General features: G+C 44.0%; 2 protein-coding genes and 1 long non-coding RNA gene across 4 annotated transcripts; 1 reads left to right on the forward strand and 2 right to left on the reverse strand.

The window, feature by feature from the left end:
- Window positions 1–2487: 2487 nt before the first annotated feature.
- ONECUT2 (one cut homeobox 2) lies at window positions 2488–54687 on the reverse strand. Its single transcript, XM_077891913.1, has 2 exons — window positions 53430–54687; window positions 2488–8244 (listed from the first exon to the last, which is right to left on the reverse strand). The coding sequence occupies exons 1-2, from the start codon at window positions 54685–54687 to the stop codon at window positions 7958–7960; spliced, it is 1545 nt and encodes a 514-aa protein (XP_077748039.1). The 3' UTR covers window positions 2488–7957.
- Window positions 54688–57265: 2578 nt separating this feature from the next.
- Window positions 57266–127709, forward strand: LOC144310671 (uncharacterized). Of its 2 annotated transcripts, none has more exons than XR_013376329.1 (3): window positions 57266–57544; window positions 125505–125683; window positions 126208–127709. It is a non-coding gene; the product is annotated as an uncharacterized LOC144310671 (long non-coding RNA). The 2 variants fall into 2 exon arrangements; XR_013376328.1 differs by lacking the exon at window positions 57266–57544 and adding an exon at window positions 124870–125023.
- Window positions 108955–125736, reverse strand: ST8SIA3 (ST8 alpha-N-acetyl-neuraminide alpha-2,8-sialyltransferase 3). Its single transcript, XM_077891923.1, has 4 exons — window positions 125422–125736; window positions 123862–123984; window positions 120837–121394; window positions 108955–118299 (listed from the first exon to the last, which is right to left on the reverse strand). The coding sequence occupies exons 1-4, from the start codon at window positions 125598–125600 to the stop codon at window positions 118017–118019; spliced, it is 1143 nt and encodes a 380-aa protein (XP_077748049.1). The 5' UTR covers window positions 125601–125736; the 3' UTR covers window positions 108955–118016.
- Window positions 127710–288358: the final 160649 nt, after the last annotated feature.

Below are 288358 nucleotides of genomic sequence, written 5' to 3' on the forward strand. Positions count from 1 at the left end.
GAGTCCAATTACAGCAGCATCTGAACTTGCATCCTGAACATGTGCAGGGGACAGTGAACAAATGAGAGAAACACAGAAAATATCCCTTTCCAAATTAGCAGCCACCGTCACATAGATAATTATTTCTTTGGGGTATCTGAGCTGTGGCTGTACATACCATATGTCAGAGAGAATAGTTAAAATTATAAAAGAGCACAAGCAAAATGCAGACCGCACAGAGAAAGAAATCTTTGGTATCTTTGGTGTCATCAACACGATTAAAATTACAAATGGAAAAAGTCAGTGAGGTAGCCTTCTTTGGTTCTCACTAGAAATAGAAAGTTTTTCCTTTTTTTTTTCTTTTTTCTGCTTTTTTTTTCCCTTTTTGTTTTGTTGTTTTACACACATACAGAGTTCATTCTTGGAAGCAGCTAGTGTAAGGGTTTCTCTCTTTTTGCTGTTATGATCTTTGAAAATTTATTTATTTTTTTCCAGTTTCTGTAAAGAAGCCCCGAAATCCAGGCTGGTGAAGCAGGGTCTCGACATGTGTTTTCTGAACGCACAGGTTCGGGTTGAATAGTCATTGCTCGTCCACAAACTTTGCTCTGTTGTTCTGACAGCAAACAAACTGCAGTGCTCTCTATTGTTTTAAATAAAAAATATAAACTATACAGTGCACCTTTTGTAGATGCTGAATAAGTTAAATAAATAAGTTACGATAGGAAGGCTCTGAGGGCCCCAATAATTAAAAGGTGACATTTGCCTGGTACCAGGTGGGGCTGCAAACTTAAATTAAATAATTTAATAATCATTAAACTATTTTCAAAGTTAATTCGAGAAGGAAAAATACCTTGATTTTTTTTTTTTGGTAACCTGTACTTTTTCCCTGTCTGTAACAGATTTTCACTGCTTTATAAAGCAAACCATCTTTCAAGAGAATCCTAAAAGAAATCTTGCATCTCTGATGCACCATTGGTCTATATTTCGATAAATAAGCACGAGGAGTAAAATTAACCTAAGATGATGAACTAACTACCAAAATCCTATACATTTGTGTGCTAGAAACTAATTTAAATAAATTAATTACATTAATGGTACATAGCCTGTTGGGTCATAACCCAAAGAGACAAAGGGGGGAAAAATGTTTCTTTTTGACGGTCTTCATTTTTTTTTTTTTTTTGATGGACAAAATGTATAGCCTCTTTCGATAGCTAAGTGAAAATAAAGCAGGAAATCATAACCTCTAAAACTTCCTCATGTTCATAAAGACCATTTCGATGTGACAAGCACAAAGAAAAAAATCCCCACCTCCCCCTCTAGCTGGTGCAGCCCCCACGACACCACATCCCATTGTCTCAACCCTGGAAACCAGAGCCCACTTTTCTCCTATGACTTTGCACTTTGCTATTTTTTTTTTTGTTTTTGTTTTTTTCCTTTTTTTTTCTTTTTTCTTTCTTGTCCTTTTCCAGGTCTTTGGATTTAGCTGTAGTTATGAGAGATCCAGAATAAAGCTATTCAACCGAAGTCATCAAGCATATGTGTCATTCTTACACAGATGATTAAACAATATCCAAGGTTTCTTGAAAGTTGAGTTTATCTTGGATGTGCCCAAATGAAAGTAATTCCAAGTGTACACCATGAAGATGCTGGGATACTTTTCTTTCCTGCACTTTAGTTTTTGATGTTATAATAAATAAAGCAATGCACATTGTAGAAGTCTCACATAGATGTTAAGTGATCATTTGAACTCATTTGTTGTAACAGATGACAGCATACATGTATGGAGATGTCTGTGCACAGTCTGGACACCCATAGGTAATGTGTGTTGCTATAAGGACAGCTATGAGAATACATGTCGAGAGATGTCTCTAAATCCATATACATCCACGCTGACAGACTGTATAAGCTTTAGGCAAACTTATCTACCAAGGTTTATGCTCTGTGAAATGTCTGCTGCTGAAGATGGAGCAATGTGGAAGGCTTCCATGGAATGAACAGACCTGTAGCAATGTGGTTTTTTTTTTTTCCCTTATACACATTTTCTCCACTAAAAAGGTCTCAGCAAGTTGATTCCAGTCAACCAAACTCAAAAACCTATAAGGACAGCTTGGGCTCTCACTTTAACCTGTCTCAGACTGTCAGAGTCCTTTTGGTATCTGAGAACAATGAGCATTTCAAGTCCCTATGGGATTCATCTAATAGCCCAATCGGCCTCAATTATAGGCTTTGTGTCTACCTATACATAAGGCCTTACATTAATCATTATTTTGGTATTTTATAACACATTCTGAGACTTTCTAAAACAAACCCCCACCCCTCTCCCTCAGAAAGAAATAAATCATGGGCAGAAAATGGGCATCGGGACAGCCATATTTAAAGCCAATATCATTAATTTATGAGACTTATACAACAAACAGCCCCCTCTTCCTTTAGTAAGGATTTGGGGGCCTTATTTGAAAACTATAATCTCCTGTTGTTTTATTTTTTTTTTTATTTTTTTTTTCTCCTGTTGTTTTAGAGGTGACTTGGTCTTAGCTAAATGTACAAAATTATTTAGCTATCCAGTCTTGCATGTGAATATTTGAAAGTTACAGGCACACCAGCTCTATCCCTTCTCTATCTACCATTTCTTACCCACTCTTCCTGGTTAGGCTAACAAGTCCAACTACACAGTGTCAGCAGCAACAACAACAACAAAAATCATCTCTGATCTGTTAAGAATCATGGCAGTTACTTTCATAGGACTTGTGTTTGGGCTTTAGGGTCAACCTTCAACACATGTATCATCCCTTTTCCTCTGCTTTTTAATAGAGTCCATTATTCTTCAACAACATTGGGACTCAGGCTGTTCTTTTTATATTTTTAAAAATTCCTACTATACTACCTGCTGAAAATCAGAGTTCACTGCAGAGGTATATTGTCATGACACTTGGGTAATGGTAGTCAGACACTTCAATAATTCTACCAGCATTGTTTCAAAAGTGGGAAAGTTTCCCAGCCTATACCAGGTAGTAGTGATTTAAAAAAAAAAAAAAAAGTTCAACTTTAATTTATTGGCATTAAAAGGTGGGTGACCAGCACAGGTCAGATGAAATGACAGATCATCTAAAAGGTATTTATATTTGGCTTTCAAATATACCGTTTGAATTACAAAAATGCATGTGTGTGTGTGTGTGTGTGTGTGTGTGTGTGTGTCGGATCTACCTTCCGAATTCTGGGTTCATTTTAGGCTGAAATGAAAATTAGCTTACATTTTCTAAGCCCACAGTAGCCAAGAGCCCATGGCAAAAGATGCAAAGCTGATGCTCTGACCTCTCCAGAGGAAGTGGCCTCCTGAGCACCTCATTCCTTTTCCTCCCCTTTAAGTGGTACAACCTACCATTTTACATTTTGGAAAAGCCTTTATGTATCAGGGTTGAGTTTTTATTGTTGTTGTTTTCCTTTAAAAAAGAACTAGACTGGCTCTTTAAAAAATTTTCCCAGGATGAAAGAATTATATCCCCAGTACCAAAATCACATTGCAAACAAAAGTGAAGCAAGCTTATTTCTCTACAGGAATAAAGAAAAGTTATTTTTTCCACTCAATAGCCTCTAGATTTCTGTTGCCTCAAGAATGTGAATTTTGGCTTAGACTGTCCCTTTACACTGTCCACTTTGTTGCTGATGGCTGAGGCATGCCTGGAATTGTTTTGGATTGAAGAAACAGATCCTCAAGTCTAACCAAGTCCAAATGGTTATTTTCTCTGAAATGATTAACTTAAGTTTTAAAAATGCTTGAGGAAACCCACTGGGTCAAATTTCATTACCTTTCAATTGGCAGGATCTTTTTTTTGCTTTCAGATTTTTCACAAATTGAAATTCTGTAGGGCTTATAATTCTGATCCATAAATATATGAATACACATGTGTACTCATAGATGTATGTAAATAATTTTCCAGAAGCAAGCACCTCTCTCTGGGATGACATTATCCAGTAAGAAACATTTGACAAATGTCCTTGGAGGGAAGTTCTTGCCCCTTTTGCATCATCACGTCCTCCTCGGGTCACCAGCAACACGGAGGGCGTGTACGTGGCTACAACAGGTTTTAGCACTACGGAAATCTCAGGCCACAAAGGCAGCCTCTTTGGGTTTTGACATCTTCAGAGGGTGCCGGAACCCAAATGGTGAGATTAGCGTGCCAAAGGATCGCTAACCAAACCAAGCAGGCTTGTTCCCTCAATCCAATCTCCAAAACACTGGCCCCAAGTCACAAGGATTTCATTTAGAAAGGGCTGAGCTGAAACTCCTTTTTTATCAACCCATATGGAGCATTCCCCGGCTGAAACATGCTCTTTTTCTCAGTCGTCTGACAAAGAAGACATGGGGTATGAGCAAGAGACAAAAGGATACCAGGAAAAGTCCTGGAAAATGTTGCGATCGGATGGAGTACAAAAGCCATGGAGAGTCATATTCCTTCAAAGCTCTGTGACTGCTGCCCCTGCCAAGGGAGAGCCCCGTGGTGGGCGCAAGGAGGTGGCACTTCGGACAATGGGGCACTCGGGGGCAGGACGCTGGGATTCGCCCCAAACCCTGCTTTGTGTTTTCCCTCCAGGCTTGAGACAAGCCCCCGAGGAGTAAGTATCACTGCCTTACTCCAGTGCCTGCTGTGGTTGCACACAGGCCTGTCAATACAGGTTGGTAACTGCCACCCTGGGGAAACCTGGTCAGCCCATCGCAACACAAGTTGGGCTTCCCCTGTGAGAAGTCCCTTCGGTGGATCTGCTCACCGAGGGGATCTGGACACCCTGATAGGACGGGGTAGCTCCTGGAGAACACCTTCTGGACTGGCCTCATCTTCACAGTTAGTGGGAATGGACCACCGAGCCTCCCCAGCAGTTACAGAAGACAAGCACCCCACTGGCCCCAGCCCAGCTGTGGGCCCGGCCTCATGGACAGACCCCACTCGCTACCTTGACGGTGGCTGAGGCGTAGACTAGAGATGACTCCAGATACAAATAAAAACTCCTTTGCACCATGGATCCATTTATCAACAGGCTAAATGTTGAAATGCTGGAGTTGGACTTTCAACCTTTTCAGGAACTTTCACAGAAATCTGAGTACTCCAAATCATCCACAGTGGAGAACGGACTCTGGGCTCTGGGATGGCATGAGAAATGAGCAGAATTCGGAACTGAATGCTTAATAAATGAAGCACTTGACCAAAACAAGACATGGATTCGGACAGCAAGAATTTGGGGTTATCACCAATGTCAAGTTGAATCTATATATGTATTCATATATTATATATATATCTCTTTCTTTAGAAATGCAACTTTACAGCCGATTTTTAAAAAGCTAATAGAAAAGTAGAAACTGGCAATTATTTTTACATGTTTCCCCCCTCCCCCAAATGAAGCCGTTAGGATGTAGCAATCACATGAAAATGAGGCTGTTGATTCCTCTATAAACTCTTTGGTTCTGTGGTTCAGGAGAGGATGTGTCACCAAGACCTCTGACCCTGACCCTCACTCCCCTTCCCTCCCCTGATGCTGAGACTCTGAAAATAGAAGGAACCAAGTCTAAGGGGTTAGCAAAGAACATTCAAGTGACATTATTCCCCAAACTCCGAGGAGTAGAGAGAACAGTTCAGTATCCCAACATCTTAAACTTGGAGTCCATGGAACCTTTTGAGAGATTCCATGTTGGGGTAGAAAGCCATAAAACAAAATTAAAGGGAAACAATAAAATCAAATCAATGACCCTTTCCTTTTGTTGCTCAGAAACAAAATTGATTACCTTCCCACAGATCAATGACGCTATTAGTATTTTAGCCAGACAAGAGGAGATAACGAATTGAAACAAAAGATGTGAGAAATCCTCATCTTTGGTATTGTAGCTGTTGAGGTTTCTGTTGCTCTGTTCCGTGTTCTTTTGAAAAACTGCATAGGCACAAATTAAAGACAATCTTCAACTTTAAGATTACCGCGTGAGTTGTCAAATGAAGCAGTAGCCGCCGAGGCTTTTCCTCATATCTATTCCTGTCTCAACCCTTTCTTTAAAATCTGCTTCCAAAAAATGTCCCAAGAGGTCTGTTTAAACACAGTGTGTCTCGCTGTTTTTTGTGTTTTTTGTTGTTGTTGTTTTGTTTTGTTTTTGGTTTTGATTTTGTGGGGTTTTTTTGTTTTTGTTTTCTGGCGTGCTTCCTTCTTGGTGGTGGTGATTTTCACGGATTTACGTATTTATTTATTCATTTTAATGGAACAGTTTTGTTTGTTGCAGAATTAGGTGCAGAAAAAGTTTCTTTGGTTTCGATTAAGTAATTCATAAAAAAGTCAGTCTCAAGTGTCTGTAAAGAATCATTGCAGCGTTTGGCTTGCTTCGAACCCCTCCCCCGTGGTGCCCACCTGGGGCCATTCACTGGTAAATATGCACATCGTGACCTTCGCAACCTCCCAGAGTCGTGTGGGCGCTCTTCCGCGTGCTGTGGGAAGGTGACAGCCAGGAGCCAGGGCTGGCGGCAAAGCCACTCCCCGGGGTGGCTTGGCTAGCCCGTCTGCTCAGCCTGATGGTGAGCCAAATGCAAGAGCTGAATGCCATTCGGAGTTGCAGAGGTTTTCTGATTTCTAAAAGTAATCACAGTATTTTTAGGCTAGAAAATGGCAAGTAATAAATGTCTTTGGTTTGCAGTATTCTGCTTCTTTGGTGTGCTGTGTTTTCTCCAGATTTACTCAGCTGTTTTGCAAGGATGAATCGACAATGGAAGAGATTTGGGACCAGATGACCCTCATGAGTTACACGTATGGTGGTTTGAATTACTTCCTTTTTTTTTCTTGCTAGAAAACACTGAAAAACGTCCCTACCGATGGGATGGATGAGGAAACAACAGAAATCTGAAATAGTGAGAATGGATCATGTGGTAGTTACAATGCACAATAGGAGGAACCAGGTGACTAATAACCGAGGAGGATACATCAATGATCTAAAAAAATCTAGATCTTTTAAAATGCTGCATTTTCTCCATGTACCGTAACAGTTAAATTGGCCTCCTGAGTGTGCGTCTGCATTATGTACAAACAGAATTTGTAGCAAACTGCAAAATGTGCTTGAAGCCATATTCCCAACGATTCCCTAATGACTTCACAATCAGCGTCTTGAAAATCCAGATGTGGTGAATCCAGAACCTTCCTTACTTCTCTGTTTATCTACGTTGTGCTTGATACGTTGAGCTCAAGAGAACTGATTTTTTTTTTTTTTTGATGGATCCAAGACCACGTGAGATTTCCAGGAGGTAAGGAAAAGAAAATTGTAAACTGGATCAACTTAAAGCTTTCCAAACCATTCAATGGAATGATGCCTGAGTTGGAAAAACAGGTCCTTGGATTTTTTTTTTTTAAATTTCCGTATTTAAAAGTTGTGCTCAGTAATTATTCTGATTTTTTTTTTTTAAATGTTATGGCTGTGAACTTTGGTGTACTGTGGTATGATGAGGCTAAGCACTTGGAAAGCAAATGAGGTCATTCTTGTTGCTAGAAGAATCTCTTATGGTAGCATCTTAGGAGCCCAAACTCAGAATCTTTACACAGGCCAAATTCCCACTGTGACAGGTGGGAACTCTGACTGCAACAGGGCCCAGAGTGGGACTGTTGACATCTGGCGAGATCCCGAGCTTGGCTGACACCACACTGGAATCACTTCGCTCCAGGAAGGCCTCATTTGGGTTTCTGGGATGCTCAGCATGCTGAGAGGACAATGTCCGGTTCAAAAAGATTAATTTTCAGCTTGCACTTGGACTCCATAGCCATTAAAAACAAAACAAAACAGAACACCTGGCCTATGATTACAGCTAGAATAGAAGTTTCTTTTTAAGAGAATTGTGCTTTCAAATCACCAGTGAAGGGCCCCAGCTAAGAATCCGGTGTCTTTTTTCCTTTGTGTTTTCTTTTGTGTCGGTTGTCCCCATCTGGAGGTGACCTGTGCCCAACCGCGAGAGTCCTCCCATCACGCTTTGGTACAAGTGCTGGAGGTGGATGAGGAGCCTCCTGTGCCCAGATCGTCCTGCCACTTCTCCAGGCTGCGGCGCCGGGCATTCATGAAGAAGTTGCTGACGGTCGTAAGCTCCAGGCCCAGCTGCTGGGAAATGGTGATCTGCATCTCTTTGGACGGGCGCTTGTTCTCCTTGAAGATGGCAAAGAGTGTTCGGCGTTGGAGGTCGGTGAACACCAGGCGGGATTTCTTCTGGGAATTGTTCCTGTCTTTGTTTGGTTCTTGCTCTTTGCGTTTGCACGCTTGAAGGGAAAGAGAAGAAGGAGCGAGTCAGTACAAGTGTGAGAACCAGCACCCGAGAAGGTGAGCCATTGAAAACATCGACAAAATCGTACAAGAGGATGTAAACCGTTAAACTTTATTGTGCCAATTGCCCAGCTGTCAATAACCAGCCTTCCCAGTTCATCTCCGGGTGATGGAAGGGACCGGTTAGTGGAGAAGAGAGGACGGTGAGAACAGCAAGGCTGCTCTGCGCAGTCTGGTCTTGGCCAGCCGCAGCCCCCTGCCTCCAGCACACCCTGAAAATTCTTCATCTCTGAAATCAGGCACCGTGAAGGGAGTGATGGCTCCAGGTCCCCCGGGGGAGCCTGGGCGGGCAGCTCCTCTTTCATTTTCAGCTTTCTAGAAGTGTTTACAGCTTAGCTGAAATGACTTTCTGGAGCCCCCCAAATTTTTAAGGTGCATGATCTTTTTCAAAATCAAAGCTTCTTTCAAAAAAAATTGTTAACAGAATGAAAGGAGAAGTGAGAGAATGATGGTATCATCCCAAATCCCCTTCTTCCAGACTTCTGAAAAATTAAGGAAAAACAAAACAAGGAGGGAAAGACTGGAAAAAAAAAAAAGTTGGTTTAGCCGATTCCAATTTGGATAGTTTGAAGCGAAGCCGGTACAAGAGGGCACGGGCTGGGGGTGGGGGAAGCAGCCCAAACCACGGAGGACACTAGTTTGGTGTCACTCTCTCTGCCTCACCCTCAAGTCCCCGGAAGGCAGGGTAGGTCTGTGTAACCCAATGGAATACTTGGGATGCCGACTGGTTCTTGTCTCAGAAGAGCCTCGTAAGGGTTAAGTAACAGGGTGCATACAAATCAGGAACTTAAACATGAGAACACATGTTGGAGTCACTGGAAAGCAAGCCCAGCTCACCCAGGGGTGTCGTGAGGCACCAGCAGAGCTAATCCGGGAAAGGCAAGGAGGGAGCAGAGATGCTCTTGCCTGAGTCAAATCCTACTGGACGTCCCGGGCACAGGCTGGGAATCCCTTTGAACTGGACCAACACCCCCCAAATCGAGCAGTCTGGGTGCTGCCCGGATGTGTGCCCGCACTTCTCAAAGCCCTGGTTTGCCAGTTTTGCTTTGGCCCCGGGGCCGGGCATGACCTTCTGCAGAGAGCATCTCGGGCAGGGGAGCTGCTACAGCTGGAGTATCGGGGATGCTCTTCAAACTGATGGGCCTCACAAGTTAACCTGAGGACCAGCATGCAGAGAGAGGATCTTGTGGACGCTGGCCGTCCCCTCACCTAACCGGCTGTCCTCCCCGGTGGGAGCTTTCTGCCATAAAGGGATCACTCCTGAAATACATGGGAAGGGATGACACGTCGCTTTGGCAAACACTTTCTTCCTGATTTTTCCTTCTCTCTTTTTAAACATAAAAGTAATCATATTATCTTTGAAAATTAAATATACACTCACACCCACACACTCTGATGAAAGCAATTTGTTTCCACCTTAAAACCATAAAACCCATTCACTTGGATGGTGGGACTTTCTCAGGGGAGGCGAGCTTCCCTGGCAACGGAAGCTCAGACGGGAAGGCTGAGATACTCCACGCCTTTCACTCCTCATGGGCTCGGCCTAATAAAGGCCGCGTCCTTGCTCATCCCTGCGAGGATCTTCCATTTGTGTTGGATTCTGTATATTTACTATATGCCCTTATCTTCAGATTTACTCTCTTGTGCAATCTCCATTCTTCCTTGACAGTGCTTCTCACCCTAGAGAAGGCAAAAGGGGGACCCCTGAGTGGCTCAGGGCATAATCCCGGGGTCCCGGGATCGAGTCCTGCACTGGGCTTCCTGGGGAGCCTGCTTCTCCCTCTGCCTGTGTCTCTGCCTCTCTATCTCTCTGTAACTCTCATGAATAAATAAAATATTAGAGAGAGAGAGAGAGAGAGAGAGAGAGAGAGAGAGAGATAAGGCAAAAGGATCCCTGGAGAACTCGTTCAAATGCAGACTCAGGGGCGGGGAGCCTGGGAGGGGCCTAAGAACCTACATCTCTAATGAGCTTCCAGGCCATGCCAATGCTGTTGGTCCACATGCCTCAGCTGACTCCCAAGCATATACCTGATAGCTAAAATATCAGAGAAGCACCTTGATGGAAAGGAGAGCTCTGGAACCAGGCATGCCTGGATTCGCAACAGGGCTCCTTCATCTTCAGGTCTTGGGACCTTGGCAAATTGCTTCACCTCTCAGAGCCTGTGTTCCTCATCTAATGGAAGTAACGATGCTGCTGCCCTCAGCAGAGCTCGAAGAGGGCATGGACAAGTGCTTCCTCCCCACCTTCCCTCTAATTGCATTTCCCCAAGAATCCTGAGGTGGGTAAGTCAGCAGAATTATTTTCATTTTAAAATGAAATAAATTGAGACCTAGACTGGGTAAGGCATTGACCTGAGGTCCCATTCCAAGTCTGCTGCAGACCCAGGGTAAGAATCCGCCCTTCCAACCCTCCCTCTTTCTCCTCTACAGAAAGGGCACCCACGCCATTGGTACATCAGAGGGGATCTATCTGCAGGGCAGCCCTGGGGCTCTACTCCCAGGGATTCTGATTTTCATTGTGCAGGGCAGGGCTCAGGAACCTGTGCTTTTACAAACCTCCTTGGACCCTTCTGAGACATGGGAACCAGCCACTTCTGGTTCCAGAGTACTGTCCCCACCCCAGCCTCCTGGGACACCAGATACCAAGTCTTCATTGGAAGGATTCTGCGTAAACAGTGGTGCACGGTAATCTCTTGATAACAAAATCTGGGCAAATATCCTCTACAAACATCGGCGGAGGTCCTCTGTCAATTCATGCGCCTTTGGGTTAACCATACATCCCTCAAATTTCCTATCAATATTGATTATTCTTCAGAGAATGCTTTATTTGTACTTTTAATTGGGTATTTAGGCAATAGTGCTGGTTCATGTTGGCCGGTCAGATTATATTTGCTCACACACACACACACACACACACACACACACACACTTTAAGAGAAAAACGTTAGAGTCTCAATGTTCAGCAAACTGTAGAGAAAGAACAAATCAAGAGATCTGTGCTCGCTTTTCCAGCAGCTTTCCAATCCACCAGATTCCACACCAACCAATGCGAAGATGTAGCCTGTGGTCTACAAACTTACAGCAAGTCCAAGAGCCCAAAATAATGAGACAGTAGGTACGTACCCTGTCCAGAGTCCTTATACCAGCCAGTTGGCAGGCACCCCACACTTGTCTTTGGTGCTATAAGGCATTTATTTCTTCACATGTTTCAAAGAGACAGGTTTGCTCTCCACCTCTGACAGTTACAGAAATCACAAACACACCACTAACAGCATTCACCCCATGACTCTTACACGAGCAGTTGATCTGGAGCTGAAGGAAAATAAGAGCAAGAGGTTGGACACCTGCTTTGAAAGCCTATGCCCGAATGATGTCTGGAAGCTGGTATGAGGCGTGAAGTGAGCCAACCCCACAGGCACAGCTAGAGTGTAAATGGTTTTGGTGTGAACATATTACACTACAGTCAAATAGCCATTTCTAAACAGCTAGGAAGAAGCCAGATAGCTCCCTCTGACCCAGGAACGTGTCAGAAACCCAACAGACAGCAGGTGTTCATCAGCGGTGAGGGTGGATCCAGTCTCTCCAGGGTTCCAGCCACACAAGGTACATCCTGCCTCTGGAAGGTAGGTTAGTCCAGGCTCCTGCAGACCACTTGGATCTGCTGCTTCTCCCTCTCTAGGAGAAAAGCGGGGGGGGGGGGGGGGCACACCAGAGGTTAATGTGTGCATTCTGTGGTGGTGAGGTGGGGATGTGGGCACAGAAAGCCCTCCTCCATCCTTGACTTCTCCTCTCACGGAGTACGTGGTCCTTGTGTTGGCCATGGGGTTTGAGCATTTATTTCTATTTTAGAGACTAAGAGGCATCATTTGTTTATCTACAGTGAGGCTACCTACCCAGATTATGGGGGCCTTTCCCCATCTCGTTTTTTTTTGGGCAGGAATAGTATCAGCTTACACTGGTAATGCTGGCTGCCTCCTGCTGGTCCGGGGCCTGTGACTGGCAGGTATACACAAAGAGAGGCATCTGGGATTAGTCACAAAGGGACTGTTCCTGCCTAAGAAATGCAGGGTCCTGGCTGGACAAATTTTTCAAATCACCGGTTTCCCAGGGTGAAATAGTAAGAGGGAAGCTCTGGTCCAAGGCACAGGCCCTCCCTGAGATCTTAAGATGCCAACTCACTTTTCCCCCAGAGGCCACCGTGCGTTTTTTTTTGTTTTTTTTGTTTTTTCCCCTCAGAGGATTGGAAACAGGACAAAGCAAGCATCTGTCCAGGGATGTGCTGCTCCCTGTGGCTCATCTTTCTGAACCAGAAAAGCGAACTCTCCACAAGGGACCATTCCCTCTGCCTCCAACTGCAGCTCCCTGTGTGGTCAGGCTGCTCCTGGGGATCCTCAGGAACCCAGCTGCCCTCAGCTGCCCAGAGGAACTGGCCACGGCTCTGTCTGGCACCCACATATGGGCACCGCGACAGTATGTGGTCAGGGCAGGCGGCAGGTGCCTCACATCAGGAGGGGATTCAGAGGGAGGTGAGACAGGCGGAGGGCTGATACCAGGGACCAGAGAAAAACATTAAGGAGGCCAAGGAGAAGCCCTGCACTGACTGTCCTGTGCCTTCCCTTTCCGCTCCTGGTGGGGGAGGAGCCCTGGTGCCACAAAGGTAGGTGACCACGCAGTTTCTCCAACAAAAAAAGATTCATTTTCACCCACCACTAACTTTCCGTACTGTGACAAAGGTCTTTTGGTACTCACACGCTAAGGGATAAAGGGTCTTTGGAAGCCAGGGCCGCTGTGGAGAGGGGAAGACCGGACGCCAGGGAGAAGCAAAGTAGGGGCAGAGACAGGGCCACCATCTGCCTTATCTTCTTTTTTGGTCTTTCCTGAGAGGACCCGGTGCCCCAGGTGAGTGACCTCAGCTGTGAGTGTGTGTGTGTGTATGTGTGTGTGTATTGGGGGGTGGGTGATGGGCATAGAGCGTTAAGGGGGACAGGAGCTAGTTGGTTCTGTGAGGCAGATACAGGCAGCAGTCATCCTGGACCCACACTTAACCTTGATGCCTGGTGCCACAGGTGCAGTGGCTTCAGCCCTTCAAGGCACCTGCACATCTCGTACCACAACTGGATCCTCCTCACTGGGTCCTGGAGCGTGAGGGCGCTTGTCTGGCCCAGGGCTGTCAGTGTTCACATGGGGAGCTGGAGGCCCAGTGAGGGGAGTGAGAGCCAAAGCCGGAGGCTGAAGCCCATCAGAACTTTCTTCCTACCACACCTTTGGGAGGAAGGTGGGGTGGAGATGTAGATTCTCATTTTACAGGTGGTGAAGGTTCAGGGACCTGCTCAGGGTGACACAACTGGCACTGGAGCTAGGACGTAGGCCCAGAGGCCCCTTCCCAGCCTCCCTAGGCCGGGGGGAAACCGTGAAGCAAGAGGAGCCCAACACCAGGTCAGATTCCTCAGCACTTGCTGCTCTGGAGCGGGAGCTTCTCATACTGGGGGTTTTGTCCCGTGAATTCAGCCAAACAGCACAGAATTCAGCCTCGCAGTTTGCTAGAATCAGTGCGGGAAGGTCCTCTGCGCTCCCGCACACGGGCCTTAACTGTCAGGAAAGGAAAAGATCTCATGGAAATGAGTTGTATTCCTAAGATTTGAAAGGAAAGACTTCGTAGTCTTATTTTTTCTTGAGCAACTGACAAAGGGAGAAGGTGGAAATGGATGAGGGCCTGGCAGTTCCCGCTGACCTAAGTGCGAAGCCGGGCCTGCTTTCCCTAGCTGTGGGGTCACCGGGCTGCCCGGGCCTTCCTTCACCGGGGCTCACTGGGCCCGACACGGGTGCCCCGGGCCTTCCCCCGTGGCGGCGACTCGCCTGCGTGGGCCTCTCCCTCTGTATTCTACCACTTCACGTGCTGTCCCAAACCAAAGGCAAGATGCTGTCTTAGTGACACCTGTTCATCCCTTCTCTGGCAGATAGAATTAGGGACATCTTGGCCGTTCCTCGCAAGCTTAATATACACAATTGTGTTAATATGCACACCCCGCAATGCCTGAAAAGCCCCATGTTGGGCAAGTGCCTCTTTTGGGGAGACTCATCCCACCTCCCTAGGTGGAGAGTGGACCCAAGAGCTTCTCTTCCCTCCCAGGCAAGACCCTCCAGGGTTTGACCTCTGAGACCGCCTCGCAGACCCTAGGAGGCGCTCAGGAGCTACTCGCTGGCGGAAGGCAGCAAGGGCAGGCCTTGAGTTAGGTAGCAGGGCAAGCGGGGCCTGCTGGGGAGGGGGGGGCTCCGGGGTGTGCGAACATCGGCCTCCCCTCGCTAGTCCTCTTATCTCTGATATTTCGGGCTGGATTTGTAAACCCATGTCTCTTCTCAGCACAGTTTCTTTTTCATCAGCTTTCCGGCCTGTCCCTGTCCTCCAGAAATGCAGCAGCTCTTCCTACCTCCGCCCCAGCACCCACTTTCCCTCCACCCCCACCCCCAGCACATCCCCACCCTGCTCAGCGGGTTCCACCTCTGCTGAGGGCTCCGCCCCGCCCACATGGCCCCGCCCCACTCAGCTGGTCCCACCCCCTCACCTGGCCCCGCCCCTGCTCAGCTGGCCACGCCCCACCCTGCTAACCCCACCCCCGCTCAGCACGGCCCTGTCCCGCTCAGCTGGTTCCACCCCTGCTCAGCTGGCTCCGCCCCCGCCCAGCTGGCCCCGCCCCCACTCAGCAGGTCCCCGCCCCCACGCTGCGTATCCCTGCCCTGCTCACCTCATCCCCACCCCCACTCTGTACATCCCCTCCTCGTTTAGCAGTCCCCGCCCCCACTCTGCACGTCCCCGCCCCGCTCAGCTGTCCCCGCCCCGACTCTGCACGTCCCCGCCCCGACTCTGCACGTCCCCGCCCTCACTCAGCAGGTCCCCGCCCCCACTCTGCATATCCCCCTCCCCCCTGCACGTCCCCGCCCCGCTCAGCTGTCCCCGCCCCGACTCTGCACGTCCCCGCCCCGACTCTGCACGTCCCCGCCCCGACTCTGCACGTCCCCACCCCCACTCTGCACATCCCCGCCCTCACTCAGCAGGTCCCCGCCCCCACTCTGCATATCCCCCTCCCCCCTGCACGTCCCCGCCCCGCTCAGCTGTCCCCGCCCCGACTCTGCACGTCCCCACCCCCACTCTGCACATCCCCGCCCTCACTCAGCTGTCCCCGCCCCCACTCTGCGCATCCCCGCCCCGCTCAAGCGCGCCCCGCCCCTCTGACTTCCCGAGTGGGCCGCGGTGGCCCTGGAGTCCCGCGGGAATGGACTTGTCCTTCACCCCTGCTCCCTGGAAACCGCAGGTCCTGCACCCGGGAGGTCCCTGCAGAGGCCGGCGAGAACGTGGGCTGCGGGGCTCCTGGAGAGGAGGGGAATCCTGGTTCCACCAGCAAAACGCGACGCCGGGGGAGCCAGTTCCGAAGCGGGATCTGCGGGAAGCGCCAGCCTCAGGTGTAGCGGAGGAGGAGCGGTCCGCGGGCTGCGGGCCCCCCCCGGGCTCCCGCCCCCGGGCTCCCCTCCGCACCGGCTCCTGCTCGGGCGCCTGCTCTGCTTAATCAGATCCGTGGAAGACTTAACCCCTGCCAGACTGGCCGCCCTCTTTCCGCTTGGGAGGAGAATCATTTTAAATGGAAAGAGTTTAAGTTCTCCGCAGCAGCCATCCTGCCCCTTATTATGGAGGAGGAGAGGCTCCCAGCGCAGGCTTGGGGGGGGGGGGAGCAGAGGCTTGCAGGCAGCAGGTGCCCCCAAGGGGACAGCGCAGCCCCACCGCGGGAACCGAGGCAGCCTGGTTGCAAAGTTGGCCCCAACTCTTCCCTTCCCAACACCTGTACCCCCTGCAACGGGACTCCATAGCGGCTCCCAGCGCTACGAGGTGGCGTCCGCTCGCCCTTGCTGGCGACCTGGGCTGCTCGGATGACTTGCTTGAGCCAAATGAATGAGGGAGAAGTCACTGTGGCAGTTCTGAGCCCAGGCCTCGCGAAGCCATGTGCTTGTTCACGCTCTTGGACCGCTGCCTGGCGGCCACGGGACAAACCCCGGCCAGCCTGGGTCAGCGGCCCTGGTGGCCCCGGCAGCTGACTGCAGGTGCCTGAGTGAGTCCAGCTGAGACCACCCAAGCGTGGCCCCGGAGCAGCAGAACCGCCCAGCTGACCCACAGGTTCTGGAGCAAAGAGAAATGTGTATGGCTTTACGCTGTTGGTTTTGTGGTTCTGTGTTACGTACGTTGCATTACTGTGGTGATAGATATAGCAGCCAAGGAAAACCTGTGCCTTCCTGCCCAGGGAAAGTCAGATGCAGGATAAAAGGCCTCCGCTTGACAACTGAGCCCTGGTTATCAGCTGGGTGACCTTGGGTCTCCTTTCCCTCATCTATAAAATGGGGATACTATGCTCCCCACTCCAGACATCAAGGCCAGCTGTAGCCCTTGGCACACAGGAGGTGCTTAGTACATGTAAGTATTCTTTCTCCCTTCAAAGAGAAAGAAGGAAAAAGGTGTATAAGAAGGTAAGGTTAGGGGCACCTGGGTGGCTCAGTCAGTTAAGTGTCCAACTTTTTTTTTTTTAAAGACTCCATTTATCTATTCATTCATGAACAACACAGAGAAAGAGGCAGAGACACAGGCAGAGGGAGAAGTAAGCTCCCCGCAGGGAGCCCGACCTGGGACTCGATCCCGGGACCCTGGGACCACAACCCGAGCCAAAGGCAGACGCCCAACCACTGAGCCACCCAGGCGCCCAAGCGTCCTACTCTTGATTTCTGCTCAGGTCATGATCTAAGGGTCATGAGATCGAGCCCAGGGTCAGGCTCTGCACTCAGCTTGAAGTCTGCTTAAGACTCTCTCTCCCACTGCCCCTCTCCACCCCACATGCTCTCTCTCTCTCCTTTTCTCTCAAAAATGAATAAATAAGTCTTTAAAAAATAAGGTCAGATTAGGAATTCATAATCTGAAATGGTTTTCCAAGATTTACTCAGTGGTAGATGAACTGCCTAGAGGGCTAATAGCAAATAAAAGGTTAAGGAGATTTGTTTTCAGTGTGAAGTTGTCTCATAGCCAATTCCCAGCCTTGTAGAAAAGGTAAGACCATGATGTGTTTTCATATATGTGTCAGAGATCCTAATAGGCTTGGGACCCCTGGTGTTTCCTAACATCACTAATTTATGTCCAAATACATTCTACATGTGATGGGTATTGTAGCCCCTCATAAATAATGCAGAAGGACCATATTCTCCTTGCATCCAGTAAATACTTCCCCTGAATAGTTCAATGGGATATTGCCAGGGCATAGGGTGGAGATGGGGGGGAGGCATGGGGGTGTGCACTCGTCAGCAGTCACTTGACCTCCAAGTATACGGGTTTGGAAAATATGCTAAGGAGAATCACTGCCATCTTGCAGTTGGAGAGCTTGAAGCTGTCCTCTTACAAGGGCTTGTTTCTGGGATGCCTGGATGGCTCAGTGGTTGAGCTCTGCTTTCATCTCAGGGCGTGATCCTGGAGTTCAGGGATCGAGTCCCACATCAGGCTTCCTGAGGGGAGACTGCTTCTCTCTCTGCCTCTGCCTCTCTATCTCTGTCTCTAATGTATTAATAAATAAAATCTTAAAACGACAACAACAACAACAACAACAAGGGCTTCTGCAAAGTGGGAGACTCTCCAGCAAAGAGGGCACACGTACCAGGGCTGGAGCTGTGCTGGAAAGACAAGCTGAGTTGTACTGGAAAAACTAATTACAAGTAAGTTCATATTTGTAGCTCCAACCTTGTTCCAAGAAACCTATGGGGTTTTTGTTTTGTTTTGTTTTTTTGTTTTTTATGTTTTTATTTGAATTCCTAGAGTTAGTTAACATACAGTGTACTATTAATTTCAGGTATACAGTATAATGAGTGATTCAACACTTCCATACATTACTCGGTGCTCCTCACAACTAGTGCCCTCCTTCATCCCCATCACCTGTTCCTTCCATCCACTGCTCCTCTGGTGACCATCAGTTTATTCCCCAGTGTTAAGAGCCTGTTTCTTGGTTTTCCTCTTTCTCTTTTTTTGTCCCCTTGCTCCTTTGTTTTGTTTCTTAAATTCCACATATGAGTGAAATCAGACACATGAAAAAGACACTCAACATCACTGACCATCAGGGAAATGCAAATCAAAACTACAATGAGATATCACCTCACAAGGGTCAGAATGGCTAAAATCAACAACACAGGAAACAACAGGTGCTGGCGAGGATGTGGAGAAAGGGGAATCCTCGTGTACCGTTGGTGGGAATGCAAGCTGGTACAGCCACTTTGGAAAACAGTATGGAGGCTCCTCCAAAATAAAACTACCCTAAAGCTACCAGTTGCACTACTAGGTATTTACCTAAAGGACACAAAAACACTCAATTCCAAAGGTACATGTGTCTCTGTGTTTATACCAGCATTATCTACCATAGCCAAATTATAAAAACAGCCCAAGTGTCCACTGACTGGTGAATGGATAAAGATGATGTGTGAGGTGTGTGTGTGTATGTATACGTATATATATATTCCATTATATATATAAAATGGAATATTACTCAGCCATAAAAATAATGAAATCTTGCATTTGCAATGACATGGATGGTGCTAGAGAGTACATGCTAAGTGAAATAAATCCATCACAGAAACCTATGGGGTGCAGGTAAGAAGGGAAATAAACTCCCTTTCCTTCCCTGCTCCAAAGAAGTGGTCCTTTGGTACTGACAAAAGAACAATGCCCAGGAGGGCACCCTGTCTCTGGAACTAATCTGCATATCCAAGAGCCTTTAAAACAGCAACAGGATCCCCTGCATTCAAATAGGGAAGCAAGACTAGAAGAGTTACATACTCTGACAGTACACAATGTCCCGAAAGCCATCAATGCTGGTAAGTCTTAGCAATGCAGGCTTCTCAGGCAGCAAAAGAGTATGTGCTGGCGTATTGCTATGGGGACAGGGAGAGGAGGGGTCTGACACACAGACTTAGGGCTCCCGCTCTAAGCATTGGCCCCTGAGGGTCAGGGGTGGCTGGGCACTGATCATCCACCTGGAAGGTGGTAGGGCTTGATGAAGGGGGAGTGGCTGCAAGGGCCAGGATCTTATCAAATCCTTTCATTATCTTGTGCTAGAATTTGGAAACTATAAATAGTTTGCAGTTAAATGCTTGCAGTTTTCCCTGACCTTGGTCCAGATTACTGTGGAGCCACTATGGTGAACTTGGCCCCCGAGAGCTAAACTCTAACTTCACTCTGGTTTCTGCAAATGTCCCTGGCCTGAATCAGATGGGAAACTTAATGGCTTTGTCTCCAGGTTGGGAGCTGGCTTTCCTCACGGATCAGATGCCAATCCACTTAGGCAGTGGAGCCAGTGACATCCAGACCCACATCCATTTGAGAGGCCAAGAGCAGAGACAGGGAGGATGCACCACGCAAATGGACTTGGAGTCATTCTGGGTTGTTGGGTTTTATCTTTCCACCATTCCCTTCGAACTGCGAGTGCAGACAAAACTCTGGCGTGAAAATCCTCTAAACCATTTGGCAAATTATCCTGAAGAGCCAAGGCACTCCGGGTTGAATGGCTTCGTGGAAGCAAGAGAACCACTGCCTGGCTTCTTAGATCAAAGATGAGCTGGGGGTGGGGAAGTAGGTGGGAAAGGGAGAGAGAGAGAGAAAGGAGAGAGGAGGGAGAAGAATCGAGAGAGCATGGGGGCCAGGCACACATGAGCACATGCACACGCCCCTCATTCTGGAGACTCTGGAAGAGGTCATGTCTAAAGTGCAGAGATGTCAGCAGCCCCAGGAGGCTGGTGGTCGCCCCTGAGTGCTCTAGCCACACCTCGGGCTTCGCTCCTGACGTGGGGCAATTCCTGCCCATCTGGGTATCCCTGCAGTCCCCTCTTCTCATCTGGAAATGTGGATAATAAGTGATAAACTCTGCTCCTCCTCTATATCCTGCCCCTGCCTTTGCTCGGGCGTTGGGAGGATTGTGAGCAGGTTGGTCAGGACAAATGTTAGAGCTACTCCCCGATGTCCATTTATTGTTAAATGAAAGGCAGCCAGCAAGCCACCATTCTCAGTTCCCTGCACCTCAAAGACATTCTCTGAAGAAAACAAGTTTTATTTCCTGTCTTTATTTTTACCTTTAATACAAAGGCACTGGAGGGAACTCAGGAAATGGGAGCCCTTGGATGTCTGACAACTTTTATAGGCAGAGGTAGAGCCAGAAAAAGGCCCAGGTGGCCATAGAAGGTGAATCTTCCAAAGGAGGGCACTGGCCCTCGGCACCTTATGCCGCCCCACACCCCCTCAGCAGGCTCTGCCCCTGGCCGGAGCTTGCACACCCAGTGTGGATGTGCTTCCACCCTTTACTTTACTTTCAGCAAAAACTCTGAGTGCAAAAGGGACAAGTTTCTAATAGCAGGTGTTCAGGACAGCTGGTAAAGCCACTGAGTCCCAGAATGGGTGGACTTGAGAGACCATTTGGTCCAATCCTTTATTCTGGATACAGTACTCTGAGGCTCTTAGGGGTGCCATGAGTAACCCCAGGCTGACCACAGCTAGTCCATGACTGAGCTCTGAGAACCCAGATACTCTTACTTCTACTCCAGTAGGGCTTTTATTTCCTATCTGGTGATTAGAGTAAGTCTTTTGGGGTATTCAGCCTCTGAAATGGCAATTTCTTGTTATTAATTCTGCCTATGATGAAGTCTGGCAAAGAAAGATCTTTAATTCTGTGGCATAGGTGCATTCCTTGCAAGCTATCCAGGAAGTTGTGAGTTGCTAAAACAAATACTTAATTCTGGATAGAAACGTCTGCCTTAAAATGGTGAAGGGAGCCAATGTAGCCTCTCCTAACATCCCACTAAAATCATCTCAAAAACCTAGAATAGGAGATAAAACTCACTATACTGAAAGCCAGGACTGCGGTCAACATGTATAGAGGGAACTCCTGGGGAATTTTCACCTAAACACAAGGCCAATGGAACTAGGTTGAAAAGTAAGATCTGAATTGAAAAAAATAAATAATACTTGACTCCTCCAAATTCAAATTAAGGGGCCAGCACTTGTCTTGGCAGATATCTTCTGAAACAGCCAGAGTGCCTTCCACTCCCTTCAACCTACTAATTGAGAACTGCATCTCTCAGAAAACAATTAGGAAACAGAAATTGGGGATGGGAAGTGGAAGAGAGACACCAGCACGGGTAGATCACAGCGTGGAAGACTGCATTACTGAAGAGTGCTCTCCGCGGACACAGGACAAGAGGAGGCTGTGGTGTGCAGGATATGGGGACGGATGCACATACCCCACTTGACTGGCTTGTCAGCAACCTGGGAGCAGATGCAGAAGCTGACTCCCTGTCAGTCCAGCAGGGCCAAATTAAAAGAAAGCTCGTTAGAGGTTAGGAGCTGGGTTAGGTGTATCGGCTGGCAATTTAGTGCAGGTCTCAGAAGGTGAGTGCATAGACATCCAGAAAGGAAGTTGTAAGGAAAACACACACTGTTTCTGTTGACCACATCAGGCCTCATTGGGTTTCTCTCATTTGAGAATCAATCATAGGAAATTCTTCTGAAAATATGTTATAGAAACTTGAAGAATATTTTAGAGAATCATGTGGTATCTCAATACGATGCCAAAGGAGATGGTTTCTATGAAACAGGAACAGAAAATGATTAAGAAAACAGAACTTTAGGGTCGCCTGGGTGGCTCATCATTGAGCATCTGCCTTCAGCTCAGGTCATGATCCTGGGGTCCTGGGATAGAATCTCACATCAGGCTCCCCACAGTGAGCCTGCTTTTCCCTCTGCCTATGTCTCTGCCTCTCTCTCCCTGCTGCTCATGAATGAATAAGTAAAATCTTAAAAAAAAAAAAAAAAAAAGAAAAGAAAACAGAACTCTGTAAGTAACAGTAGGTACGAAAAAACAGTAAGGCAAGATGAGAAAGATAAAAACTTGAAGGAGAATGACAAATACACAGCATTGGAGGAAACCTAGAGCAACACTGACGGTGCAAGTTGTTAGAATTTCTGTCATTCAAGTGGGTCTTTCCTATAGGGAATTATTCTCAGTTACACAATGACTTAGAAAAGTATGGGTATAGACTCTTGATGAAGAGAAAAATAACTGAAGACATACTCTCACTTGGGATATAATGAGAATTAAAAGTTCAAGAAGGTTATATTGTTCTACAAAAAGAACCAGCCAAAAAAAAAAAAAAAAAAAAAAACCAGCCAGCAGCCCCATGTGGCTATGAATCCCCCTAAACTCATCCCAAACATCCAAAGGAGTATCACTACATTACAAACATTAACAAACATAGCCTCCTTGGAAAGGCTACTGCAACAAATCTATGTAGAATGGTAAGTAGGTGGGTATATAAATGGTTGATGCCTCCTTTTGCAACAGGATCTCAGTAATGTTTACAAACAAATAATTTCATTATTCATGTTTTTCACCATTATGTGAAGTACATAGTTTGATAAAAAAAAAAATCCCTCTGGAGAAGCATCTCCCTCTCTCAGAGTGAAACACCAGATTCATAAGTCTAGCTAGAGATGATTTTGTATATGTGAAACAGATGAAAAAGAAAACAACTAGCCCTACAAGAACAAGAAAAAAACGAGGAGTGTTCAGCGAGGCCTGAAAGCACCACTACTGTTCAATATTATGCTGAGAAAGTGGTCAATGCAATAAAAATAAGAAAAAAAATAAGTGAAAATTTAGAAAGGAATGAAACTAATTGGTAAGATGACAAAAGTCCACATAACTTGAGCGCTCATTATTTGATAGGCATTATCTGATAGGTATAACTCATTTAATTTTTACAATCAACCTCTGAGGTAGTTTGCAATTAATGATACTGAGTCATAGAAAATTAAGCAAATTACTTAAGGTTACAGAGTGAGTAATGGAGCTGGGATGCAAAGTCAGGTGGTCTGATTCCAGACTCCTTGTACCTAACAGCTACCCTATACTGCTTTTCCAGGCAGAAATAGAACTCTCCTAATTTTAAGTTAATATGAATTTTTTAACCTAGAAAACCCAGGAGCCTTATTACTCAAATTACTAGAACCAATAAGATAATTCAGGAAGGTGGTCAGTTACAAAATGAACATACAAAAACCAATGTTGATTGTGTATGCATAAAAAATCCAAATTAACAAACAGATAAACTATTGGAATTAATATGAGAACTTAGCAAGGTTCCTGGACTCAGTATCAGTAGACAAAAATCCTCTATAACACAACAAACAGAAAATGAAAAAGACAGGATCAAAACATCAGGTATATAGAAATAAATCTAACAATAGGTATGTACTATTTTGACAGAGAAAACTAAACTTTCTTGGAGAAATTAAAGAATATCTAAATAAAGGGTTTGGAAGACTCAATATTATAAAGAGTTTAATTCTCTCCATGTTGATCTATAGATCTGATCAAATCTTTAATGAAAGTCTCAGCAGATTTCTCTTCATTGCTCTTTTTCTTCTTTCTTGCTGTTCAGATTTTGGGATTTGACAAGCTGATTCTAAAATCTTTATGAGAATGCAAAAAATCAAAGAATAGTCTAACTATTCTTGAAAAAAAAAAAAGGAAGACTTGCTATATCAACCATCAAGACCTTTAATAATATTGTCATGGTGTAGTACTGGGATAAGGACAAATAACTAGACCAGTGGAACAGAAGACAAAGTCCACACACAGATCCACACACATATGGATACCGGATCTAACAATAAGATTTAATGACACTTGATTTAATGACAAGTGCCGTTTAATGACAACGGCCCCATAGAACATGAAGAAAGTGTGTTCTTTCCAATAATACAGTTGGGGTAACTAGATAGGTATTGGGGCAGGGCTTAATTCTTAACCCTTACCTTCATGTTGTACACAAAAAATAAGTTCTGGTGGGTCACAGACCTTCATGTTAATGGCTAAGCAACAAAGCTTACAGAAGATAATATAGGGTTCTATCCTTATAATCATGGGGAAGATTTCTCAAGACTCAAAATGTACTAATCCATAGGAAATTCACAGATTAGTGCATATTAAAATGAAGAATTCTGCATATCAATAGACACGAATAAAGGAGTAAAAAGAAAAAGAGAGAGGGAGAATAAAAGGAGAGCCATGGGTATTTTTGCAACACATAAGATAGACATGGGCCTGAATCCATAAAATCTCTTGGAAAACAATAAGAAAAAGTCAGGCATCTCAATATAAAAGTAGGCAAAGACCTGAACAGGCACTCACAGAAGAAGAAATCCACATTTCCAGTAACTATACGAAAAGACACAATTATTAGTAATCCAGAAATTACAAATTAAAAACATTACACATCCACCAAAGTGGCTTAAATGGAAAAGTCTCAATACTAAGTGCTTGCAAGGATATAGGAACTCTCCTATGCTGCTGGTGGGAGTGTAAGTTGGTACAATGGTTTAGGAAACTATTGCGCAGTATCTGATAAAGTTGAATATATGCACGCCCTCTGACCCAGAAATTCTGCTCCTACGTAGACTGTCTTATTGTAGATGCTATCATTACCGGCACACCCCCTTGGCTGTCACCATTGTAGTGCATGCCAACCCAACTCCCAATTGCCAGCACCTTTATCTCTTTGCCTAGTGGCTTTCTCTAGTTACTAAACCCCCTCTGTCCACATGCAGGTCATGTCAGAAGGGTTGAGGAATCAATGCCCCCCTCCCAGGAGCTTCTCCCAATCAGTGAATGATGAGTGCTGCCAGATAAATATCCTAACATAACCAAGGTGCAAGAACTCTGAGGTATGTTTTCTATGAACAGAGAGAGTTATTCAGTAGGATTAAGCTCCAGTTGCCCACTCTGGGAATGTACTTGATAAAACAATGCTTACTATGTTTCTGTCTGTCTTGGTCTTACTTCTCTTATCCTCTACCAGTGCTTTTGGGATCATCTTTCAAATAAATGAACTGTACTAGAATCCTTGTCTCAGAGTCTGCTTCCAGGGAAACCCAAATGAAGGAAACCCTACAGAAATATATGCCATGTACATTAGGATACATGTCCGTGAACGTTCAGAGCAGCTATCTGTAATAAAACTAGAAACAATCCAAGTGCCCATCAACAGAAGAATGGACAAATTATGGCATGCTAATTTAACATAATACTATACTGCTATGAAAAAGAAAGAACTACTACCATATGCAACAACATGTAACAACATAAAAAGAGTGTTGAAAAAAGAAGCCAGGCACAAAAAAAAGAAAAAAAAAGAAATGCACTCCAAGTGAATTTATTTCTATCAAGTTTAAAAACCTGGCAAAACTAATAGTTAGGGATACATACTTGAGTGCTAAGAACTATAAAACAAAGCCAAGAGACGATTATCATAAAAGTCAGGTTACTACTTAAATTTTAGACTGAGGGATGGGTTTTTGATAAGGAAAGGGAATATGGAAGACTTCTGGAGATCTGGCAATATTCTATTTGCTTTACAATAATTCACTAAGTAATTCATTTATGTTTCATGCACTCCCTGAATACAAGTTTTGTTTCATAATAATACATTCTTTTCCATACAGCGGAAATAACCTATTAGAAAATGCAACAGAAAAAAATATTCATAATAACACAAGCACCTAGGAATAACTATTAGCAAAAAAAAAAAAAAAAAAAAAAAAAGGAAAGACCAAAGCTAAAACTTTTTTTTTTCTCAATGAAAATATAAACAAAAATTTTGGATAAGTGAACTCCATGCCCTATATATAATTGAAAAGGTCAAAATAATATATAAATTGATGCTGATTCTATAATTCCCATGGAAGAATGGAAGTGCAAGAAAGGCTAAGAAAATGCAGAAACAAAAGATGAAGAGGTAAAACATGCTTTACGAGACCTCAGGACATTATAAAGCAAAAATAATTTAAACAGTGTGATGTTGACATGGGAATTAATAGATCAATAGAACAAAATGGAGTTCAGAAACAGACCCAAGTATAAAAGTGAACTTAATACACAGTAAAGAGAATACTGTATTTCAAATGCTAAGAACAGGATGAATTGTTCAGAAGCTAGTGATGGATTAACTGGTTATCCATGTGAGGAAAAAATAGATTCCAACCTCACATCATTTACAAAAAGAAACTCCTGACAAATGAAAGGGTAGACTAAAGTGAACAGCATACTTAGTGTAAGGAACTCGAAGCTTTCACACTAAGATCAGATATGAAGGAGGAGACAAGGCAAGTGGGCCCCTCCCACCACTCCTTTTCAACTCTGTACCGGAAGTCCTCGCTAACTAATGTAATAAGGCAAGAAAGGAAGTAAAAAGTATACAGATTGAGAAGGAAGACATAAAACTTTGTTTACAGATAACATGTTCATCTACATAGAAAATCCATAAGAATTAAAACAAAAATCCAAAACAAACAAAAAAACCCAAAAAGCAAAAGCTCCTGGAGCTAATAGCAATTAGAACAAGGTTGCAGGATACATATTAACATACAAAAATCAATTGCTTTCCCATATACCAATAATGAGTAAGTGAAATTTGTTTTTTTTTTTTAAGATTTTATTTATTTATTCATGAGAGACACACACACACACAGAGAGGCAGAGACACAGGCAGAGGGAGAAGCAGGCTCCATGCAGGGAGCCCGATGTGGGACTTGAGCCCAGGACTCCAGGGTCACGCCCTGGGCCAATGGCAGGCGCTAAACTGCTGAGCCACCCAGGGATCTCTGAGTAAGTGAAATTTGAAATTAAGAATACCATTTATATTAGCATCCAAAAAAGTTGAAACACTTAGGTATCTATCTATCTAATCTATGAGAAAAAGCACAAACTCTGATGAATAAAATCAAAGAACTAAATAAATGGATAGGTATTTCATGCTCATGAATAGGAGGACTCAATATTGAAAAGAGGTCAGTTCTTAACAACTTGATTTATAGATTCAGTGCAATCCCGATCAATCGAAGCAACTTATTTTGTGGATATTGTCAAACTTTTTCTAAAGTTTATACAGAGAGGTAAAAGACCCAGAATAGTCAACAGCATTTTGAAGAAGAACAAAGTTGGAGGGCTGACACTATAAGACCAAGACTTACTATAAAGCTACAGTAGTCCAGGCAGTGTGGTGTTGGTGAAAGAATGACAAATAGATCAGCAGAACAGAATACGGAGCCCAGAAATAGACCCCTATAATTATAGTCAACTGATAAAATGGAGCAAAGATAGTCTGTTCAACAAATAGGCTGGAACATCTGGACATCCATATGCAAAAAAAAAAAAGAATCCAGACATAGACCTAACACACTCCACAAAGACAGACTCAAAACAGATCAGAGACCTATATGTAGACCACAAAGCTATAAAACTAGAAGATAACAAAGGAGAAAACCTAGATGACTTTGGATGTGTGATGCCTTTTTAGAGAAGACAGCAAAGATATGATCCATGAAAGAAATTTTGCTAGCTGGACTTCATAAAAATTAAAAATTTCTGCTCTGCAAAAGAGAATAATCAAGAGAATTAGAAGACAAGACACAAATTTGGAGAAAATATTTGCAAAAGACACATCTCATAAAGAACTGTTATCCAAACTATACAAAGAACTCTTAAAACTCCACAAAAAGACAAAAAAATAAAACCCTTCAACAATAAGAAAACAAACATCCCAATTAAAAAATGGGCCAATGACCTTAGCAGATACCTCACCAAAGAAGATATACAGATGGCAAGTAGCAAATATGCATATAAATAGATGCCCCATATGTCATCAGGGAAATATGCAAAATAAAACAATAATCTGATACCACTACACACCCATTAGAATAAGCAAAATTTTATTTTATTTTAATTTTTTAAAGATGTATTTATTTATCCATGAGAGACACAGACAGAGAGGCAGAGACACAGGCAGAGGGAGAAGCAGGCTCCAAGCAGGGAGCCCGATGTGGGACTTGATCCCGGGACTCCAGGATCACACCCTGTGCCGAGGGCAGGTACCAAACTGCTGAGCCACCCAGGGATCCCCAATAACCAAAATTTTAATGTCAGTCCAGAATACTGACATCAAATGCTGGCAAGGTTGTGGAGTAACAGCAACTCTCATACATTACTGGTAGGAATGCAAAATAGTAATTACTTTGGAAGACACTTTGGCAGTTTCTCACAAAACTAAACATACTCTTACCATATGATCCAGAAATTGTGCTCCTTGGTATTTACCCAAAAGAGCTGACAATGACATCCACACAAACACTTGCACACAGATGTTTAGGGTGGTTTTATTCATAACTGCCAAAACTGGGAAGCAACCAAGATGTCCTTCAGCAGGTGAATGGATAAATAAATCGTGGTCCATCCAGACAACTGCATAGTTATTAGTCAGCACTAAAAAGAAATAAACTATCAATCCATGAAAAGACATGGAAAAATCTTAAATGCTTATGACTAAGTGAAAAAAGCCAATCTGAAAGGGCTACATACTGTATGATTCCAACTATATGACATTCTAGAAAAGGCAAAACTATGGAGACAACACAAAAATCAGCGATTGCCTGGTAGGGGAGAAAGGGGGAAAGACACATAGACATTGCACAGATTTTTAGGGCAGTGAAACTACTCTGTATGATAATGGATACGTGTCATTATACATTTGTCCAAACCTATAGAATGTACAACACCAAGAGTGAACACTAAAATTATGAACTTGGGTGACTGATATGTCAGTATATATTCTTTCTTAGTAAAAAAAAAAAAGTACCATTCTGGTGGGGGTATGTTAATAGTGGGGGAGGCTGTGCATGTGTGGGGCAGGAGGTATCTGGGACATCCCTCTAGCTTCCTTTTCATTATGTTGTAAATTTAAACTATTGTAGAAAAAAATAAAGTCTTAAAAAAATAAAGAGGCAAGTGTTTAAAAATTACCCAGGAAGCGAAACACATAAAGTAAAACAACACTAAAAGATTAATTTGATTGCTGAAAGTTAAAAGAAACCCTTTTAAACTTCAAAACAAAAAAAGCATGGGAGAAAATGTTTGCAGCGTATAAAACAAAGGATTATTAGCATCCAGGATCAAAGAAGTGCAAAAAAAAAAAAAAAGAAAGAAAGAAAGAAAGAAAGAACGAAAGAACGAAAGAACGAAAGAACGAAAGAAAGAAAGAAAGAAAGAAAGAAAGAAAGAAATCAGAAAAAAAAAAGGGCCAAGGATATGAACAGAATATTTTCAGAAAAAGAAATACATATAACCAGCAGGTCTGTGAATATATTCAGGCTCACTAGGAATCATGAAAATGTAAGTTAAAACAACACAAAATGCCATTTTTTTATCCATTAACTATGCAAAAAAAAAAAAAAAAGATGGACAATACATTAACTGTTGGCTAGTGTTGGGGAAATAGGTGCTTTCCCCACATTGCTCAGTTTGTTAATATCTATCAAAATTCAAATGTGTGCTTCTCCACAACCCAGCAGTCCACTTCTCAGTATCTTCTCCAGGGAGTACTCACTCCGTGTGTACAAGGCTGTTCATTCTACATTGCCCAGCAAATACAGCAAATAGCAAAATGCAACGAGTAGTCCAACTGCCCATCTGCACAGGAATGGCCAAGGAAATGAAAACAGTCATGCCACGGGATACAATGCAGCAGATCTGGGTTGGGTGAATCTCAGCTATATATAGAAACTAGGTAGACTGACCACTGAAAGCACCAAGCTGCAGAATGATGTGTTTAATGCAATGGGACTTGTGTTAAAGCAGGATGGGCAAGCCTCTGAGATAAACACTTCTGTGAGTACACACGCTGGTAAATAAATGCATTGCAAGCACTTGGGTTGGCAGACAGCACTGCAGCTGTAAGAGTGTCACTACTGGGAAGTGAGAAAGAGACAGGGAAGGGCCCCTGGGTGGATCAGTCCTTGAGGTCTGACTCTTGGTTTCAATCTCAGTGTTATGAGCTCTGAGTCGGGCTCCACGTTGGGCACGGAGTCTGCTTGAGGTTCTCTCTCTCCTTCTCCCTCTGCCACTCCCCTACTTGTGCTCTCTCTCACTCTCTCAAATAAATTAATTAATTTAGGGGTGCCTGGATGTCTCAGATGGTTAAGCATCTGCCTTTGGCTCAGGTCATGATCCCAGGGTCCTGGGATCGAGCCCCATGTTGCCTCCCAGCTCACTGGGGAGTCTGCTTCTCTCTCCCCCTTCCTGTGCTCTGTCTCTCTCTCAAATGAATAGATAAAATTTAAAAAATTAATTTAAAAAAGGCATGGAGTCTGCTTGAGGTTCTCTCTCTCCCTTTGACCCTCCCCCTACACAAGGGTGCACACATTCTCTCTAAAATAAATAAATAAATTTAAAAAAAAAGAGACTTGGATTACAGGAGGTGGGCAAAGGAGACTTCATTCTGATCATTAAGGTTTTGAGTTTCTACATGGAAAATGTTTTAATGCATTATCTAAGTAGTTAAAAAATAAATTCAACTAAAACAAAATATTAAGATGGCTACCTTTGAGCGGTGGAACATTTTTGTTTTTCTATTTTTTCTATTTTCTAATTTTTAAGATTAAGCAAGTATTACAATATAAATGACCTTCTATTTTTAAAAATTGGGCTAGAATACACATAACAATATTTACCACCCAACCACTGTTAAGTATACCATTTGTTAGTGTCCAATATATTCACACTATTGTGCAAGCAATTGCCAGAACTTTTTCAGATGGGAAACTCTGTATCTATTAAAAAACAAACTCCCATCCTTCTTTTCCCCAGCTGGTGGCAACTGCCATTTCTCTTACTGTTTTCATGAATTGGAGGACTCTGGATACTTCATATAAATGAAATCACACCATCTCCGTCTTTTCGTGACTGGCTTATTTCAGTTACCATAATGTCCTAAGGTTCATCCATGTTGTAGCATGTGTCAGAATTTCCCTCCTTTTTAAGGCTGAATAACATCCCATTTTATGCATATACCATGTCTCGTTTATCTATTCATCCTTTGATGGACCTTGGGTTGTATCCACTTTTGGCTATTGTGAATAATGCCGTTATGAATATGGGTGTGCAAATATCTTTTAGAGACCCTGCTTTCAACTCCTTCAGGTATGTAGCAAGAAGTGGTATTGCTGGATCGTATGGTGATTTTATTTTTAATTTTTAAAGGAACTGCCATATTGTTTTCATAGAGGCCACATCATTTTACATTCCCACCAACAGTGTACAAGGTTTCCAATTTCTCCACATCTAATGCTTGCTATTTTCTGGGTTTTTGATAGCTGCCATCCTAATGGGTATGTGGTCAAATAAACTTTTAATGAAAAGAACTTGCATCAGAACTCTGAGTGGGAAGCAGGCTTCCAGAGTGTAGTCAGTGATGGCCACACATTTGCAAGAACCAAAGAGAATTTGCTTGCCTTATTCTCTTCCAAGTACAGCTTCTCAAGGCAGATTTCTCTGGGCACTATCCTGTCCTTACCTCAGGTTCCAGAAGAGGTTCAAGTGATGGCTCACCTCCCACCCAGAAGCTCTGCCCCCACTTCATCCTCCTTAAACCCGTCCCTCCCCTCTAGAAGAGCAGTCCTCACTGCAGGCTACCCTCCCTCCCTGCATCCAAGGGCAGGTACAGGGTGCATCTGTAACTAGACCCCATCAGAGCCATGCAAGATGTGCCTGTGGATCAGAACTAATGGCATTAGGCAATCACTCAGGGAATAGAGCTGCAATTACCCCTTGGATGCGTTCTCCAAGATGACCACATGCAGAACACCAAGAGGGAGAGAAAATGAATCACCAAGTGAATTAACTGGAAGCTGCTCTAATTAGTGTTATAATTTTTCATGAAAACACTAATGAATATGAAATAATGTGGCCATGAAACCACTAGGACAATTAATGCTTGGGAGTAATCTGGGGTCAGGAAAGGATTCTAGAGACTGTTTAAATAGACTTGCGTGTTGAGAATTCAGAGGCCCATGGCTTCAAAGTCCTATTAGCAAAAAAGTTGCTACTTCAGAAAAAGCAGCAGCGGGGTGTCTGTGAGGTTTCTTTCTTTTCTTTAAGGCTCCTGGCTTTGGGAATAAAGATGATGATGGTGTGAACCGAAACAGGAGCTCTTCAGGGAGTTAGATGAGAACTCAAGTGAATGCACAAAGAATGATTTGGGAAACTTGATAAAGAGGCAGGATCCGGACGTACTGAAAGCAGAAAAGATGTTAAGGAGAAACCCTTCTCAGCACTCTTACCCTCATAACCACGTGGTGTCTGAGAAAATGTGATATGACCCCCAACCTGTGATCATGATGAGGATATAAGACAGCTGAGCCTCGTTGGCTGGGCTGCAATTTTCACATGTAAGACTGTAAAATTCTATTGAATGTAGAGCTTGTACCCAACACATATCATGCCAAAATGGATTTTATCCCAACCTAAGTTAGTAAGGATTCAGTGAGGACCTACTACATGCATAGTAGACTTCTGTGTTCTAAGCACGAGCTCAGCAAAAATGTCCATAATTGTTGAGTCTTACAAGGACACAGGGGTGAGGGGGTGGGGTGGGGGAGGGAGTAAATAGTACTGCTGTATGTCTGATCAGTTTGAAAGGATTGTATCCTGAGACCAATGTGCTGTCTGGCAATCCCTCTCATCACAGATGCCACCAGTGAAAATGATGTGTATGTTATGCTGAAGGATAGATGTGTCTGTGTGAAATAAAGTGTCATCTGTGGTATGGAGCACATAAGAATTAAGTGTGTGAAGTGCATCGCTAAGCATTTGTGGTATCTCATTTAGCCTACACACCAACTAGGTGATGTCTGACAGCAATCTTACCCCCGTGATGCAGAGAAAGTAACTGAATCTCCCTAAAGTTAATTACTTACCTGAGGTCACATAGCTAACTAGTAAGTGGTATAGCTGGGACACAAATTAGACCTGTCTAGCCCCAAAGTTCATGCTCTTGATGACAAAACCAAGCAACAATTATGGGAGAGTACAAAAATTATGGGAGGGTTTTTGACTCAAGCCAAGCCTCCTACTGATACACAGAGAATTCACAGAAGGTAATAGTAACCAACAGTCATACTAATAGCTATATTAGCAAGCATTCATGATGTACCAGTTGTTCTAAGCATCTATATGCATTAACTCATTGAAGGCTCACAGTACCTTGATGATGTACTTATAATCTGAGGCACAGAGATTGCTGCAGACTGAAAATTTGGCCCCCAAATTCATATGTTGAAATCCTAATCCCCCACAGGTGATGGTATGAGTAAGTAGGGTCTTTGGGAGGTGCTTAAATCATGAAGATGGAGCCCTCCCCAAGGGGGTTAGTGCTTTTATGAAAGAGGCTCCAGAGAGATCCCCAGTCCCTTCCCTCACGTGAGGACACATGAGATGTCTGTGACCCAGGAAAGGGTCCTCACCCAACCAGGCTGGCATTCTGATCTCAGATTTCCAGTCTCTGGACCTGTGAGCAGTACATTTCTGTTGTTTGTCAACTACCCAGTTGGTGGTATTTTGTTATAGCAGGCTGAATGGACTAAGATGAGATAAGGATAAACCTGAAGACCTTGAAAGATTCTAATGAATTCTGAAATGTTTAAAGGCTAATTAACAGTGCAATGAAAAGTAGTTCTTTGGGACTATTTTTAAAAATATTAAAGCAGTGCCTATGGAGTGCCAGCTCTCCAATTACAGCTTTATCTCCACAGGTTCCCTTGCCATAGAATTGAATGGAAGGGCTGTCTCAAGGAGAGCTAGGATAAAAGATGAGGAGGGGCAGTTTTTCTGTCTTCAACAGCAGAGTGGGTGGAGCTGAGAGATAAGGCCTTTCTCCTGTTTCTTGCTTCCAAAGATACAAAACATTGAGAATCACACCTCTTCCACTGGGGATGAACCCTCAGACAACTCACCCTATTTGCTTTCAAACCCACTCTGGAATTCTCCACTTTCAGCTATGCAAATAAGACCGCGTGCCCCCAAGGAAGCCAGCTGCCTTGAGCCTGGACTGTGAGTTTATACATGGGAATCCCTGGACTCCAGCTAATCTATGAAAGAAGCTATGAATTTTGTTCACAACACTCAGGATCTGAATAAATCAGCCTGCCAAACTGCAGGCACAAAAATGTGAGGGCTTTTTGGAATTCTAAGGTAAACGAGTTCAGTAGCCAGGGACAGCTTGTTATAATAACAGGAGAGACTACATCTGCTTAATAAGGGTGGCATTTTTTCACATCTATGGGAAGTCTACATACTGGGTATTGATTCATAGGATGCCATTTCATATGTACGCAGAACAAATCTAGCCAAACAAAGTTATCTGCCCAATGGAACTCAAAAATATTTCTCAATTTAATTTTAAACAGACCTTGATGTGAAGGAAATTTAATTAGGTAAGTAATATAGAACACAATGAAATGTCCGTCAAAATTGCTTCCAAAGGTTTAAAATGTTTTCCTTTTCAGACAATGTAGTTAGAGCAGCTGAGATATCTCTGTAAGTACAATGTCTTGAAAGTGGGGCTCAGAAATCAATGGGATCACCTCTCTGAATTAAGTATGCACAAATGAGAGCAACTGAGATCCATATAAATCAGCTCAAGTAGCCCTCTGTGTACCAGACCATTAGGGGACAAGCAGAGAAGAGGGAAGATGCAAAGAAACACATTATCTGGGGCATACTCACTAATGGAAGGCATCTCTTAACACCCGCATTAAGAATCAAGACAAAACTGTCCAGTATTTTTAACATTACTTAGGTCTTAATAATAGCCCAGATTAGAACCTAAGGTTAAGAAAAAACAAATAAACAAAAACAAACCTTAGACATTGTCAGAGTCACAAATGAGTAAATCTTTTGATCTTTGGGATATCATCTCTAAATTGGTTCTGTATTCATTGGCAAACCCTAAGCAAACTGTAGTGTTTGGATTTTGTTGGCACAGAATAACAGAAATCTGAATGGAATGGCTTAACTCCTGTAGGCATCAGATATTCAGTGATTATTTCAGTGGAAAACAAAAAGAAAAGTGAAAATTGAAGCCTTATTTAAAAAAAAATACACACAGAGGGGCACCTGGGTGGCTCAGTGGTTGAGCATCTGCCTTCATTAAGGGCGTGATCCTGGAGTCCTGGGATCGAATCCTACATCAAGCTCCCCACAGGGAGCCTGCTTCTCCCTCTGCCTATGTTTCTGCCTCTCTCTCTGTGTCTCTCATGAATGAATGAATGAATGAATGAATAAAATCTTTAAAAAAATACATGGAAAAAAAAATACATGGAGAGCCACATGAGGTCAGCTGGAGGGGACCTCACACTAGAGCTGTGTGACCCTGGGGATCACGTAGCATTCTCTATTTACTGAGTGCCAACTATACAGTTAGGCCCCACACTAGTGCTAAAGGGAAGATGAAGGAAAGCAAAGTTTAGGAGGCCTGCCTGCTATGATCTAGAAGAGCAGATCACGCATGTCCACAAATAGACATAGTACAAAGAAATGTGGCTCCCATCAAGTTAGCCATAGGTTTATTACTTCTTTATTTTTTTAAAAAATATTTTATTTATTCATGAGAGACGCACACACACAGAGAGAGAGTGAGAGAGGCAGAGACACAGGCAGAGGGAGAAGCAGGCTCCATGCAGGGAGCCTGACGTGGGACTCGATCCCGGAACTCCAGGATCAGGCCCTGGGCTGAAGGCAGGCACTAAACCACTAAGGCACCCGGGCTACACTTATTACTTCTTTAAAATACAAAATAAAGTATATTGAAATATTTCCACATGTATTTTCTATTTATTGCCAAATTTCTTATCCTATCCTATTCCTACAATAGGAATGGCTTCCTGCAAAATTAAATGTGAGCTAAACTATATGGTGTTAAGTACAGAATAAAAACTTCCAATTTACCCTTCCCTGTACCCATGCTCCTTGCCTTGTAACCCTCCCACTCTGTCTCTGTGCTCAACCATGTGACTTGCTTTCACCAACGCTATGTTGCAGAGTATCTCACTGCTTGCACTTTCCCCTTTGCCATTGCACGCAAGAGACATGCTGAGGCCACTAGAGTGGGCCCAGAAGAGGACAGGAAACATGTGGCGCAGGATGACCCACGGACACAAGATCAAGCCAGTTGAACCAAAGATGCATGAGCAAGCCTAGCAAGGACCAGTCTAGATCAACAGAATCCTGCAAATTTGTGAGGGAAAAAAAAAGTTTACTGTTGAATGCTGAGTTTGGGGAATGGCTTGTTACTTGGCATTGTTATGGAAATAGATAACTGATACATAGTATATAATAGATTCAGTAAAATCTGTACTTTATTTCCTTTCTCTCCCCCTCTCAACATCCAAAGTCATCTCTCCCTCGGATCACCACTCAAAGTAAGTGATTCTGTGGGGAAGTTCTGAAGACAGCCCATCAGGCTGTTACCTGACAACTACTTTATAAGGATCATCTCTAATACTTACATCTATTCTTCAATGTGGACATATTATTCCCATTTTATAAAGGAGGAAACAGACTCAGAGCAGTTAGGTTAGAGATAGTAAATGTCAGAGTTAGAATTAATACTCAAGGCTGTCTGGCTCCAAAGCAAAGATCACTCATTCTACTGTACTAACCTGTTGCTACCCCTATAAGATCAGCTGGGTGAAGGGGTGATGAGAAAGGAATTTTTAGTGCCTCCAACCCCTTCCCAACAGCCCAGGAGGGAAGGATCTTGGTCTGTGTAGATACTGTTCCCAGGACCTGCCACAGACTTCCACTCTTCTTTGCTTGGGGCTCCTCCACAACCTCAGAGTTAGGTCTATTCCATGGAATTTCAGAGGTCTAAGGAGGCAGGACAGTTGGCTCCTGAGTTGGTCTCGCTTATAGCAGAAAAGCCCACCTTTTTCTCTTGTTGATTTTCCTCCCTTTCCCCCCTAATTCAATCACCTACCTACTCTACTCCCCACTCTGCCATTATTAACTGAATTTCCAGAATCTGCCTATGGAAGCCTGAGTCCAAAGCTCTAAGGTGGGGAAAACTGGTCGGGGAGGGGTAAACCCAGCAGTTCTGATTCTGCTGGGTCCAGCTTGATTGATTCCTTTAGGCGGATGGCAGAAAAGGAGGTAGAGGTTCCAGGCATAAGAGAAAAAAAGAGAATGTGTGGTTTTTGGTGCCAGCCGATGGTGTTCCAGCCAGAGAAGAGAGTGGCCCCAACTGGGGGGTCTGAGGCTCTTCAGACAGGCCCTGGAGCTGCCTCCTACTCTGCTCATCAATCTGCCTATCTCTGCCTCCATGTCAATAGAAACTTGGTTGGGCACTGAGGAGAGCACTTGATGGGATGAGCCCTGGGTGCTATACTATATGTTGGCAAATAGAACTTCAATAAAAACAAATGAAAAAAATCACAAAATACAAAAAAAAAAAAAAAAAAAAAAAGGAAAAGAAACTTGGTTGGGTTATGCAAGGTACACAAATGGCAGTCACTTAAGTCAATTAATTGCTTACTGAGAATATCTGATTATCATGCAGCACAAAAACACATGCAATTAAAGGCATGGGGAAAGAAAAAGTCTGGAATGTTTTAATTTAACCCTAAATTCTGTTTATATATGCTTGGTCTTCTTAGTTCATTACTTATGTAATATGAACACCAAAACATAACTATAAAAAAGATAAAACATCTCAGGGAAATAAATAAATTCCACCTAAAATATATAGCAAATTCTCTTAGTTTTAGTCTCTCACTAAGGTTGAAATAATAGTAAAATATCTTTTCATTCAATTCTATATGAATATTGTGAAGGTAAGTGAGGATTTATCCACTTAAATCTTAAAAATCCAGTAAAATGAGAGATAAAAAACTAGTTTATTTTTTTCATTCTTAACTACTTAGTTCAGTACTGTGTAGGCAAAGCTGGTATATCTGAAAATTTTTGAACTACTGGATTGCAAAGATCTCAGGTAATTTTGTTTATGTACACATTTGCCAGAGGATAAGGAAATGAGAATGGAAAAGAATAAACTTATGAATATAAAAATGTTGACCTCTGGCTTTTTTCTTTATAGGTAAATTTAAGTCAATAACCTAAGTATTTGCAGAATATGGAGTAATGGCTATTTAAATGCAAATTTAATTTACTGGTAGCTAGAATGACTTAAAAGAGGACACGAGTCCCTCTCATTTGCTGATGTGTTTACAGGCATCAATGTTCTAAAATGTTCAGCTTTGTGTGGAAGTAGAACGATCTTTGAGCACTGTTTTCTCCATATTAAACTATCATCTCAGGGTGACATAGGAATCTATTTTTGGTTATGTAAACAAGAATTTCTGTCAACGATCGAAACATTTATAGAAAAGAATATTTATTCCTTTTTGAAGAGCAGAGGCTAGCAAAGAATGCCAGATATAAGTCAATATATGCAACCTATTCCCTGGAAGAGTGATGGAAATTAGGGGAATCCATAAAGACAAGCAGGAGTCTATCAAATGTCTCACTTGAAAAAAAAATCCTACTATGGGGTCAGCTGCGGACCAGTAGCTGTGGGATATAATACATAATATTATAATATCTCCTCTTGAGAATCATAGGGGAGACATAGGAGAGAGGTCTAGAGAGTGGCATAAGACCATTGCTAAGAATCTGTTATGTAGTTTGGAAAGGATGATGACAGCCAGAGCTCAGGAAAGAAAGAGAAAAGAATGGGCTAGAGTAGAATGGGAACACCCAAATAAGGAATAACTGAGGTGGCCAGCAAGGGACCTGAAGAGAGACAGGAAATAAGACATTTCAGGTAGGGGAAAGGACTGTACAAAAAGACATGGTCATGGCAAAGAAGACAATGTATGAGCAGAATAGCAAGAAAAACTACCTGATTAGAGCAGGTTGCCTTGGGGACTAGTGTTAACTGGTAAAATGGGTCCCTATTCTGATTGTCATTTTACATCCCTCACCTCAATGATGATAATCTGAAACTTGGATAAGATTTAACCCCACCTTAAGATTCTCTTTAAAACTAATACCCATAGTATCCTCACTTAGGGGGGAAATGACATTGATGAGAAATTGATATTGTGAAATATGAAATACTGTTCCAAAATGATGGATCAGTAGTGTTCAACACTGGTGACTCTTTTTTCAAATGCCATCTACTAACTTGGGGGGTATAAGGGAGGGAAGAAGCAGTGTCATACAAAAGAAAAATATTTTATTAATTTATTCACAGATACTTATTGGCTGCCTATTGTAGGATATCTCCAAACTTTGCTCTAGTGGAACTTAGAATCTTTGGCAGGAAGACAATGACAAATCAGTAGGTGATACTTGTTTGTGTTCTATGTGCAATGGAAGGGATTGTCCAAGGGCATCCCAATTTAGGAGACTAGAGAAGACTTTGTAGAGGCCGGGACATCGAAGCCAAGATTTGAAATTGAGTTCAAGTTATTTGAGTGTGTGAAAAAGTGTTTTAGGCCAAGAATGGCCTGATGTGTTTGAGGAGCTGGCAATAGTACAGCACGGGAAGCGATGTGAGATGAGGTTGGACACGAGCAGGGGTCAACCTATCTACGGACTGGTACACACTGCTTAGGGTTCTGGACCTTCATCCAATGGTCACAGGGAGCTAACAATGAGTTTTAAATAACGGTGTAATGTGATCATATTTGGGTTCCAGAAAAGTCACTCTGGCTTAAGCTTGGGAAATGGATGGGAGAAGTCAAGACTGGAGATAGGGAGACCAGTCAGGAGGCTATTGAAGTTGGGATGGCTCCAACAGGGCAGTAGCACAAGGAAGGGAGAGATACAGACAGATATTTAGGAGATAAAAATCCATATGGCTATTCTGGTTGACTCAAGGGGAAAGAGGAAAAGGAGAGAGTCCAAATTGATTTCCTAGCTTATGGTGTGTACAAGGTGATATGACTGAAAGAGAGAGAGAGAATAAATGAAGAGTCTCATTTATAGTGGTAGTGGTAAAGGGGTCAGAGTGAGGCAAGAACATGAGTTCACTTTGAGGTAAACCGAATTTGAGGGCATTCAGGCAAAGATGTTCAGATGCAGAAGGAAATAAGGACCTGGAGCTAGGAGAGACATCAGGGCTGGAGAGACTGAGAAGTCCTCAGCACAGACAGATGGTAACTAAATGGATGAGATCTTCCAGGGTGGGGATGTTGAGCGTAAAAATTAAATAGCCTAGGCCAGAATGCTGAGCTAGGTGGACAGAGCAAGAGGAGCCCAGGCAGGAGACTGACAAGGAGTGGCCAGATCTTAACAAGTTGAGAGTATATTTTTATGTCAGAAGTCAAGAGAAAGGCACAGGTGGTCAGCAGTGTGTCAAATGCTGAGGACAGGCCACATTAAAGTAAGAACTGAGAAGCATCCATTGGGTTTGGCTTCAAAAACCTCAACAGTGACACCCGTAGGAGCTGGTGTAGTAAACAAGAGTGGCTAGAACCAGCCTGCAGAAGGCTGGGCCTGAAGGGGGATGTAGGAAATAGACACAGAGTTAAAGCAACTCCAGAAGTGAAGAGAGGGAAGCGATGAAGCTAGAACAGGTGTTGGGGGTAGGCGGGGGAAGGGCGGTACTCTTTTTTTTTAAAAAAGAGAAACTTGAGAACAAAAATGCAGACAGGAAAAAGGTAATGGAGAGGAAGGGGTTGAAAGCACAGGGAGGGCTGGGGTGCTGAGAAGGCAAGTAAAGGCAAGAGCCCAGAACCAGGTTGAGGAACTGGCCTTCATCAGAAAAGTGGTCTCTTCCTTTTCAGAAGAATGAAAGAGAAAGAAAGAGAGACTGCACGTTGAGATGAATAAAGAATCCACCCTTGTGCCTTGAACATGAACTGAACTCTGGTATACATTAGGAGACACATGAACCCAAGATTTGAAAAAATACCTTTTAGATTTGGGAGTCTGTCATATTGTTTCAGAAAAGCAGAAAGTTCCTTACTCCACCCAATTTCTTTTTAGTATTTGGAATCAAAGAAGTCTAGGAAAGGTCCTGTTCATATTGCAGTCTTGTTGAAATATCTTTTGAAAAGCACACTGAGTTTACCAGAAAGGAAATGCATTTGGTACAAGTCCTTGCAGAGTGCACTGCTTTATTTTAATAAGATGCAGTGATACATATAAAATAGACTTAAAAAAAAAAAAAGGCTTTGCTTACTGTCAAATCCATGTTTTACCGGAAAAGGTTTTGACGGTGTAACCCAACTACTAAGAAATGCATGCCTGCAAATTCAAAGATTATACAGCTTGAAGAAACTGCTTTAATCAGTGTTTATCAAATAGATTTAAAACCAGTTCTTAGTTCTGATTAAAATATGTTCCTGCTCCTTTTTAGGGCAAAATTTTAGTTATTTAGACAAAGAAAAGTATTTTCTTTTTAATATTGGGAGTGAATGCTCTCTCACATTTGTTTTATTTTGGGCTGTATTTTCCTTCTTTTTATCTAAGAGCCACTTGGAATTTAAAGATGAATTGTCACAGGGAAGACAATCCATCTATCATATTCTTGACTTTCTTTTAAAGTGGACACACTTGTCTGTTCCTGTGCCCTACCTCCCTGAGAACCACTTCAGCAATAAATCAGGCTTGAACTAAAATTCCTTCAAATAAAGCAGAAGTTTTACATTCTAATTAGCTTTGGGAGTGGTTCTTGGGTGGCTCAGATGACTGACTGTCTGGCTCTTGATTTTGGCTCAAATCATGATCTCAGGATTGTGGGATTGAGCCCTGCATCAGGCTCCAAGCTCAGCCTGGAGTCTACTTGAGATTCTCTGTCTCTCTCCTCCCCTGCCCCCTTCCCCCTTTCCAAAACAAACAAACAAACAAACAAATAAATAAACAAACAAACAAATAAATAAAATCTCTAATCAGCTTTGGGAAGTCAAGGGCCATTTTACTAGAAACCCAAAGAGATGTGAGTTGTGTCTTACTGAAGACCAAAAGGACCCATCTGTCTCTTTTCTCCGGAATAAAAACACAAATAAAGCAGACCAACTGACCAAATATGGCCAGAGTCAGGGGTCTGTGCCTAATGTTAGCTCTTACCCTATCTAGGCCCACCTGACTCCATTGTGTGGCCTGGAGGAAGTGACTCAACCCTTAGCCCACAGAAGTGGTGCAGAGGTTCTTAAAGAGAGCCCATCAAAGACGACTCAAGATATTAAACCCAGCTTCAAGATTTAGTGGAGGTAATGTCTCTTAGTTGGCTCTCCCTGCAATATCACTGCTGAAACAATGTAAGGATATTGTTTAATTTAATGAAAACCATGTTTTCAAAAATCAGCATGGAGATGGGGAGAAGAAAGCATCCATTTGTATACACCTGTGTGCGGGGCAACCACACTGTAAACCTTGAAAGGCAATCCGAATCTAACATACTGTGTTGAGAGTGGCAATCAGCGTCTGCAAGAGGCAGTAACATGGAGTAAAACAGTTCAATCCCTCAGCCCCCCAACAGAGGTAATGCTCTTCCTTTTCCGAAGGAAAAGGGTCGTTTAGCATCTTTTGTCCTCTCACTGGGCATCCCCTCCTCTCCCTCTATTACTGGTGACCTCACACAGAGAACTGAAGCCATGGGGCGCCGGAGGAAAATCCGAGGCCCTGTTATGTCTGGGGCGCTGAGATCTAGAGAGCTGGAGCTACTGATCAGGGTCCTGCCCAGACTTAACCCGAGTAGTAGAGGGTCCATCTTCCTTTTTCTGGGTTGAGATGGAAACTGGCTCCGCGCCCTGCAAGCGCGCAGGCTCTGGGGCGCCCCGTGGCGCTGTTCGTGGTGCTGAAGCCCGTGCGGGGCGCGGAGGCCGCCACCCCCACCCACAGGCGCTAAGCAGCCAGGGGCTCTGGGCCGAGATCGATGGGAGGCCAGCCTGGAAACAGCTGCCGCCCACAGAGCTACAGCCAGCTCCACAGTTTGGCTCCAAATCTAGCTCATTGGCTCACTTCTTTGCAATTGCAAAATGGCTGGTCGGTTCACTTTCCCTCATCCCAGGGGATTTCACAGGGCCCACCTCTGGCTGGCTGACTTGCCGTATCTCTTTCCTGACGTCCTCCCTGCCAATACTAATTCTCTCCTACCCCCTCTTCTCGTACAATATATCACCTTTGTAGAGCACCTTACAGCTGGCACAGCTCTCACTGGCACCTTCAACTGAACCGTTTCACCTACACACACCACCATTCCTCTTCTCCCCCATAGATACTTTTTTGCTTTCTCCACCCCTCCTCTCTCAAGCAGGAGGAGACTATTACTTCAGTGTGCATGCAGGATGGGCAAAATCACCTCACCCATCACAGCAGAGCCACTGATTTCTCTTTGACAATGAATTAGGAGAAGCAGGGGCTAGAGTCCCAATGGACAAGGAAAAAGTCCCTCTAGAATATATGAGTGGGGGATGGGGACGCATACTAGGAGCAAAGTAAGGGAAGGGGCTTGGGCCTCCTGGGAGGTGCAGGGCTTATTGCAGTTAGAAGACTCCCGGCAGATGGCACTCTAGCTCAAGGTGCTCTCGACAGAAGCCCTGACTAGGTTGGGGCTCCACCTCAAACCTTCTTTCTGCCAAATTAACTCCCCAGCCGTGCCCCAGCCATGTTTGCAGGTCTGTCTTCCTCTGGATCCAAGCACTTATCCAGACTACACTCCTGCTAATAAATTAGCACCGTTTGCACAATTCTACTTACTGTAATGCACAATGAACAAAACATAAATAGAAAAGAGAGGGTTAGTAGGAGGATTTTTTTTTTTTCTGGTGTGATTGATGGCGCTCAGATCAGAACTGTTTAATCATCAATAACATGATTCAGCAATTGGGAAATGTAAACAAATTGTGCAACTGCTTGCTGCGGTCAAAGCCCTGAAGGGGCCTACAGGACTGGCCCAGCTTAGGGAGGGCAATGCCAGCAGAATGTCCCCTCCCTCCCACCAGGGTAGAGCTGGCTATGCCTACAGCCTGACTGGTGTGACCTTTGGCTTTTGCAGCACACACACGATTGGACTGGGGTTAATGGCACTTTGCAGGGAGCTCCAATTGAGTAAACAAAAAATGCCTTGCCCTGTTCTAATGGAGCACATTATTATGAGGCCTAAGCCTTCATGCAGGCCCCTGCAGCTGCTCTGCAGGTCAGTGCTACCAATAAAGCAATTAGCCAATGAGAAAACTCTTCTTCCCCGAGGGGGACTGTGAGGGTTTTGTTGCAGTTGCTGTGCTTTGCTTTGGGTTTTTAAACAGGCAATCCAAGTTGATCTGAGCCTCTTACATCAGACTCCAGGATGAGGACAGTGAAATTGTGTGTTTGCTGAGTGTGATATTTTAAGGGACTGGTCCCTTGCTCAACATAGCCTGGAGAGCTCACTGCTTCCTGTTCAATTAACCTGAACCATAGCTGAACTCTGGCCTTTGAACTCACTCAGCAGATAAATACATTAGCTCACCTAAGGAATCATTAATATTTTTCAATCACAGAAAACAAACATGAATGTCTGAACACAACCCAAGAGATAGCCAATTAGGAATAATGCATGTACTATGTTGAAAAAAAAATCACAAATGGATGTTATTTACAGAACAAAAAAGGGTCAAGGAAGAAATGAAATGGATCATGCCAACAGTTCTGGAAACAAAGGGGACTTTCATTTTCATATTTGCAAACATGAGGGATACTGAGGAACATTTAGCAATTCCTATTCTATCTCTACTGCTCTAAAAAAAAAAAAAAAAAAAAAAAAAAAAGGTTGCCCCTTCTGTTGGCCTGGTTTCTACCTACTTTCATCAGAACACAAAACTCCAAGCCCTCTGTCTTTTGAAGTGACTTTGGTGTCCATGCTCAAATACGTGGTCCAAAATATGGCATTTCTGGGACAGTTCTATTCTACTCCTGATTTGCTACAAATGAACCAAAATAATTTTTATGGAAGTATTAACTGCTTTGAAGTACCAGCTTGAATCAACCAAGCTAGTGGCTGGATTGAAATACATTTATAGTAGAAAATGATGCTCCTGAGACATTGCTACTCTAGCATATAAACAGATTTTCTTTTGTGGAAAAAAGGAGAGAGAGAGAGAGAGAGACGCTAAATGCATCTATTTTGTTCTTAACCCTGCATGTCATCTCAGAAGAACAAGAAAAACATCTCCAACAGAGTCATTACACATTTCAGTTTGATTCAATTTCACTTCCCACAACTCTGCCTCCTGACCCCTCCCCTCCTACCCCCCTCCTTTTCATTTTTGTTTGGTTTGGAGTGTGGGCTTAATGCCCAGCTATCCTAGATGAGAACACTTAAAGGAATATCACAAGCACGAAGGGTAAATCTATTGAACGAGGGTCTTTAACTATGTGGTTTCCTTAAAGGGAAAGGTTGGATCAATAGGATCAATATGAAAGGTTTCCCTGGCCCTGCATAAAAGGGTAAGGGCTTCTCTTTTCACTGGTTTAACTTTACTCTCTGACAAATGCAAATCAATGGATCTGTGTTTACAACAGATTCCCTAACAGACTCAACTTGGGTAAAGCCCAAAGCCTCGCCCTGGGGGTGGGGAGTCCGGGCTTGCTCGGGGAGGATGCTCTAGGGCAGAGCTTCACGCTTAAGGCCCCGAGGGTAGAGTAGGGAGTGAGCTGCCAATAGCTACCAATCACCATTAAAGAAGGGCTCATGGCCCACTGAGATTTTGCTGCTGCTGCCTGTGGAACACCAAAAGGTTCCTCCAAGGATGTCTCAACCCAAATATAAAGCCCAAATTCCTAGGATCTGGTGGGCCAGTCAACGTCGTTTCCTACCTGTATAGATTTGTGGGGTTAACTGTACAAAAGCAGCTGGAATGAAATATCTAAAATTGAAGAAGCCCTTTCTTAGGTGGTAACTGGCTCTCTTAGCGATGGTAAGGCACACCACCAAACCTGTGGGTTCTTTCCCCCTTAATTTTGCCTTTCCCTTTAAAAATGTGATGCTTTCCAGAGATTACATGATTTCAAGTCAATACCAGTTACAGAGAAATTATTTTTCTTCCTGCAGGAGAAAGTATATGTATATTTGATTACACGAGCCAAAGTCCGATGCTGATTAAATTACGTTGGAGGTGTGCTTCCAACCCAAACAAAGTCTGCTTTCTACAGGAGAGTAATGGATCTTCGAATGGCGACAGAGGCACCAAAGTGGAATGCAGAGCCTCCCTTCCCTCTGGGGCAATTTGCGTGGGGATGGTTTTTCATAAAAAAATGTCCACAACTTCTAGGAATCCTGCTCCCTAAATAAGACTAACTCCATATGCATGTCCACAGCCTGCCCTTGTGCTTTGCCCATCCCACACCTTGTCAGGTATCAGATGGGCTGATTATCCAGTTTCCCATCCTTCCCTCTCCCTGTGCTTACAAGAACCTATGCACATTTTCCAGAGTTGTTGCCTTGAGTGAGACTTTGATAACAAAAAGCCTTTCCCAAAGGCAATGAAGTGGGGTGGAGGGACAGAGTGGGTGAAGAGGGGTGCTGGTGGGCCTCCAGCCCGTCTTGAGCAGGCTCTGTACAGGATACCATAAATGATCCCATTAGGCTTCTTCATAATGTTCTCTCTCCACCAAGAAAAGTATCACCTGGAGAAAGTGACTTTCCCCAGATCAAGAGAAAAAAAAAAAAAAGTGTCTCTAAGATGGTCAGGGGTGAGGATAATCCAGAGAGTCTGTAGATAAAGTTTAAGGCCCAGGGCCTTACTCCATACACACCCTTCTCCCCAGGGCCCTTTATCCAGGGAATTATTTCTATTTATTCCCCTTTCATTTCCCTTCCTTTGGCAAGAACCCAGAAATTAAATCTCTCTCCTTCTCCTTTGAGGTTTTCATTCCTCCAGGGATCCCCCTACATGATACCACTCTTCCCGAAGACAGTTTCTGCCAACATCAGCCACCAGCTGTGGTGTGGTGAGGCTCAGTATTGTCTTCCCTCAACCTCTTTCCTCTGATATTCCTTTAGAAACAGATACTAATGGACAGAAAACCAAGAGTGACCTGACAATAAAGTCTTGTGTCAAAGACAGAAGGAGAGGCAAGCTCTCCTTCCCTAAGGTTCAGGTTTGGAGCTTGAGAAGGTAAACCTGCCCAGAGCCCCGTTACCTCCAGACAGACCTGACTCTGGAGGGAGTAAAGCATTTCTCCTCTTGGAGACAAAATCCGGGGAATCAGTTTCCCCTCTGCCCTCCCCTCACCATTCACCAGAACCCCTGCTCTATTTTGGGGTTCTAAGATGTATATGAAGGACAGTCTAAATGCACTCATCCCTCCTAGAACCTAGGAGCTTTTCAAGTGGGGTCAATGGGGAGGGGGACAGTTGTCTTCCAGTTCTGAAGGACACCACCCATCCTCTGTATCTGATCACCTGATCCAGGTAACTGTAGTTTTCAGGAAGGGGGTAGGGCAAAGAAATCAAGATGTCTCAAAGCTCCCGTCATTAAGAAGTCCACTGGTGGGGAAGCTGAGCCCCGTCTCTGGGAATGACAGAAAGAAATACCAGTTCACCCTTTGGCACATCTCAAGGCAGAACCATGAAAGATTTTTCTCCTTCTCTCCTCTCTCTTCCTCCTTTTTCTCATTTTATTCTAGAAGAAGGAAGGAAAACACTCCTTTCCTTCCAGATTGAGACCACCTCTTGAAGGAAAAGCTTAGTTCTCACCAACTGGAGGATTTAGGATTTTGAAAAGCCAGAACAATTTAATTCCCATCCCATCCCCACGACCACCCCAGTTCTTTCATTCTTTTCAGTAAAATTCACCTTAGTGTTCCTGTCTGGAAGAATAAGCCACCATTTGGCAAGGGGAGCCACTGGGGCACGGGGTGCCCATCTCCCTCAGGGGAAGGAAGGAAGAGCTCAAAAGTCAGTCAATGCAGGTGCCTCAGGGGGGAAAAAAACACACCTCCCACTCGGGTCTCAGAGCCTAAGTTCTCTCCAGCTAGCGGGAAGGGGTGGGGTGGCGTTCCCCAGTCTGATTTTCTTAACTTCCTGCCGCAGCCGGTACAGGAAACAAGATTCTTCCCGGGTTGACCCAATTAACCTAGAGCAGACCCTTCTGAGGGATGAAGCCCAAGCCTTTGTCACTGGGGCGGCATTTAATTTCCCACCTAATGCGAACACTTTAGGGTGAATGATTCCTTTTAATGAAGACACAGGAAAGCCGCGAGGGGATCTGAGGATCCAGAAGCTGCGCGGCTACTGGGCAGCATGAGAGACATTTCCAAGTTGGGTTTGGTCGTTCCCGCAAGTCGAGAGGTAGGTCAAACGTCCTGGGTGGCTTAGGAGGAGGGAAGAAGTTGCCCCGGGCCCAGTTTGACGGGAGTCATGCGGACCCGGGAGTGACGGGTACCCCAGGACAGAGAGAGAGAGAGAGAGAGACGCGAGCCGGGAGGACTCCGGCACCGTCCCCTGCAGCCTCTTCGTGGACTCCACCAGCCGCAGAGCCCTAGGCCGGGAGCGCAGGCCGCGGGGCGCGCTCGGGCTACAGAGATGGCTAGCAGCTCTGCGACCCAGAAAGCCTCGGGAAGGGGCCGCGCCGGGGAGAAGCCGTGGCCGACACCGGGGCCCAACGGGAGCAGGGGCGCTGGGGAGCGGGGGCGCTGGCGAGCGCTCTGCTGGGAAGAGCCCGCCGTCGGGCTTACTGGAAACGCGCCGGATCAGGTTCCAGATCAATGAGATCTGGGTCCACACGTTTACGTTATTGTTGCCAGCATTAATGCTCTTTTAATCTTCTAAACATTATCAGCATCGATCTCCCTCCATATACACATTTGTTTGAGAAAGTGACATAACCACACGGTGGAAAGCCTGGAATAAAAATAAATGCACAGCCACCCGCGTCCGGGGCGCCTGGCGGCCTAGGCTGCTTCTCGCGCTCGCGCTCGGCTTCACCACCCTCTCCAGCGCCCTGCCCTCTCCGCCCGCGCCGCTCACTCTAATGTGTGTTAGGAAGGTGTTCTCCAGGCACCCGGGGCTTGACCAAGCAAGGACAGTAACGAGCTTTCCCATCATTAATCCAACCGGCCAGCTGGCAAAAGTATTTTGTGTTGGACACGGACATGGATGCGTTGGGTCTCTCACTGCTGGGAGACTTGGGCCGAGCTGGGCCGGAGGCGGACCAGCGGAAGGGGTGCGGTGGGGTGTGAGGTTCCGACAATAAGGTCCCTGCCTCTCCGCTTAGAAGGTGCCTTTTCCTTGGCACCGAAGGGGACACGCAGGCCTGTGGCGCCTCTGGCCGGAGCCGCTGCGCCCTGGGCCGGCCAAGCTCCGCCGCTGCGGGCGTCCTGTGACCCAGGCCACACCTTGGTAGGTGGGTGAAAGCCCCTCGGGTGCCTCCAGCCTGGCCGCCCGGAGTTGCTGTCTGAACTGGGCCGTGTGTCTATCTACTGCCGGATGTGTGGCAAGTTCCAAGCAGGCCGCCCCGGAGCCTGGGTCTCGGGAGGCGCAAACCTTGGCAGGTTATTGTCAGAGGCTTTGCTCTGTCTTCTGTGCGTTGGAGGAAACCACTCCTGCCACGGAAGCCTTGATTTTCCTCCGTGACGCTCCTGTCCAGGGTTTACCCGCTTTTTTTTTTTTCCAGTCCCTCCTTTTTTCGTGTTTGCGCTTGGTTCAGAGACGGGCTCGATGTCTGGGAGTGTTTGTGTTCAGACCTGCGGGAGTTTGTCCTTGCTGCCTCTCGCCGGGGTATACAAACTGCCCTGCAGGAGCATGCCTCCAGAACCAGGACTGGGCCCAACTGGGTACCTACAACCACCTGCTGCCCTGGCCACCTTTTCCTAACGAAATAGTGCTCTTGGAGTCCACCTCTCTGAAAACTAGTGCTGGGGCGATTTGAGCTTACTGTGTCTTGTCCCTTGCCCTTAGAAATGCCACCCTGAGCTGTGGATACACCAAGCAGTTGGCGCGGGGGAGAGAGACCTGCGGGAGGCAGGTGGGAGCGCAGAGGAAAAACCTGCTCCTATAGTGCTGGGGTCTGCTTCACCTGAGGGTGAGGTCTATAGGAAGTGATCCAAATCAGACCTGGATTCTGAGGTCCCTCAACCCCTGTCTGGTTGGGCCTCTGGCAAGACCCAGAGAGATCCAAAATGAGAAAGGGAAAGTAAAAGGAGACTAGGGGAGAAAAAAGAGGCCTGATAGGGGTAAGCTAGAGGTGCCCAGAGGGCTCTCCGAGGCTTGGGACTGGCAGTCAGGTCCAGCGACCCCGTGGAGCCAACAGGGCTGGCTTCTCCCCAGGAGCCCTACCGTGTGGGCGGTCAGCAGCGTCCCCGTGGGGATTCCGATCGATACTCCTGGCGGGGAAGGCCTCTGCTTTTCTTCTCCATTTGCTCCTGTCCCCTAGCGCTCCTGAGCACATAATACCTACTTACCAGTTCTGGCTTCTGCGTCAGTGTCTGAAGAGACTGATCTACTGACCCCAAACTGAAAAGCCTCCTATGTAATAATAACCACTCAGCACACTTGTAGTTGCAGATAAAATGGCCAGATAAAAAGGCTAAAGCTCTTGTCCCCTTTCATCGAGGGGTAATAAAACAGACACACATTTGAATGCTTGAGCAAAGCGGGGTCCTCAGCAGGAATTTCCCACTCGCTGAAGGAGGCTTCCAGTCTCCTGTGGAGGTGGCTTCATCAAACTCCTCCCTGGAAAAGCCTGCATGCTTCCCCAAGCCAGCCCCTAAAGAGTGCCCCCCCTACCCCGACTTTCCTGGGGTGCGTGGTGGGACTGGGGACCCCCATGTATGCCACATGTGCCCTTGTCCCAGCAATGCTTGGGGCTGAGGTCGGCTAACTGATAAAGCATACTTGGCATATCACTTTCAGACACATATAGGCACAAGGTCTTTCTTTCTTTCTTTTCTTTCTTTCTTTCTTTCTTTCTTTCTTTCTTTCTTTCTTTCTTTCTTTCTTTCCTTCCTTCCTTCCTTCTCTCTCTCTCTCTCTCTCTCTTTCTTTCTTTCTCTTTTCTTTCTTTCCTTCTTTCTCTTTCTTTCTTTGCTTTGTCCTTTGCAGGACAGGCGTGAGGGGGCGGCAGCGCTCTGACATGCTCTGGAATAGAATAGCTGTCATCCTGCCTTTACTGTACCCTCCACTGCAGCTGCCAAGTTCTTTCTGGTCCCTAGTGCCCAGAAAGCCAGCGGGTGTGCAAGCTCACCTGAGAGGGACTCGAGGTGTTCCCCCCCGCCCCCCCGCCTAATACAAAGGGGGTACGCCACTGTTCAGAAGTGTCAGTAGCCTCCAGTTTATTTCTCACCACTGCCCTCTATTCACTGCTTAATATTTCCTAGGAGCAAATCAGAGGAAATTGTAGGAGACAATTAAACTAGAGCTAAAGGAGAAAGATAGATGACTACACCTACGCAAAAGTATTAAGAGTCCACAGATTTGGGGAAGCTTTTTTTGGGGGGGGGCAGTTTTCTGTATCTTTTCAGATCAACACTGAGGGATGATTACTGCCTGGAGACCGGAATCCTCCCAACAGCCGGTATAGGCAGAGGCGGGCAGAGTGGAAACGCCCCCTCCCCAAGGCCGGGCGAACACGCCCCCAGCCCTGCCGGGCGTCGGGAGAGCGCACCCCACCAGCCAGGCTCAGCGGTGCGAGGAAAGCCCCAGGGAGCCGGGGAGGAAGCCCGAGCTCGCCGCTCCGGAAGCGCGTTGTGCACAGCGGGCTCCCAACCGTGCCGGCCGCACACAAGGCGCATCCCACTTTCCGCACCAACGTCGATCCCTGCCACCACGAACGGTGCCCTCGGTGGCCCCGCGGCTCCGGACAGACGGCCCCGGTCCGAGGGCAACTGCCCACCCGGACTTGCAGCAGGGTGCTGTGTGGGGCGCCCGGCCACCCTGCCCCTCGGGGCCGGCGGCTAGGGCCCGGGGGCAGCTCGGCCGCCCCGCGCACCAAGCCGGGGCTGCGCGCACAAAAGCGCACGACTGTGTGCCGGTCGCAGCCACCGCTGCGTCTTTCTCTCCGGCTCCCGCCGCCCACACAGGAGGTATCTGTGCTCCTAGAACAATAGAGGGCTGTACCTCGCGGCTCGGCCGCTAGAGGAGGCACAAAGAGCCAAGCCCGCTCCAGAACAATGTAACCAGCGCGTCGACCCGTCCCCTCCCGCCGGCCGCCGGCCCTCCCCGCCGCCGCGCTGCGCGCACAATCGGCGTCCGCTTCATGCAAAGGCGGAGCCTGCAGCCCGCGGCCAAGATGCATTAACTAACCTGCATCTTAATTCTTTCAGCACCTCTCCTAAAGAGCGCCTAGCCTGCCTCCGAGCTCAGCCAAGCCTCGGCAAATGCCAGCAAGAGCTGGGAGCCGGGCCAGGGTGGCCGGCGAGTGTTGGGGAGCTCTCCCGTTCTTAGTTTTTCCTCCTCCATTCTCCTGGAGGCGAATGTGAGAGTTCCAGCCTCCGTCCTTGCACGCTCCCCTCTGCGGGCAGTGACGCGGGGGCTGGCCCGAGCCCGGCTCTCTCGGTGCCACACTCCCCCACGCCAACGCCGAGGCCGGAGGTGAGCCCGGGAAGCGCTGCTGTGTCCTGGCCACCCGCTCCCCGCGCGGTCGAGATTGTGACTCCTGCTAATAACTAAAGAAGTTTGCCTGATACGGTGGTGGGAGAAGAACGGAGAATTTTTTTTTTTCCCTTTCTGAGGAGCAAAGCCCCTCAACTGCCTCCATAGAGGGGGACCAGGCAGCCCGGAAAACCGAAATGTATTGTCTAAGCAAGAGTTCAAGTGCACAGGGCTTTGAAAAAGGCCAATCCCCGGCCTCTGTGAGTCCTGTAAAGAGAAGGCTCCTAGTGCACACTGCGCACCCGGGGTCCCTTGTCCCACAAGTAGGGAAGGTCAGAAAGAGGGGGTAACATGGGCACACGGGGGAGGGGGGGCTGGTGAATGAAATGTGGTGGTGGAGGGGGGTGGTCGGTCAATGAGAGCTTGGAGTCCAAGAGGGAGGAAGAGAAATATGAAAATGCAGGAGAAAAAGAGAAAGCAGACAAGGAAGAAGGGAGGAGGAGGAGGAAATGACAGAAGAAGAAATAAAGTGGAGAGAAAATAGGAAGAGCGGAGCGGGAGGAGGCAGGAGCGGAGGCGAGGCGCGCGGGCCTGGGGCCACAGCGGCCCGGAGCCCTCCCCGCAGCAGCCGGGCTCCGGGGGGCCCTCCTGGGCTTACCTGCCAGGCGTAAGGCGGACATGCGCTGGAACTCGGGCTCCTGAAGCCACTTCCACATCCTGCGAAAGGTCTCCCTGCCAGATTTGAGTTTACTCCACGGTTTTGGGTTCCGCAGCAGGTCGGAGAGCGTCCCCTGAGACCGGCACAGCACCCTCTGCGCGAAGATCGCCTGCGGGATGCTGTAGCGCTTCAGCTCGGCCGTGATGCGCTGGGCCACCTCTTTGGTGTTGATCTCCTCCAGCTGGCCCGATGTGGCCACCTGCGAGCCAGACGAGGACGAGGGGGGCCGCTCGCGGCTGGGCGCCAGCACCGGCCCGTGGGACTGCGCGTGGCCCGGGTGGTGCAGGCCGTTGAGGTGCGACATCATGGCCGCGGGCGGGGTGCCCAGGCCGCGGGACAGGTGCTGCTCCCCGCGGGTCAGCATGGCAGTGTGGTGCGCGTCGAAGTTGGGGCTGAGCATTTTGTCGTGGCCCGGCGGCCCGTAGCTGGGCAGGCTCTGCTGCGCGTTGTGGAGGCCGCCCAGCCCGTTGCCCAGCGGCGCGGCGGCCAGCGGGGACAGGCTCTGGCTCATGCCGGGCATCTCCTTGTAGGGGCCGTACAGGTTGTTCATGGCCGGGAGCCCGCGCTCGTCGCGCATGAGGGTGAAGCTGCCGCTGACGTTGCCCGACAGGCGCTGGTGGTGGTGGTGGTGGTGGTGGTGCGGGTGGTGGTGCGGGTGCGGGTGGTGGAACTTGTCGGACACGGTGGAGATGGGCGGCAGCGGCTGGAGCGGCGTCAGCGTGGTGTAGGTGTTGCTCATGCCCATGCCTGGCGGGGACGAGTCGCAGGACATGCTCATGGCGTGGTGCAGCGGGATGGAGAGCTCGGGTCGGTAGTCGCCGCCGTCCAGGATCGAGGCCATGCTGGTGACCATGGCCGAGCGCGACGCCGCCGCCGCCGCCGCCGCCGCCGTGCCCAGCTCCTGGTGTGCGGCCGGCGGGGGCGGGGGCGGCGGCGGCGGCGGCGGCGGCGGCGGCGGGCCCCGCAGCGAGCCGGCGGCGCCGCGGCCCGCGTGGTGGGGGCTGGGGCTGGCCAGCAGCTCCTGCTCAGGGCCCGGGCCCCCGCCGCCGCCCCCGCCGCCCCCGCCCCCGCCCCCGCCGCTGCCGCCGCCGGCCGGCCCGTGCAAAGTGCCCAGACTTTCCATTGTCAGCTCCGGGTTCATGGCGCAGCCCTCTAGGTCTTTGGTGAGGCATCGATAGGCGGTGTAGGCAGCCTTCATTCAGTCCATCGGGGCCCGGGGGCGGCGGGGGCGGCGGGGGCGGCCGGCGGGCGGGCGAGGCGCGCGTGGCGGGGCCGGGGCGCGGGAGCGGGGAGGGCGCGCGAGTGCGGGAGTGTGCGCGCGGGCGTGCGCCCCGGGCTGCGGGCTGCGGGCGCGGGTGCGGGTGCGGGTGCGGGCGCGGGTGCGGGCGCGCCCGGGCGGGGCGGGGTGGGGGCGGGGAGGGGCGGCCGGGGCGTGCGTGCGGGGGGGGCGGGGAGGGGGGATCACCGGGCCCCGCCGCTCGGGCCGGCGCGCTGCCTCGCCATGTCCGAGCCCGCTCCGGCGCCGACGTCTTCTGTTTGGGTGAGCGGGAGCTGTCCAGAAGGGCTCTGCCGCTCGCCGGGGCAGCCAACCTAGCCTCCCGGGCGCGGGGCGGGGCTGCGCCCGATGGGCGTCGCGCGCGGCCACTCCGAGCGCGCCGCTGCCCCGGGGGGCGGGCCTCCCGGGCGCGCCTGCCAATGGCCGCGGAGGGGGCGGGGCCGGCCGTTTCAGGTTTGGCTGACGGCTCTGTGCCTTTTTTTTTTTTTTTTCTCCTCTGCCACTAGAATCAAACGTCAAGGAGAGGGAGGGAGGGAGGGAGGAGAAGAAGAAGAGAGGGTCGCGGGGAGAGAGAGGCGAGAGTGCGAGCACGGGGGAGAAATCATGTTAAAGATGCCGCCCTGGGTCCCTCTCGAGCAGCTGCGATCTGTAGAAAAGGGCATTGCTTTAGTTCCCTTTGCTTCACCCTACAGCTTTTTTTTTTTTTTTTTTTTCTTTTTCTGGAGGCTAGCAAGCCAGTCTGTACTGCTGGAAAAAAAGAAACAAAAAACAAAAAACAAACCCAAGTCTCCTAGCGAGCCACTTCCCAAGCGTCTCTATCTCAGAGCCTGTAGTTGACCCTTTTAAAAATGCAGGCGCTTCTGTATTTCTAATGCATGCAGGGCACATTCCCCAGACCGGGGCGTGCGCGGTCTGCCCGGGCGGAAGGAACCCCAAGCCCCGCGCCGCCTCCGAGCTGCGCCCGGCGACGCCAGCCCCTCGGCGGTGCGGGCCACCGTAATCCAAAGCAAAGTTAACACAATAACATCATTTAATTACCCGGCGAGCCCATAAATCTCCCAGTTATGAGGCTCCAGAAGGGCCCTGTGAGGTTGCAAAACAAAACTAGAACTCTAGGAGCTGCGGCTTCAAGGTGACCAAATGCCTCCCCTGTTGGGGACTTGGAAAGAAGTGGAGGGTGGGTGGGAGGGGAGAGGGTGCCCGCAAGATTGTTACCGATTGTTGCCCATCGGGTGCAAACTTCTCCTCCTGGGAGCAGGGAGTACGGAGACCGTCCGGGACGACCCCCGCGGGTTTTCCCTGTACCGCGCACACACACGCGCACACACACACACACGCGCACACACGCGCGCGCGCACCCCGAGAAAGGAACGCCCCAGGTTGCCTCCGGGGGCAGGGGACACGGCCCCTTGGCCGACATCTGTAATATCCAAAACTTGTCTCTGGAAAGACCAAAACCCTGGCGAGTTTTAGGACGCAGCATTAAAAAAAAAAAAAAAAAGGTGCACCTTCGTCTCCCCAGAACGTCCGCTGTTCCGTAACCCTGGGTCGGGGGCCGCTAGGGGAGCGGGCGGAGGGAGGAGGTGGAGATTTCTGAGGCCTGGGTGGGGGGTGGAGGGGTGGAGGGGTGGTGGCTGAAGACCTGCAACTGCCCGGCATTGAAACCCTTAAAAGTAACAGATTCTTCCAAAGCAGGTTGCGCTCTGTTTGCCTCCGAAGATTCAAGCTGGCTGAGGTTGCGCAGATGTTGCCTTTGTTTAAAGAGACAGTAATTAAGGACAGGGTGGACATAAGTTTGAGAAGCGTGACCTATTTTCTTTTGATCAGCTGTCAAAAGAAGAGCAGGGGGTCTCCTTAAGACAGCCCCCTCCAACCACTTCCAGCTGTTAGAGAAAACTTGATAAGAAAACAAGGACACAGCCTGGAATACTGTATGTGCCTTCCTGGTGCTAGAGAAAGGTTTGATTCATTTGGAAAATAGTTCTTAGTCTTGATGACCTTTTGCGGCTGCCCTGCTTTCCCTTCTAGCTACAGAACAAACACACAAACAAACAAACAAACAAAAATCCACCCCCTCCCACACCATCCTGTTACATGAATGTACAGTGACGTTATTCATAGATCAACTTTATTGAGCTCTGGCGAATACCTTGCCAATTACTCTTTCAAGGAGCTGCCCCCCCCCTTTTTTTTTTTTTGGAATCAAAGCCTGGGTAAGAAAGTGGACGGTCCTCTGCTTTGCTAGACACGCTTTCCTAGCTGTCACATTTTTTAATGTCACCAAATCAGACAGGTAAAATAACTGAGTTTTTTGTTTCTCTGTCTTTCCTCGCCCTCTCCACCCTCTCCTGCTGTCTCTCTTTCCACTCCCCACCTTATATATGGCAGCTGGATACTTGGGATAATTTGAAACAGTTAATGTTTGAAAAACTTAGGGAGTTGGACAAAAGTTCACAAAAGCGCAACCTCCTGTTGGTCTAGGAGTGCTCCCAGACTGAAATAGGGCAGGAGAGCAGCAAGGCTGGGCAAAGAGTCTGATATGCCCCAATGTCTGAACACAGCCTTCCCTGCCCTGGCTTCAGGCTCCAGGAGCGGCCAGTGACCCCAGGCTGGGACACTGAGTAGGCACTGCCTCCATACAGAAACCCGAGTATATAGATGGCCATTAAAAGAATTTTTCAAAATGATAAACTCGTTTACCAGGCTACCAAGATAAATCTGCTCCTGGGAATTGCATTTTGGTGTGCCTGGGAGCAGTCACGTGCTGGAGAGTTGAAAGGTGAGTTGCATATTCTTGCTGCCTTGCTCCCTCCCTCTCTCCCTCCTCCCTCTCTTCCACCCTCCCTCCCCCTTCCCTCGATCAATATTGGCGATCTCAGGGAAATCATGAAATCGTATTGGCTTCTTTGTGTATAATTTCATTGGGCTAGATTAAAGCAGATTTTTCACGTTGTTTTTCTTAATGATGGTTTGAGGTTTTGTATGTCAACCTAAAACCCATTTAAAAGGGAAATTAATGTGCGTTTTTAGTCAGCATCTTGATTTTTGCTAAATTAGTCTTGCATGCCCTTTCCTTTTCTTTCTAAAAAGAAAAACATATTTTCTACTTGAGGATAATTTTAAGAATATCAATAAGATTTTCAAATATGTTTCAAAATATCTTTGATGTTTCTTTCTCTGAGAAAATAAAAGGAAGAATTGCTTTCTAACTGCCCCTTGTTTACACATGTACTCTAACCTTCAGAAGTTGTGTAACTCAGAATTAAAAAAAAAAAATTGAAGCTACACTCCGGTCCCCCTTCTCCTCAGCATTTGATTCACAATTAGACTGTACAGAAATGTGGTAGCAGGAGTGCTAGTTCACGACTATTAGAATCTGGACAGTTGCACCAGCCATTACACCGGGATCAGGATATCCATTTCTTAGCATACCACTTCCGCAGGTCTGATTTTCTTCAAAATCAGATACTTGAATGAGTCAAAAGAAGTCTGTAAATAAAATGTAGCTTTGACAACAAATGTAAGCTATTGCATTATAAAAGAAAAAAAAAACTTGAGTTAGTAATTGTAGAGATAGACTGGAAATTTTTACCAGAGCTTTTCATATGCGTTTTCACATTCAATAAATATATATATATATATTTATTTATTTATTTTAGGCTCTGAGAGGGAGAGAAAGGTGAGCATTCAATTAAAAACAGAGACCCTATAAATTATTCACACACACACAAAAATACATAGACCTCAAGTAAACCCAGACTGGATAAGGGGCCCATCAGCTTTGTTTCTACCAAACAACAGTAACCACAGCCCAAATCCCAGGAAGGGGGGGGGGGGGCTGCTTATTTCTACCCAAATGTTAAAATCCTGAGGAAGGTTTTGTGTTGGGAGAACACATTTGTGCTACAACTAGGTTTATCAGAGCAATACAAAAAGACATAATGGTGGGTTGATTTGGACTATTTTATTTTTGTCCTTCCCCAAACCATCTGGCGTGTGAGTGTGGGGGTATTGATCAGGATCTGTGAGCTGCAGACCCCATGCCAATCCATAGCGTTTCTGGCAATCAGTGTCGCCCATGAATTGCAGCTGTCTGTGTAGCTGCCGAAAAGAAATCTTCAGAAAAGTCCCCCCCTTATCAAACACTTCATCCGTTCAGGGGTAAGTCAATATCATTTCTTTGTCATTCGGTGGGCGAGGATTATGAGGAGAAAGTTTTTGTTGTCGGTTGTAGCTGCTGCTGTGCTTTTTTTTTTTTTTTTTTAAAGGAAGGAGAGCAATTTTCTAGCCATTGAATGGTAATGGTTTTCCAGAAAGGCCTCAAGCGTTTGTATGAATCGGACAACAAATGCTGTTTCAATATTGTGGGGGAATTTTAAGAGGCGGGGGGAATTCTTATGTTGCTATACACAAATAATAATAGTGATAATACAGGGTTCCTTTTAACGACGGAGAAATTTCTCCCCTCTTTTCGGAGCCTCCAGTGATGAAGACACCGCAAGTCTCTGTGATTACACTTGCAGATGGACGGTGGGTGCTCGTGGCGGAAAAGGAGCCTTCGGAATTGTGGCTCTGTTTGATATCTCCATTAGCTTCAATTTTATTCTGTTTGCAAGCTCAGGCTGGTTGAGCACAGGGGCAAGAAAACTAAAACCCAAGCCCAGCACCACTAACCCGCTTCTGCCTCTCAGCTCAGAAATTCGCTGACGCTTTGCAGATTCCAGTCGAATCTAGGAAAGTTTGCTTGTTTGTTTTTAAAAAGTGTGTTAGGTGGTGGAGCCCAACGGGTCCTCTTTTCCGTGAACGCTCTTCTGCTCCGCGTGAGTCTGGTTAAAATCCGAAAGGCCAGTTTAGTTATTGCGAGCTGTTAGGGACAGCCCTTAACTTTTCGGTTGACACTGTGCGCCGCGGTGGAGGAACACTTGGAGCGTGTTAGTGTTTTCCCACCCTCAGCTGGCCTCTTAGGAAAAGAAAAATGAAGCTGCAGGCAGAACCCTGCGGGCTGGGGGAGGGTGCTCTCGCAGCCCCAAGCCCCGCGCCTGGCTGGCTTCGCAGGTGGGGAGCAGGGCTGCGGGGCCAATCCCGCGGGGACGCTGCGCCGGGGCAAAACCCGGTGGCAGCCTCAGTAGTCCGGGCGCGGGCAGTGGGCGGGCTGGGGGGCGGGGAGAAGGAGGAGGAGACCCCCAGCGGGACGCGCCTCTGCACCTGCTCCTGGGGCGACACGTCTGGAGTGGCAGCCGCGGAACCCCCAGCTCCGCAGAGCTAAGTTGCAAGCGCGTCCACCTGCCTAGTTTTAAAGAAAGCCAGGGACTAGGTGAGCGAACCTCGATCGTTCTCCCTCCATTCCCATAGAGAGGAAATTGTTGGAGTCTTGATGCTCTCAGGGCTGCACACACACACACATACACACACACACACACACTTCTGTCCTCCTTTCCAGTCCTGGCTAGGTTCCCCGACCCCCTCGCGGGAGGAGTTTGGGCAGAAGTAAGAGCCTGGGCCTCTGATACGGACTGGAGGGGACGGTCGCCGAGGCTGAGTGCTGGGACTGCAGACCTTGCCCAGGACATTTCCCTATCCCCGAATTCGGGACCCACCACAGAACCTTCCCTGGGGCCACCCTCCGCCTGTGTTTTCGCGGCTGCTACCGCTGTGGAAGCTGGTGGGAGAAATATAATTTGACTGTTGGGGCAAATGAAATTTTAAAAAAAGTGAAGGGGAATGTGAGGATTTGAAACTGCAGAGATCAGAGGGCTTCTTTTTGGGGACCAGGGGGACCCTGGGGAGTGGGGGGAGGCCTGGAGCTCGGCTCTCCCAGGAATACAGCTTTTTCTCTAAAAGAACGTTTCACTTTTAGAGAGCAACTTGTTATCCTGAGCCTAAAGATGAGTTTTATCCGGGCTGCCCCTAAGTACCTGTCCTACGATTTCTCTCCACCAAAGCCCTGTGAGGTTGATCTGGAGCCACAAATCCTGCAGTCGCTTTTTCTTTTAACCGTGGGTTTCCAAAAGTACAATTCATGTGTGCTTAAAATAAAGTTTTCCTCTCTGCCAGTTGTCACCCCACAAAAGAAAAACTGGCGTGAGGTCCTTTTGTTCAGGTCAAGTTGTGCGTGAAATCTTTTTGTTGTCCTTTCAAAGGGAAGGCAAAAGTTGCAGTTGATTGCAAAAAGGACAAATTTAACTCTCTGAAAGTGGAGCTGTTTTCAAGTTGCCCTGAGACACTAAGCACGGGCATTGCTTTTTTTTTTTTTAATTATTATTTATTACCTTCTTAAAACGATCACTTATTTGCTGTGGACGTAACCACTTCTGATTGAGGATTCAGTATTGTTTAGGCATTAATACAAACACCCAGCACTTCTTCTCTCTATGAAAATGGGAGAGTTTAAAAATCCTTTTCTGTAATTTCAACGGTCTCGCTGCCGTGTAATTAGAACATAAGAGCACAACAGAGTCCCGAAAAATAGTGTGCCAGCTTTGAAACTAAGAAACACCATTTCCGATTCCTAAAGGTAATACTTGTATTCGAAAACCAACAGGAGCAATCGAGGGTTTTAAAATATTTTTGCGCGCCGGACCATTTCTTTATGTAAAAAAAAAAAAAAAATCACATGGTACATATTTTTTAGATTCCGTGTATTTTATTTAGCTCCTAAAGTAATTCAGTAACTACGAAGGGAGTCTGAGCCAATGTTTGAAGATAACACGACCGACAGCAAAATAGCACATTCAGATGATTTTAGGAGCTTTTTATGTCGCAGAATCGCTTCGATGCCACTTTATTTATTTATTTTTATTTTTTTGGATTTTGGATTGTTTCGCTTCCCAGCGTGCGCGGCCAGGCAGCTCCGGCCGCGCGCTGGGATCCCGGGCGGCCGCGTGGAGCGGCGCGGGCCGCGGTCGCTCGGGGCGCAGGACGCGGAGCCGCGGGCCACGGGGACGGGCGCTCGGGCCGGCCGGACACAGGTGGCTGGGCCGCTTCTGCGGAGCCCGGGCTGCGAGGCGCGGCGGCGGCGGCGCTCGGGGCTCGGGGCTCGGGAGCGACTCCCGAGACCTGTTGGCGGCGGCGGGGCGCTGCTCGCGGCGGCCGGGCCCGGGGCGCAGGGGCGCAGGGGCGCAGGGGCGCGCGTCGAGGCCGGGCGCTCCGGAACCTCCACCCTCGCCGGCCCCGCGGAGCCGGGCGCCCCGGCCAGGCAGCCGCTTCCCGGGGAGGGGGCTGCGGGCCCCGCGGCGCGGGGGCGGAGGGAGCCGGCCGGGATTGATGTCTAAATCAATGCGGTTTCCAGGCGCTTCTCCCCGCGCCTCTCCATCTTCCTCCGAGCCAGGCCGCCTCCCGAGGGGGTTGCCTCTCCCTCCGCGAAGTCAGCGCCGGGAGCGCGGAAAGCGCAGCCCCACGCGAGGCAGCGCGGGCCGGAGCCCCCGGGGCGACCCCCGAGCCCCCCAGCCCCCGCGCCCCGCGCCCCCCGCCTCCCCGCGGCGCGCCCTGTCGCCCCCCGGCACCCGCGCGGGTTCCCCACGCCCCGGGCCGCCGCCCCGGCCGCCTGCCCTCCCGGCTCCCGGCGGGGCCCCCGATCGGACGGGACCTGGCCGGGGAGACCCCAGGGCTCCGCCGCCGCCCCGGCCCTGCTCGGGCGGGCCCGGCTGCTTCGGATTTAATTATTCACCGATGAATTAGACAGCTGCAATTGTCGTGAAAAATCAGCGGCCACTATCGATCCCCGGAGCGGGTGGGGGCGGGGAGGCCGCGGGGCGCGGGGGAGGGAGGGGAGCTGGGCCCGGGCCTGGGGCTCCCCTCCTCGAGCCGGGCCCGGGATGGGGGGACGGGGTGGGGGCCGGGCGTGCACGCCTCCTCGGGCCTGCCCTCGGGGGTGCAGAGAGGGCCCCCGGGCGGCGGAAGGGCGTGCCCCGCGGTGCCCCGCGGTGCCCCGCTGACCCCCGCTGACCCCCGCGCCCGGGCACCTGCGGGCCCCTCGCGGGCAGGCGGGCTCGTGCCGTCCCTCGCCGGGAGTTCGCGCCGCCGAGCAACAAGTCTCGGCGTCCTCGAGGCTCGGCCCCGGAGCCCCGGAGCGCGGGCGGCCTGCTCCCGGTTGCTCGGGACCTGGGTCAGGAGTGTGGCCCAGAGGAGCAGTACGTGTGTTCTCGGGGCTGGGAGCCCACCGAGGGCGCGGAGAGTCCGTGCAAAAGAGGCCAGTGCGGTTCTCCGGGCCCAGATCTGCTGGCTTCAGATGGGGTAGGAAAAGCTCCCCTCCCCTATCCGTATCACAAAAGCACAGGCAGCCAGGGGTGGGGGTGGGGGGAGTCTTTTCGCGTAGGCGCGCTCTGTTCTCCTCTCGGGTCGTCCTGAAGCCCCGTGTGGCTGCACATCACAATTTGAAATGGCTTTTTATAGGAACCACAAATTACACAGGAAATTTATAGGCTACGTGAAGCAAAAAAGATAATAAAAGGTTTAACACTCCTCATCCCCCAGGTTTCCTTTTTCCCCTTTCTCTCTTCTTAAAACTACTTTCGAGTGTTTGCTATCTACTTTTGTTGGGGGAAATGTGTTCTTCAGACTTTATCCGGGAAAGAGTTGAGCTCTGGCTCCCTGGAGATCAGATATAGAGTCAAAAAGGCACTACATTGCCTGCTTCGTAATCCATGGGGCTGAGTATAGGTCACTGAACACAAAATGGCCTTTCCTCTCTTGCTTACTGAGATGGTTTAATGGATTTTGTAATGGTTCCCAACTATCAGACAGGGGAAATCTGGTTTGGGGGCTTTTTGTTCACATAACCCAAATACAAAGCACATGTTAATACGCACTTTGCCTTATCAATGGAAATTGGTAGCACGGCAGTGGAATTTCTTAGGGCAATTCTGAAACATCATGTTTCAGTACACCATGTTTCAAGCATGGCCTCTTGCTTAATAAATGCGAAAAGTCTTCAGAATTTTCCGTTTAGGTTGAAAGATTTCTGAGAATCCTTTGACTAATATCTCATATCTATCTGCTACAAAACTACGATATTGAATTTGAATGCAGTTTTCAGTATTAGTCCACCCCCCCCCCCCACACTCTTTTAAATCAGGGGGTTGGGGAGGGTATGAATAATGGTTGATTTTAGCTTTCAGTGGAGTAGAGGTGGGGTAAATGGATGCCTTTTTAAGAATTTGCAAACCAAATGAGGTTAAATAGAGTCATCTGATTAAGGCAAAGATTTTTGTGTTGTGAGAGGGCACAGTTTTTGCGTTTGCAGATGCTGTTCCTTTCAAGTCCCTGAACCGTTTCCACACATGGCAATGTCAGCTCATATCTGAAGTTTCAGTTGCATTTTTAAAGACTTCTTTTTTCATGCTATTTGCAAATGTAATTTCTTTTCAATAAAATTATTTCACTTTTTTCATTTTTCATGCTCATTCTTGGTTTTTCTCCCTAGCTCTTATTTTAAACTTCTCTTTTGAGAGCTTTTACTTCATCAGATTACTTACTACTTCAGTGCTATTACGTATAATGGTAACTGGCACCAGGAGATATCACGGCAGGTTTTGAGAAAGGAAGTCTACCCCTAATTTAGTTCAAAAAAAATTTTGTACTTGACTTTCTTGTATTAAGAACTTGCCTTTGTTAAATACCATAACTTAAATACTGGAGCATAAATGGGGTAGCAACCAGATGCAGCATATTGGAGAATGCTGGAAAACTCTAAGTGTTTTACAGAAAATTATGATGGTGGTTAATTGATTCATTAATTTATTTGTTCATTTAAGAGATATTTACTGAATGCCTACTATGTGCCTATTAGAGTTTTTAGTTATAAACAAAAGACGCTGCCTTAAACCAACTTAAGGAGAAAAGAATTTTCATGGAAGAAACCAGATAGCTCACAGAAGCGATAGAAATGCAGGAGATTCAAGCTTGGAAAATAGGCAATGGCCAGGGGAGAAGAGGAGCTGGAGCAGAGTCAGGGTTACTCCATGCAACAGCCTGGCTAGGAAGCCTCTGTGGGCACTGCTGTCTCTGTCACTGCGGCCAAGAGTAACTTCTCTGCTATCCTTGTGTTTTTATGTTGCCTCCACAAGAGCCAGTTTGGGGCTCTCCTAACTACCAGAAGGTGAGAAGAGGGTCACTCCATCCTACCTGCACTGCATACCGTAGGGAGTTACTTTAAAATAAGAAGGATGCTTGGATCCTGAGTAGCAAAAACCAGAAAACAAACAAAAAGCACCCAGAAATATGTTACCACATAGATACTGGGGATAGAATAATGAACATGTTAGATGTGACTCGGCTCTCATGAATCCTGTATTTTAGTGGAATATTTTATTTTATAGTTTAAAATATTTATATTTAAAAATTTAATATTAAATAATATAATATTTAAAATATTTATACTTTAAGATGTTTTACATTTGCATAAATCTTTATACTTTTTGGATAAAGGAGGGAAGAAAAACCCAGTTATTTAGATCCCATCTCAAAATAATGGATTAGATTTCCTTCTTTTTTTTTCTTTTTTTTTTCTTGTTGTCTTTTGGATATGGTTGGATGTTGGTCAGGGCAAGTCAGAAAATACTGATGTAGGAAATGCTGTGTCTACTGCACTACCCTCAGTCTCAAGGTCAAGGATGTGGTGGAAACAAACTCTGGATCTCGAGAAAGAGCCCTGGATTTCAGTCCCAATCCTATTATTGTCTCCTGTGTGACTTTGAACTCCCTTCTGTAGATGCTCCAAGGTCCTTATGTGCTTCAAGTCTGATTTGATATGGATCTCCTTTTATCAAAATGGAGTCTTTATAATGATTGAGTTAATTTTCTGAAGGCTTTCTTTTAGATATTCTAAATTTGAATCCAAGTAGTTATGGTGTTTATAGCCTTAAAAAGCTATTTTTAAAAAAAGATTTTATTTATTTATCTGAGAGAGAGAAGAGAGAGCAAGCACGAGCAAGGATGGGCAGAGGGAGAGGGAGAAGCAGACTCCTGCTGAGCTCAGAGTCCAACCTGGGGCTCAATCCTAGGACTCTCAGAAATCCTGACCTGAGCCAAAGGCTGAAGTTTTACAGACTGAGCCACTCAGGTACACCTTAAAAAGCTATTTCTGTTGGGATAAATTTGTAATAATTAACTTTATATTTCAGAAAGCTTTCAGGATCTTCATTTTCAAAAATGAATTTTCTTTTATTTCCAATTCCAAGTGATCTAGTTCAGTGTTGCTTTCAGTTTCATATTACATTCTGGGCTGTTTGTTCGTGTCTGTAACTAATTTTCAGACCAAGAAAGACAAAAAGAATAGAAGACAGAGATGAGAGAACAGATACTGTCATGATTTAAAGTCATTGGGGAGTCTAGAATTGCTTCAGAGTTGTGTTATTTTTTTTTTATATTTACTACAAATTTTTGACAGGTATTGCTTTTGAAGAGAATTTTTGAATTTTATGTGAAAAAAACTACTTGATGGGATAAAATCCTTACTTAAACCTTATTTCTTCAAGATGGAACCATTGTGATATTTACTATATCATCAAAGTGTCCTGACTGGAAAGATGTGGGAACAGTTTTAAGGTCATGTTTGACATTAGGTTTGTTACACAATATAAGCAAACAGTGGCAACTCTGGATATTTTGTATTCTTGGAATTCTGAAAAAAACTAGGTGTCAATCAAATGAACCCATATAAAACCAGGGTCACTTGCCTTTTACATGAGACCTATGTCTGACCCATTTTATTTTATTTTATATTTTAATTTTTAGTTAAAAGATTTTAAAGATTTATTTATTTTAGAAAGAGAGAGTGAGTGAGAGCAAGCACTTGGGTGGGGAGAAGTGCAGAGGGAGAGAATCTTCAAGCAGACTCCCCGCTGAGCACAGAGCCCCACTTAGACTCAATCTCAGGACCCTGAGGTTGTGACCTGAGCCCAAATCAAGAGTTGATTGCTTAGCAGACTGGGCCACCCAGGTACCCCTTTAATTTTTTTTTTTTAAAGTAAACTCTACACTCACCATGGGGCTGGATCTACAACCTCAAGATGAGAGTTGCCTGTATGCTCTACCAACTGAGGCAGGCAGGTGCACCTGTATGATCCATTTTCAAAGTGAATAATTCCTTGGGAAACCAATAATTTAAAGACACATATACTTAAAATATTGATTTCTGCATGTTGGGGTTGGGTGGGTGGAGTCAAGTTGACAATGAGAGGAGTTACATTTATAGGAGTTTATTGATCCATAATGGAGTAAGAATTTTTCGTTTGCAAATCCCCTTCTTCTTTATGACATTTCAAATCCTACTACTCATCCTTTAATACTCTGTAAACTTTCTGGGTGAGAGCCATAGTAGGAAATGGATTTTATGTTGCAACATATATATGCACATTTCAGGAATGAAACACATCTTTTTTTTTTTTTAAAAAAAGATTTTATTTATTTGAGAGACAGAGAACATGTGTACATGAGAGGAGGAGAGGCAGAGGGGGAAGGAGAGGCAGATTCTCCACTGAGCACAGAGCTTAACTTAGGGCTTGATCCCGGGACCCTGAGATCATGATCTGAGCCAAAAGCAGTCACTTAACCAACTGAGCCACCCAGCCATTCCTGAGATACATCTTTTTAAATGCCCTATTGTAGCCAAACCTGTATTTGAAATTAGTTACTAAAATATAGAGCCTGGTCTGATCATTCTGAGATGTGTTATTTTCTTCTCTGTATAGCATTTGTTTTTCCTACTGTTCATTCAGTATCTGTCAACTAAAACTTGGTATTATTATTTGTGTATGAAGTCCATTGGCTATTTTAGATGGTAAGCACTTGAGGATGCCATCCAGGAAGGAAGTCTTCAGTGGCATGCCTTAGGGCTCTGATCCTATCTTGTTCAATATTTTTATTAAAGCCTTTACTGAAGGTTAAGGACTGCTTGTCAATGGGATACCTGGGTGGCTCAGTGGTTAAGTGTTTGCCTTTGGCTCAGGTCCTGATCCCGGGGTCCTGGGATCGAGTCCTACATCAGGCTCCACAGGGAGCGTGCTTTTCCCTCTGCCTATGTCTCTGCCTCTCTCAATGTGTCTCTCATGAATAAATAAATAAAATCTTTCCTTTTTTTAAAAGGACTGCTTGTCAAATTTGTAGGTGACGTAGGGCTAGCAGCCATAGCTAATATATTGGAAGGTGAAGTCAAGATTCAAAGTGAAATATGAATGTTGGAATGAAAACTAACATGATGTAATTTAACAAAGACCAGTAGAAAAGAAAGCCCTTTACTGAGACTGAAAAATATTAATCAAGGGAGATTCCTGGATTGTGACAACAATGCAGATGCAGAGATTAATATACTATAAATGCAGAAACGATCCAAAACTATTATGCTGCACACAAAAACTAATGTAATTTTAGGCTGCGTTAATAGGACCATGATATATAGCTTACAAGGAAGGTAACAGGTTCCATGCATTCTGGGCTGGAGATTTATCTAGGTCTGGCTACCTCATTTTATTATACATATTGATAAGTTAGAGATTGGTATGGGCTCTCAGGTTGTAAGGGAAGAAGAAACTATACTTTATGTGGAAGAGTTAGAGCAAATGTTTAGCCTAGAGAAGAGGCAAGTGATGTGGTATGTGATTCCCATTTCAAATATTTGCCTAGCTGTCACATGGCGGGGCGGGGGGGAGGTAGAGTAGTTCTTCCTGGACCCCAGGGCAGAGTTAGGACTACAGGGTAAAAGTGACAGCAGATCTGACTTTGATCCTCATACTTATGGTTTTCCAAGAGTGCAGCGGGTTGCCACATGAAGGAGTGAATTATTCACCCATAGGAATATTTTGCAAAGGCTGAGTGACTGTCTGGATAGGATGCTATTAGTAGGGATCAACTGAATTAGGTGGCTACCTGAAATAGATGATCTCTCTGGTTGAATTCCAGAATTTGCTGAGTTGAATATTAAGAAATATTTGGAAAGTGATTTTATACAGAGAATTTAAAAAGATAGAGTAATATTAATATTTAAATTTGTAAGAACTTCATATGTACAGCATTTTCTATCTCAAGGCACTATAAACCCATTCCCCTTTTTATGAAAAATCTATTTTTATTTACATTTTTAAAATCCAGAAAGAGCTCTGAAAACCAGAAGTTTGGAATAAGCTTAAACCCAACTGATGTGAGACTATTTCAGTGTTCATTCCACTTAGAATGCACATTCATACATTCATTGCACTTAGAATGAATTATTTCCTCTGCAGAAATAATTATTGTGTTTGATTATAGGGTGTCGTCCCAGACCCTGCTGGGGGTTATGTAATATACGGTTTTTGCCACTAACACCTTTTCAAAGATCTGAAAAAATTTCAATTCTAAATCTATCTCCAAAGGATTTGGTTAAGGGATTGTTATTAGCTATCCTATAGTCATACAGTTCTTATTTTTTCAGAGTAACTTGAATCCATTGGCCAGAAATCGACATAAGCTACATTACTTCCCCAAGCTAGAATGATTCTCATGAACTATTATCTGGTCCCTAAAACTTGTCACAGAAGGAATTTGCTCTATGAGCCAAATTCATACTATATAATGAAACAATTAACTTACTTTGCCATTTCCATATTTATTTTATGAAGAGGTCAGTGGCAGAAATTTTCAGTGTCAAGGGTTTCCTCTCAAAGCATATTTGATATTACTTTAGGCTGGCTCTGGGTGACAATATCACACTTTTCTGGTCTAGGTGGAGAATATAGTCGGATCAGTTAATTAATGGCTTTCATTTTGCAAATCTTTTCTCTAACTATTACTCATTCTGTAGACATTTATGGGACACCCACTCCAGTCTCACCCTAAGCTAGTCAACAGTGTTACAAAGATGAATGAGATGAAGATAATAGCCTGAATATGCTCACATGCTCATTTGATCCTCAAAACCAATCTGTAGGACAAGCAGGGCAGATATTATTCTTCTCATCTTAAAGATGGGAAAATGGGAAAGTCTCAGGGAAGTTGAGGGACTTGCTTAGGATCACAAATTCAGCAAGTGGTAGAACAGGACTCAAATCAAAGGCTTTAATTTAGTCTACTTATATATATATATAATTATACTATATTATATATATAGTCTACTTAGTATATATTATATATTATATATAGTCTACTTAGAGTATATTATATATATTATACTACTTAGTGTATATATAGAGAGAGAGAGAAAGAGAGAGAGAGAGAGAAAACTGTTGTCTGTGATGCAAAATGTATATTTTCACTCAACCGCTTATCATAGACATTTACTTTCACTTGACTGCTCAGAATTCATAGCCACTTCCTGTTTGGAAAATGCTTTGTGAAATGAGTTTTTATGGAAGGTGAGTCTCCACTTCTTCCTATGGAAAACAAAATGCCAACTCTCCCTTTTGTTGTCCCATGGTAATTGGGACCCAGGAACATCAACTAAGCTCAGCCAACTAAACACACATTTCTGGAGGGAAGACCTCAAAGAACCAAAGGATGGGGACAGCCCAGAATTCGTGCTGATGAAGCTGGTGCAGAAGTGACGGTTTATCAACCAGGCTGCTTCTTTGGCCCTGACTCCTTACACTTAGACTTCATTGATTGCAGACCATTTTCTGAATTCAGTACTCCTCCCCTTTGTTCTATTCCATGAGCCATCTGATTTCCTTTCACTAAATTTGTCTGCAAATTTAGCCCAAGTCAGTTTCTGTTGTTTGCAACCAGGGATTTTGACTAGAGGAGATCCATCTTCTGATGAGGTGATGAAAATTGGTCATATTTTGGCATATTTTGAAAAGAGACTTGATATAAGTTGCCGAGGGATTGGATATGGAATGTGAGGGAAAGGAATCAAGGATGGCTTCGTAATTTTTGATCTGAGTAATTGAAGGAATAAGCCTACCATCATTTCTGTTTTTCTTTTTTTTTAATTAACTATAAGCCACCCCTAAAATAGCAGACTCAAACAACAACCATTTTTGTTGTCTTTTAAAAGAGTTCTCCGCTTGGACTTTTGACAGAATAATGGTTGAGGGTTTTGAAAGGCAGAGCTTCCTGAGGGTGCACATTTCGGGAGAACCAGAAGAAACTGCATGGCTTTTCATGGCTGAGCCTCAGAACTCACATAGTGTCACTTCCACTATATTCCATGGCTAGAATTGTGCACAGGCTCGTCCAGATTCCAAGAGGTGGGGACATTGAGGTATCAAGGAACTCGGAGGATTGATTTAAAACTACTATGCCATTTATTAGGGAGTTCTAAGAAAGCTTTCTTTCTTTTTCTTAAAAGCTCTGGGGGAAAGACAGGAAGAGAACCAGGTTGAGGTGGAAGATCAAGTGTTCGAATATGTTAAGTGTAGAGGTCTATTAGATGTTCAGGAGGAGGTACTGGCTAGGCATTTGGAAATGAGTCAGGAGTTCAGGTAGGAAATTGAGGCTAAAGTTATAAATTTAAGAGTCATATGTGTATAAATGGTTTGTAAAGCCATGAGACTGGTTGGGACAGATCATCTAGGGAAGTGGCTTTATAATGTTTTGCAGTTAAGGAATGTGATACCCCCAGCTTTGTTGTTCTTGCTCAGAACTGCTTTGGCCATTCGGGGTCTTTTGTGGTTCTAGATGAAATTTAGGATTCTTTTTTGTATTTTTGTAAAAAAAATGCCATTGAAATTTTGATGCAAACTGTTGAATCTATAGATCACTTTGGCAAGTACAGATATTTTAACAATATCAATTCTTCCATTGCCTGAACATGCAATGTCTTATTTATCTGACTTTTAAAATCTATTTTGTCATTGTTTTGTAGTTTTTAGTGTACAAGTCTTTCACCTCTTCTATTAAACTTATTCCTAAATAGTTTATTTTTTGATGGTATTGTAAATGGAATTAAAAAATATTTTATTTCTTTGAGAGAGAGAGCATGAGCAGGGTGAGGGGCAGAGGGAAAAGCAGACTCCCCGCTGAGCAGGAAGCCCCATGCAGGGCTTGATCCTAAGACTCCGGGATCATGACCTGAGCTGAAGGCAGATGATTAACCAACTGAGCCACTCGGGTGCCCTGGAGTTGTGGAGTTTTTTTTTTTTTAAGAATTTTTAATTTATTCATTTGAGAGACAGAGACAGCACAAGCAGGGGGGAGAGGCAGAGGCAGAGGGAGAGGGAGAAGCAGATTCCCTGATGAGCGGGGAGTCCAACATGGGGCTTGATCCCAGGACCTAGAGTTCATGACCTGAGCCAAAGGGCGATGCTTGACTATCTAAGCCACCCACGTGCCTCTGGAATTGTTTTCTTATTTCCTTTTCAGACAGGTTGTTAGTGTGTAGAAACATTACTAATTTTTGTATGTTGAGTTTTTATTTTGTTACTTTACTGAATTTGCTTAATCTAACAGCTTTTGTAGAGTCTTTAGGGTTTTCTCTGTACAAGATCATGTCATCTGCAAGCAGAGAGAGTTTTACTTCTTCCCTTATGATTTGGATGGCTTTTGTTTCTTTTTCTTGCCTGATTGCTCTGGCTAAGACATCTGGTGCTGTGTTGAATAAGAGAAATGAGAGCAGGCATCCTTGCCTTGTTCTGGATCTGAGAGGGAAAGCTTTCAACTTTTCATGGTCAAGTATGATGTTGGCTATGAGCTTTTCATAAACGGACTTTATTGTATTGAGGTAAGCCATTTCTATACCCAATTTGTTGAGAGTTTTTTTTTTTATCATGAAAGGGTGTTGCATATTGTCAAATGCTTTTTCTGCATATATTGCAATGATTGTGTGATTTTTTGCCTTCATCCTATTAGTGTAGTGTATTGATGTATTGATTTGCATATGTTGAACCATCCTTGAATCCCAGGGATAAACTCTACTTGATCATGATGTATGATTCTTTTTTTTTTTTTAAGATTTTATTTATTTATTAATGAGAGACACAAAGAGCGGGGGTGGGGGAGGGCAGAGACACAGGCAGAGGGAGATGGAGGCTCCATGCAGGGAGCCCAATGTGGGAGTTGATCCTGGAATTCCAGGATCATGCCTTGAGCCTAAGGCAAGCACTCAACCGCTGAGCCACCCAGGTCCCCCAATGATGTATGATTCTGTTAGTATGCTATTGAATTCAGTTTGCCAGTATTTTGTTGAGAATTTTTCATCATGTTTATCAGGAATGATGGCCTATAGTTTTTTCTTTTTTCTTGTGCTATCTTTTTTTTTGTTTGTTTTGGTGTCACTTTGAAGCTATTCTCATAGAATAAATTTGGAAGTATTCTAATTCTGGAAGACTTTAAGAAGGGTTGGTATTAATTCTTTTTTTTTAAAGGTTTTATTTATTTATTCATGAGAGACAGAGAGAGAGAGAGAGAGAGAGAGAGATAGAGAGGGAGAGAGAGAGAGAGAGGCAGGCAGAGACACAGGCAGAAGGAGAAACAGGCTCCATGCCGGGAGCCTGACGTGGGACTCAATCCTGGGTCTCCAGAATCAGTCTCTGGGCTGAAGGCGGCGCTAAACCGCTGAGCCATTGGGCTGCCCGTATTAATTCTTCTTTAAGTATTTCATGGAATTCACCCATATGACCATCTGGTCCTGGGCTTTTCTGTGTTGGAAGGTTTTTGATTATTTATTTATTTATTTATTTATTTATTTATTTATTTATTTAGTATGTTATTTATTTATTCATGAGAGACACACAGAGAGAGGCAGAGACACAGGCAGAGGGAGATGCAGGCTCCCTGCAGAAAGCCCGATGTGGGACTTGATCCCAGGACTCCAGGATCACGCCCTGAGCCCAACTGCTGAGCCACCCAGGCGCCCCTTGATTACTTTTTAAATCTCTTCATGTGTTTTTGGTATGTTAAGATTTACTATTTTTTTCTTGATTCAGTCTTATAGGTTGTATGTATCTAGGAATTTCTCCATTTCCTCTAGATTGTTCAATTTGTTCGCATATACTTGTTCATAATGGTCCCTTATGACTTTTTTATTTCCGTGGGATTAGTTAGAATATCTCCTTTTTCATTTCTGATTTTATTTGAGTCTTACATCTCTCTCTCTTTTTAGTCTATATAAGGTTTTGTTGATTTTGTTTTTCTTTTCAAAAAAACAACTCTTAGTTTTATCAGTTTTTAAAAATGTTTTTCTATTCTCCATTTCATTTATTTCTCCTCTACTCTTTATTGTTTCTTTTTTCTGCTAGTTTGAGGCTTTGTTTGTTCTTCTTTTTCTAGTTACTTGAGATGTAGAGGTAGGTTGTTTATTTGAAATCTTTCTTCTTTTTCAACATAGGTGTTTATTGATATGAATTTTCCTTTCAGTACTGTTTTTTGTTGCATCTTATAAGTTTTGGTATGTTGTGTTTTCATTTTCATTGAGATATTTTCTAATTTCCTTTTTTATTTCTTCTTAGATTCAGTAGTTATTTAGTATCTTGTTTAATTTTCATGTATTTGTGTATTTTCCTATTTTCTTTCTATTGTTAACATCTAGTTTCAATCCATCGTAATTGGAAAAAATACTTTGAATTTCCTCTATTTTCTTAAATTTGTTAAGACTTATTTTGTGACCTAACATGTGATCTATCCCAGAAAATGTTCCATATGCACATGAATGAATATTCTTCTGCTGTGGAGTGGAATGTTCTTTATATGTCTGTTAGGACATTTGATCTGTAGTGTTGCTTTGTTCTGTTCTTTCTTCATTGATTTTCTGTCTTGATGGTCTATCTACTTTAGAGAAGGTATAGAAGTCTCCTATTATTGTAATGCCAGGCATTTCTCTGTCCAGATCTGCCAGTGTTTGCTTCACATATTTATATTTAGGTGGTTTGATGTATATATATTTATCATTGTTATATCTTACTATTGAATCGATCCTTTTATCATTATTTAATTGCTTTTACATTATTATATAATAGCCTTCCTGTTGTGTTCACCCTTTTATCTTACATATGGTTTTTGTCTCTTGTGACAGTTTTTGAGTTAAAGTCTATTTTGTCTGATATAAGTATAATCACCCTGCTCTCTTTTCATTTCAATTTGCATGGAATATCTTTCTCTACTCTTTCATTTTCAGCCAATGTATGTCCTTAAGTCTAAAGTGAGTCTCCTGTAGACAACATATAGTTGGGTTGTAAATATTTTATTCATTCAGCCACTTTGTGTCTTTTGATTGAGGAGTTTAGTCCATTTACATTTAAGGTAGTTATTGATAGGTAAGGACTTACTATTGCTCTTTTGTTAGTTGTTTTGTAGTTCTCCTGTTCTTCTCTTCTCTTCTTATCTTTCTTTTTGGTTTGATAACTCTTCTGGTTGTATGCCTTGATTCCTTTTTCTTTTGTATATCTAATGTACTTTTATTTGTTATTCATTACCATGGGGTTCATATTGACCATTTTATAGTTAAAGCAGTCTGTTTTAAGCTGATAACAATTTCAATTGTGTACAAAAACTCTACACTTTACTCCTCCTTAGACTTTATGTAATTGATATCAATTACTTGTTTCTGTATTGTGCCGAATTGACAAATTTCTGTGGTTATAGTTATTTTTACTACATTTACCTTTTAATTTATATAACCAGTGTTAAAAATTGATTTACATGCCACCTTTGCAGTATTAGAATATTCTATTTGTCTTTATATTTACTGTTTGCAGTCAGATTATTACTTTCATATGCTGTCATTTCATTGTTTAGATCTTTTTATTCAACTTGAAAAACTCTTTTTTAGCCCTTCTTGTAAGGCACATCTAGTGGAGATGAACCTCCTTCATTTTTGTTTGTCTTCTACATTCTTTTTTTAAGATTAAAAAAAATTATTTGAGAGAGAGAGAAAATGAGAGAGAGAGAGAGCACAAGCAGGGGGGAGGGAGAGAGGGAGAGGGAGAGTCAGACTCCCTGCTAAGCAGGGAGCCCATTGTCGGGCTTGGTCCCAGGGCCCTGAGATCATGACCTGAGCTGAAGGCAGATGCTAAACTGACTGAGCCACTCACACACCCTATCTCCTACATTCTTAAAAGACAATTTTTCTGAGTACAGTATTCTTGGTGGACAGATTTTTTTCTTGAGTATATAATCCCATTCTCTCCTGGTTTGCAAAGTTTCTGCTGAGCAATCTGCCTTATGGGGTAGGGAGAGTTTCCCTTGTATGTGACAAGTGGTTTTCTTCTTGTGGCTTTCAAAATTCTTTTTTTAAAAAATATTTTATTTATTCATTTGAGGGGGAGCATGATTGTATGTGAGGGAGGGCAGAAGGCGAGGGAGAAGCAGACTCCCCACTGAGCAAGGACCCCCTAATTAAGGCTTAACCCTAAGACCCTGAGATCATGACCTGAGCCAAAGGCAGATGCTTAACTGACTGAGCCACACAGATGGCACTATTTTTCTTTGGCTTTTGACAATTTACAGTGTGTCTTAGTGTTGCTGTTTTAGGTTCAACCTATTTAGGAACTTTTGGGCTTCGTCAATCTGGGTGCCCTTTCCCTACTTTAGATTTGGAAGACTTTTAACCATCACCTCTTTATTTTTTTTTTAAGAGTTCTTTTTTTTCTTTAATTTTTATTTATTTATGATAGTCACACAGGGAGAGAGAGAGAGAGGCAGAGACACAGGCAGAGGGAGAAGCAGGCTCTATGCACCGGGAGCCCAACGTGGGATTCGATCCCGGGTTTCCAGGATGGCACCCTGGGCCAAAGGCAGGTGCCAAACTGCTGCGCCACCCAGGGATCCTTAACCATTACCTCTTTAAATAATCATTCTGCCTTTTTCTCTACCTGTTATGGGAATCCCATAATGCATATACTGATTCTTTTAATGACTTACTCTAAGTACCATAGGCCTTCTTCTTTCTTTTTTTGCTCCTCTTACTAGATAATTTCAAATAACCAGTCTCTGAGTTCACTGATCTTTCTTCTGCTTAATTGACTCTGCTGTTGAAGTTCTGTGTTGGATTTTTCAGTTCAGTCATTGTGTACTTTAGCTCCAGGATTCTGTTGGTTTCTTTTTCATGGTTTCTGTCTCTTTATTGAACTTCTCATTTTGTTCATATATTATTTTCCTGGTTTGTTTAGTTGTCTTTCTGTGTCTTCTTATAGCTCACTGACCTTTTAAAAGGTGATTATTTTGAATTTTTCAAGCGGTTTATGGGAATCTATTTCTTTAGGGTCAGTTACTGAGGCTTTATTAGTGTCTTTTGATGGTTTCATGTTTACCTGATTCTTCATGACCCTTGTAGCCTTGCATTGGTGTCTGTGCATTTAGAGGAGTAGTTACCTCTTCTCATCTTTACTGGTTTCCACAGGTAAAGACCTTCTCTGGACAGGACCATGGATGGATGGGACTGTCTCCAGGATCATAGTCTAGTAGCACTGCAGACAAGCCATGGGGCTGCTTCTGAGTGTGTAGTTGGGTCGCTGGCTGGTGGACATGTTACTGGAGGTATGGGGTGGGAGGGTTGGTGGCAGGACCTCCCAAAAAAGGACTGAAGGTAAATCTGTAGGGAAATAGGACTACTTCCAGTCTGCAACTGGGTCTTGGTAAGCTTGCAACCAAGGCATAGTTCTGCCTTCTCAAAGTGACGTTCCTCAGTCTTGTGCTCCACTGGGATGTCAGTCTTCTATCTAGATTATGAAGCTCCCACAAAGGCACTTTTTGTCTATGGATAGTTGCCAAGTAAGTGTTTCTGTGGAAGGATGAGGGCTCGGGATATCTTATTCTGCCATTTTGCTGACTTCTATTTATTTTTTAAGTCCTAGTAGTCTTCTTGACCTCTGGAAACCAGTAATTTATTTTTTATTTCTATAGTTTTTTCACCTTAAGAATGTTATGTAAGTAGACTCATATGGTATGCAACCTTTTGAGAATGGCTTTTCATTCATCTTAATTCCCACAGATACATCTAGATTGTATTATCAATAATTTGTTCCTTTTTATTGCTGAATACTATTCTATGGTGTGGTTGTACCACAATTCATCTAACTATGCAACTATTGAAGGTTGCTTCCAGTTTTTGGCTATTTCATGAATAAAACTGCTGTGAACATTCATGTACAGGTTTTTTTTTTTTCATGTACAGGTTTTTGTGTGGACATATGTCTTCACTTTTCTGGGATAAATGTCCAATAGTGCAGTTGCTGGGTTATCTGGTAATTATATGTTTCACTTTTTAAGAAACTACAAATTATTTTCCAGAGTAATTGTATTATTTTATCTTTTCACCAGCATTATACAAGTGATTTAGTTTCTCTACATCTTCACCAGCTTAGGTATTGTTAATATTTGTGTAGTGATGTCTCCTTGTAGTTTTAGTTTACATTTTCTTAGTGGCTAATAATGTAAACCATCCTTTTATGTCCTTATTTGCCATCTGTATATATGCTTCAATGAAATGTTTATTCATGTCTTTTACCCATTTTCTAATTGGATTGTTTGTGTTTTATTATTGAGTTTTGAGAGTTCTTTTTATATTCTAGATATTAGTCCTTTACTGGATAAGTGGTTTGCATATATGTTCTTTTAGTCTGTAGCTTGTCTTTTCATTCTCTTAGATAGGACCTTTCATAGAACAAACAGTAATTTTGATGAATCCAATGTATTAATTTTTCCTTTTATGGAACATGCTTTTGGTCTTAAGGCTAAGACCACCTTGCCTAGCCCTACATCTACTTTCTCACATTAAAAAAAAAGTTTTATACTTTTATATTTAAGGCTTAAATTCATGATCCTTTTTTGAGTCAATTTCTGTATAAAGTGTGAAGTGTAGAACAAGATTCTTTTTATTTTTATAAAAACTGCTGAGTGACACAGGTGTCCCTGTAGATGCTTTTTAAAAAGTTGAGGAAATTCTCCTAAATTCCTATTTTTATAAGAGTTTTATCATGAATGGGCGTTGAATTTTATCAAATAATTTTAGGACTTGATTGATGTGATCATGTAATTTTTCTTCTTTTGTTTGTTAATAAGGTGGGTTACATTGTTTGATTTTCTAATATTGAATTAGGCTTTATCTCTGGAATAAACATCACTTAGTCATTGTGATGATTAGTTATATGTGTCATTATACATGTCGGCTTTACTAGACTAAAGGATATCCAGATAGCTGACAAAACACTATTTCTGAGTGTGTTTGTGAGTACTTCTAGAAGAGATTGGAATTTGAATTGGTGAACTGAGTAAAATAGATAGTCTTCCCTAGTGTATGTAGGCATCATCCAATCCATTAAGGGCCCAAATTAAAAAAAAAAAAGCAGAATAAGAGCAAATACTTGTTTAAAATGAAACAAAAAGGGCCACCTGGGTGGCTCAGTGGTTGAGCATCCGCCTTCGGCTCAGGTTGTGATCTCAGGGTCCTGGGATCGAGTTCTGCATCAGGCTCCTCATGGGAAGTCTGCTTCTTCTTCTGCCTATGTTTCTGCCTCTCTCTGTGTGTCTCTAATGAATAAATAAATAAGTAAAATCTTTTAAAAAATTAAAAAATAAAAAATAAAACAAAGAGGGAAAAGAAACATAAAAGAGGTGGAACAAATAGTAAACAGATAATAAGACAGATGATGCAAGTAACATCAGCATTTGCTTTAGATATAAATGGACTTAATGCTTCAGCTAAAAGACAGCCATTATAAGACTGTATAAACCTATTAAGTGCTGTTCATAAGAGATATACCTTAAACATAGGAAGATTAAAAGAAAAAGGTTGGAAAAATATATAACTAATATTCAAGAAACTAGACTTTAGGGGAGAAATATTCTAATATTTCACATAAGCAAGATTTTATGAGGACAAAAGGGTCAATCCAGTAGAAATGTAAAACAATATTGGGAAACTTTAACATGTCTCTGTCAACAGTTGATAGTACAGACAGATTTAAAAAAATCAGAAAGCATATAGAAGACCTAAACAACATGATAAACACACTCGACTTAATTGACATATATAGAACCCTGAATTCAATAATAACAAGAATGCACCTTAGTTTCAAGTACACATAGAACATTTACCAAAATTAACTATCCTGGGACCTAAATAAAATCTCAACAGATTTCAAAATTTTAATCATCCAGAGTATCCTCTCTGACACAGAGGATTTAAGACTGAAATCAAGTATAAAGATAACTAGAAAATCTTTAAGATTTTGGAATTAGATAGTGTGCTTTTAAATTACCTTGAGTCAAAGAAGAAATCAAATATTTTTAATCAAATGTTAATGGAAATATGATCTAGCAAAACTTGGCAGATGCAACTTAAACTATGCTTAGAGATAAATTTATAGCATTAAATGCAAATCTTAGAGAAAAAAGAATGAAAATAAGTAATCTAAATATCCATCTCAAGATAGTAGAACATAATAGGAAATTAAGATCAAGTAAAGGAGAAGGATTCAAGTGATAAACGAAGAAACCAACAAAATAGTATTCAGATTGGGCCTTCTAGGACATTTGCTACATCTAAATATACCTACTTGGGAGAAAGTTTATATTCGTATTTTCAAAAAGAAAAAAAGAGGTCAAATTAGAGCACTTTGGCTTGATATAATGGAAGGACTCTGGTTTAGACAGTAGCATGCCTGGGTTCTACTCAAAGTTCTGTCATGATTGAACCACCTGACTTCCTCACACCTCACCCTTACCTTTTTTTTTTTTAAGGATTTTTTTTAATGATAGAGAGATAGAGAGAGAGAGAGAAAGAGAGGCAGAGATACAGGCAGAGGGACAAGCAGGCTCCATGCTGGGAGCCCGACGTGGGACTCGATCCCGGGACTCCAGGATCGTGCCCTGGGCCAAAGGAAGGCGCTAAACTGCTGAGCCACCCAGGGATCTCCTCACCCTTACCTTTTTGTCAAATAGAATGATAATACCCAACCTATTTCCTAGGGTTTAAGATCTTGTTATATTGGAATAAATTAGAAGACTAAGTGGAGATTTGAACCTAGAATCCTAGGTTTTGTCCTGCCTCTTTTACTGGCTTTCTGACATTAAGTCACCTATCCTAAGTGTCTATTTTCATCTACAAAATAAGAGGGTTATACTCCTTTCTAGTTTTCTGCATTAGGAAGAAAGATGTGAATTGTTCTCATTTCACCAGTGATGTATGCAAGATACAGAGGCTAAGTCACTTATCCAAGAGCACATAGCTTATTGGTCAGGGACAGGACTAGGAATAGGTTTCCTGTTTCCTGGGCATCTCTCTCTCTCTCTCTCTCTCTCTCTCTTTCTTTGTTCTCTCTTTCTCTTTCTCTCCCACTCCTCTTCAATTTATTCATTAATTTGACCAACCTATAAACGTTTTTAATTAGTGCAGAATATGCTTGGCAGAAAAGTAACCATCTACAGGATATGATCTGAAGGACTGATGGTTTCTGAACTGTTTGCTGAAAAATGACTCTTTCCTTGGTTTGCCAATGGCATTTGAAATTTCCGTCTCTTTTCATTTCTTTAAGTTCAACCACCGAAGATGTTGTGAAGATAGCAGTACGCTGGAAAGGCATGTAAAATCTACCATGGAGACTTCAGCATTAATGCTTCCATCGTATTGTCCTGGCACAGAACAGCAACATCAGTGTGATGTCAATGTAGGTCATTAATGTGAAGAAACATTTGACGATAGAAATGAATTTTTAAAATTCTGCAGTCTGTTCTTTTGTGAAATGGAAACCTGTGATTCAAACACCCAGTGCAACTCACTGTCCTTGGTAATTGGTACAAACGTGTACATGATAGCAAATGACTACTCATACCTTGTTCTTAGTCCCGCAGAGAGGAACGGATGCTGAGCAGTTCCTGGCCTGGCCTCTGGAGCGGTCATTTACATGGGGGAGATTCCAACTTTCACAAAGGAGGCTAGGTTCTAGAAAGTAATGTGTACTTGGAAGGCCGAGGGAGGGAGGGAGACCTGGAAAAGAAAGCTGTTTGGCTTAAGACGCTGGGGGTGCTGACATAGATAAAGAAAATGAGATGAAGGGTAAGGAAAAAAGTTAGCCTTACTCACAGGAAGGGAATACAGGATTTAGGGCCATTTAAAGATGAGATTAAATGGGATGGATTGGATTGATGGTGTTTTTCCAAATCATTTTGATCTGGCATTTGTTTGAGTGTTTTTTGAATTTTGGTCATTTGTTTCCTCATAATATATATGCCAACATTGAAGTGGTTCAGTGACCCAGGGAGCCAAATTCATGGAATCACTTTAAGAAGACAGATAGGTTTCTCACCGTGCAGCTATTTGGCTACATTCAGGTCCCACTTAAGAATATTACCCGGATTTAAGATAATCCTCAGAGGATTTTGGTTCCATTAAAAATTTTGAGCAGAGGATAGATGTAATCCTTGGTTCCTCATTTAATAAAATATAAAGATAAATTGGTGCACACACAGCCAGCATCCTGAAATAAGAGATGATTAGAAATACCTCGATTGGAATACATTCAGAAAGATAGAAATACATTTAAAATCATTGGGTGGCATTTTGGGTGGGTTGGGGAAACGTAGGTCCCCCTCTTTTTTACAATCCAATGCAAAAACCAAACCAAAACAAAAACCTCTCTTCAATAGAGTATTGTAGAAGTATCTGCACTTGCCAAGCATGGTATTACTTACCGATTCCTGTCTTGCAAGTTGGGGGAAAGACCTTAAGTACCAATTGACAAACACTGTGCTAGCGGTTTTGAAGATAAATGAAATGAAAGAGCAGGACCCTGTTTTTGTTAAGAAGATAGAATCCCTGAGAAGATGCAAAAATTACATATTAGCTAATTATTGTAATCATAACTGCTAGTGTTTTTGTAGCATGTTACAGGTTCAAAATACTTTTGCAAGCATCCTAGCATTTGGTACTTGGTTTATTCTTTTTATTTTTAGATTTTTATTTATTCATGAGAGACACAGAGAGAGAGGCAGAGACAGAGGCAGAGGGAGAAGCAGGCTCCATGCAAGAAGCATGATGTCAGACTTAATCCCGGGACTCCAGGATCACGCCCTGGGCCAAAGGCAGATGCTCAACCTCTGAGCCACTGGGCGTCCCTGGTACTTGCTTTATATGGAGTGTTTACTGTGTTCCAGATATAAAAAAATATTCAATTAAATTATTTGACCTAATGACCTAGTCTTCTAATCCTTTCTCATGTGAACTTTCTGACATTAAATGTCTTTAATGTACTATCTTTTAACTCTATTTTGATCTTTATATCTGTAGTCCAACGTTTTGTGTTGGAAGAAGCAACAGGTTTGTTTCTTTAATAAAGATCTTATTTTTATGGACTCTCAACACCCAGTGTGGGGCTCAGACTCACAACCCCAAGATCAAGAGTTGCATGTTCCACCAACTGAACCAACCAGGCACCCCTGCAACAGGTTTTTTAAATAACTTGTGCAGCCTCACAGATTCATATTAAGACCTAGAGGGACTATTGCTCACCCAGATATTGAGAGGGCAGGTTGATTCGCCTTTTATTTTTTATTTTTTTGGTTATTTTTAGATTTTATTTATTTATTTAACAGAGAAAGAGAGAGCATGGGGGGTGGTGGGTAGGGGCAGAGTGAGAGGGAGAGGTGGAATTCCCACTGAGCACGGCACTTAGCAGGGCTTGATCCCGGGGCCCAGGATCTCAACCTGAGCTGAAGGCCCCTAGGCGCCCCAGGCAGGTCGATTTGACTAAATGAACTTAAGGAGATAACAGCCAAAATAAGCAACTTCTCCTGCTAAAGGTTCCAGTGCGGTCTGTCTAGGCCATGTGGTGATGTGTGTGAGCAGGGCTATCTTAGGTTGAGTGCTTAGAAGTCAACTTTGAGACAGAGTTAATCGCAGATAGTTTATTGAGAATGTATTCAGGAGGGGCGTCTATACGGTAAGGAGGGGAAGGCAGGATGGGACAGAGGGAGACACTGACCTGTGGTTGGGTGGCAACAGAGCCCTCAGGTGATTCTACAGGGAGCTCTGGAGCTGGGATGGCCCTTCCGAGCCTTATTGATGCACTGGGACCAAACCTTTGTATCCCTTCACAAGCCAGTCATTGGCCATATATAGCTAGTCCTCTAGCTGGGACCATCATCCTGGCGGAGACAGATCCCTGCAGCTGGGATTCCCAGTGAGGAACTCAGCGGTGAGTTGCCATGATGCGGTATTCTTAGCAGCTGGGACATGAGTGTGTCAGTCCCGTAGTGGGGCTCTGGGTAGAGCACCTTATGTACACTACAGTCCATCTACCACCCTACTCACACCCACTCCCTTTTTATAAATAAACTCACCCTGTCTGGGAACATCTTCTATTGACATTTGGTTGGTCTTCTTTCCTTAGAACTTAAAAATAAAGTTTTGGTAGGGGATGTTTCAGCTTTTGCTGATTTCAGGGTGGTAACTGATGCTTCTTACTATTCATTCTAGATTCCTCTCAGCCCTGGCTAGCTCCTCTGCTGGTCTAGGTGGCTGGTCTCTCAGATAAGCCCAAGCCTCTGGTTACTATGTCCCTGGTTCCTGTGTTCCTTTCAAGTTATGGCTTTGTTCTTATCCATTTGCTATTCAATGGTAGGTATGGGGGCAAACTTGCCCTGATCACCAAACACATTCTTCCCTACTTCCACTATGGAGGTTAAGAGGAGCCCCTCACGTGGGTGAGGGGCGATTTCCCTAGCCAGTATGGTTGAGTCCTTTGCTTGCCTGCTGGCCTTCTGGCATGGAAATCCCAAAGTAATTGAGTGGCAGCTATAGCTTGAAGCTCAAAGGGACTCTTACTGTGTCCCCAGGTAGAGGTATTCCTTCTTTGAGAATTAGGACCTTTAGGCGCACAGAGCCTAAACTTGCATGGGTAGCAAGCCTAAATGCCCCAAGTGGGTTACTGGTAGCAGAGGTGATAAATAGTTGTGCCTTTTGGTCCTTTTGGTTCTTGGGCCTATGTGTTCTACCTAATGGGAACATGGAACCATGTACTGGTCATATAGAGGATATGTAGAGTTCTGGAGGATAGTGAACCTTCCCCATAGGGTATTATCTCCAAGGTGGCCACCCAGCTATGTGATTAGAAAGCCATTCCACTACTCGTTCAGGCTAGAGCTTCTCAGTCCTACAGTATGTGAAAGACCAGTGGTTTTTAGGGTCATGTGCCCCCTGCCACAGTACCTTTCATGCAAAGTGGGTCACTTGGTCTGAGGTGGTGTTTTGGGGCATCCCATGTTGGTGGATCAGACACTCTTATGTCTTTGGATAGTGCTACTCTCAGGGCTGTGGACAGGAAAGGCAAAGGCAAAAACACCTAGCTAGAATAGATATCTTTCCTAGCTAAGACGAATTATAATCTTTTCCAGGGTAAAAGAAGTCCAATGTAATTGACTTACTACCAATTGACTGGTTGATATCTTTGAGGGATGGTGCCATATGTTGGATATTTGGTAATACTTGGTGCTGGCACTTGGTAATTGAGAGCCTGTGCCATTGCACTCATTTGTAAACTTCGTCTCTGCAATCATGGCTGCTATGTTCACTCATGCATTCAGCACTGGGGTGACTGGTAACAAAGGCCAACTCACTGTCAGCTTGGTTGTTTAATCTCTTCTATCAGAGATGCTGTCTGATGGGAATTAACATGTAATACAAAGATCTTCTGTATTCATGCCCACTCTTATGAGGGTCATCCAAATGCTTCTTCTCAACTCTCCCTCTCCTCAAGCTTCCAAATTATCTCCTACCAGGCACCTGACTAACCAGCTTAATGTATATTTTAACTTTCAACCATTTACTTTCAGTATAAAGTGGAAGACTGGTGCATCACTTGCAGCTTTGCCTTCTGGGAAGAGGGCTGTCTTCTGGGCTACTGCTGAGTGGGTGGCAGTGCAGCAGCAGCTAAGCCTCTTCCCTCCTATGTCCCCAGGGCCTGAGAGGCTCCATGCTGGTGGCTCCACAGGAGAGGTGCTGGTGCAACAGTCTTGGAGGACATGTGGGTGTCCTTGCTGACAGCCTTCCACATGCTCTCTGAACCTGCTTATGCCTGTTCCCTGTTGGAGCACTTTCATTTTAACTAGTTCTTCTTTTTTAAATCTCAAAAAGGGGATCCCTGGGTGGCGCAGCGGTTTGGCGCCTGCCTTTGGCCCAGGGCGCAATCCTGGAGACCCGGGATCGAATCCCGCGTCGGGCTCCCGGTGCATGGAGCCTGCTTCTCCCTCTGCCTGTGTCTCTGCCTCTCTCTCTCTCTGTGACTATCATAAAAAAAAAAAATTTAAATCTCAAAAAGATGATGGTACCATGCCATCTGGGGGGGGTGGGGGAGGTTCAAAGGCCTAATAAATTCTGTATTTTTCTGGATTAAGGTTTAAGTAATAGCTTGCAAGAATATATGCTGGTATCAATTGCCCATAATTGAGCTGCATCTAGGAAATTTGGCCAAGGACTAAAAAGAATTTCAGAGAGAGCAAAAATACCTCCAGTGTCCAAACAGCTAGGGCTGGGTGAAGCTAACTTGTGAAGGAAGTAGTTTCTTTTTTCATTTTTATACAGTTTTGTACTCAAATGTTTTTGTACTAAAAATTAGGAAGTACTTGGGTTTTTTGGTGTTTAAACAACCCAGATTAAAATCTTAGCTCCACTATCTTCCAGCTGTTGATCTCAGACAAATTACTATTATTTTTCAAAAATTTATTTATTTTTTAAAATTATTTATTTATTTTTGTGATCTCTACCCCAACATGGGACTAGAACTCATGACCTCAAGATCAAAAGTCACATGCTCTACTGATTGAGCCAGCCAGGAACCCCTCTGAGGCAAATTATTTAACCTTTCTGAAACTCAGTTTGCTAGCTAAATATTATAATTATCTCATGACACCCAAGTTGACCTCATAGGGTTGTTGTGAGGAATAAATGCGATCTTCTTTGCCTAGCATGTAGGAGCTGCCCGTTAAATGCCAAGTGAATGATTGTATAGATGATGGTTGCTTTGAGCTGGTGTGTGCACAGTGCCCTGCACAGTACCTGTTGTGAAGGACAGGTGAAGGGGAAAAGGTAAAAGGATCAAGAGGAGTTGGGTTTGCCTCAGATGTCAGTTTCTGCCAGCTGGGAGATGGCAGATACTTAGAATGTTTAGCTTCTCAGACCATCTAAAACTGTCACCCTAAATTCACTGAGAAATTACCGGGAGGCTTGGGGTTTTATGCAGAATGATGGGCAAGGCCATTGTAAGGGATGATCCTGGTGACATATGTATATTCCTTGAAACTCCTCCTTTTCTAAATCCTCTGTCTTGCTTCAGAGGTTCCATCCCTCTTCAACGTATTCCCTAGTTTGCTTAAGCTCTTCTCCCCATCCTCTTTTTTAAAAGATTTTATTTATTTATTTGAGAGAGAGAGCGCGAGCATGAGTAGGGGGAAGGGGCAGAAGGAGAGGGAGAAGCAGACTCCCTGCTGAGCAGAGAGCCACATGTGGGGCTTGATCCTGGGACCCCAGGATCATGACCTGAGCGGAAGGCAGAGGCTTACCTGACTAAGCCACCTGGGTGCCTCTCCCCATCCTATTTCTTCATGCACCTTGTCCAGCGTCTTTCCCCTGTTTGGATTGTCTTCCACTTCTTACTTCATCTCTTCCACCCAACCTTCTGGGGTAAATCCTTGCTCCTCATTATTTTGAACCAAATGGGCAGATTCCCAGTTAGCACAGGATGGATCTCTGCTTACCTCATTTGTGTATTTCTCATTTGTCTGTAGAGAGTTACATTTCTGGAGAGTAGCCATCACAGTGCCCAAACAACAACAACAACAACAACAACAACAACAACAACAACACTTGCTCAATACATATATTTTGGGTGATTATCATGTATCTCTTTAGACCTTCCAACAAATAACAGGGAAGTGCTTATGTGGAGAGCTGTGATTCATTTTTAGTGTGTGTTTGGAGACATCATGTTACTTCCCAGAGCCTAAGTTTCATAAATTGAGAGTATTGGGTTTGATCACTAGGGTCTTTTCCAGTAAGACAAGTATGTGATTCTAGGAAGTATGTGGGTAATAACTTATATGCTAGGCCGTCTTTGCATGGCTGGCTCCTTGTAATTCAGGGCCCCTAGTCACTCTAATGTATGGCCCCAGCTTTTAATTTCGGATGGTGATAAGTTCAAGGAAGAGACTGTCTGCCTTCCTCCCTCCCTTCCTTCCCTTTTTCTCTCCTTCCTTGTTTGTTTATTGTCTGTCTCTCCTCACTAAAATGTGAGCGGCCAAGAGTTCAAGGCCCATATTTTATTCACAGTTGCTTCCCTAGCATCAATAACGGTGCCTATTGTACAGTGGGTGCTCTGTAAATATTTGTTCAATGAATGAATGAGGTCCATTAAACTGGATAAATCCACTTGTACTTGGACTGTGAATAGCCACATGCTTGCCACTAGACGAGTTCTAGTAGTTCATCCCATATTCCATCTAGAACTACACATCAGTTGGGCTGGCTAGATGGGTTTCCTCATTGCCTGCAAGTCTCAGGGCAGGAAATGCCACCACAACTTCAGCTGTTTAGGCATCAATGTTTGTCATGCTGTTCCTTTTGTCTTTTATATCATGCAGTGGCTTCTTACAGCCTGGGCTTTAGGAACCATGCATTTTAGTGGCCCCAGCCTTGTGACTATGATTTGAAGATTTGTTTTAATTTATGAGTTCTTTGGACCAGTCCTTTCTCCCTTATGAAGCAAGTCTGGAACCATCATTTGGTAAATCCTGTTGATAGTTTTTCATCTCCCCCTGGCTGGTTCATTACACTGTCTGGTTTATATGGTATCCCTGTAGATTGTCAGCTCATTTGTATAGTGGTTTGTTCTATCTACAATGCTTCATTGTTTTCAAAGAAAAATAGTGTTCACCAGCAAGCATGGCCTCCGATCTTGCTCTGCTGAGATTCTGCAGATAAAACAGCTCTGTAGATGAATGCTTGCTTGAGGCCCAGGGCTAGTGGAATTTAGTGCCTTTCTGAAACTAAGTGTTTTGGGCAGGGTGGTGATCTGGAACAGCTAGGACCTCTAGGATGGAAACAGGAGTCAATCTTAGTCAAACTGTAGAGCAAGGGCAAGGAGAGGGTGGGAAGAATGATGAATATGTACCAGGGACTATGTTGTGCATGATTATCTAAGTTAATCCCCTGGCAAAACAGGAGAAAACCAGTGCTTATTGATTTAGGTACCTACGGTGAGTAGGCTAAGCTATCGACTCAACACAGACCTGGCAAACATTAAAGGTCATGGTTTTTTCACTATACTGTGCAGAGCCTAGAATAGTGCCTGATACATCAGGGAATCTTCACTGAATGAATGAATAAGTGAATGAATGAATATTGGCCGATCTTGGTTTTACTTCTTTGCAATTTCCATTTTGATGCCCTCTTTTCCATCCGACTCTAGAACTGTTGGCCAGTTAGCCCCCCTCCCTAACTTTGGTACTCCCCATGGGTCTCCTATTCTCTTAAGTCTCTGATCCATTCCTAACCCTGAAAACTGAGCTCTCCATCCATCCAGACCTTCCAATCTCAATCCTACTCCTTTCAGGACCTTTGCTAAGAGTTTAGTAAGAAAACAGGTGCCGTGTGTTTATGGTGCTCATTATACCCTTTTCAGGGTCCTTCTTGAAGAATTACTTTAGCGCAAAGATAGATCTCTAATAGCAGCTGCTTTGCCACAGTTGCAGTTAGGTAGAGGGGTAGATTTGGGGTGGGAGGGAATTTGAATGTCTTTTCAGTTGTCCTAGGCCTTCTGCTGCTTCTACATATGCTGAGGAAGCAGAATTGAGAGAGGAACGTAGGTTCGAGGAGAGTGTGTGTTTGGGAGATAGAACAGGGGATTGAAGGATATTCCCGCTATGAGGAAGGCCCTATCAGCTGCAGATCAAGACTCGTAAGTTTCTAATGCTGGAGAATGAAAACAAAATCTCTTCTCCAGACTTCTTCCCTAGATGTTAATGAATAGGATGGGGGCTTTTGTTTTCCTACCTTTTTAGAAAATGTAACTCTGTATATAACAAACTATCCTACTATAAGAACCTATCCATCATAAATAGGGAGGTTTGGGAGCAGAGCTTTGAAGCCTAAAAGACCCTCAAACCACTGTATCAGTGCAATTCCTGTCATTCCTCTGCCCAACCCTCCAGGGGTGCCCGCTTACAGAAACCCAGCCCCGGCATCTGAGAAGTGTAGAAGCTTAGAGGGCAGCCCCTCCAATTGTTTTCAGGTAGTAGGGTTAGGAAATTCTCTTCTTACTTGTGACTTCCATCTTTTAGCCTGTGTGTGGCCTTCCGAAGGGGAACAGATTCAGTCCTGTGTCAACACAACTCCAGCTATATCAGCCCATTTCAGCCCTCAGAGGGATAATTATGCATGCAGCTCTGCTCTGCAGAGGGAAAGCACAAAAGGCAGTGTGAAATTAAAGTCACAGAAGCGGTACTTTCTAGCTGATTGTCCTCTGCCCCACACCCCCAAATACATAAATGTGGGTAAAAACTACAGACATGGGTCACAGTGTTTACGTTGACTGTGTGACAGATTTTCTGCCACTGGGCCTCTGCATCTTCATTTGGAATTTCTGGCTCTGTGTTGCTGATTCTAAGCACCATAGAAATAATCCCTGCTTTTTCAATCTCTCTCTCTCTCTCTCTCTCTCTCTTCCTGTGTGTGTGTGTGTGTGTGTGTACGTGTGTTGAGTAGGGCGGGGTAAGATATCAGGAGGGAAGAATCCCAGAGATCTAGATGATTCTATAATTAATAAAGAAGGAAGACCCTTCTGGAATTTTTGCACCATTCTCGAGTAAAGTCACTGCACATGCCATAGCCATAATCACTGAATTTGATTAATCATTGAAGAGAGAGTTGAGCTTTCAAATGCTCTCCCTTTGGACACGGCATCATTCATATGTTTAGTGGGTATTTACTGAGTGTCTACTGAGTGTATAATCCCATTGCTGCTTCTACATGGACTGCCTTATTTAAGCCACCTGTGGGTTTGCAATTGGCCAGGAAAGAAAAGTCGGTGATATTAGTCAAATCATCCTAATTGCAGTCACCATTTATTGAATTCTTACTCATTAGATAGATGCTGTGTGATTTAGGTAACCCTTGCTCGGCCACCACTCGCCGTGACTTCCTTGCCAAATGGCTATTATCAGAAGTTCTGCAACCAGGATCTGCCAGATGGGGCTGCAGTCCAGGCTCTTCTGACTACGTAGCCTTGGATGGCTCCTGGAAGTCATGTTACCTTCTCATAGGGACAGGGGCAACAACAGTGACTTTGTGCTGAAAACACCGTGAGTTCAGTGCAGTCCACACAGCCTCACGGAGCATGAAAACATCTTGTAGGGTTAAGTTTAGTCTAGGCAGACATCATGGAGGAGGTGTCTCCTTGGCAAATCATACAATGAAGGGAGAATTCAGATTCCTGGGGAAATCCACTTGGGCTTGCCTTGGTTTTGGTTTGCTTAGGAATCGGATATAACTGACAAATGGAAAAGCTACTCTCCTTTCTCTCCCTCCCTTTTTCCTTCAGTAAAGGAGACAGTCTAACTTAAAGGAAGAGATCTTCTCCCTCTGACTCTCTCTTTTTGCCTGTGCTGAGGTAGGAAAACCCATCTCCCTATTCATCTTCTTCTTCCCTCTCCCCTCAGACTGGAGTTCCCATCCTGTACTTTGTGGTTTTCACTTAACGAATGTTAATGAGACAGCATTGTAATCACCGGATTTTATAAATATCTCATCCACAAATTGGACCACAAAACCCAAATGAGCCAGCTGAGCATCTATATTCCATGAGCCTGTGTTTTCCCCACAGTCTTAACCAAAGGATGTAAAACGTGTTCTTGCTTTGAAGCTCTTCGGGCCCATGGGTGTTAGATGCTGAGGACAACTGCTGTTTGCCTGGCCCTAACTCAAGTGGCTTGTTGGGTATGAGCCTTCCACAGAGTCCTGGGTGATGTAAGGGATTTAGGCTTGATCAATTATACCCTTTTCAAGTTAACGCTAGAAAAATGAGAAATTGATTTTTTTGACGAAACAATATTTTAGAAATTCAGGATATAAAAATGGGATTTGACCTCTCTTATCAAGTCAGCTATCATCATGATGATTACAGTCTACAATTATGCCATATTTTGTATGTCACGGCCTAACGCGATCAGCTTGTCAGATTTGTTCGGGGAGAGGGTAGAGCAATGATAAAGCATCCAGCTGTGACTGCTTTGTGGTGTGAAGGGGAGAACCTGGAAGATCCATCTTGTTCAGCAAATTTGCTGGAGTGAGCATCCTCAGACATGGGTGTCAGAATCTAACAATCCTGCTTAATCTCTCTGCAGAGGTCTAATAAGCAAAAACTCTTTTGACTAATTTTTCTGGTGTTTCATATTTGTACCTAGTATTTCTTATTTTAATGCTCCTATTGTTAAATCTAAATCATAACCAAACAATAAAGAAGAGATAATGCACGTTACAATCTATTTATTCACAGATATGTTAAACAGCATTTTGAAGATAGGATTGAACTTTATGCACTTTCATATCTTCAGTACCTAGCACGCTGCTTGGCCCACAGGAAGGCTTTAATTCATCTTTATTAAATATTTGTAAATAATAGTCCAGCCTTGGGGCTATCTGAAAAATAGTCCCCCAGCTTCTCCACTGTGGTAATATAAAATAAATCCCAATTCTTTAAAATTTGCCTGTAAAAAATGACGCTTGCTTTGGGTGATTGCAAGGTGGTTAGTTAATGCAAACATTTGAGCGGCCTGGTGAGTGAAACAAAAAATAAATATAATGGAAGGAGAACATGAAAGATTTTGTTAAAAACAATAATCATGATCACCTCCATTCACATATGGGAAATGAAATGACTGTAACTTTCTTACTGTTCATTTCCAAGTACTGCCATGTTTTTCAATACCATTTATTTAATTACTAATTAAAAATGTCATTATAATCATATACTGAATTCTTGAATCTGCTTTCAGAATTTCTGTTCTAGAAAAGAATATATTGACTATTTTGTCTACTCATTCACTAATAATAACAATTTCATTTTTATTTATTTTTATTTATATTTTAAAAGATTTTATTTATTTATTCATGAAAGACACAGAGTAAGAGAGAGAGAGAGAGAGAGAGAGAGGCAGAGACATAGGTAGAGAGAGAAGCAGGCTTCATGCAGGGATCCCGATGTGGGACTTGATCTTGGCACTCCAGGATCATGCCCTGGGCTGAAGGCAAACGCTTAACTGCTGAGCTACCCAGGTGTCCCCTAATAAAACACTTTTAATTATAGTAACTCTTTTATATGTTTTAACATCTGCCAAGGCTAGTCATTCATTATTAATTGTTTTTCAAGAATTTTTTTTGTTATTTTTATATAGCTATTTTTAAGGCTGAACTTAACATTTTGTCAAGTTAATTTGTTTTTTGTTTGCTGTGTACCTTTTGTTCCCAAAATATCGTTGTAATTTTTATTGGAATATGTTAAATTTATTTATTAATTTGTGGAAAAATTGACCAATTTGTGATGTTCCATCTCTCGATTTGATGTTATTATCTCCCAGGATAGAGGTAACACTGTGTAGCAGGGAAACAATCAGACTAAGAATCAAGGCATATAGATTCCAGTATCTGCCCAGCCATAATTGTGTGCCTGTTTGTGTTGTTTTCTTATCTCAGATGTTGAAAAACAAATACATTTACATATCTGCAACTCAAATATTTATGGTTATTAAAATGATTTATTATACTTTGATAGAATATGGATATCCTTTCCTTAATTCTAGGATTTTTGTGTCAGATAAAAGAATGAAATTATAACTTAATATATAGATGACTTCTAATTCTGGCTAGGAAATAGGAAGTTACAAGAGACTGTTGTTTCCACCCCAAAAAGGGAAATAAGCCAGGTAAGCTACAAAAATCATAATTTTAAAAACTCACTGGACACAATAGCAAACCAAGCATCCATGGAGGGGTGAATAGATAAAATGTGGTATCTACATACGATGAAATATTCAGCCTTAATAAAGGAAATTTTGACACATGACAACCTGGATGAACCTTGAGGACATTATTCCAAGTGAAATAAGCTAGTTATAGGACATATATCAATGACACTGGTTATATGAGATGTCCAGAGTAGTCCAATTCATAGAGTCAGAAAGTAGAATAGTTGTTGTCAGCGGCTAGGGAGAAACAGAATGGGGAACCATTGTTTAGTGGAGATGGATGGTGGTGCTGGTGCCATAACAATGCGAATGTACTTAATGCCACTGAAATATACACTTAAAGATGAATAAAATGGTAAATTTTATGTTATGTATATTTTATCACAATCAAAAAGAAACCCTAGAACTGAGGACAGGAAGAAAGTTGAAGGAAATATAATCCAGAAGTATTAAGCTAATGAAGTAAATAAGCTATTTCTGGGTGGGAAGAGCAGGGCAGTGGAAAGAACATGCCAGAGGCAGGGATAAGAAGCCAACTGAGCTTCAGCTAACTGAAAAAAATTTAAGTCTTTTATGGAAATATAATCGACATAGAATACACTTCAAATACTTAGAGTGTAAAATTGGATGCATTTTGACATCATTATACAGCTATAGAACTATCATCACCACAATCAAAATAATGAACATACCACCTCCAAAATTTTCTTTGTGTCCCCTCTGTAATCCTTCCTTCTCAACCCTCACCTGCCCCCTACCCTTCTCTTCAGGCAACCAATAATCTGTTTTTTGTCACTATAGATTAATTTGTATTTTCAAGAATTTCATATAAATGGAATCATATGGTATGAACTCTTTGAGACTTGGCTTCTTTCTCTCAGCATAATTATGTTAAGATTCATTTATATTCTTGAATGAATAGTTCAATAGTTCATTTCTTTTTACTATGGAGTAGTAGTTCATTGTGTGGTTGCTCTACAATTTTTTATCCTTTCATCTACTAATGATCATTTTGTTGTTTCCAGGTTTTGGCTGCTACAAATAGAGCTACTGTAGGTATTTGTGAACAAGTCTTTACATGGACATATGTTTTCTTTTCTTGGGTAAATGCCAAGGAATAGAATAACTAGATAAGAGAGCAGATATGTGTTTAACCTTTAAAGAAACCACCAGCTCATTTTCCAAAGTGATAGTACCATTTTAGATTTCCACCAGCAGGGTACAAGAGCTCCAGTTTCTCCGTGTCCTCATCAACATTTGATAGAGTCAGTCTTTTTCATTTTTGCCATTTAAATGAGTATGTAATGGTATTTCATGTTTAATTTGCATTTTGCTAATGACTGGTGATAGTGAGCATCTTTTCCTATGCATATCTGCCATCTGTTCAAATCTTTTGATGAACTTTTAGTGGCCACATGTAGGTTGGCATGACCAGTTAGTATCTTGAAGAACTCCAGCCATAGATCAGATTTGCACCAACCCGTAAATGCTTTCTAGTGGACTTCATTGAAGCCCATGGGATTAGTGTACCCTGTTAGTTTTCTAGGGCTCTCATAACAAAGTACCACAAGCTGAACAACTTAAGCAACAGAATGCAAAATAGAAAAGATCTTAGACTAGTGCAAAAATGCCCCATTATGTGTGTAACTGGAATAATAGAAAGAGAAGGGAGAGAGAATGGGACAGATGAAATATTTGAAGAAATAAAAGCAAGAATTTTTTAAAATTGTTTTTTTCTTATTTTTTTTAGATTTTTATTTATTTATTTGAGAGAGAGAATGAACAATTGGGGAGGAAAAAAGGGGGAGGGAGGGAGAGAGAGAGAGAGGGAGAGAAGCAGACTCCCTGCTGAGCAGGAAGCCTGATGCTGGGCTCGATCCCAGGACCTGGAGATCATGACCTGAGTCAAAGACTAACATTTAACTGACTGAGCCACCCAGGTGCCCCTAAAAATTGTTAAAAGACATTAACTTACAGATCAGAGAATTTCCAAGAACTCCAATTCAAAGGAAACCATTTCTAGGCACATCTTAGTCAAGCTGCTAGATAACCAAAATTGAAAATTAATAATAATCTTAAAAGCAGAGAAAAAGAGTATTATCACATGTAGGTGAGAAACTGTAGGAAAATGGGCTGACTTCTTGTCTGAAATAGCAGGCTACAGAAAACAATGAAAGAATAACTTTAAAATACTGAAAGATAAAACAAGAGCTTTCCATTAAAAACCTATTATCTCATGACAATAAACTCCAAAAATTAAGGTAAAATAAAGACATTTTTTAGACAGACTAAGACTGAGAATTAAGCAGAATTTAGCAGATCTGCACTATAAGAAATGCCAGAAGTCCTTTAGGCTTAAGGGACATGATAGCAAATGGAATCCTGGATCTTCAAGAAGATTGAAGACCACCAGAAAAGATAATTATCTGGATAAATATCAAATACCTTTGAAAAATTATTTTATGTGTATCTTTCTGCGTGTATTTGCATTTCTTTAAAAGAATATGGACTGCTTAAACTAAAATAATAACACTATATTCTGGGGTAATTAAACGTATGTTGAAGTAAAATATCTGAGAATAGGAGCACAAAAGTTGGGTAAAGGAACAACTGGGTTATCTTGTTTTAATTTTACAATGTTAACAAAACTATATTGATATTATTTGAGATTAGATCTTGATGCATATTACAATTTTTAAAAAATATTTTATTTATTTATTCATGAGAGACAGAGAGAGAGAGAGAGAGGCAGAGACACAGGCAGAGGGAGAAGCAGGTTCCATGCAGGGAGCCTGATGTGGGACTTGATCCTGGGACTCAATCCCGGGACTCCAGGATTATGCCCTGGGCTGAAGGCAGGCACTATACCGCTAATCCACCCAGGGATCCCCCTGCATATTACAATTTTTAGCACAATGACTAGAAAGATAGTACTTAGAAATATAGCTAAACAGACGGTAGGGGATATAAAATGAATTACTAAAAATACTTGATTAACTTGAGGCGTGGAGAGGAGGAACAGAAAACAAACAACAGAAGAAACAAAGAGAAAATAAATACCTATATGGAGAACTGAAGTAGATGCATATATATGCATTAAATGTAAATTATCTGAATAACCCACGTAAAAGGCAGTGTCAGGTTGTCAGGCTGAACCAAACACTCTCTCTTTCTCTCTCTCTTTCTCTCTCTCTATCTCCCCCCCTCACTATAAATATATATAAAATAGAGGGTGTAAAAACATACCATCCACATTCTAAGCATAGGAAAGTTGATGTGCTTAATATCATAAAAAGTGACTTCAAAGCAAGAGTCTTACCAGAAATAAGGAAGTATATATTATGATGATAAAGGAATCAATTCATCAAGATTTAATATTCCTAAATGTGCACATATCTAATAAGAGAGGTTCAATATTATGACACTAAATTGATCCCCTTAAAGGGAGAAATAGATGAAACTACACTCATAGTTAGTGATTTTTTTATACCCTCTCAACTGACAGAAAAAGTAGACCAAAAATTAGTGACCCTGAGCCTCTGGATCTGGTTTGATGTGATTAATTTTGGAAAGTTCTTGGCCATTATTACTTCAAATATTTCTTCTTTCTTTCTTGTTCTTGTAATTCTCCTGGTATTCCAATTATGCATATGTTGCACCTTTTGATACTGTGCCACAGTTTTGGATGTTCTGGTTTGTTTGTTTGTCTTCCCACTCATTTTTTTCTCTTTGCATTTCAGTTTTGGAAGTTTCCATTGATGTATCTTCAAGATCACTGATTCTTCCCTTGCTGTGTCCAGTTTACTGATGAACCCATCACAGCATTCTTTATTAGTGTTACAATGTTTTTGATTTCTGGCATATCTTTTTGATTCTTTCTTTTGCTTCCATCTCTACTCATTACCCATTTGTTCTTGAATGTTGTCTTCTTTTCCATTAGAGCTCTTAACATGATCATCATTATTATTTAAAAATCCCTATCTGTTGCTTTGACATCTCCATCACCTCTGAGTCTGGTTCTGATGATGGTTTATTCAGACTTTGTTTCTTTTTTCATTTTGGTTTGTTTTGTGATTTTTTTTCTTGAAAGCCACACATATTGTTTTGGGTACTAGAAACTGAGATAAACAGGCCCTTAGTGTAAGGTTTTATGTTAACCTGACTAAGATTTGGGCTGTGTTTTTACATTTGCCATAGTTCAGGGGCCAGAAGGTTCAGCTTCTTCTATTGTTTTTGCTTTTGTGTCCTTTTGACTTTGAGCTTCCCTAAGTACTCTTCTTCTGGGAGAGTGTATGCCTTGCAGCTCTTTCATTACCCTGTCATTACACTACTATTCTCTTGGTGTGGTGGTAAGGTAGGGGAAGGAGGGACATTTTCTAGTCTATATCTCAGTCTTTTAGTGGACCTGTGTCTCAGGGCTGTGACCTTCAAATTGTTACTTCAGTGATATTCCTTTATTCTCTGGCTCCTTACTCCCCTACCTGGATGCAGCACTTCTAATCTATTTTTTTTTTTTTTTGAAGCTCTGACCCCTGTTGATTGCATTTCCCCCTGTTAGGTGAGACAGGAAGTCTATAAGGGGCTGGAGTGAGAGGAATTCCCTTCCTTCCGCTGGTATAAGGCTCTGGAAAAATCTTTTCCCTGGAAGGTGGACCTTTGTTAGAAATAAAGCACTGGCTGTGTATTTAAAATGATGACTCTTCCTTTCCCCCTTCTAGAGCTATAAGCTATAGGATGCCTTTTGTATGAAGTCCAAGAGCAGGGAAAATAATCTATGGGGATAGAAATCAGGAATTGTTTGCCTCTGGGGTAAGAGAATTGATGGAAAAGAGATAAATGGAAATTTCAAGATTGGTCGAAATATTTTATATGTTGTTTTGGGTGTCAAAAGCCATGGGACTGAACACTTATAATTTGTGTACTTTGTTATATGTAAATTATTTCAATAATGAAAAAAGAAAACTCTAGCTGATAGATATGGAAGTGCACAGTCATGTTAGCAAAGTGTGTGTAGTAACTGAAGAAGGATACTGATGAATGGAGATCCTAGCACAGGCCCAGGTGAATAGTTTGGGAGAGGCAAGTTGGTGTCAACACTTTACTTTGTGAGCTTACATTAGTCCCTTCGCTTACCCAGGTTTGAGTTTTCTCCTCTGTAAAAGGAAGTAGCTAGATCAATAAGTAGGGTGGTCTTCTTATATATTGTCTAATCATGACATTCTTGAGAAGGAGATGCAGCTCTCTTAATAATGGTGCCAGGAGAAGAATCATAAAACCACTCCTATCCTGGGCTATGGAGATGAACAGTCATCTTCTCAAAAAGGTTCTCTAAAATGTCTTAGATGATGGGAGGCGGCTGCCTGTGTATCAGTAGGAGTGGGGATCTAGGAGCTGGATCTTGTGAACTCTTATGGGTTCTGTTTGATCTGATGACATGTCAGGAGGGCAGGAGAGGGGTTTCAGAAAGGCCTCCAGCTCTTCTGGTTAGTTGACTGCTGTCTTCCATGCCTGTGGAATAACAATGACTTTCTAGTAGTAAGACATTGACATTTCTAGGCTAAAAAATATTGTTGAAATGAAGCTAATTTCTCAGTAGGATAACAAATGGATCCTGCTTTCAGCTGCTCTGATGATATGAAAATAATGGGTCTCCTTTACAGATTACTTCCTGTTTTTCAATCTTCAGAGGCAGCTGATTAACATTTATTTATTTATTATTTATTTATTTATTTTTTTAAAGATTTACTTATTTATTTGAGAGAGATGGAGAGGGAGCAGGGGAGGGGCAGAGGGAGAGAGAGATTCTCAAGCAGGCACCCTGCTGAGTGTGGAGCCTGAGGTGGGAATTGATCCCAGGACTTTGAGACCATGTACCTGAGCCAAAATTGAGTCAGACGCTCAACTAACTAACTGAGCCACCCAGGCATCCTGATTAACCTCTATTTATAAAACTCATAGAGATTTCAAGCTATTCGTGTCATCCCTGTGCTGCCAAAGCTTTGAGGAGACTAAAAAGGTTCTAAGTGACTAGGATTCTAGCCATTCAGAAATATGATAATGTCATGTTGATGGGATTCACTTACTAAGAGACATCTGACTGGAACCCATTTCTAGAAAGAATCTAGTGGGTAATACAGACTCTAATTCAGAGATTAGAAGATACCTAGGAGGTGGCTGGGAAATGCTCCAGAAATTAGTGAACTTCCCTAGGATCCTTGGAAGGGAGTGGGATTTAGACAAAATAAAGTACTATGCTCGGTTAGGTGGGTCCAAGACCCTTATAAATATATGTTTATTTATAAATGAACCCCATCTCCAAGATAGTGAGAGCAGCAGGCAGCCTTCCAGTTTGTATGCTGCTAAATAAGAACTCTTCCTCTTGACACCTGCCCCCTGTGGATATGTCCTGTGCTGGGTATCAGAAGGGGAGATTCTACTCCCAGGCTTGGCCTGGGAAGGTCAGACTGCCTGATGGCTAAGTGTATGGACTTCATTAACATGATCTCGGGAATTAGTAACCACCTTAGAGGATGGCAGAGAGGGAGATGAGATAATGTTTTATTTTTTTATTTTTATTTTTTTATTTTTTTATTTTTTTTATTTTTTTATTTTTTTTTTGAGATAATGTTTTAAAGTCCTTTAGTGTATCGCCTGATACATCATTCCATAAATTCCACTACTAGAAAGCTACTCTCAGATTCTACATGGTGCCTCTACAGTTCTTAGCCATGTTTGTGCTGCTGGATGTCTCTGGCAGTCTAGTGAAGCCTATCGACCTTGTCTCATAATTTTAGAAATGCAATTATATTGCATACAACTATCAAAGTAGCAAAAACAAAATTTTTGATATAGTAGTATGTAGTTCTTAGATTAATGCATTAAATAAGGCTTAGTGGTGATTCTAATACCTATTTGTTTCCAAGTAGTGATGAACATATGATATTTTAAGATATCTACTGAAAGTTGATATGAAAATATCTGGAATTTCTGTTCGTGACCTGGGCACAGATATTGCTAATATCACTACGATTTGTTGCCTACTTTTATAATTGAATGAAATTTATTTATTTTAGTTGCAGGTTAATCAAAATAAAGATGTAATTTGTTTCCCATCCAGATTCAAGGACCTCTCTTGAAGTCTATGTAGAGTGTCTGTTTCCCAGGACTTAGGAGTTCTAGTGCTAAAATTTGGACAGTCCCATGCAAACTGGGATAGTTGGTCACTCAGTGGACCCCAGTTTAAGTAGCCTTGTTCTGAGCTCCGTGGTGAGATGTAAATTTCTTTCTTTAAGGCAACATATTACCCCACTATTACCTTTTCATCTCTCAGGAGGAATTAGAATTAGCTTCAGTGACCTGACTTACCAAGTGATATAGTTCCTTTAAGTCTACTTTGCCTTAATTTTTAAAACACTTCCTTGATTTTAATTTTCAGTGGACTCCACTGTGTTTTTATTGTTGCTGTTGGAAGCTGGCAATTTAATTACTAATTACAGCCTGACAGTGGTTGTTTGAAATCTAAGCCAGTGCCTTTCGATTAGAGAAGTCAGAAAGCCATGTACAACACAGGTGTGTACAGGGAAAAGCCACATAGGGTAAAACCAGTTCACTCCTTTGAATGAACTGGAAATTCCTCCCAATGTTAATATCCTCTGGTTGTCAATCTGAGAAGCCATACTTTTAGTGCCCATTCACCTGGAAGTATTCAGTGTCCTGTTTCTAGATGGAGGAAAGAAAATCGTACATTTCCCTCCTCATTCCCTGCTTTGGGCCAAGTCTCAAAGTGCCATTAGTCATGGTTCATGAAGTTGCTGGCTTCTGGTCTGTAGGCTCCCCACAAGGAATACCCTGGAGTATTAATGGAGCACCATTGGTATCCAGCCCAAGTGGGTTATTTGGACAGCTCTGTGGAGATTGGTATTCCTTAGTATGGTTGTAAAAGTGAGAGTGAGCCTACTGGTTTTTCCTGTTTAGCTTCTATTGTTTGGTTGAACATTTTAGCTGATGAATAAAGACATCCCATTCTGGGTGTCAGTGCTTTATTTAGTCATGGCAGTCACTTGTGGATAGGGCTGAGCCACAGGGTAGGCTTCAATATTCCATGAGGGATGTTTTCAATTGTATTCTGAATGGAATCTTTGTGTTTCCTGGTGGGAAGGGGGAGAAACAAGATAATTAAACATTTTTTTTTTCAGATCACAAAAATAAACATTTATTGGAGAAAATTTAGACAATTATAAAAAGGCACCAAAATATCACCATGCAGTGATAACCACTGTTAAGTAATATGCTTATATCTATCCTCCCAGGTGTAGATGTGAGAGAAAGCCACAATAGAATATCTGAAAGGATTTCTGAATGTATCTACTCATGAAAACTATCTCTACTATCTAGTGAGCTTCCTTCTGAAATTAAGTTGTATGTGTTGACTCCTCAGAGCTAATTACTTTAGAAGGAAAGAATAGGGTGAGAAATGCAAGCCTTTTGGAGGAGTTAGGATCTGTAACTGGATACCAAGAAGTTCAATTGGGACAATTTCTGTTCGCAAACCATCTTTTTTATTTCGAAGTGTAAAGTGTAAGATTGCCTGGACGATTCAGTTGTTTTAGTGTCTGACTTTGGCTCAAGTCATGATCCAAGGGTCCTGGGATTGAACCCAGCATCAGACTCCCTGCTCAGGGGGGAGTCTGATTGTTTTTCTTCCTCTGCCCCTCCCCACTGTCTTGTGTTCTCTCTCTCTCTCAAATAAATAAATAAAATCTTTAAAATAAAATAAGAGTGTAAAGTCTGAGGTATTGTATTAATTTGAGTAAGGTAGATTATATTTTAGTGAGAAATTCACCCCCAAATCTCAGTGATTTAACAACAGAAGTTGACTTGCTTCACCTGAACACTTTTGGGAATCATGAATAGGTTTTTGAAGATGTCATTGTCATGAGGGTGTTGGGAATTTAACTGACCACTCCGGCTTTCTGCCTCCCTTTCTGTGGCCACTTTCTCTCTCCCCAGAGAGACTAAGTCCATTTGTCTTTCTTTATTCCAGTGCTGCTGCATATACTATCCTTTGAACTTCTGTGTGCCCCCAAACTGGCAGCAGAGGAGGTGCTAGTTCCCAACCCCTAGGTTGATTTTCATAATTCTTTCATACATGGTCTGGGTCTTGGGGGTGCTGTGGGCTTGCTTAGTTATATCCTAAATGCCTGACTTGGGGAGCCCCATCACAAGTCAGAGGTTATTACGGTGTGTGCATCTCAAGGCCAATCCCTGGTTCGAAAAGAAGGTAAATTCTTGGAGTTGGAATGAGGACACCAAGCTAGAGCTAAGTAGGAGGGGGACTATGGGAAGTTAACGTATGAGGAAGGTCAGTGTGGGTCAGAAGGAAAGCAAATGGATGGGACTTCCTGGAAGCAGCATGTTGAGACCATTTAAAGGGACTGCCAGAGAGTAAACTCTACCCACGGTGGAGAAATAGTCTAGGCATGCAGTGAAGGGAGTGTAGGAAATTATAAAGGTTAAAGAGAATGACAAAGTTCTCTGGGCCCTTGTCCCTGGTTGGTAGTTCATGATTCTCTTCTTTAGAGAGTATCCAGATCAACCCAACCCTCTGCCTTTTATACCAAGAACTTACTGAGCTTACCTCTTCCATCATTACTTCCTGCTCTAATGTTTGCTCTATTACATGGAAAATACCCTCCCTTAGTTAGGGCTGGATCAGAGAGCAAGAACAGACTGACCCTGTGTGTTCCCTGGTACTGGTAGAGCATTTCCTGATCTAGGACATCCAAGTTTGGGGGTATGTGGGGGGGATGTCTCCCATCTGGGAATGCTTGGCTTCCTACAGGAAAAACCATTTAGGCCATTTTCTTTTAGAAGCCTTCACATTCATGTAATTTTCCTCTTAAGAATGTGGGCTCCAAGTAGTCATTCTGGTCTTGACATACTTTAAGGCAGAAAACTTTCTTGTACTGTAAATGTTCCATTCTGAAGGATGTAATGCTTCCAAAAGGACAAAACAAATCTATGTGTTCAATTTCTGATTTTCTATTTAACTCTGACTTTTCTCTCCTTTAAGTCACTCGATCACTCTCCTTTATATCTTCTGTACTTCGTGAACGATAGTTTCCATTTCTGAGAAAAATGTCTCCAACTAAATTTCCACCTTAGTTCCCAACAGGCTTTGCTTGCTGATTAGGTCACAAAGGTTTCTGGAGGCAAAATCAGACATATTAGTGTTTGTGACTAAAGTTGTTTAGTTCTATATCTATATATCTATGATATCTACTGCAAGATGAGAATGAGTTAAATTGATCTTTAAGTGTTGAACAACTGTGTCTACTGAAACATTTAAGACACTTCTTCTGAACTTATCACTTCATGTCATAGGTTGGTCAACTTTTGTATTTTCACTGTACACATTTTTTACTTTCAATGTGGTTGCATGCACCCCAGCCAGAAAACTCACTTAACACTAGATCAGTATCCCTGGCACTGAGCATCTCTTGGGTGTGGGAATGAGTTCTTGTAACATCTTTAGAATTTGTTGGTTTTGGAGGTGATGTTTGATTTGTTTCTGAATCTGTTGTTGGAAGCATATCCATTTACTGTCTATGAACTGGAGAGCTTTATAAATGTAATTTGAGAATATAGCTTCCACCACCCAATAATGCTGTTAGGCTTTTACAGTATGGGTTTGTTACCATCAAAGTGGAAAAATAGCACCATACACACATCCGAGTCTGCATTGCCACATTGTCTTCCATGCCCTCTTCTCTATGGGTCCTTGAACTACCTGGTGGTCAGAGTTATGTTGTAAATGGATGTAGTGTGTTGAGCTGTGGCCTCTAAAAGATGTGTCCACCTGGAATGTGACCTTATTTGTAAAACAGGTCCTTGCAAATGTCATTAAGGTAAAGATCTTGAAATGAGATCACTCCGGATTATGGTAGGCCCTGCGCCCAACGGCGAGTCCTCAGGAGAAATGGGGAACAGATACAGACATACAGAGAAGGCCATGTGAAGAAGGAGGCAGATTGGAGTTATGCACCTGCAAGCCGAGGAACACCAGGATTGGCTGCAGCCACCAGCAACAAGGAGAGAAACCAAATGATTCTCCCTCAGAACTTCAAAAGGGAATCAACCTTGCTTATACCTTGATTTCAGATTTCTGGTCTTAAGAACTGTGAAAGAATACTTTTCTGTTGCTTTAAACCATCGAGACTGTGGCAATTTATTATGACAGCCCTAGGAAACAAATATAATGGAGGCTGTCAAATGAAATATTTTGCATAAAGAACATGTTACTCAAAGCAAAGCTTGGCAAACTATAGCCCCATGGACCAAATCTGGTTGGTGCCTATTTTATAAATAAAGTTTTATTGGAACACAACCATACTCATTGATTTATGTATCATTTCTGGCTTCTTTTGATTTACGATAGCAGAATTGAGTAGTTTGTAGCAGAGACTGTAATACCCATAGTGATTAATATATTTACTAGTATATGTTTTGTGCAAAAGCAGAGTTACTTAAGGACAGTGATAGGGAATAGGGAATTCTGTAGTGATTTCTTCAGCCACTCTTAATATATCTGCTTTGAATATCTATATATTCATATTTCAATTTGCCTAAAGTCACATATTTCCTATAGAAGTGGAAATATTGATTAAAGGAAGGTTCAGGGCAGCCCGGGTGGCTCATTGGTTTACCGCCACCTTATTGGCCCAGGGCGTGATCCTGGAGACCTGGGATCAAGTCCCACATCGGGCTCCCTGCACGGAGCCTGCTTCTCCCTCTGCCTGTGTCTCTGCCTCTCTCTCTCTCTCTCTCTGTGTCTCTCATGAATAAATAAATAAAATATTAAAGAAAAAAAAGAAAGTTCAACAGAAACAGTTGGTCTATAGGATTTGTGTAGCTTCAAGGTAGATTGTTCATTGTCCTCATTTCGGGTTCTCGGACTTAATGTGAATTGGAAGCATTATTAGGTTGGTAGGCTTGAGTAAACAATAAACATCCTCTTGGAATAAGGAAAAGAGCTATCTATCATTGTATTGAAAGTTTGTCTTTGCCAGATAGTCCTGGGTGCTTTTTATTTGATTAGCAATGAGGAGCAATGGGATGGGCTTTCTCTTTAAATGTGTGAAGTTCTCCTGCCTTCTAAACAAGAGATGCAGTAACTGAATTTAAGTAGCACACAATAGTAGCTTATTAATTTATGTTGATATAGTACATAAAAACGCATTACCTCTCTGTGGAGGACGTCATCCTCAATGATGATACATGCTTTTCTCCTGAACTTTTTGCCTTTTTAAAGCCTTTTAAAGTTTTCTAGGGAAATAAAGATTTAGAACGTTGGTCATCGACCTCCTACTGAAAATTTTTGACTGCCTTTGAAAAGACTCCTCTTGCAGAATTTTCTCATGTCTCTTGAAAATTTACTTCAAGGGATTATTCAGGGAAATAATCATGGATGTTCAAACATTGTTACAAAGATGTTCATCAAAGCACAATTTATAGCAATGAATAATGGCAAAGAGCCTAAACTTAAATTTGAAATAACAATAGAAAATGAATTAAATAAGTGCTTCTGTACTGTGAGCTTATCAAAGAATATTTAATGGCATGAAAAGATGCTCTTGGTATATTTTTAAATGGGGAGAAAGAAAACACATAGTATGCATGGTGTAGAACAACCACATGCTCAGGTGAAACAGGTTAAAATTTTAGGTGTTTTCTTTAATATTCTTTCACTTGTCTCTATTTCCTAACGGTTTTTCAAATAATATTTTCATAATAATAAAAAAAAGAGTTAACTTAAGATGAGGATCAAGTCCTTTCAAATATTTCATTTAGAGTTAAGAATGTTAGTTGATATAAAAATAACTTTCTTTCCCCAAAAAACTGATAAAGTACTTAAATTGTTGTTAGCTAGTAGAGTACATTTGGACAAGTAACTTCCTCCTCTGAGCCTCAGTTTCTTCATCTGGAAATGAGAGCTTTGAATTCATTGAATCCCTAAGTTCCTGGTCACCTATGATATTCTGAGTGGTGTGACACACTGGTCTGATCAGCCTATTCATCAGTAACTCGGTCATTAAGAACAGAACACGCAAAATGGGGGGTAGGTCAGTGGTTGAGGTGGGTATCAGCCATCCCAGGCCTTTGGACTCTGCATAAGTGCTGCTGGGTAAGGAGCTCATGCTCTTGCTTACCCTGATGCAGAAAGCCTACTTCCTTCACTGGCTTGGGAGTGTTGGGTCAGATCGGTCCTTTTATGAGTACAGTTTCCTTACTCCTCTTTGTCTTGATCAAGCTGTGGCAATGCATTTTCTTAGGGAAAAAAATTCTACCTTTAAAATGTAATTTGTACTAAGTGGCCCCAGGCAAAAAGAGCCTGCAATAAACTTGGTGTCAATTTCATGTTTTGCCAAAGTTTGTGAAGTGCTTTGTTTTAGAAGAACTTACCATTTCTCTGTTGGGATGGGTAATCATCAGCCTGCTATGTTTTCAGAAAACATAAGACTTAAGTATTACATCTGGCCTTTAAAATTTTTATTGTGTTCACTCTGATGGGGTCATTCTTTTCTCTCTCTCCCTGTCTTTCTATCCCTTACCTGAACCCCAACATTCCCTGGCATTGCCCAGGATAAAAAATGTTCCTTTGTGATGTGTTGAACTGTTTCCCCAATAAGACATGTAGGTTCCTTCAGGATAGGCACTGTGATTTTGCTCATTCTGTGTCCCGTTCCCATCCTACCCAGTGTTGTACACAGTGACCAGTAAGGGCTTTTGGTTTGAACTAAAGAGCTTTGCAGCAGGCCCTTTCAGATGTGACCCTGTTTCCTGAAGGCAGGTTCTCTCCAGTAACGTTATATTTTTACCCTACATAAGTTCTTATTTTGCTTGAAATTATAATCAGCCAACTATAAGAATAGGATATGCTTTGGTGCATGAATATGTTGGGACATGCTTGATGTTGGAGAATGGATGTTGAGAAAAACAATTCCTAGGACAGTTCACTCACTCAGTCAACAACTATTATTATTCACAGTGCTATCTGAGGCTGCACGGTCAGAGCAGAGGGAGGACTTCTGGTGTCTGTGGTGTAGGCATAAAGATGAGCAGGGAAATAAAGAGAAGTGACACATAGACTCTCTGGCCATCCATCCATCCATCCATTCATCCATCCATCCATCCATCCATCCATCCATCTAACAAATATCAATTGATAGCTTACTAAGTTCCCAGCACTGTTCTCAGCACTGGGAGATACAGTGTGATTAAGATAAGCAAAGTTACCTACTTTGTAGAAGGTAGAGCTTATAGTAAGTGGGAGACACAGACAATGGAATAATTGAACACTGTCATTTCAAACAAGGAAAGAAAATGCTGGGGCCCATATGTGGCTCAGTGGGTTGAGCATCTGACTCTTGGTTTTGGCTCAGGTCATGATCTCGGGGTTGTGGGATTGAGCCCTGTGTCAGGCTCTGTGCTCAGCCTGCAGTCTGCTGGAGAGTCTCTCCCTCTCCCTCTGCTCCTCCCACTGCTCATGCTCTTTCTCTCTCTCTCTAAAATAAATAAAATCGGGGTACCTGGGTGGCTAAATCAGTTAAGCATCTGCCTTCAGCTCAGGTCATGGTCTCCGGGTCCTGAGATCGAGCTTCATGTTGGGCTTCCTGCTAAGCAGGGAGTCTGGCTTCTCTCTCTCTCCCTCTTCCTCTGCCCCTACCCCCTGCTCATTCTCTCAAATAAATAAATAAAAATCTTTTAAAAATTTTAAAAATTGTTAAAAAACAAGGAAAGAAAATGCTATGAAGAAAAATAGAACCACGCAAAGGGATGGAGGCTGATGGGGGCATTCAGGGAAGGCTCTATGAGAAGGTGGCCTGAAGAGAGACCAGAATGGGGTGAAGAGGCAAGAGAGAGCCCTGGACCAAGCATCAGGCTGCAATCTCATTCTAACTCCACCACTGACTGTGCGACATGGACCAAGTTCCTAGTGTCCCTTTCTCACCTGATTATTGATTAAATAAAATGATGTGTGTGACTGTACATTCAAGACAGATGTATTATTATTAATAAAGTTTAAGGCCTGTTGCACGATTTGCATAAAGGATAGTGTGTGGGAGTGCTTTTACTGTTTGCTGCTAGTTCATGGCTGAAACAGCCAAGCCCAATCTTCCTGGAGTGGTACAAATCTCCAAGAAGTTTTTAAATCTCCTCAAAACCCAGGGAATGAAAAAAAAAAGAGGGTGCACTTAATCTCTGCATTGGATGCAGTGTGTTAGTGGTGGTGAGGGGGTGGGGGTCTTCCAGACAGGACAGAGACAATCAGCAGTGTTCTCCAATGCACAGTAGAACAGTTTATTTAAAAACAATGCATTCAGTACTGTGTTTGGCACACGAGGCAGTGAGGCAGGTACATTCACACTCAACAGGTATACAAGTAGGGAGCCGTCGAAGCAAATCATTGTGTTTTCGTCACAAACTACAGTCACAATATACACACGATTACCTCTACTAAAGAAAGATGGTCATCCTTGTTGACCAAGAAGGCGGAAGATATTTACATGTTCCTCAGTCCAGCCATGCTGACTCCTCTCAGGTCTCCAAGGCCCTGTCCGTCCGGCACCATGTTTCTCAGGGCAGCTGAGGCCACCTGTCACGGGAGATGGGAGTCCGATCCTAAGGGCCGCAGCTTCTCCCAAAGAGCGAGAGTGCTTCTGATGTAGTTGAGAAGGAGTGAAGTCTTCGATGCCAGTCTTTCAGCATAAAATGGCATTTTCCAAAATAAATGCATCATCAAGTATGTGAGGGGAGGGCTCTATGGTTATGACAATATAAGAAGCATTTATTTTCCCTGATGCATGCTTCTTGCTCATTTCTTTAATAACTTACATTCACTGTTCTCCCACCTTTTGGTTTCATCCTTACTCTGAAAAAAGTTTTTGTTCCTCATTCTACATTGGCATAACATGCTTTAAAGAGATACTGAGATGAAGTGGTGAAACCAAGTAGGTCAAGTGAGAGAAGATATCACAAACATTCTTTTGTCTTGACTTCTGATTTATGCTTCACAATGGATTGTCAGCTTCCCTTCTAAAGAATGGAGGCAGCATGGTGTGCTGGAGTAGAACCAGTGGTCAGGAGACCCAGACTCTAACTGCAGTTAACTAGCTGGGCAGCTAAATCACTTCCTACTTTGTGGACCTCACCTGTTTCATCTCCATGCTGAAGATGTTGATCTAGACCTGAGATAATGTCTAGATCTGTGAAGTTCTGCTATGTTTGTAGTTGACTCTTCTATGTGAATAAACGATGCTGCGTTGTGATGTTTCAATATTTTGTTCTGTGTCCTGGGAGAATTTCAGTGCTAATTGCTGATGCTTGGTGATAGGATCTCAATTCATCAATATAAAGCCCTACCAGGGCCCTTGGCCGGAAGGCTCCTTTTCTGCATAATAAGGGCTTAGATTTGGATTTTGAAATGTGGTTCAAGAGTGTTTAGATGTGGAGACCAATTGTTCTAAGTCTTGCAAAATGATCTAGATTCCAGATTTCAGAGGAAAACCTCCCTTTCCTTTTTGTAAGTACTTCAGTGACTTTGTTCCACATCTACACATGATCAAACTTCTCTCCTATAATCTACCAATTTTTCTAACCTACTTCCCTACCTCAAGATACTATGGGAGTGACTGGTTCCTCAAGGCTGATTTTGCTGTGAATTTGTTCATGACAAAATGGGGCCTGCTATCAAATCCTTTCTGCTTGTGGCTATGGACTTATCTCTTTGGTGTCCAGAAAAAAGCCAGGGGGTGAAGGTATATTTTGTGCCCAGGCTGCATGCAATTTGTTGTGAATACAGAAAAGCATCTGAACATGTACCTGATTCATTTAAAACAAAATGTAGCTTATTCAGTATAAAGAAGCAAGCTCATTTCAATGACTACTAAGAAGTACAGAAAACAGAGGGATACCTTGGCTTTTCAAACATAAGATAGACAATGTTTAAGTTGAGTTTCAAACATTTGTAGTCTAGAAATGCCTTACAGACCCTACAGGATATTTTACTACAGCAAGTAAAGTAGATTTTGCCTGCTATGATCTAATTTTGATTTACTACATAAAGAATAAAAGCCTATGTCCACTTATTATGTTTGAGGAATTAAATACATTTTTTCCCAGTATTGCCTTTCAAAAGATCTAATCAAATCCACCTAAGAATGATTTCCATCAGAAAAACCTTTAATTTGCAAACCAAACTTGTTCTGTGGCTCACCAGAGTATTTGGTTTCTAAACACTCTTGTTAAATGGGGAATTCGCTTACAACTAGTGGGAGCACAACTGCTCAATGCCCAGGGGACTGCAGTGGTAGGTTCTTTCAAGGTCCAGCCTTACACTAGCATAGGTAGGGGCAAGGTATCACATGTTGCCTTCCTCATGTTTACCCAATGGAGTTCTTATTTGTGGTATTTATTGCCCTTCAGAAACTTTTAGGGGGGCAAAAAAGCCCAGCCTGGTGCATATTCGAGCCTTGGGCATGAGGCTTAGCAGGTGTCCCTTAATGAAGTAAAGACATGTGAACCATGGAGCCTCTGCAGGTGTGGCGGGGCTAGGTAAGCTTACTGGATGTCTGTTCTTCTCCTGCTCCTGTGCAAGCACTGATTTCTGCATGCTATGATGGAGAATGAGAAGCAAGTGGACAGGGAAAATTTGAGATTTGGGGAAACAGGCCATGGACTACAGGATATGAGAAAAGATCAGCTAAACATGGTTTCAACTGGCAGTTAAATTAAAGAATGTTTACCTGGAAGCTTGCCCTTAGAGATTAGAAAAACCATGGCTGGTAGTCCCCCAAAGTACTGAGTGGTGTGTTGAGAAGTTCCTAAGAGTCACATGGCTAGGAAATATTTTGAACACTTCAGGGTCCTTAGCCTCAAGGACCCAATAATATACTAAAAATTAGTAGATCTAACTAAAGTAGAAATGCCTCCTTGTGGGGAGGGGGCACTTGGGAGTTTCTCCAAAGCCACTGCCAGCCTCTCCCCTGTTTGGTACTCTCGGACTCAGCAGCTGTTCAGGTGGTGCCGTGCTGGAGCTCCTGAAAACATGTTGTTACATGTTCAGCTGGTTGACATAAAGTTAGTAGCTTGAAACCGTCTATGTTGAGAATATTTATACCACGGAAATTGGCAAGAGCTACACATCAGGGCGCCACCTTTTCCAGATCCAGTTGTGAAATATTTAGCAGCACACCAAAGAGCCGCAATTGTCTCTGACTCCCACAGAAAGAAAATCAAAGGAGGCCTTCAGTAACTCTGATGATTAAAGGCATGTGCACAGCTATCAAAAGGAACCTGGCCAAAACGTCATTAGCATGGTGGCACCTTATTCAACAGAGGTTGATACAGGGCAGCCAGTGACAACTGGTTCAGTTGGTCTTAGAATTTTATACTCAGTCTTAGAATTTTAACTCCTTCAATTTCCTTTTTTGATTGGTTTCATTTTAACCTGAGGATCTTTGCATTTTGCGCATAACCTGTAGGTTAAGAAATCAGACCCCTTTAGGAATATTTTAGGCTCTGGGAATGACATCCAAGTAGAATCTGAATGAGTCATTTAACTTCCCTGTTTCTCAGTCTATCTATTTGTAAAGACGAATGACCTGAGATCTGCCTCTCCTTTTGAAATATCAAAAGCGAAATACAGAGAGCTGGCCTTGGGGTAAAGTATATTAAAGCTATGTCCCTCACTCCGACTGTCTTCAGGCTTGAATCCATTCTGACTAAATTAACCAGTTACTATTTGCTTACAAATCAGTGACAGGTCAATTCAGCCAAAACAGTTGAATAGTTGAATCACTAAGACTGTGTCTATATTGCCATGTATTATGATAACTTCAAGGAACAGATGTGATACTAATTGCATGAGGAGTGATAAGCATTCAGCTACTTTGGTCAAAATGGTATATATGACTTTGCTATATATTATTTGTTTTCAAATGCTGGGGACCTCAGAATTACCTGGGAATCTTTATAAGCTTAGCTTATCCTAGGACATTCTGAGTCAAAGGTCTGGGGTGGGGAGCAAGAGTTGTGTTTTAAAGAGCTCCTCGTGTCATACAGCTTTGTTTGCTGGTGGATCAGCAGCATGATCCAGGTCCTAACCCCATAACCCTATTGTAATCTTAGATTGGCGTCAGCTTTTCTGTGACAGGCTCTTCACTGTGATTTCACTGTAATTAACAACATGAGAATGGGCTTCATTGAGGATAACAACATCTGTTAAAACACGTATCTTCAATAAGAAGTCATCACAATAAAAACAAATTTTAGGATATACTGTGTAATACAATAATGACATTCTAAAATCTTTCCCATTTCAAACGTTAAACCTGTGTGGCAAAGCAATCAGAATGTGGGAGAGGCATATTTAGTTATTTTGATCCTTGGTGTCAATTCACCTATGGCCTTGATTAATTGGGCCACAGAGCCCAGGTAGGTCAGTCAGGTGGCCCAGAGCCTCTAACTCTCTGGCACCTGCGATGCTCCATCTGGGGGTTTTAGCCACATACACACGATCCCAACAATCTTTATAAGCAAAAGCACAGTTCTGCATATTCTGGGAGAAGGAGAGGCTACACAGATACTTTTGCCTAGCACATTTAAACAATTTGAAGAAAAGGGATTTAAGGATCCAGATTTATACAGAAAATTGTTTGGTCTGTTATTTTGCACCAGAAGACTCAGTTCAACATTATTCATTATTCGCATCTTCTTAACATACTAAACTAATGCAATAATGCAAAGTTGGCTGTTGAAATTACTTGCAATGTGGAAGGCATTGACAAAAGTTATTCCTTACCTCAACAGGCCCCAGCTGAAAATAATACACATGGAGCAAAACAACAAGTGAAATTTTCTTGGGTTAAATAAACTGAATACGAATTTTCAAAAGAAGTACATAACTGTTCTCAGGATTCAGCGTTTAAATTGTGCATATATATTGCTAAAACCAGGTTTTATAAAGTGGATATTGAATTACTGGATGAGATTCTAGCTGTCAACTGTGAACTGTCAGTAACTAAATTGTGATTTACCAGAATCATGATTTGCCAAGGGGGTTTTCTCTCATTTCAGGGAAGAATGCAGGTTATTATCAGTGGATGTTGTATGCTTAGGCACCATCTCCCTAACTGTCTACACTGACAAATAAATACTTTTGGGGGGGGCGGTGAGGGAGAATAAATTTTCCTCCTTTACAGTGTACTTTCTGTGCCATGAGGACCCCAGACTAAAATACTTTCTTTTTGGGCCCATCTTCATTTGATGCTGGTAAAGGAGGAGATGGAGAGTCATAAATTTTCCTACTGATTATCTATGTAATCTTGGGAAAATCATTTAGCCTGTTTCTCCAGTTCTCATTTGTAACGTCAAGGATTAGGACTATAGAAGTTGAAAGGCTCTTCCATTTCTGGTATCCTATGGTTCTACAATTCTGTCCCTGCTTCCCCTGACCTCAGGTCAACCTTTCTTTGCTCTTTAAGAGTGCCCAATAACTACTGCTTGGCCCAAAGTCATAAGAAATGCTCTTCCATTCCTTAGCTTCCCCACCAAATTAGGTTAGTCATGGCACTCACATTCGTGGATAACTGGAGGCCCGGACACAAGGAGGCTGGAAGACCCTCTCCCCTCGCATGTCCTGGCTGGCAGCCCCATGGTCACGTGCATGACATCAAGGTCATAGGCAGATGGTACGGCAGTCACAGCACTGCTAGGCACACACCACTACTAAACATACACCACTTTTACAATGGTCAAGGACACTTAAGACACAGAAGCAAAAGCAGAGGAACTATAAATGTTTTAATCATCAGGTATGGGAAAGATTTCTGGGTCTGGGAGGAATTCTTAATACCTCACTTTAGCTCTCTATCCCGTTTTAAATATCTGCACATGATTCCCAGAATAATCCATGAAAAATGGTCAGTGGACTGGCATTAAGCTGGTCACTAAATGTTTGTGGGTTTTTTTCCTCCTCTGCAACTGAATTGGTCATTTTTGTAGGTATCATATGCAGATGGCTTGGAGGGCTGTATGGTGAAATTTGTCCCAACATCTGAGGGTGGATTCTGGTGTGAGTATCCCAGAAGAGGAGAGGGTCTGACAAAAGGATGTACTTAACCTGGAACCAAAAAAGCAAGGACAGTGCAAAAGCCAGGGGTTTGTATCTGAGTTGAATCAGGAGTGAGGATTCAATAGTTCTGGATCTTCCTGTTTCACTGCTCTTGACCGCAAAGGCCCGGGAGTTCCAGTTACTTACACCACTGCCTTTCTAATCAGGACTCATGGGACCCGCCAACCCTCTGGTCGTGACAGTGGTTATATAGATTTGATCTTTGAAACGGTCTTTAAAAACAACAAGAGATTGTATATGATCAGCTAGCGGCTGCGTTTCTCTGTGCTGGAACTATTATAGGTCAAGGGCACAATTAACAAAAGTAACAGTAAAAGCTGCCATATATCGAGTGCTTACTATATGCTGAAAACTGGGATAGATCGTTTACCCACATTCGCCACCTAATTTTTCCAATAGGATGGATGTAGTCTGTGCAGAAAGAATTTGTGAGAACTGTGGTTAACCCCTATGGCAGGGCTTGGGGTTTTCTTCAGAGATTTTTGAAGAAAAGGGAAGGGTGGTCTTTTTGGATCAGTTCCAGGAAATCCTGCCTGGAAATGGGATAAGACTGATCTCTAAGAAAAAAAAAAAAAAAAAAAAAGACTGATCTCTAAGCCTTCTGTTCTGAGAAACAAGCCTGTTTTCTCAAAATTCTGAGTTCCTGTGAAAGCAGCAGATGAAATGATGCTGGAAAAAGTCCCCTTGTTCTGAAGTTAAGATGGAACCAAGAGTGATGTGAGATGTAAAACGTCTTCCTGAACTTAAAAAGACCCCAAAAAACCTCCCAAAAAACAACAGCAACAACAACAAAAACCAAACAAAAAACAAACAAACAAACAAAAAAACCCAAATGGCATTATGATGAGGTCTACTTTAAAAATCCACATAGAACAATGAACTGTTTTTAGGGATTCTGGTCTTTTGCTCTCTTAATCTGCCTGGTTCAACGTGTCTACATATTTATATTTAGTGAAATCTAATGGGCACATTGGGATTAAAACTCCAGAGTCAGGATCTGGCCCATGTAACATTGGCATTAATATCACTTAGCTGTAACCAAATGAACTAAGTGCTTAGGAAAAGCCAACTAAACACTTCTGTCAGTTATCAATCTCACAGCGATCCTAACAGAGCACAGCATGAACACTGGAGCACTGTCTTCTTTAAAGTGATAGGGAACAAGCATGGGGTGGTTTTGATGCCCATCTAATGATACCAGTGAATTTAAAGGTTTTTTTTTTTTTTTTTTTTTTTTACCGTCTATTCTCTAATTATTTCAAATATTGAGCTGTGTTAGTATTTCCCCTTTTGAAACATCCATTCCTGTCTCTTCCTGTTTGGATTGCCATTCATAGAGCATTGTAAAATGTGTCACAATTGGTAACACATTTGAACCTGTATGGTTTTTCTTCCACTAGTTAACATCTGGATTTATGTAAGCTGCTCCAGTTAGCTTTCTGGAAAAAAAAAAAAAAAAAAAAAAAGCGAGACAGGACAGCTCTGCTTTAGGACCAGGAGGCAGATGAGCATCAGAACTCTGTCTTCTCTTATTGTATTTGGTTTAATTTGCAGCATGATTATACCTTCCCAAAGAGGGACAGTGAGCTGATGACTGAACAACAGCAATTATTTTAAACAGCATTGTAACATTACAAGCAATCTAGGATGAGATTTCTGGAAAAGAAAAAGCTACCCCACCCAGATGTATTACAAATGTGCTTGACTGGCATTTGGAAAGAAGAAAAAAAAAACTCTTATTAAAATTTAACATCAACTTGGCCAGACTTTGGGCTGAACTGGAAGAACAAAGTGCTGCTCAGTGAAAAGCCAGGGATGGGAGTGATGTGATTTCTACTTCTAAGACTGAAATAATAAAAAAAGAGAATGGCCAACTAATTCCTTCATGGCAGGTCTACACAGTTCAAATTTCAAGTGTTATTTTGTACCAAATCTTGCTATTACCCAATGGCTTTTCCTTATGAAAGGCTTAATTTTTAGAGATATACAGATTTAGATATACAGATTTCAGTGGGAAAAGGAACTATCCACTGTCTATAATTGTTTGGAAGAGAACAGATGGTTCTGAGCGGTGCTGGTGGACACAATGATGCTGAAGATGACCTCACCTCAGCACTATTCACATGGTGGCCTGTCCTGGTCAACTTTGAATCTCCTACTTTGCTCTAACCCTCCTGGTTTGCAAAGACTCGGCACGGGCACCATGGTCACAATACTTTAGGTTAGACAGAGATTCCATAAAAGCTTCTAAGCATTCTTCTTCCTTTTCCTCTATATGTTCCAGGCTCTTAAGCTGACTCATTGCGTTTATATTCTGAGAGATTTCCCAGCCAAGTGCTTGGGTTGGGATTGTGGGAGGCACTAAACTCAGGCTGGAATGCCCTTGCCGATGTGGCAATAGAATGATTTGCCATAATGGCACTCATGTCAAGAGATGCAATCCCGCCCATGACATAAATTTTCTTTGTGTTAGTGAAAGATGCACTGCATTATATGCCACTCACCACAGAGGGACCACTCTGCTATAGAACGACTGCATGGACTAAAAGTAATCATAAGGGGATCCATCATGATTTGGTCAATTTGTCATGAAATATCAAAGTTACCCAGAGCCTTGAACACATTAAACAAGTACAAATGCAACACATACACACAAAGCTAATTTAATATGATTCCTAGCAAATTATTAAACTCCACAGTGATGGGGCAAGGGGTTGTAGGGAAAGAGACCGAGAATGACAGAAATAGAGAGTGAGAGATGAGATATGCAAACAATTTTTTTTGTTTCCATTTTAAAGAGTCTGATCCCGCCCAGGCAAAACTGAAATCCTGCCCAAACTGGCCAGAGGCCTGTGACTATGAGGACTGTATCTCAAAGCTGCAGGAACTACAGCTCTAGTCCTCATAAAAAAGGGAGGCAGTTTATTATCAAAATACAAACACGAAAATACTTCAAACCATTTCATTAGCAGCATAGTTCCAAATGCAACATTCCCTTTATCAATCAAGTTTAAATCATGTGGCTTCAACTCATTTGTCTTGCCAAGACCCTTAAAAGAGCAGTGCAAAAGAGGGAGAGAAGACATCTTTCCTTTTAAATGGCAGACAATCTTTATAAGGAATTCTCTAGGGTTCTATTCTGAAGACTATTCCATTTGATTTGGGGCACTTTTTAAATGGCCATTTGGCACTTCTGTTCAGAGTCTTAGGCACAGTGTGACAGAGTCAGCTTGGTGAGCCCTTCCCCATGCATTCGGTACAGCAGCTGGAACTCAGCAGGCAGCTGGTGTGATTCCTGCCACTTGGTGGTAAATTTGGTTCCTTTTTTGTCATAGTAATGGTATGGAAGATCTTCCCTTGTGTTGGGGTCAAATCCAAAAGGCCAGAATCCATACAAGTGGATCTCTTCACATATTGCTGATGCAAGGGTGTACATAAGAATACCTGTGCTCAGCCGTTTGGGTGACAAATGTTTGTTTTTCCAGTACCTGTGGAATAATAAGTACATGTGGATTCAGAGGCCAGTGCTGATTTCAATCGGAGAAGGTCAATATGACTGGGCCAGGAGATGGATTTGTACATGTAACTGAAATAGTACTTGCCTTTTCTGCCCTCCCCTCCCCTCCCCCTAATAGTACTGGCTTTGAATCTATCTTTTAGACTACAGAACACCTCTGGGCAGGACTGGCTACATAATTTGTGAGACCCAGCATAAAATGGAAATGTGGGCCCTTCCTTCAAAATTCACTGAGATTTTCAAGAGGGAGATAGTAGAGCATTAAATCAAGCACTGGACCCTTCTGAGCACAGCTTCTGTGTGACTGACTGTACAGGCTGTACATGTCTGATGCCAGTCCTACCTCTCAGTTGTCCTAAGGAGTGGTGGCTCTGACTCGGTGGTGACAACGCAGAAGGCCAGGAATGAGAATGACTATGTTTCTCATAGTCATTAACCTAAGGGCACCTCCTGTGTCACTCTCTTACCCTAGAGATTAAATCTTTCTTATTTGGTCTGGAGAGAGTGTGGGGATTTATTTTTCTGTACCTTCTTATAAAAAAAACCATATTCTCTGTTCCTTTGTTTACTAGCTAGGAGCTCCAGAGCCCTTCTTAAGCATGCCGGGGTCTAAGAAAAGTATTTAAACACTTTCTGAATTAAAAAAAAAAAAAGTTAAATTGTGGCTATTTTCCTTCCAATTCCTTTGCATATTTATACAGTAGTTTGAAACCTTCCTACCTATACTACCACATATTTGAGAGTGCTGGTGTGTGTGTGTGTGTGTGTGTGTGTGTGTGTATCATTAGCTATGCAGGTGAAATTAAACTGTTCATGAATCAAGTTTCTATGGACTGTATTTCCTTTGAGTTTTCATTGAAGCAAGGTATTTGGTTCAAGCCCGAGTGACGGTGAAGACTTATGGCTAATTCCACGGTCCTTCTGAAAAGCTGGGGGCAGGACAGGCCACACAGGCCAATTTCCTGAAGTTTCCAAGCATGTGTAGTTCTTTACTACTTGAAAGCTTCATACATAGATCTTTCCCCATTCCAGTTGAAATTTAAAAGTTTAGTCTTGGCTTTTCTTACCTAGGAAGTTAGAATGACTTCTGACAATTCTTTTGGTATGGCTGAACTTAAATAAAGCAAGAGGGGAGGCAAAATGATGTGGTCAAAAGACCAGAGGAGGACAGGTTAGTGGGGGGTCTGGCTTCTAATTCTGTTTCTGCCCATTTTGGGCAGTGACATTGGGTAAATAGCTCCTTTTCTTTGTACCTCAGTTGATTCATCTTTAAACTTAGGAGTTGGGCTACATTACTTCTCAAAAAAATGACGATACATCCTGGGAAACTAGGATAGTCCCAAATTTTATTATCCTGTTGTCATTATTAATAGCACCCTCTTTCTCTCAAAGACAAAGTTCCAGTTTAGACTATATATTATAATCCTAACCCTACCTGTTAGATATATACCACTTGATTAGATGATAATTCCTCCTTCTGTGAGAGGTCAACTAAACAGATCTTAAGTTTGGGAGACTTTAGAGGATTATAGGATGGAGATAAAAATCTTTAGAAATCCCTGGTTACCAGTCCTCCCAGAACTCATTTTAACTCATAGGACTATCTGGACAGTATGTTAGGACACGGAGGCTATTTGTAGACAGGAAATTAGAGTTGAGGCAGTTTCCTCAGATGATTTAAAGAAAAAAACCTTACAATCAATTTTGCTTTATAAAATTCCCTGGACAGGGGCTCTGAATTCTGCCTACACATTAGAATCATCTGGAGAGTAATTAAGAAAAACAGATATGTGGGCCTTCCCCCTGCCCCCTTCCAGATAAATTTACATTAGAATTCCTTGAAGTAGAAACAAGCAACAGTATTTTTAAAAGTTCTCCAGGTGATTCTAATGTACAGAGTTAAGACTCATCAGAATAGACAAAAAAAAAAAAATTGAATTTCTGGTCAATCTCTCTATCAAATTATAAGGCATAACAACAAGCTCATAAAATACCCTTCACATGTTTTGGCACTGAAATCCCAAATGATAAAGGCTGATTATACAATTTATGATTTTCTAGTCTTGGACATCGATAAAACACCCAAATATCAAATAAAAAGGGACATTTTAAGTCAATTGCATCATTTTTTAGAAAACTACTTGGTTTGACTAATTTTGCCATTGGCATTATCGGGGCCTAGCTATCCATTTAAAGAAAATTCTTGATTTTTGATGATTTCCATGACTGCCGGTCAGGCTTACCACCAAGATAGGAGACAGGAGGGAATAGAGAGGGGAGACCGATGAAACACCAATTTCCCCATTTGGCACTTGTTACCAGCTGGGGGTAGAAGATAGAACTTCTTACCTAGAATGATTCATTCTTTCATTACAAAAACATAAGAGTTTGCCCTAAAGTGCTAAGCTAACAACAAGTAACTAATCAGATACCTCCCACCCCCAAGAGATTACAATATTGATTTGCCATCTGGTGGGGTAAGACTTAAAGGCAATAAAATATACACACCTGTTGACATGTTGCATTATATTTCCAGGCCAAGCCAATTGGACCTTTAACTGACCTCTGTGTTCAACAAAAAAGTCAACTAATGTCCTGGTAACAGTTGCTGAAGTGTGGAAGAAAAATGCAGGGATCCAAAGAATGGCCCCATCGAGCTTTTTTAAACTGAGGAAAAAGTTGTTACGGTCCTGAATGGTCAAAAGATTGTTGTAATATTTTTCCAGAATGCTGGGGTTGAAGGTGGTAAGGTTGGTTTTCCTTCCAACATCTCTTTGGAAAGCCTCCGTAGGGGCAAAATTGCAACGGAAAACAAAATCTGACTTATCTATTTCTTGTCCACACCGGCTCCCTGTCAGGATCCCACTATTTCCAACCACAGCACAGATATTAAAATGCTTATTCACAATGGGTGATACATCTGGAAGCAGTGATCGGAAGTTATTGCTAATAGAGAAAACATATTTATGGCTGGAATAATCATAGTGCATCAGTTGTCCGATCCGAACACTATTCTTGGTCAAAGAAAAATTTTTTATTACATCGACATGCTGAAGAATTTCTTGCCTAAAATGAAAAGAAATTCATTAAATGCATCCCATTCAAAAGAACTGATTTTCCATCTTATGTCTTATGCTGCCATTCCATTCAGACAAGAATCGTAGGTACATCGTATCCAAGAAAGATTATACATTCATAGTGATTGTGGTTGTTGGGGAAAAGACTGCTTCAGAATCCACAGACATGCTAATTTCTCAGCCAAGTTCTGGATGTAATCCTTCAAGGCTTATCAGTGGTGTAACTTACAGTTCTAGCTGCCATTCTTTGGTTTTCTGTTCCACGTGAAAAGTATATTTGATCAAGGAGGAGGCATAGGCCAAACTATGTCAGAAAATACAGGGAGACAATTTACACAGGCTCCAAAGAGCTCACATGAATGCACAAACACTGGTGACTTAGAGTTTGTAACTAGGGACTACTTGCTTGCTATTGGACTGCAGTGTTCAAGGAATATCAAATATCGCTGGTATCCAAATAAGAGCCAAATAGCTATGAGTCAGTATAGTACTATCTATTATTAAAATATGGAAATGGTAGTATCAGTGAGTGTAGTTGAATATTTAATAGAAATGAGATGATAATCTCATTAAGGTCCTTTGAATAATGAAACAGGAGTATTTTTCTGCTTGATTGTATAGAAACACAATTTAGCTGGAGTAACCTAATCCTTAGAAAAAGAGGCTATGGTAAACGCTGAAAATGTGTGTATTTTCTAAGAATTCAGAGGATAAACCAGGCAAGGGTGATACTTAGCACTAATTTCAGGTTGCCTTCATGTTGAGCTTTAAGTAAAAGTAAGCATTTCCTCTTAAAGTTTCAGCTATTTAAAATATTTAAGAGAGACCAATAATATGTTACTTTGCTACTGGATTCTCTAATTCCAAGAAATCACAATGTGAATTTCCTTTGTCTTTTGCCTAAAAAATAAAAGGACTGAAGCTAAATGTTTTGTATATCATCACTTTACCTGGAACTTTATTTTAAAAAATTTCTTCATTTGTCAAAGTATAAAGCAACATAAACTGAAAGCTTTAATCTAAAACCTCCAAAGTTACTGATACTGCTCTTTACAAACTATTCTTTACCTGTTATAAAGGTAAATTTAAAATGATACTGGGAAAATTAGAGCCTGTGAAATAGATGGATTGAAAGGAGGGAAGTTTTGAGAAGGAAATATTGTTCTGACTGGTCGTGGCCTAGTGTGGGAAGAAAATTCTTATTCAGTTAGAAATATGTTTTGGGGAAGGTATTATGTATACTGCCATTAAAGTTTTCTGTGTTGTCTCTAGAACTAATATTGGCCTAGGAACTGAATAGTTTAAAAGAAAGGCACATCTGTGGTTTTAGAATTAATTATTGCCAGGGAGTAAATTTCTAATTAAACAGCATTTAAAAAATTTTAATAATAATCACATGACTATATCAGCTTTTCAAGTAAACAACATTTTCATGACACCATACATATCTAGTGAATTTAATTCTGTCATTAACTTAAAAAAGAGTGCAGAAACCAGAAATGCTATGACCAAACACAACCCTCTAAACCACTAAACCCTCTAAGTGTAAAATAAGTATTCACACCCCTAATGAATACACTAGATGGCTCACATTCCATTTAGCAGCATAATAATCCCACCAACAAGGAAGGAGTAATGACTTATCTGGGGGTTGCTAAGAGGAGACCAGAATCACTCAAGATAAAAAATTTGAATAAATCTCATTCTTTCCCACCTCACACACAGACACACACACACACACACACACACACAAACCCCATACATACACACACATAAACTCCCTCATGTACAAACAGGCTGTTATAAGACAACCTATAAAAATGATGTTGGATAGCTTTTATAATATGTTAAGGGCTATAAAGGTTTAATGAAAACAAATAGGTAAAACCAAAACAAAACCATACTTAGATACCTGCATATATTTAGGCTAAGATTTTTCACTAATAATTGACAGGGGCAGATTATGGTATTTGCTGCTGCGTGTTTCAGGGTGAGACAATTCTATTTTATTACATTAAGAAATATTTTTTTCTCAGTGGGAGAATGAAATGCCTTAGGTGGTCTTTATGCAATTAACTTTTTATGTATGTATGTATGTATGTATGTATGTGTATATGTATGTATCTAGTAGATGGCTTTGGCAGTATTACCCATGCCTGTTAACTGTAAATCATTGTGCTCAATTAAGCCCAAGTTAGGGAGGATATTGGAAATGTCTTTTTCTCTTCCATTCAAATTGGTCTTCTTGATGTTTTCTTTTTAGGAGAGGGCACTACATGCATAAAGAGGGGTTACCAATCAGCCTTTGTGCAGTCAGGCTGAGTAGACAATGCAAATAACACCTCGGGATGAGGGGCAGATTTTACTTTTTTTTTTCTTTTTTTTCTTTTTTTGCATTATTTTGTTTTGAACTCCAGAATTCAAAACCACTTTCGGATCTTTTCCCCCTATCCTACCTTTGATGCAAAAACGCTGTCCGATTAAATGTCCACTTAGAAGGTTTCTCCTGGAGTTCGTGGGTCAGAGAATTCGTAATGGGCACAAAAGACGGATCTAGAAACTTCAGCGCAAACTGTGACCTGGAGAGGAGCACGAGTACACAGACAGGCGAGCTGGCCTCAGCTGGGGCGGCCGGGGTGGCGGGTAGAGCCCCGCGGCTGGGGCGCGGCGGGGGGGCGGGGGGCGCGCACCTGGCGCACGCGCGGGCCGCATCCCGGCCGGGCCGCTCTCCCTCGGTCCCCTCTGGCTCCCACGCACGCCCGGGGCGGGGAGGGAGCAACCCGGGGAAATCCGCCTCCATTGTCCACCCCTGGTGCGGGAGAGACCGTAAGATGGCCGTCTGCGGAGAGCAGGGCCGGGAGCCGGGCCCGCGGCGCCGGGAGGCCCGGGCGTCAGCACCGCGGACAGCGCCCCCCCCCCCCCCCCCCCCCGGGGGCGGAGGCGCGGATGGTCGGAGAGAGGCCGAGGATGCCGGAGACCGGGGGGGCCGGGGGCGGCTCCGGCCTTAACCTCTTAGTTCCCGAGCCTCGCTGACTTCGCTCCCTGTCCCCGCCCGGGGACCCCCCCCCCCGCCCCCCGCCCCGGGGCCGCGAGCCTGCTCCGCTCTTGTTGCCCCGATCCGGCTTCCCTGGGCCGCGTGGACCACAGGTTGCCCGCTGTGTGCGACACCTGCCCGCAGGAGGGCCCCCCGGGAGAGCTCCTAAGGGTCACGGGAAGGCGCAGGGGCTCTCGAGGGGTCGCGCCGGGCTGCACCTGGCGCCTTCCCGGTGCAGCCCCTCGCCCGGGGTGACCCGGCCCAGGGGCGAGGGCGGGCGGCCCCAAGGAGGCTGCTTCCCGCAGAGGGCGGAGGGATCGCAGGATCCGGGAAAGGCCGTGGGGGAGGGGAGGGGAGTGGAGGGGAGGGGGCGGGGGCGGGTGCCTGGAGGCAGCAGGGGGAAGGGAAATGCCCCGGGGGCTTCAGGGGGACAGGCCGCGCCGCGTTTGCTGGGGTGTGGGTGGGGGGAGAGGAGCGAGGACCGCGCCAGGGGAGTCCAGCGCCTGCGCCATTGAGGCCGCCCTGGGCCGCCGAGTCCGGCCGCCGAGCCCGCGGACGCCGCACCGGGAAGGCGCTCAGCTCAGGCAAGAGCATCTCCCCGGCTCGGCGCCCCCTACACGCGCACACACGCGCGCACACACACACACACGCACGCACTGCCTCTCCCTCCATCATCGTTCTCCTTAAACCCTCCCCCCATTTTTGAGATGGGGGAAGGGATGCCGAGGAGGAATAACGAGAAATGCAATCCCATCGATTAGGACCACGGCTTTTAGGGGCTTTGGTTCAAAAAAAGAAAAAAAAAAAAAAGGACGGGGGGTGGGTAGGGAAGATCAGAGAGGGGAGTGGAAGGACCACGCAGTTATCTTGCCCAAAGTGTGTCGGAGAAGCCAAAACACCCCCTGCCCGGTTCCCCCTCCCCTCCCCCCCTCCCCCCGCAAACCAGGTACCCGAGGCCGCTCAGACCGGGGCCCGCACTCACCGGAACCCCGCGTGGAACATGTACATTCGGGGCGCCCCCGGGTTGGCGTACTTGGGAGTGGTGAAGATGTTCTCCTTTTTCAGGGACACGTAGCTGATGAGCGATAGGATCAGCAGGGCGACGCTGAGCATGACCAGCCCCAGCACACTGGCGACCCGGGCCATTTTGCAGTGTCTCATCCCGGGCTGCGCCGGGATCAGGGGAAGCAGGGGAGTCGGTCCATGGAGCGGCCGGCAGCTCGCCGGCGTGCCAGCGTGTGCGTGTGAGTGTGTGTGTTCGCGCGCGCGTGTCGGCGCGTGTGGCGGGGGAGGGGGGCCGGGCCGGGGCGCCGCGGAGGCCCGGGGAGGGGGGGGGCAGGAGCCCGCCGAGAGCCGACCCCGGGCAGGGCGGGTGCCGGAGGGTCTGCGCGGCTGCGGCGGGGGCGGGGGGCGCGGGCGCGGGGCGTCCCCGGCCGCGGCTCAGGCTCCCCCGCGCGTAGCCCGCGCGCCTGCCGTCGCCGCCGCCGCCTGCAAGATGGATGTGGTTGGAATAACGCGACGGTTGGGTCTAAGCCCGGGGATTTAATTAACGAGCCCTCATCTCCCAAATAAGCGGGGGGAGGGGGGCCCAAGGAGGGGAGCTGGGGCTGGAAGGCGCAGCCCGCGTCACTGGGCTCCCCCGGCGAGGGTTGGCGCGACCAGGTGCCCGTGGCCACACGGGATCCCCGACTTGCTGCAAAGGACCCTTCGTTACTTTGTAAATGTGTTCAGGGTGGGGTGGTAAACAACTGCACTTGCCGTCCTGCAGGTTATTCAGCAGCTGCGCGCTTCTCCGAGACGCAGAGACGGCGCTTTTAGGAGGAGACACCCTTGCAAGCTCCTCTCCTCGGCACCGGCACTGAGGCACCGCCCTGAGCCCCACGCGGCCCAGCAGCCCAGCACCCCAGCAGGCCAGCACCCCAGCAAAGACGCCCCAACAGCTGCTGGGCCAGCCTGCCTTGTGAGCGCTTCAAACCTCCCTGGAATTTTCCAGAATCTCTCCCCTATCCACTTCCTGTGCCCATGACATACATTTTTTTTTCTCTCTCTTTCTCTCTAAAAGATGGGCAGTGCCTAGCAAGGTTATGAGGTGAGCTGTGAGTGTGGAGGGCCTTGTTCTAGCACACAGCAGGTGGCCCGGCCCTGTTGACCAGGCCTGGAGCAGTACTTCCTGATTTAAGTCTACACTGCCCACTCTCCTGACCCATCCCCTGGGCCAGCTCTTGGGGATGGGCCACCAGACAGCCTTGTGGGGGCCAGAAGCTAAAGGCACTATAAACTTTATAAATGCACAGAATTCTCTTGTGAAGGAGCTCAAGAACCAGGTAAGAGAGGCTGCCTCTAAGAGTGGAAGGAAAGCTCACCGCCTAACACTTTGCATTGCTTGACCTTCAGTTTGTTTTAGGATATTCGTATGTTGCCTGTTTTTTTTTGTTTGTTTTTTTTTGTTTTTTTTTTGTTGTTGTTGCCTGTTTTAATATTCATTGGAAATAAAAATTAATTCATTTTCAGTCAGGCTGCTGGATGCTGGGGCAACCCACATATTTCTTGAGTTCTGTTCTTTGCAATTAGCTTGTGGCTTCTTCCACTCTCGTCTTGTGCTTAGCCTGGTCCTTCCAATACTGGTCAATAAGCACTAATGAAAGAAGCTGGAGGTGAGAAACTGGCCTCTGAGAACCTTTTCCAGTAAGGCAAATGGATACTTTCCGAGATGGTTATGATTTCTTTCTCTCCTGAACTTCTTGCTTTATGGACTCTGGTGGACCTAATGTTATGATCTCTCTCTGGACCTCAAATTCCTCAAAGGGCTGAACTCCTGGACCGTAAACTACTGCAAAGCCAGGGCCCCATCTTCTTCCTTGCTATTTGCTCATACTGACCAGAAGTTGTCCCATGTAGAGGGCACGCTTAATAAATATTTGAGAACTGAATAAGGTCCCCTGTGAAAAACACGTGTCCAGTTGTGGACAGTGGCATTGCAAATGTTTGTTTTCAATGAATGACAAAGGCAGTTGCTCATTTTTCACTCATAGAAGACATTTCATACCAAAATCTAAAAATGTGGAATGGGGTGCGTGGGTGGCTCAGTCTGTTAGGCATCCAGCTTTTGATTTGGCTCAGGTGGTAATCTTGGGGTCAGGAGGTGGACCCCTAAGTCGGGCTCCATGCTAGATGTGGAGCCTGGGATTCTCTCTCTCCCTCTCTCAAAAAAAAAAAAAAAAATTAGAAAAGTAAAATGTGGGCCAAAAGGACACAAATAATCTTCTTTTTCTCATGGAGCTTTCTTTATTTAAAAAATGTTAGAAAAAGCCTGTACATCTGTATATGATGAATACTCAAATCCTATTTTTTGAATAATTACTATAGTTTCTTTTAATGAGAAGAGCATATAAATATAGTATAAAAGGCTAAAAGGAGTAAGATCTTCCCTTAGAGAGCTATCTAGGAATTACACATATTAGAAAAACTCTTCTTGATCAAGAAGTCAGAGAACATGCCATGGAGCCCAGAGTAAAGGTTACACTTTCCGGCTCTGGAGCCAGCAGACCTGACTTCGGAAGCTTACTCTGGCACCTACAGCTGTGTGACCTGGGCTAAGTTATCAGCCTCCTTGTGTTCCACGCTCCTCATCTGCAGAATCAGGATAAAAACCTTCCAGGAGTTGGGGGAAGATGAAACAAGGCATGTAAAGGCTTTGGCACAGCTCCGGGTATATTAAGCTGTTAATAAATATGAGCTAAACAGCTTGGGCAAGTTTACAGTGTCTTTCTCTGACCTCATAAATGACCCACTACAGAATGTATGGGAAGGGATGAACTTGGTGAGGCACTGTCATACAGGAAACGGTAAAAATCAAGAAGTTCTTTGGTTCTTTTTTAAAAAAAACAACATAATAGGCTTTCCTGGGACATATGATACAGACTCATTCTATCTGGATTTAAAGGTTGATATATTGCTTATGTTAGGCATACCTTTGTGAATCTTCTAAAAAAAAGTCCTAGTAGGATGATTCCCATATTGCATATGGGTCACTGAAAGTCCTATGATATAAAAAGGAACCAATTAGCCAGAAAATAAACCAGCGTGCAGGAATCCTGTGCCAGGCCTAAAGGTGAAAACGACAATTGCCAGAGGGAAAAAATTCTGGGGATGGTGCCTCGCAGAGCAACTGCAGTATTGGTCATGGAGTTTTTCAAGCCTGGGTTGATAGCTACTTAGTAAATTAAAAAATAATTAGGAATTTCTGCAGAATATCACTTAACAAGTTTCATTAGAAATGAGAGCTTAGGAGTTATGAGCATAGGAGAGTGAAAACAAGAAATACAGAAATGAAAGACCTCTCTGACTTATGTTTTCTAGGGGAACCGTTGTTTTGGACAAAAGTAATTCCCTCTCCCCCTCCATGAGTGCCCACCTTTTGCAAACATGGCTCTGTGACCCTGTCTAGTTCCTCACCAACTCGTATCTACCCAGAGTAGATTTCAGGCATTTTAGATGGGAAAGCTGGGAAGGATGATGTCTTTTGTTAGAAAGAGCTTCATTCAAGGGCACCTGGGTGGTTGAGCGTCCAGCTCAGGTCATGATCTCAGGGTCATGAGATGAGGCCTCACACTGGGCTCCACACTTAGTGCGAAGTCTGCTCAAGATTTTTTCCTTCTCCCTCTGCCCCTCTGGCCTGTGCTCTCTCTCTAAAAATAAATAAATAAATCTTAAAAAAAAAAAGAGAAAAAGAGCTTCGTTTATTCATTTATTTCTGTTTTCTTTCATCAATTCATTAAATAAAATGTGTTGGTTATCAGACACCTTGCTGGACAGATAAAGGGTTATGGGATCCCTGGGTGGCGCAGCAGTTTAGCGCCTGCCTTTGGCTCAGGGCACGATCCTGGAGACCTGGGATCGGATCCCACGTCAGGCTCCCGGTGCATGGAGCCTGCTTCTCCCTCTGCCTATGTCTCTGCCTCTCTCTCTCTCTCTCTCTGTGTGACTATCATAAATAAATAAAAAAAAATAAAAATAAATTTTAAAAAAGGGTTATGAAATCGTCCTTGACCTCCAAATGCTTATGGTCTTACAGGAGAGAGAGGAGTAAGCGTAACGGCAGTACCATGTAAGCAGGCACTGCTATAGAGTAGGCATATTGCTAGTACTCTGGAGAGCTCAATAATACAGGGCTGATGGGGGAACTAGGGGGATGAAATGTGACGGGTTGGCAGGGTTCTCCATAGAGAGCAACATCTGAGCTGGGTTTTAAAGTATGAGTAGGATTATTAGGTGAAGAGGCTAAAAAAGGAGGCAGGGAAGATTAGAGTGGGCTTGAGGAACACCAAGAGATATGAGGTGACTGACTGCCACAAAAAAGAAGAGCCTAGAAAGGGAGTGAGGACCAGATTGTAAAGGGTCTTGGATGACGTGCCTAGGAGTTGGCTGTGTTCTTGGTAGCTCTGCTCACAACTGCCCAACATTTAGGAGAGGAATGGCTCAATCTAATTTGCACTGAATGGATATAGGAGCAGCTGGAGGCAGGCCCGTGGGGAGATGGGAACAGCAGCTGCTCATGTGGACATCAGCTGATGTGTCCTGTCCGCATGCAAGAAGCAGCAGCGTGCCTTAATTTTTCAATGTAGCAATTGATCATTTTCTGTGAGGAGATACTCACTCCTGAGTAAGGTGCCAGGGAGTTGACTTTTGGAAAGGCAAGTGACCCCTCCTAGATGACATGGATATCATAGTCCATGGAGCTCAGGGACAGTTGAGCTCTTCAATCACATGTGACTGGAGTTCTTTCAGCACATTACTGCGTGATTTCTTAGTTTCTGGTAGGTCTAACAGTGGCCACAGGGAAAGATTTTGGGCTTTGGGCGTTTTCTACCTCCTATTTTCCCATGGAAGATACTTTATGAGCCTAGAGATGAGAAAGCCCTTGTAGCCAAAGAAAGCTTCACAAAAGCCTTCAGATGGAACTGAGGTGAGAAAGATGCGTGGAAGTTTCTAGAGGTGGAGATGGTAGCAGAGGGCAGGGCAGGCAGGGGTAACCAGGCTGAACAAAGATGCAGAGGCAGAAGAGAGATAGGTACGTTGGGACCAGCAAATAGATAAGTCCACTTGGAATAAAGTGAAAAAAGTCAAGATGTAGAGAGCACTTATTATGTGCCAGGAGCCTTTTATACATAATCTGTAAATCTTCACCCCAGTCTGGAGAGGAAGGTATAATTATTTTCACTTCATAGTTGAGGAAACTGATGTTAATGATTTTGCTCAAGGTAAAACCTCTTTTACCTCTAAAGCCCACTCTTTCTGCTATTCCATACTGCTTGTAAGTGGTTCCCGAGACAGCTGGAAATGTGTGCAGCCCTGGGAAATTTGAAAACATCATCTTTTGAGAGTGAGAATCAGTTACACTAATGATGATGATGATGAGGAAGATGATGTCATTTAGCATTTATTGCACACCTACTATGTGTTGGGTATTATGCTAGGCATTTTAACAAATAATCTCATTTAATCTCTATTCTATCCCTCTGAGGGATGGCCAGCATGTCAATATTCGTGACATTTGCTATGTCAAGAATGAAGAAACTGAGGCTCAAAGAAGTTACATAGCTTGCTAAGGCCACACAACTAGTGTGTTCAGGAAGAGAGTTTGGCTCTATTGTGTTCCATGGGTATTCTCGTGGAAGGAAGAGGGGCTTTAACTTCCTTTCTTGGTCATTGTGTCTCAGGGTTACTGAGGAAGATAATACATAGCCTCTTTGAAAAAGCTATTTACTCATAAGGGTGGAGGGCCAGGGGCAACAAGAGAAAAACCAGAATGATCCATCTGAAGAGCAGTGGCCTGCTCTGCGGCTGGAGGAAGCTTGCGTAGGGCTGGAGCTTGGGGATTGAGGGCCAGCCATCCCATGGGGTCAGCCAGGAGACAGAGTCTTCCCTTCACTGTATGCTTTAGTGCCAGCACAACACCCAGCACAGCTGATGCTCAGTATGGAAAGAAGGCAGGGAACTTCTCGGTTCTGCAGCCTACCTGAGGTCCAGGGTAGGGAGAAGTTTGGTCTCCAGTACAGATTGTAGAGAAGGATCATAGACCTGGACTAGGATGGACGAGTTGTCTTACCTCTTGAAGAGATCATGTTTAATGAACTGAAGTAGTTAGATTAAGCTAGATTAATAGTAATGCATGCACATAGTACAAAATATAAAGCATAGGGGTGATGCACTGGGAACAGTAAAACTCCCTCCCACCTTATCTCCTTAGAGACAGCCACTGTTGCCGTCCGGAGATGCTGTACGCATTCACAAGTATGTGAGTATTAATTTTTAAACATAAATGCTGAGACCAGTTTAAAATGCTATTTATTTCAAGGTTTTTTCCTATCTTTACAAAAGACATTTTGCATAAAATTTTAACATTTCAGATGTTTGCAATGATTACATTTTCTAGAAGCTGAGGAATTACTCATTTTGTGCCTACAGATGAATGCTGCTCTTAAAGCTCAGTGAAGCATCTCTATGTGAAAGGGATACAAGAACTTCAAATAGCCCTTTCTTCATTGAATAAATAAAATATATTTGGAAAGCCGTCTTCAGGCTTTTTGTGATCCAGTCCCTAGGAAATGTTTTGGAAGAAGCTATTATGTTCAATTGTGTTAATCTCCTGGGTCCTTGCATAGAATTTCCACTTTTCAGATGTTTGCAGCTATTACTTGTTCTAGAAGCTCAGGTATTATACTTGGAGAAGCTACTTGAACAATAATCTTACAGTTAACTTTTAAGCTATTCTTATGTCTATTGTGTCTTTTTTATTGCACTGACTGTGGGTATAGGAAATCACCCACAGTTAGAGCCGCCACAATAACATTACCTACGTACCATCAGGGAAGGTGTTTTAAAAAGAAATCTAATTTTAGCTTTCATCTTGAGTTTTGGGGCAATTTTTTGTCCCTTATGCTTCTAAAACTGTAGTTGTCAACAACATATCTTGGAGAGCAGGAGAAAAAAACCCTATTTTGCTTGTACATTATTATAACAAAAGCGGGTAAAATTTCTGTGTAATTATTAAAAATGCACCACCACTTGCTAATTTATTGATAGGTGCTGCTTCCACAGAAGAAATGGTAGGGATTATTGATGGGTGGACTACTAAGTACCCCCTTGTGGGGGTTCTGGCCCCTTTTTCCCAATTATAAGCATGCACCCTCACTGAGATTTCTTGGGGTCTGTTCACAGGGGTAAGAAGTTGCTGGACTTCCCAATATTGAAAAATTCAGTCTCAGTAGGGGTGGTGGCGGAGGAGACTGAGCTACAATATGTTTTATGTGATGGATGTCCATGCTCTATAGCAAGTCATGTTCACAATAATCTTCTGTGATAGCATTTTATTCCTTTCCATAGATACAAGGAAAAGAGACTCAGAGAGGTTAAGTAACTTGGCCAAGTTCACAGTAGCTTTTTAAAAAATGAGATTTTACTATAGGACCAAATGACTGCACAGCTATTCCTCTTTTCACCAAACCTTGTTGCTTCCCATGCTAAAAGCTTAGGGTTTGTACACTGGGGGCATGAAAGATCTTCTTTGAAGAGAATGTTTCTCATTAAAAAAAGAGCCAAGGATGTGCCCCACCTTGGCTTCTGTACCCCTTTCTCCTCATGAGTAGGGTTTTACAAGGATGTTTGCACACAAGGGAAGTAACTTCTCAATGGATGGAATGATTAAAATATACTTATGAAGCTCTTATCTCTTTGTTTCAAAATTCTATTTTGTCCTATAGTTGTACAGTTTTATATGCCAAAAGGCCTCAGTCCTGTTGGAGGTGGTGTAAGATGAGGGAATGTCTGGCTTTGGGTGTCTGTACTTCTGTTTTGAGGAGGGAAGCTTTGAAGTAAGCTTTCCTACAGATGGAAGAGGTTGGGTAGAGAGTATCAGAGGAGTTGCAGGCAGATCAAGAATGTGATTAGCACCTTCTCCGTAATAGCATCTGGAGTAGAAGGAGACAGGGCAGGCTCAGAGGCAAGAGCAAGGTAACTGATATTCCTTAGGATATCTCTGATGCTTACATCAGTTATCTGACACCTGGCTTACTTCTATGTAGGAGTTTGCCTATCTTTTTATTCTTGCTCTGAGTGCAAGCTGCTTATTAGAAAAAAGAAACTCAGCCATTGTGTATGCTATTTATTTGACAATTGTATTTCTTGTATTATTTTATGGAGGAAAACATCAAGCAAAAGTGAATAGAGAGCATATTTTAATACCGCTCTTCACATCTGTCATCTGTGGACCTGTTGGACCTTGGTTGCCATAAGCAGGTACCGTTACTCACCTGGTAGCAGGTGCTACCTCAAGGGCAGTCAGAAAGTGGAAGATGGAGAGTATTGCTTCATTTCTTGGGAACCAGGCATGACATTTTATAGAGATAGGCATATATTCAGGTACCTGAAGTAGACTCCAAGGTGGTCAATGAATTCTACTGTTGGTTTTGGCTCAGATCTTGGATAATCTTTCCCCATCTGCCAGAGGAATTAGGATTTTCTGGATCCTGCAGCATTGCCTGCTGTCACAGACATCTTTCAATCTCTCCTCTGCCTTCCCCGTTCTCTGTAACAAGGAGGATTGACAACTAAATGGAAACCTTATAACATTAAACTTTATTTTAATCTCTATAGCAGCATGCTTCACTCTTGAGTTTTATGTTGGGTGGCTCTGTGATTTAGCAATATTAGGTAGGATTTGCAAGACTGTGGAAATGGCATCCATTATAGGTCCTGTGCAAAGCTAGCTGTGAAAAAGTGAGAGTTGAAAACAGCCTTAGACCTTTAGATAGTGGCTGTGAGCACTTATCAAAGGACGTTTTCTTTGTGAGCTCAGTGGAAAGGGATGCTGGTTCCACGTGGGTCTTTATAGTTGATAATCACTATCTTTAGGGCCATCTTTGGGGAAAAAAACCGACAACCATATAAATCTTACATTTTTATAGCACTTCAATCTTTTTTCAAAGTACTCTCACATCTATTATCCCATCTTGACCTCCCAAGGAAACTGTGAGTTGGGCACAGCAAGAATTTCTATCCTGATTTCACAGATAAGACACAACGAGGTTAAATCACACAGCCAGGCAGGAGGAGACTGAGGCTAAGCATCCACGTCTGATGTTAAGACTGCTAGTTCCTCTACCAAAAAAAAAAAAAAAAAAAAAATTCCAAAAAACCAAAACACCCTTCTTTTTTATTCTCTGCAATCTAGCTTCCACTGCTGATATTGCTGTATTTAAAGCAATGTTTCTCAACTCTACCTGTTTATTTAAGTCACTTGAACAACTGAAAAATAGTTCCAGAGCCCCATCCCAGACCAACTGTATTAGGATCTTGAGGGTAGCTCCCAGGCATCTGTGTGTTTTAAAGCTCTTCAGGTGATTCTGATGCACGGTAGGGATCAAAAATCATTGCTAAAAGCTGAGCAGTGGCAATCCTCATGTCAAATTCAGTGGCTTTTTCTTCACTACTAGACTGGGCCCATTGGACATTAATTTATTTTTTAAACTCATTCATTTTCTGTTTTAATGAAATGCTACTCCCTTGATTTCCTACTCTTCTCTAGTGGTATCCTCCCCCTGTTTTCTTATTTTCTCCTTCACCATCTTTGTTTTGCCTTCCCAACTTACATGATTTGATTTTGCTCTTTTCTCTGTGTGCTCACACAGGGCACAGGGAATGGTGTGGGAGGTTGTGCAAGGGGTCATTTTTTTTGCAAGGGCTTGGATATTAGAACATAAGACACATGAGAGCAGAGGTTTTATTCCAATCACTGCTGCAGCTCTAGATCTAGGACCATTCTAGAACCTAGGACAGACCCATGTTCAATAATTGGATGAATGAATGTGCTTGACTGAAACTCTTACCTGTGTATACAGTCCTCACCTTCATTCCAGTCTTGCCCCCCTAATGCTATCTCTTAAATATGCCACCATCTTCTCAAACCCAACCTATTCAAAATTGAGTGCATCTTCCTTCCTTCTACAAAATAGCTCTTTTAAATGTTTTCCAACCACATCACTGCTGCCCATAACCCCATCCTTCCAGTCCTGGAAATCAGCTTTGAATCTTCTTTCTCCTTTACTGAGGCCTACATCCCAGTCTCCCCATTTGACTGACACTGCTCTGCCATGGACCATGGTGGAGAATCTGTGCTAGGCTGTGCTCTGGGCACTGGCTGGGCCAGGAGTGGATCCATCCATTCACTTTATTGAAATTCAATTTTTCTTAAGGCTGCTGACATGAGACTGTTCTGGCAATACCTATCTATAAACAATTATATCGATGTCAGTGCTAGTATTTCTTCCTTCAAAAATAATATAAATTTCAGTTTGCCTCTTTCTTTTTGTACCATCTAACCAGGTCCTAACTACCTCCTACTTCAACCAGATAATAATTTTCTAGCAGGTGTACTTGTTCCTTCTGCCTAGACTTCTGACTTCTAGTTAAAGGATCTGGGGAAGCCCATATTTGTCCCTTTGAAAAGCGTTTTGCATGATTAGGGAAGAAGAATGGCCCAGGGATTAAATAAAAGAAAGGATCTGGAATTAGCTTGCCTGGGCTTGAATCCAGGGGTCAGTTAACTAAATTGGGGACCTGAGAAAAGCTACTTGATTTCTCTATGCCTCAGTTTCTTATCTTAAGATAGGAGAGAGTAGAAACCATTTCAGAGGGTTATTGAAGGGATACAATTTAGTGAATTATGCAATGCACTTAGCACAGTGCCAGGTGTAGAGTAAATGTCGAGATATGTTGGCTTTATTATTGGCATCTCCTCTGAGAAAGCATTCCAGTTTCCTTTTCATTCCCTGTCATCCTCTACTCTCCACCAAAGAGTTAGAATTAGGCACTTTTCTGCATGAATCACTTACCTATTTCCCTATTATTTTGTAATTTAGGGCTAAGCAATCTTTTCACATACTGAATTTCACAATGATTATTACACTGAAATTTGAGTAACTTTGCTACTTCTGCCCACTGCCTCAGACTCATGTGAGACTCGTGACTGGCGTCTATAACTGGCACTTTTGGCAAACTCTCCAACACCTGTCTTCTGCTCAAGAGCAATTCTTCATCAGTTCTGCTCTTGAGCAGGATTGGTAATTCCATTTTCTTGCCACATTCTGCTTTGAGGGGAGCATGAGCTCGTTCTGGCCAATGAGACATAAAGGGAAGTATTTGGGGAATATTTCTGAGAAAGATTGTTGCTTTTGTTTTAAAAGGATTCCTTTTTTTTTTTTAATTTTTATTTATTTATGATAGTCACAGAGAGAGAGAGAGGCAGAGACACAGGCAGAGGGAGAAGCAGGCTCCATGCACCGGGAGCCCGACGTGGGATTTGATCCCGGGTCTCCAGGATCGCGCCCTGGGCCAAAGGCAGGCGCCAAACCGCTGCGCCACCCAGGGATCCCTTTAAAAGGATTCCTAAAGAAGAGCAGTTGCTTGCTCTTCTTCCCCTGGACATTGTTCTGTTTGTTGTGAGGTTTGGAATGGTGACAGCCATCTTATGACCATGAGGGAAGATAATTGAGGACAAACCTAATATTGTCGATGGTAAGGTAAAAAGGCAGAAGGAACTGGGTCCTTGAGGACTTTGCAAGGAACGGATCTTACTCACCTTACAGCATCCCTTTGCCATGACCTCTAGCTACGTGAGAAAGTATATCTTCCTTACTGTTTAAGCCAGTTGAATTTGGGTTTTATTTGGCCAAAGGCATCCTAACTGACATAGTGCCCTTGTCACATTGTTTAAATTCCGATGTTTATTATTATTTTTTAAAATGTGGTCCCTGATCTAATGTTCCTGGGACCTCTTGAAGAGAGACTTTTTCTGATAGTGCTAGATGAGGGCAATATTTCAGTACCCATGAGAGGAGATGAAGGAAAGGTAGGGGGACAGAAGAAAGATAATGGGGAGGGGGTATAAAAGAGTGAGGTGGCTTTGCATGGCTCCCTATCTCCTCTTAGGCTTTGAAGGACAGGTTTGCAGCCTTATAAGGGCTCCCAGGGGCATAGCCCAACACTCCCCTGCATGCAGACTCAGCTCTTCTCTCTTGCCCACCAGCTCTTGTCAGTTACTTGCTAAAACAACATAAGGCATCAGGTTTGTTTATTTCTCTCTTACTATTGCTTAAAGAGCTTCTCCTTGTTTCTAATGCATTCCTCCAAAGCATCTTTGAGCTCACCTGAATACTATGCCTTCATTCACTAAATATTTAATGAGAACATACTGTGAGCCCAAGCAGTGCTGCATGCTCTGGGGATCTAGTGGTGAATGACAGAGACAAGGTCCCACTCTCATGATACTGTGTGAGTGATAGATGATAAGTGAATAAAATTAATCCATATGGTGCTGGGTGCTAGGTATAAACTGTAAAGGGATGTGATAGAAGATGTCTCATTTGAGCTGAGACCTAGAAAAGAACAAGGAGCCAGCTGGATGGTCCAGGAAGAGGGAACAGCAAGTTAGTGGCCCAAAAGTTGGACTTAACATGTGAGAGGTACAGAAAGGTTAATGTGGGAGTGTGGTGAGAGGAAATGGGCTTCAGAACACATAGGCCCTTGTAGCAAGTGGAGTTGGACTTTATCCTGATTGCGGTGGGAAGTCCATGGAAGGTATTCAGTGGTAGAGCAGTAGGGTTAGATTTATAGTTTTGGAAGCCACTCCTGATACCAGGTGAATAATGGTTAATGGAGGGGGGCAGGCAAGGGTTGAAGCAAGGAGGACAGCTAGGAGCCCACCACAGTGGTCCAGATAAGAAGAGAATGGTTGACAAGATTAATAGAAGCTCTGTCCTCACAGAGCTCGTTGTCCTGTTAGGGATACAGATCAATAAACTAGAATTCTGATAGAGTATATGTACAACAGGAAACCTTACAACCTGTATCTTGTGGTTTGCTTATTATGTCTCCGGTACTATGTGGACCTTGTTTGTAGGGGATCATGTTGGGCAAGTGGCCCAGGGATTCAGCACCTGAAAAGCAGGTTTCTCTATCTAGTAAGGAGGGAAAGACTCATTAAGCATGTGCAAGGCACGTCTTGTACTTTTTGATGTACATATTCCTTGATTTTTCAAATGAGATTTTAGGTCCTTTGCAGTAAAGTGATGCTTTTTTGCTCTTTGTAACCTAAGTGAAACCTGGTATACATTAACTGCTCAATAAATATTATCAAGTGTTTGTCGATGATTTCTGCACTTAGTTGAGAGATGAAACAAGAGTCTGGTACTTAGTAGGAAAGAGAATTCAGTAAAGATCTTGGCAGGAAATAGTAGTACCAACCTGGGCAGTAGAGAGGTTAATAAAGATGTAGGCAGGACTTAGGGAAGTTAGTAAGGGCTGATGAAGCATTATGGGGCTAATAAACAAGAAACCACCGGAGCTTGGACAGGATAGGTGATGAGGACAAATGACAAGAGCTGTGACATTTAGTAGAGGGATGCAGCCAACCTCTGGCAAACAGATGCATGACCTCTCACTTCTTCCAGTCCCTGATAAGCAGCTGGGGTCTTGGGTTAGCTGAACCTAACACCAGAAGGCAAGGAATCCCATTGATGCAGTTCAGATCCAGATGCATCCCAGGGCGTGAAGCAGAGTGGATCAGAGTGGAGGGTGGCTCTGGAGGGGCAAACAGAGGACAGCTGACATGAGTGTCTTGCCTCTTCTCATCTCCTTTCTTTTCAGAGCATGCACTTGAGAATTGCAGGGAGTGGGTTTCGTGGGAGTCTGAGTAAAGCTATCACCACCACCACCACCACCACCACCACCAACCACCACCACCACCACCACCACCACCATCATCATCATCATCATCATCACCATCACCACTTCTCCTTATATAAAAGGAACCTGAATAGTTCAAGATAACATAGTTCATGTGGAAGAACCAAGATTTCATCCCAAGCCTTTGGACTCCTGGTTCAGTACTTCCCACCATCACACCCAGTGTCTCCCCAACCACCTGCTACTGTCTGCACATGGATGACTCATCTTCCTCTTTGTAAGTTAACCCACTCTCATGCTGGCAGCTCACCATAGAGGATCCCAGCCCAGAACCCCTCAAACCAGCACACCCTGCAGCTATCTATAATTTCCTATCTGTACCATGTGCCACGTCACTCTACGGCCCCTAGGAGCCCAGGAGCCACCGCAGGTCCTGGTGAAGTGCCCAGGCTGGGACCGTAATTACCAACAAGGAGCTCCCTGATCTGAATAGTCTCTCCTCTCAGCAGGATGCAGTGTTCCGTTGCTGTGCCTGCTGCCAGGAAGGCTGCCTTCCAGGGCTGACTCCTCCTTGGGTATGTGCAGGGAGATGTCTGGGGCAGGGACTGCTCTGTTGGCTTTGAGGTAAGGGGCTGTTTTCCAAGGGTTCAGCCCAAGAACTATCAAATGGAGACACATGGGGCTTCAGTCAACTTTGTACAGGAGAAGTGGTGCCAATTCTTGAAGATGGAGAGAGATTAGGAAGAGGGGCCTAATAAAAAGAATGAAGAACAAGGATTTATTGTGTATTTATTATGGTAGGAACTATTCTAAGCACTTTATATGTGTCATCTCAGTGAATTCTTGTAACTTTATGATGGAGTTGCAGGCATTATCCTGACAGTTAATCTGTTTTCAGTCTTCTGCCCCACTCATGTGACCTGCCACTCCTCCTCTCTCCATACCTCCTTCCTATTCTCGCTCTCACACAATGACTTCGCTGAGAAAATGGAAGCAACCAGAACAGAACTTCCACAGCTGCATGTCCTACCACCTGAAGAGTCTGTGTCAATGTGATACTATCCGCCCTCCCCCGTGTTACCATGGATGAACTGCTGCCCTTGTACTTGTGCACTAGACCCTGTCTGCCTTTGCCTCCCCAAGGGCATTCTTTTCTCCTGCATCATCACGTTGTTGCTGTCTGCCATTTCACTCTCAACTGCCTACCAAGACACTTTTATTTCTCCCATCCCTAAAATAATTTCTTCTTTTGACTCCACATACTCCTCCAGCTACCTCCCCAGTTTTCTGTTCGCTTTTATAGCAAATCTCCTCAAAAGACTAGTCTGTTCTTTTTTTTTTTTAGCTTTATTGAGGAACACTTGACAGATATAATTACATATATTTAAAGTATAAAACTTGATGATTTGATGTACATATGCATTGTAGAATGATTACCAGAATCAAGATAACTAACCCATTGATCACCTCACATAGTTAACACGGTTAATATTCTCAATTTTTTGTGGTGTGAATGCTTTAGAGCAAGTCTCAGCAACTTGCAAGTGTGCAATACAATGGAGTTAACAATAATGCATTGTATAGTTGAAAAAGTTGTCCATTCTTGATGTCTTCAATGTTCCCCAGAATCCACTCTTCCCAGGCTTTCCCCTGCCATACCTTTCCAGAGAACCCACTCCTGTTGAGATCATCAATGACTTTCCTATTGCTGCATCTGATACTAATACATCTTTCAGCCCTAAGCTTATTAGACTATTAGCATCATTTAACATGGGTGATCACTCACCTCTTGGAACATTTTTGTCTCTGGATTCAGGGACCTCATGCTTGTTAGTTTTCCTCTTCCCTCACTGATTGTCCTTTTTTATTTCTTTCCCCCTGGATTCTCATTTCCCTAAACCATCAATCATGAAGGTCCCTCGGACTCAGAACTCAGACTATATTCCATAGATGAACTCAACCAGTCTCCTTGATTTAAATATGGCCGATTTCTGAAATTTTTTGAGTATTTCATTTGTGAATTTTTTTATTATTGAAGTATAATAGACATATAACATCATATTAGTTTCAGGTATAAAACATAATGATTTGATATTTGTATACACTGGGAAATGATCCCTACAGTAGGTCTAGTTACTCTCTGTCACCATACGTAGTTATATAATTTTTTTTCTTGTGGTAAGAACGTTTAAGATTTGCTCTCGTGAGGCACCTGGATGGCTCAGTGGTTGAGCATCTGCCTTTGGCTCAGGTCTTGATTCTGGGGTCCTGGGATCAAGTCTCACATGAGGCTCCCTGTGGGGAGCCTACTTCTCCCTCTGCCTGTGACTCTGTCTCTCTCTTTGTTTCATGAATAAATAAATAAAATCTTTTTAAAAAAGATTTGCTTTCTTGGCATTTTTCAGATATGCACCATGCTATACATTACAACCCATGACTTAATGATCTTATAACTGAAAGTTTTTATCTTTTGACATTCTTCACCCACTCCACCTACCCCCCCCAAACTCCCTCTCCTTTGGCAGCCAATATTCTGTTCTCTATGAGTTTTGTTTTATTTTGTTTGTTTGTTTTGTTAATTAGATTCCACATATAAATGAAATCATGCATTATTTGTCTTTCTCTGATTTATTTCATTTAGCATGAAAATCTGCAAATTTATATTTCCTCTGATATTCCTGGCTTATTTTGTTCAACATAACATTCATTACATCTAAGCTATATATATTTTTCTTATTTTTTTTTGTTTGTTTTGTCATAATCAAGTGGTAAACTCTATGACGGCAGGGATTTTTTTTTAAACTTTGTATTATACAAATCAAAACCACAATGAGATACCACCTCACACCAGTCAGAATGGCAAAAATTAACAAATCAGGAAACAACAGATGTTGGCAAGGATGCAGAAAAAGAGGAACTCTCTTACACTGTTGGTAGAAATGCAAGCTGGTACAGCCACTCTGGTAAATAGTATGGAAGTTCCTCAAAAAGTTAAAAATAGAGCTACCTTACAACCCAGCAATTGCATTACTTGGTATTTACCCCAAAGATACAAACGGTGTGTTCCAAAGGGGCACCTGTACCCCAATGTCTATAGCAGCAATGCCCACAATAGCTGAACTGTGGAAAGAGCCCAGATATCCATCAACAGATGGATAAAGAAGATGTAGTATTTATATATATATATAATATATATACACATATATATTATATATTATATGTATTATATATAATGCAGTATTATTAATTATATATATTATATATACTGTGGTATTTATATATTATATATAATTTATATATATATATAATGGAGTATTACTTAGTCATTTAAAAAATGAAATCTTGCCACTTGCAATGATGTAGATGGAACTAGAGGGTATTATGCTAAGCGAAATATGTCAACCAGAGATATACAAATACCATATGATTTCACAAAATATAATCTTAGCAATTCCTTAATATTGTCAAATATCCAATCAGTGTTCAAGTTTCTCCAGTAGTCTCACAAATGATTTTTTATTGTAATAAAATAGATATCACATGAGATTGACCATTTTAATAGTTTTTAAGAGTACACATCATTGACATTAAGCACACTGTTGTGTAACCATCACTATTATCCATCTCCAAAACTTTTTCATTATCCCAAACTGAAACTCTGTACTCATTATGTACACATAAATGACTTTTGGGTAGCGAATTTGTTTGTTATCAGGATATGCAAGAGCCATCAGTTGCATTTGATTGATATTGCTTTTATGTTCCTATATTTCCCCACTCTCTTTTTTTCCTGCCTTTGAAATTATTGTTGCAGAAACTGGGTAGTTTGTTTTGGGTCTTGCTGATTGCATTTCCATGATAGTATTTAACACAGTCTTCTGTCCTCTGTATTTCCTGCAGACCTGTAGATTTAGAGGCTTCTAGCGATTCAGGTTTGGTTTTTGTTGTTTGCCAGGAATTCTTCAGAGATGGTGCTGCATCAAGAGTCCCATAATGGCTGGTTGTCTCTTTTCATGGTGTGGGCAGGCATTGATGATCATACCTAGACCCATTAATTCATTCGGGGGATTGAGAGATGATGCAATTCTATCATTTATTTCCCATTTATTATCTGAAATATAGAATCTGCTCCTATAGAATGAAATATCCTCTCAGCAACTATTGAATTACCTTGAGATACAGCTCGTTCAGGGAGGGCGACTTAAATGCTTTATTTTATTTTTTTCAGTTTTCAGGATAATACGTCCAGCCTCCTCCAAATGGGGTCATTCAAAAAATATCAGTATGAACTCATGGATTTTTACAAATGTGGGTGATGCATTTCAATCCATTGCTATGGTTAGTCTTACTTGATGCTTTTCCTTGACCAGTAGGAATCCCTTCAGGTTGGCTCCTGTGACCTTGGATAGCTGCCTTGTTTTCTTGGGTGACAAGATGTTCCAGACTCATTTTGTAACACATTCTCCTATAGACCTGGGCTTTCTGTCCATTTTGTTCATTGCTGTGTCACAGCGTTGTGTATATGTTGGAAAAGAATCTCTGGTGTGTGGTAGGTACAAAATAAATACGTGGTGAATGAATGCATACAGGCATTTATTTATTTATTTATTTATTTATTTATTTATTTATTTAGTATATTTTGTATTGGAGTTCAATTTGTCAACATATAGTATAATACCCAGTGCTCATCCCGTCAAATGCCCCCCTCAGTGCCTGTCACACAGTCACCCCATCCCCCTGCCCACCTCCCCTTCTGCTACCCCTTGTTCATTTCCCAGAGTTAGGAGTCTCTCATGGTTTGTCACTCTCTGATATTTCCCATTCATTTTCTCTCCTTTCCCCTATAATCCCTTTCACTATTTTTTATATTTCCCATATGAATGAAACAATATAATGTTTCATTATATTGTTGAAACAATATATTGTTTGTTTCATTATATGTTGTTTCATTGTATGTTTCATTATATGTTGAAACAACATATTGAAACAACATAATGTTTGTCTTTCTCCGATTGACTTAGTTGACTCAGCATAATACCCTTTAGTTCTATCCACATTGCTCTTTTAAAAAGAGACGGAAATAGTAGAGGCTGGCTAGCAGGCATGCAGCTGGCACATGGAAGAGCAGAATTTAGACCAAGAAAGTTTGCTTTCCGGTTCTGTGTTCTTTTTTTTTTTTTAAAGATTTTATTTACTTATTAATTAGAGACACAGAGAGAGAGAGAGAGAGAGAGAGAGAGAGAGAGAGAGAGGCAGAGACACAGGCAGAGGGAGAAACAGGCTCCATGCAGGGAGGCTGATGTGGGACTCGATCCCGGGTCTCCAGGATCACACCCTGGGCTGAAGGCAGCGCTAAACCGCTGAGCTACCAGGGCTGCCCCAGTTCTGTGCTCTTAATGGAAACACCTGTGAGCCTTAAGATGGGCCAATATGAAAATACAATTTGATCAGAAAGGTGTGGCACACATTCATGAGTAGTCAGTTCAGAAGGTTGGTTCCCAGAAGAGAGTAAAGGCCACTGGAGGCTGCTCCATTCCCATGGGCATCCTCCAGTGCTGTTCTCTGCAGGGAACCCATATTTACCATATTTATATAGTAGATGCTGACGTGTTATTTTATTTACCCTCTTCAACAACCCTGAAAGCCATAGCACCTGAATTTAACAGACAAAGTAGCTGTGGTTCAGGGAGGAGGAGTGGCTTGCTTTGGGTCACTAGTGGGCTAGTGGAAAGCTACCCCTGGAGTCCAGGTCTTGGTTCTAAGTGAAGGCATGTTCTTCCTGTGGCTTCCTGAATCCAGTAGACTTTGGGACAGGATATTCATTAGGGCAGCCCCATCTGGCATGTTTTATTACCTTAAGTTCGGAGACATTGAGGCCCTCTGTGGGTAGTCCTTTGCCCTCATCCCCTTTGGCAATGTCCTACCTATCTGTCAGGAATCAGCTTACACCGAATACCTTTTAGCTTTCCTGTTATATTCTCATGGTCCATTATTTCTCTTTCTACCCAGCTGCCCAGAATCTGAGTGATGTGGGCACCCCCAATAGCAGAGATGGGGTGCTCCAGAGAGCAGATTCCATGACTAACTCATTCTCGTATTTCTCTGTATTCTGCTCAGTACTCAACACAGTGCCAGGCACATACTAAGGCACTTTGAATTGTTGCAGAATGTGTAGGTTGACCCTTTGAATTTGAGGGCAAGAGCTAATCCTCTCATCTTTTCTTCCTACCCTCAGACATATTCATCAAGGTGACAAAGACATTTACATTCTTTAGCAAGTTGGCACATCTGAGATGAATGGCTGAGCAGACATGGCACTTCCAACAAAGTTTAAAGAACAAAAGAGTGACAGACAATGAAGCTGCTTACAGCCATGGCTTCCAAAGAGAGTTGTTCCTGATGATTGGCTGGATGGAGTAGAGGAAGAAACATTAGACCTATCTACATTTAATTTTTGACTCGCCCTTCAAAAATGCCTATTCCTGTGTATGCTTTATAATGTAGTAACACACAGTCACAGCTGTAGGTAGTTTATAAATTTTAATTGTGCATATATTGGGAACACATCTAAAATTTTTTACTAATAGAAGTGAGCTATCAAGAAAACTTTGGAGACCATTGATTTCTGGAGATCCTGGCTGGCATCATCAGTTGTTTCTCATGGCAAATTCTAGGCTGTCAGTACTAGAGTAGAGGACAAAGGAAACAATTATTCGGATGCACCAATGATTTGAACAAATGTTTTTGCAAAATGTGCCAATGGTTGGCCTATCTCTAGGCCCCAAATAGCTGGGTTTGCTCCCCTCTGGGGAGGTAGGTCTGCTCTTGGTTAGGTGAGAAATTAGGTGTGAGGTGGCATCCTTTACCCACCAGAGCCAAACACCTTGGTGTCCTTGTGGAGGTGACCCACACAGGCGTTGGGGCTGGTTCCTTGCATTTCAGTTTGTAGGTTGTTCTGTTCAACCTTCTCTCCCACCCCACCTGAATTTTCCTCTTTTCAGCTGTTCTGGGTATTCTCTTTGGCTAGATTTACATAGAAAATGAATGTTGGTGGGAGTGGTCTGGCTAGAGTGTCCTGATCTGATACTGCTCCCTCAGGACACTGAATTTCTGAATGTGCTGTAAGAATTGCCTCCCTCTCCTCATAGTGCTGGGAAATGGGGTTCTGTGGGTCTAAGATCTCAATAGGGCATCCTCCTATAAAACAAAGGGGGTGTCTGGGTTGAAGGAACTGCCAAGTCTGCTGACTCTGAGGGCCAAGCATGAATCCAGCAGTCACAACTAAGGGGTCTCCAAACTGAGGACTAGTAGCAGGTGCTGAGAAAACACCGAGGGTGGGGGTGGGAGGAGGAGTCCTAAGAGCCCCCCCACCCACTTCTCCAACCAGCTAATGTACTTTCTATGGGGCGAGGAGGGAGGTGTCACATGTGCTGGGAGGTACTTAAAGCCAAAAGATGAATGTGGTGCATCTCCTTGCTGTATCAGTTTTCCTTGGAGAATGGGAAGGGGAAGATTTTTACAGTAAAATAAATATAGAAAGAGTGTGGAATAAAATACAAAAAGCACATGCATTTTTAAAGTGAAAATAGATTTTTGCTGTAGATCTCTTTATACCTCTTCCTGGATCCTGGAGGATTTGCCTTCCCTGTCACCTGCTTGTGAGAAGTGCTGCAGCAGCACATTGTTCAATGTGAAGGGCCAGAGGTGGAGACAGGTCACCTTCGGCCCCAGGGAGAAAGCAGGAAAGATGCCGATCTGGCCACCTGCACAGCACTCTGGTCAGTCTTCACTGGGGAAATCTGATTCCCCCCAGGGGTGCAGGGTTAGCCTCACCTCTCTCTTGGTTCTCACTGTCACTTGCCCAGGGAGCTGGAACTAGAGAGAAGTTTCCACTACATTAGAGCCAGGGCCTTCTGTGGGGGAAAGGAGAGTTCTTTTTGGATTGGGTCAGGGTTGCTCATTGGGGGTTTGCGTAGAAGTGCATCTGCCTGTCTGGTGTAGAATCACTGGAGGTTAGAGCAGGGGAGGACCTGGCAAATCCTCTGCCCAGCTACAGGGTTACTTAAGAGGATCCAGGAGCCCAGAGAGGCAACTGACTGGTTAAGGACTGGTTAAGGACCCAGGTAGATTCAAAATAACATCTTTTTGAAGAAGATTAACAGCATTTAAAATTTTATTATGATAAAAACTCTTTCTATGAGATCTACCTTCTTAACAAATTGTTAAGTGTATAAAAACAGTATTATTACCTGTAAGCACAATATTATACAGTAGATCTCTAGATCTTATTTTGCATAACTGAAATCTTATATTCATTGATTAGTAACTCCCTCCCTCCTGGTAACCATCATTCTATTCTTTTTTTTTTTATTTAAATTCAGTTAGCCAACATAAAGTACATCATTCGTTTCAGATGTAGTTTTCAATAATTCATCAGTTGCATATAACACCCAGTGCTCATCATATCGCATGCCCTCCTTAATGCCCATCACCCAGTTACCTCATTCCCCATTCCTTCTCCCTCTTCCCTCCAGCAACCCTCAGTTTGTTTCCTAGAGTTCAGAGTCTCTCATGGTTTGTCTCTTTCTCTGATTTTTTCTCATTCAGTTTCTCCTCCTTCCCTTATGGTCTTCTGCACACCATTCTATTCTTAATTTCTATGGCTGTGACTATTTCAGATACCTCATATAAGTGGAATCATGCAGCGTTTGTTCTTCTGTGACTCGTTTATTTCACTTATCATATGTCCTCAAGGTTCATCCATGTTGTTGCATATTGTAGGATTTCCCTCTCTTTAAAGCCTGGGTAATATTCCATTGTAGGTATACAACACATAATCTTTCTCTATTCATCTGTTGAGGGACGTTTAGATTGTTTCCACATCTTGGCTATTGTGAATAGTGCTGCTATGAATGTGAGAGTACAGATATCTCTTTGCGATCCTGATTTCAATTCTTTTGGGCATATACCTACAGGTGGGATTGCCGGATCATCTGCTAATTCTACTTTTAATTTTTTGAGGGATTTCCAGCCTGTTTTTCTTCACTATACCATTTTGCATTCCCACCAAGAGCATGTGAGGGTTCCTCTTTCTCCACATCCCCAACAACTCTTTTTATCATTTTTTAAAATAATCACATCCTAAAAGATATAAGATAGTGTCTCAGTGTGGTTTTTTTTTTCAGTGTGGTTTTGATTTGCATTTTCGTTATGATTAATGATGTTGAACATCTTTTCATGTGTCTGTTGGCCATTTGTATGTGTTTCTTGAAAAATGTCCATTCAGGTCTATAGCCATTTTTATTTTATTTTTATTTTTTATAGTCATTTTTTAGTTGAGTTATTGATATTGTTTATTTATTTTTTGAGCCATTGAGTTGTCTTTATATATTTTGGAAGTTAATGCCTTATCAGATGCATGGCTTGCAAATATTTTCTCCGATTCTGTAGGTTGCCTTTTCACTTTGTTGACTGTTTCCTTTTGCTGTGCAGAAGTTTTTGGTTTGATGTAATTCCACTCATCTATTTTTGTTTTTGGTACCTGTGTTTTTGATGTTATATCCATGAACTCATTGTCAAGACCAATGTCTTAAAGCTTTTCCCCTATGTTTTCTTCTGGGAGTTCTATACTTTCAGTTTTTAGGTTCAAGTCTTTAATCCCTTTTTAGTTAATTTTTGTGTCTAAGATAAGGTTGAGTATCATTCTTTTACATGTAGATGTCTAGTTTTCTCAACACCATTTGTTGAAGAGATTATCCCTTTCCATTGTATATTCTTGGCACCCATTATCGAGTAACATTTTGGCTTCTCGATCCAGGGCTATTTGCACTCTTTCATTGCCTTTTGTTTGAGGAGGACTGAAAGGTCTATCTGCTCCAGCAAGGCCAGGCCTTGCCACAATGGTCAGAATCTCCTAGAAAAGTCTTTGCTAGAGATTTATGCTAGTAAAATAGTGACTCATAATACACACACACACACACACACACACACACACACACAGAGAAGGATCCTGGAGTTCAGAAGGATCTTTATAGCAACAGTATAGAAAACAGTAAAATATCGAGACAAATGAAGAGATTTTGGTTGGGGGCTCCTGGGCGGCTCAGTTGGTTAAGTGTCTGCCTTCAGCTCAGGTCAGGATCCCAGGGTCCGGGGATGGAGCCCCATGTTGGGGCTCCCTGCTCAGCGGGGAGCCTGCTTCTTCCTTTCCCTCTGCCTACCATTCTCTCTCTCTTTCTCAAATAAATTTTTAAAAATCTGTATTAAAAAAAAGATTTTGGTTGTATTCATTATGGACCACCCACCCAATGTAATAATGTATATCATTAAAAATCTTGCAAAGAATATGTACAGGGCCTTCATGATGATGATTACAGGGTCAGTGGAAACAGCAGTGTGATCTCTGGGTGCAGGATTATAGGTGGTCTTCATATTTTCCTTATAACTTCTGTATCTTTAAGTTTTCTACAATGAACATTCATTATATTTCTTTTATGTTATTTTACCTTTCAAAATAAAAGTGAAATGTCTTTTCAACTGACTGTAGTTACTAGTTAATGAAAGTTGCCAATGGTGTTTTACAATTTCTGGGTTCCTTGGGTGGCTCATACCTTACCTCTACTTTGACTTTTCTTTTTTGCTGAACAACACCTGTTAGTAGTTTATACAAAAGAGGGCATGTAAGTAGTTAAAAAAAAAACTATTAGTGTTTGTATATTCAAAATGTCTTTATTTTGTCCTTACTCTTTAATGATCATTTAGCAGAGTATATAGTTTTTATTACATTTTCCTCCAGCACTTTGAAGATATTGTTCTGTTGTCTTCTGGCATGGGTTGTTGCTGCTAAAAAGAGCAAAGTCAGTTTAATGAGGATGTTTATTTTATTTTTAAATTTAAATTCAATTAGCCAATATATAGTATATTATTAGTTTCAGATGTAGTGTTAAATAACTCATTATTTATCTTAAATAACTCAGTCGTAATGAGTGTGTTTAATGAACACATTTTTGTAGGTACTCTTTCTTTCTCTCTCAATCTCTCTCTGATAGCTTTGATGATTTTATCTTTAATATCCTGCAATTTCACCATGCTGTATCTAAGTGGGGATTTATCTGGGTTTATTCTGCTTGGCACATGGACATTTTTCAATATCAGGATTCATCATCTCACATCAATTCTTGGCCATTTCCTCTTTGAATATTGCTTGACATCAGTTCTACTTTCTTTGGAGAAGTCTGATTATGTGGATGTATGAGTCTTCTGATCTATCTTTATGTTTCTTAACTTTTAAAAAATTTTAATTGAGGTACATTTTATATAGAGAGAAATGCATCGAATTATAGTATACAATTTGGAAATGTATACACCTGTGTATCTACAACCCCAATTAAGATTTAGAACATTTCCATCACTAAGAACATTCCCTTATGTCTCCTTCCAGTCAATTCCCACCTCCCATGGACTACTGTTCTGGTTTTTTCCATCCTATATTAGTTTTCCTCTTCTTGAACTTCTTATAAATGCAATCGTGCAGAATACAGTTTTTGTATCTGGTCTCTTTCATTCAAAATATTTTTGTGATTTAACTATGTTGTGGTATATACCAATAGCTCATTACTTTTTTTTGGCAGAGTAATATTCCATTGTAGAAAAATATCAAATTTTGTTTAATCTGTTTTTCTGAATTATCTAGGGGGATTGAGGTCTGTTCTATTGACTCTTTGTGAGTCAATAGAACAATAAAAATGGCTATAGACCTGAATGGACATTTTTCAAGGAACACATATGAGTGGCCAACAGACACATGAAAAGATGTTTTTTCCCCCTTGAATTTAGTCACATAAAACCAGGGGGAAAGTCACAGAAAGTAATACTGTGTCACTTTTACCTCTTTTAAAAAAATTTTATTTATTTATTCATGAGAGACACACAGAGAGAGGCAGAGACACAGGCAGAGGGAGAAGCAGGCTTCCTGCAAGGATCCCGATGGGGGCCCCATCCCCAGACCCGGGATCACGACCTGAGCCAAAGGCAGATGCTCAATTACTGAGCCACCCAGGCGTCCCTCACTTTTACCTCTTAATTCTATACTCTTACCCCCGGTTAATATCCAATATCCCTCTCTTGGCGGGCTCTTGAGTCTCTCCATTCATCCCCTCCGTCACTAGCTGGAAAGAACTATGATTGCATCATTCACTCATAGTACCGTGGGGAAGTGTGGTAGATAGAACAGTGCTTCCTCCACATGTCCTTGTCCTAAACCCTAGAACCTGTGAATCTGTTCCCTTAAGTGGCAAAGATTCCTGGGTTTTGAAGATTATCCTGGATTATTGGGGTGGGCCCAATGGAATCAAAAGTTTTTTGTTAAGAGGGAGGTTGGAGGGTCAAAGGCAGAATAGGAGATGTGATGAAGGAAGCAGTGTCAGGAGAGAGAGAGAGAGAGAGAGAGAGAGAGAGAGAAGAGGCTTTGCTGTGTCTTTGAAAATGAAGCAAGACATCCATGAGTTAAGGAATGAAGGCAGACTCTAGAAAGTAGAAAAATCATGGAAATAAATTTTTTTCCTAGAGCCTCCAGAAAGAATGCAGCCCTGCTGACTTATCTCAGACTTCTGACCTCTACAGCTGTGAGAAAATAAGTTTATATTGTTTTAAGCCAGAAGTTTTTGATACTTTGTTATAGCAGCAATAGGAAACCAGTATGGGGACTAAAGGTTTGACCTCCTTAGAAATGTTGAAAATCTAGAATGCTCTCCAAGGAGACAGCCATTACTTAGCTCAAATAAAGGACTCTAACAGTGAGATTTCAGCCTGGCAGGTGGCTGCATACCTTTCACCTACAAGGGTTGCTCCAGGGATGTTCATCCTGTGTTGTGACACCTGCACTTCCCTTAGCACTGCCATTGCTTTGGAGTAACCATCTCTAAGAAGGCTCCTCCCATAATGCTATTGAGCTGGGATGGTACTGGCACTAGAGCAGGTTTTAATTTATTAGAGGACAGATACAGTGCCGGAAACAGGGTGTAAAATATGAGAGGTTCTCAGCCTACATGTTGGAGACTTCATAGGACCCTGAGCTCCTTGAAGGAGGCACCCAACGAGGGTTGACCCAGTGAGGTCTTGCCCTTCAATCCTATAGGCCTGGGGAGGTCATGTGGTGGCTCCAGTAACAAAATGTACAGGGGAACGGTTGCAGTAAGAAACAAAGGTGATTTTGCTTCCGATTCTTCAGAGATAGCAATATGTCAGCAGCCCCCAGAGAGGCTGGAAGTAAATGAATCAGTGCTAGAAAGTGAAGGATACCATCCGCATTGAATGGCGAAAAGGACTCCTGAACAGTATCTTCATTGATTTTTCCTGTAATTGACACAGCATCTCGGTTTGCCTTCGGGCTTCAGGAGGAAAAAACGGGGAGCCCATGTACACAGCTTCCTTGGGCTGCGATTTACTAAAAAAATTCCCCCGAATGAGCTTCTTTTCTCCTGTCATTCCTCTTTCTCTTTGTGTCTCCCCTCTCCTTTCCTCTCATCCTGCTTGCTTCTTTAATTTCTTCCTTCCCTCTCTCCCCTCATCCCGCCAGTCTGTCTGTCTGTCTGTCTGTCTGTCTCTTCCTCTCATTGCCTTTCATACAAATAAGAACTCAGAGAACACAGGCCACAGGGACGCCTGGGTGGCTCAGCGGTTGAGCATCTGCCTTCAGCCCAGGGCGTGATCCTGGGGTCCCAGGATCGAGTCCCACGTCTGGCTCCCTGCATGGAGCCTGCTTCTCCCTCTGCCTGTGTCTCTGCCTCTCTCTGTGTGTGTGTGTCTCTCATGAATAAATAAATAAAATCTTTGAAAAAAAAATACAGACCACAGTATGGGTAATCTATTTTTGTTGGATATGACATCAAGAACTTAGAAAAAAATACAGAGCATTCCATTTTTCATTGGGTTAAATCCCATTTGGTCAGAATCTATCTATCTATTATCTATCTATCTATCTATCTATCTATCTATCTATCTATCCACCTTGTATAGCCCTCACAGTGGCCATATCTGAGAAGTGCCCTCTGGCGTAAGACCCAGAGGGAAGATCTGGGTTTCCTTCAGGGGCCCCACCTCACAGGGTTGGAAGGATCAGCTCCTCACCTCCCACCTCAGTGAGCAGAACCTGGTTCCTGGCTATGTTGCTGGTTACAGATTTCACAGACAGGAAGACCAAGAGGTCAGTCCGATAACTTTCAGGAAAGAGCCTTCTGAAATGAACCTCCCTGTAGGACAAGCCTAGTAGCCGAGGTGGAGTGCTGTTCCTGGCTTGAAGCTGGCTTAATAAAGCCTGGGAGAAAAAAAGGAGCTTCTAATGCAGAGGGAAGAGCTTTCGGCAAATTTGTCAGCAGCTGGGAAGTGCCCAAGGAAAACAGGAATTTGTGCTGGGGAAGGCAGATTGCTTGAGAATCTCTGTTTGTACCAAGCGTGCTTGCCTAACTGCTCAGAGGAATGGGAAAGCATCTCAGACAGTCTAGCATAAAGATGTTCTTGGCACTGAAGAGGTTCAGAAATCCCTTAACAACTTAAAATGAACCTGAGGGTTTTGTTGTTGTTTTTAAGAGTTGGCTTCAAATTTGCTTTTTGTGAGCCACAGTCATTCATTCGACAAATATTTATAAAATTCCTACTATGTGCTAGGCACTGTGCTTTATGTTGTGAATATAACGGTCAGCAACAAGTCAGATGGAATGTCTTCTTTTACATGAAAATATAAAACTACCAGCGTGACAGATGCTGTGGAGTAGAAATGTTAGGGTTATACCATAGGTGGTATGACAGGGAAGACTGGATTGGTCAGAGAGGTCAGGACACAAATCCCCAAGAATGTGGTGACTCAGTGCTAGAGTTAAAATCTGCAGGAAGAGCAGGAGTTAATCAGGGAAAGGGAATGGGAGAGGAAAAAGAGAAGACATGTGCAAAGGTCCTGTGGCATGTTGGTTTCGAGGAACTAAAGCCCCAACTAGTTGGCCAGTGCTGAGGGAAGGGAGAATGATAAGAAGTGAAGTTGGAGAGTCAGACTAGAGGCCTGGCTGTGTTGAGGATTTTAGTTTTTATCTCAAAAATATTGGAGGGCTTTTTAGCAGCTTTAATGTGTGTGTGTGTGTGTGTGTGTGTGTGAGAGAGAGAGAGAGAGAGAGAGAGAGAGAAATATCAGAAAGGTCAGTGGAGGGCCACAAGCAGGGAAAGGTAAGCCAGTTAACAAGACAGTGATCCAGACAATAGCTGGTATTGGCCGGAGAGAAGTGAATGGAGTCCATAGATATTTTTAAGAGAAAATTGGTTGTTTTGGGTGATGAGTTAGGCGAGAATGGCAGACGAAAGCAGAGTTAATGACTCCTGAGTTTCTAGCCTGAACAACCATGTGTAGGAATAGTATTGCCATTTGATGAGGTACAGAACCATGGAGAAGGAGCCGATTTGGGATGGGGGTGGATTTGGTATTAACCATGTTGGGTTTGAAGGGTCTTTGAAAAATCTAACTGGAGGTATCAGATTAACTTCCCCATGGTCTTCATGGTTTTTCCTGCTACTGATGAGAGCTACTGCCTTAAAAAATTTCATTTGCCCCCCAGAATATGTAGGTGGGCAGAGCAAGTTTTATCATTCTCACCTTTAGAGGAGGCAACAGAGAGTGGCTAAGTTGCTTGCCCAAGGTCACACAGTCAGAAACTTGTAGAATTGGGGTCAGCTTAATCCTTTTCACACCTAGTGTGGGTGGGTCCCCTTCCTTTTTACCACGCTGCTTTCCAGTTAGGGCTCATCAGTAATGACAGGCTTCTTGGTGCTGAGCAAACAAACTACTGGGATTAGATATTTGGCAAAAGGGGGCTTCCGCCCAGGTGGCCCCATGGCCTGCCTACAAATGAGACTGATGCCACAGAGCATCCTGAGTTCTAGTGACAGAAACTGATAATGTCGAAATGCTTTCGTGCGTGGTCATGGTTACAGGCTCAAATATTGCATTCAACATTCAAAATTCAGCTCAGAGGACTGACATTTATTGTTGACTCATGCATTCTTCACAACAGCTCTGTGGTTTGGTGGAAGCGGGTATCACGATCCACTATTTGTGGACAAGTAATCAGAGGGACCTTTATTAATATAAATTCCACGCCCAAAGTGGCTCAACGAGAAAGTGACCAAGCTGGGATTGGAACTCAGGTTGGTTTGATGGTACGATCATGCCCCTTGAGTGAAGCCTCCCCAGTTCCTCAAGGGATGGGGGGTTGAACCGAATGGCCTTGAGGGGACCTTCTAGTGCTACCATTGCATTATCTGAATCATGAAAACACTGTTAGGGGGAAAAATCACACTGAACATGATCCTAATGTGAACAGTCTGTTGCTTTACGTTATTTTTTTTCTTGAATATCAAGGGTCACCTCTGTGGATGTGTGGAATACTAATGCTCATTTTCGCCTGATCTTATAAGAAAAAAATCAAGCTCCAAGTAAAGCGATACAACAATTCTTATGGAGCTGTCTTAACAAGGAGAAATTGGTCTGTTCTATTTATTTTCCCTTTGTGGCAGACTGTTTTCAGCTTGAGACCGAGATAGGATTTTTGTGGGGGATGGATGATTTGAGAAAAGTGAAAAAGTTTTAGAAGTAGCTTGAGAAACCAGAAGCAGGAGAGATGCTGGGCATGCCTTTGGTGGAACCACCATCCCAGGCCATGGGGCTTGTGACCAAAAGCCTTCTTGGGATGTTTGGGAATGGCTAATTTAGGAGTCACCCGTGGGAGAGGAGCTGCTGAAGATGACCCAGGTCGAGTATCAGAGAGGAAGAGGGACCTGTGTGTGGCTGATGAGGGACGTGGGCGTTGTGCCAGGGTCACCGCCGGGCAGTGCTCAGGTGCTCAGCCACAGCTCCAGGAGAGAAAGAGGGAGAGAGGTTGGGGAGGAGGGAACCCCAAATCCAACCATTAGTTCAGGTGTGGAGTCACCCTCAAGAAGCCGGAGGCGTGAGGGGTCAAGGAATAGGGCATTTACGTTTCCCTTTCAAGGCCGTTGGTGGCAAAAGGAAACCCTTCTAGAAGCAGTAGCATGTTGTGCACAAGGTGAAGGGAAACCTTTTATTAAAGCGGGAACTTGAGCATGGCTGTGCGCTGCAGCCATACGGGCAAGGAGGCAGGGAGCGGGGAGAGGGGTCGACAAGGCTTCCTCTTGCTTCCGGGGCCAGGATCCGATTCAATCTCATTCTTGTTACTTCTCTGTGCCTCAGTTTCCATGTCTATAAGATGGGGGCGATAATAACAGCTGTTCCAAAGAGCTGTGGAGAGTGGAGAGCCTGGCACATAGTAAGGCGATATGACATGTGCTTGCCATCGTGCTGTCCCCCTCCTCCCCTCACCCCTACCGACCCTCCCAGTCCCCCGACCCTCTCCCTCCAGCACATTCTTCTCTCTGCACTATCTCTGTCCCCATCAACCTTTCCCAGGAGTGTGGCATGAGAAATGGACATCACAGCCTGCTCCCAGCCTGGATGGGGGGTCTGCTTGGGCTGCAGAAGGAAGGAAGACCGTCTGGCCCCTTTGCCTCTTACTCCGGCTTTTTGATTATTTCCTTTAAAACCTTTAATAGCTCTATGAATTTTGTCACAGAAATCTATACTTGGTCCTCACAACATATGGTGCAATGAGAAAACTGCCTGTGTACCAGTCAGGGGAAGGCTCATCTCCACGACTTTTCATAAAAATGGTGTTTTAAGTGTTGGTAACGGCACCTCCAACCCTTGTCTGGCTGGCAGTTCCTGAGTCTGTCCCTGAGTGTGGGGCTGTGGAAAGAGAGAAAGACTGGGTGTCAGATGACTGTGTTCCAGCCCTTGTTCTACCAGCAAGCAGCTGTGTGACCCACGCTGGTGGCTTCATGCCTCTGGGTCCAAGTGATTTCCTGTGAAGGCACTGAACTTCAGTTCTGATGGCTGACCCCCCACTTCTTGGCCTTCCCATGGCTACTTCCCGCTGTTTCCATCCTCTCTAGAAGTCAGGGGGCCCACGCACATCTGTCTGCCAGAGTTTGCTCAGTGAAGTCAATGTTGGTCATGAGAGGAAGCCACATAGGAAAGATGGGGCAGGGATTTTAGGGCATCCTAGAAGGCCCCTTTCCCATTAGGGAAATCTGTTATTTGCACTTGATTTTTCTTGTTTCAAAGCCAACGTCTGCAGGAGTGAGGCATCCTACTTCAAGTCCTTGACATCTCAGTGTAGGTAAACGTCAGCTGCTTTCCAGAGACCACCAGGGCCTTGAGGGCAAGGTATGCACAGTGGGGAGGGTCACAGACCACCAAGGAGAGAAGGGGGCAAAGGATTCTCTTATCTCATCGTTGGCATGGGTGGGGGATCATATCTGTTAGCACTTGCCACAGATTGGGGACTATTCTGCACCCATCAGGTCCCCACAATGCCACTGTGTTCCCACTGGCTTGCTGTCCTCAACCTACTGACCAGGAAATGGAAGCTTAGAGTGATTACATGACACAGAAAGTCACACGACGGCAAATTGATGTCAGAGCAGGGATGCAAACACGGGCAGGCTAGCTTCAGTCTCTACTCTCAGCCTTTAGGCCGTGTGGCCTCCCTGAAGTCTTGGCATTGATCTCTTGTCATCCTTGCCACCATGTTGCAGTCGTGTGCCAACCCCAGAGTCATCGCCCTCGTTCCTTGAAGACTTTACCCCCCAGCTGGCTGTTACCTTTGCCAGTATTCCTGCTGGAATTCTTGGTAGGTGATCCTTTCTTACCTTAGCTTACCTGCTCCTTGACCTGTCCCTTCCAATTCCTCTTGCCCTCTGCCCCACCATCCTCTCAAGAAGTCACAGCCTTAGCTGAATCCTTCAACTCCAGTCGTTGTGCTTATATCACGTCTACTCAGTTCCCTCCCTCTGTTCCCCAAACCTAACAACTCATTCTTGTTCAGTAGCTGCAGGTCCACTGAGCCACCACCTTCTCTCTGTCCTCCCCATCACCCACCCCCCACCTCCTACCCCCCACCCCCCACCAACCGTGGCTGCACTCCCTCCTTACTTACCTTCAGTTCTGTGGCCCATTATTATATTTACATCCTCACATACAGGCTCCCCTTGCTAGCTTCTCCCTCAAAATTCCAACTGTGCCCAAATCCACCTGTCATTTTGTCAACAGCCGAATGGGACCAGACGACTACACACAGCCACACTGACTATTCTTGCCGTGAATTCACGACTGCTAACTTCCATCCCTCTGGGATGCTCACACTTTCATGTTTGGCTAATTTCTACTTTCTTAATTTTTAAAAATATTTTTAAAGATTTTATTTATTCGTGAGAGAGACACAGAGAGAGGCAGAGACACAGGCAGAGGGAGAAGCAGGCTCCATGCAGGGAGCCCAACGTGGGACTCAATCCCAGGTCTCCAGGATCATGCCCTGAGCCCAAGGCAGATGCTCAACCGCTGAGCCACCCAGGCGTCCCATAATTTCTACTTTCTCTCTCCCACACCTTCCCCATATTTACTACCAGACGATGATCTTGGTTTGCTAGGGCCAGCAAAAGAGCTTGTGCACACTCCCACTACCAAGTCCATTCACCTACCAGGGTCTGTGCCCAGGGTTAAAATCAAATACAAAATGGAGACCAGATTAGTCTTGGATATTCCTTCACCAGACAAAACCATTTGAGCCACATAAGCAAAACCCAGCTTATGAACATAAGCGAGACCTGACTTAGGTTCTTTCTTTTTTTTTTGTATATTTTTTTTATTGGAGTTCGATTTGCCAACATATAGCATAACACCCAGTGTTAGGTTATTTCTTGTAAATGTCTCTGATTGTCATAAAACAAACTTGATAATCTTCCTAAGGTGGTATGAGATACTCACTTCTAACCAACCCTCTACTGACCAGAAACCCCAAGTGTAATAACCAATCCTTGTAAAGGTTAAACGACTTCTCCGTTCCTTATAAGTCACCCTGTAATGTCATGGCCCTGAGTTTCATATCAGTTTTGAATTTGACAGCTCCTAGCTTGTGAACTATTCTTATATGTACAATAAATTCTTACTGAATACTGTTATTGATCTGGTGGTTCTAATTTTGGCATTTCTGGACTTTTGATGCCAGAAAGTTCTTCCTTCCCTCTTTTTGCTGTGGATGAGTTATCTCTGCTCCTTTTGGCCCAGAATCTCAGCTTTTTTTTTTTTTTTTTAAATTTTTTATTTATTTATGATAGTCACACACACAGAGAGAGAGAGAGAGAGAGAGAGAGAGGCAGAGACACAGGCAGAGGGAGAAGCAGGCTCCATGCACTGGGATCCCGATGTGGGATTCGATCCCGGGCCTCCAGGATCGTGCCCTGGGCCAAAGGCAGGCGCTAAACCGCTGCGCCACCCAGGGATCCCCAGAATCTCAGCTTTTGAACTGGATTCTTTCTCTCTTATTCAAGGACATCATTTCTGAAATTATCCTTCTCTCTCCTGAATTATTAAAATTCTCCCTCCTTGGTAGACCATTCCCATCATCATATAAACATGCCATAATATCTCCACATCCTTAATAAAACACAGACTCTGTTGATTGTCTGTAGCTATTGCTTCATCTTTTTGCCCCTTTTACAGCAAAGACTCTGAAATGCTCTCTATATTTGCTGTATCCAATTGCTATCCTCCAGTCTCTCTTGAATCCACCATAGTAAAACTTTTCTCCCCAACAATCCAAAAGTATCCCTTTCATTGAGGTTACTGGTGATTTCCGAATTGCAAAAACCAATCAGCGATCCTTAGTCCTCATTTTATTTGCTACAGCACCGAAGTGTGACCACCCTGGGATCCTGACAGTCATGTAGTCTAATGGTGTTGAGGGTGATCATGTTATGTGAGAACTCAATGCCTTCTCATGAGTATTTCTAGTTCTAAGACGATGGTTTTGTCCACACATGATCATGAAAGCTGGTTGATGAGAAATAATTTAGACAACCAACCTATTGACTTAAGACTTAGTGTCCCACAGGATGCCTGGGTGACTCAGTGGTTAAGCCTCTGCCTTTGGCTCAGGGCCTGATCCTGGAGTCCTGGGATCGAGTCCCACATCGGGCTCCCTGTATGGAGCCTGCTTCTCCCTCTGCCTGTGTCTCTGCCTCTCTCTCTCTTGTGTCTCTCATGAATAAATAAATAACATCTTAAAAAAAAAAAAAAAGACTTAGTGTCCTTGACTGTGCTGGTATCTAATGGCTGTCTTTTGAGTCAGTTACTACTGACATTCATTTGGCTGTTTCTTTCATGAAAACTTTCAAAAGTCTTCTGGTTGGGCTTTCTGGACAGAGAGAGAAATCCAAGGCAAGCAGAATTCTTGATTATTTTCAATATCCTACAGAAGCCATCCCACAGTTGTCTGGATCTCTGATCTCCAGCACCTAGAACACAAGGAAAGAATCCTGGGTTAGAGACACAGCTAGATAAGCATCCTTTCCCTGGGTTGCCTGGGTGGCCCCGGGAACCTACACATACTGGGGAATTGAAATATGCAGTAGAGGTAGTACAGGGCAGATAATCTGACTACCCCCGAGGATACCAAATTAACAAATGAAACCAAAATCAAGAGCAGAAGTCAGCTTGCAGGCTGAGTGGTCATGGAAGTTCCCATTCTGGGACACATTCAGAATTCCAATTGGAATTCTAAAAAGAGATCCGAGAAAGGCGAGTCCTAATATTACCTGTGTTCCCTTGTTGACAGCTTTGAGGCCAGGAGCTATATCTTATTCATCTAGGAAGGTACCCAGCCTCCAGTGGTGCTCAGAAAAATCTGTAAAAAATAAATTATTCAGAACTATATCACTGTCAGGAAGCTAGAAAAAGTGGGGGCTTTGGGTGCTCATTTAAAAGGGAGTGTTTGGGATGCAGAAGTATTGTCTTTGCGAAGCCAGTTTTGGGGAGGGATGGTCACAGATCTGAAGGTATTTGTAAAAGCCTATTTAGCCAGAGCCTGTTTGTGTGCTGGGGTGTGAAACTCTATGAATGTATTATCAGCGGGACCTTGGATGGGTCTGTGTGATTTGCTTTGGCCAGATACAGGCTCCTTCTTCACACATTCCCTGGGGGAAGAGAGACCAATAGGACCACCTGCTACTCTAATGACCCACACACACACCCCGATTAATGGGGGGAGATGTTTTGGCTTTAAAGGAAAAGACTCAGCTTGCTCTAAAGGTGCAATGTCCCAAATGGTAGACATTAGCCACATGTAACTGTTAGCACTGGAAATGTGGCTAGTCCAGATTGAGATGTGCTGTGAGTATTAAATAATCACTAGGTATTTAAGATTTGGTAGAAACAAAAGAATGTAAAATCCCTCATTAATTTTTATATTGATTATACAGTGAAACGGTAACATTTTGGATATACTGGGTTAAATAAAAATTTTAAATTACAATTATTATTACTATTATTTTTTTAATGTGGCTACATAAAATTTAAAATTATCTAAGTGGCTCACATTATATTTCTATTGTATCATGCCGCTCCAAAAGATATCCTGTCAGGGGCCTATTTCTAAAATGCTCATATTTCATTTAGGTCTTGAAGAAATTTAACAAGGAAAATGCGGACACTTGACACGACAAGGTATCTTTAGCAAAGGAGGGTGGACCTGATGGCCTGAAACCACCCCTTGTTCCCTCTATGTTTGATCTTGTTTTCTGAGGATTCGGGTGTCTGCTTCGCCATCATTTCAGCTGGTAAATAAAAATGCAATAACGACAGCTCACCGTAGGGAGCTGGGAACTGGTTCCGACTATTCTGGTTATGTTCTATCACTGGGGACTTGCTAGGTGCTAAGCTAGGCTGTCCTAACTACTTCATCTACATTTGCATTAATGAAGTGGACACCTGAGTCTCCCCATTTTACAGAGTGAGTGGATAGACAGATGGCATACAAAGGGTGGAGGTGGTGGAGGTTACAGGGAGTGCGGGGGAGGGACGGAACACACTCATGGGTGTTGCCTCAGTTCCTGGCTTGACCAGTGGATGAGTGCTGGGCCCGTGCCCTGGTCGGGGTGGCAGGAGGGACCTGATTCCTTGGTATCCTTCCAGCAGATGCCTAGCTGAATGTGTAGTGTGTAGCTTGTGTTCATTAAACATTAGTCAACTCACCACCTGAGCCTTCTCCCTTCCCCCTCATTTTCATCGTGCACCTTCCTTGCTCCCATCCCCTCTTCCCAGCAAAACTGCTCCATTTTGTTGCTATGTGGTGGACAAAGGATGGTCACTGGACTCAGGTGGACTCAGGTTTGGAATTAAGTCCTGCCATTTACCGGCTGAGTCCCTGGGAGAAAGGGGAAGCCCTACATCCTCCCTCGCAAGTTGGACGGGACCTAACACCCACCTCACAGGCTGTAACGGCTGTTCAGTGACATGTTGAATGTAATGAAACTCCAGGCATACAGAAGGTGCTAGTAAATACTAGCTAGTGTCATTATTTGTCCTTTTCTTGTGGCTCCGCCCTGCTGCCTGTTTTCCTGATCTCACTTCCTGGAGGAGAGGGAGAAACTGATGCCTGGGAGACTGAGGCTAAGAAGGGAGGGACCTCATGCTGAGGTCCACTCGGACTTCATCTCAGGCCAATGCACTTCTTACTTCACCTGTCAATTCCCTGGGATCCGAGAAGAACCAGTCCCTTGGTGTTGAGAAAGATTTTTCTTTCTTCTTCTTTCTTTGAAAGACTTTATTTATTTATTTATTTATTTATTTATTTATTTATTTATTTATTTCAGAGAGAGACATAGAGATAGCAGCAAAGAGCACAAGTTGCGGGGAGAGAGAGAAGCAGGCTCCCCGCTGAGCAGGGAGACCGTTGTGGGCCTTGATCCCAGGACCCGGGCATCATGGCCTGAGCTGAAAGGCAGATGCTTACCCGACTAAGCCACCCAGGCGCCCTGAGAAAGATTTTTTCTTAAGCAATGTCTTTGCATAAATATTTCGAGGGCTTTTTCCCCCCTTCTAACATATATGTGTAATTAATGATACACATGGGGCAGCTGCTCTTTGGAAGCTGGTGATGTGCTTCATGTGTGCAGGTAGCGAACAGTAGAAGCCATGCCGTGTCAACAATGCGGCTTCAAATGTGATCTTCCTCTTGTGTCCAGTGTCACGGTCCCATGACCAGCCATGTGCCCGTGCACAGGGAAGCCGACTGGGGATGCTTTCTTCTGGTAGAGGTGGGGAGCGCAGCCTGGGCAGGGCCTATCCTCGGGCTAGCGGACCTGGGCTTCCAGCTCTGGCTCTCAGGTGCGAGGTGGCTTTGGACACATCACTTTTCCACTCTGGATCTTGGTCTCTTCCGTCCTCATCTGTCTAACTAGGGGATTGGGTCTGATGGTCTCAGCTCTCGAGCCTCTTGACGGGAGCTCTGGAAGGCAAGGGTGGAACTCTCTTGTTTGTAGTTGGGCCCCTCGTGCCTTGCATGGCCCCTGGCATGTAGTAAGTACTCAATAAATGCTCGCTGAATAAGTGATTGATCTTCAGCAGTTTCAGCTGTGACCATCTGCTCACTAGATGGTGCTGATCCCAAAACATCTCTGGGGAGAGATGAGTAATAAGGGGATTTCACAGACCTGCGAGTTGCTTCGGGCAAGCCGAGTTCTCATTTTTCATCTTTCTCATTCCTGTGCTGCTACATACTCTTCCTGAATCTACACGTAGCATCAAATCATAAAACAGAGGGAAAATAGTAAAACGAGTTAATTCAAAAACTCCTGAGCACATCACAAACAATGAATAGGATGTTTAAACATAATTGTATGTGTGCTGATGGTCCAACATGAGCATAGCTTATTTTTTGCTTAGTAAGCAAAACAAAACAAGTGACAACAACAAAACTGCCTTACATGGATTCAAGAGCAGCAGCCCAGTCGAGGCTTAATGAATTGTGTCAGTTTGCATAGACGGAGCATCTACTGTAACAGCTGAACTGTCACGGGCTGGGATGACTTCGGTCGGGGGGGCAGGCCCGGGAGAGAGATTTCCTTCTCAGCAGCTCGCAGACCCTCTTGATGTGTCTGCCCCTTGAGGTGGGCAAGAGTAGCTGAGACGACCCGCGTGTTTTATTTGCGAAGTCCATTAATCTAACCCTCCCCGAAGCCGATGCCTGCAGACCATTCCCCTGGCCTTTCGGGAGACAGCAGGTTCCCGGAATCCTCCCCCTTTAAGAGGAAATGCTGCACACGGGGGACACTGGGCCCTGGGAAGGCTCCGCTCCGCGTGCTCAGCACCCGGTGAGTAATAAATAGTCATTAATAACTTACGATTAAGGGTACCTTGTACCCAGAGCCCGAGAAGGGGGCGCTGCCCTTGACATTACGGGCCTGCTTCTGTAGCCAGAGTGGGGAGAGGGTGCAGGAGGGTGTGGGGCTCGGACCGGGAGCAGACCGGCCCAGCTCAGCAGTGGGGCTCCCGTGAAACCTGGGGGCCTGGGGACGGGCCAGAGAACAGCCCGAAGCTCACAGGCTGCTCTCCTGCTCTGCCTTCAGTCTCCCTCTCTCCATGCGCATGCACGGACATGCCCACGCACATGCATGCACATGCACACGCACACACACATGCACACGTGCACATGCACACGCACACAGGTACGCACACATGCACACACACCCCTCCCCTGAGGACTTGCACAGGCCAGAGCACAGAGATACACAGAGCATCGCAAAGAAATCACACAGAGGGAAGGGCTGCCATCCTAGTGGGAAGGTGTTCATCCTAAGCCATCTCAGTTTCCTGTCTTGGCCACATGAATGAATTCTTTCTATTTTAAAAAATGCTTCCTGGGCAGCCCGGGTGGGCCAGCGGTTTAGTGCCACCTTCAGCTCCAGGATCAAGTCCCGCATCCGGCTCCCTGCGTGGAGCCTGCTTCTCCCTCAGCCTGTGTCTCTGCCCCTCTCTCTGTGTCTCTCGTGAATAAATAAATAAAATCTTAAAAAAAAGAAAAATAAAAACTGCTTCCTTCTGAAAGCCCCAGAGGGATGGCTTGCCTCCCTCCTCCCCGGGCTCCCAGGGCGCTCTGGGCGCTGCACACCCAGCCGGGTGCCGGGGACAGACGCCGTCCTCTGGGCGGCTCGGCGGCTGCTCGCATTGGTCCCTGTCGCGTTTGTTCTGAGCGAAAGTGAGTCCCTGCCCGGGCCTCGGGTAAACACTCAGGGGGGAAGAAAAGGCCGGAGCCTGGAGATTTCATGTGCAGTTATGATTCCATAACCAGATTTACTCAGTGGGCAAGGATGGCAGGGGGTGCCTCGGGGGGCTGGCCAGGCTCTGGGCCTGGGGACCTGACCTCCGCCCCGTCGCACCGGGCCAGCGTCGTGGCTTCAGCTCCACCCTGGGAGGTGAGAAGACTGCTCCGGTCATGCCACTGGCCCTGGGACACGCTCCGTGCAAACCGAGCCCCAGGATCAAATATGATGGAGGACGCAGCCTGCTCTCGTGATGGCCAGCACGGGAGCTTCACTTGGTTTTGAACTCAAAACATATGAACTCAACACAGACCCTGTGAGGCAGCTGCCATTGTTACTCTTATTTTACAAATGAGGTACAGGGAGGTTAAAGGACGTGCCCAAAGTCACACAGCCAGTAGGGGGCAAGACTGAGGCTCAAGGCGAGGCAGCCTTGCTTCCAAGTCTGTGCTTTTTTTTTTTTTCAAGATTGTATTTATTTATTCATTTATGAGAGACACACAGAGAAAGGCAGAGACACAGCCAGAGGAAGAAGCAGGCTCCCTGTGGGGAGCCCGATGCAGGACTCGATCCCAGGATCCCGGGGTCATGACCTGGGCTGAAGGCAGGCGCTCAACCGCTGAGCCACCCAGGGATCCCCCAAGTCTGTGCTTTTAACCACGGTGCTGCTCTGTGCACCTGATAGGCAGGCAGGGCTCTGAGAAGTTTTGCAGGAAACAACCCAGCAATCTCCAGACTGGCTTGACCCTCGGGAAGCAGCGGGGTGTGATGGCTCAAAGCAGAGTCTACCATTAGCTATGACAGACCTTCTCTCTTTCCCTTCCCTTTGTGCCCTGGCAGTGACCTTGGGCAGGTGCTCGGGCTTACCGTATGGATGCCTGCTTTTACTGCAGCTACCTACCTAGGCATAGAGAGCGAGATGGGTATATACTATACAGAAATGTGTATCTGCATATTATGTGGATAGACACCAAAGACACACACCCCTAGGTAGATATATACTATAAAGATACGTATTTGTATTTTATATGTAGAAAAGTAGATGCACACGTAACACAAACACTGTACACATACCCACACACACAGCCTAGTAAGAGTCTGCAGAACTAATATTTTTGAAACACGTTTTGGGCAATGTTAGTCTAACAATCTCTAAGATCCTCCTCTTTTCCTTTCCCCCTGTTTTAATTTTTAATTCTTTTAAAAAAAAGATTTTATTTATTTATTCATGAGAGACACACACAGAGAGAAGCAGAAACTCAGGCAGAGGGAATAGCAGGCTCCCTGCAGGGAGCCCAATGTGGGACTTGACCCTGGATCCTGGGATCACGCTCTGGGCCAAAGGCAGATGCTCAACCGCTGAGCCACCCAGGCGCCCCTAATTTTGAATTCTTGAAAGTGTAGGATCTCATTGGTGCCTGTGTGGGCTTCCTGTGTGGGGAGTGGTCACGAGGTGGAATGTTACAGCTGGGAAGGCCTTGCACATCATGGTGTGGTACTGTTTGGTCTCAGAGCTGAGGCCTTCGAAGGTCCAGTGACTTGTCTAAAGCCACTGTTCTTGGGCCCTCATTGCAAATAATGGAAACATATGCATTCATAGTTACAGGACAGCATCCCAGCACCTCTCTTGCCCTGGGATGAGGTGGGACTTCAGTCCCTGTGAGCCTTTAGGGCACGCTCCCAACAGCCTCATGTAGAATGCTCTGAGCCTTCCTGAAAACCCACTCACATGGTTCTCATAGGGCAGCCAGGGACCCATAGGACCCTCTGTTCTAACTAAGCTCTTCCTGGTCTCTCTGATTTGCAGCAAGAATGTGACCATTCCCTAAGATCCAAGTAATATTTAAGGAAGAGGTTGCAAACTTTGTGGCCTTTCTGGCCAAGCACATAGCGAAGATGGCTGTTGGGTTTTAGACATTTCAAGAGCTCATCACTGTGGCATCAGGGGAGCACAGGCTGGCCCTGAAGTCGTTACAGTCCCCAAAACCCACAGTAATGGTCGTTAAGTCAGGCCTCTGCCTGGATTGAGTTTTCCAGGCTTCGATTTGTTATCACCACGTGAGTAGTCCTAAAGCATCTTGGTGCTGCAGTCTATTCCCTTCCCCCTTCCCTCCCTGGGCTCGGTGCTCCATGCTGGATTCTGGCCCCTTGGGTGTAACTGTCGTCTGCCCTTCCACGGTCAACTCTGCTGAGTCCCCCCTCTGGCCTTTGTCATCTGTGGCTGACTTTCCATCAAAGGTTTGTGTCTCCCGTTCAGAGTGTTGTTGCTACCAAGTGGCAGACCCACCAGAAACCATAAGTTCTCATCCCCTTTTCCACCAGGTGGGTCAGTGATCTGACTCCAGGCCAGTGGGATGTGGAACAAGTGACATGAGCCACCTGCAGGCCTGGACTACACGCACCTTCCGTGTGATCCTTGCCCACCTCTCCCTATTTGCTGGGTGAGTGTTGAAGCCCTGAGTAGCATTGAAGGGCTCGAGACCAAGACAAGTGAAGCTGTGGTGTGGGACCCTGAGTGCCTGCATGGAGGAGTCCTACCCCCATACCCCCACCCCAGCGCCCTGTGTTCTGCACACGAGCAAGCTTCTGTGGTGTCAGGGCACTGATATTTCCGAGTGATTTGTTACCGTAGCTGGTGTTCTCCTAATACATATTCATATCTCCTCAACTAGATATACCCCCCCACCCCCCATCTCCCTCCACCGCCAGTCTGAGCCTCCCTTGTGTCTGGAGTCTTCCTGGCCTCACTGATCTAGGTGTGCCCTGTCCTCTGCATTTCTGCAGCTCGCATTGTCACACTCAGGCAGTTCCCACTGTGCTACGCATGGGCTTGCAGCGCTAATTGAAGAGGACAGAGACCTTGTTCTGTACTCATTCTGCATCTCCCAAAATGCCTAGCGTCAAGCCCGGCAAACAGTAGGCACTCAATCAATACTTGTTGATCGATTTGAGAGAGGCTGGAATGATCCATATCAAACTCCAAGCATCATCTGGGAGCTTGCTGATTAAACAGATGAATCTTGCAGCCTTTCTTTACCGCCACCAACCCAGCTTTTGCTGAGGGGAGCTCCGTGTTGGAGGCTCTAGGCTGCAGCGCCCTCCTTACCGACTGGTTCCTGGCTGACGTCCCGGGATCCAGGGTGCTCCAGGCCTCTTGCAGATGGCCAGGGCATCCATCAAATGACCTGTCGACTGAGGGTTATCCTTTGTTCTCTCTGCTCTTCCTACTTAAAAAAACAAAACCAAAAAAAAAAAAAAAAAAAACCAACCTCCATAGTAGACCCCTTTCCGTAGGGCTCTGGTTTCTCTTTCTATCTGGAAAGGAGTGGAATAGAAGTATCTTCCAGTTACTGTTACCTGTATTTTAAGATATAAACTATATATTTTTTAATTGAACACCAATAAAAAATTAATTTATTAAAAAAATAAACTATATATTTTTTATGTGACAAAGTCTCGTAGAAGCATCATGACAAAGAGCCTGAGAAGCCTAGATGCAGGACTAGACATGTTGAAGATTTAGTTAGCATACTTTGAACTGGGTGTTTCTGCTCTAATTCTGCAGCCACTGACAGGTGTGTGAAAAATTTGGCCATTCCCGGTAGTTTGGCACCATGGTGATCAAAAATATCTTAGAACCACTACACTTACTTTCATTCACTTTTCTCATTACTTTGCATAGTACAAGTAATATCTGTTTAAAGAAAAAAGGTGAGAGAATCCGGATAAGCAAGCAAAGAATTAACACCATACGAATTTCTGCAAATCAAGCATAACTCACTCTGAATATTTTGGTGCACTTCCTCTCCAGGCTTTCCAATGCCAATACATAAATTTCTGGTAGTTTGCATACCCTCTATATTCTGTATCCTGTTTTGTAAATTGATTTTTACTTAATATTTTTCTATCTTAAAAATAAACAGTATCATTTTAAATGACTTCATATCATGTCATTGCACAGAAACCATAGTTAGGAAAACTATTGTTATCTATTATTGGATTTTTAAGTGTTTTTCTGTTTGTTTTGTTTTGTTGTTATAAACTCTTTGATGGAAATTCTTGTATACAAACCTTTGCCTGCTTGTGTGATTATTTCGTTAGGATAAATTTACAGAAGTGGAATTACTGGGTCAAAGGGAATGTAGATTTTAAAGGTGTTTGATACCTGTGGCCAGAAAGGTCACAACAATTTACCCTCCCTGCAGCATCCCGGCTAGTTTTAAGCTCATCTAGTCAAATCGGTTTGTGTATGGGGATACTAACAGGGGAAGGGTGGGATGGGGAGAACGAATTTAAACAGTTAATGTATTTTTAAAGCTGTTTATCTTAATTCAATCTGTTCTGGTTGAATTCTCCTGCTCTTTAACACAGACTTGTGGGTTTAGATACAGTTTTCATCTGATGCAGGGTTGCAAAAACATCTTGAAGTGGTACATTTGCAGGAGTATAAGGGAGATGGGTTTGTTTGCAGCATAATCCAAAGGGGCAAAAGCAGTGTGTGCTGGGCCGCGGTGTGTTCTGGCATTTATGTCAGGGGAGGTGTATATATATTCATCCTGTAGGTCATAGCCCCCTGAGTCAAGGGCTTTGTTGTTTCCATAGGGGGAAAAAAAAAGAAGAAGAAGAAGAAGGAGAAATCTGCTTTTGAGATAGATGCTCAGGGACAAGAAAAAGCAAGGTGACATGTGGGCTGCTTTATCTCACCAGGAAGAACTGGAGCAGGGAAAGCTGAACTTGGGAAACTGGCTTTTTAGTGTGTGCAGATGTATTAAAATTCTTCTCCTTAATGTGTCAAAAATCTTTCAAAGTAAAAATAGAAACAGTTAATATCTCCCTCTCCCTCCTCCTTGCCATGCTCCCTTCTCTGCCTGCCTTTTGACTCCCACGCTGCCAGACTTGCTGTTGGACGGTAAGAGGGATGGATGGTCAGCATCTGGGGTGGGCACAGAAGCTTTGCTGCAGGGAGCACATTTGCCCCTGGGCAAGACCCTTCACACTGCTCAAGGTCACATGTCCTGATTAGCTCTTTCTCCCCAGTAAGGGAAAGGGGTTGGCTTAGTCACGAATCACTGAGCAGGATTGTTCCTGGAAGTGGGGCACTAGCTAGCAGTCTGGTGCAGAGGAACTGGGAATGTATCTTTTGGTTAAGCCCTATCCTGACCATTCCAGTCTGTTCTCCAGATTATGGGTATGTACTTCTCCAGAAGCAGGTTTGAGACAGTGTCATGCAAGGGGAAGGGAACTGGAGTTGATTAGGAGTCCTGGCTCTGTCAATGGCTGCCCAAGTCATTTAACCACCTCGAATCTGAGCTTAATGTGTCAAATGCTGGTGACAGGGTGCTTTGTGAAGATTAGATGGGCCACTCTTTCTAGGCCCACTGACTGGTACATATTTCCTGAATTCCCCAGGTAGAGGTTGTTTCTCCCATAATTCCCTCCTTGGTATTGTCATAATATGTTGTTTACGTACACTCCCCTCAGTGTGAGCAGTTTCCATAGTCTGTGTTCTCTGCTGGACTATTGTTTCAGGGTAACGCTAGTGGCCATGATGAATAAAAGTGTCAAGTTTTAGAGGCTTAGCCCAAAAAGTATATTTACCAATCCTTGGAGTTCAGGGACACAGACTCCTTCCATGTTGTAGCTCTCTCACCCCCTAGATCCTTGGAGTTATATACACCCAGCCAGAAAACATAGGATGAACTCATGGAGGATGTACACCTGCTTCTTCACTATCTTGGATCATGAGTGACTCATGGTACCTCTGCTCACATTTCATTGGTGAGATCAATGGTTCCACCTAGAGGCAAAGGACATGGGGAACTAGTCCGTGGCTGGGCGGCTACATCAGGGACAACTCTATTCAATGAAAAGATAGTTTGAATCTTTAGTGGACAGTCAACTATTGCTTCCATATCTAAGATCTCTATGAGGGCAAGATGTCATCTAGGCACTCTAGAGCATTCCTGTTGCAACTGCTCGATCTGGGAGAACTGCATCATCTAGCTGTTGAGTCTGTAAATCTACCTGCACAGAGAAGGAGAGAGAGAAAACCATCAAAACAGTGCCCGTGATTCTGTTTACCAATCCCAGGCGATGGGTGGGCAACTAGAATGGGGTCTGCAAATTCCAAAGTGCAAGTCAAGCCTTGCCTGTTGCCTGTCTTTTGTAAATGAAGCTTTATAGGGACACAGCATGTCCATTCATTTACATATAGTCTTTGGCTGCTCTTGCACTACAGTGGCAGAGTTGGGTACTTGTGACAGAGACTGCAAAACCGAAAATATTTGCACCTTGGCTTCCACAGAAAAAGTTGGCTGATTCCTGCTCTAGGGAGAGCATGAGGTGGGAACCTTGAATCTGCTGTTCTTCTGTCGGTTTCTGTTTCCTTGAGCTCCTCTCAGAGTGAGCATCTTGTGCTGAATGTGATTATCAACCTGATGTTTCACATGTTTTTCATGTGACATAGTGTCTAAATGCAAACCAACTGCCTTGTCAATGCACAGACCATGTATATGGTACTTTATAGGTTATTTAAGGAATTTTAAGGGCAATATTTATCTTACTCATCTTCTTTAGAGCTCATTGCTTCTTATAAAATGTTACTCCACTATAAAAGCATGTTTCTTTGGAACATTAAAAGGATCCTACAAATCACAGTATTGTCATTACTTTTATTTCTTAGTTATTGTATTTCAGGAAACAAAGATACCCCTATCTGAATCTTTTTAAATTTTTTTTTTAAATTTTATTTATTTATTTATTTATTTATTGGAGACCCCTATCTGAATCTAAGAAGAATCTCTCAACCTTAAGATGCTCATCAGAAGTTTATATCCTGCTGGTTTTGTGATTGATGGCCTCTCTCTCATCTTGATTAGTTTATTGTCACAAATAGAAAAGAATAGTTTTTTTAAAAAATTGTTTTAAAGCTGGGCAGAGGCATTATAGACACTCTGACCAGCAAATAGTGAAAAAGAGATTGATATCTTAATACATTCCACTGTGGCAACCTAGGCATTAATGCACCTTCTTGGCCTCCTTCCCTTTCTTGGCTCAATTTCCTGTTCTCCTACTGATGCTTCCTGAGATAGTCTTCCAAATAAACTACTGGTACTCAAATTCTTGTCCCAAGGTCTGCTTCTAGGGGAACCCAAACTAAGACAGGTTCACCTATTAAAATTTTATTTTGTTGCCTAAACTAACCCTTGAATATGGACTCTTAGGAGGTAGAGAGGAAAAAGAAAGAAAATGCTGAAAGTGTTCTATTTTCAGACTTTCCTGGTCTTTTTTCAAAAGATTTTATTTATTTATGTGAGAGAGAGAGAGAGAGAGAGAGAGACGGAGAGAGAATGAGTAGAGGGAGAGAGAGAGGGAGGGAGAAGCAGACTCCCCACTAAATAGGGACCCCGACCCAGGGCTCAACTGAGGGCTTGATTCCAGGACTCCAGGATCATGACCTAAGCCGAAGGCAGACTCTTAACCAAATGAGCCACCCAGATGCCCCTCATACTCCCAGTCTTCAAGCTTACTTGAAAAGAAACCAAAGAGATATCCAGGGGAAAAACTATTACAAAAGCAGACATTTCCAAGTTTGGAAACACTTATGAAGCAAAGTTGTATTAACAATATAGTTTGGAGGGACGCCTGGGTGGCTCAGTGGTTGAGTATCTGCCTCTGGCTCAGGGTGTGATCCCAGGATCCTGGGATCGAGTCCTGCATTAGGTTCTCCACAGGGAGCCTGCTCCTCCCTCTGCCTATGTCTCTGCCTCTCTGTGTCTCTCATGAATAAATAAATAAAATCTTTAAAACAAACAGCAACTAAAAACAGTATAGTTTGGAGAATGATAAAAGTGATTACTCCAATGAGAAATTAGACTGCCCCTAACAATAGAAATAGTCAATCAACAAGAATTTCTTAAATTAGCACAGGTAATCCCGATGCAAAGCTAGGACTGAGAGTCACTGCTCTGTATGTTTAAGTCCATGACATCAAAGATGCTAGTGTTTACTGTTGCTTCCATGGCAGTGTGATAAGTCCTATGCATATGCTGCTCATCGAATTCTGACAGGAGTCTATGGGTCCATGGTTTTTATTATCTGCATCTCCCCTGTGCTGAGCAAAGTTAAAGAACTTGCCTTTGTGTCTGAAATTTACCTTGTGCCTTCCTCAGCTACCATGTGGTCATGTGCTTTCTCTCTCTTTCTTAGTCAAATCTACCAAAGGTTGGCCCCATCAAGAGATCAGTTTTTATGCTATTGATTAATTTATTTTTTAAAAAAACTTTTCTACTTCTTCCTTCTACTTTCCTCAGATTGTTTTGTTGTTGCTGTTCCTGATTTGAAAGTTGAGTTGATTTCATTTCAGTCTATATTTTGTATCAATAAACATGTTTATTGCTATTCATTGGCTTCTAAGTACTGCTTTGACTACATCCAATAAATTTTGCCACGTAGCACTCTTGTGGTTGAATTATAAATAGTTTGTAGTTTACTTGTATTTCTTCCTAGCTTGGGAATTGTTTAAAAATCTCTTTTGGGATCCCTGGGTGGCTCAGTGGTTAAGTGCTTGCCTTCGGCTCAGGGCGTGATCCTGGAGACCCGGGATCAAATCCCATGTCAGGCTCCCTGCATGGAGCCTGCTTCTCCCTCTGCCTGTGTCTCTGCCTCTCTTTCTCTCTCTTATGAATAAATAAATAAAATCTTTTAAAAAAATTTCTTTTGAAGTTTTCAATCATGTGAAATGCAGAAATGGAAAAATGAAAACCAAATCAGTAAGGCAGTACTTAGTAAGAATTTTGTGTGCGTGCGTATAAAAGCAGTTTCAAATTCAAACATGCTATGAAACTCAGGGATATTATGTCATAGGGGGACTAATAAAGTGAAAATGAGGAAGTAATTTAACCTTTACAATGACTGGTTGTTACAGTTGGGGTTTTCAGCCAGCAAGGGATTGGGTAAAAGTGAGTATCTCATACCATTTTAAGATGATGACTGAAGTTTCCTTTATAATGATAAGAGGCATTTATGAAAAATAAGTTGAGTTTCACTTACGTTTATTGAAATAAAGTAGATTTAGTTTTACTTACTTGGCTTAAATGTTTTGTCTACTTGGAAGATTTTCAAACCCGGTCTCCATTTGATTTTATTTAACAATTCTTTGTGGTCATTCTTTCAGCAAGCTTAGAACATAGCTAACCAGTATAGCATAACTCTCAGATATCATTGTTAACCTAGTCAGGATGGAGAGTCATGTATTTGATGCCTCCAACAGTTGAGTAGTTGGGATGGAGGGTCACGTAGTGCCTGTTTTCATCATTTGCATAACCATCCTTGGGTTCTTCCAGTTGTCTAATCCTGATGGATATATTTGACCTACGAATAGCACTTAAAACCCTGAAGAGGATACAAAGCACTAGGGACGTTGATATGATGACTACAAAGAGACTAATAGCCCAGGATTGAATTCTCCAGAGCAGAGATTCCCAGGAGCCAACATTTAACCAACTAGCTAAATAAAAAGGCTTATATTAAGATTCTTGTTTAAGTCAACCTACACTTTTCTGAATAATATATAATCAGGCCTCAATTTTTCTGAGTTATTTACATAGGCACAACATATGTTAATAGCAATCACTGTCTTCATGATTACTTAGGAGAAGATGAACACGAAGATATTTTGTTTCAGGAAGGGATGTTGCAGGTGAGCTTCCACCTACATAGCCTCTATATGATGTGAGTAATCAGGTGATTTAACAAGAGGCATTTCTGTGAAAACAAAAGAAAAATAAAGTTTAATAGTTGGAGTAAACTATAAACTTAATTTCTGAGTTTGGAGGGCAGCCAGTTGAGGAAATTCTACATTTGAGTTGAAGGCATCAAATACAAATTTTTGCATTTCGATGGTGGCATCAGGATGGAAGAAGTTTCAGTCTGATGGATTTTCCTGATTTGCAGTTTGACTGTCTTTGATGATGTCATTGGATGTTCCTGTCAAGTCTTTTGAGTGGTCTATGTAGTAACAGGTCTATGTAGTAACAGGCATAACAGATTATTTATACATAATCTATTGTGGTACTTTATCTGAGATTTACAGATAGATGATACATCCTTAAAGACAATGAACAGAACTAGGATCTGATCATGAGTGTATTTGTAGTTTTTCTATTAAAACATTTTTCTATTAAATTTTATTTTATTTTCTATTAAAATAATAGAAAATTATTTTCATTTTCTATTATTTTCAATGAAAACATTTCTATTAAAACATAATTTTTTTCTATGGGCATCTCATTTTAATAAAAAATAATCACAGCTAAACTAATTTGCTTGTAAAATAAGTCTAATCTTATTAAACTTGGCTTGATTACTTATATAAAGGTAGAAGGTAGTAAGAATAATGACTCTACACATATTCTCAAATATGACGTTTTAGCCAAAGCTTTGCTAATATCCAAGGGGTTTTACTGGCTCCATAAAGTCAACATTAGTTCTTTATTTTTTTTTTTTAATTTTTATTTATTTATGATAGTCACAGAGAAAGAGAGAGAGAGAGAGGCAGAGACATAGGCAGAGGGAGAAGCAGGCTCCATGCACCGGGAGCCTGATGTGGGATTCGATCCCGGGTCTCCAGGATCGCGCCCTGGGCCAAAGGCAGGCGCCAAACCTCTGCGCCACCCAGGGATCCCCCAACATTAGTTCTTTAAAATTGCCGGATAATAAGGAATCTCGGGTTAGACCTTTAAAAGTCTCTCTAGACAAAGAAGCTAGGTCTAGCTAGTCTTTCTAAGGCTTGTCTAATAAGGACTTGTCTAATTATGTGCTGTTACAAAAAGAACAGATTATTATTGAATTTATGTAAGTACGCAATGTCTTGAAAAACAAGAAAATAAGAGTTTCTGAATTCTGAAGGGATCAGGTGGGGCAAAAAGAGTTAAATGCTTTAGCCTTTGAGGTATACTTTATCAAACTGTAAGTTATAGAGAGCTTCAAAGAAACGAGAGAAGGGATCCATTAACCGTGGAAAGCAAAACATGAAAGAACCAACAATATTTTAAATAAACTCACAAAAATTATAATCATTTTAATTAGTTTGTTCAGGCTCATGTAATTAAATCATGTTTGTTTGATCTTGAGTTAGCAATTTTATGAATCAATCAATTTTCTATTAGAGTTCTAGAAATTTTCACCCAATTCAGTGTTATGCTCTTAAAGTTATAAGAAACCTGTATCCTAGAGTACTGTATTCTATAGTGCTTACTATCCATGAAGCATTTTTACCTGTAGAAGTAAGTCAATCAGAGAAGGACAATCATTATATGGTTTCACTCATACAGGGAATATAAGAAATACTGATAGGGATTATAGGGGAAAGGAGGGAAAATCAGTGAGAAAAATTAGAGAAGGTGACAAAACATGAGAGACTTCTAACTCTGAGAAACGAACAAGAGGTATGGAAGGGGAGGCAGGTGGGGGGAATGGGGTGACTGTGTGACGGGCACTGAGGAGGACACTTGACAGGATGAGCACTGGGTGTCATACCATATGCTGGGAAATCGAACTTCAATAAAAACATGTTAAAAAATAAAAAAATTAAAAGATTTATAAATGCTTTCAGAGAAAAATCAACAGTAAGATAATAATTCTGTGAATGAGAAAAGACTTAAAAATAGACATGGTTAAGAAATAGACATGGTTAAAGGTCTGATGAGAATTCACTAAAAAATGATGCAATTGATAAGTAAATTTCATTATTTTATGGTATACAATTTTATAAAATAATGGCAACTGTGACTGATAACATTATTCCAAGATATATCAGATTTTTAGGAATTACACATAAATTTCTGAATACTTACATTAATAATATATACCTATATAAATATAACCTAAGAAAGTTAAGTATCATTTCTCATTTGATAATGTTTCCCATGCAATTTAATATCAAAGAAGTCTAAATTAACTAACATTTCCTTTATCGAATCCTTTGTGATCTTCCAAGGACCCTCACTAAGTTATCTCAAGGTCAAAAAGACTTCATTCAGAATTTGATTTGGGGAAGTTGGTCCAAAACGTCAAAAGGTTTAAAACACTTAATCAAATAGTAGAATCACAGGTCACTGTGAAACAACACTTAGTTATCCATTCAGCCAAAATGTCAATGAAAAGATTTTAAGGTCAAATACAGAAAGTTTCGTAGTTAAAAAAAAAAACTCAGCTCTTTCAATATTGAAAAGACTGTCTTTCTAAATAAAGATCTGATAAAAACATGAAGCATATTATTAACATATTATTAATTAACATTTACTGTTAATAAATATTAACAATATTTTGAGGAGATGTAGAATATTTGTTTCCTAGGATGTCTGGCTGGCTCAGTTGGTGGAGCATGCAACTCTTGATCTCAGGGTGGCGAGTTCAAGCCCCATGTTGGGCATAGAACTTGAAAAAAAAATCTATTTCCTGGGATGATTACATTAAAGGTAAAGAAAACTTTATATAATCTTTTATTAAAAGCAGATCAATAATCTAGGACATTTTGTGATTTTGAGAGAGAAAATTAAACTCTAGATTTGTATCAGTACATTACTGAGCTTATTTAAAAACCCTTATAAATAAATCTATTTAATTTTAGCCAGCATTGATCTCACAACATAATTTTTTTCCATAAGCTTTCAGCAGTTTTCTGTATTTATGTTTTGTCTTGTCTTTCTTATTTTTTTATTTTTGGTATTCTGAAAAAACTGTTCATTTTTTTAAGGATAAGTTACTTTAAAAAATAATAAGGGGTGCTTGGGTGGCTCAGGTCATGATCTCAAGGTTGTAAGATAGAGTCCCTTACTGGGCTTTGCACTCAGCACAGAGTCTGCTTGAGATTCTCTCTCATTCTCCATGTACCCACCCCCATAAGAGTGCATGTGTTTTCTTTCTCTCTCAATAAATAAATAAAACCTTTTAAAAAATTTAAAAATTAAAAAAATAAAAACATATCCTGTATTCCTTGCATACTCTTCGTATAAAAAATGCCATTTTCTTCTCATACTTTGTACACAAAATTGTTTCCTTTGCTTTTACTGTTTCTAGTAGTTTTATTTTTACATATGATTATGAATTTTAACTAGTAGTGACTTTGACTTTCCAAGGAAAGCTAGGAAGCAGGCAGTTGAGAATTGTCTATCATATATCAGCATCCTATGAAAGATTAGCAAATTTATTAATATATAATTATAAAATTTATATATTTTAGAGACATATGTTTTCATGGTATATTTTTTTAATGTGGCAAAAACATAGTTATTAATAGGCCCAAATATATTTTGTCTCTCTGTAAAAATTAAGAAGCCAAAAGTAGATAAACTTATGCTTAGCCATTAATATTTAGTAACCTCAATACCCTCTTTATTAAAAAAAAAGAAGATAAATTGAGTGTTGTTGGAAATTATTTTGACTGAATATTTGGTGTTATATAAAGCTAAAATATTTGGGAAAATGTTCTTTGCAAGAAGATTACACATGCGCATATACATATAATGCATGCATATGTGTGTACATATATATATATATAGAGAGAGAGAGCTGTTGATACTGAGACTCTATAATTTTATTTATTTATTTATTTATTTATTTATTTATTTATTTATTTATTTATTTAATAATTATGTTTAAAAGACATTTTCCACCTAAACCTATATTTTTATTCAAATTGGGTAAAGATTGGTAAATATCAGCCCTCATATCGAATGAATGTGACTAAGTCTAGGTTCGGTGCATTTGTTGGGTAGATGATAGTGATTTAGATAGGCTGGTGTGTAAAGTGGAGATTTGAGTATGAAGGCAGTGTGACAGTGTGAGGAGCCCTGCCTTAATAATACATTCTTGTCATATTATATTCCTAATTTGTTGGTTCTGCTGCTATAAAAAGTACCAAGATAAGGATGTGACTCCCTGGATAGCTCTTTTTGCCTGATATCTGTTAGGCTTTTTTGGGGCGTGGGCGTAGATAAATTGTATGCAAACATTGAGTTTCAGCATATAACTATTTTGTTAGTGTAAAGAGAAAATCCTGAAAGAAGTTTTCCCCAGGAAAACCTCAAAGTATTTTTGGTAGTGTCTTTGGAATTTTTGATCATCTCATACTATTTAGATGTATGCTATAGTTTTGGTATGCGATCAAAATGGAAGCTTTGAAAAGGAGATTGTTTTATTCCAGAGGTTATTACATAATTTCCTTGAGCATCTCAAGGATAAGTACTTTCACAAAATGATTTGTAGGAAACTTATGTATAGAACTCAAGTAGCCTTTTTATTACAAAAAAAAAAAAAAGTGAGATAGTGAGGCTTATCAGGAAAATACTTAAAAAAAGAAGCCAGAAGTATATAACTTCTATTTAGAAATTAATATTTCAGTATATTATGTTATTTGGAAATTATCTAGATATTCAACAAATATCCATTATTTAGTTTAACTCAGTGCAAACTTTTATCTTACTTACATCTAATGAAATTACTTGCTTTTAACAATTATGTCTGGATTAGACATTAAACAGCTAACCATCATCTTATTTTTCTTGTTGACAAATTTTATAACATAGAGATAGTATGAGCTCATTTGACTAAGAAGGCCAGGTAGAAAAAGTTGTGTGTTTGCATTACATTTAGTGTTGAAAATTTTGAAGACATGCTTGTTTTTACTAAACCAACAAACTTGAACCTTCTTTTATTTATCAAAGATTATCTGAGATCATGTAAACTTGAAAAACATATGAGTTGGTTTCTATATTTCTGAGAATTTTAGGAATACTTAATTGATATGTGCTTATTTTTAAAGCCAATTACATAGCACTCTATAAAAACTATCATATAGGGGATCCCTGGGTGACTCAGTGGTTTAGCGCCTGCCTTTGGCCCAGGGCACGATCCTGGAGTCCCGAGATCGAGTCCCACGTTGGGCTCCCGGCATGGAGCCTGCTTCTCCCTCCTCCTGTGTCTCTGCCTCTCTCTCTCTCTCTGTCTATCATAAATAAATAAATCTTAAAAGAAAAAACTATCATATATATCTAACACACATGCATACATAGACATATGTAAATATATAAACAAAGCTCTAATAGTTTTCATTTAAATTTTTTTTGCCTTTCTCAGATACAGTAATATAAAACTCAAAAAAATAGCTTGATCTAAATTGTGTTTCTGATAGATGTACTAAATTAAGGTTACCTGCTCAGATGGCCAGAAGTTTTATACTAAAGATTTATTATTTGCATGCTTTAAGGATTCTTTTAGAGAAGGTATTTCTGGAGTCATTTGTCTTTTAGAAACTTCTGCACACCAATCAAAGGGACTCCAGTGTTTCCCACAGGTTTGGGATCCATTTTTTCTCAATGGTGCCCCTTAAGATGGACTATCTTATCTAAATTAAACGTTTCTGAAGTGGTCATTATAATTAATACCAAATTATCCAAAAGTTCATCCATCTTCCAAAAAGGCACACAGTCCTGGTCCATAGTGGGTATACACATAGGAAGCAGGAGTTTTGGAGGGAAGTGGAGACCTTAAGACCAAATGGAAACCATCTTTGCCGTTAGATTCCCTAAGACATCTTAACTATGAGGGATCCTGTTTTCCAACAGCTACTCCAAAACACAGGGAATCATGTGCACCCCCACCTCCTTTTGAACAGAATAGGTAGGGTAAATTACCAAGAAGCTTCAACAAACAAAATGCAGGTATGTGCAAAAGGTCAGAGAGCCCCCAGTGCAAGGGGAGCAGAGCCCAGATCCAATGGATCTACCCTAGAACTCCGTCATTACAGAGAATGTGGTGAGCACAGTGGCCTCTGAGGATACTGACACTTGGTTATTCACCAGCTGTGGAGTTACTGGGACTCTTCTTTGGATCTCAGTTCTGATATTGGAAACTGTAGAAAATCCAGAAATAGCACATTTAAACCTTTGAACCAATAAAAGAGCATGGGTATAAGAACAGTTCACAAACTGGGAGCTTTCAAATTGAAAACTGATCCGAAACTCAGGGCCATGATGTTACTGGGTGGCTTATAAAGTGGAAATGAGGAAGTAGTTTAACCTTTACAGTGATTGATTATTACAAGGGAGGGCTTCCTGATGGCAGTGGATTGTTTATAAAAGTGGTTCTTTTACACCATTTTTGGGAAGATGACTTAAGTATTTATTATGATGATCTTACTTTATAAGAAATAATGCAAGTTAAGTTATGCTTCTGTTAATGAAACAAGCTAGATTTAGTTCTGTTTACGTGGCTCATATGGTTTTGTCAGTTGGAGGATTTTCAAGCCTGGTCTCCATTTTATTGTATTTTAACCACATAGAGATTTTTTTGTAGTTATATTTTTTGTTGTTGATATCTAAATATATCACATTGTGGTCAGGGAATGGACTCCACATGATAACAATTTTTCTTCTTTGGTCTATAACAGACAAGGGAGGTTTCAGAATTTCTAGCTAGGTGGAATGGAAAGCTGTACCTCAACAGGCTCCATTGATTTTACCTTAAATTGAGAAAACATCAGTGATCCATGTTAAAGAACGGAGGGGGTAAAACTCATATGTTGAAACCTAATCCCTAATGTGATGATATTGGAGGTGGGGCCTCTTGGAGGTGATTAGGTCTTAAGAATAGAATCCTCATGAATGAGATCAGTGTCCTTACAAGGGAGGCCCCAGAGAGTTCTCTTGTCCCTTCTGCCATGTGAGGACACAGTGAGAAGACAGCTGTCTATGAACCAGGACACAGGTCCTCACTAGACACCAAATGTGCCAGCACATTTATCTTGGACTTCCCAACTCCAGAACTGTGAGAAATAAATTTCTATATTTATGAGGAAAAAAGAGAGAGAATGGAAGAGGTGGCTAAAGGAGATTATGGGAACACTTTCACTTTCCTTTTCCGTACTGCCAAACTGCCAGTAGTACAAATCACTAAAAACAATCTTTGTATTCCCTTCCCACCTTTTGTATTTTCCATTTTAGTGACTTGGTCAGAATAAATAGCATGTTGAATCGAATAGTTACACCCTCCAGAAAATAATTAGTTCTATGTAGTGATATAAGAAGTATCAGCAGTGAGAGCAAGAAGAATTAGAGTTCCAGGTGACCGGGTGTCACCAGGTACATGAGGGAGGACGTGAGGCTTGAACAGAACCCTGCAGGATGAATATGGGGCAATGTGGAGTGGAGTGGAGTGGAGTGGAGTGGAGAGAAGTGGAGTGGAGTGGAAGGTGTTTCCAGGGTGGAGAGTAGCACATCAACCTGCTGGCAGTGGAAACAAGCAAATCATTTTCATTTGCATGAGGGTAGAAATACAACAAGTGGAGTTTGGCTGCAGCAAAGAATTCATGCTATGGAGTAATGGGAGCTCAAAGTGATTAAGCAGGATAGGACAGGCAAGTTTAGAAATTTTATGTATTTATTTATTTATTAAAAAGATTTTATTTATTTATTTTTAAGAGAGAGAAAGAGGAATGCCGGGGGGGGGGCAGTGCAGAGGAAGAGACAGCCCTAAGTGGACTTCACACTAAGTATGGAGCCAGATGTGGAGCTTGATCTCACAACCCTGAGATTAGGACATGAGCCAAAACCAAGAGTCAGACCCTTAACTGACTGCACCACCCAGGTACCCCATGTTTAGGGATTTCAGAGCAAGGACTTTAGTTTCATATGGAAAGTGGGAGTTGCTGTTGGTAACGTGTGGTGAGTGTTTTAGGGATCCATCAGTGGTGAGCAAGGTGAATTAATCAATCAATGATGGGCTAGATAGGTTAGAAAGGAGAAAACAAGGTGGTAATGAAGAGGATGGTGTAAGTCTGGGAGACATTTTGAAGGAAGAATCAATAGGATTTGGGGTCTAATTGAATGTGTGGGCTGAGAATAGAAATGCATCAAAGATGACTTCTTGGGCAGCCCGGGTGGCTCAGTGCCTTCAGCCCAGGGTGTGATCCGAGACCCGGGATCAAGTCCCGCATAAATAAATAAAATCTTAAAAAAAAAAAAAAGATGACTTCTTGATACCTAGCCTGCCAGGCCAGGAGATGGTAATGACGTTCAAGACACAGGGAAGTCGGTTTAAAAGGAAGACCACTAAGTTGGCTTTGGATGTGTTGAGACTGAGAACATCCAAGAGGAAAGGTCTGAAACTCATCAGACTGCAGAAGATAGAGGTAGTCAAAAGGTTATAAAGAAAGCCTCAGGAAGAGAGAATTTTAAAGAAGTGGGTATGTGTGGGTGGGCAGTGGGGGGGTGGTGTGTGTGGTTGTTAAATGTGTCAAATGCTGTAAAAAAATGAGAGCAGGGTGATGAGACAAAGCACTTGAGTTTTAGCCTTAAAAAATAGTTTCATTTAATGTGATGGTGATAATCAGGTTGCAAAGACTTAAGGAAGCAGGGGCAGCAAAGCACAGGAGGCAATTGGTCTAAAGGACACAAGCAACATTATTTTGTCTAACCACCAAAACTGAGATTCAAGACTTTGAGATAGAGATCATTGGACCTAGAGAGAGAACAGAGGACTGTAGGCCATTGAGAAGTTGGATTTAGAGGAGACATTAAGGCATTAAAATTTTCCAGACTGGTGAAAAGTTGGTCTTAGGGGTAGTATGGAGGGTGATGAAGGGACCAAGTTGGGGCCAATGTGAAGGGCATAGACTCTGAGCTGGGTGGCTGATATAAGCTGGCAGACTCAAGGACCATCTCATCTTAGGAGAAATTGGGGTAGGAAAATAAGGCAACCTTCCTCACCATGGCAGCAAGGGATGTGGTGATTGGGGGTTTCCATGGTGATCAGAAATAACCACTCTTGCCTCAACAGTTTCCACTTGTGAAGATTTCCTTTTTGGAAACCCCTTTTGGCCTATTAAGATTGTGGAAAGAAAATTCTCCTCCCTCTGATGGGCCTGAAAGTTAAAAATTCTTTTCTTTCAGGTCACACTTAGCACAGATATTAGACTTCATTAGCTGTACCTCAACTCTGAGAGGAAACCTCTCAGGATTTAATATTTATAGCTGAGGAAACATAGGGCTCTTCCCAGAGGAAATGAATTGGACAATGTCAAGTCCTTGGTTGCGGGCGGCGGGGGGCCTGAAGGGAGATGGTCACGTTCTTAAGAAAGGGAAGTGTTACTCTTTCTGCCAAACTGCTAGGATGCACACCCAAGCCTGTCAGTTGCTTATGGGACACATGGTGCAGACACAAGCATGCTGGCCTGAGGATGGGAGGACTTGGGTTTAGATCTAGCTGGTTGCACTTGGCTAAGTCACTTGCTCTCTCTGGATCTCCATTTTCAACTGTCAGCTGATGGGTGTGGCAGTGGTGGGGAAAAGTACCCATCAAGCTTCTTAAGCTAAAACTCTCTGTTCTGTGAGTCAAGGATGAAGGCAAAGCTGCCAAGTGAGGAGGAGATAGAAGCAGCCCATCTGTTGTGTAGGAAGACCTGGCCTACCTTGGGGGGATGTGGCATCTGGGCCCACTTCTGTCATCGTCAGTGGCAAGTCACAATTTCGCCAGGCCTGTCTGTCTGACCTAAAATACGTGGTGCAAACTACTATTTAAAAATACACAGAAGTCCTCTTATGAGATTCAAAAAGCATTTGGTTTAGAAGCCAGGTGGGACTTAGCCCTCTGAGACTTCACAGGGCAAAGACCACATAAACACCAGTTATCCTTACATCATTAGATTGGAACTCTCATTCTCTATGCTTCCTAGGAGAGGGGTTTTGAACATCATTTTGCAATGATAGCTGGGTTGTATGTTGGCATCAAAGGGATAGCTTTGGATTTTACTTTTTTATCTGGAGAATTATCCTCCTAGAAAGGCCAAACATTGATGTGCTACGTAGTTTGTGTATAGGGTTGGGGTGGGGATGCGAGAGGAGCATACATATTTTAAAAAGGATGCTCTCTGGGGTGCCTGGGTGACTCAGTTGGTTAAACGTCCAATTCTTGATTTTGGTTCAGGTCATGATCTCACAGTCCTGGGATAGAGCCCTGTGTCAGGCTTTGCACTTAGCATGGAGTCTGTCTCAGATTTTCTCTCCCTCCTGCTCACTCTCGTTCTCTCTCTCAAACAAATAAAATCTTTAAAAAGAATAAAGAAGTTGCTCTGTATAACTGTATACCTTGAACTTTTCCATTTCTGTGATGGAATCATTCCAAATATAGGAGAGAAATCTCCCCAGATTTTGTATCCCCCATCATTGATCACCCTTGCTCTTTCCCATCATAGACAAACTTCTTGAAAGCTTCACTTACTTTTGCTTTCCAGTTCTTCATCTGGTCCTCATACGTACCCACTCTTGGCTTCCATCCCCATAGCTCCACAGAACTATTTATCAAGATCTCTGTATAGCTAAGTCTAACAGATATCTTTCTTCTCTTAACTCTTCATGCAGCATTGAAGAGAGTTGACCTGCATTGGATCATGCTTTCCCTACTGCAGTAGATTGTTGTATGTTGTATTTTTTCTCTTTGTCTCAGCCATTCTCCTTATCCTTTTTGGGCTTATTCAATTTATCCAGACACTTAATGGTATTGTTTGAGAACTATTCCCACTTCTCATTGTTTGAGAACTATTCCCACTTCTTTCTTTCTTTCTTTCTTTCTTTCTTTCTTTCTTTCTTTCTTTCTTTCTTTCTTTCTTTCTTTCTTTCTTAGATTTTATTTATTTATTTATTTATTTATTTATTTATTTATTTATTTATTTATGAGAGATACAGAGAGAGAGGCAGAGACACAGGCAGAGGGAGAAGCAGGCTCCCTGTGGGGAACCCAATATGGGACTCCATCCTAGAACTCTTGGATCATGCCCTGAGCCAAAGGCAGATGCTCAACCACTAAGCCACCCAGGCATCCTTGCCCCTTCTAAAGCAATTTCATTTACACCCTTGGCTTTCATAATCCTCTAACAGCCAATGATACCCAGATTTGAATCATAGCCAGATCCCACATATACCCTTGGGGTCAGAATGGTTTTCCATTTCTGATGCCAGTCTACCACGAAGGCCATGAAACATGCGTGATTCTTCATAAAATTAAATGATCTCCCTTTTCTCTTCAAGCGAGCAGAATTGAGTTGGTATTTTCATTGAGATAATGTACCCTGTGATGGTAGGAAAAAGCTTGGCCCCACTCTGAAAACTACAGTTCATTTGGAAAGATAAAATACATGTAAGTGAAACAATACATCCCAAGGCAATATGTGAGGGAGTACGTAGAAGAGAAGAGGCCATGAGCAATATTATGGCAAAAATAGCAAAATCTGACTAAATGAGATGCTGGAGCCCTTCCCTTTGTGCAAAGATATCTCTTAGTTAGAAAGAACCCAGCAATCTGTAGTATTCTATCAGAAATTAACACCATCACTAGCTCTCATCAAAATAACACATGAACAGCATATCTAAAAGCTATTTAGCAGAGCCACTCAATATTACATGAGAGGCTTGAAGATGCCCACTTTGAAATTGCTCCTTTTAATCACAGACTGGAAGCAGCAAGATGTAAGAAAAATTATTCTTGCCTCAAATTAATTAGGATTCTCTCTGGTTGAAAGCCTTTTCAATGAAAGAATAGGAAAAATAATTAATGCCATATAAAAGATGATGATGGAAAACGGCCATGTATGAATGCAATGACTATTTAAACCACTCAGTGCTTGCAAAGCATCCGTTTTTTGCAGGTTATGATAACCCACTCAAGAAGAGGATTATTTTTTACTCTTCAGTTAGTGGCTCTCAGAGCCTGTTAGAAGTAGAAGAAGCAATGTTGCAGCCATAAAATTTGTCCAAAGGTTGACGCTGGGAAAGAAGGCTGGTGGAGGGCAAGCCTGCATGGATGGAAGTTTCTTGCATCGAAAATTCAAAGTTGAAGGTGTTTTTGTTCGCACTGTGTCTATTGTTTATTTTGCACCATAAATGTAGTGCTGGGGCCCCATGTAGCTCTGGTATGATGAGATGAGGAGTATGATCTTTTGTGGATTGTTGTTATACCTGCAGTTCCTTTACTTATTCTTCACTCATCCCCTATCCCCATTCTCCCTTAGATTTAAACTTACACATCCTGATATGAATCTTGTATCTTTCCCATCTTCATTCAGACAAAGAGGCAGAAACTTCTAGGTTGGAGGGGAGAAGAAGTTAATAAGAATGAAGAGTGTTAGTTTGGGGAGGGGGATAACCCTTCCTTCTTCTTGGAATCCCCTTTAAAATTTGGAAACCTAAAGGCAGAGAGGGCTTATGTGACTTGTTTCCAGGTAGAGGTCCAGGGACTCAGCAAAACTCATAGTCAAATCCTCCAGACTGTCAGAGTAGGGCAGCAGTGGAGCAGACCTAATGGTGGATGAGATGTGTGTAGGCATTTGAGGGCCAGAGTAATTTCTGGGTTTTGCATGCTGGCCAGCAAGTGAGGAATAAGTAAAAGAACTGCAGGAGCCTGGGAAGATAAGCAGACCACCCATGGCATACCTACATAGCAGCAGAGGATGCAGCTGGATCAGGGCAAAGAAGAAATTGTTCCCATCCACACTGGGCCATAGCAAGATCACACAAGCTCTGTTCCTTCCCCTGGAGCTTAGGATCAGTTGCAGGAAGGCACAAGGAAGGTGGAAAAATCCCGAATGTGAGTGAGGTTTAAACAAACCCAAAATGGTTGAATCATCACTGAATTTGACGTTTTCCTGAAATTAATAAGATTGAGTTTCGGCCATCAGGTAGAAATGAGATATTGATAAATAAATGAAATCCTGTGAAAGGAAAAACCCTTGAGGTTGTGACTTATGAAATTTGCACCTGCCACATAACAACATAACACTTTTGGCTACTAATCTTCAGTGCCAAGGTAAAATCTTTAGGTAGAAGGAAAGAGAAGATGGTGTTGACCAGCAAGCTATCTCCCTGTGCCTGTGGACCATGGCCAGCCCCACATGTATGGCCATCTTTGACATTAAGACCTCTGTCTCTTGGGCTACTTTCCTGGAGAGGGAGTGATCAGTCTGCTTACCAGTGCCCACAGCCATTACCCATAGGAATTTTTTTTTTTTTTGAGGGACTCTGAAGCCTTTGCCCAAATAGAAACTCCTCATCTCTGAATTCAAAGTGCAGGTTTACCCAGGACTGATGAATTTGTACAAATGAAAACATTCAAGTCCTTTCAGGCAGTAGTGTTCAAACTTCAGGGTGGATCAAAGTTACCTGGTAGGGAAAGGCGCATGGTGTTGGATAAAATATAGATCCCCAGGCCTAGCACCTGAATTTTGATTTTGATGTAAGTGGTCCTTGGTACATACTTTGAGAAACAGTCTGAAGGGTGTCATACACCATTTGGATTTCCATAAGGGTTCTCAGAATGGACTCATAACTCATTCAAATTCTCTCCTGAAGATTAGCTCTAAAGGCAACCCAAAGTTTTTAAGGGGGAGAAAATCATGTGAAAGGTAGTTTCTCTAGAAAGTTGACAGCAACTAGAAGGAAAAAAACGTGCCTGGAATAGACATGACATCTTAATCATTGGTACTGAGGAGCTGTAATGCCAGACTATAGAAAGCTTAAATAAAACTGTAGCTCTTTTTCTTTTATTAAAGAAAGAAAGCCCAGGAGTACAATAGCAGAACAAGAACTAATTCGGGAAGCTTGCTGGTATGATATTGTCAATCACACCAGTGATGTGGATAAAAGCTTTTAGCACATGAATAATTTCAGTGAAAGGGCTTTATCGCTTTTTATTTGCTGGGCATTTACAGGAGAATAAACATGCTGGTATATATTATATATGGAGTGAAAGTCAGCAGCAAATGAAAGCAAAGACCCCCGGACCCAGTTACCAGAACAGACTATGGTTGCTTAGCAACCAGGCAACTGGAGAATTCTCTCTCCCTTTCTTTCTTTTGTTTTTAGATTGCAGTAACCTTTGATCAATTTTGGCTCCACAACAAAAGCCTTGGATATTTTGAGCGAAGGGTACCTGCTAATTTGTAGTAAAAGAATGTAGACCATGACACCAATTTCTCTCTCCAATTTCATGTTAAACAGCAAAAGAGTCTAACATTCTTTTTAAAAGTCTTAGTGCTGGTGGGCTAGGTCCCTGATGAATCAGAAGTTACATGATAATTGCTTCCAATTACTCTAAAAGATGTTGCTGTCTGTCAATTCACCTTGATTCTTCTGCTCATCAGCAACCTCTGGAAGCCTAGTTTTTGGTTCTAATTCCAGTTCCTAAGAAAAAGCATCTGAATGCCCAAGTCCTAAATCGTTGGGAGACTTTAAATGCCCATTCCTTAAAAAAAAAAAAAAAAAAAAAAAAAGAGGTCATGGAATTAGGGAATGCTAAACTGGAAAGTGCTTTATCAATCATCCCATCTGGCCCTTCTTTTTTTACAGGCTCTTTCCATTCAAATTCTTATAAGGCAACTTGCTAATGTCCACAAGCCCAGGTACCAACCATGAAAACTCTAGATTCTCCTTTGGAACTCAAGGAACTTTGAAGCTGCAAAGAGTGAGGAAGGGTACAGATAATGATCCAATTTGATTCAAATGCCCAACGAAGAAGGGAACCAGCTATCTGACAGTTTGCATGTAGCATGTCAGCGATGATTCCATGGGCTAGAGCAGTTGGGGGCTTCCAAGGATTAAATCTCACAAGAGTCTGCTTACAATTTTGAGATCGAATTTATTTCAATGAAATTAACTTTCCTGAATCAATCAGGCAAGGACTCCTAATAGGCCAGTAGCCCCCTTTCCTTTATTGGAAAGAGATGCAAAGGAGGTAAGGGGAAGAAACAGAAAGAAGTTAGGGAAGTGGAGGTCATGCCTTTCTGAACTCTTGGTTCTTCCTTTTCAAGATCTTTTGTCAGCTAGATATGCGTGGGGCCATGTGAGCAGCCCAATTCTTTTCCAAGATGCTCTTGGTCTTGGATCAGCTTTGGAGTGTACTTTGCCTTGATAAGCCAAGGTTAGTTAGGCTATTTCATGGCCTCTCCATGGCTCAGATTAAGTGAGGAACATAATTCCCAAGAGGCAAATTCCCAGGCCTAGCGGCTTATGGTATAAAAGGGATGGTCTTGGTGTTATTGTCTCAAATCTAAGTGCCCAGGCATGGCAATGCCCTTTGATGTCTAAGGATGTTGGGCTCAAGGGAAGGGAAATTGTTGATCCAAACCAGCTCGTAGAGTATTATAGATTATCTCGAATGGGTCAGAGGACGGGAGTCTAGTCCTACACCCAGTTTTCTGCTCCAAATCCCCACATCCAGGGTTGTCACCAATTTACTTTCTATTGCAAGTACACAGCAGCTCCTTGTACTTTGCTGAAGAGGATGAGCAATGCTCACCTGCCCTGCAGATCCTCGAAGTCTGAGCTTTGTTCTTGTTAGACTGGTGTCCACAGCACCTGTCACTTTTCTCCCTGTCCTCAATTACTGCCACCTGAGCAACTGCCAGGGCGGGGAAGCACTTTGAACTCAAACTGTCTTTGTGTCTGCACCTCCAGTTGAGCCTTAATTACGGTTCTCCACCTGCTTCTGCATTCCAGGAAACCTCTGGGAGCCCTCGTGCGGCTCATTTAGAACCTGGAAGATCCCAGAGAGGTGGGCCAAAAACCTGGGGGCCTAGATGAGAAGAAGTTGCTGTTTCTTTCCTTGGTAGCTTGCCACTAACTCCCTAATGAGTTCATTCCCATTTCTGTGAACGGATTAGCATGAATAAAGCTGCATTTTGATTATTACCACTTCCTAAAAGAGGATTTAGGATTACGAAACTACTGTTGCTGAAACACCTTCTTCCTTCCCTAGTGGCAAGAGGGGCCGAAAACCGAAAGTAAATAGGTCAGTGGAACAGTCGAGCTGTTGAAAGGCTCACAAACTCACAGCAGGCACAGAGGGACATGGTTCTGAGTGGTTGAGTTAAACACTTTACAGCCAGGACTGTTTCATTCTAAGGCTGAAAATTTATATGTGAACCTAACCCAGTTGCCGGCAAGAACTACTCCTAATACACTCTTCATGCCCCGCTCAATGCCGGAGCTGGTCAATTCAGTGTGAAGACAATTTAATTTAGTAAATAGTATCAACAAAATTGGTAATTCTGTGGTGCAGGGGCAAATCAGGAGCCTGGCTGACTCAATTCTTTGCTTTTCTCCACGTTGAGCTAGAATCATGTAGAGGTCACCCGTAAGCCTTTGTATCTTTATCCTCCATTATTAACAGTATTCTTGGGAACAGGAAGTCAGAGACTTGGCATAATGGGGAAAATGGGCTCCCCAGAAAATAACAACCAAGGTGTGCACTGTCTGGGGTTCAGAGACCTAGGAATCTCTACTGGAAAATCTTTGAGTTGGCTATTTCCCTCGGAATGTATATTCCCTGTAATTTTTGCTCTGTCAGTTGTTGGAAATAATGCTTTCTTAGGGAAACTCCATGGAATTAACCCTTAGGGGAGAGTATGCCAATCTGTAAAATATGTGCTCCTTTGGTTTTAACCATTTGTGCAAATTGATAATTTGTAAAATTGCTCGATTTCCCAGAAGCTTAGCTTGGTTAATCACAATCCAAATCGAGGAGGGTAAGAAGGGGAAACGGCAGCGCAAAGGCCATCACGGAGTGGGGCCACGGAGCCTTTCACAAAGTGCTGGGATAGGAAGGGAGCGTTTGGAGACACAACAAAAGGGGCCTGAGTCTGGGCAGCACCCCACAGGCAACCCCTTCCCCCTGAGGGCAGATTGATAGACAAGAAGAACATCGTTGACACTGAACATCAGCAGAGCAGCCTTGATTAATTCCACGGAGCCCGAAGTGTTGCGGCTGGTGCACAATGTGCTGTAGGAGGAAGAGGCATTGCAGGAAGGCGTTGGGCAGCCTGGGGACACCTCGAGAGAGGTTTGTGAGGCATGGGTTTCCAGTCCCCAATGGATATGAGCCAGATGCTCTTATCATGAGATTTGCCTAGCAACCGTGAAGAACTTTAGGAAAGCAAAACCGTTTATGGGATGTCTTCTCCACATTTCAATCCTATAACTATAGGGGGAAAATTTAAGGAAGGATTTGGGCTTTCTCCAATCTCCAAATGTCCTGGTTTCAGATACGACCAGGAGGGTGGGAGGAGAGCTCTGCTCAACCCTCAGAGGACATTTGCAGGGGACGCATGAACTTTCCCCAGACCAAGGGTGGTTTGGGTACTTGTCTCTGCACCGGGTGTGTGATGACAGCCAGTCCCTGGGGGCACTTGTGAAGACTTTGAACAGACCTCCTCTCAACTGCGCTCTTCCCTCCAGCTTCCAGCCACTGCTTCCTCTCATTTTTCTTCATTTCTCCCAGAAGATGTTGGCCTCTTGCTTTTGTAACTGGACATTCCAGCCTTATCAGAGAGCTGGTCAAATGTTTGTCTTGTGTGGACTTCACGTTTACTTAGAGAGCAAGAGTGACTAACCGCAGCAGAATAGTCTCTTGGTTAATCAAATCGATATTCTTTCATTAAGCACCTAGTTTCATCATCGGCTCTGGAGTCAGCCTGCCCGAGGCCGAATCCTCCAACGGCTGCCATCTGTAGGTGAGTTACTGAACCTCTCTGTGCCACAGTTTCCCTTTCTTTAAATTGGGCTAATAATAGAATTTACCTCATGGAGTTATGAGCATCAAATAGCACCTCCATAGGTGAAGGACTTAGGGTGGAGCCTGGAACATGCTAAATGCTCAGTAAGTGTACTTAAGTGGCACAGTCACCCGATGTTGATGGCGATGTTTGTGTGTGTCCGTGCTCGTGGAAGAAATAGGGCATGACTTTACTTCTTTCAAAATGACAGCTCCACCCATTCTCCTCACAGCCCTGGTCACTCTCCCAGTTTATAAAATAGTTACATTACCTCCGCCAGGGCCTGATGATGCACTGAAAAGCCCCGTGGTGGTCAGTCCGTTTCTTGTAAAGCCTAGCAGTGACCCCTTCTTAATCATTTGGGAGTCTATTAAGATCGTCTTTGAGACTTCCTTTCAGGCCAGCTTGGCATTAGGGCGTGATGCTCACATAACTGTGGAGGCTGGGGTCCAAGTCTGGGGTGCTCTGTCTTGATATCTGCATCTTGCATACCTGCATACCTTCCAGTGCCGAAAATGGGGGTGTTTTTGCTGGAAGGCACTTTGGATTCAGAAGGATTCATCCCCAGAAGGATGAATCACAAGGCCAGGGAGAGTGATGTAGAGGGAATGGAGAGAATCAGGAAATCATTGGAGGAAACGAATTAATTTCTGGGACAACTAAAGTTTCATCATTCAATCGACTTTGTTTTAACACCTGATGTTTTCAAAATGCTCCCAACCCTCAAAGCCTTCTCTGGGCTATGGAACGTCCAGTCTCGTGGTCAGAATTTAATCTTTACTAACAGAGGATTGTGTTGGATTTAAGAAGCTTGGCTATTGGGTACCAGTGCTCACTCTGCAGTTTTGTAGACCTAGATGCAATGACTTCTCTGATTCCCAGGCTAGTCATCTATAAGACGGGGATAATAATAGAGAAGCTGCCTCAACCACTTATCATGCAGCTTTAATGTAAAGTGCTTAGCATGGTGCCTGGCTCATGGCAAGTATTGTGCAAGTGTTCACTATACTTACTAAAGTTTTTTATTCCAGGGAGATTCTAATTAGATGGGTTCTGCTTAATTGAGATTCCTCTCTAAATAGGCAAGACTTAAAAAATAAGTCTTTGTAACTGTGAAGGAAATGCGGGATGCAGTTGGACTAGGAAGTGTCAGGCATTTCTTCTAGTTTTTATCTGGGTGATATGCTTCCTTTCTTCACAGCAGAGGATTGTGTCTAGGCAGACACCCTGTAAGTGCCAAGTGATTATGAACATGAGGCCTGATCTTGTCTGCAGCCCTGATTTGATGCTCCCAGGCTTGGGTACCGGGACAGGTGGTGCCGTGACTCTAGAATTTTCTCTCTCCCTTTGCTGGGTTATGTAAAGAGACTGCTCTTTTGCCTGAAGGGCAAATCCTTGAAGATTGTTTTGCTCTCTGTAGCTTCCTCCAGATTGGCCGATGGTTGGGAGCCTCTAGGAAGGTACATTTTTATCCCAACAGGAGAAGATGGTAGCTTCAGGTACCTTGATTAAAGTCAGTCCCTAGGGCCAGACCAAGAGTGGCTCAGGAAGCATCATTTCCTGGGTACCAGGGACCTCCACTTTATACAGTGCCCCAAGCCAATATGGCTGCCTTCCAGGTTCATTAATTGCTATTAGGGAGACACAAAAAGGTGAACAATCAATGCATGCATATTTATGATACGTCCTTGTCATTCTTACTACTATTGCCATGTGTAATGTATTCTGGCCTTCTCATAATCATACTGAATGTCGTCCTTTATATATTTAGTTGTTAAAAAATAGAATTTTAATTAAAAAATTGGAACTTTTTGAAAGGGACCTAGTGTACAGCAGATTCTCAAGGGAAATAAGATTGATCCAGACAGATTTTCAACTCTGGTGTAGATGGCAATGAATTAAGAGACCAGGGGCTACAGAGAACCTCAGTGCCTTCTGCTTTATGGCAATGATGGTCCAAGTACATTGGTGTCCTGGTGGGAAGCACAGTTTTCTGATTAAATACACCATAGAAGGCTGTGTCTTCATGTTGTGAAGCAAGGGAATTGTAAAACAAGTGTTATAGCATGTAAACAACTCTCTATTATTTGAGGAGTAGACATGCTATTGGTCAATACTATAGAACATTTTCATCGTTCCATTGCTTCATTTCTCTTCAAAGGGGTAAAGAAGGAATCTATGTAGGAAACTGAATCTTGACTAATTAGTGAGGCTTGGCCTTCCGCCCCCCCCCCCCCATAAACTCATTTATCAGATATGCTCCTATTTTAGCCAGTTACTTTAAAAAGCAAATATTCTTTATCAGGCATGTCTCTATTTTAACCAATTGCTTTATTGCATTTTTATTACAAGTGCAAAGGTCAGGGCAAGTCGATGCCTGCTGTCTACATGGTTCTTAGTCACAGCAAACACTGCTGGTCAAGGAACTTTGGAACCAGGCTTCTTATTGTCCAAACTGTCATTAGTGCCTAAGTAATTATTATAAATGTCTTTTATATGTCAACCATTATGTTGAAAGTCTTCCCAAGTTCAAGCACACAAGAGAGGGAAGTCACCTCCACCTTGGATTCCTCTGATAATCTTGAAAGATTATTTTTTCAGCCCTGAGTGGATGTGTATAAAATGGTCTTTTGTGAGGCAAAGCTTATGGTGCTACCCAGTCATAAATAGAGATTGGTGGAAGCACAAATATTAATTATACACCATGTTAATTTGGGCTAAAATTCCAGTTTCCTTTTGAATTTTGAAATCTATTTAGCTATTTGATGATTGTCTTGTACTATCCTTTTGCTCAGTTCGGCAACCACATAGACAAGGTATCTACTGTCTCAAACCCTTTGTGCAAGAGACAGACAAGAGATGGAAGTGGGGGCAGAGAAAATCAAGAAACAGATATTTTAGAGGTTTCAAATGTTCCTTTGATATTCATTCAGAGAATTTTTGACCCAAATTCTAATTTTCATCTGATTTTGTTCCATCTTTGTAAACAAGACCTTGGGAAGTAGGGAGAGGTAGTGGGACGTGGGGAAAGAAGCAGAGCCTTGTGGACCACTGAATTGACTGTCTTGAGTTGATATCATTGTTACTTTGGATCTGAATGACAAGGTTCAAATGGATTTTACCAATGGCTGGTTCTGTGACCTTGGGTAAGTCACCACACCTCGAAGCCTTAATTTCCTTATTTGTGTTTCAAAGGATCCTGGTGGACAAGTGTTTCTCCAAGTGTGGCCCTCGGGCTTGGTAAAAATCTGGCTTCTGGAGTCTACTTTGGACCCTCGATTGTCTGGGATGGAGCCTAAGAATCTGCATGTTTGACTTGCCCATAGATGTTGTACTCCATGACCTGAGGACCACTGGTGAGGTGAGCAAGAAGGCTCCTTAGGCTCTCCCAGTCCAAGCTGCTGGCAGAGACAAGTAGGGGTGGCTGCTCCAGGTGTACATATGGTGCTTGCAGCTGATAGTAGGTAGCTTGAGGACATACTTGTTTCGGGAGGGAGGGGGACACTCTTCTGGCCTGTGGTCAGGGAGGAATGGGACTTGGAGGTCTGGCTGCATCCACTTTCACTTCCCTGGGATGCACCTCTGTCCCTCCTGGGTGAGACTTGGTAAGGCTACATGTCCAGGAGAAGTACAGAGACCTCGGACATCCCTCTCAATATTTCGTTTGCCTTTTGCCCGAACAATTGACTTTACCCACATGATTCAGTCCTGGATGCAGCTTTTATTTCTAGAGCTGTATGAAATTTGGACAAAGGGTCTTTCTTCCTTCTTTCTTCCCTCCCGAGAGGTTCAGTAGCAGAAGGTTCCAGGGAAAGACAAGTTTTCTTTGTGCCACTTTTTCCACGTGACTTTTTAACTTCCCATTTGTGAGTGTGTAAGCGACTGATCATGTGCCAGTTAAAAGCCGGTTGAGGCTTTCAAAAGGAGTCGGGGATTTGAAATCATGCTACAGTTCTCAGGCCTCAGGCAATCTTCTGTGACTTTGTGCACCTGAGGATTGCTCCTGGTTTTCATAGACCTCCAAGATGCAAAATTCTCAAGAATCCTCTCATCAGCATCACTGCCACCATCACCCTTCTCATACTCCCATGGTTTTTAGAGTGTTTGCACTTTCCAGTGTGTGTGTGTCTCTAACTCGTTTGGGCCTCATGCCAGCTCTAAGAGATGAGAAAAGAAGATCATTATGTCCTTTTCTAGGTGAGGAGATGAAGTGATGTGTACAACTTCCCTGACTTGAACTTTTCCTCTCTCTTCTTCCCAACTCCAGAGCACTTCATCTAGGTATTACTCTCATGGGTCTTATCTCTTCTCACCTTGTATTATCTGCTTCCATGTCATACTTCTTGAAAGTAGGTCCATACCTTTAACCCCTGTATGATTCTATGTGCCTGTACTGTACATAACAGGTGTTCAATCATTGCTTGTTAATGAATCAGCATGTGGCAAATATAGCACCACTTCTCAAACAGCTACTATGTCTGACCTCTGTGCTTTGCACTTTGACATACTTCATCTCATTTAATTCTATAGCCTTCTGCAGTAGGTACACTCTTCATCCCCATCTTACGGGGGGAAAGCGGAAGCTTAGCAAGATTAGGTGATTTGGCCAAGGCCATAGTAAGTGATGAAACCAAGATTTGAACCTGGATAGGCCTTATTGGTCCAGCTTCTCTGCTTTATCAATACCCTGTGCTGAACGGTGGAGGTTGCACAAGGAATTAAGAACAAACAGACTAGGAGCCAGGTCTCCTCACTCCAGGCATCAGTGCCCAGAGCCCCGATGCAGGCTGATAAGCATCCTTTAAAATAATCCATCATGAAGGGCTGCCTGGGTGGCTCAGCGGTTGGGCATCTGACTCTTGGTTTCAGCTGATGTCATGATCTCGGGGTCTGGGGATTGAGCCCCTCGTCAGGCTCCATGCTCAATGTGGAGTCTGCTTGTCCCTCTCCATCCCTGCACTTGCTCCCATGCTCTCTCTCTCAGAAAGAAAGAAAGAAAGAAAGAAAGAAAGAAAGAAAGAAAGAAAGTCTTAAAAAAATAATCCACCATGCAACATTTTCCATTTTCACAGACAACTTAGATTTCCCATCACCTAATCTGTTTGGCTCTTTCTAGTTATTTCTGATGCAAATTTGCCTCAGCTACATACAAGCACATATGTCCACACACTCATCCATTCAGTTCCGAGAGCTCATTGCCAAGCCTGAAAACAGATCTTGACATTTCTGACTTTCAGATCTTTCCCAGATTTTTTTCTCCCAACCCCTTCCCATCCCCTCCAACCCCAAGCAGCCAGCATGAGAATCTAGGACTTTAAAATTGTGTCCTTCTCCGAGGACACAGGAGCACTCCCCAGTGTCACTTTAGAAGACTCCATCTACAAAGCAGGTAGTGAATGAAACAAAGTCTCATGGTTTCCCTTGGAGTTTGGCAAAAAAAAAAAAAGTCTTGCTTCAGGACGCAATTCATTGCTAACAGTATAATTATGGACACAATGTATTATTAGTCATAAAATTCTCGAAGTGTATTTTGGAAATTGAAGTAGGAAATAGTAGGTATATCTCCATTTTCCCTTTCCTTCAACTGGCTTGGGAGTGGAGGGAGGGGCGGTTTCACCAGTTCAGCCCGTCCAGTGAGATCCTGCCCAGGGGTGTGTTTCTGCAGCTTGAGCCTCTGGGAGCCAGGTGTGTGCTTCTGCAGGCTGAATTTGGCTGTAAATTATGTTTTGTTTTCTGTCAGCTGCCTGACAGCTAAAATCATATTTGCTGTCAGAGGTGACAGGGGCCACAATGGTGATGTATTAAACCGCTGCAGAGTCACAGGGGAGCAGGCTGGGCAGGTTCGTCTGGCCCTTCTGCTGCTACCTGCTTTCCGCAGCGTGTGGCCTGAGCTGGCAGGCCGGGCCGGAGAGCACCACAGGTGAGACACAGTCTCATCAGAGTCATTGAAAACATGGCCAGCTTTCGCGAGGATCTCTTAATAGGCTTAAGATGTTGGCAAAATCCTAGCCCTTAATTGCATTGTGCGACAAAATGCAAAATCCATCACCGTAATTACTTCCAAGCACTGGATTCCAAAGCATTTTGGTTATATTCAAATGGATATTTAAACTCGCAGACAACAGGCTTAATTTTCCCCAAATGACTGATTGTTTCTTGTCATCGTCCCAGCCCCCAGCCCCCAGCCCCAGCCCCACCAGGACGTCTACTTTTATCATTTTTAGAGACCAAAGTGTCCTTCAGACTGGTGATAAGCCCTGCTTTATGGCTTCACTGCTCACTAAATGGAAACAAGATGTTTTCTTGCTCTATTCCTTATAGCCCGTTAGGAGCTGATCTCTGTCTTGATTCCTCCCCTCTCCTTTTCCTGGCTTCCCCATAGACTTATAGGACCTTATAGGATTGGATCTGGCTTCTGAAAAATTATTATTGGAAACTCACCACTCAATCAAGGGGAGTTATAACTTACGGAGCCCTTCCTAAGGGCTAGCCAACATTAGCCAAAGATTAGAAATATTGGGTTTCACAGGAATTAGTTCTGGAACTCATCTGTGGAGAAAATATTGCTCCCCAGGGCCCTTTTCAAAGATACTCTCTTTGCCTGTGGGTAGGGTGGTTCTCTCTGCCTCTTCCCATAAGTCTAGAACCCAAGAGAAAAGGAATAGAGGAGCCAGGCCCAGATTGGGCCTCTCTACAGCTATTTCAACATGGTAAGTGTGAATAAAGAACAAACATTCTTCCTTCTAGGGGAAAACAGATTTCTCCAAATCCCACGCAGCTTTGACTCATCGATCCTTGAGATTGGGGTAGGAAGGGACATGTAGTTTCTCCTTTGGCTTAGTGGCAAATTACAGACAATAGGACAGAGCTTCGGAGTCAGTTAGGCCTGAACTCAATGACCAAAGCGGAGCTGCGCCATGTACTAGCTGAATGATCTTGAGGAAGGAATGTGTTAACCCTGAGAGTTTTTCCGGCTGCTGTTCCTGCAATGGAGACAATACGGTAGCATTTGCAATTTTATCAGTTAGATTTTAAAATCAGTGTCTAAGGAAGGAATCACTATTGGCTGGAGCGTCCATTGAAAACCTTTTAAACCCACCACACTTCAGTGATAGATTCTTCTTTCTCATTGGAGGTCAAACAGCATCTCTCACTACACAAGTCAAGCTCTCTTCGGTTCATCAAAAAAGGCTGTGGCCGATTTGTTTCGGGGGGCCAGGTTATATGAAAAATAGCTCTCTTAAAATATTATAATTACATTCTTCACAGTGAAATGCTGACCCTTTGGAAGGCACTTAGGAACTGAATCGGATGGGGGAGAAGTTTGTGTCTCCTCTTGCCCCTTCTTCCATACAGCCCATCTTCCGGTGGAAGCCTGATGAGATCACCCTTGCTGCTTAATCACCCCTCCTCCCTTTCAGTGCACAACTTGTATGGGTTGAATTATGTCCCTACAAAAAAGATATATTGAAGTCCCAACCCCCAGGACCTTATTTGGAGTCAGGGTCTTTACAGATGCAATCAAACTAAAATGAAGTCATTAAATGGGCCCTAATCCAATGTGACTGCCCTTATAACAAGGGGAAATTTGGACACAGAGACACATATAAAGGGAAGGCAATATGAAGACGCAGGGAGAAGAGGGGGCTCTATAAGCCAAGGAACGCCTGAGGCTACCAGAAGCTGAGAAGGAAGCTTGGAACAGATTCTCCTTCACAGCCCTCAGAAGAAACCAGTCCTGCCAACACTTTGATTTCAGACTTCTAGCTTCCCAAACTGTGAGACAATAAATGTCTTTTGCTTCAGTTACCCAGTTGGTGGCACTTTGTTATGGCAATCCTCCAAGAAACTAATATGCAGTAGGATTTGCCCAAGTTAAATGTGTCTTTTATGAGACTCCCCTGAAATACCTACCTTGTAGGGTCTTCACGAGAATCCATTGAGCTAAATTCTGAGTGCAGTGCTTAGATCTGCACCCAGGACATATTAGATACTCAGTGTTAGCTCTCACTATTATTACTAGACTGTGATTATGATGGCATTTGTGAAGCAGTATTTGGAATAGGTGTTAGCTGCTTGGGCTTTGCAGTGAAGATGATCCCAAACGACAGCTGAGGCAGCCCTTGGGCAGGGAGGCCAGGATGTCACCAGGGGGCGGGGATACCTCTGGTGCTAACCTGGCAGTAATTGATCTAACTTTAAAGCACATTTTAGACTAGAAAATTCACGGAATGTGCAGAAAATAGAGCCTTGTGACTTGGTGCTCTTTGGAGTCATCAGTAGAAGCTTCCTCTTGGAAGTCATGCAGTGTGCCTCTCAGGCTGGGTTAAAGTGGAGATTGGGGTGATGACAGCAGTGACAATGGTAGCCTGTCCTCATGGAGGGAGACTCAGGCTGCAGACACATTTCCCCCAGTGACTGTCTCCAGGGGCATGAGAATCAGGTCCCTTGGGGAATCCTAGGAATAGGATGCTGAATGGTACCCTCTGTGGCATCAAGATCAGCAACCAGGATCCACAGATGAAGACAAAGGTTTTGAATTGTTGTGTGTCTGTGTGTGTGTGTGTGGGGGGTGTTGGTCACGGTGCTCCAATAGCCCACCAAGAGTTGGCCGAATGACTCTGTTGCCACCTGACTCTCACTGAAGAGCTCTCTCCCCACAACTTCCCATTCAACATGAGGAAATGATTGAGCGGTGAAAGGAAGAGCTGGTAGGAACGTGGGGTTTACTGGTCCAATGGAGGCTACTATGATTCCTCCCCATGGTGGATGGGAAAGGGTATCCCTCCCCAGCTCTACTCAGAGGAGCCTCATGAGAATCCCTCATGGAGATCGGGCATGGCATGTCTGCAGGAAGGGGAGCCTGACATCTCATTTCCTGATTGCTCATGCAGCAGACCCTCTGGTCTTCTCCCTGTGTCTAACTGAGGAGGGGAGAATAGACTTGGAAAAATGGCAGAGTGGGCAGAGAAGGAAGGTGGCAGTTCAGGAACTACCAGAAGTTAGGACGAGGCCTGGCACAGATCCTCCCTCTATCACCTCGAGAGGGAGCATAGCCCTTCCAACACCTCGATTTCAGACTTCTGGCCTCCAGAACTGTGAAACCATAGATTTCTACTATTCTAAGTTTGTGGTACTTTGTTCCAGCAGCCCTAGAAAACGGAAACCAGTACAGTCAATCTCATGGGAGCTCTGGAGCTGGGATGGCCCTTTGGGGTTCCTCCAGCTGAGTCCGAGGGCCGGGTCTTTGAACCTCCTTACTTACCAGTCACTGTATGTGGGCTGTCCCCCATACTTGAAGGGCACACACTGGTGTGAGGCAACTTCCTCTGGCCAAGGGTCCTTCTGGAGAGGTGCTCCACTGTGTGCCACCAGCAGCCATTACTCCCTGCCAGCACCAGGCCAAGGGAGAGAGAAATGAGATACTCACCCCCATTGGGGACGGTGCCAAACCACAGCAAGCAAGATAAGTAATATTTTATACAAAATTATCAGAAATTACAATGAAATCAACCCTCTGTGATAAACAAACACTTCTGAAAATTTTACATAAAATGGGGTCAGTAGTATTGATTGCTCCTCTTGCTGTGAGCTGCAGTGTGGGCTGGCATGGAGCTGCTGCCTGCAGCCAGGACCGAGTGCCCTGGTCCTGAAGGGGCTGTCTGGGTGGTACCCCGAAGTATCCACTACAGCCAGGAAGAAGTAAAGACAGATTTAGGACCTTGGCAGTCGGGCTCCTCCATTTGGATGCTTAACCACTGCCCTCTACTGCTTGGAAGCCTCTAGAGGAAGCACTTTGAGGGAAAAGAATAATCGAAGCAATAGGAAAAGTTGTAAAGTCTGTTGCGTCACAAAATCAAATCTATCCCTTGTTCATGGAATGGAAATGCCAACAGAGCCGTGATTAGCTGGAAACTGGGTTCTACTGTTCCGGGGTCTGTACCTATGAGCCTGTGGACCCATTTGGACTCAGGAGAAAGGGGAGCCCACACTGGCTGCTGAGCAGACTACTCCAAGGGCACAGTCAAATCAAGGTCATGATGTCCAAGGACAAGGGCATTTGCTCATCCCTCTCCTGCCATCAGTCCAGCCTTTTGAGTGATATAGGGCTCCTGCCTGGACATGTTCCCTGCTGCTTCAATGACAAATCTGGTCGGTTTTATGTCCTGCGTGCTGGGTCTCTGAACTCGTGGCAGATAGGCTCCAGGCTCAGAGGGATGGATGGATGGTCTCTGGACATTGACCCCTACCCTTCATCCCAAAGACGGTCTCCCCAAGGCCACCTGAGTAAATCACTCCTCTTCTTGCCGGCCCTGATTTCTGCTCCTCCCCCACCCCCGACAGAATCTAAAACAAGAGACAACCTTCCTTTGCTCAACTGTTATAAATTCCCAGTTTAGCAGGTCTCCGGCTGATTGCCTTGGCTTGGTTGTCTGTCTGTAAACAGGCTCCTCACACATGAGCGATGGCCCCATGCTCCGGACAGACATTTGACCTAACTGGAAGCATCACTGTTAACTGTTTAACAATACTGTGTCAGGGCCAACTCCTTTGGATGGCAGTCTCCCGGGTCGACCATTGCTAATCAATAAAAATTGTCCGTGTGAACTAGTAACTCCCCCCTCATGTTGAACGACAGGGGCTGTATCTTGGCTTTGAGCTCCGAAGGCCCCTTGCCTCCTGAATAAACATCACGTCAAAGGTTATTCTCTGTTCTTCCCGTCAAGCCTAAATTTAGCAAAATTAGGATATGGATTTTCCTTTATTCTCTGTGATCACAAATGTAATGTCAGATTTTTTTTTCTCCTGGAGAGCTTTTCATCCCACCTCTACTCAGTGTCAAGGTTGTCAGAACCATAATTTATTCATATTTTTGACCTCTGGGGAGGACAATATCCAAAGGGTCAGGGAGTGTTATTGGATGTCAGGATGAAAATTCACTGCTCGGCTCCCTTTACAACGTTACGTTTAATCAGGCGCGCAAATGCGGCTGAGACGTCGGTGCTATAATGACCCCGAAGAGCACCCCTTTCTTATTAGGGATTATGCGATGTGCATGCATTTCCCAAAGTCCTCCACGCTGGAAACAGTCGGGGCCTGCTTGTTTTTCTCGGAATTGGGAAGTGGAGGTCCGTGCTTTCTGGCCCTGGCTTGGGTCCCTGCCCGGGAGCCACTGTGGGGTCAGGGGTCCTGGAGGGTCCCGCTGAGGGCTGGGCCCCCTGGCTCGTGGGGTCCCCTGGTTGGGCTGCTCGGAGACCCGCCTCATCCTTGCAGGGCTTGCAGTGCAGTTCTTTACCCAGAATGTCAAGGCCCAGGCAGCCCTGGAAGCTTAATGATTTTCTGGGAACCGTGCGGAGAGGCCTAGAGGGCCAGAGGAACAATTAATCAATGCTAAATAATAACAATAGTTATTCTCTGATTCACGGGCGGAATAAATCCCTCATTTCTAACCCTCAATAGATACAGTCCAGACGTGCACGGCAGAGACTGTAGGCTCATTAGAATTCCTGCCAAGCAGCATCTTACATGTCTTCCAGAGGGTTCTATTTTCCCAGTCGTTTTTAAACGGCTTGGAAAGAGCTTCTGTAAACCCCACTGTATTTCGATTGGTTTGTTCCCATTCCCCTTGAGGCAGCAGGGGAATAAGGCTCTGCCTGGGTCAGCCCAGCAATGGGTGAGAGAGTCAGGCTAAGGGCTTTGGAACCCCGCACACATGTGTAGAAACTGGTCCGACTACTTTCCTGCTCCATAACCGTCACCATGTCACGTCTCCTCATTTGCAAAAGGACAGCAGTAATTGCACCCATCCATAGGACCGCGGGAGATTGTGCGAGATACCGCATCTGCACCGAGATGCAGAAAACAGAAAATGCTATTTTCTTTGCAGCTAGTATAAGGGAGAACTTCTGATGTGGAAAGAAACCCTTGATTAGCCCACTTGGGGTTGAGCCCCCAGGGCCTGGGTATTGACCACTCATGGCTTTAGAGGAAGGGAGAAGCTGCTTTGCAAAGTGGAGGGAGAGGAATTGGGAACTGGAGCTGGGAGGGTGGAGGGGGGAAGGAAAGGGCTTTCACAGGTGGGGGTGGAGAAGACCAGGCCAAATAAAATGGGAAATAGTGTGCACAGCACCCTTCCAGGTGACCTTTCTCCCAGTTCTCCAGTTTCTCCCAGGGAACACTCAAGAAACGCCTGGCGAGGCCAGGTCCCCTAATGCACGCTGGGTGGTGGCGGTGGGGTGGGTAGGAGACTTAGGCCCAGGTGGCTCAGGGAGGATCCAGAGACTGCGAGGACAATGAGGGCTGAAGGAGAGGAGGCTGTAGCTTTCACAGGAAGTCACAGAAATCTTCTGGAAGGACTTGGGCTTTAAAGGGAGAGGGAGATGATAGTCGAGGACATTTTGAATTCAAGGGTGGGGATTTTCCCCAGCAGACATGCATGGTGTGCGGCTTCCAGTAAATGCACAGCAAAACATTGCTATGATACATGTTCGTTTTATCCTATTCGCCTGGATGAGCTAGGATGTGGGGTGGGTTCCCAAGGTAGATCAGGACTGGAGATTACTTGTGTTGTGAGTTTCTTTTTTAATTCAAATGCACCTGCTATAGTTTCTGGAACCCCCGAGAAGGGAAACGTCATCCTCTCTTGTTGCTTTGTATTTAGGGAGCATGGCAAGGGTTTCTTCCGTGACTCCCCGTGCTTGCAATACTCTCCCCTCATCTCTGCGGGTCTGAACCCCACTGGACCTTCCAGGTTCATCTCCGATGCCACTTCTCCATAAATATTTCCATGATCCCACAGCCAAAGGGTGCCTCTCGGCTGAATGTGCACACCACAGTGTCTACCTTCTGTGAGGGATGATGGCTACAGAGTGGGCCTGTGACCCAGGGAATGTGCCCAGGGCCTTTGCAGGTGTCCAGATCACAGCTCTCACTCTTCACCATGGATAACTGTTTCTACACAACTTGCAGTTTCCACTCAAGAGCCTATTTTCACCTCTTCCTCAGGGTGCTCATCCGGTTAAGAGCTTCCTTTCTGTGGGAGCCATTATGTTTACAAAGCAGCAGTATTTTTACCGCTTCACTCCAGTTACTGCATTGACTGTCCAATAGGACCTCTGCAGTGATGGAAATCCATAGCTGTGCCATCCAGTGGGGTAGCTACGTATGCTATTGATTGCTTGGAATATGGCTAGTGTGACTGAAGAATGAATTTACAATTTTATTTAATTTTAATTAATTTAATATTAAATCTAAGCAGCCGCAGAGGGCTGGTGGGTACCTTTTCGGCAGGCACAGACCCTGACGCGAGGAGAATCACACACGGGTAGGTGGCTAGGCTCACTCATGGGCCAGAGAAACTGCTTTTGCCCTCATGTCCCTGAAGGTTACGCGACACAGATCCATACCTTGGCTAAATCTCAGCTTACCTCCCAGGGAAGGGATTCAGGAGTTAACAACGTTAGCATGCCAGTGGCCAACTGTTTTCTTCTTTTGTCTTCACCACCATTACTTTAGGTAAGCGTATGTTAAAAAGTAGCCCCCACGGTGTCTAGCCTGCTATCTTTCAAAGACTGCGTGCAATAAATATGGGAGGAGAAAATGAGTGGGGATTTTGTGAAATCAGGCTGCACTTTTGAGAGACGAGCAGCCACTGAGATTCTGTTTTTAAAAATAGGGACAGTGATGTTTGGGGTGAGGATATCAGGAGATTGAGAAGAATCATTCAATAAATATTGATTGAAGGCACCTTCTGGTATACAGTAGCCATGGTGAAGGAAGAGACACGAAAGCTGTTTCTTTTTGCCTTACAGCACGATAGTTCTGGAAGCTTCTCTGAGGGACCTTTAGTGAACTGATGGGTGTGGTCTGTGTTATGGCTTGAATTGTGTTCTCCCAAAAAAAGATTTTGTCCCCAGTACTTACCTCAGAATGTGGCCTATTTGGAAATAGGGTCATTACAGATATGATTAGCTAAGGTGAGATGAAGTCATATCGGAAAGGGAGGACCCTTAACCTAAAAGGACTGTGTCCTCATAAGAAGGGAGAAATTTGGACACAGGGACAGAGACACACAGGGAGAACGCCATATGACAACAGAGGCAGAGATTGGAGTGTGGTTTCTATAAGCCAAGGAAGGCCAAAGATTGTTGGCCACCACCCGAAGCTGGAAGAGGCAAGAAAGGATCCTACCCACAGTCCCAGAGGGAGCACGGTCCTGCTAACACCTGGATTTTGAACTTCCAGCTTTCCAAACTGTGAGGGAATACGTTCCTGTTGTTTTGAGTCACCGGGTTTGTGTACTTCGTGGCAGCAGCCCTGGGACACTAAGACAGCTGGTTGATGCTGCACTGATGGGATGACAATGACATAGTGATGCTGCCAGCTGGTCAGTGAGGGTTGCTTGGGACTGTGCTTTGGCTGGGAAGGCACAGAAGAGGTGCAGACCAAGATGGAATCACCTCAGCCACCAGTCTAAAAGGTGCTTGCTCACATTCTGCAGCCGTGGAGTGGAAGAAAACAGGAATGTATTCCCTTGCAGTCCTGACCCTGCTCTACTACTACCCCACCCAAACCATGCTTCTCTACTCTGTGAAGCTGGGTTGCGTTCCTTCACTTGTACAGCCCAAGCATGATCTCCCCAACTGGATGGAGCCCTTTGGAACCAGGAATCATATCTCTTCCCACCTTCCCTGGGTGCTTAGGGCATAATTTGTGTTTATTGCGCAAAGCCCCATGGAGGCATCCATCACATCTGTTCCACTTACTACTGCAGATCCAGTGCCTGGCACATCCTTGATGCTCAGTAGAGAGTTACTCTCTTATAAATGCTAAATTAATAAATACAGGCCATGTGCTGACTTAGTGAGCAAAAGGACTGAACCCCAGGTCTGTCCCTCACATGCTACTGATGCTCACTTTGGGGGTGGGGGACATCAGACGTAATGTGCCCCCAGAGTGTGATGTCAATCCCAGATTGCTCTTATTCTTCACATCTCAGATCAACAGAGTGGGAGGCAGTAGCAAGGGACTAGGCTGGGGAGGGGCCGTGGGCCTTTGCTCTTAACCCCATGACTCTGAGGCCCCCATCTTCTATCTGCTAAAAGTAGGAGCGTAGATGGTGGGTAGGAGGAAGGTGAGCCAAGGCTGGGTTCAGAGGTGGGTGGTGTGGCACAGTTGCCTGAGACAAAGGATGGAATTTGGTGAGATCTGGCTCCTCTGTATTGCTGTGACCTAGAGCATGTCTGAATATTCCCAATAAATTATCACTTGAAAATAACCACCCAAATGAAATTAAGGCAGCCCTGTGGCTAAGACCAGAAAATCATCAACATACAAATCAATAAATAGCAAGAGGGTCTTTCCACCCTCCCTCTGTTCTTTCCTTCTTTTCAGAGCAAAAACAGACCAAACACCCTCATCTTTCCATCCTGTGGCCCTGCACTCACTTGGAAATATATTGCCATCAAATTCATGCAGCTTTGCCTCATTAGGTTTTTCTATTCATTGTTGTCAGGACTTTCCACTTGACCACTGTGGCATTATTTCCTTGGTTGGGTATCTCAGGGGAGAAGTGGGCAGCGGTGAAGAGACCTTTGCTGAGAAAGAAAAAGGTCTAACAAGGAGCTGCTGTCCTGCATTACTGTCAGGCCCCTGCAGCCCCCAGGGAAGCAGCGCATTCTGTTTTACAAGGATGGTGGGTTGCAAGTGCTGCTCACCTGTTCCATTTGCCTTCCCTGCTCCTGAGCCCCTTTGGAGAAGGAAGGGGTTGCTGCCCTCCTACGATTGAACTTGAACTGGAAACCAGCTCCTTGTGAACTCAGTTCCCTCTGAGGGAGCTGTTGGCTCCCTCTCCTTCCAAAGGAAAATTTACTGCTCCAATTTTTACAATTTACATCTTTCATTTAATATTTCAGCCTTCTTTCCTCAAGGCTTCCAGCACAGCTCCTGTCAGGGGGGACTACTTATTTCCGAACCCTTTTTGCATTATTAGTTTCATTTATTATTTTTATGTTTTTTTTTTACTGGGTCCATGTACATATCATTTCTCTGAGCTCCCTGGAGCAACCAACAATGAGCTGGAGACCATCATCTCTCAGCAGAGGGAAGCTTAAGATGCTGCTATGGGTCCTCCAGGGAAAATGGTTCTAGTGTGTGCATTTCAAATTAGCCCCGATTAACCCCTCATCAACCAGCCCCCAAATTTCCATGCAGATGGTGTCAAACCTTCTACTCCCCCTTCCTATCTGTTCCAGACAGCAGAGGACTTCAGGGGACAAATGTGGTGTTTTAACTTCTCAGAGAGCTAAAATGCCTTTCTCTCACACCCATTTGTCTTTTGGATATATTCAAAATCTGAGAAGACTAGAGTTTGAAACTCCACCATTGTTTTGGAGTAGAAAGGCAAACTGATTTTACTTTGTCTTTGAAAATTGTGTTATTTCCATAAAGTAAAACTGGAACAACAGCAGAGCAGATGTGTATTCTATGAGACTCAATAGGGTATTGCAAAGGAGCCCTGTTGCAAGGTTGTGCTTGCTGGAATGATCATTTCTAGATGTCCCCTGTCTTTTCAAAGCCCTTTGACAAAGTCATCTTCTAGACTAGTATTTAGCAGATGAATTTTGCGTTATTATGAATGAAAATGAATTCTTACTTGTCTTCTAAAGAAGTAAGGGTATTCCCTGGAAGCATTTCTGTTTCTGGGCAAGAGAATTGCTGAGAGCACTTAGAATACATATTCTGGTAATTTAGATCAGAAATTTGCTTTTGGAGGGGACTGGAGAGACCCAGAAGACTCACAGTGATTGTGTCATAGTCATGGGTTAGAAGCTCTTTGTTGGGAAGATGGCTGTCTCACCCTTACATCATCTGCTGTGATGTCTTAGCCTGGGCTTTATGTAGGGGGAGATGCCTTATGTTTGCTGATCGTAATCACTCCATTTGTCTCCATGTGGGTAAAGGCACTGGGGTGTCAGCCAGGAGGCGTGCAGACGCATGATGCATCTGAGGGGGCTGGCTTCTCCCAAGTTGGGAACAATTTTGTGACAGGTCCCATCATTAGCTTCACCGCTATCCTTCTGTTGCCAGGGCAGCTCCTAAGTCTTCCTCTGAACAGGCTCGCTGTGTTTGCTTGGGAAGCACTTAGGAAGCTCAAGGTTACATGTAGCCCCTTCTTTACTTCAAGCTGAGATGTTCACAAATCCAGCCATTCCTGGGCTCAGCTCTGTATACTATAAGACTCAGAAGATTTCAAGTTACCCTGGGAGACTGAAAATCCTAATGTGAACTAGTGTAGCTATACATGAAGATCGAGCTGAAGGAGAAGCTCATATTTACATATTTATACCCTCAAAGCACTTCCTCACCCATTACCTCATTTTTATGTCCCATAGCCCATCAAAAATGACTCATTTTCTGTGTCACACTGGATCCTTTCAGAAAGTGCTCTTTGAAGTTAAAATACTTTTTCCCCCTATTCCTTGAGTGAAAAAAAAATAAGACTTTGCCCAGAAAGAGAACTGATCTTGCAAAATATGACTACATTTGAGTCAGACACACGGACGAAGAAGAATTGATTCACATTGCCAACACATGGTGTGTTTATTTCTTAGAGGTGATAGTAAATTAAGAACAATAAAAAAAGGAGAGATGTATTTTTTTTTAATATATATCTTTTTGAAAAATACCGTGTGCTACTTATTAACCTCCTTGGGAATGGACTCCCATTGGCATTGAGGCTTGGTGGCATGGTTGATGTCTGTTGCTCTACCCCCAGATGAATAGTAAGTCTCTGGAATGGTACTTATAGTCTGTAATGCTATTACCACTCGGTCTGCTGTGGGGTCCTTCAGTCATTTTTTCAATTAAAAAAGGCCCAATGCTCTATTAACCTTTTGTCTGCTGCTCCATCCTTCATACTGCCGTTGCCCTGAGATGACGAGCCATGTATTAAAAAAGGCATATATTACTGTAAGCCACCTCCAAGTTCTCTGTCATTAGAAAGATGAAGTATCATTTTTTCATTAAAAAATATGAGACAGTTTGTCATACTCACAACTGCTGGGCCTGCCTGCAAAAATCTCTTTGTTACAGGAGATGTGGGGTGACTCCCACCACTCAATGTCCTGTGGCCTGGAAACTCAACTGAGCCCCCTCCTCATGGAAGATGGGCCAGAGAAGGGTTTTGTCCTAAGAGGCAAAGCTGTGACCTATTGACATTTTTTTCCTGACAGTGCTTGTAGGTGAACCACTGGCCTTGGTTTACCAGATGCTCAAGCAGTAAATAAAATTACACACTTCCCACCAAGTACAGCTGCATAACAAAACAAAACAAAACAAAACAAAACAAAACAAAGGGTGCCTTCTGAGCCCCCTTCCCACTTCCTCATGTGGGAAGCACAAAGTCTAGGACATCCGTTCTGTGCTGTAGATCTCTCTTGCTTCCAAGTCCTATAAGAAGTTGCCTGTCAAACAATCCTGTCAATTTGTCAAAGTTCTCAATGACTTAAAAGATAAGCAGGGCCAGGTGTCCAGACTCTGGCCACCGTTGTCCCAGATAATAGCTATTGAGGGACAGTGTCCTGGCTTCTAGTTTCCAGAACACTCAAGAACTGCTGTTTTTCACCTCATCCCAAACTAAATAAGGGGGAAAGGTGCTGAGACCATTTGTTTTTGGAAGTGCATCTTGGCTACGTTGACTTGGATATGGGGATAGGTTTGACCATGGCTGTTCTTAAAATCCCTTGTTAGGTGGCACATGCTGGATTTCCATGGAATGCTCTGCTTATCCTTCTGGCCAACCATATAGTTTGGGTCTGATCTAGTAGAGAAAAGTGATGGTTCTGACCCCTACCTCTCTGTTTCCCCCATCTCAGAGTCTCAGGGCCCTCCTAATCCCTCCAGCACTTCAGTCAAAACATACTGACAGGAAAGAGGCAAGTATCTCATTCAAGTCAATGAACATTTATGAACTGTGCTGATTGACACTATGACTAGCTTATGATTTCTGACCTCACTTGTGAATATTGAGAAGTGATTCCTTGATTCATTTCTAATTAAACACCATTGCTGGGCCATTTGTTAACATTTCCACAATCTGTTCTCCCTCCTCATGGAGGGGATAAAATTGTCACCTCCTGGCTTCCATGCATGTCACAGGAGGCAGTTTTGTGCAATGGTTAATAGAGGTACCAGAATGCTCAAACACAAATTCTGGCTGTAGTATTAGTTTTCTGCACTTGGAGGTCATTTCCTCACTTGTTAAATTGGTATATAACAGAATTTACCTCATGTGAAGATTAAATGAGATTACTACCATAAAGTCGGTGCCTGGCACAAGGTTAAGTGCTCAGCAAACTCTACCGCTATTATTTTCAGCTACTCACCATAACATACTTACCTCTTTAACCCTTATTAGGATCCTTTGAAGTAGGCATTTAATCCAATTTTTTTCTTTACTGATGAGGAAATTAAGGCTCAAGAGTTTCAGTAACTTGACCCAGCTGTCCCAGCAGGTAAGCTGTGAAGCTGGTACTCACATTCAGGTCTGTGACTTCCCTGCTGGATTTCCTTTCCACCCTGTATTCTCATTGCATTTTCTTCCAATGTGTCTTCTTAAGTCTGAGGTCTTAAGTGCTCTAAACTCTCATCTCTTGCTTGAACTCTTAGTGGACGATATTATCTATTAAAAATGGGAGCCCCACCCCCACCCCTCTAAGGCGTGCACTTGACTTCCTGGATGCCTCTCCGTTCTGCCTCGACCTCTTCATGGCCTTCAATCCTAACTCTACTCCATCCCAAGGTGACCAGCCATTGTGCTTCTTACTGTATCCCCTTCTGCTTCCTTCAGGACTTGACTCCAAGACTTTTCACTGTACTCTACTTGTCTCTGTATCTTCTGTCTCTCCCCCTCCAATGGCTCAGTCCCCTCAATTAAAAATGTCTCCAATTAACAAGAACAAGATCACCAACACTTCCTAGCCTCCCATTCAGTGGTGTGCTGGAGCTAACTGGTACCAGCATACAAGAGCTGATTGCCATAATTTCAGGAATACTGCAAGACCATTTACATCATGTTAGTAGATTGAAATCAGCCTCAGTGGGAGTATTCACATTATAGAGGTCAGAAAGTGCTGCAAATATTGGCAGTTTCAGTGTATGTGTGTTCCTTAGAGTTGTTAAGTTTACCAGCATATCACTGCTCCAACCCCCCTGTTCCCAACTATCAGCACATCTCTCCTTCCCTTTAAAAAAAAAGTTCCTGAAAGAGTGCCTGATACTTTAATACCTCCCTCTCCTCATATTATATCTATTATCTCCAAAGGCAGCGAAGCTTTTGTCCCCATTCTTACCGCCAAAGTCAGCAATGACCTCAGCCCATTTTTAACTCTGCAGCATTTGGTGCTGTTGACTTTCTCTCCTTGACAATCATGTCTCCTTTGGCTGATGTGACACTATCCTGGTTCCCCTGCCTCTCTGATCACTCTTTGTCCTTTCCTCTGGGTCCTAAGACCAATCTTATCTACTCCATGATGTCAAATATGACCCAAATTCTCTTGATTACCATAGAACATGCTTCATGTGCAACACATCACATCTCCCCAGCCCACTGGATTTTAGTGCAGCTATGTGGAAGAACTCAATGCATGCTCTAAGTGTCTCCCTGCTGTCCTGCCTCAGGGCTTCTTCTAAAGCTATGCCAGGCCCAGCTTGAGTGTAGGAAGTATGGAGGAGCTAACATTTCATGGGTGCAACCCTTAGCTGAGGGAGGATGTGAGTAAGTAGATAAATGCTCTAGCTTCCCATCTTTAAAGGGATCGTTCTAAAGTGGTTACTCCATGCATCCGCGTGGTTACTGAGACTCTCCAGTGAGACTGAGTCCCAGTTGCCCACTGAGATAAACAACTCAACAACATACCCATTATTGGCTTTTCTTAATTCCCTGTCTCACTCCCCTGTTTCCTTTACTCCCTAGCATCACCTCTCAACTAAACTACCTACATCCAATCTGTGTCTCAGGTTCTTTAACCCCAATTAGAATACTCAATGGTTGAAATTTCAGTGCCAGACTCACTGAAGATCTCCAGACCTGTAACATCTGTAGAAGTATGTCATCACAAGATCAACATAACCCAAACTGAAACATTTTATCAATTTTTGCCCCTTCCCTATGTTGACTTCTACTTCTGTCTTTTCTGTACTCTGGATCACTCCATTTGGTATGATCCACTCAAGTTCCCAAACTAGAAATTCAAAGCAGAATTCTCTCTTACTTTGTCTACCGTACCAAAGTCTCCTAAGTTTGAAATGACTCTTGAATTTTCCGCTGGGCTTAGGATAAACTGGTGGCAAGTCCTCCACTCACCAGAGGCCCTTTCTTCTCCAACAAAGATACTATGTAAGCCTCCCCTTTGCATCCACAGAACAAAAGCAGCATAGATCTTTTGTAATTACAGAATGCTCTCAAGACATCAGAAACAGTATTTTTTTCTCTACCAGTATGTATACTGTAGCTGAGGTATTTTCTTTCCTATTCACTAGACTTGGATGCAGGCTCAAGCACTAACATCACAGGAATTATGGCTTAATTTTTTTTTGGCTTAATTTGATAAGCTTTGTTTTTGAACTGCCAACCAACTGAAGAAATCATTTTTGTAATATGATAGATAATGACTTTAGCTCATTGGACCAGTCTCGTGTTTTTAAACTTCTGGGGTCTGGACCCTTCTTACCATCTCTGAGGCACTGGCAGGTGTTTAGGTTGAAGTGATAAATGGATGCATGTTTCTGATGCTCCAAAGCTCTAACTGCCAGGCACTACTCTATTTTCAGAGCCACTAGGCAAGAATGGTCTCTTCTTCAAACATCACTATTGAAGGGTGGCATCCTCCTCCTAAAATAGAATCTTACTGAGACAATGATATTCCCTCTCCCAGGAATTTGCAATTGGGATTCAAAGAGGTTGGTTCACAGGGTTGCCAACACTGGCCCTGACATAACACTGTTAGCCAATGTAGATGATCTTGGTTAATGAGGCTGCCATATTTGGGCAGCCATTGTGAGGTGATGATCAGTGATTGACACTGACAGGCATGAGAAAAGCTGGATTATAGGAAAAAAGGTGCAGAGAGAAACAAGTGAGCACCCAAGAAAATCCAGGGAGAGGCACATTCTAGTTTTTTTTACATAAACAATGCTTTGATGAGCATCCTTACATGTGTACATCATTCTACATCTGTGATTATTTTTTTTATGAAGCCTTTCTACCAATGGAGTTTATAAGTCAAAAAATATTCACATTTTAAGGATTTTGATATATGTTGCCAAATGACCCCTGAAAGCCATTTTTATCAGTTTTTACGCTGCTTATAGATTATGTCTGGGTCCTTGTGCTCTTATGCTTCCTACATATTATCCTTTAAAGAAAAAATGGGGAATGATTCGAATGACATAAATGTACATTTTATGGAAAAGGAAGTAAAAATGGCTGTTTAATATATGGAAAGATGCCCAGACTCACTTATAATAGAGAAATGCAAATTGAAGCTATCTGGAGATACCACTTTTGCTCATCCATTTGGTAAATTCCAGAAGCTTGATAACGCACTCTATTGGCAAGGCTGTGGAGAAATAGGCACACTCATACATTTTGGGTGGGTGTGTAAATTGATGAAACCTTTGTAGAAGGCAATTTGGCAACCTCTTTCAGAATTAAAAATGCATATATCCTTGGTCCCAGTAATTTCACTTCTTGGAATTCATTCTACAGTTACCCTGGCATATTTGAGAAATGACGTATGTTCAAGGTTATTCATTGTGGCATTGTTTGTAAGAGCAAAAGATTAGAAAATACCTAAGTAAATTATTGTACATCTATACCATGAAAAACTATTAATGACAAACAGAGAAGAAGCTCTTATTATACCCATATGAAAAGTCGTCTCATGTGTATTGTTAAGAAGAAGAAGCTAGGTGTGAAACTGTACGTAAAATATCCTATATTTCATTGCAAAGGGAGGAAAAAATGTATACTGATATTTGTTTGCATACATAAAATGGAAGTCTGGAAGGATACAAATATCTGTAACAGTGGTCACCTGTTTGGGGAATGGTGAGGACTAGGCAGATGGGGGACAGGAATAGGAGAGAGGAGACCATTCACCGTATTTTTTGTTTTCTGATTTTGAAACTATGTAAATATGCTCACTATCCAAAAAATAAAAGTGGGAAAAATACAAAAAACACTATTCCAATTCAAAATCTTAATTTGCCTTTAAAACTTAGTGAGTCTGAACAGTGTTTTCACAGGCTTAATGGCCGTTTATTTGCATCTCTTATTTGGGAATTATGCCATATATATATCTTTGCCAATTCTTTAAAAAAATTGAAGCATCATTTCTTATAGATTGTAAGTGCATCCTATATATCAAATACACTAACTTCCATCTCTCATATATATTTCAAATGTTTTCCCAGTTTGTTGCATAGCATTTAAAATTTGAAACTATTTGATTTGATCTATCGTAGTTTTAAACTTTTATGAGGTTGAATCTGTTCTTTTATTTGTAAAACTTCCTTTGCCAATATAATTAGAAAAAATTTCCCCCTGAGTTAAGATATTCACCTAATTTTTTCAGGGTTCTTTTAGAATTATTTTCGTGAACAGTCTTGATTCTTTTGGAATTTTAAAAATGTAGTGTAGAAAGCCAGAATATAGCTTTTCTTTTTAGCAAATGGCTAAGCCAGTTGTCCTCAAACTAGTTATTGACTAAGCCATCGGATGCCTACTACCTTGAAATGCTGCCTTCATCATAGAGTAAATTATTTTTACCCATGGGTCTGTTTCTGGGCTTTCTCTTTTGCTTCTCCATTGATCTATCTGCACCAGACCAACCTGGCAGTCATTAAGAAACCACCATGTTCTTCTGAGCTTAGAGCTCTGTGCTTCCACATGGCATTTGTGTAGACCCTGGCAGGACCTGAGCCCTCCCCCACTAAATCCCCATGACATGCCTCATCGTATGCTCTGTTGGGGATGGCTGTTCTTGCCCTACACTCTCGTTGTATCTGAAAGGCATATTATTCTTCTCTGCCAATCCATGAGCTTTCCAAGTATCTTCTATTTTTTACACTTCTCTCATGTGCCTACCATCCGGCAGGGCACACAGCTTCAGTTGTGAAACAATGGAGAATCTACTAAACTCCAATTTGGCCACTTACTAGCATTTTTATGTTACCTGGGGTGGGGGGACAACAAGGTATCCAGTCTGACTCTCAGAATCTTTGCCATCCAAAATGAAGATAATAATCCTTACCTCATCAAGTTAGTATGAGGATTAAACCAAATAATACTCTTAAACATTCCTGGCCCAGGCCCTGGTATATAGGAGGAGGCCCTCAGTAAAGTTTCATTTACTCATTCATTCAAGGTTCTCATTCATCAAATATATATGAATGTTCTGATTGATTCATTCTGTCCTTCATATCACAAGCTTGGCTGTGCTGAATTAACTTCTCCCATAATGGCTTCTTAGGCAAGGGACTAGGCAAGCTTGCCGATGGGTTCTAGATGGCTCAAAGCCAGATTAGATCCCATACCCCCTCCAATTGCGGTTTTGATTATTTTGGGGAGTCCATAGAGAGGACAGGATAAAGGGCACTGAGTTTAGTGAGGAAGTGGGAGGCTCTGATATGTGTATGTACATATCATGTGCATATTATCCACATGTAGATATATACACACTCATATATGTACATGTATTTGTGTGTATATGTGTACATATATGTTTATGTATTATATGCTTTGTTTTTTTAATGCCTTAGGTTTTTTGGTTTGTTTCTAGTGGTGGCCAGGGTTATACATGTTTCAGAGATTCAGAGAGAGAGAGAGAGAGAGAGAGAGAGAAGGTTTGAGGTGCTCCCAGGTAGGCAGTCTACTTTAGTTTTCTTTCCAGCCCCCTCACTTTTGTTTCTCCCTCCTACACCTTCAGTCCTTCCAGAAGACTCTGAACTGCTATCTGGCAGCTCCCAGAGCTTCTAGGCTGAGCTGTCAGTAAAATTTCCCTTCTCCTGAAGAGAATCTGCCAGTGTTATGGAAGAGGGTGGGGAAGTGGGAAGAGGTACATGTGTCAAATGTGAATATGCATGAAATTCATGAGGAGAGAGAGCAGGACTCCAGGGCTGCAGGAGAGCCTCCCCTGCCATCCCCAGGCACCATTGGTTTCTCCTCCTTTAGCTTCCTGCAGACACTGCTCACTCCCCGATTCGGCTCCGAAATGGTGTATCTGCATATCTGTTTTCTCAGTGGGCCCTTTAATGCTGAGGGTTGATTATTTTTACCCCCACTCCCACACCATCCCTAGCATAGTGCCTGGACTATAGTAAACCCTCAATGAACACCCGCTGTATGGATGAGTGAGTGAATGAGTGTTCTGTAGGTTTTGTTGGTCAGTAGTGAGTTGTGTACAATACCGTATGATCATGTCACTCACCTGTTATGGTGTGTGGCCTGCATAGGAATACGCTGTACCCCCTGAGTGAATCAACTGACCTGTTCCTGCATGTCCGTGCGGCTGCTTTGATTGTCCTACCTTGCATGGGGTAACCGTAATGAAGCGTTGCGTCCTAGCAGCTGGACTGTATGAGGTCGAAGACAGTACAGGTCTGCATTGTCTGCACTGCCCTGCCCCCACCAAGATGAAGACTCTCCTTTGCAGTTCACAGTAGTTTAAAAATACGGGTTTTTAGAAGGAGATGGATGAACAGGTGTCAATCATGCATCCACTACCCACGTGCCCCCGGGCAACAACTTCACTGCTATTTTCAGTACCTTTCAAGTGGGAGATAGAACCCATCTCAAAGGATTGGTGTCGAGATTAGGAGAAATAACATGTGAGAAGTGGTGACCACCAGGCTAAGCATACAGCAGGTACTCGATAAATGCTAGCAATTATTACTAAGCTACATCAAACTGTAACTGAACAGTTATGTTGGAGGATATGAAAGGAGAAGAGAGGAGAGAGAAATAAGACCAGTTGCTGAGCTTCACCTCTCCAGCTCTGTAAAACATACTGTGTTACTTGTAAGGCATTTGAGTCTTTGGAGGTCCTGGGGAAGCGAGGTAAATAGAGGAACAGGGCTCTTTTCCCGGCCTGTAATCATAGCACACGAGAGCTCTCAACTAGGTCACTGAGTGAGACTGTTTTCTGCTCTCTCTGCTTTTGGATCTGAACAAAGTTCTGGAGATAGAAGGATTTTCATATTGATCACTCAGTGCACATTGATTGAACACCTACCGTCTGCCAGAGGATATAAAGATGAATTGGATTCAGTTCTTGCCCCGCCCTCCCCCCACAAGTTCCCAACCTACTTGCAGAAACAAGGTAAAGACTCAGAAAAAGTTATATCTTAATTCAAGAGTTGAATCACAGCTCAAAACATCCCCCGTGAGGTCAGTGCATGGCTTTTGCCTTGTGAGGAGTGATAAGTACTCTGTTCCAGAGGAGGGAGAGATCCAGGTGGAGGGGCTGCTGAAAGAAGTTGTCCCAGACAAAGAGGCGTGAGATGGAGTCTGGACCCCAAGGAGGAGAGTCTCCTAGGGAGAACCTGGGAGAAATGGAAGCTGTTTTCTGGTGGCAGTGAGTAGACCAGTCTGAATGGAAAGGAGGGTTCATGTAGGAGGAGAGAAGCCTGGGTGGGCAAGCCTGCAATGCTGAACCTGAGCATCTAGAAGGCATTTGGAACCACAGACAGCTTTTGAACAGGAAAGCGACACCATGAATGTGATGTTTCCAGATTTTCCATTTAAGACTGTCTGGAGCGTTCACACCTTCCCTGGGAATATGAGACCCACACTTGGAAGAAGCTGGGCATCCCAGCTGGGGTCTTTGCCTGTGCCCCTAGAACTGCTAGGGACTGGTTGCTACTCACTCACCCTTAAGTCCAGTTTTCTCAGGAGCTGCTTTCTAAAATCTTCTGTGGCTAAAAGATCCTGGTTTCATTTAATCCTCACCACAGTTCCCTGCAAAGGGCAGAGCATGAGTCCCTTGCCCAGTAGGTTAATGTCAGTTCTGGGACTGATGGGCGCTCACATCCAAGTTTTCTGAGCCCAAGTTCGGGGACACTGGCTCCTACTGACCCAAGCTTCTTCACGGAGCCATGACTGGTCCTGAGTGTTGACTACGAAAGCTCGTATGAGCTGAAGTCTGCCTTTAAGGGAATTTTACATAATCAGAATATGAGCCATTTTCCCAAGACTTGCCCTTAAAATAGCTAACAGGCATTTAGGAAATGACTCAACTAAGAAGCAAGACAACAAGGCACTTGAGGAAAGATTGCCTTCAATCCCTCCCTTGCCCAACAGGCTGAGGCTTGGCTCCGTGGGGTGGGACCAGTGAATGGCGTGTGGGAGCCAGGCAGACAGTTGGCCATACGGACCGCCAGCGGGGGTGACCCTGTCCGGGAGGCCTGATGGCAGAGAAGGGATGTGTTGCTGGGAGCACACGGTTGCCATGGAAATGACTGACTGGCCAAGAGCCCCAGAGCTCTCCTGACCTGCCCAGGAAAAGCACATTTCAACCCCTTTGTGGCCCTTTCGGAGCAGGTCTGGAGACCATCCAAGAAGCTGAATAAGTAGGGACGTAAGGAGGCAGCAGCCCAATTTGGCAATTAGCCCACATCAGGCCGGGCAAGATGGATTTTCAACTTCAAGGAAATTGGCAAGAGGAGCGGAGGGAACCCTTACATTTTTCTTTCCCATTCTGGGTCTCTTTCCAGTGAGTTGAAAAATCTATTTTGTGAAATATATGGGTCCAGAAAGAACCCAAAACTAAGGAGAGTTTTTACCATTTGATATATTGTCGCCTTTATTTAAAATGATGAAAGAGAGAAAATGTTTTTCAGAGTGACATCATTTATCTTATGATAATCAATGAGACCCTCGTACGCTAATGTATTAAAGAAAACATTTACGTTCAAACCAGGCAAAAATGCAAGAGGTCTTAGAGTCCCCCCCGAGGCTCCGAGGGGAGACGCCGGGGCCCTCCTGGCTCTCCTTCCTTTGGTCGGTCATGTGGGTGCTGTGATCTTCTGGACACTCTTTGCGGCCTGTCAGGGTAGCTGCTCACCGAGAAACCCCACAGCCGGTTGCCCCTGGCTCTCCCCCAGCTCATACCGTCGTAAATATGCTGAGACCCACTTGACACCCTCTGCGTGGGGCTGACCTAGGTCATCGCCACGAGTCGCGGGGTCAGGCCACCTCTGCCCGCTTCTCCGGGGCTCCCTTCCTTTCCAGGGAAGCCAGGCAAGCAGGTGCGATTCTCCAGGAACTCCTCCACCCATAGGACCCGGGACTGGTTTCCCTTCCCTGCTGTCCAAGGCCCGGGTTGCCTGTTCCTGTGCTCACATGGACGGTCGTGCGGCCCAGAGCAGGTGTTCGGGACCCGGCGCTCCCTCCGTCTCCCACCTGCGCCCACCAGCATCTGCCAGGAAGGTCACTCCGGGCTACTTTTCCATTTTCAGCAATTTCTGACCCAGTTCCCCTTGCAGATGCCTCACATGCTGCGGAAAAGCTGCAACACGGGTCCATTTGCCTTCCCATCCTATTCTCCTATTCTGTTTGGAACAAGAAGGCTTCAAAGCTGGTTTAGCCTTCTGTGGAGGCAGAGGAGTCGTTATCTATTTTTAGTTTAAGATTTCTTTATTTATATATAGAGAGAGCACCCGAGTAGGGGGAGGGGCAGAGGGCCAGGGCGAGAGAATCTCAAGCAGTGCTCCCCGCCCCCCACCGCCCCGCCCCAGGACCCTGAGGTCATGACCTAAGCCAAAACCAAGAGCCGCTGTTTGACCCCTGAGCCACCCAGGTGCCCTTGGGGTCATTATCTTTTTGATTGTGATCTGGGAATACTGGAAGACTCCCTGCCACCAAATATCCTCCCGAAATTTCACAGTGCCCTAAGCTCCACCATGGTGTGCTCTGCATCTAGATCAAGTATTGCTCGCTTGCTTTCTTAAAAAAAAAAAAAAAAAAAAATGTGTGTGTGTGAGTGTGTGTATGTGTGTGTGTGTGTGTGTAGGGCTCTCTATTCTTGAGAACGTCTAGGCACCTTCTTATAACGTGCAAGACCTCTTGAAGGCAACACACTGAGTCTGTAGGCTCAGAGGGCAAGTGGCCGGGCAGGTGGTTTCTCCCTCCCGGGACTAGGGCAGTAGAACTTCCTCTTTAGTCCCCTCTCTGAGTCCTAGGGGTCATCTGAGGATCCTGGGACACGGTGGACATTTCTGGCAGCCTCTTCATAATTGATCCCCTCAAGAAGCCTGTGGTGGAAGCAGGGGGTAAGCTGAAGCCCTGGGATGAGCAGCTGCAGGGGGCCCCACAGCTAGAGAGTGCCAGGGCCAGGACGGTGGCCTCTTTGACCTCCCCAGTGGCAGACCCCCCGAAGGAGGCGGGTGGCCCTCCTCTGTGTTGGACCTCCTCTGATGCAAGGGCTGGTCAGCCAGGCCCCCTCCGCACCCCCTCCCTGGACCTTCCACCGGACCTGCCCACACCCCCGCCGCCGCCCTGCGGAGTGGCAACCGCTGTCCCAGCCAGCAGCCAGCTCTTTGTTCCACACTAACGAAGCATGTTCTAGGGGGAGCTGGGGGTTCCATTTCGATTTTCAGGACCTACGAATAATGCTCCACAGCACATTGTTTGCTAGAAATTACCCAGAGTTCAGCTCTTCCGTGCTCATTCTGCTATACGGAAAGAAGCCACAGTAACAATCGATGGGTTTTCCATGGTCTCTGAATGTCCACTAGCTCTTATTTTGCTGGCTTTATTTTGCTTATGCAGTCCCAGCTGTGATTATCAATATGTGCATTCAAACCGCTCCTGGCTCTGATTGTAGCAACAGTAATAAGATTTTGGGGGGAGGGGGAGGGGTTGTCGATCTACCACTCTGTGACAAGGTTACAGTCTCTGGATTGAGGGAGCAGAGGAGGCAGGGAGAGAGAGCCTGTGACAGAGCTAGCTGTGAGGTGAGGAGGGAGGAGGGAGGAGGGCGGAGGGAGGAGGGAGGAGGGAGGGGAGGGGAAACAGCGCAGGGCCCACAGCAGCCGGGGTGATGCTGAGAGCCACTCCGTTTCAATGCTTTGAGCAAACTCTAGTCCTAACACATCCATCTCTGAGCTCAGATTTTTGCATTCACAGACCAAACCCCTTTCTCCAGCACTTCCCTGTTACACTCTCAATCCTTTAAATAGTCGGATGAAACCAGTGAGTTGCAAGATAAATTAACATGTTCAAGCAATTACCAAGGCTTTATGATAATGCCGGTACAAGGGGCTTAAGCGTGGAGTCTAGAGGAGAGAGAAACGAACTTCTGAATCCCTCACGTTGTCTTTAAAAGTCTTACAGTGAAAGGAAAAGATTTTCCAGGTGGAGTGGGAATAGGGGTGGAGGCTGTGCCACCAACTGATTTGCAGTTCCCAAGCTAGTCTGGAATTTCTTTCAGATCTTCAATCGGACCCGTCTTTCTTTATTTAGTAAGCACCTTCATATTTAATTTTTTTTAATTTGCAGATGTTTTTATTTAACCCTCTGGTAACTCACACTAAGCAAAATTTTAGATTTATGATGCTCTTGGATATTCAGAGTTTGCCAATAATTTGTCCAGGATCCGAGGTGGGCCTAAAAGATATCTTGGAGTGTGTGAGTGTTGTGTATACGTGCATGAATATTGCTGGTGGGAGTTGTAATTCGAGTCAGACACGACCATAGGAGACATGCAGAATTCAATCAGTTATTATATTTAATATCCATACAAGTTGCAAAGCCCTAACAGAGGGGAAGAATAAAAAATAAATCAGAATGGAATGGAGTGGCAAATAGATTATTGAACCCAATCAAGTATGTGGTTACCTGAGGAGAGGTTACAGACACTGCATGACTTAAAGATTATCTGAATCATAACCCGAGGAGAACCAGGACTACAGGACCATCCCATTCCTAGAGTTTCGCAAACCATGAATAGTGACCGGAAACGTGGTTTTAGCGTGGATGCTGGAGTGGCAGATGAGAATCTGATCAATTTATGCTTAATGCCCCTAGTTGTTTAAGGAATCACAGCCTATAGAGGGGGGCGGGGGAAGCCTGGCAGAGTTATGCCCCCCAAATTTATTTCAGATGACAAAAACTCTTTCCTTAGAATGCAAGCATATTTTAACTCCGGGCTTTTTAAAATTAAAAATCAAACTGTTAGCATTGGCATTTTGTTTTAGGAAACTGTGCATATATGGTATCTTACCTTTGCAATATTTAAGAGAATGTGTCTTCTGTAAGAAAATTGTTAAATTTTGTGATACTAGCTTAAAATGTGAACTGAGTAATTCATTAGACTTGTGCTCTTATGTGGAAATCTTATAAAATTAACAGACAGGGTTAAAACAGTCAGAGAAACTTAAGGTTTACCATACTCCTATGTTTAATTTATTAGATTTATAAGGATGTAAGTAGCTGGGAGGTTTTTGTTTATTAAATCAGTCAAATGAGGTACTTGAAAAGGAAATAGGACATTGTAAATTTATAACTGCCATTTAAAATGTTTAAAGGAATTTAATTAACCAAGTTTATAAATGGAATCAACCATGAATCAAAGTGTCCCTTAAAGTGGTTGTTAAAATTTGTGAGACTTCCATATAGAATAATGAGATTTATAAGTGAAATGTAAAAGCCCAAGTTAGAAACAGGTTTTTAAATTTGGCTCTTTAAGGAGAAACAGTAGAGCGGAGCTAGTCTCCGCCTGTCCCATCTCCACCCCTTAAAACACACACACACACACACGCATGCACAATGATTTTGTGTGGGTGTGTATCATGGCCAACCAATAAATCTATTTTTATGCTAATCATCTTCAAATGTGAAAGACAACTGTGCTCTGAATTACGGTGTTGTAAAGCTTGAAGAGGCCGTGGTTATCATCCCTAATCAAACTCCCCTATTTTACAAATGATGGAACTGAGGCCCAGAAATCATTGGCGACTTGCCCAGGTCCAGATCTGAGTGACCTCATCATAGTCTACAGGTGAGACTTCAAGCCTCATTCTGTCAACCATACTGCTTTGCTGGCTCCAGGGTATAGCAAATAGGCTTCCCTTTTGGGGTGATGAAAATGTTTTGGATCTAGATAGAGGAGCTTAGTTACCGTACAACAATGCGAATGTATCAAATGCCACTGAACTGTACAGTTTTAAACTGTTAATTTTGTGTTTCATGAATTTCACCGAGATTTTAAAAAAATATATATCTAAAAAAAGAATATGATGAGAATAAATCATGGCAAAGCCCATTATTCACTGTACAGGAATAAATCCACTTGAGCAGCATTTACCCCCAAGGCCAATGTTATTAATTCAGTCCCCCAATATCGTGGTGGTCTGCTGTACAACACTGGGTAAATAAGGCTCTACGTATTGGCTTTTATCTCTCTTCAGTTTTAAGACAGGCACTGTTGTTTCCAGGGCACTGTAATGTCGAGGAATTATGTTTAAGCCATCCTTAACTCCTCCAGCCCACATTGATCTTTCCCTTCTCTGAAACTCCAGCACTCACTGCCTGAACCAGATGATTTAGAACTTAATTATGTTCCATCTTGTGCTGTTCTTTAATTGCTTGATGTAGGATAATCTTGTCTTGCAAGAAGACTCTAAGAACTTTGAAGTTAGAGACTCTGCCTTATATTCACTTATTAATGCTTTCATGCGCACATTCAATAAACACTGCTTACCAGCAATTATGTGCCAGGAGCCAGGGGTGCAGAGGACGGCATGTTGCATCACCTGGCGACAAGGGGTTCGGGGTCCGAGGCCCAAACCCTTAGTTGGGCTTTGCGAAGACCTTGGTGATTTGCACGCTAGCGACTCCTCCAACCTTATCTCTCTCCATTTCAACATCAGCAGCAGCAGCATCCATCGTCCCAGGTCCGACTGTATCTTTCATAGGCCTTCATACCTCACCCAGCCCTCTCCTTCCGTCCTGTGCACATGCTCTCCCTTCACCCTGCCGCCCTCTTCCCTCCCTTCCTTCTTCCCTATGGGCTTCGCCCCCTGACTAGGGCTCACCCCTAAGGCTTAGCTCTGACGTGGCTTCTGTCTCACAGAGCTCCACTCCATCAAGAGCTCAGGAGCCCTACGGCACCCTCTGCTCCCCTTTGCTGAAGTTCTTACCACCGTGTGTCAGAAATTCCGCTTCCTCGTCTGCATTGTCTTTTGTCTTCGGGACTCACTGCTCCGTGAAGACAAGGACCAGGTCTGTGTGCCTGTTACTGGCATCCCCAGGAAACACCTGTTGAGGTAACTGAATCAGATCCCAATGAAGATACATTGCGCTAAGGGAAAACTAACCCACCTGGAAGGTTACCCATCTCTGAAAGCTGGAAACCATCCCCTTCCCAGACGAATGGTTGCACGGACCAGCTCCTTGAGTTTTTTTACTCTCACCTGCAAGAACTCTCTAGCATGGTGGGGACACTTGGCCCTGATTGTGACAACCTGAAGGAAACCTGGAGGTCCAGAGTGAAGTGGGCCTGGAGCCCAGGAAGACCCAGGAAAGAACTGACAGCCTGAGCCCAGGAGAGGGTGAGCTTGCAGGGGGGTCTGGGGCTGGAGAGCTGAGGGCAGATACTCAGTTTGACCTACTGAGGAGTTCAGTGCGGGGCCTCCTGCACCCGCAGTTAGCTTTGGGGTGCCCGGGAGGGGCTCCTGCAGTAAGCGGGCAGCACTGTAGAGTTTTATAGCCACTGGCTGACAGTGTTGTCACTCCCATCTTGTGCACTGGGGACAAGGGGTGGGGGGCTTGGCAGGTTCCAACTACAGCAGTGCCTAACATGCATCGCGACCTTCCAGGCTAGCTGCACGCAGGTGCTCAGCCTTGCGTGTGGTTCCAGCAGAACCAGAAGGCTCAGGTTTCCCCAGAATGTTCTCTCACTCCAGAAAGCCCTGCCCACCCACCTTGGGTAGAGCTCCCTCCCTTCAGCTCAAGGCTTGGACGCTTGTACAATGCTGATGTCTCACTGGGTGGATGGAGGACAAATGAGAGATCCGGAGAGACAGGGCTCGAGGAGGGTGTGCTGGGAAGAAGCCAGGGGGAGATGCCAGCAGCCCCAGCAAGCCCTGGGAGGAGGGAAGAGGGCACCGAAGGGGGAGGCCTGAGCGGCCCTGGGTGGTGACCAGGCACTGCCTCCGTGGAATTCAGTGACATTTGCCTCTGGCCCCTCCCCGCCCTCAGTTGGCCAGGAGGAGCTCCTCACACTTGCTCCCAGGGTTACTGTATTCCGGGAGGCCAGTGCCCAGGTGGGGGGGTCTTCCCACCAGGGGCAGAGCGTGATTCTGGCCCAGGAACCCCCGAGCCAGGCCCCGAGTTCCAAGCACCCTTCCTAGTTCAGAACCTGGGCCAAAGGAATGAGGTAACAGGACTGGCTCTCAGCAGCCAGAGCCGGGCTTTCTTCAGGACGAGGAGCCGTGCCTTGCCCGGCACAGAGGGAAGCCTGCCAGACATGCCCTGTGGCCCTGCTGGGCCTTGCAGGGACAGAGGGCGACCTTCTGCGTCCCTACCCAGGCCCTGGACTCCGCCTGGCTTGCTGTTCACGGAGGGGGAGCGGCATGAAGGTCGCCAGCCTAAACCCCCTCACCACCAAATGGGGATTTTAAGTCGGCTTCTTAATGCCTGGTCCTTCCTATTCCAAATTACTGCCCACCTCCCTCTGTCCTGGGGCCACGGAGTCAGGGGTTTGTCCCCACGTACTGTTAGCAGGGCGAGTTGCTTCAGCGAGTGGCAGATTTACCTAGAGACGTCCTCTGCCCTCAGAAGCCAGTTAGACAGCGGCTTCTCCCTGCCGCGTCTCCACCTTCCTGACTATTATATTGGTGGGGAGATCAATGGGCCCAACAGAAATTTTACTCATCTTCCTTCGTCTGTGGGGCATCTTGCTGCCCCTGCATCCCGCCAGCTGTGGATGTAACCCTGGAGCTGGCTCCAGAGGGAAGCGAGTGTGGGACAAGGGACTACCAGCCCGCGCCAGAGGGGCCTCCTCTTGGCTTTGTCAACATTACACTGGAAGGTATCACGACATGTGCCTCTACATCACGGATGTCAGGGATCAGTAGGCCCCATGGGAGGTTGGCAGGTGGGAGATGGGCAAACTAGAGGGAAGATAAAAGCTTGGCTCCACCTAACTGGTCGCCAGAACTTTTTGTTTTAAATTTCCCTTATCACATACCCACAACACAGGGACAAATGTTCATCTGTTTAATGTCTGTCTTTCCCCACAGTGAGCTCCACGAGGGTAAGAGACTGAATGAATGAATGAATGAATGACTATGAAGGTAATGGGGAGAGATGTGGGACATGGACTCAGCTCATTTCATGCTTTTATGTAACAGAAGCCGCTATTTTAAATTGAAATGTACTCATACAGCCCCTGAAATACTTATCACAAAGAATGAAGTGATATCAATACAAAAAAGAAGCCATTAAGTCCATGAATAATTTAATCGTCTTGGGATAATTTGTCTCCGCATTGGAAATTTGGATTAATTGCCTTTGTGCCCAAACTGACTGAAATGGCTCTGTTTTTTTTAATTGTATGTAGACGTTGCTTCTGGCCTACGTAGATACATCCTGGGGAGGGCTGTCCACTCTCTGAAAGAAACTCCTGATCTCAATCTTTTGGAGAAAAGCCCTTGGAGAGCGTTCAGTCCTGGTGGGGAGTAGTTCGGCCGCAGCAGAATTCTGGGAATGCCAAGTGGGTAGTTGCAAAGATTTGACCCCGATGCCCTGCACAAACCTAGCAGCCACCTACTGCCAAAGCCCACCAGGATGCAACTGTTCTGTAGATGGGTGCAGGTCTCTGGTCCCAGCCCTTCTCTAGCTCCTGCAGATGGCCATCCCCCTTCCTTCTTCCTTCCAAGTGGGGTCACCCGCTGACCCAGCGCCCAGAGATTGGGCCTACTGCCCATGAATTATTTTCCAAGAGTGGGCACATCACTTTTTCATGGCTGTTAACCATCTCTGAATAGGGCATTTCAACAGATTAGTGCTTCTCCTGACCAACTAGATTCTTGCTCAGAAAAGCAGCATTAAAGTTGCCCGATGGCTCCTGAATAAACATGAGCCCTGGATGAATTCCTTTTCTTTCTGTCCAGTCTTGCATGCCAGCTCTCATATCTTCAGCCCTCCCGTTTCCTAGGGATGAGCAATGGCGGGACTCCAGTGCAGGTGGGCGGGCACCCATAGAGGGTCACCTGGATGAGACCCAAAGGGTCCACTTACCCTTTGGGGCTTGGACCTGTGGCATTTGAGGTTCCTGCCTCCACCTGTAGGAGGCTTCTGGGTCTCTAGCAAGACTGTAGCAAGGCTCAGTCAGACCTTCCAGGAACCAGCTCAGCGGCTCACCTCCCTAAGTGACAGTCGCTGGGGAGGGATGGGCACAAGTTTAGGAAGAAGAGGGGCTTGTGAAAGCAGCCCCTGTGAGGAACCCATGGGGATGAAGGTACCAAGAAAGGCCAAAAGGAACAGAAGAGTAGCCCCAAGAGTATCCTCCTCCAGAGGAGGGTCAGAGCACCCCTGGGGACTGGGAAGGCCACCTACCTGAGTCCTTCCCTGGATGGCCCAGAAATTGATACTCCCTGGATCAGAAGGATTTCAAGTTCAAGAGATTAATCATGGTATCAACAACTGAGCACACACTGCTGCCAGCACCCATCCCATCTCCCATCAGGGCACCACCGCTCCCCAGCTCCCCCCAGGATGGTGAAGACACGTCTTTAAAATGTCACAGGTTACATCCCATTCCTGTTCCGCTCGAGTTCCCCCTTTAGCCTCTTTTGCCCTGAGATTTATTATTCTACAGCGATTGCGTTGAATTGCATTTGAAATCAATTAGCACAGGTACTCAAAGATGAATGCTTAGGCTCTGAAGAAGGGCGATGAAAACATACCATTTAAATAGAAATCAATTTTCCTTTCATGTATTTCTTCCTTGCTGCTGCCCCAAAATTAATAGTTTTTAGATATTTGTGTGTAAAGGGGAGACTTCTTTCACATAAACCACTTCCGCCACCGCCTCCCCCCCCGGCTCCTCACGCTTGCACTGTAAGGCATAATCCCCAGCTGGTAATGTCACCGTTTAGCTGGCTCCACGGAGAAGCAAGCACGGCAGCACTGGGAGCCTGCTTAGCATGGGGGGGGGAGCTTTTGTGTTTTGTCAACAGCAGTTACAGTGTGCAAGAGGCAGCCATTCGGTGGCCACATCACATGTCAGAGCAACAGACAATAAAGTCCCTACAACCCACCCAGCCTTCTCTGTGCCTCAGTCTTAATCTGAGATCCTGAGGGGGACAATTAGACTCTTGCAAGTGCCACTCTAAGGCAAGTGTGGGTGTCAGAGTGGCTGCAAAGAGGAGAAATAAGGAGAGAATGGGGCATTGGAGTCAAGGGTAGAGAGATGGTCAAGTTAGCTCTGATCTGGTTCCTCCCTCCTCCTTTTCTACTTGCCTCCTCCTGGAGAGCTCAGGCACTTCCTGTGTCCCAAGCACTGGGCTAAGTATTTTCTGTGTTCTTTCTTGAACTCCTCCCCAGCTGGGTGAGGAGGGTGCTACCCTTATGCCCATTTTAAAGACGAGGAAACTAGCCCAGACAGGTGAAGTAACTTCCTCTAAGGTTGTGAGGGTTCAGTGAATGGGTGCTCAGCTATTTGGTGAAATAGGATTCTGGATGTATACGTGAGGGTACTGCTGGATGAGATCAGCATCTAAGCTAGTAGACTGAGTAGAGCAGTGTGAGTGGGTCCCATCCCAGGAGGTGGACTACATAGAACCAAAGGCTGAGTAAGAGACATAAGATTCAAATGCGGTTGTAAGAAGTAGCATAGGGAGATCCCCTGGACTTCCTACCAGGTCTCCATAATAGTAGCATATTGCAGAACTGTAGTACGATGTCACGACCAGGATATTAACACCGAGAACCATTCCTTTTGTTTTCTTTTCTTCAAAGAAAAACATACAAATTGAACCTCAGTGAAGGGTAGTAAAGTTCAGATCTATGATTGTGACCAGGGCATGTATTCACCACACTTGGCTTCCTATTACAAAATGGCTTCCCTAGATCTGATGTCTACATTTGTATTTTAAAATTTGTGTTTTCTGTAGGCTAGCTCACTGTATTGGGGTGGGTGGTGGTGGTAAATAAAGAAATGAAAGAAAAATGGCGATTGCTAGCAATTTGAGATAGCTGTGTGGCTGGCTGGGCTTTCTAGGCCGTTGCTTCAAGCTGGCTACTGCTGCTCATGCATAGGCTGATGCAAACTCAAACGTTGGACTTTTGAGGCAGGTGCCATGTCTTCTCAGGGGAGTGACAGGCCCGCTAGATGGGTGAGCAGGTCTCCCTGGGTGTGTGTCCTCCCTCCCCTCCCCGACGTCACCCTCCAAGGGCAGAGAGGACTCAGAGGGCTCTGACCCTTTGCCTTTAATCTTAGACAAGTTGTGGCCTGGCGGAAGAAGAGCAAGGAGCCTCATTGGGGTGCTCTGGACTCTGGATTCTAAAGGATCTGACCAACCTTCCCCCAGTTATATTCCCCCAAAGTTGGGGAGGTTAGGTGGATACACCATCTTCCTTTAAGTGTTTTAGAACCCATCATGGGAAGAATCTATTGCAGGTGGGGTTGATCGTTCTCACTCTTCACTGAGGTTCAATTCATATTTTTCCTTCCAAAAAGTGAAAGGGGCATGTTAAGCTTTGGCTCTCTGTGGGAGTTTTAGATATCTTTTTTTTTTTTTTTTTTATGCTAGAACTTTAAAATGTGCTCCTTTAGTTGTGCTTCCAAGAACACATATTTCTCTCCTGCCAGCTCTTTCCCAAGCATATTGAATGGAGCATTTCTGTAATTTCACTGCAGAATGTAATTATTGTTCAGTTCCATTTCAGATACATCTGGCACTCATTTTCTGTCTTCATCCTCCCTCATTAAAACATGTCATAAAATGAAGGGGTTGGCGCAAGTGGGAAGAAAAGCATCTGGGGACCCAAAGGCAGCCTCTCTTCATTAAAAATGTGTCGGGAGCCCTGTAGGAGAGCCCAGGGAGGCACTGGTTGGAGTTCTGGGCTTGTGAAATCAAACTATAGAAGAACTTAGGGCTTTATCTGCTATGGATGGTAAAGACTGAGTCAATTCATTGGGCTCACCCTGACCTTAACTTCCTGTAAAACTGACCATTGTATCTGAACCTGAAAAAGTATTGACATGCCTATATTTTACAAAGCTGAACCAATTCTAGGGCCAGGCAGCATCATACAGGAGTCCCACTGAAATGTTGTAAGGGTCCTTCCATCCTTTGCTGGGGAGGCATGACCTAAAATCTAAGATAAAACCAGACCCATATGGCTAAATGAAAAAGGCTGACAGTACTGAGTGTTAACAACAATGTAGAGCAAATGGGACACCCATTTGTAGGGATACAAAATAGCCCAGTCACTTTGGAAAAGTTTAGTAATTTCTTATAAAGTGTATACTTGTTGTGAAAACAATTTTAAAAAGAAAATATTTATTTATCTGAGAGAGAGAGACAGAGCACATGAGCATGAGGGCAGGGCAGAGGGAGAGGGAGAGAGAGAATGTCAAGCAGAATGCTGACTGAGTGCAGAGTCCTACATGGGGCTCGATCCAATGACGCTGAGACCTGAGCCAAAACTAAGAGTCAGGCGTTCGGATGACTGCACCACCCAGGTGCCCCAAACAATTCTATTTTTAGACATAAGCCCGAGAGAAATGAAGATACATGTTTACACATAGGCTTATGCATGAAAGTTCATAGCAGTTTTATTTAAAGTAGTCAAAAACTGGGGGCAACCCCAACTTCCATTAACAGATGAGTGTAGAAACAGATTATGATATATCCATTCAATGGGATACTCTTCAGTGTTAAAATGGAATGAACTGATGTATACAGCTGGATTAATTTCAAAACATTGTACTAAATAAAAGAACCCAGACACGAAAGGCTATGTGATTGCATTTATTAAATTCTGGGGAAATGAATATAATTTCCAGTGCCAGAAAATACATCAATGGTTACCTGGAGCTGGAGTGGGGAGAGTGACACTCGACTAGGAAGGGGCTTGGGGAACTTTTGGGGGTGATGGGAAAGTCTCTTCTCTTGATTGTGGTGGTGATTGTATGTGAAAACTCATCAAAATGTACATTCAAAATAGGTGGAAATTTCATTTTAAAAATGGAGTCTGTGTCTCATTGTTCTGGGAGATGAATTATAATATTGAGATGGAAAGACAGCATTAAAATTCTTAGTATCTGCCCTTCATTTCACTGAGGCAGAGGATAAGAGAGGTTGAGACTTGCCAAAAACCTTATTTGGTTTCCTAACTCATGATACAGTCTTCTTTCCAATACATCAATCTGGATTCTCCATCAGAAAGTAAAAATGAAATACCCCCCAAATGCTAGCATGTTCTAGAAATGGAGGACTTTGCACTGCAAAGTTCAGCATGGAGGCTCAAATGTGGGCATCTCCACCTATCTGGAAAAGTCACATCCCGAGGTCTTCTCTCCCCTTCTCTCTTTCCACCTCCTAATCTTCCAAATCCGCAAGACTGGCCTCATAGGTAAAACCTCCTGAGGTCACCCCAAAAACTACTCGCTCTTCTGAAACCCCTCAGTGGGTTCACATGTGATAAGTGACTGCAGCAGAGTATCTCGATTTGCAGTTTAGTTCTTTTATCACTATTTTAACTTCTATGTTGTTGTATCTTGTTTCACCAACTACACTGCCAGTTTCTATACAACCAGGGCTGTGTTATGAGGGATTTCATATTCTTCACATGTGGGCACACAGTAGGTCCAATGGATACTTCTTGAATAAATGAAATATTTTTCAAGGACAGTATCTATACCCAGTGTTCTGGATGCTGAAAAAGGTGCTCGCTTCAGCAGCACATATACTAAAATTGGATGCTGAAAAAGATACAGGAGAACGGGATATCTGGTCCCTCGTCACCAAGGAGCTCAAGTACCAAGTGTCTGGAAGCCAGGTTTCAAAGAGAGAGACAATGTTGAAAGCACTAGGAGTGGTTCTCGATTCTGGCTGCACAGGAATCACCTGGGAAGTTTTAGAATATATAGACACCTGGGTCTCACTTGTAGCTATTCTGATATAATGGTCTGAAGGGGGACCTGGGTGTTCAGAGTTTCGCACATATCCTTAGATGATTCAAATATGTAGCTGAGGAAAGAGAAGTTATAATCTGCTCTCTAAATCCCGCTCATTAGCAAAAATGAGACTGGGTCCCAGGAGCCTTCTCCAACTGGGGCTGGGGTATCAGAAGGGAGTCAACTCTGCCTCCTTAAGTTTCAAAAGGAACTTCACGACGACGTCCTCTCCCAACATTCGCTCCACCAGCTGCTCTATTAGCATTTCCAAGAGAAGACAGAGAGCTCCAGAATGTTCATTAAAGGCTTTGGCAAACTTCAACAGACAAGATTAGAATTTGACAAGAACTCATTCCTTTGTATGGCAAAGAAGAAAAACAGCTGATATTTACAGCCTTGGGAAGCTGCTCCTTTAAGAGAAGTACAGTATCAGGGCTTGTTCATGAGTTAGATGTGCCTTTCTACTCCATGCCCTTGAGAAGATTGTTCCAGGAGACTCAAACCTTGTCCCTTCTACCGTAGTACCGCATTATCATTTGCCATTATAGAAGGACCTAAAGACCCAGCCAAAGTCAGACTCATCACCCCAATACCTACAGAAGGAACCAGGGATTGGTAGACTCCTCTCTGGAGTTCTTCTAAACTCAGATGTCTTTCTTGGGGATCTGGACTATGTTCTAGCATTCTTCGCTCCAGTTGTCTCAGCCTTCCAAGGCCCTGTTTCTCAAGGCGCACATTACAGTCACCTGCGTGACTTATTAAAAATAACATTTTTGAGACTCACCCCAAATCCTCTGGCTCAGAGATATTTTGGTGGGAGGCCTGGAATCTGCATTTTCAATAAACTCCCAAGATGATTCTTTGCCTTCTTAGGTGTGATGAGCACCGATATAAAAGAGTGAGCACTGTACTTGGAGTCAGAAGGACTGAATGTGAGTTCCTGACTCTACCACTTACTGCCAGGGCCAGTCATCTGAAACTCCATAAGATAGGGCTAATTGTACTGTGAGGGGTAAATGAGATACATGTGAAAATGCTGCCCACAGTGGGCCTTGCATACGTGTTAGATGAATCTAAAGATGACCCTCTGCTTGATTTATTTATCCTTAACCTTTTATTATGCAAAGTTTCAAATACGTACAAATGTAGAGAATCTATAGCATAAGGAATCCTCAAGTCCTCATTAATCAGTTTCAGTAATGATCAACTCATGGCCAATCATGTGTCATCTAAACTTCCTGCTTACCTGCTCCTTGAGTAGATTTTAAGTAAATCCCAAACGTTTTTATGATTTCATCCATAAATTTTGCAATATGTATGCTTTAAAAAATTATCACATCTAAGACCTTAGCATATTCTCTTAAGATCATCAAATATCTTTCAGTGTTCAAAATTATCTGATTCTTACACATACGTGCACACTTGTGCACACATGAGATAATTGGTTGACATTTCACACACACACATACATATATGAATTTCTATTGGTTGACATATCTCTTATTTCTTATTGATATAAATGTTCCTCCTCCATCTCTTTTTTTCTTGCAATTTTTAATGGTTTTGTAACAGGAAAAATGATCTTCTATAGCCTTGGTTCTCAAATTGTGATCTCGATTGAATGGGAATTTGTTAGGAATGCAAAATCTCAGGTCCTGCCTCAAATCTACAGAATCAGAATTATCTGGCCCCCTAAAGTTCTCCAGATGATTTCCATGCGGGTTAAGTTTAAGAGACATTGTTGATTGGATCCCCCCTGGGTCCTTAAGTATGGTCCTCTCTTTTCTACAGTTAATGTAATTTGTGGTTAAACCTAAAGATTTAATCAGTCATGGCTTATATCTTTCCCTCTTCCCTTTCTTCTTTTTCTCTTCCTTCCTTCCTTCTTCCTTTCTTTTTCTTTTCTCTTTCTTTCTTTCTTTCTTTTTTTGTAGACTACTTCATAGGTAGGGCTATTAACCCTCTGCATTAGATCACATCTGTTCTGTACTCTATCTTACCTTTCCATGCAACACTTAGAAAATGGATCAGTCAGTGTTTGCAGGTTGAAAAGTAAATTTCTTGCCTAATATCATTCTGTATTATTCTAGCTGCTTTTAGCACAATTTCTACATACTTCCTTAATTATTCCACTTTGAAATTAAATTTTCATCTGAAACAAACATGAGCCTATGACTTGGGAAACTGGAATATTAACATCCATTAAATTCTTACCATCTTCTAAGAGATTCATGTCTACTTGCTTGAGCCACATAGACAGGAGCATTGGTTACCTTTATGGAGTCATTTAGGGTGAACTTGCAAAGGACCCCTACCTAAGAACCCCACTGGCTCACCATACTGCTGAAACCTCACCAGCTGGGATTTGTTCCTTTGAGTTTAAGGCATCAGTTCTCCCATTAATTAGGTTTAAAGTGAAAATGCTCTGAGGGTAACAGATACCCATTTTCAGTCACCAGCATCCCACTGGCTGTATTAGTTCCTTAGGGTGGCTGTAAAAGATTAGCACCAACCTGATGGCTCAGAACAACAGAAATTTATTCTCTTTAGCTCTGGAGGCTGTAAGTCTGAAATCAAAGTCTCAGCAGGACTGTGCTCCCTCTGAAGGCTTGAGGAAAGAATACTTCCTTGCCTATCTCAGTTCTGGTAGCCTTAGGCATTCCTTGGCTTGTGATAGCATCGCTCCAATCTCTGCTTCCCTCTCTCTTTACATGGCTTCTTCTGTATGTCTCCATGTGTATCTTCTCCTCTTCTAATAAGGATACTAGTTGTAGGATTTAGGGTCTACTCTAAATCCAGGATGATTTTTTCCTGAGATTCTTAACTCATTACATCTGCAAAGACTGTATTTCCAAATAAGGTCACATTCTGAGGTTCTGGGTGAGCATGAACTTGGGGACGAGAGGACAACCATTTAGCCCTACATTGGCAATTTATTTCAGGGCCAGGTTGATGAGGAAAGGTGTGGGGGAGGTTGAGGAGCGATCTGGGGCACAGTTAACTGTCCAGCCGAAGCCCCATATATGGAGTTTGCCCAACACAAGGGCCTCCGTGGACTAGAGGGATAGAGCAATGCCAAAGAGGGAGAGGGACCCACAAAGGAAGGCCAGAAGGCCCTGAGATTATCTGCACTGACTTGGTGCCCATAACAAGGCATATCATCATCTTTTTTCACTTTACTCATCCTGAGTCAAGATGCAGTTTTTCACAAACTCCATATTCTGAATATTCTGATGATTGCTGTCCAGTTAATGCACAGCTCGTTGCCTGATAGGTCCTGGGGCATCACTTGAATACTATTCTTAATTTAATAATAGCTACTGGCTTTCATTTTGCAACATCTTAAGATCGTGTCCATTAAAAAGTTCTCTTTTTCTTTTTCTCTCTCCTCCCTGCTCTGTGCCTCTTCTTTCATAATCAGCAGTAGGGAAGTGTGCTTGCTGTTTGAGAATGCACAACTCTTTGTTCTCTGTTGTCCAAGCAGCTGTAGCTTCGTGATCATCAGGAAGCGGACTTCTCAGCTTGGTCAAGAATTTGAAATGTTGACGACATCACCAACCTCTGTTTCTTTGACTTGACTTTTCTTTCTTTGAATAACTTCCTTAGCTTATTCCATTTGTCACATTAGTTGAGTACTTGTTGTATGCAGTTTACCATGGAGATTCAAAGATGATCACAGCAGAGTTCTGATCTACAAGTATCTCACAACCCAACAACCTGTCCTGAGAGATGAGCCAGGGACACAGCCACGTATCTATAAACCCAAATATGCATGTAAGAAAAGATGATCATATTTAAGGCTTGGAAAGAAACCTTCCCCACCCCATCTTCCTTGATGTATTTGGGCCATAGCATCCCTCCCAGACCCCAAAGTCCCTCCATTCTGGAGACGGGTTGAAGTACAAGGAGGCAAGTCTATCTTTTCTGCCTCTTAATCTCCCTGAGAGAAAGATCTGCACATTGTTAATAATAACTAATATTTAGTAAATGCTTACTACACATGAGATACTGCTCTCAGCATGTCATCTGCATGACTTAAATGATCCTTACTTCATTTCCATTATCAGGTAAGGAAACTGAGGCATGAAGAGATATGCTATGCCCCAAGTTCACACAGCTAGAGAGTGAACCCACATGCCATTTTCTCTTAGAAATCAGGGCTTTGGGCAGCCTGGGTGGCTCAGCAGTTTAGCACCGCCTTCGGCCTAGGGCATGATCCTAGAGACCCAGGATCCAGTCCCACATCAGGCTCCCTGCATGGAGCCTGCTTCTCCCTCTGCCTGTGTCTCTGCCTCTCTCTCTCTCTCTGTGTGTGTGTGTGTGTGTGTGTGTGTGTGTGTGTCATGAATGGATAAATTAAAAAAAAAAAAAAAGAAATCAACAGGCTTTGCCTGTTTGCTCTAGTGTTGGCTGGTTTCACTCAGCCCCATAAAAGCCCTTGAGTGAGAAGATAACTCACCCTTTATAAATAAAGGCAAACTTGTCTGAGGTCCAGAGAGAGCCCTCTCAAAACAGAAGAAGAGGCTCTGAAGACCTTATACCAAGCCTCTTATAAAGGGCAAATGACTAGGGGCCAAGTGTGAGCCACCTGTACGCACATTGTTGATTCCCACTCTCCCAGTACCACCTTACTCAGGTCTCATGGTCACACACCAATGGTGTGGTCATGGCTGGTCAAGAAGAGAAAAGAGCGTTGAGGACAAGGCCTGTGGTACATCCCCATTTAGGGGTGGGAATGGAAATGTAAGTAAAGGAGAGGAAAAATGTTGGGAGCAAGACAGAGCCCTGTCCTGGAGACCTGGAGAGGGGAGTGGTTCAGAAAGGAGGATGTGATCATGGGTCCTCTAAAGGCAAAGAAAGCAAAGAAGACTGAGAAACAGGCACTGGCCCTGGTTGTTAGGGCCCTTGGAACCTTCAGGAAGGCTGACTGATTAAAGTGTTGTGGGTGAGTCTGACCGTGGTGGGATTGAGGGGCAGACGGTGAATGGTGACAGAGAAAGATCTAAAGATTCTCTGCTTCTTTTGGAAGACAGAATAAAAGGAAGAAGAGAAAGATCTTGGGAACTTGGTGGAGGGGCTAGTTGAGATAAGGCATGGTCTGAGAATGATTTGTGTAGATGTATCATGGGGCTAAATAGTGGAATGTAGGCCTGGAGGCGGCAGGGAACAGGAAATGTCTGGAATGCCCAATAATAGGCCAATACAGCAAGGCACATCCATATGCTGGCATATTTTGCAGCTGTGAAAAATTACATTTTTGAAAGATATTTAACAACATGAAAGGTATTTAACATGAAAAGTCTTCCAATAAAATAATATAGGGAAAAGAAGGATGAAAAATGACGTTATGCTTATAAGCATCCTAATAAAGAAATATTTTCATATTCCAATTTTCAAAAAATCTGTGTTATGATTCCAATTTCCTTGAAGATGTGTGGGTATTTGCACTGGCAGGAAATACACCAGAATGCATGTGACTTTTAAAAATTATTTTCTGTATGTTCCAAATTTTCTAAAAACAAACATGTGTTCCTTTTACGATAATTAAAAGGAGTACAGATGGCTGGTAGCTTTGGCTAAACTATTCATATTATTGTGCCTCTTACTCTGTTATCTCACTGTCTGGAAACAGAGAGGAAGTGGCTTCCCCAAGGTGAGATATGTGAAGCAATGGGACATTATGTGTCGGTCAACACACTGCGTCCCTGCAGTGGGGCTAGGTGATGGGGTGGGAGGAAATGGGGAGCAAGCAAAGAGCTTTCACATCTGGCTAGAGAAAGGAAGAAGCACACAAGAAGAAAACAAGCTCTGGCGACGTGGCTTTGCCTTTTCAGGGAAGGGGTCCACTCATGAGGGCTGGAGTTAGTAGAGAAGTGGGACCTTGGAGAGGGAAAAAGCCACAGTGATGTGTCCATTGCTTTGGGCAGGAGTCATTGGCTTGCACAGGGAAGCCTGTGTGCTGAGCTGCAGAAGGGAAGACTCCATTCAGCTGTAAGTGGAGGAGCCACCAAGGGCCTGGCACCTGCTGGAACTGTCCGGTAACTGCTTTCCTCAGCCTGATGGTTCACACAGGGCAGTGAACTGCTAGAGAATGGGGAGTGGGGGCCCTGGAGGGTGGGCTGCTTCACTGGCCCAATTCTTCCCACCACTTATGCTCTTCATTGACTCTGGAGGAAAGACAGTGCCTGAGAGGTGACAAGAGAAGGAGCAAAGCTCAGGTGGTACAGGGGGAAAGGGAAGGGAGCAGAGGGCTGGGGGATTTGCTGTCAGACAGACTTCATCTCTAATAAACTAGTGGGGATAGGAGGTGTCCTGTGTCATTTGTAGGCATATGAGTCACACGGGAATTCTACGTCTACCTTCTCTTTCAGTCTTTGACTTGCGTGTTCCCCACCACAGAAACAACTTTTCTTCCCTGCTTTTCTATCCATTCCTTCCTGACCCTACCCACCCTGGAGTTGGGCCTGTTTCCTCAATTTTCTACCACTCTGGGCTGCTATGGGCAACTCGGGAAGAATGGCCATGCTTGGACTCTATCAGCATCTCTGCTAAGAGTTGATGGAGAAGGCAGATCTTGTAAGCATGTCTTTTGGATCAAAAAGGCAATGATAAGTCAACATGGCTAGGCTCTACTAACCAGTTATCCAATCAAATACTAATCTAGATATTGCTATGATGGTATTTTGTAGACATGGTGGCTGACATCTACAATCACTTGCCTTAAGTAAAGGAGTTTACCCTTGATAGGATGGTGGGCCTCATCCAAGCAGTCAAAGGCCGTAAGAGCAAAACCTGTGGTTTCTTAAAGAAGAAATTCTACCTTAAGACTGTGGCATCAACTCCTGTGTGAGTTGTCAGCCTTGCCAGTCTGCCTTACAAATTTTAGATCTGAGAGCCTAACTGTCACAATGGTATGAACCAGTTCCTTAAAATAAATCTTCCTATCAATCTAGTATCTATCTATCTATCATCTATCTATTTATCTGTCATCTTTCTCTCTCTGATTCTCTCTCTCTCTCTCTCTTTTACCTTTGTGCCTGTCTGTGCATGCCCATAGGCACTCTCTTTCCTATTGGTTCTCTCTCTAGAGAGAGCCCAGACTGATACAGCCTCCCATTGGTCAAAATTACATGGAAGCCAGCTGGCAAAGGAGCCTGATAAGTTTTCAGATTTCTGTGACTCTCTGCAGAATAGGAGAAGGCCAGGAAATGAATGTGATTAGCCCAGTCTCTTGCCCGAAATGGCATTCCGAATTCTTCTGTTGAATATTTTCCTGGAATGCTCCTTTCTTCTATAGTTCCCAGATGTTTGCACAGCAAAGAAGCTAGCATTTCTTGAGTATTTACTATGCACCACGCCCTGTGCTAAGTAATTTACATATATTATCTCATTTAATCCCCTTGACTATCCAGTGAGGCAGATACTATTATTATCTGTTGTGCAAATGAAGGAACTAAGAAGTAAAGGCACTGAGCATTCCAATAACATGCACAAGATCACACAATAGTCCAGCCTGCTGGCTCCTTCCTTTCAAACCAAGGAGTAGAGTTAGAAGATCATCCGTCTGTGCATCCCACAATCCTGGGTTTGAATCTAGGGTCTACTATTTATTATCTTTGTAACATTGAGCAAAACCATGAACCTTGCTCAGATTTCATTTACTCTTCCATAAAATGGGGTGTGAGACAGGGTTGAAAGGATCAGAGGAGATCATGTCTAAGCTAATACTCCACCCACAGAGTGCAACACACACCTAAGCATCTTCACTCACTGTTCTACCCTTTTTTCTTCACTCAAAGGAGTTACCCTATGTCTTTCTCATTTTACTTAACCACATTCTGTTCCCATTTGTATTGTCATTCACCCAGCATATGCCACCTGATGTTGTCCAGCTTGACACCCAAACATGGTGCTGTCTTGGGCATGCCACCATCAGCCAGTCTGAGGGCTGGAAGGAAGCAGGGAGTGATTTGCTATTGTCTGGTGCTCATACAGTAAAAAATGCAGGTTGGGAGCTTCCCTAACCAGGATTATAGCATTTTCCAGAAGCACTGAATTTACCTCCAGCAGGCTCTTACTGGCTCCTTTCATTGAATAAAGGGTTTGTCTCTACCTCCTCCTAGCCCTGTAAACCTGTGTTCACAGCTAGCTGCTTTCTTGCACACAGTGCATGGATCACGCAATAAAACATGGCCTTTTGGTTTCTTTTCTCCAAGTATTGATCACTGTTCTGAATTTTCTATTCCAGCTTTGTCCTGCTATGATTTATTTTTAAAACAGGAGGCAGGCCATTCCTTCTCAAGCTTCTCTTCCTTTCTTTTGTTGTTTTTCATTTTTGCCTACCTACTAAGAAGAGAAAAATAGTCATAGGATCTTAGGATATTAGGGAAATAATCCAGGCCTGTATTTCTCAAACTGGAGGATACATACCTCTGGGGGATCTGTGGCCATGTATCAGGGTATAGTTTTTAAAATACAAATTAAGTGTGGAACAGCTTTCTGGCGCATCATTTCACCCAAAGATTCAGCAGAGAATATTTTCGTGTTAAAACAAACTAAGATTTATTATGGAGTTGATTGCAAAATCCACATGAATTTTTAGGTTAAAACTTAAGCCCTTACCTCAAGGGCTTCACATGGAGGGATGGCAGAGTAGAGCACACCAGCTGTTAACACCTGCAGCTCCCAGGATGCTTATGACGGGCTTATTATTCCAGGCTGGAAATCGAAGGCTTTTTCTTTTCATTTTTTTTTTTTAAGATTTAAAAAAAATTTTTAGAGATGGCAGGAAGGGCAGAGGGAGAGGGACAAGCGGACTCCATGCTGAGCACAGAGCCCTACACAGGGCTTGATCCCACTACCCTGAGACCATGACTGAGCCAAAATCAAGTCAGATGATTAACCAACTGAGTCATGCAGGTGCCCCTTGAAGGCTTTTTCTGAGCAGAAATTAAAAGGCCCAGAGAAAAGATTCCCTTTAATAACATTTGGGAAGTCCACTTCCCAAATAAAGAGGCAAGGTTCCCACCTATGATTTCTGCCACACTTTTAAAGATGAATGAAGAACTCAGTTTCATTGGAGTCTTGGATGTGGTGTATCAGCACTAGCTTCATCTCTGCCTCCTTTAAATTTGTGTCTCTGTACTCTAGAACCTGGCAAGCTAACATCGACCTTCCTCAGACCTCCTTGCGGCCAGAGTGTGAGAAGAGATTTGGTTCCACCAATAAGAAGCACTTGAATAATTTGGGAGAATGGAAGGAAGATAGAGACCATCTTCCTGATGCTTTGGGATATTTTTCTGCTGGCAAACAGGGTATGGAGGAGTCCTGCAGTAGCCCTCCCAGGGCGCCTTTCCAGCTTTGTGGCAAGTGAGTAACTATTGAGCTCTTATAACTTGTGGTAGTTTCCCAATTCTTGGATTGCATCACTGGCAAAGTGTTCTTAAGTGTAGCCCTTCTCATGGCAGCCTCCTGGCTCCCTGTCTCTCTGTATGGCAAAGTAGTAGTTTTCTGAAGTTACTGAGAGCTCAGCATAGAATCCTAGAGCCCAGTCTTCTAGCCCGTCCACTGATTTTGAAAGAATTCAGTTCCCTGTATTAAATTCCTTTCTTCTTTAATATGTAGATGGATTTCAGTTTTATGGCCTGCTGCTAACCCTTGAGCAATACAGTAGTAATTGGACTGTAGCTAAGACTGTTAGCTTTTTACTAATATCTATTGTCTTTAATTCTGAAGCTCCAGAGTTTTAGCTGAATATGTGGCTAGCTAGTAAGACTTTTTAAAGTCTCACTTGCAACAAGATGTGACCATGTGACTAAGTCTGGGCCAATAGGGTGTGATCAGAAGTGATGTGTGCCTCTTCCAGGTCATGCACACAAAAGGAAGGGGCAAGTACTCTCTTCCTCTTTTCCCCTTTCTCTCTGGGTGGGGCGCAGGTGGGAGTTTAGGCAGCCAACCTGGACCCTGAGACGAAAGGCATATTTTGAGGATGCCAAAGTCACATAAGCAGGATAGCCTATGTCTGGACAAGTATGTGACCGGAAAATAAAATTTTATATTGTATTTGGGGCTTGAGAGAACTCTGTTACAACAGCTAAGCCACAAATTTAACATGTATAACCCATCATTCTGGGAAAAAATCCAATAGGAAAGACAAAGACACAGTTAAAAGGAATTTAGAAAAGAGAGACAATGCATGTAACAGAAGAAAACTTTACAAAAACAACAATAACCCATAGTTAATATTCTCAGGAGAAGATGAAAATATATTGCATCCAGAGAAAAGGAAAAGCGTGTAGTACTTAAAAAAAAGAATGTTCAGAAATTTTAAAAATCAAATAACCAAAATTTTTTAAAGCAGGAGATAGATTAGAAAACAAAGTAAGGAAATCTTCCAGAAAGAACAAAAGTCAAATAGAAGGAAAAATGGGAGTGAAATCATCAGAAAATTAGGGAATCATTTTAATGGGTCTAAGATCCTACTAACAGGAATTATTGTGAATGAAAACTAAAACTAGAAGAGGTAAAATCATGGAAAACACAAAAGAACTTCTGTCCATGGTAGCATGTGAGTTTCCAAATGGAAAAGATGGAGAAAGGGCTCATTACAACGAAACAAACCAGTCTCCGAACACCTGGCAGCAAGAGATCCTAGGGCGTTCAGGAGGAAGAACACGCTCACACATAAAGGCATCAGAATGATATCAGACTCCTCAAGAGCCACTCAAGAAGCCAGAAGGCGCTGGGACAACGCCATCAAAATTCCAAAGGAAAGTGATTTTCTGTTTAGAGTTTTCTGTCTAGCCAAATTATCACAAAAAATTTGCCTATTCCAGGGGAAACTATGTTCAGACAGGCAAGATAGGAAATAGCCTTCCATTCATCCTTTAGAAGAAAGCTATTGAAGTGTCATCCTCCCCAGTGAAGGAATAAGCCAAGAAAGAAAGGACATGAGATCTAGGAGACTAGAAATATGGGAGGGGCTGTGAGGAGCTGTTGAACTGGTTCTCCCCAGAACTCATATGTTGAAGTCCTCAACCACATCTGCAAACAGAGGTAGTGCAGATGTAATTAGTTACTATGCAGAGGAGTGTGGACCCCTACCCCAGTCTGACTGATGTCCTGAGGTCCCAGGTCGATTACATGCAATGATGGGAGCCGTGCTGCCACAAGCCAAGAACTATCAGAAGAAGGAGAGAGGGCTGGAAAAGATGCTTCCTCACTGCTTTCAAAGGGCGCACAGCCCTGCCAATGCCCTGCTGTCAGCCACCTAACCTCCAAAACTGTGAGCCAATAAATTTCCATTGTTGAATCTCCTCAGTCAGGGGTGCTTTGTTATGGCCGCCCAAGCAAACTGATATGGGGGCAGGAGAAAACTGATGGATAATGGGAGGAGTGGCCCCAGAATGACAGTGGGGTAGCAGACCTATCTGGAGTGGGAAGTAGGAGGCTCTAGAAATGGTGTATTCAGGAGGAAAGCCGCATTTGCGTATTATTGATTCTGTTTTCCCAAGTGGAAAGTAACAAGGGAAAAGACAGCTCTGCTGGTGACTTTAGGAAGAACTAGGGATGGTACACAGAAAAACAAACCGAGCAGAACCAAAATCAAAAACAAAGAAAGGCAACAACAACTCTTGAGTCCAAGATACACACAAAAAGACATATAATTATAGCACACTACATGGCCTGGCAGCGAGCAGTAGCTACCTGAACTCTCGGACTATTGAATTCACCAGAAATGATGGTGTAGCCATACTGCAAGGATGGAAATGTGGTCAGGGTTTGGCAAATGAGAGCTAAATTGTTTTAGCCCATAATAAAAACCAACAAACAATATAAAAAATCAATAAAATCAAGAAGTGCAGCATAAGCATATTATTCGAAGGTAAATAACTAAAGAAGCAGCTAAAAGAGTTTTTTTTTTTTTGTTTTTTTTTTGTTTTTGTTTTTTAAAAAAAGGCAGCCCAGAGAGCAGAACTTGGGGATGGGAAGGATTAGGGTCAGGGCCCACTAGTTTTGGATAGAAGTCTTTTAGGACTCTTTAAAGTCTTTGGCTGTCTCACTTTGAAATAAAAAAAAAACTTTTTGAAACACAATTTTCCCTTTCCTTTTTCTTTACCAAGAGGGGAGGCAGAGGTAGAGGTGGATGTGCCTCACTTATCACGCTTAGGCCCTTGGTGGCAGTTGTCATACCCGATAGCAATCTCTTCAGTTCCATTTCACGTGTTGCCATCGCACAAAGCGATTTTTTGTGCCCTGTTCTACTTCGTTCAATTTGTTATGAGATGGATGGTTTGCACTATTAAAATTTTATCATCTAGGCTATAGAGAAATGGGTAATCTGAAGACCATTTAGTTCCCTTCTGGAACTTTCTGTTTCTCTCTCGATTTTGAGAAAATGGCAAGCATTGGGCAAACAGATCCTGCTTTTGACGCTGCACACACCCAGTCTCAGTTACAGTATCCATATAAAACTGGGATTTTTGAAGAGATGGACGAGCAAACTGCTGGGTACTTGCTGGTTGGCCGTTTGTGGTGGAGGAGGTGGGTTGGGGTGAAGCTCCCCTGTGCCAGCCTCCTAAGGGTGCAGCCCATCTGCAGAAGCATCCACCCATCCATCCATGCAACAAACGCTTATGAAGCACCACCGCACAAACACAGGGGCACAAAACAAATGTTTGTCAAATAAAACTGCGTGGCAAGAAACGTTTAATCATTGAGGAGATGGAACACAGAGGAGGAGAGCATGGCAGGGACTGGATCCTCTGCCATGTCGTGTGAGAGCTGCCAGGGTTTTGACCCCTGCCCTGAACCAGAGCAAGCTGGCTTGTCGCTGAGTCCGTCACGTGGGGCAGAAGCAAATGCCTTGCTGAGGTCCCAGGTCGATTACATCTATTGCTTGCACCTTATCTACATGGCCTGTCACTCTATCATAGAAGGAAATTAAATTGGTCCGACTTGATTTACTCTTTACACGGCTGTGTCCATAAGCTCCCCAGGCCTTGCCCCCTTCTGGCTGACTGCACATTGATTGCTTGATGATTTGTTCTAGCATCTTCCCTGGGAGCCAGGTTAAGTTTATCGGGCTGTAAGGAAATGTGGTCATCTTTTTCTGCCTCTTAAATGATGGGCATCATGTTTGTTCGTTGTGACGCTCCCAAGGTAACACCCTTTCTCTGGGGAACACTCAGAATAATTGCTGGTTCCTCCCCAGTGGTCCCTGCAAATTCCCCACGTCCACTCCATTGAGCGTCATGAGTCCCCGTGACTTCTGTTTCAGGCAGCGTCTTGCAAAGGATGCTCTGCTGTATTCCGGGTATGCGGCCCGGGCACGTCACATGCGGTGGGACTCCGGGCCTGGAAAACAAACCCAGGGGCTGAAGACAAAGGAAGCCTACGGGACTCATCAGCCAGGGTTGGGGCTGCGGATCAGAAAGCCTGAGAATTATTGGGAACCGGTCCCACCAGAGACAAAACGTCTGCTGTGGTTACTGAGTGTAACCCACAGACCTCACATCACCGTAGAACAGCTTTGGGTAAAGACAGAGGTAAAAGAGACGCATGAAAACCTCTGCTATTTTGTTACCTGCTTGCCCCCGTGGGCCCTAGGGAACAGTATTTTCCTGGGTTTTTCGTTTGTGTAATGTAAGTGAAGAAGACTTCTGGTAAAATTTCATAAAAGCCTGTCTGGCCTTTCTGCTCCTGTGCCTGCGTGGTCCGGCCTCTTCCTTGTTCCTCGGTGGTCTGGCCTTTCCTCCCTTCCTCCCTCCTTCCTCCTTCTGCTCCCACCTCCCTGCCCTGGGGGCCAGGAACACAGCACCTTCTTGCTACACATCCCCTTCTTGCCACATCCCAGTGTTCTTCTGGATTCCCCTGAGCCAATTAGTTAAAGGACGTTTGCTTTTTCCCCTATTTTGTCACCTATTTGATTTTTTTTTCTCTATTACATAGTGAGAAACTTCCTATGAATTCCTTCAATTTATAGAAATCTGCTTTGTGAGGGTTCTCTCTGGGTGTCTTCTCCTTTCTTCTCCATGACCAACTTGTCGTTGGGATCACAGAGTTTTGTGCCTAGATCTAAATCTTGAATCCTTCCCCTTCAAGGAAATGAATCAAGATAAAGTAAATTGCTCGTAATATATCATTAGAATTTAGTGAGTCTTGTTCTAGCTTATTCTGTGAATATTTTAATGTAGAAAAGATTTTCTGCTCCGAACGTACACACACACAGACCCCAAGATGCCAGCCTTGGGGGTCTCATTTCCCACATTAGCCCCTAGACTTATAGCTTAACTATATGCTTCACTGTCATTAAAGGAAATGGTTTAGATTTTTTCCCATGAAGGAACCAATAAACTCCAACCATAGCCTAAAATTTTCTTCCAGCTTTATTTCTTTCCAATATTCTCACCTCCCCATCCCTCTTACATGCAATGTCCCCCACTTCTCCTCTTCTAGCTGATCCTGGGCAGATGAAACCACCTGTAAGCACTGAGGCATGATAAAAGCCTTGCTTGCCCTCCCAACCCCCCACCACTGCTCCCACCATGTCTTGTCCCACTACCTGGTCTTCCTCACTAGTGCCATCCTCTTGAGAAACACCTAGTCTCCAGAAGGCTATGTGCTACATTTAACTCAGCAAACTACTATCATGCCCTAGAAATCATTTATTAGGACTCTGAATAATTGGGACATGAGGCAAGTAAATTTTGATGATTCGAGAAGAAAATTGCCATCTGATGTGCCACTTGGGGAGGTAAGGTCAGGGTGGGGAGTGGTATCAGGGGGTGAGTCAGGGGTCCTTGAAGCTCCAAAACAGGGAGCGGGAGAGTGAGGAATCAAGAGGGTAAGGGACCAGATTTGCTCTGCCAGTAACACTCTCGGTTTCTCCATAAAAAATATAAAAGAGAGATGAGGAAGGCCCATTTGGTGATTTGACCCAAGCCACACCAACATAGGGTAGTGGGTAGACATCTTCCTGAAATGGCTTTAGGTTCATTGTTAAATTATTGAAGGGATGGGATGCCAACCGCTTTACTGGGAAGATGGAGAGCCTTTTCAGAAGGCACCAACGTGGGGAAACCTGTTCTTGCACTCAGCTCAAGTTCTGACCTTGTTTCCAGTCAATTGCTAGTGTCAATAATGATTCCTCCCTAAGGCGGCCGGCTTTCCAGGGGTGCTCCTCCATTTTAGTAGTTTGCAAAGGGAAATTAAAGTAAAACTGAATTCTGCTCACCTTCCTTCCTCCCACCCCAGACCAAGTCAATGCTGTGCAGCTGGCTCAGTGACACTCAACTTTGGCTGCACATTATAATCACTTGGGGAGCCTTTAAAACTGCCACCCCAAACCACTGAAATCAGAGCCTCCTAGCATGGGGCCACAGCACTGAAGTTGTGGAGCTGCCCAGGGACTGCAATGTGCAGCCAAAGCTGAGAATCGCTGAGTTGCTGGTCTATATTTTTGGGTAACCCATCCTAAGTGGGGCCTGGATGCCTACCAGGTATCCTTCTTCCTCTCACCGCAGGGCATTGGCTGCTGATCTTTTTGTGTTCATGTCATGCTTAGGAACCCTGAGATTTGTGGCAGCACACTTGAAGTGACTCAAAGACCCAGAGTAACACTGACCAGCTGGCAATTAGCACAGCCAGCTGGCACCTGTTATTTCGGTGTCTCTATAAGTGGCTATAAACGCTGTTGGGTGAGTTGTCATTCCCCACTGGGCTGGAATGTCTTGGCTCTATCTGAGCCCTTGTACACTCTCGAGGCAAATTCTTCCTTGCTCCAGCGAACACTCCTTTCTTTGGCATCAGCCCAACGTTATGCTATGCTTCTTACCTATTCCTCTTGACAAGTGTTACCCAGTTGTACCCTATGGGATTAGAGCCACTCATATTAGAGCCACATGAAAAGGTACCAAAGTAGCATCTTAGTGGTACACTTTGATCAAAATCTAGCACACTCCTATGAAGAGGCTTGAAAAATGAGCTACAACATGGGAGTTGAGACCCCCCCCCCCAAGTCTAATCACTGAAATCAGAATCTTTTCCTATCTCTGGCCCAGTTCTTCCGTTTAGGCTAGATGGGTACTTCCTGGCTCCTGACTCCTGCGGGCTCTGGCTCCCTCCACCCTGCCGGATGGTCCCATCCCATGAGGAGGTGTGTGCAGTAGGTTTTCTGTCTGAACAGGAAACTACCCCTCCCCAGAGCTTTCCTTGCCACTGTCTACTCCCTGCTCCACTGCCTCCTGGCCTGATTTTTGATGCCCGGCCCCACCTTGTCCCTTGCTTGCCTGGCTTTTCTTCCTGTGCATCCACTCCCACCCTGATCAGCAGCCTGCAGTCTTCCAGACTCCTCCTCCCTGGGCCTGGATCCTGCCTGCTGCCCTTGGGCTCGACTTGCCTCTCCTGGCCTGACTCCCAAGACCCCGCCACCACCTTCAGACCCCCTGTGAGAACGAGCTATCCCCAGCCAATGGTCGACTCAGAACCCTGCTTTGTTCTACCATCTGTCTTGTGAGGTGATCATGTTGGTCCCTCTGACCCAGAAGCCATTCTCTACCTTCACCCTGATGGCCTCTTTTGCTTCCTTCTCCTGGCCTTGCTTTCTCTTTATTACCAATCATTGCACTTCCCTCTTCCATCTGACGCCGGACATGATGCGTAGAGTGATCTCCAGTGGTGGTGTCAGCAGAGACACTTCAGTCCTGACTTCTGCCTCGCTGCCAAGGACTGGAGTCCCACTTCGGGGCAAGGTTGTGCTCTAGAGCCTGAGATGAAGACCTGGAAATCAAATTTCTCAGAGCACTCCAGGTTTTTACTTTTCTCACGGTTCATGGCTGATTTCTATGCAGAAATCCCAAGCCCAGGACAAACCAAGAGGCTGACTGAAGAGAGTGAGGAGCTCAGCCACAATGAAAGGCACAGGTCCCAGCAGCTGTGTCCTTTCCTTCTGATGCTGCACCTGAGGTCACCAACCTGGTAGCCCCAGGACTGAAGGAACATAACCATCTCCTGAGACCTGCACCTGGCCATGGGTCCATAGTGTTGACCAAGAGGCAAACATTCATCCCCTTCTATGGCTACCTCAGGCCCCCCGAAGCAAGGAGGAAAAAAAAGATGTCTCCCCTGGGCTGTCACAAGGAACCCAGGTATGAAGCTAGCCCCTTGAAAGGATGCTCAGTTTCTTCTTTTACAGCTTTGCTGCGGCCCTGTGAGAGTATTTTGACCAAAACAGCTAGGCTTTTGAGAAGGGAAGAGGAACACTGCTCTGCGTCCTGCATAATAGCCCTTTCTTCTCTTAGCTCCTACTATCTCCTCTGTAGGCTAAATAATCCCAGCTTCTTGTGGAGAAGGTGAATGAGGCAAAGACAGAAATCATTGGAATGTTGGCACTAGAAAGAGCATCTGGGCCAAGACAATGATCTAGAAGGCAACCCCAACCAAGTGGTACCATCCGCCTGGAGAGCCAGTCAGGAGGTTGCCACGTGGACTGATCACAGAGAGTGCAGTCATCCATTACCGATGTCTGCCGTGGGTGCAAGAATGGAATCAGGTGCTCTATATCTACTTGCTCTGACTTGGCCCAACAATTTCATTTCCAGAGAGATGAGATGATTTGCCAGAAGTTACAAAATTAGTTAGTATAACTGGTCATTGATCCGATATTACTGACCTCCAGCTCGTTGCCTGCAGGCAGTGATTTTCCATGGTATGCCATGAGGTGAAGTGCCCATATGGTTAAGTGCCCATGTGGTAGACATTTCTTGTGGGAACTGGGCATTCCTATGAAGACTCAGTATCCCCATGGCTCTGGGTTCTCTGTGGGGAGATTCTCAGAAAAGCCAACCATCTTCCTCCCTCTCTCCCTTTCTTCCTCTCTTTCTACCATTTGAGGCAGTATTTGTCTTTCTTTGTTTGGCTTCTTTCACTGAACATAATGCCCTCAGGGTCCACCCACGTTGCCACAAATTGATAGGATTGCCTTCTTTTTCATAGCTGAATAATATTCCATGGCATATATACCACATCGTCTTTATCCCTTCATCCACTGATGGACACTTAGGTTGTTTCCATGGCTTGGCTACGGTGAATAATGCAGCAGTGAACATGGGAGTGCAGACATCTCTTCAGTATCCTGGTTTCATTTTCTCTGGATATACACCCAGAAGTAGATCATACGGTAGCTCTATTTTTAATTTTTGAAGAACCTTCACACTGTTTTGCATATGGCTGCACCAATTTGCATTCCTACCAGCAGTGCCCAAGGGTTCTCTTTTCTCCACATCCTTCCAATCCTTGGTATCTCCTGTTTGTTTCCATGATAGCCCGTGATCCTCATCTCCTCATATCCATGCCCTGTCCCCTCGTGTGTGGGCTGGATTTGGTGACTTGCTTCTAAAGAAGGGAACGCAGCGGAGTTGATAAGATGTCACTTCTGAAATTGGGATACGAAAAACTCGGGCTTCTGTTTTGGGTATTCCCTCGCTTGCTTTGAGAAAAGCCAGCCGCTATGTTACGAGTTGCCCTATGAAGAGGCTCTGGTGGCAGGGAACAGTGGGGGCCTCTGACAAACAGCCAGGAAGAAATTAAACCCTTCAGTCCAATAGCCTACAAAGAATTGCATCTTTCCAAGAACTACATCAGCGAGCTTAGAAGTGGGCCCTCTCTGGGGCAGGCCTTTGGATGAGACCATGGTCCCAGCTGATTTTTGACTGTGGCCTTGTGAGACACCTGGGCCAGAGGCATCTAGCTAACTGTGCCAGAATTCTGACCCACAAAAACTCACAGATAATAATTGTTTGTTATTTTAAGCTGCTTAGCTTTGTGTTAATTTGTTACACGGCAATAGAAAGTAAGACACTTATGTAATGATATTTTAGTAATTACTTTGTAAAAAAAAAAAATCCTAGGGACAAGTCTGTTGACAAATTTAGCCCTAATTCCTTAGCCTCTATTCCCTTTCTCCCATCTAGGGCTTTCTCCCTGATGTTGTTAAACTAGTTAAATTCAGACATCTGGGTTCTGGTCCCCAATCTGCCACAGAATCCCCTCCCACTGTAAGCCTCAGTTTCCCCTTCCTGGTGAAGGTAGGGTAGGCCACAACCCCCAAGGATTTGCTCGGCCCCTATTTGCATCCATCCTCCCTGCTCCATGGAAGGACTTCTTTCAGGGGTGAGTTCTATGCCTCATCACCTTGCATTTCTTCTTCTTTTCTCCCTTTCCCCCTCACTCTAGATGTACTGATGAAGTCTGCATTCTGGAGAAAATGAGCAAAGCGAAATGAAGCAGAGATGAAGCTCAGTCCTGACCCATGGAATGCAGAGGTACCAGTTAGCTTTAGTGTCAGATTTGTTCTACCCTCTTCAGCCACTAAAAAAATAGGAATAAGAATTTTCTAAAAATACAGCTGCAACCAAACTACCACGCTCTGCCTCAAACCTCTCCTGAAATTCCCAAATCTGGAGAAATCTGTGCTTGCGGCCTTGTCTCTGGGTAAAATATGGTCCTGCGCAAGAAAGAGGGGCCAAGAAGAACTCCTCAAAGCCTCCAGACTTTGAGTTCTCTGGCCTTTGGGGTCTCGGCTGGCCAGGCCTAATGAAGGATTAAATGTGCCAGGAATGCGTCCTGTAGTCACTAATGGAGTTACACACGCTGAGGGAAAAGAGAAGAAATGAATACCTCAAGCTTCCATTCTGCAATCCCAGAGCAGGGATATGCTCAGGAGCCCAGTTAAATGTGACAAAAAATGCCGAGTGCTGCAAGCCCTCCAGAGATGGGGAAGCAGGTGATTTCCCCTCCAGAGTGGCCCATTGCATAAACCCTAAGACAATCCCACGACAAGCATAAAATGGTATATTTCGAGGATAATTAAACACTAAATGTTCACCAGGACAGAGACCTAAGCGGGAAGTCATGGGATTATGATCCTTGCAGGAAACTGATGTCATAGCGGGCCCACTTTTTGCTGTATCTCCTCGGATGGTTTGGACTTCAGGGATGCTGCCGAAGCCAGCCAGTTAGTATCTGATTCCTCCCGTGATGACAGTCCCCTTGTCTCTAAGCAAGATCCTTACCTCCCTGTGAAGTTGCAATAACAATAGAGCAAGAAGAAGAACAGCTGGAGAATATATTCGTATATATAAAATCTTATTTAAAGTTTGAGCATCTATGGAGGGTGCCTGGGTGGCTCAGTGGTTGAGCGTCTGCCTTTGGCTCAGGTCATGATCCCAGGGTCCTGGGATCGAGTCCCGCATCAGGCTCCCCGCAGGGAGGCTGCTTCTCCCTCTGCCTGTGTCTCTGCCTCTCTTTCTGTGTCTCTCATGAATAAATAAAATCTTCTAAAAAAGAGTATAAATTTGAGCCTCTGGGGTAGGCATAATTAAGTCCATGTAGGAGATGAGAACATTGAACTTTAGCAATATTAAGTCATCTCCAAAGACATAGCTATTAAGCAGCAAACTCGGGACTCAGGCACAGTCTGTGTGACCCAAGCCTGTGTTCTTTGCTCTGTACAATGAACAGCATGGCTTCTAGGTACTTCCCCTCACCTGCATCCTCCTGCCTGATCTGGTGGTTGCCAGATGCTCCGCACCGGCATTATCACTCTTGGCAATCCCATTCAGCCATGAGAGAGATGCATGCTCAAGGTCAGTTGTTCCCAACCATTCTCAACATCAGAATCTGCAGGGATGCTAAGCCCCACCCCACTCTCGAGATTTTTCAGACTCGGGGGTCTGGGATGAGGCCACAGAGTTTAATTTTGTTAATTAGGACTTTAATTGGTTATGATGCAGCCAAATCACGCACTCACATTTTGGACTGAGCGACCTTAAATTCTCTTCTGGAACTGAGGGTCCATGGCAGCAGGTCACTTGGGGAGCTAGCTGTCGGGTCACTTGCCCCTCCTCATTCCTCACTCTGTCAAGTGTCCCCCTGCTGGGTCTTGCTGCCCCACTCTGCACTCTTCAGCTCCCTCCTGACCCAGACTGGGAATGTGGGGCAACAAACACACTGGCCCAAAATTGGGCCCCTCCTGCCCCCCCCCCCCCCGCCCCTGCCACCTCCTGCCTCTGCCTAAGCTGATCTTTGTCAATTCTTTTCTCTGGGTTTCAGTTCCTGTTTCCTGTCATCTTTCCTTCTAAGTGGGGTGGTTTTTTGTTTGTTTGTTTTGTTTTGTTGGATACGTAATACAGACCCACAGTACAAATCCTCACAATTACAGAAAGACATATTGAAAAATATTTCCTTCCTTCTCTGTCACCCAGGCACCCAGTTCTCATGCCCAGAGAGATCCTTAGACATGCTTTACAAAAAGAAATACAAATGGTAGCTCACTGTACATACTGTTTTACTCTGCATATTTTGAGGAAAATATGTTTTTTTAAAAAAGATTTATTTATTTATTTTAGAAAGAGAGAGAGTGAGCACATGAGCAGAGGGAGGGGCAGAGAGAGAGAGGGAGATAAGCAGACTCCTCGCTCAGCAGGAAGCCCGATGCAGGGCTCCATCCCAGGACCCTGAGATCATGACCTGAGCCAAAACCAAGAGTCAGACACTTAACCGACTGAGCCACCCAGCTGCCCCTATTTTGAGGAAAATATGTCTTGAAGGTAGCTCCAGATCTAAGCATAGGAGGCTCCACAGCTTATTTCTTTGCATAAGTAAGCCATAGTTTATTTGAACCATTCTCTACTGATGAACATTTAGGTTGTTTCCAACCTGTGGCCATTACTAACAATGCCACATATTCTTGTATGCGTGTCATTTCCCACGAGTATGAGGATATCTATAAAATAATTCACTGGGGTGGAACTGTAGGTTAAATGGGATACTGTCCTTCTGAACTCCCAATTTCCACATCCTCTCTGAGCCCAACTTCCAATCTCTGGTACCTTGGGTAACAGGGCCCAGGCCTCTGTTCATGTATGGCTTGTGTCTCTAACTTGCATCCAGTGCATTTTCAGGCATCTGGCCAGTCCACTCACCCTCAGCCACTTAGTGTGTACCCTCATCTCAACCTCCGAGACTCTGGCTTCCATCACAGTAGGCTGCATAGTTTTCCTCTCTGCATGGGTTTGATCCCCAGATCCTGGGATTACAGTCCTCATCTAGGTGTAAAGTCCTTAAGTGCCTTTTCCAATGCTCATTGACCACCCCCAGTGGCCATCTCTGCATATCCAGGCTGTCTTTTGTCTACTTCAACCAGACCACTCTTCACCTCTTTTAGCTGGTCTGCCATATTGAAACTGAAGACCTAGCACAAGTCAGATAACCTGGATCATTTCTAAATAAGAACCTCAATGTAAGTGACATTTGTCCTGGGACCTACCCATTTTCTCTGGACTACTCCACACTCTCAAAATGCTCTCCAGCTACCCAGAGATTCCTCTGGGCCCCTTGCTTGGATTCACTGTCTCTGTTCAACAGTGCCATGTTCCAGATTTCTTATACTCCCCCTGGCCTTATTTAGGAACATATGTGTCCTGTCTTCCATCTCTTATGGGTCCTATTAGATAGAGTTGTCCTCCTTGGTAGATAATGCCATCAAAGCAATAATCCTTCTGGAGGCGTTTTCATGGTGGTGTGGGACTTCCCAAGACATATTTGCTGAAAGAATGGCACTTCAGGGATGGCAGTTCCTGCATCAGGGTAGGTCAAGGTGAGAGATTTGAGGAGAGGAGGGTGGCTTGTAGAACTGTCAGGAAGAGTACAGCAGAAGGAACACACCGAAAGAACTGGTCCCGGTTCACCATTTCTAACTGCACAAAGCCAGCAGCCCCTCACCTCGCTGACAGTCCCTGACCTCATCATATATTATTCTTAGTGGTGTCGAGGTCGGCTAGATAACTGACGTGAAAATACTCTGTAATCAGTGACAACTTGGCCAGGTAGATGCTATTGTTACTCTTCCTCCAGCATCCCCCAAAGCCCAACATTCTGAGCTGCCGGGAATGCCAGCCCTTGCAAGGAGCCCTTGGCAGGAAAAGAGGACAGAGCCGTTCCATCCCATTTCCACCTCATTCTCTAGAAAGCACTGGTAGCGATGGCTTATCCGGTGTGATTCTTGTTAAAATCTTTACATCATCAGGACCAACTCTGACTGTTTCATTTTGCCTTAAACATTAACTCTGGTGTCTTGGATTTGTACGGTAACAAATTGCCCTAAGTTATAAGTAAATAGACTGCTTGAATTTGTTTTTGTGACTGCTAGACATTGGCATGTCCTCTGGCATCCTATCGGCTCTTCTTAATTTGGGGGAGACGTTTCCTGTGTCTGCTCTTCACACCGTGTCTTTCTGCTTATTCAATTTGCTGTGGAATCCTGACCGTCACGGGAGGTCTCAGAATAGCTCAGATGAGAGCTGACAGTTTCCCTGCTCGACCCTGACTTGGGAATCCCAGAGCACTCTTGCCACAGCTCCTGACCCGAACTGTGCAAACCCAGGTATCTGGGATGAGGCTGCTTTCTTTGTTTCTCTGTACTGTTGTGCTTTTGTTCTGATTTGTCCATTACGGTGGGTTCAGGCCACTGCATCGCTGATGACCTCCTCGGGGAAGGGGGGGTTGGGAGTGTTTTGTCCCATGTCTAGAGTAATATTAAGTGAAAAAGAAGAATAAATGCTCCTTTCTACAATAGCTTCAGGGACATTTTTTCCCCTTCCGTCTTACCGCCTGCCCAATTCATAAGAAAATAAAATGCTAAATCCTCCAAGCTCAATCCTCTTCCCACTTGTTCATCACAGCCAGACAATGGCGATGACGAAAGCATTTTAGGGAAACTAGAATCTTGAGAAGCTAAAGGATTGCCACATGGTTAAGTAAGTAGCCCACCAAGGCCCCAGAAGCTGTGAAAGGAAGATGAGGAGATGAGGATCCTCTAACATTAAAACCCCATAAAACACACAGGGCCAGTGTGCGTGGCAAGGGCGCCAGGCTGCCTATTTCAGGAAAACTGTATCTTGAAGATTATTCCATAGCAATACATAGAGAGTTCCCTAGCTTAATATTCTATTTATGGGTGTGTCAATAATTTATTTTCACCAATTAGGAGGAATTGGGGTTAATATTAAAATCACCATGGTGTCGTACCCAGCTATAATCTGCAGTGTGTGTCTACACACCGGATGTGTGAATAGTTAATGGTAAATATACCTATAGCTAGATGATGAGTGCAAATATTAGTGTGTAGGGATATTTATTCACATACTACAGGTTCTGCCCCTGCTATCCAGAAGGAGAGCGTTCCTATGAAACCTTTCATGAGCCAAATGGTGTAAAGCAAAGAAGCAATTACCATTAATTTATATGGAAACATTTCTGAGCGTTCCCAGACCCAAGACATAACCTCTCATAGGCTTTTTTGATACCTTACGACACATCTTGCTAACAGATGCACAAAATAAATCGAGATACAGCACAGATGCTCAGACAGTTCAAAGCTCTGGGGCTTGCTGCTGAGATGCCCAGTGTGGTTCCCAGGGAAGAAGCCAGTCGGCGCCGCTCTCACTGCCGGGGGCGCGCTGCCTCCAAACTGGCTCCCTGCACACAAGCGCAGAGGGCTTTTTTTCATAAACGTGCAAATCCTCTTTGGGTTTCTTTCAGTTAGTGAAAACAGGTACTAATGTATGTCTTTCATAAACGTGAAGTAGCATAACACGAACTGTTGAAAAGTGGGGAATATCTGTTTTTTCTCCTATAGTAGTAAATAATCTTTCATTTTGTTCTTCCGTGATGGTATTTTTTAAAGTTCTTACAAACAATTCCCCTGGTTCTTTTAGAGTCTCAGATTACGAATTTGTCCAAGGTCTGTATATTCTTTTTCAATCAATTGCTTCAATATCAAAACTCAGCGAATCTTTAAAAGAATTTACATACACACACACTAAGCGTTTTGGCATTTGGTCTTTGATCTTTCATATTTATTCCCTTCTCCTTCCCCATCATTTCTCTAGAACAAGAGCATCACCACTTTTTTTGTTTGTTTGTTTGTTTGTTTTTTAGTGCGAAGTGAGGGTCACATTTTCTCTATTTCTGCAAAATTATTTCAAACACAATGTTCTCGTTTTGTTGAGGGGGGGAGTGGAATTCCTACTTGGACATGTTAAGTTGGAGATGTCCATCAGACAGCGAAGATGAGATGTCAAGAATCTCTCCTGCACCCCTAAGTCCAAGGTGGGATTCCTTAGTTCCATCTTCAGATGACGTGATCCTCAAACCGAAACTCCTTATTATCTTGGGCCCCTTCTTTAAGAAACACTCTGGTTCTCAAGGATCCTCTCTAATGTGGCACCCAGAATTAAATACAGATAATGGTCGACCAGCAAGACAGCTTGTTATATAATTCTTAGAAACTACAACAGATGGGTAACTGCCCAGCTCACACCCCCTAGAGCCTTATCATTTTTGCACCTGCCAGGAACCAGCACCTGGATGTCTCTGCCTGAGGACTTTCTCTGGACAGTGTCTGGACTGTGCCCGGTCAGAAGTGCCTGGGAATGCACTTCAATGCATGACAGGTGGGACCCGGAGTATAGATGCCGCAGCTCTCTCACCCCTCAGCAGGGGTCACGCCCCGAGATTCACGTTCTCGCCCTTCTGGGGGTTCCACAGCAGCTTCAAGCTCCTGTCTCCTGCACAGCTGCTGGCTTCATCCTCACCTATTGGCTCTTTCCCTGTCTGACTTCTCCTGCCACCTACAGGAGGAGGTGTCATGGGGTCACCTCCCAAATTAATTAGTTGTACTGGAATCCTTATCTCGGGTCCTGCTTCCAGGGGGTGGCACCTGACGCAGAGCCTGGGAGTGCATCAGCTTTCTTAGCAGTCACATCAGGCTGGTGCTTCGTCCAGATTTTACGATCAGATAAACCTCCAACCTTTCTTTTGTGTCAGCTGCTGCCAGGTCATACTTCCTAATGCTGTGTCTCGGCTATTGATTTTTTTTTAACCTGAACCCAGACTTTCTGTTATTCTTGTTATGCTCCTGGTGTATTTCCATATTCCATCCTAACAGAATAACTTTGAATATTGACTTGTTCTTCTGCTGTGTAAACTGGGCCCCTCCCAGGTGAGAGTCAGGTTTGTAAATCTGGGAAGCCGGTCTTTTGTGCCTTCATTCCCTTCTTTTAGAAAAATGTTGAGCCAGGAAGGCTTCGGAACAGAATTCTAAACGAAATTCCTCCTTTGAGTCAGTAATCAAGGTCTTTTCAGTAAAACTCCTTACTGATAGTGATTCAGACTAACTGCACAAATTTAACCCAGAATGTACAGACTTGCCCATCAGCATATTGCGAAAGATTAGCTCGGTTGCTTTGCTGGAATTAAGATGAGCCCTGATTGTGTCGTACTTGTGATACACAAATCTATAACCCTATCGAAACGGAGATGTGGCCAGTTTGCTTTGCTATTCCCAAGTCCACATTACCTGCGAAGACCCTCTAGATTCATTTCTAAGAGCCCCCAATCTTCCTCTTAATAATCTGTTCTGGAATTTTATCAGAGTGTTGTGCTTAATGGCAGGGGATAGGGGATGGCTCAAGTTTAAGATGGCTAGAATCTAGCCTTTCTTTTTATTTGAAAATGAGGCCTTCTGCCAATACCTGTTTTCCTATCCTCTTTCCTTAATTTCTTAACAATCGAAAGTAGTACTAAGGTCAGGTTTGCAAGCTCTTTTAGGAGCCTGGCATGCAGTTTAGCTGCAAACGCCAACCCATGGCAAGTGTTCTCATGCTCCCCTGTGCCCTCCTCCTCCTCCTCCTCACTACTACTCAGCAGCTCCCATCACTAGCAAGGCTGGTTCTCGCTCAAGAACCCAGTTGGGCCTGGTGCCCATAATCCCTCACCAACCTTATCACTTATCTTCTTATGCCAAACACATGGTTTAGAGCTTCTGCTATTCTATTCCGCTCTGTGGGAACCAGGGTCCCTCTGGCCCAGCCCTCCTCCCCCACCCCACAGTGGGTCAGCCCTCTCTGTCCCAGGACTTCCCAACCCCACAAATGCTGCCTTGAAACCCCCCAGAGCAGCCACCAAGGATTTTGCTCTTTGTTTTCTTTTGCTTTATCTTTTCCTTTTCCTTTTCACCAGAATCATTCACAATTGATAATCCGACTCGGGTTTTTAAAAAGATTTTATTTATTTATTTGAGAGAGAGAGAGAGCCAGCATGAGTAAGGCGGGAGGGACAGAGGAGGAAGGAGAGGGAAAAGCAGGCTCCCTGCTGAGCAGAGAGCCCGATGCAGGGCTTGATCCCAGGACCCTAAGGTCATGAACTAAGAAGCCAAACGCAGATGTTTAATGGACTGAGCCACCCAGGCGCCTCAGTTTGATTCATTTTTACCTTTTCCTTTTCATCACGAGAAACACTCCCTTTTATGATCTTTTACTTTGGGATCAACCCCCTTTTCCTCTGAGGTATTTTAGGTGAGGCGGGCATCTCCTCTTTGATCTTACCCACCAGCTTTCTTCCTGAACATCCCTCAATTCTGCTAAAATCCTAAAATGGTTCAGGCTATGGCCATGATCTGCAATCCCCCTGAGGACAAGACTGAGCCCATACTTCTGTTTGTACTCAGCACAGTACTGGTTCTTCTGGCCCTACTGTTTGTGGAATGGAATTGGGCATTTTGTATCCAGGATGAGGGTTACTTGCCTAGAGCCTTGGCTGTCCACTGGTGTGGTGAAGGCAGCGGCTGGGGATGCCCACGGGTGCCCAGAAGCAAGAATCTGACCTCCTGACAGAGGTTCCCTCACTTCTGAGCAGCCCTGCCTTCTTCTTCAGGAAGCCTCGGGAATCAAGCTGGCCAGGATGTCAGAAGCCAGCCTGCGAAGTCCAGAGAATCCACAGCCCAGGGAGCTCTAACAGACGCACCTGCCGCAGACAGGTCAGCAGGGAACTGGACTGCAGGGGTTGGGGAGAAGGGGAAAGAGGGATGGGGGCGGAGAGGAGGAAAAGAGAGGCAGGGAGGGAGGAAGGAGGAGAGAAGGAGCCAGCCAAGTCTCCTGACTGCCCCCGAATCCCTTCGCAAAGCCATTATCAAAATTGATTTTAATAAATGAAAGATTTACCTGGGTCGAACATTGTTTTTAACTGGCGGCTATTAATTAATTAACCATCACCAGCCTGGACATCATAATGGGATGATATTTTGATGCTAACACATTATTGAAAAAGACAAGCCATGTTTTTTTTTTTTTTTTCCAAGTAATCAATTAATCAGACCCAAATGAAGATTCCAACCACTGCCTATGCTCACAGGTACCTTAAGAGCTTCCTCTGCCAGGGCCCCAAATACCTGCCTTACGACTCTGGGCCCTGGTAGGCAGTTTGAGGCAAGCCAGTCAGTGTTAACTCAGTATTTTTTTTTTTAAAAATTACAATTGTTAACTTTAAGAAATCTCTGAAACATCTTCATAATTAATAAATGAAAAATGTTCCTGCAGCTAATCAATAAAGTTGTTAGAGAGAATTGATCGGATGGGGAACTCTTTTTGTGGGTACAATTTTTCACCTATTCAGAACAAAAGACTCCCTAGAGCGCCATCAGCATGATAGACACTTAAGAGTCTGACCCAAAAGGAAAAAAAAAAAATAGAAAGACGATTAATTAAAATCTCCAGGAGTGACATATACTTCCATCCTGTGGGTGGAGAGCTGGGTCAGGTGCGGAGGTGGCTAATGTGAAACTTCGAAGAGGTTAAGGAAGCAGAGGTGCCCCGGGATGTCCCTCACGCTCTGGCTGTGCCTTGGACATGCTGGAGTCCTGGCCTCTTTGGAAGATAAAACAGGAAGGAGGCCTACGGTCATTCCAGTTTGTTAAGGAGCTTGATAACCTCATTTTCACGGGTGGGGTGCATAAAATGCATGAAAATCTGCTGGAACAGACTAGTATCTTGCCAATTATTTTAATGTGTAAGGTGTCCAGCATGTTCAGAAGCAATGAACACTGAGTGTGTTACTGAATCCCAAGCCTGACAGCTCCCCAGAATTATTTGCACTGATTCTGGGGCCTGCGCACATCTGCTAAAGAAGAATCTGTGAGTCTGCGGTCCGGGAATCTGTGTTTTCAAAACGTGCCCCAATGATTTGACCCCGGTTTACATCAGACTGAGGTTCCCACTGATTTCTCCGTCTCTAGTATAAGTTCAAGCACTGAAGGATGAGTACAGCGCCCCTTTATCTTTTGTTGGGCAAGTCACAATACAGAGTACTTGCTGAGCACTTACTATGTGCCAGGAATTGGGCTGAGATCTCGTCACTTGATCCTCACAGCGATCCTATGGAACAGGCAACATGATTATTACCATTTTACAAATGAGTCAACTGACATTTAGAAAGGGAAAGTATTTGGCTTAAGGCCAAACACCTAATAAGAAGCCCCAGATTTTTTGAAGCCAGATTTGTCTGACTCGAGGGCATGTGCTCTGACCACCAGGACACCCTACCCCAAGTGATGAGCCATGGGGAAGACGCAAGGCAAAATTCCAGATCCACTAGGCTTTACCTCATAGGATCAAGTGGATTAAAGTAATATATTGTCCCTCTTTATAGAGTTTCAACTACCAGTCTTTTCAAGCTGAAAAATGATGAAGGCAGGAGAGAAGGTAGATCAAAAAGACAGCTGTAATTGTCCCAAAGCATTTTAGCCAGTAAACTTGCTCTTTCACTAGAATAACTGTAATCTGAACTCATGACTATACAGGGTTTTAGGGCAACTGGGGTATGTGTTCAAAATGCAGGTACTCAGACCCACATAAGATCTATTGCAATATCCAGGTGACTTGCATTTTGACAAGCTTCCTAAATCATCATCGTAACCAACTAAGTTTGAGAACCACTGATGCAGCACCTTCCCCTGTGGCCCCAGCTCCCATTCCCAAAAAGATGCTAGTTGATGGTATTATAGGAAGTGTATTGGACAAGGACTATTCTAATCATGTATTGCTACGTAACAGCAATGGTGGCCTAAAACTTAGGGGCTTAACCACTAAATGTGTAAAAACATTTACTTAGCCCACCAATCTGCAATTTGAGCAAAGCTTAGTAGGGAAGGCCCATCTCTGCAATACTGATTCGGGCTGGGGCGGGGCTGAGGATCCCCTTACAGGACAGTTTGCGCATATGGCTAGTGAACTGGTACTGGCTGCTGGCTGGAAGCTAAGCCAGGGCTGCGAGCCAGGGGCCTTGATTCCTCTCTACACTGGTCTCCCCACAGGGCTGCTTGGGCTTCCTTACAGTGTGGTAGCTGGATTCTAAGACTGTGCGCTCCAGGAGACAAAAGGTAGGAGCTGCTAGGTCCTTAAATTCGTGGGCTGGGAAACTGCTTATAGCATCATTTCTGCCACATTCTATTGATCAGGCAATAATAGGGCCCAGATTCAAGAAAAAGGGGCATAGACACCTTCTCAATAGAAGGAATGTCAAAGAATTTGGTGACCATGTTTTAAAACCACTACAGTCAGATGCTTGCGTTGAACCCACCTCTGCAATTCATTTTGGCACATTGGAGGATTCTCTTTACCTTTCCAGTCTTAGGTTCTTTGTGTACAGGACAAAGAGGTTGGGTGATATTCCTATCTCAGGAGCTCTGATTCTATGTCTACACATGATCAACAGAAGAGCTGGAACACATGGGTACAAGTAAGCTCCTTTGCAAGATTTGTCTTTATTCTTCAGTGGTTACTGTTGTATTGTGATTCCTTCATATATGCTTGCAAACCATGTCTGTGTGGGGCTTATTTAGCTTGGCTGCAGTTTTAGGTTAGAAATCCCCCTGAGTTCCTAAAGGGGCTGTAGAGGTTAACCCAAGGGTTGGGATACAGGCCTAGTTATCCTGCCATTCCTTCCCTCAGGCCTGCCCAGCATGAGGACACAATGTAGCTGCTTGCTCAAAGCCTAAGGGTCATTCTTCAGAAGAATGTGGAAAAGAAGAAGGGTTTCTTCAATGTTACCTTGGTGTCTTCTTCAAGATCTACTCAAGAGAGCTTCAGAAACCCCCATGTTAAGGAAGGATTGAGCTGTTTGGCCAGTATCTCTTATTTCCTCATTCCAACAGATGAAAAGGATGTTGCTCTGTCTGCCTCACAATGCTGAAGGGGTCAAGGGGAAGTCAGGGAGATCACTCCATCATGCCAATATGTGGAACACAACATGAAGGACGTTTATCAAGACCTCGTGGAGTTATGTGAAGAAGGGATGAAAATAGAGCACCTTCTGAACCACCAAGAACAAGTGTATCAACCTGAAGATGGTGGTTGCCAAGTCCACATGCCTGGTTCTAAGCACAGCCATGATAACGATCCAAACATCATCATTTTCACATTTCCTGTAAACATCCACTTCACTCTTCAGAGAGAAGTGATCGGAGAAGACAGGAAGAGCGAACAATTGAGGAGTGTTGACGTTATTTATTAAGGAATTTCTGAACGCACTGCATGAATCACAAACCAAGGAGAATTCAGACAGGCATCTCAAATAGGGAATGTGGACCAAAACAAGTGGGTTTTTCATATTCCTCTTCACTTCTCATTTGAATATATGATTGCATCATTTACAAGCTCATCTTTCTTTACATAATATATGTGTTCCAAAGAAGTTCTAAGCAGAAATATTTTTCTAAAGATTTTATTTTTGATGTGCAATGACAAGTGCTTATTTAAAGGACCATTGAAATAAATTATATTTCTAATGATCTGGATTGTCAGTGTATAATATATTCTTTCTCCTTGCTCTTATCTATAAAAAAAAAATAGGAATGATCTCTGATATCATTTGTCAGTTCTAAAATTTGTTGATCCTAGGAACTTGTTAAAACTTTTTAAAACTCCAAATTCAATAAACCAAGAAGGCCCTATTCCTGGGTTTGAGAATGCTCTATTACTACTGTGGCCATGCGATGGTCCTTTTAGGCACGGAACTACAAATCTTTCTACTGGTGATAAAAAGGATTGGGGATTGGTTCCTAAACATTCTGCGGGACACTCTATTGCACTTTCAATGAAAACTAGGGATTCTATTTGCCAGAACTTTTTTAGATAGCTTAATGTGACAGAGACCCAATTTACCCCAATTTACACACAAACAAAAGAAGATGTGGGACTGAGGGTAAAACTCAGTGGGTACATGATAGGAAAGTTCAAGAGATGAACATCCTCAAGGATAGATCCAGCGTCTCCAGTAAAGCCATCAGGGTATCCTCTCTCTCAGCTGTGTTGTCCTCTGTTAACTTTATTCTTGTCAGCCTTTCTCTCAATGGTGGCAGAGAGAGCCACCAGCAAAGGCAGGCTTATATATCAACACAACCTTAGCTGGAAGGATTCTGTGGGAAGTCATAGGACGTGACCAAGGGCCACATGCCCAATCCTGAGCAATTGTTTGGTTTAACTGGTTGTGTCTGGATCACATGACTGGAAGTGGAGACCATCTCACTAACACTCAGACTGAGCTAGTAGGAGAGGAATAGTGTTGCTATGGCCAGAAGAGAAGAAAAAAGATGGTTGGGCAGCCAAGAAATACACCCTTTGCCCAATAAAAATGCACACACCTGGTATTCCTGTCCTAAAGCCACTGTCACAAATTCCCACAGACTTGATGGCTTTAAACAACAGAAGTTTATTCTTTTACAGTTCTGGAGGCCAGAAATCTGAAATCAAGGGGCTGGCAGGGGCTATGCTCCCTCCAAAGGCTCTAGGGGAGAATGGTACTATGCTTCTCCCAGCTGTTGTTGGTTCCTGGCCTTCCCTGCCTTGTGCCAGCATCACTCCAGTCTCTCACCCCCTCCATCGTCACATGACTTCTTCTGTGTGTCTCTCCTCTTCTTCTCAGGGCACCAGTCATTGGATTTCAGGCCTACCCTAAACCCAAGATGATTTTATCACAAGATCCTTAACAAATCACATCTTCAAAGACCTTATTTCCAAAATAGATCACATTCTGAGGTCCTGAGTGGGTATGAATGGGGAGGGAAGCTGCTGAACCCACTCCATACCTCATAAACACACATTAAGTTTGGCATACATTTACAGGAGGTTTGTGGAATCACTCAGTTCCATCAATGGATCATTGGAAAGATTAAGATGCCTAGGCTAGGGCATCTGGGTGGCCCAGCAGTTTAGCACCACCTTCAGCCCAGGGCGTGATCCTGGAGACCCGGGATCGAGTCCCACATCAGGCTCTCTGCATGGAGCCTGCTTCTCCCTCTGCCTGTGTCTCTGCCTCTCTCTCTCTCTCTCTGTCTCTCATGAATAAATAAATAAAATCTTTAAAAAAATATATATGCCTGGGCTAGATGCCTGGCTTTCTCAACCTCACCGTACTGACATTTGGAGCCAGATAATTATTTGTCATGGGGGTTGTCTTCTGCACTGTAGAATGTTTAGCAGCATCCTTGGCTTCTACCCACTAGATGCCAGTATCCCCGGGGAGAAAAATCATCCCCAGTTGAGAAACACTGGTCTATACTCAAATTTTATGTGCTATCAGGATAGATAGAGCCATTCTGGTGACCTAGCAATCCTGGAGACATATGCCAAAGATGTCACATAGGGTAACATGTACAAGAATACTCAACTGAATATTGTTTGTGACAATTGGTATTGGGGACACAGTGTAGGTGCCCATCACTGTGGGGAATTAATAAAGGAAGTATAGTTTAAAGTATACTTTTATCCCACATACTCCTTTATCTTCAGACCCAAAGGTCCCCTCCACCATTTACCATGTCACTAGGCTAGACTTCAAAATGCCTCAAAGCTTCCATTTGGTATTTGAAATAGAAGTTCCATGGTCATCTCTGCTCAGCCCTTCCCTTAAGGTTCACACCCTTCTATTGTTCACAAACTCCTGTGTTCAATCTATCTTTGTTTGCCTCCAGAACTTACTCAATGCTTTGCACTCACACATCATTCAATACAGGCTGCATTTATTAAATATGTAATATGATTACCTGGAATTTATTTGTTAACTCTACATAAGATGTATTGAGAATCCTTGAGATAAAAATAAATGTTTGATTCTTAAGAAAATAATCTATTTTTAGAAAGTAAATATAATTTAACTTGGTTGCCCTGCATAAATAGGAAATCTGATTATTCTTTGATCTTACTTTTCCTTTTTAAAATTTAATTCACGGAGAGACGACCAATTATGGATGACCCCACAGCTTAATAACACATCTGTTAATGTTCTAGGGGGGAAAAAAAGCCAAGGAATTAAATTAAGTATTAACGGGGTTTGAATTGATTTGAGAACTGAAACAAATAGCTATCATACCCTGTTGTGATCTAGTTCTATGTATTTTTACTGCCAAGACTGACTTTGAGCTAAGGAATAGAGAGAGACTCTATCCTTTCTTTGCATTTTCAGAATCCATTTCCCTTGGGTTGTGTAATGGGACTAGACTTTTGGTTGTATGTGAATAATAATAAATGCAGTAGCCAAAGTGTTGACTAGGTTCGTGCATATAAATCATGCACTTACTTATTCATTCATTGGTTTACCCATTCAGGAGCATCCATAGTGTACCTGCTGTGCCAAACATTGCTCTCCTAGGGATTTAGAGATAAAGTAGAAATGGTCCCTGTCCTCAGGGAGCTGTCAGAATGACAAGGAGAAGCAGGCATGTAAATAAATTGGATAACACAGTGTTGGGCGGTGGTGGTAAGTCATATATAGAAGACAGTGGAGACACTGTGCAGTTCTACCTGGGAAGGATCGAAAAAGTCCTCATGGAAGTTACTTCGGCACAGAGGGGCTTGAAGGACATCAAGGGGAAGTGGCCAGTGGCCAGGCGGACATATGGATTGGAGAGCAGAAGAGAAGTCAATTTTGGAGATCCTGACCTAGTGGTTATTAGCTTTGAGGTGGTTTTGCAAAGCCAGGAGTGGCTAAGATCCCGCAGATACCACCACAGGTCCCTTGAGAAGATGAGGATGGAAGAGAGCTGGTCTGAAGAGAGTGCTAGCCAGATTCCAGCACCATAGAAAGGGAATATTACTAGTACATACCTCAGAGTTGTTGGGAGAATTAAATGAGATGATGTCTATCAAACAGTGTCTGGTACATAGCAAGCAATCATTGAATACTAGTTGTTGCTATTTATTTTAAGATTTTTAATTTATTTATGAGAGACACACACAGAGAGAGAGGCAGAGACACAGGCAGAGGGAAGAGCAGGCTCCATGCAGGGAGCCCGATGTGGGACTTGATCCCGGGACTCCAGGATCACGCCCTGGGCCAAAGGCAGACGCTCAACCGCTGAGCCACCCCGGGATCCCCTGTTGCTATTATTTTATTACTCAAACGGATGTGAAAGACTGGAGATCAAACTTTAACCCTTTAATTATTAGATTGTAACATGGGCTTTTATTTGTTCAAGAAATATTTATTAAGCAGCTGTGATATGTCTGGCACGGTTTGGGGTGCTAGGAGGGGAACCCAATATCTGTGGTCTGAAGAGCTGAACCAGAGGTTAAGAACTCAATGAACCTGTGAACTCGGATGAGGAAACAATGCATCTTTATTTTCACTAAGGTAACTAAAATTTAGCATTTCCTTCGATTATGAATGTAAGCAACAGACCATACTAGTATTAGCAGTACCTGTAGCTTTGTCACTAACAGAAATAAATATTTTTGCATCACATTGCAGTTATTGCAGATATCTGGAAATATTTATTAGAAATAGTATTACTTCAGAATTAGGGAGTTGGCCGACCACTCTAGATTACTGTTATTTTATGTGTTATTAAAGAAACACATTTATTCCTGTATCACAAATTTCAAGATTCTTTTGTATTTTGATAACTGTATTTCAATATGTTGGTTTCCTTTTAATACACAAAGTGTATTATGCATTTGTATTATTATGTATTATGCACGTGGCGTCTTATGCATTTACAACACTTTATTCTGAAAAGGGATCCGTAGGCTTCACCAGATTGCCAGTGGGGTCATGGGACACAAAAAAGTTAAGAACACCTGATATATATTCAAGTCTGGAAAGTTGGGCAAAAAATAAGTCACACGAATGTATAAGATAATGTCAAGTAGTGAAAAGCTCAGTGAAGACCAAAAGACAGGGGAAAGGCATAGAGAGTATTGGATTGATTCAAGTGTTGAGATCAGAGAAGGCTTTCCTGAGGAGGTGGCATTGGAGCATGGCCTGCAGGGAGCCAGGGAGAGAGTCTTGTGTGTTGATCTGAGAGGAGGAGGGTTCTAAGCTAAGGGAACAGCAAGGTGTAGGCCTTGGGGCAAGAGGGCCCTTGACAGGCACTTGGGGTGGCTGAGCTAGCCGGGGAATGGCAAGGAAGCCTGGAGGCCAGCAGGAGGCTGAGCTTCTGTCTTTCAGCCTGGGGTCCCCCAGGACCTGGCCAAGTGGGCGGACACAGTAAGCACCCAAAACATGAGACATTCTGGGCAAAACTGGGTCTGCCTCCTGGGTTCCTGTCACGGGGACACCGTCTAGGGAAGGGGCTAGGTGTGGGGCCTGAGGTCAGTAGAAAGAGCTGGCCTTCCCTCAACTCAGCCCCAGGACTGCTGGCCACGGAGAGACGCACAGGGAGCCCTGGAAGCGGCCAAACGCCTGAGCTGCTTCCCGGGGTACCGGGTGAGCCCCAGGACACAGGCCTCTTCCCTGTTTGTGAGCTAGTAAAGCAGGTGATGGTCCCGTAGCTTCCCCCCCTGCCATGCACACAATAGCTCCCACCTGCCCCAGCCGCCAGTCGTGGGAAATGACGCGGTGAGGGGCTGGCAGCAGGTAAAGGCGCCCTAAGTGTAACCAACAGATTTAGAGCCCTCCACTGTGCCAGACGCTTTTCTGGGAGCTCGACTCATTTAATTCTCACCAAAAGAACTTCCTAACATAGGGAATATTATTATTCCCACTTCCCAAATGGGGAAACTGAGGCCCAGAAAGCCAAAATAACTGGCCCTCACACACAGGACTAGTCAGCCATTAAGCTGGGAGTGGCCCCAGGTGTTCTGACTCCAGAGGCTCTAGAACCTTCTTTTTAACCCTCACACTGAACTGGCTCTGGATAGAGACCATGGTGGACACCATTGTCACCATTCAAGGGACCCAGAGGCCAGGGGGACTTGGGACAGGGTGCAAGTGGCTACTCAGGAAGGACTCCAACCAGCCGACATGTGTTCCTTTGGGCTGGTGATGGAGAGACCAGGATCACAGGTACATGGGAAAAGATCTCAAATGGCAAGAAATCGGGCTAGCTGATTGGCTCACCCAAAACTTGCTCATTGATTTGCTGGCATCCTGAGTTTTGCTCCAAAGGTTCTAGAATGTAGACTCAGGCAGACCTAGCAAAACAGCATCCGCTCCGTCAGGTGCATGCGGGGCGGTTTTAACCTGGCTACCACTCAGCTCAGGAAGGGCTGCAGAGGTGAGACCCCCACCCCCTGCAGCTGGCCAGGGCCCCCGTGGGCCTGCGGTTGGCCCCTGAGCAACTCTGAGGCTGTCCCAGCATCCCTGGGCGCTGCACTGAGAGATGGGATCTGTGTGGGCTCATGTGACAAGGAGCCACCATTCAAGGGACTCTCACTGGAACGGAAACTCTCAGAAAAGAAGAAATATTGTCCAGTGCCCCAAATGAGAACAGTTGGATTCAAAAGAGAAAAGGAATTGCCCTGAATGACACAAACCAGATAAGAGAGGGGCTGCCTCTGGACCCCAGAGCTTCTGACCTCTACTCCAGTGCCCCGCCACGACCCTCCCGGGGCCTTTCAGCTTCTCCACCACGGTGACCACCACCTGCTCTCCTAAGCTCCAACACGGGTGTGTGGATTGAGCGTCTTGGGAGATTGCCCAGCATCTAGGACTGCAGGTCAACAATGGGAAAGGGACAGGAATTTTGCAGATGTTGGGGGACAGGGCTGCAGGCACACTCCCCAGACCCTGTCAGGGTGGCCGTGGGCCTGCTCTCTCCCACAGGCAGACTTTTCTGGAAATGGCATGGCAAAGGAGCCAAGGGACACAGGGCCAAGGGACACAGAGACCTCTTAAGGCAATAGAAACCATCTCCTCATGCAACCTGAGGCTAGAAATTATAGAGCAATTCCTTGGCCCAGAGGCCTTCGCAGTAGCAGGTCAGAGGGGTGAGAGCACGGGCACCACAACATGAGGAAGAGCTTCAAGAAGACGAATTCCCGGTTCCTCTCACCTCTGGTGTCACTGTTGAAGATTGCCCTCTCCATGGACACAGAGGATGGGGCCAGGCGGGGAACACGGGGCCCAGAAACGGGTGGCTGTGGCCAGCTGTGAAGACCAAGGTCTTCTGGGAGCCAAAGCAGCTGCCTCTCCACTGTGGGTGTTTTTAAGACTGTATTTATTTATTTACCTGGAGCAGTTTTAAATTTACAACAAAATTGAGAGGGAGCTACGGAGGCTTCCCATGTAGCTCCTGACCTCACACATGCACAGCCTCGGTCATCACGAACATCATTCGCCAGATTGGTACGGTGCTTACCAAGGATGAGCCCCTGTGAACACGTCCCCGTCACCCAAGCCTACCACGTACCGTGGGGTTCACTCTTGGTACACAGTCCATGGGTTGGGATAAACATGTGATGACATGTATCCATTATTATCAGATCATATAGACTATTTTTGCTGCTCAAAAGTTTTCTGTGCTCAGCCTGTTGATCTCTCCCCCCAGCCCACCCTGGCAACCGCCGATCTCTTTGCTGTCTCCATAGTTTTGCCTTTTCCAGAATGTCATATAGTTGGAATCATCCAGTAGGTACCTTTTCAGATTGGCTCCTTTCACTCAGTTGTATGCATTCGAGGTTCCTCCATGTCCTTCCATGACTTGATAGCTTATTTCTTTTTGGAATAATATTCGGAATGATGAAAAATATCATCCGTCATCCAGATGTACCACAGGTTTGTTTATCTACTAACCTACTCAAGGACATCTTGGTTGCTTCTTAATTATGGCAACTAAAAATAAAGCTGTTGCAGCCTTGGGTAAAGGTATCTTTTTTCCCAAAGTTGTATTTAAATTCTAATTAGTTAACATATTGATTTCAGGAGTAGAATTTAATGATTCATCACGTCCATGTGACACCCAGTGCTCATCATAACAAGTGCCCTCTTTAATCCCCTGCATCCACCTAGCCCACCCCCCGCTCACCTCCCTCAATCACTCCTCTGTTTGTTTTCTACAGTTAAGAGTCTTTTATGGTTTGCTTCCCTCTCTCTTTTTTACTCCCTTCCTATATGTTCATCTCTTTTGGTTTTTAAATTCCATTTACAAGTGAAATCACATGGTATTTGTCTTTCCTTGACTGACTTATTTCACTTAGCATAATACACTCTAGCTCCATCGTGTTGTTGCAAATGGCAAGATTTTCTTTTTGATGGCTGAGTAATATTCCTGTGTGTGTGTGTGTGTGTGTGTGTGTGTGTGTGTTTACATGTACAAACATGCCACATCTTCTTTATCCATTCATCAGTCCACGGACATTTGGGCTCTTTCCATAGTTTGGATATTGTTGATAATTCTACTATAAACATTGGGATGCGCATGTCCCTCTGAATCTGTAGTTTTGTATCCTTTGGATAAATACCTGGTAGTGCAATTGCTGGATCATAGGTTAGTTCTATTTTCAACTTTTTGAGGAACCACCATACTGTTTTCCAGAGTGGCTGCCCCAGTTTGCATTCCCACCAACAGTGTAAGAGGGTTCCCCTTTCTCCACATCCTTGCCAATATCTAGTTTCCTGTGTTATTAATTTAAGCCATTCTGACAGATGTGAGGCAGTATCTCATTGTGGTTTTGACTTGCATTTCCCTGATGATGAATGATGTTGAGCATCTTTTCATTTGTCTGTTAGCCATCTGGATGTCTTCTTTGGAACAGTGTCTATTCACGTCTTTTGCCCATTTCTTAACTGGATTATTTGGTTTTGGGGTGTTGAGATTAATAAGTTCCTTATAGATTTTGGATACTAACCCTTTATCAGGTATGTCATTTGCAAATACCTTCTCGCACTCTGTAGGCTGCCTTTTAGTTTTATTGATTGTTTCCTTTGCTGCATGGAAGCTTTTTATCTTGATGAAGGGGTATGTATAGGTTTTTATCTTGATGAAGGGGTATAGGTTTTTAACTTTTCAACTCCTTTGGGTAAATACCAAGGAGCATGATTGCTGGATCATATGGTAAGAGTATGTTTAGTTTTGTAAGAATCAACCAAACTATCCTCCAGAGTGGTTGTACCATTTTGTATTCCCCCCAACAATGTATGAGTTTCTGTCGCTCCACATTCTTGCCAGTATTTGGTTGTTGTCAGGGTTTTGGATTCTGGTCGTTCCAATGAGTGTGCAGTATTATCTTGTATAGTTCACATTTCCCTAATGACCTATGGAATATCTTTTTATATGCTTATTTGCCATCCATCTGTCTATCTTTTTTGGTGAGGTATCTATGTTGATCTTTACCCCATTTTTTGAGCCTTTTTTTATTGTTTGAGTTTTAAGTGTTCTTTGTATATTTTGGATAGAGTCTTTATCAGATATATCTTTTGCAAATATTCTCTCCCAGTCTGTGGCTTGTCTTTTCATTCTCTTGACATTGTCTTTTGTAGAGCAGAAGTTTTCCATTTTAATGAAGTCCAGCTTATCCATTATTTCTTTCATGGATCATGTCTTGGTGTTGTCTCTAAAAAGGTGTCACCACACCCAAGGTCATCCAGGTTTTCTCCTTTCTTATCCTCTAGTTTTATAGTTTTCCATTTTACATCAGTGTCTCTGATCCATTTTGAGTTAATTTTTGTGGAAGATGTTAAGTTTATGTCTGGATTCATTTTTTTTCTTTTTGCACGTGAATGTCCAGATGCTCTAGTTCATTTATTGAAGAGACCAGCTTTGCTCCATCATACTGCCTTTGCTCCTTTGTCCAAAGGTCAGTTGACTATATTTAAGGAGGTTCACTGTGTTTTTGTGTTAACTTTTTATTATGGAGATTATCAAACTGATTCAAAAGGAGAGAAAAGTAAAATGAATTCCCCCAAAAACGGTCAAAATGAATTCCCCCAAAAGCTGTCACCCAGCTTCAATAATTATCCATGTTTGGTCCGTCTTTTTATCTATATTCTTCCCCTGTTGCCTCGTGGAAGTTTCATAAAGCAAATTCCAGCTGGAACCCTACAACTCAATAACAAAAAAGCAAATAACCTGATTAAAATATGGGCAAAGGCCCTGAATAGACTTTTCTCCAAAGAAGACATAAAAACAGCCAACAAGTATATGAAAATGTGTTCAGCATTACTAATCATCAGAGAAATGCAAATTAAAACCAGAATGAGCGATCATCTTACAACAGCTGGGGTGTCTATCATCAAAACATCCACAACAACAACCAAGACAACAAGTATTACCAAGGAAGTGGAGAAACTGGCATCCTGCACACTGGCGGCAATGAAAAATGGTGTAGCAGCTGAGAAAATAGTATGGAGGTTCCTCAAAAGAATTAAACATGGAACTACCAGATGATCCAGCAGTCCCACTTCTGGGTATATATTCCAAGGAAATGAAATCAGTACGTCGAAGAGATATCTATAGTTCAATGTTTATGGTTCATTGCAACATTATTCACATAGCCAAGATAGGAGAACAACCTAAGTGTCTGTCCAAGGATGAATGGATAAAGAAGGTGTGGGATAGATATACAATGGACTATTATTCAACCATTCAACCAGATGGAAACCCTGCCATTTATGACAACATGGGTGAACCAGAAAGACATTACGCTAAGTGAAATAAGCCAGATGCAGACAGATGCATACTACATGATTTCACTTACATGTGGAATCTAAAAAAGTTGAACTCCTAGAAACAGGACTAGAATGGTAGTTACCAGGGGCTGGGGGCTGGGGGAAATGGGGAGATGTTGGTCAAAGGGTATAAACCTTTAGTTATAAGATGATTGAGTTCTGGGGATCTAAAGTATAGTACGTATATGTAGAGCATGATCAAGTATACAATACAATAGAGTATTGTACAATAGAGTATTATATACTTGAAAATTGTTAAGAGAATAGATCTTAAATGTTCTCACACTGAAAAGGTCCATATACACAAGAGAGTTAACTGCAAAACGATAGATGTGTTAATTAACTTGATTGTGGTGATCATTTCACGATGATTATGTAAAGTAAGTCATCACATTATATACGTTTAAAAATCACATTGTAGGGCAGCTCTGGTGGCTCAGCAGTTTAGCGCCTGCCTTCGGCCCAGGGTGTGGACCTGGAGTCCCAGGATCGAGTCCCACGTCGGGCTCCCTGCATGGAGCCTGCTTCTCCCTCTGCCTGTGTCTCTGCCTCTCTCTCTCTCTCTCTGTGTCTCTCATGAATCAATAAATAAGATTTTTGAAAAATCACATTGTACAATCTAAATATATACAATATATTTGTCAATCATACTTCAGTAAAGCTGGAAAAAAAACAAATTCCAGAAATAATATCATTTCATCTATAAACATCTAAATGTATTTCTAATTAAGAAAGATTTTTTGAAATATAACCACAATACTGTTATCACACCTAACAACTAGTCTATGATCAAATTTTCCGAAATATCTCAAAAATGTGGTTTGATAGTTGTTTTGTTCAAACAAAACCTAAACAAGGTCCAGATATTGGATTGAATTGATATGTCTCTTCAGTCTCTTTCACTTTTATTTTAAAAAATAAATAAATAAACCAACCAAAGAGCCACATTTGTGGTCAGGAGGGCCTGGTTCCAGCCTCTGGCACAGCAGAACTGAACGCTTCGCTATCACTGCCCCGTGGCCCTTGGCACCCTCCACCACCCTTGTTGCTCTGTGAGTCCACGCTTGCCAACGTCTTTAGTTTGAAACCTACTTCCATCAAGGGGCACAGTGGCTGGCATCCGACCTCTTTGTTGTTGGGGCACAGAACCTAACATGTGTAGTAGGTGATCAGTAAGCCCTACCGGCTGATGCTGTTCATCCAGACCCTCTCCTAATAGTGAGTTGTTAGGGAAAGAAAAGCTGGCAAAGCAGGAGATTTCAAATAGCAACTGAAGGAATTGTAATACTAATACACACATGTCTACCGTGTGCCAGGCATGGTTCTAAGTACTTTACTTTTTCACTCACTTATTCATCACAATAACGCCGTGAGGGTAGGCGCCATACTCTCTGTTCTATAGATGAGGAAACTGAGGTATAGGGTGGTGAAGGGACTTGTCCAAGGTCGCACAGCTAGAAGGTACTGAGGCAGGAAGAGAACCCAGGCCATCTGGTTTTTCCCCTCCATCCTGTCTGCTGGGGACTCCAGAACACAAGCTCCGTGGGTTTAGTTGTGTGCAAGGATCTGCCTCTGAACACACAAGGGGACCGTAACAGAGAGGCAAGGAGCTGAGCTGACCTCATAAATGCTTGATAATGATATTTGGCTGCGGAGGATTATGATATTTGGCAGACACACTGGCCCGGCATGGGGACTCACACAGCCCAAAGGGGGCAGAGTGGGGCCCCCGCAGGAGGGGCAGAAGGGCCAAGGGAGCCCCCCTACCCCTCTGCCCAACCTCCCCTGCAGCTCAGCAGGTTTGCCTGGGGCAGTGCCCTCAGTCAGACCTTTCAGCTGAGAAGTGCAAACACTCTAGAAGCCAAAAGCCCTATTGTTACTTGTTTTTAAATGACTGAAAACAAGAGGTCTAAAAATAGCAATCAGCTAAGTACTAAGAACCGGGTTTCTGGGGGCCGAGTCCAAAGTCGTGCTTCCCATCTCTTAGCTTCTAGCTCTGCCTATCTGAGCAGCTGTAGGAGGAGATGAGTGATCAAGAGGGGGGCCCTGTGGCCTCCTAGAGTCAAGGCCGGGCCTCCGAAGGAGCCTGCCTCCTGTCAGCAGTGGACCCAGCAGACTGGAAGGAACTGGCTTAATAAATGTTTCTGCTTTGGCATTTGGAGGAGGGCAGACCCTGGCCAGGCCGCAGAGCCCTCAGAAGTGCAGTGGGGCCCGCTGACACTTCGCTGACCTTTCCAAGGTGTTCTCATGACACCTGCTACCTGGGGGCCGCTGGGCTGGAGCCACCGCTGTGCAAGGTGGTGACCTTCTAAATCTGGATCAGTTAATGAACTTGGCTGGCCTGGGGGTCCTGGAGGCTGCACCCTCTGTGGTGGCTTCTGCCAAATTCCTCTTGTTTTTGATTCCCTCTTTCCTCCTCCTCCCCCTTCCCATTATGCCTGACATTTCTAAGGCCAAGTTTTGTTACAAGCAATTAGCCTGTGTCAGGGATCTGGGGAGATGAGCTCGTGCCAAGACTCAGGCAGAGGTAGAAAAAGCAGGAGTCTAGAGGACTGCCTGCAAGCTGGCTGCCAAGAGGGTCCTGGGGCTTTGGCTCTGCACAGACCACCCAGACCTGCACTGACAATGGGGTAGGGAGCCCCCAGGTGAGCCCCGGGTGTGGGATTCCCAGCGCCGCACAGCCTGGATAGGAGTCTCACATGCCCCTCTGGAGCCCTCTCCCTCCTCATCTAGAAATTCATCCTCCCAGCCTGAGCCTCCCAGTTCCTGGAGGTGCTCAAGAGCCAGTTCATTACCTATTTTCAACTCTGAAAAGGGAGGGGGGGAAATAAAACCATGAGTTTATCCACAATAAGCTATACAGGCTAACCAAACACATGTATACATATTTTAATTTTTCCTGGAATTATTCATCCACTCACTGTGGTTGTCTAGACGCTCAGTTATCAATTTTGTGTGCTGACTAATAAAAACAAGGAGCATAAAATTTCTGAATCAATGCATTTTATGGGGTGGAGAGTGTGTCTCCCAGGTGCGGTCCTAGATGCGAGCCCTGAGGGAGGAGGGGCAAGTGCCAGATCCACTGGTCATTCAGCACCCACTCCCTCAATTTGCTTCCTGATAGCACCAGCCACCCCACTAGGCTTCCACCCCTCAGGTCTCCCAGGGCCTGTCCAGCCATGCAAACCCAATCATGAGAGTCTTGGGTTTAAAACTCCACCATTCAAATCCAACCACTGGTTTCAGTGATCTCATCTCTTCGGTGCTGGGATACAGTGAACCAGCCTAAGAAATCAATGCACGCTCCCAAGGGAGAGGGAGGGCTCGCACACCCTTGCAGGTCACAAAGGAGGACTTCCGCGGTAGCTGTCTTGAGATGGTTTCCATCTCTGGTGTGGAGCCACAGGTGAGCATTACAGGAAGACGAGGAAACGAGGAGGCCCTGTGAGCTGCCTAAGGTCACACACATGGGGGCGTGTAGACAGCTGTGCCCAGAGTTCAGGTCCCCCCCTCCCGCACAGGGCTCTTCCCACGCTGAGAATGACAGCGGCTCCTGGCCATTGGCATTCAATCCATGTTCCACCTACAATCCATGAAGGGAATATAAAAAGAGAGTGTGCAATCACAACAGGATCCAGAAGCCCAGAAGTAACCCATTTTTGTCTGAAAGCAAACAGTGTCTCATGAAGCCACTTGCAGCCCAGCTAAGGACGCCGCCAGATGCCCCCAAGCTGCCCGTCGTAAGGCAGCGGAGGCCTAAGCTCCCCCCCAACCTCTTAGTGTCGGTGTTCTTTCTCTCAAGTGGGCAATGGAGCCCCCCATCCGGTCTTGCTCCCAGGAAGGGTGTCGATGTGCCCGATGCTTGGGTTACCCAGCCTGAGCCAGGTAGCCTGGGCCACCGTGATTGATGGCACCCCTGACACCTCTCCTCTTCTGCTGCTGCTGCTGCAAGTAACGCTGCTCGCCTTCATCTCTTCCAACCTGCACCAGATCAGAGCAGCCCCCCACCCCGGGCGGATTCCAGACCGCGAGAGAGTGCTCTGGCTCAAAAGTTCTGCCGCTGAAGCCAAGAGAAGCCCTCCGGCATGCTCCTGCATGCTGTCCCAAACAGAACAGATGTGACCATTCAGCATCTCCTTCCCCGTTCTCAGTGCCTTTGCAGATTTTTCAGGGTGATATATTGACATGATGTTTTTACAACCGTGGCCAAAAAAAAAAAAAAAAAAAAAAAAAAAAAAAAAAAAAAAAAAAATTAGAGGACGCAGCAAGGAATATGCCAGTGGAAACATCAATGAAAAGGGCCCTTGGGGCACCTGGGTGGCTCAGTCGGTTAAGCATCTGCCTGCAGCTCAGGTCATGATCCTGGGGTCCTGGGATTAAGCCCTGCTTTGGGCTCAGGGAGGAGTCTACTTCTCCTGCTTCCTCTGCTGTATCCCCTGTTTGTACTCTCTGACTCTAGCTCTGTCAAATAAATAAATAAAATCTTAAAAAGAGGGGATCCCTGGGTGGCTCAGTGGTTTAGCACCTGCCTTTGGCCCAGGGCATGATCCTGGAGAACTGGGATCGAGTCCCACGTCCGGCTCTCTGCATGGAGCCTGCTTCTCCCTCTGCCTGTCTCTCTCTCTTTCTCTCTCTCTCTCTCTCTCTCTGTGTGTGTGTGTGTCTCTCATGAATAAATAAATAAAATATTTTTTAAAAAATATTAAAAAGAAAAGAAAAGATCCCTCGTTAATGTGTTCAGCAGCTCCTCCCAGGGGTGAGAGCTGGATGCTCCGGTGCCCCCTCCCTGTGGTGAGACCCCACCCGATGGCTTTCCCCTCCTCACTCCCAATGCCTGCCTGTTGTATTGGGACCATCCACAGGTGACGACAGGTCTCAAGCACCAAACCTAACTGAACTCTTTCCTTGCTCTATTTGGAGTCTGGTGATTTTAAGTTGCTCCAAGGGATAGGGGGCAGGAAGGACATATTTAACCCTCAAGCTTCAGTAAGAAAACCGTCCAAACCTAGCACCTGCACCTGCCAATGGGACCTTTACTGGAGGGATGATGAGTTAAAAAAAAGCTGGTATGAATGATCTAGACCTGCTGGATCCTTGTAGTTATCTGTGAACTGGGAGAGGGGGCGCAGATGGTGGTTGGGGAAGGGGGTAGGTATAAGCACCTGAGAAATGGTAGCTGAAGTTCCAAAGATTGAGTAGATGGAAAAAAGAAAACGAGAACGCTTTCTTCCTCCCCCACCCCTTGAGCCAAGCAAAACAAAATAAAAATAGGCAATTAACCAGTATCATCTTTTATGTTTAACAGGAGTCTAGAAAACAGCCAGTCCCAGAAGTGGGGGCAGCATCTAGCCCCAGCTTCCCTGGGAACTTGTTAGAAATGCACCAACCTGGCCCCACCCCAGACTCCCTGCATCACAGCCTCTGGGGTTGGGGCCAGTAACCTGCCAATCAACAAGCCCTGGGGTGAAGCTGGTACCCACTCAAGGTTGAGGAGCCCCTCAACTGGAGCCACCCGCCTCCCCCACCCCAGTTTCCTGCATTCAAGCCTGAGTGGAAGAGGCTCCAAGCAGCCACTCCCGGGCCCCAGCTGCTCTTGGCCTTCCGTGCCCTGGGCTGCTTTACTGGGCATCAGGCTGGCAGCTCTCCGTTCCCTGACTTTCTTTCAAAATCCTCCTTGTCTCTCTTCCTCCAAAGAGCCCTGAGCCATCAGCGGTGCTCCGAAGCCACAGGCGCTAACATCTGTGACTCTCATTCTGCACTGGCCTGTGCTCGATACTCATTTCCCCAACAGGCTAGCAGTGCCTTGGGGGGCAGCCCCCTTGCCCTGGGCTTCCCCCGTCTCCCACCCCGTGACCCCGGGCACACCCTGGGTGATCTCAGGTGGGGGGCCCAGAAAGCTTTTCCTCTGAAGGAGATCCCGGCGCCAGTGTGTAAATCAAACAGGGTGGCCTGGGGACACGGGGACCTCACAGGCTCCTCCCAGGATCGTCCTCCCAGCTCACAGCCCGGGGAGCAGGCCCCCCCTTCGGGCCCCCTCATGTTATTCCCCACGTGGATTAGAGGCTGAACACAAACAGAATACAAAAGACAAAAGACAGGGAGCTTTCCTTGCTGTCAGAGTCTATAAAAGTCTTGGAAGTGACAGCAGGAGCTCTTGCCTGCCTCCGGCCCTGAGATGCAGAAAGAATCAATTTCAGACCCAGGGCCAAATAGTGCCCCTGGGGGCGTGCCTGTGACAGCCACGGACTCCGCCCCCGCCAGCGACAGCGACCTGGGCCCCCCCCCCCCCCCCCCGCAGCTTACAAAGGGGATGCGCCCCTCATCACCCCCCCTTCCGCTGGCTCCCCTGGCTCTGCCCCTTCTCTGCAACCAGCTTCGGTCCTCAGCAGAGCCACAACAAACATCAATCATCTTCTTTCTTGCCCCACGAAAGCCAGACCGTGCCCCCAGCACAGGGACCGTGTCCCCAGCACAGGGACCGTGCCCCCAGCATAGGAACCATGCCCCCAGAATAGGGACTGTGCCCCCAGCATAGGGACTGTGCTCCCAGGATAGGGACCATGCCATCTTTCCCTTTGGATCCTAGGTCCCCTAAAAACAGGTAGCTTTTCAGTACGTGCCTATAATTCCTAGATAAAGACTTGTTTAGGGTTCCAGAAATTACATCCATTTACCCTTCTGGATTGCAAGAGAGGAATTATTGTCCAGGGGCCAGCCAGTGTGTGGGTATGTGTACATGACGGGCTATCTCAAGACAAGACGCAAATGTTAGTTGTATTTGTTTGCTTATTTATTTCAGGAATATTGTTCATCATGTAAGTTAGCCTTCTCCATTTAGTAGAAACAGGAAGCTCCCAGGCTCAGGGGGCAAGGTTTAGCAAATAAAAGCACAGGGCACCAGTAAACTTGAATTTCAAATAAAAAATGATTTTTAATGTAACTGTATCCCAAATATTGCATGGGACATATGTATACTAAGACGGTGTTTATTGTTTATCTGAAATCTAAATTTACTGAGTGACCTGTATTTTATCTGGCAAGGCTGTCTGAGGACAATTCAAGTAGAGAAGGGCAAGGGGACTCCGGTAGAGGGAAAAGAAGAACTAAAAATTGTATTATACTTTACTATAAAATTTTTTTTAAAAAAAAGAGCAAAACCAAAAATCGCTTCTGCAACACATTTCTTAAAAGCAGAAATTAGGCTCCTTTTATGTGAGTGCAAAGGTAGGTGCCAAGCTGGGGTCTCAGATGGAGTGATTTTAAATCTCAGAAAGAGCTTAGCTGTTTTTGTAAAAAGGAAAGTTGGCAAGTGATTAGTGCCGATGCGGCCCAGCTGCTCTTTTGTACTTTGAAAGAAACAATTAAAATGGCTGGGACATTAAACTTTAAAGAGCTGGGTCGTTCATATTCAGAAGCTAATTTTAAAAAGAGCCTGATACCTGGGAGAGAAGGGACATTTCTGAGTGGTCATGATTTCCGTCCAGCCCTTCGGCCTTCAAGACTCTACATTGTGGAAAATCATTTTAAATAGTTCACAGGTATATATTAGAGATAAATGGACAAATACCAGGGTAAGAAAGTTCTCTCTTGCTTGGGCATGAAGAAACCAGATGCAAAATTAATTTTTTCCACATTGTAGATCGTAAAAGACACAATCTGAGAAATAGAACACATTCTGGAAAAGACAGAGTCAGAACCAGCTTCTTTCCACAGATTGCCGGGCCCCTCTGTGGCATGCCACGCACTGGGGTTAAGAGAAAAAAAGCAAATGAACAAAGAAAATCCCCTGCCCTGGAGGAAGCTCATGTTTAAGTGGGGAGGATGGGTCTCTAAGCAAAATCAGCTCCCTATAGAGGTGAGACAGTGCGGAGCTGGTGTACAAAGTGGGAGTTCCGTGGGGGACCTGGGCTCGGACCCAGTGCTGCCACCGTGTTCAAGCTTTAGTTTCTATATTTGTAAAATGAGAATAAAGATGGGATTGTTCCATTAGATCATGAGGGCTAATGTGATAAGCAAAGTGTGTAGTATGTAGTACCTGCCGTATAGCCTGTGCTTTATAAATATCAGCTATCGTTGTAAGTATTGACACACCTTTTGGGATTTATGGGCCCACAGGGCAAGGAGACTGGCACTCTGCTTGGTCACAGAGGTCGGGAGGGCAAGGCAGGCAGCTCCCTAGGGACTGGGTGTTAAAGGAAAGTAGGACTTTCTCAAGTAGCTAAGGGCATCTCCTCACGGGGCAGTGAGGAGGACAGGACACAGTGTGTACAGGACAGTGGTAGTCGTGTGGCATGGCTGTCACATGGGGAATGACAGTGTTTGGGGCAGCAGATTATCACAGGCCTTATAAAAAAGAAGAATCTTCTAAGAAGAATCAGAAAACTCAGGCCGACTTTAAGGAGGGCAGGCGCATCGTCTGCATTTCTTATAAAATCTTATTTTTCTTAAAGATTTTATTTATTTATTCATTAGAGAGACAGAGACAGGGGCAGAGGGAGAAGCAGGCTCCCCGCAGGGAGCCCCATGTAGGACTCGATCCCCGGAACTCTGGGATCACGCTCTGAGCTGAAAGCAGACGCCCAATTGCTGAGCCACCCAGGCGTCCCTCTTATAAAATCTTTAATAGTAGGCTGAACATGAACGGGAAGGAGGCCACAGGAAAGAAAATGAGACCATTTAAGTGGCCATTTCAATGACACACGAAGAAGATGAGGACTGAATTCTGTTGGTGGCCCTGCAGGCGAAGAATATGATAGTGATACAGAAAATATCTCAGGATATTCATCACAGGGCTTGAGGACCAACTGGGAGGGAGTGTGAGGCTTAGGAGGAGGCCCAGGTTTCTGACTGGGTGACACAGATGAGGAAAATGGAAAACAGATTTGGAGATAAGCGTGGGAAAGATAGATGTGGATAATACATTCCATTTTTATTTACTGAATTTGGGGGCTTATGAGACATTCAGGTGGAGATTTCTGTCTAAGAAGTCCAAGAAACAGGGAGTTGGGAGGGACATCTGTCTGGAGATAGGGTGGATAGGTGGCAATTGCAATGTGAACTTGGATTACATGGAAGAACAGTGGAGAGCCCATGAAGGAGACCGAACAAAAGAACCAAAGAGTTGGGGAAAATCCCCTAAAGCCTGGGATCTTAGCCGGAAAAAGACCGGGTTTCAAGAAGATGTTCCCAAAAGGGCCTTTTGGACCCCACACTGCATTCCAAAAGATGTCGTCTCAGTTTGGTGGTGGTTGATGGCCCTAGAGTGGAGGCATCAATGGGATGGGGACTTGTGGGAGCAAGAGAACTCTTTTGCACCTAAAATTTGCAAAAGGCAACTACGTCCCGCTCTGCCCAATAGAGAAGTGCAGGTGCACAGGAAGAAAATGCAACATTTCAGAAGAAATCAAACACCATTTCGTTGAAACATTCTCTCTTGTCTGAGTTAAAATGGTCACGCCCCTGAAATGTAGACAGAAGATAGTTTGTGAGCTCTGCGATGGTATATCTCACGTAAGAAAATTCCCGTAACTGCAGACTCCGTGAACAATGTCAGCCCAGAGCCAAGCGCAGATAACCAAAAAGGATAATAAGTTGAACCTCATCTTGGAGGAAAGAGTGAACCTACCAAGATTTCAATACAACCACAGCAGCCCCACCCTTCATCACCCTTCCAATCAATGCAACAGTTTGGTTCCATATTTTGTTCATCAATCAATATTTATTAAAGGACTAATACACGTGTGGCCCTGTGCTAAGTACTGTGAGGCCGTGATGGATGCATTACAGATGTGCCATGTGTCTGGCAATATAATGCTCAATAAATGTTTGCTTTGGCTGTTGCTTAAGATTATCCAACGTGGTTTCAGCCTTCCAAAAGTTTATAGTCTTGTTAGAGAGGGGAGACATAGACACGGACGATAGCTCAGGGGCCATACAAGCTCTGCAGGGACATAGTTATGTCATGAGCTTGGCACAAAGGAGGGGTTCTGTCGATAGCTGTTGAATGAGGACACCGCACGGGTGAGAGTCACATCCCTATCATGTGCTAGAGAATATCGAAGAATAGGAGAATGTGGCAGATGGCAGAAGCCTTTGCAAAAGGGCTAGGCCCTGATCTGAGCCGTATTTTATCCACTCACTGTGTGTGTGCCCCTCAGATTGTGGGGGAGTTTTGTCTTAGGCTGCGATCACCTCTATGGATCAGCAATGAGATCCGTATGGTTCTCCAGGCACAGGCCATACCCAGATGGGCACTTGCTTAAGCTTTCGGTAGTGACCATAATAACAATCGTACTGCAGTGTTCTGCTCCGTGCTGAAAAATGTCCCCTGTCAGACACATGGCAGCCGCCGCCTCCTCCACGCCAAGGCTTGGATCGCGTGCGGGCGTGGTTTTCCTGAATGGCTCACTTGTGCATTATTTGTAATAACAGACATTAAGGTTACCATAATTATCCTGTCACCTTTTGTCAGGGTTTAGGGCACAGGACGGTTCCCACTGAGGTCTCAACCACTGCTCCCAGCTGCCTGGCAAACTGGAAGGCCACTGGAGTAACTTCACTGACCTCTAGCTGACCTGCAAGGATCAATGAACAATTAATTACTATCATCCCACTCCGGGAGAGATAGCACACTGCCATTTCTCAATTACAACTGGAAGTGCCCCTTAGCTGACAGCTGCCTGTCGGCCCAGACAACCCCCCTCCTGATTCTAACCTCACCAGCACTACACACCCCCCCCCCCACACGCACCGATAAACACGCAAGGCCTATCCCAGACTGCACCTATCCACGCAAGTATACCTACCAACACCCACAACCGTACCAGTGCCCGGCACGTGCCATGCTCATCGCCCAGCCACCCATAGCGCCCACACCCACAATCACATTGGAGTCCCACCCAGCTCACACCTACAGTCCTTGTCAATGTTATTTATTACGGGGCACCGATTCCAGTATTGTCGAAGGCTGGGGGTGGCCCACTGCACAGCCAGGACTCAGGAAGACTTTGTCTTCACTCTACTTCCTGTGGCAACCCTACCAACGAGACCTTTGGTAACTTCCACTATCAGCTCCTCCTATGTCTTCAATGCCTCCTGTTTTCTGCACTCTCTCCAATCACCCCAACCGCGTAACCTAGACCTTTCCTAGTCCCTCCCCATAGAACAAAGTGCTTTTAGCTTGTCCTTTCCTCTCAGGGCTTCCCCCCCCACCCCACCCCCACCCGCAATGAGTGACTAAAGCCAGTCCAATCAACTCAAACATGAGATATTCATGGCAGCTAATTTCTTCAGGTACCACTCTTGTAGTTAACTGGGGCTTTTAATCTTAAATTAAAAAGAGCAAATATGCAGGCACCTTTAGGGTCTCTGGTTCAGCCTGGAGGTTGGAAGGAGCTGTTTACAGAGGTTCTGAGAACTCTCGCATCTCAGTAGGTGTGCTTTTTCTACTTTATTTTCACAATAAACTATCTGCAATGGTTTATTTCTTTGGGAAGATCCACAAATGTGTTAACTAAGACATTTTTTTATTGTGTGCAACAGACAACCGGCTCAGAAAGGAGGCAGGACCTACAGGTTCAATTGATTTGGAAGCCTGAAGAATAGCTAAGTCAGGCTCTAGTAAGGGATCCAAGTACTTAAACAAGGTCAGAAGGACTTGATCTCTGATTTTCTCAGCCCTGGCTCCCTTCCTGGCCTGGGCATTCCCACAGGGATCCCCGAACCTCCCTGGGCTTACAGTGCCAGTACAGTTTGCAATCTCTGCCTACGACTCAGCTGCTAGTTCCAAGAAAGAGAAGTCCCAGTGAGCTCTGTGATAGTATATTGAACGTCCCAGGACTGTGTCTCTTGGTCTAACTTAGCCCCTATCTTTGAACCAATCACTAGGCCAAAGCTTGTTCAACACTTGGCTTAGGGAGGCCAGGGACTGTGTAGAAGAACTGGCAAGATCAGCTTCTGCTTCCCTGTCGGAAAGCAAAACCACCTTGAATTAAGAAAGTACGTAACATCCTTTTTTTAATTTAAGATTTTATTCATTTATTCATGAGAGACAAACAGAGAAAGGCAGAGACATAGGCAGAGGGAGAAGCAGGCTCCTCGAAGGGAGACCACGGGACTCCGGGACAAAGGCAGGTGCTCAACCACTGAGCCACCCAGGTGCCCCGAACATATGTAACATCTGACCAGAATACCTGGCACATAGGAGGTGCTCTCCACTCTTACAGTTATTAAAGGGATGCAGAAAAGAGCAATAGTGGAATAAACATTTCTAGGCCCTTTCTCCACCCTGTCATGTGCTGCTCCAGCCAGAGGAAGAGAGACTAATTTGCTCAGTGAGATCAAAGAGAGTCAGGGAGGGGGCGCCTGGGTGGCTCAGTCAGTTAAGCATCCCACCCTTG

The sequence above is a fragment of the Canis aureus genome, chromosome 1, assembly GCF_053574225.1.
Source record: "Canis aureus isolate CA01 chromosome 1, VMU_Caureus_v.1.0, whole genome shotgun sequence".
NCBI lineage: Eukaryota > Metazoa > Chordata > Mammalia > Carnivora > Canidae > Canis > Canis aureus.

Excerpts from the sequence above, each read along its gene's own strand:
- ONECUT2 (XM_077891913.1), bottom strand. The coding sequence starts at position 54,687 with ATGAAGGCTGCCTACACCGCCTATCGATGCCTCACCAAAGACCTAGAG. Across the intron at positions 8,245-53,429 it reads GTCCGCCTTACGCCTGGCAG|CGTGCAAACGCAAAGAGCAA; the intron begins GTAAGCCCAGGA and ends TTTCCCTTCAAG.
- ST8SIA3 (XM_077891923.1), bottom strand. The coding sequence starts at position 125,600 with ATGAGACACTGCAAAATGGCCCGGGTCGCCAGTGTGCTGGGGCTGGTC. Across the intron at positions 123,985-125,421 it reads ATGTTCCACGCGGGGTTCCG|GTCACAGTTTGCGCTGAAGT; the intron begins GTGAGTGCGGGC and ends GCTCCTCTCCAG. Across the intron at positions 121,395-123,861 it reads ACAGCGTTTTTGCATCAAAG|GCAAGAAATTCTTCAGCATG; the intron begins GTAGGATAGGGG and ends TTTTCATTTTAG.